This window comes from Desmodus rotundus, chromosome 4 (genome assembly GCF_022682495.2).
Source record: "Desmodus rotundus isolate HL8 chromosome 4, HLdesRot8A.1, whole genome shotgun sequence".
In the NCBI taxonomy this organism is placed as follows: domain Eukaryota; kingdom Metazoa; phylum Chordata; class Mammalia; order Chiroptera; family Phyllostomidae; genus Desmodus; species Desmodus rotundus.
The window spans coordinates 83,615,276-83,854,885 of record NC_071390.1 but is presented as its reverse complement, the minus strand read 5'-3'; the positions used below and the strand labels follow the sequence as shown (position 1 = coordinate 83,854,885).

The following is a 239,610-nucleotide window of genomic DNA, read 5'->3' as shown; positions in this document are numbered from 1 at the left end:
TGTTAAGATGGGTTTTTGAAGACAGGAGTCCTCCCATCTTGTGCAGATGCTGTGTTGGGAACCGCCCTGCCTGGTTTCAGAGGCTGTAACCCCCCACGGTTAAGGCTGAGTCAGAGTTAGGACCATAAGCCACGGAAGGCAACAAAACTTATCTCCCCGGCAGGTGTGCCACCTCTCCCCACTTCACCCTGCTTGGCCCTGAGCTTGGCCAGTTAGCCGATGACAGGTAAGAATCCTCAAGGGAGGATCAACCTAAGACAGGCTCTGGTCCCCAGGAATAAGCTCGCAGGGAAGGACTTAGGGGGCTGCGGCAAAAGGGGGTGATGGACCCTTGCCCCTCGGCTTTAAAATAGCCTGAGTCCTCATTCTGTCTGCAAGAAGTCTCCTAATCTCTTGGCTGCTTTACTTCCCTTGCCTGACTTAAGCCTGAAGTGATAACAGAGGGCAGTACAGTCCTGTGCTGGGAGGGGCGGATTCCCTGGGGAATCAGGCCTAAGAAAAATATGTATATTCCTGTGAAACCTACTTAATTTGTACCCTCAGCTTAAAAGATAAGGGTCCAGACCTGAGATGAGTCTGGTGCCTAAAGTTTTATGGCCCTCTAACCAATTGGCTGTAACTCAGAATAAGCCCTCAAGGTTCTCTGTAAATCCTGTATTGTTTAACCCTTACTGGCTGACAATGATTGATGAGCTTTATCTGCATTCCTATGTGAATGAACCTAATAAAAGCCCATGGAGGGAAAGACTCTGGGCCCTTCTCCTTTGAGAGATCAGCCACCTCTCCTCCCCAAGCAGATCATTACTTGGTAGACTTATTCTTCATCCGTGGTGGATGGGGGGCTGCATTAAAGCCCCCCCCCCGCCCGACAATGCTGCACTGAAACAAACATTTTTTTTTTTTCTTGCCAGCACCTGTCTCAGGAGTTTGGTTTTCTTGGTGACAAGTCGCCAGACCTGGGTTTGGTTACATGAGGATTTTTAAATGGGAGCATCACTGGGTTCTCTACAAAGAGGTTCTTTTAACATTTAAATCAGCTACTTCCTCTGTAACTTGATTCCCTAACTCACACAGCCCAGCTGGTTCATTTCTACCACCTCTGTCACTTTCTGAATAAACTTTTCTTATGATTTGAAAAAAATAATAAAATAAAATATAAACGGGTTACTTCTCAAAACCCTCTGATAAATAAAAGCTCAAAATACCTATCAAGTGAAGGAAAGGAGCAGGTTGTGTGAGCAGTTAGGTAATAACAGTAGTTACCAAGGGGTAAGTGCACTTACCTAGGAAGCAGGACCACTGCCAAGAACTTTCATTTAATCCAAAAATAAATCAATAAAAAAAATAAAAGCTCAACATACCAGGGAGCCACTAAGCTCTATACTGTCTGGCTCCCTGCTGGCCCTCAGCCCATCCACTACATTCTCCCTCCCATTACCCCTCCTGCAGACACACTTACCTTGCTTTGCCTTGCAGATGCCAAGCACTTCCTGTCTCAGAGCCTTTGTGCCTACCACTCCTTCTATCTGCACCACCCCGGTCTCTGTACACTCATTAGGACTAAGCATAATTGAAGGACAGTGGCATTATAATGCATACATTTCTCTCTCATATTCAAGAAATCTAGGTAGGCATTCCAGAGACAGTGTAATGAGAACCCCCGTTCCAGGACCCACATTCCTTCTATCTTGGTGCTTTACCATACGAGGCTTCCACTCTCAAAGCCATCTCAGAGTCCACGGTAGCGATGGGAGCTCCAGTCACCACGTGTGGACTGTAGTCAGAGGAAAGAGGAAGAGGGGAAGAGCACTCCAGGTTTCTGTGCAATGCAGGGTAAAGGAGGAAATGGAGCACCTCATTTTTTAAAGAAGTTTTTGAAGTTAAATCTCTGCTGTTTAAATAAAATCCCATTTACCTTCATGGGAGCATTTGAGGTATTCTTTTAAACTGGACTTGTTTCTAATGATTCTTCTAGTAAAAATGTAGTTGAACTTGATGGTTTTGTACCATTTTTTGATGTAAGAATATTCAAAGCTGTAGAGAGTTTTTATGAGTTTATTTGAGCCAAAACTTGAAACAGTTGCCAGGAAGCAAGAGCTCAAATGCTCCAGAAAATGACAGCTTTGCAGTTTCTTGTATGTGTTCTACATTAAGGAGGAAATTTGTAAGAAAGATTACATGAAGGTGGGAGAAAGCAAGGCAGGATTGGATTAGAGGGTAGTTAACAAGATTATGTGCTGTCTTGAGGGGGTTACCCTTATTTCAAAGGTGTGTTAACCTCCACGACACACAGGAAAGAGTGGACAGGGCTTACTTAAAGCCAACACAGACCTTTTACTGAAGATGCTGTAGGCCTGCGCCAGCCGGTGTGGTTCAGTTGGTGGGAGCGTTGTCCTGTGTGCCAAAAGCTGGGAGTTCAGTGGCTTGTGGGGGCACACGCCTAGGTTGTGGGCTCAGTCTCTGGTTGGGGTGTGTGCAGGAGGCAACCGATTGATGCTTCTCTCTCGTATAGATGTTTCTCTCTCTCTCCCCTTTCCTATCTCTCTCTAAAAGCAATGAAAAAATGATCTTGGGTAAGGATTTAAAAAAAGAAGTTTTACGTCTAGGCAGTGACTACCCCCTATGACTAATTAGGAATTTATGATCAGATCACCCCATGTGGTCACTTTTCTGTAGAATCTCCCCCCCCCCATGTTCCTGTGGTCTAGGGGAGTTTAGATTTCTTTTGTTTTAGCAACAGAAACCTTTTTAAAAGTTAAAAATAAATGTGAAATTCTAATGCACAAGAATATGTTTATTATTTTATATGTTACAGCATTTACTTATTAGGATTTAGGCAATGAAAACAAACTTTTTTTACCTTCACTTTACTTTTATTGTATTTCTTCCATTACCATTTATCCCCCTTACACTCTCCCACCCCCACCCTGCACCACCACACTGTTTTCAACGAGCGCAAACATGTTGTGAAATGGGTTTTTGTAGTTGCAAAAGCCTCTGAAATAAATTTATTTCTGCATCTGTTTTCATTGTAGAGTATCAATAAGAATCTTATTCATAGACTAGTAGTCAAAAATAGTTTCAGGTTTTTGTATTGTTTTGTTCACGGGACAATTTTATGATTTTTCTCTAAGTAGAGATGACAAGAGATTTATCCTGAGATATGTATAAAATAGGACAAGTGAGCACTTAGACTTCCAATATGTTAAACTTTGGTAGACAGTACATGAAAGGACACAATATATTTTTGTAGTTTCTTAAATGTTTTAGATAAGTTAAGTATTTTCTGTATTTAGAATGAACATGTTGTTTATTGGCTTTTTAAAAAGATGCTTTATAGAAATTTATTTACCGTAAGTTTTAATTGCGCCATTCAAAGAATTTTGGTAAATTTAGAGTTGTGTAACCATTATTAATCCAGTTTCAGAACCTTTCTATCGCCCCGTAAGCTTCCCGCCAACCTGTGCTCACTGACCCGACTTGTGCCCCCTGAACCTCCTTTCCCTTGTTTCCCGGCTTCCCAGCTGAGAAGAGTAGGTGGTCTCCTGGAATCTGGTGTGTTAGTGTTTCTGTAAAATATCTCTGGTCTGTGTTCCTGTGAAAAGTGTCTGAATGTAGCTATAGAACTTAAAGCCTTGGTTCTGGGAATCCATACCTGTGGCAGAAACACAGGATTTTATTGGGCCAGCAAGGGGTGTTCTCTCAGGAAGGTGTTCTTAAGTGGTCGCCCAGAATGTGGTGAGAGGTTGTTCCTGCAGTTTGAGTACCACCAGTGTGAAGGGGAGTTCCTCCTTCTTCATCTGAGCCCTGTCTTTGCCTGGATACCCTGAATTTGAATTTGTCTGCATTTGGTGTTTCCTCTGAGATACTCGAGCTGATGGTGTCCCCTTGTGGTTATTCCCTATAATTACAGTCTGGGTTTCTTAGGTTGGACCAGCTGTATGGTCAGTTTTGTGTGTTAATTTTTCACTGAGAAGTTGAGAGACAATCTCTGCTCCTGTCCCTCTTTGGGCTGTTTCTAAGTGACTAGAAACCTTTGCTCAATTGTCTGGACTTATAGTCAGTGAAGAGCAGCCTGTCTCACAAGGATCCCAAAAGAAGAACATACCCCAGTTCGTGGGTCATAAAGCACGTGTCCGGCTAGTGGGGAAGGTGCCTGGAGGGACTTGGTCACCCCCGTGTCTAAATACCGCTGGGTACTCAGGTCGCTGTGAGGCCTGCAACAGACCAGTTATGGACCTGTTGGGGAGGGGCACTCAGGAAGCAGCACTCTGTAGAGAGACATGACGTCCTACCCTTGATTGGTTGAGAGAAATTTAAATTGTGGGAAATAAAAACTGTCATTTTCCCTGCCCCTCTCCGCAAAACACTAGCTTGTGCTGTGAATAAAAAATATGGGGCTGAATCCTACACATTTATGTCTAAATGGGTTAACACTGGTAAAGATGACATACTTCCGTGAATCAGGCACTTTTGATTTGGAAAAATTAGTTTTTTTATGATCAAAATTAGGAATTAGAATGGAAGTTTATTTTAATTGGTACTTTGAAACTAGCAGGATATTTCAGATCCTAAAATATCTTCCCTACAAGATTCTCATTCTAAAATGATGGAAACCGGGCCCTGACCCGTGTGGCTCAGTCGTTGGGCCTCATCCTGCAAAGCAAAACCTGGCTGGTTCCATTCCTGGTCAGGGCATGTGCTAGGATGTGGGCACTGTGGGAATGAGAGGCAGCCGATGGAGGTTTCTCTCTCAGATCGATGTTTCTCTCCTCTCTCTCTCCCTTCCCCCTCTCTCTAAAAATAAATAAAATCTTTTTAAAAAGAAGTGATTGAAACCTGTAATAAATTAAAATCAGAAAAGAAAGCTTTAACATGCCCGAAGTCTTTTCTTATGCCAGCCCCCTCCCCCCACCTTATACTTATTTATGCAACCTTCCGCCTTGCCCTAGAACACTTTTCTTCTCTTGACCCACTCCCTAATTCTCCACGGCCACATCCTGACTCACCTGAGCCCATATAAATGCATCTTTTAAAAATTAAAACACAAGCACCAGACTCAAGCTCCCAGAACCTCCACTTGTGGGTGAGAAGCTGCCCCTGAAGCTGGGACTGAAGTCTCTGAAGCCAGCACAGGCTGGCCCAGAGCACCCCGCACCCTCACCCCCACCACAAACTGGTTATGATTTATGCCCCTGATCCAAGGCAGAATGAAGACCTGTAACTAAGGGCTTCCCAGATCCACATCAACACCCCTGCCAATTTAAATGAGAGTTCAATGTCATCCTACAACCTTATAGCCCGGGATCCCTTGATTTACTACACCAGCCAGTTAACATGCTGGTGGGACCCAGGGTAGCACAACACAGGGTGCAGCTTGTGGACCAGCGAGAATCTGAAGCTTCTCTACAAGCCTTTGAAGAACCAATCACATTGCTGAATGGCTGCTGGACTCTATTCCTCAAGCCTTTCCAAAAACCACAGACTGGTTTAAAATTCAAGAGTGTAAAAAAGACTTAAAGGAGAATCCATTTATAACTATTCAACCAGTGCTCTCTTTCAGGAAAACCGTGGCTTACCTATTGATGCTGAAAGATCAAAAACTGCCTTAAATTCAGCTTTTCTTAATGGATTAGACAGAAAAGTGTCTTCTGTGACTAAAAGAACTAAAACAGACGGGGAAGTTCTTCCCACTGCCCGACATGCAGCCCATGCTGATCACCTAGCCCAAACTTTCAATGAAGCCAGAGAAAAGAAAGCAAATCGGATAATGAATCTACTGCTCCAACTGCTGTAGGCAAAGGCTGATTGCACATCTAAACACAAACCTGAAGGTGTTTGTCATCACTGTAAAAAACCTGGACATTGGCAAAGGGACTGCTCAGAATTCAAGAATGTACAAAGACAAACCACTCCCATTAGCTGTAAGCTCACTAAAGGGAGGAGAGGTGAGACAGAAGAAAAAGTCAAAGAGATCTGGGTCCTGAGAAGGACTTGACCCCCCATTGCTGGCTTTTGGGGTCAGGAGGGCAGGAGCCAGGGACCGTGGGCAGCTGACAATGTGAGAATCCTGGAAATGGATTCTCCCTCCAGAAAAAAGCCAAATGGAACCAATGCCTGACTTTGATCTAATGACAACCAGAGCAGAGAGACCGAACCCACCCACCTGGATTTCTGACCTATACAACTGTGAGATAATAAATTGGGGTTATTTTTTGAAATTTAAAAAATAAAACAAAATAAACTCACTAAAGGAAGAGGAGACAAAGAGGCAGCTTCCCCTCCTCCCCCGTATTATTTAGGAGAAATATCTATTCGGATTGGAAGTGACTTTCATCTTTCCTGATGGACACCAACCGATGCCACCGTTTGTGCCTTAAACCCTCTGTGGATCCAGCAACCTCAGAGCACTAAAAAAATTGAAGTCATAATGATTGAGAACTATCACAAACATTATTTCTTCCAAACTTGTTCTTTGGGACCATTAATGGATACTCACTGCTTTCTAATCAGTCCGTCTGTCCTCATAAACATATTAGGTTGAGACTTTCTATGCAAACATGAGGCCTCAAGAAGTTTTTCTCCTAAGGGGGATGTATCTTTGTAGGGAAAATGGAGTCAGTTGGGCTCCTGCACCCCGATGTCTGGCAACTATGACTTAGCAGTGTTCATATAACATTGAGTATGGGCCTGCATGTGCAGACTCGAGCTCTATTACACAATAGTTTGGCAACCTGTTGGCTTCATGTGCATTTAGTATATAAGGGATTCGGGACTTCCCACAGTGAGATGCTCAGCTTGTGATGAGCGTGGACCGCCCCACCCCGGAATAAAGGCATGTCAGACATCCCGACGGTTCTGTGTATATTCTTCTGTCTGCCCAAATGCCGTGTGAACCTGCCCGGCCTTGAATGGCTACAAGACAATCTTTAACATTGGATTATACTTCCTCAAATGGAGGCTCCTGCCCAAATGAAATGGATGGGGAACATGAAGGACACGGTGAAGAAAACAATACTTTCCTTTCTTCTTATTCTTGAGATTAAGCCAAAACAGCTAACTGGCAAGCCCTCTTACCCTGAGGTCAAAGATCATCCTGGAGCTTTATGGGCCTCTCCCAACACTGACCTGGGCAAACTTGCAGCAGGCCCCTGCAGCAGTCACCATGGACAAAGCCAACCCCACCGTGAGTTAACCAGTGTCCTCTAGGCACACTGACAATAGGAAGGATAAAGCCAGTAATTGAAGAATATAGAAAGAACGAACTAATTGTCCCCTGATTAATTACACAAGCTCAAGTAATGCCTCAATATTGCCTGTTAAGAAACCTCACAATAGGCCACCAGCCCCCGCAACAGGAAGAGACACCTTCAGCTGCTGGGGAGTCTTTGACAAATCTATCCCCCAAAACACAGAACCTCCCCACCTCCAGTCTCCATCCTAAACCTCCTGAAGAGAGGAGGGGCTTAAGGAGCCCTGCCTTGTCATGCACCATCAATAAAGTTCACTGTACCCCGCCCCCCCAAGAAACCCCACAACAGAAATTGGAAGTTTGTTCAGAACTTGTGAGTAATAAATCCCGAAGTAATTCCAAGACATCCTACTGTCCCAAATGCACACATTCCCCTCACCGATATTCCACCAGGAAGTAAGATTTTTCACTGTTGTTGGTTGATGCAGTGCTTTCTTTAACATTCCTGTGGATCCAGAAAGTCAATTCTAATCTGCCTTTACCTGAACAATCAGAAATTCACCTGGACTGCTAAGCCGTAGGGATTTGCTCAAAGTCCAATTTACTTTTCTCAAACTTTGAAGTGAGATTTAAATGACTACACATTGTCTGAGGGAACAGTTTTAGTACAGTATGTTGATGACTTACTATTCTGTGCTAATTCTTTCAAATCCTGCAAAAAAACACAGCTAAAAACTACCCCTGGCTCTGGCTGACAAAGGACATAAAGCATCTAGTAAGAAACTGCAGTGTGTTGGTGAGTCTGTCAAGTATCTGGGACTTGTTCTGTCTTCTGAAGGACTTAAGCTGGCAGGTAGCCAACCACTAAGAGACAATGAAAAGGTGTTCTGGGACTAACAGGGTACTCTTGCAGTTGGGTCGCCAATTTGTCTTTGCTTCCTGAGCCATTATCTGAAATGTTGCATACCTGCATACGAGAACCATTCATTTGCTCCTCAGTAGAACAACTACCGGCTTTTCAGACTTTAAAGGCACTTTGAGCAATCTACCATCTCTGGGTCATCCAATCTACAACTTGTTCTTAGGTGTCTATTTGTGAATGAAAGGGACGGCACACCCCAGTGAGTTAGCTATTACTAAGGTGAAGGATATTCTCAATTACAAGTGAAGATGCTGAGGGGAATCAGTTAGCTGATGCTGCTGCAAATCAGGCAGCCCAAAATAGAGGTACTATCGAAAATAAACTTCTTACTCCATCATTTCACACCCAAAAGCATCTAAGAACCAGCATCTATGATGAGAACTCACTAAATCTGTGTCTGTGGCTCAGTTCAGTGCCTCTAATTTAAAGAGACATCGTTCGCAAATTCAAGGAGATTTTTTAGATACCAAATAACACTTTTGGTATGGACCTAACAGACTCCATGTGCACCAGACTCTATGATGAGAAGGCTGTTCCAAACCGTACATGAGCTAACCCACTGGTCTACGAGGAAAATATTAGAGTTCGCTGGGCAATATTGGTGGGGCCAACGATTTTCTGCAGCTGCTGCTCTAACATACCACATGCCCTACTTGTCTGACATATAATCCAGGAAAACCTGCAGAGACTCCCACTTGGGAAATTTGAATTACCTGCAAATTCATTAGATGTATGGCAAATAGATTTTCTACAATTACCTCCTTGTACTGGCTACCGGTATGTGTTCACAATGGTTTGTATGTTTTCTCATTGGATCAAAGCTTCTACCACACCATTGCCACGTCTGTAGCTGAGATATTCCTAAGTTAGAGCAACCTGGGGAACCCCTTCTGCTCTGCACAGTGACAGAGAAACTCATTTTACTGGTCAAAGTATCCATCAGGTGTGTGCCACCTGGCTGATATTACATTTTCACTGTGCCTACTACCCTCAATCCTCTGGATTAGTGGTAAGAACAAAAGGACTTAAAAAAAAAAACGCAGTCAGATAAATATATGAATATCTTGAAAATCCCTTGGCCCAAAGCTTTACCTATAGTTCCCAAATCTGAAGTCCACAGCCTTTGGGAAACAAACTTTTCCCTTTTGAAATTTTAACAGGGAGACTTATGCATCTCTCCCCTGCAACACTAGGCTCTTTAATTCTATGGGGAGTTCTTACATATATTAAAGCCATTAATAAAAATCTTTAGTAAAACTATCTTTTTACAATGTCAGGGAGAGTGACCTCCTACATCATGAGATTCGGTATGGAGACTTTTTACACTGGGAAATACATTTCCGCAAGAATTCCTTACAGCCTCTCTGGAAAGGTCCTTCTCCTGAATCCCCTGCATTCAACGGTACTGAATCTAAGTACTTGGCGACTCACTGAGAACATGTTTCATACAATTCACATATTGCCAGAAACTCTTTCTGTGACTTAGCCTACCAGGCAGACCTGGCAGGCTGGCACAGATCTTGGGGTGCCTTGGGCCTTTTGCTGACATGCCCTGGCCTCAGTGCTCACTTTGGTATGCAGTTTGGCCCTTCCCACATGCACGCAAGCCCAGCAAAGGTAGATTGCTTCGAAGCTTGAATAGGTAACCCAGAGACCCTGTCAATACGTCACAGGCAGTGTTGACATGGACCTGAATTGGAGTCCTTCCCAAGAGACCCCAGAATCAACACAATGTGGTGGAGAGCTTCAGACCACATCAGAACATGACCCAAATAACTCCACACGTGGCACATCCAAAGGAAATATCGGGAGGCACCGTACCCCGCTGGAGTGAATTCAGTTTCATGGGACCATTACTTGCACAGCAGCTTGTACACTATGGTCAGGGTCGATTCTCATAGTCAGTCAGCCTGAGGGTCAGCTCCACTTATGGACAGGCCAAAGCAATCAAGACTCAACTACAACAGGAAGGCTCACATAACGTGCACAGGGGATATTTCTGGAGCACCTAGCTCAGGTAATTGGGGAGACTGGGCCTCACAGAATATCTACTTTTAGGAAGAATAGATTAACTCAGTGAGTACTTCAACAAAAATATAAATAGTAAGCATAAAAAAGGGCTTAGAAACCATAAAAAAGAACCAGTTAGAAATGAACAACACACTAGAAGAAATCAACAGCAGATTAGAGGAATAGGATCAAATTAACAATTTAGAAGACAAGGTGGCAGAAAACACCCAACAAGAACAGGCAGAAAAAAATTTTCTTTTAATAAATGAGGATAGTTCACGGACCTCTGAGACAACATTAAATGTAACAATATCTGTATTATAGGAAGAACAGGAGAAGAGAGAGCAAGGGATTGAGAACTTATTTGAATAAATAATGACTGAAAACTTCCCTAACCTGGTGAAGAAAAAAGACACAAGTTCAGAAAGTTCAGAGAGTCCCAAACAAGATAAACCCAGAGGCCTGCACCAAGACACATAATAATTAAAATGGCAAAGGATAAAGACAAAGAGAGAATTTTTTTTATTTTTATTGTTATTCAATTACAGTTGTCTGCCTTTTCTCCCCATCCCTCCACCCTACCCCATCCGAACCCACCTCCCTCCCCCACCTCCATGTGTCCTCCCTTGATTTTGTCCATGTGTCCTTTATAGTAGTTCCTGTAATCCCCTCTCCCCACTGTCCCCTCCCCACTCCCCTCTGGCTATTGTTACATTGTTCTTAACTTCAATGTCTCTGGTTATATTTTGTTTGCTTTTTTCTTCTGTTGATTATGTTCCAGTTAAAGGTGAGATCATAGAGAGAATCTTAAAAGCAAGAGTTAGTTACCAACAAGGAAGCTTCCATAAGACTGTCAGCTTATTTCTCTACAGAAACATTATAGACCAGAAGGGATTGATAGGAAATATTCAAAGTGATGAAAAGCAAGGACATACTATGAAGACTACTTTTCCCAGCAAGGCTAGCATTTAAAATTGAAGGATAAATAAAGGGCTTCCTGGAGAAGAAAAGGCTAAAGGAGTTCATTACTATCATACTGGTATAACAAGAAGTGTGAAAATGACTTCTTTAAGAAGAATCAGAGAAAAAGAGGAACAAATGTAAAGAATAAAATGGTAACAAATACATAACCTATCAATAATGACTTTAAATGTAAATGGATTAAATAACAAAATCAAAAGGTCTAGGATAGCTAAATGGATAAGAAAACCAGACTCAGATATACAGGATGGGGGAAAAGTAGGTTTACAGTTGTTTATATGGAAGATAATATAATAAGAAATCATAATACAAGAATAAATGTTGTTTCAGGTGCCCAGCACTGTAAATTTACTTCTGCCCCACTGTGCATGCTGTCTACAACTGAGCCACTGCAGATCACAGGGCACTCAGAGACTGAAAGTAAAAAGCTATAAAAAGATAGTTCATGCAAATAAGAAAAAGAAAGCTGGGGTAGCAATACTTGAAAACAAGGCCTGTAACAAGAGACAAAATAGGGCATTTCCTAATGAATAAGGGAATCAATTCAACAAGAGGACACAAGCCTTGTAAACATTTATGCCCCCAACATAGGAGCACTTACATATATAAAGTAAATATTGATGTCTATAAAGGGAGAGATTGATAGTAATACAGTCATGGGAGGGGACCTCAACACCCCATTGAGATCAATGGGTAGATCATCCAGACAGAAAATAAACAAGGAAAATGCAGATTTAAAGGATACAGTAGAATAGATGGGTCTACTTGATGTTTCCTCTCAAAGCAGCAAAATATACGTTCTTTTCCAGTGCACATGGAATGTTTTCCAGGCTAGACTACATTTTAAAGGCAAAACAAGTCTCAGTCAATTTAAGAAAAGTGATATTGTGTCAAACATCTTTGAACACAATTGTAAGAAACCAGAAATTACAAGAAAAAAACTGAAAAACACATGGAGGCTAAATATCATGTGACTAAACAATGAATGGGCTAATAATGAGATCAAGAAAGAAATCAAAAGATACCTTGAGACAAATGAAAATGAAAGCACAAGGACTCCAGGTCTACAGGACACAGAGAAATCAGTCCTAAGAGAGAAGTTCATAGAAATTCAGACCTACCTCAAGAAAAAAATTAACAAAGAATCTCAAATAAAATATCTAACTTTATACCTGAAAGCAGTAGACAAAAAACAAGATACAAAGTTCAAAGTGAGTACAAAAAAGGAAACAATAAAGATCAGACTGGAAATAACTGAAATAGTGTCTAAAAAAAACCACAATACAATGAAATCAAGAGCTGTTTCTTTGAGAATAGAAACAAGATCGATAAACCTCCACCCAGATTCATTAAGAAAAAAGAGAGGACCCAAATAAATAAAATCAGAATGAAAGAAAAGTAACGACTGACTCCACAGAAATACAAAGGATTATAAGAAAATATTATGAACAATTATATGCCAACAAATTGAACAACGTGGAAGACATGGATAAATCCCTAGAAACACACAAACTACCAAAACTAAATTAAGAAGAAACAGAAAATCTAAATGAAACAATTACAACCAACAAAATTGAATCAGTAATCAAAACCAACAAACAGAAGTCCTGGCCCAAATGGCTTCACAGGTGAATTTTACCAAATATTTAAAGAAGAACTAGCACTTACTTTTTTTGAACTATTTCAAAAAATTCAAGAGAAGGAAAAACTTCCAAGCTAATTTAACAAGGCCAACATTATTTTAATTTCAAAACCAGATAAAAAGGAGAACCAAGATGGCGGCGTAGGTAGACACACTGCGCCTCCTCGCACAACCAGAACTGACGGAAAATTGAACGGCAAGGAAGTCCGACACCAAGGAAATAAAAAATAAACATTCATCCAGACCGGTAGGAGGGGCAGAGACAGGCAGCCTGGGTGGAGAGGACTCGCGTTGCTGTGGTGGGACCGAGACTGGAGGAGTGTGGGACAAACTGGGCAGGCAGTCTGACCACTAGCAGACCTTGCGGTCCCACATTCGGGCACGCGTAGACGGAGAGGGCTGGACTTGGGGTGGCGGAGGGCAGGGCAAGCAGAGCAGCGGGTGGCGCTCCGCGGCCCCACATTTGCACGCAGATGGACCAGAGGGATGGCGGGAGTGAAGCCGAGCGCGCAACAGAGGCAAGCCTCTGATTGAAAACGCCCGTGGGGGTTGGGGCGGCAGCAGGAGGGACCCCCAGCCTCACGGGAGAGGTCGTTGGAGAGACCCACAGGGGCCTCGGGCGTGCATGGGCCCACCCGCTCGGGAGCCAGCACCAGAGGGGCCAGGTTTGATTGTGGGTAGTGGAGTGGAGGATTGGGGTCCGGTGGGGAGTGGGGTGGGCGCCATTGCTCCCTCTCGGCTCCTCCCCCACGTACAGCGTCACAGCCCAGCGACCAGCATTACCCCGCCCCAGTGAACACCTAAGGCTCCACCCCTTTAAATATCAGACGTGCCAAGACAAAAAAAAAAAAAAAAGGCCCAAATGACAGAACACTTCAAAGCTCCAGAAAAAATACAACTAAGCGAGGAAGAGATAGCCAACCTATCAGATGCACAGTTCAAAACACTGGTTATCAAGATGCTGACAGAATTGGTTGAATTTGTTTGAAAAGTAGATGAAAAAATGAAGCCTATGCTTAGAGAAACAAAGGAAAATGTACAGGGAACCAATAATGATGCGAAGGAAACTGGGACTCAAATCAACGGTGTGGACCAGAAGGAAGAAAGAAACATCCAACCAGAAAAGAATGAAGAAACAAGAATTTGGAAAAATGAGGAAAGGCTTAGGAACCTCCAGGACATCTTGAAACGTTCCAATATCCGAATTATAGGGGTGCCAGAAGGAGAAGAGGAAGAACAAAAAATTGAAAACTTATTTGAACAAATAATGAAGGAGAACTTCCCTAATATGGCAAAGGAAATAGACTTCCAGGAAGTCCAGGAAGCTCAGAGAGGCCCAAAGAAGCTGGACCCAAGGAGGAACACACCAAGGCACATCATCATTACATTAGCCAAGATTAAAGAGAAGGAGAGAATCTTAGAAGCAGCAAGAGAAAAGGAGACAGTTACCTACAAAGGAGTTCCCATAAGACTGTCAGCTGATTTCTCCAAAGAGACCTTACAGGCAAGAAGGGGCTGGCAAGAAGTATTCCAAGTCATGAAAGGCAAGGGCCTACATCCAAGATTACTCTGTCCAGCAAAGCTATCATTTAGAATGGAAGGGAAGATAAAGTGCTGCTCAGATAAGGTCAAGTTAAAGAAGTTCATCATCACCAAGCCCTTATTATATGAAATGTTAAAGGGAGTTACCTAAGAAAAAGAAGATAAAAAATATGAACAGTAAAAATGACAGCAAATTCACAGTTATTAACGACCACACCTAAAACAAAAACAAGAGCAAACTAGGCAAACAAGTAGAACAGGAACAGAACCATAGAGATGGAGATCACATGGAGGGTTGTCAATAGGGGAGTGGGAGGAGGAGGGGGGGGAAGGTACAGAGAATAAGTAGCATAGATGATAGGTGGAAAATAGACAGGGGGAGGGTAAGAATAGTGTAGGAAATGTAGAAGCCAAAGAACTTATAAGTATGACCCATGGACATGAATTATATGGGGGGAATGTGGGAGGGAGGGGGTGGGCAGGATGGAGTGGAGTGAGGGGGGGGAAATGGGACAACTGTAATAGCATACTCAATAAATATATTTTTTAAAAAACCAGATAAAAACACTACAGAGAAAGAAAATTATAGGCTGATATTCCTGATGAATATAGATGCAAAAATTCTCAACAAAATATTAGCAGATCGAATTCAGCCATATATTAAAAATATCATACACCATGATCAACTGGAATTTATTTCTGGGAAGCCAGGTTGGCACAATATATAAATCTGCAAATCAATTAATGTGATACACCACATAAACAAAATAAAGAATATTAATCATGTAATATATACAGAAAACACATTTGACAAAATCCAGCACCCATTTATGATAAAAACTCTCAGCAAAGTTGGAATAGAGGGAACATACCTCAGCATAATAAAGGCCATATCTAGCAAACTCACAGCTAACATCATAGTACCAGAAAACACTGAAAGCCTTTCCCTTAAGATCAGGAATAAGACAGGGATCACCACTGTCTTCTAAGCCTTTCACCACTCTTATTAAACATAGTACTGGACTTCCTATCCATAGCAATCATTCAAGAAAAATGTATAAAGGATATCCAAATGGGAAAAGAAGAAGAAAACTTCTTGTTGTTATTTGAAGTTGACAAGATACTATATATAGTGATGTGGACTCCGACAAGCGGTGTTACTTTAAAGATATGCAGTAAACATTTGCTGCTTCGATTCAGGGTGAGGAAGTTTTAGCAAAAGCAAGCCTCAAAGCAGCCTAGGTACAATGCAGGCCTGATTCCCCATGGGAAAGCCGACCTGTGGGCCTGGCTCCTGTGTGTTGCCTCATGCCTGTTGGTTTTCCAAACCAGGGCTGAGCTGCATTCGCCACTTCCACGCAGACCAGTTCCCTATAATTCCCCCCTTGTTTTTAGTTAGGACTGGTACAGTGATGGGACCCACAAAGCTTGCTACTACTTGTTGGTTTCTTATATGACCCTGGGAAAATGATTTGCAAATGCATCTAAGTACACAAAGATTTATTAGATTATTAGATTCAGTAAGCAACCGGCAGCTCCAAAGGCCCACACTCTCAGGTTAAGTCCATCAAACCAATTTTGGGGGGTTTAGCCAGCAGAGATTATCACAAAGGGTTTTAAAAACCTCTTGCTTAGTCAAGTGTTGAATGTCCTGTAACTGCTGATGTAATTCTAGCTGCAAATTATCAATTTGTCCCTTTAAATTTGTAGAAAAAGCCCCTCTTAGGCGATGTTGAATATTGCTCCAGGATTACTGGCTGGAATTCCACTTCAGGGGGGTGACACACAGCTTGGAGAAGTCTGGATCGGGAGCATCCAACGGGGTGGAGGTGTGTCGCCGCCAGGGAAGCCTTTTCTGTGATACGGCTTCACCCTCTTCGCGGGCAGCTCCAAAGGTCCTTCTGGTGAGAAAACACAATCATACCCTCTTCCCCAAGTTAATAGTTCAGCTAGGCCTTCCCATTTTCCTTCCCCTAACGGGTCTTTGTATAAGACCAAGGGGTATGGGTCTACAGGCCTGCTTTGCACAAAGTGCTTGTCTATGGGTGACTTCAGATTATCATCACAATTCAAAAAATTGTATGTATATTTTGCCAGCATGGTTAAATTCCTGGGGGAGGTTTCCTGACTCTCCCTTTTTTGTGTATTTAATAATGTTTTAAAGGTTTAGTGAGCTCTTTCAACAATTGCTTAACCTGTAGGATCATAGGGGATACCTGTTTTATGCCAAATTCCCAATTTTCTAAGAAAGCCTGAGTGGCTTGTGTAATATATACTGGGCTATTATCAGTCTTGATTTCTTGTGGACAGCCTAGGCGGCTGAAGGCCTCCAGCGCTCATTCTTTGCTGATTCCCCCGTGAGGGGCGGGGCCTGTGGAGCCCCTGAGTAAGTGTCTGCTTGGAAAGACAGGCCCCCTGCTGTTTCTGAAAGCTGCAATGAGTTGGAGCAGTGAGTTAATTACTCTACTGTTCTCAGGACCTGGTAGTTCCTAGGTCTAGGATTAACATCTGTTTGCCAAATCATTCCAGGTTGCGACCCTCTGGGGTTAACGCCAAGAGTAGGGTGATTTGCATTCCCCACTGAGTGAGGTGGTCCCTGCTCCAGATATTAAGTGGGGCGGGAAGGATGTAAGGCTGAATTCGTCCAACTTGCCCATTCAGACCAAAACACTTAAGAGACTACACACCTTTAGGGGTTGAGAAATGCCCCCTATTCCAGCTGTAGAAATATAAACAGAATAGAAATCCCTTTTTCAAAACTAAGCACGCTGGAAGCCCCTCAAAGCGCAGGGGTTGCAGTCCCTTACCTCATGGATGACCTGGCTGGAACTCCCCTTTATGACGTGCTGTCTGCGCCAGTTCTAAGTCTGCTGCTAGGTGCTACGTGGAACCATGACCCTGGGGGAGGACCTGGCAAGTCCGGACCAAGCCTGGTGCTAGGCACAGGGAAAGGTTGCTCCCTCGCACGTGGGGAGGGGGGGATGTGAGGGGGACTAACATCCCTCCCCGCACCTGCTCCCGCCGCTGACCATCCTTGGCAGAGAGACCTGGCCCCACCATGCTGCGAGCATGCATTTGCCGACACCCCAGCAGTGCTCACCAGGCTCAGCCGTGTTGCCTGTCACAGCTGAGGCAACCCACAGGAAGGGCCTGGCTGGCGCCCATTGATTCCTTCTCTTTTTGTCTAAGCTTTCCTGATTACAAGGGCTTCTCTGCCCTTCTTTTCCCGTATTTCAAATCTAAAGATCCCTTATCTGGGAGACATCCTTAAGCAGCCTTAAAAAGCTGCTGAATTAGGCTAAAACATTGCTCCTGTTCCTTAGAGAGCCTGTTCCCCATGGTTGAGGATTTGTAGAAACCTTTAAAGAAAATTTTTTGTCAGATAAAAAGAACCTTTCATGAAATTCCTCCTGCCGCAAGGGCGATTACGGAACCACTTTCAGTTTTGCTTTCACTCTGTCTGCACCTTAAATCCTACTTCTTGCTAGTGAGGAGAGTGTAGTGGGTCGAAATGTGCTGTTGGTGGAAGACAGTCAGGGAGGGCTGCCAGATATTCCGGGTACCCTATCCCTGCTTATGGGTCTCAGGTCATCCCCAAGCGTTTAGAACCGCGAGGGTGGGGCTTGAAGCGTTAGGTGACCAACCTTTATATCAGGCTTCCCCAGATGAGCCAAAAGTTAAATTAGGTGATGTTGGGGGTCCTATAAGGCCCCTGCACGTCTCAGGAATTGATCCCAAATACCCTCGCAAGGGTGGGAACACCTGATTCCTCCAGCCAAGGGGTGGAACTGCCTCTTGTCTTTGGAGCTTGGCAAATGCCAAACGCTCTCATACAAAACCTGTGACTTACACTAATTTCTTCTGGAAAGCAATCTTCGGAGTCTGGTCAAAGCTGAAACATTCATTTATTATCTGCTTTTCCTTATGCAGGTGGATGGAGGGAAAAGGCAAAATTGAAAGGAGAGCAAGAAGCGGCCTGAATGAAAGAATCTGCTGAGATGCTTGTAAATAACCCTGTAACTAGTTGCTGTTTTTAAAGCTGGTTAAAAGGAAAGTCTTTGCTCTTTCTCCCAAGCCTAAACCTAGTTGGAGGTTGTGCCTTGGAGATGGGCTTGTGAATGTTTTTACAGCGTGCCTCTCGTTGGGTGGATATTTGCTTGCTGCTGGTGGGAAACCTAGTGTTCTTCCCAGTCCTCATTTCAGCTTATGCTCTCATGGGTGTCTTCTCGCGGTGAGAGCCCTTGTGGCTTTTAATTACTCGACCCGTGCCCGCGAGATGTGGCAAAGGCTTGGGAGAGAGAGCAAGGCTCCTGCTTACTAAAGAGGGTGCAGATGCAAAATGGCCACAAGAGAGGGTGATCTTGGAAGAAATCCCTTTTTCTCTGAAATCCAACATACCCTATGACCTTCCCGAAAAGCACTCTGTCATCTGCCCTTATCTGAGCTGATGCGCACACTCCAACCAAGTTAGTGTGTTGTCCACAACTGCAGCTGGTAGCCCTGGGTCCCTGTTCCTGGCGCCAGATGATGCGACTCTGACCAGCGGGGTCCGTGTGTTGTGGATGCGATGAACAAATTCGCATGGACTGCAGAAGTCCTGTGGAGAAAAGGGATAGCATGGCCCCTCCCTGAGTGAGAGAGCACCCAGACCCTTACCTGGACAGGCTTTTATCGCTTTTCTGGGAGCATTACATCAAGGAAGGTCCCCATTCATTATGTCCAGGTTTGCTTTAGGTGATTACTTTTTACTGATAACAAAGAAAAGGATGTTGCAAGTGAAAGGGAAAAAAAGTGGTTGAACCGGTTACACTCCATTCTTGGGAGGATTAGCGCAGACTTTAGGAAGTTACTTTAAAGATACACAGTAAACATTTGGTGCTTCAATTCGGGGTGAGGAAGTTTTAGCAAAAGCAAGCCTCAAAGCAGCCTAGGTACAATGCAGTCCTGATTCTCCATGGGAAAGCCGATCTGTGGGCCTGGCTCCTGTGTGTCTGTCAGTTTTCCAAACCAGGGCTGAACTACATTCGCCACTGCCACGCGGACCTGTTCCCTATAATATAGAACTCTAAATATTCCACCTAAAACCTGCTAGAACTGATAAATTAATTCAGTAAAGTAGCAGTACACAAAATAAATATTCAAAACTGGTTGCATTTTATACACCAATAATAAACTATCAGAAAAGGAAACTAAGAAACAATCCCATTTATAACTGCATCAAAAATACCTAGGAATAAATTTAACCAAGGATGTAAAAGATCCAAACTTGGAGAATTATAAAGCACTGAAGAAAGAAATTGAAGAAGATACAAGTGTATAGAAGCATGTACCATGCTAATGTATAGGAAGAATGTACATCATTTAAATGTTCATACTACCAAAGCAATTTATAGATTCAATGCAATTCTTATCAAAATACCAATGACATTTTTTCACAGAACTAGAGCAAACATTCTAAAAATTAACATGGAACCACATGTGATCCCAAATAGCCACAACAATCTTGGGAAAGAAAAACAAAGTTGGAGATTTTATGCCACTTGATATCAAACTAATATATAAGGCTATAGTATCAAAAAAGTATGGTATTGGTATAAAAGCAGACATAATGGTAAATAGAACAGAGAACCCAGAAAAAAGCCCACATTTTTCTGGTCAATTAGTATTTCACAAAGGATGCAAGAACATACAGTGGGGGAAAGACAATCTCTTGAATAAATAGTGTTGGGGAAATTGGACAGTTACATGCAAAAAAATGAAACTAGACCACATTCTTAAATATATAAAAGAATGAATTCAAAATGTGTTAAAGCTTAAATGTAAACCTCAAAAACATAAAATTCTTAGAAGCAAGCCTAAGAAGTAAAATCTATAACATTTCTCATAGCAATATTTTTCTCTGATATATCTCCTTGGGCCAGGAAACATAAGAAAAAATAAACAAATGAGACCACCTCAAACTAAAAAGGTTTTGTACAGCAAAGGAAACCATTAACAAAGTGAAAACACAACCTACTGAATGGCAGAACGTATTCCCCAATGTTATATCCCACAATGCATCAATATCCAAAATTTATAAAGAACTCATAGAACCCAACACCAAAACCCCCAAACAACTCAATTTAAAAATGCGCAGAGGACCTACATATTCACTTTTGAAGAGCACGTACTGAGGGTTAATAGATAAATGAAAATATGCTCAATATCTCTAATCATCACAGAGATGCAAATTAAAAGCACAATGAGATGTCACCTCACACTTGTCAGAATGACCATCATCAGTAAGTCAACAAAAAAGTGTTGGTGAGGATGTGGAGAAATGGGAACCCCCATGCATAATTGGTTGGAATGCAGACTGATCAAGCAACTATGGAAAACAGTATGGATGTTCCTCAGAGAGGGGGGGGAGAGAGAGAGTGAGAGAGAGAGAGAGAGAGAGAAAGAAAGAAAGGAAAAAAGGAAAAGAACCCCAAAACACTACTTTGAAAGAATGCATGCACGCCTATGTTCATTCCAATGTAATGTACAATAGCTAAGATACGGAGAAAATCCCAAGTGCCCATCAATAGATGAGTAGATAAAAAAGTGGCGGCACATATGAGGGGGGCCCCCACAAAATGGAATTATCTTCTGATGGGCGGAACCCCTACAGGCTTCCCCCAGCTAGGTGAGTGTCCTAGGAACCCATCTGCATCAATATATCAGCTGGCGTTGTTGTGAGAGCTGCATTCAGCTTCAGTGAATATTTTTTGAAGACTCTTTCAACACATTTGCCAATTTCATGATGGGTGATTTAGGAGTGCACCTATCCACACTGCGCTGAGTGTTCAGCAGTTTTTGACCAAAAATGGCCTGACCCTGCATTTCCCACCTTCCCAGTCTCGTTCTGAGGAACTTTTTCTTCCCCCCAGATGAAAAATATTGTCAAAGGGAAACATTTTGCGGATGTGGAAGAGGTGAAACAAAAAATGGCAGAAACACTAAAAGGCATCAAAATCAACAAGTCCAAAACTGTTTTGAGCAGTGGAAAAAATGTCTCAGGAAGTATATTGCATCAAATGGAGAGTATGTTGAAGGTGACAAAAGTTTAAACATGTAAGAATAAATGTACAATTTTCTATGAATAAATTCTGGGTTTTTGAGGGTTCCCCCTTCAAGCACACAATGGAGTGTTACTTGACCATAGAAAAAGCATGAAGTCTATCATTTGTAACAGTATGAATGGACTTAGAGGATATTATGCTAGGTGAAATAAATCAGTCAGAAGAAAAATACCATGTGATTTCACTTATGTGTGGAATCTAAAGAACAATATAAAAGAACATACACATTTGAAACAGACTCCTGGACACAGGGAACAGACTGATGAGTACTACAGGGGAGGGGGGGGATGAGAAGTTTAGGCGGTCTCCCTTCTAGGAGGATGCACACACTGTTTGTCCCTCTGAGGCATAATCTCCTAAACTCTCAGGGTCCCCACGAGACTGTAACCAGGCGAGCAATGGGCGTGGCTGCTCAGGGCAGGCTAACCTGCTGTCTGTGTCTTCACGGCCCCCTTTTCAGTGACATTTCAGTGGGCCAGTATCAGCCCTGCCTGGGCTCACTTCTGTCACGGTGACTTTTACTTCTCAATTAGCCAAAGCAGCCACACCTACCCTCTCTCCTGTTGCTTCCTTATCCTAAGCACTTCTTTGTTTCACTGTCCCTAGCTTTAATAAACATACTCTCAAAAAAACAAGAAGTACACGTTGGTGGTTATAAAACAGTCATGGGGATATAAAGTACAGCATAGGGAATATGGTCAGTAATAATGTAGTAGCTATGTGTCGGGTGGGTACTGGTAACATCAGGGGAACACTTTATAAAGTATGTGATTGTCTAACCACTGTGATGTACACCTGAAACTTGAAACTAATACCAAATAACATATTGAATGTGAAGTATAATTGAAAAATAACATGTAAAACATTATGATGTGTCTTGGTATGGGCCTCTTTGATTCATCTTTTGGGACTTCTGCACTTCCTGAATTTATATCTGTATTTTCTTTGACAGGTTAGGAAAGTTATCAGTCATTATTTCCTTAATATTTGTCAATCCCTTGCTCTCTATCCTCTCCTATGGTACCTTTAGGTTTCGAATGTTGTTACTCTTGACTTTGTCCCAGAGGTCCCTTAAACTCTCCTCATTTTTGTAACTGTTCCTTTTGCGTTCCAATTGGGTGTTTTCCGCTACCTTGTCTTTCAAGTTGCTAATTTGATCATCTGCTACATCTAATCTACTTTTGATTCCATGTTACATATTTTGAATTTCAGTTATTGTAATCTTCATTTCTAACAGCTTCTTTTTTATGCTTTCTATGTCTTTGTGCAAATTTTTACTGGGTTCACATATTTTTTCCTGAAGTTCAGTGATAATTCTTATAACCAGTGTTTTGAATTCCACCTGGTAGGTTGTTGGGCTACAATATCGAATCAAAATCGTACATCAATTCAGGACTCTCCATTTCATAACTATGTATAAAATTTTCTTTCTCAACATTTCTCTGTATAAACTTCTATAACTTTCCTCAACCCATTAGAGTCTTTTTGTATTTGTTCAGAAATAACCAGTTTAGGGCAAATAACTTTCTTTTAATCCTCTCAAACTGTATCTCTATATGTTATACTTTCTATTATTAAAAACATATATTTTCTTTCCATCTTAATTAGAATTCTTAACTCTTAGAAACCTTAATTTCTAGTGTAACCAAAAAGTAAGCAATTAGTATTCTTTAAATTAACAAATACATTTTATAACCTTTAGAAACATAGGCTCTTAAATTGGCAAACATTCACAATTCTCTTTGGAAACATATTTTTTAATAAAGTACAAGGCATGTCCATTAACAGATCTAAGTTTATCTTTTAGATTCTCTGTAATAAAAAGCTGAAAGTAGGTAAACTTACTTTTGATATTTGATAATTTTAGTATTTAACTTAGTAAAACTCTAAAGTTTCAAGTTACCAAATGATTTTGAGAAACTGTGTTTAAATATATATATGTTTTATTTAAAACCTTTTATTTATATCTATTTAATTTATTAGCTCCTAATAACTCTATGAGATTTTAAAGTCAATTATTATCCAAGCTATTTTCTTGACAAATTTTGTTACAGATATAATATGAACTTATTTTTGTAAACCCAGATAGTACAAAACATATTATATTTAAAGTTAACTGCCTATTCAAACCAGACAAACTAGATTTAATATTAAATATTTTCCTAGGTCATGTGATCATGAAAATAAATGATTAGTTTTTCATGTATTTCTTCACTTATATAAACCAATTAAGTATTAAAATTAATAATATTAAAACCACTATACCACATATAAAATATAGAAACAAAAACAGGTCACAAAGAGATCAAAACATAAACACAATTACTAATAATTATAGGGAAGACACAAGATGCTTTATTTTCCCTTCATAATTTTTAAGGAGGCAGGGGAATGGCGGGGGTCAGGTATGGGAGACTTCAGCTGCTTGTGTTTCAAAAGTACGCCTTTCTCAATTGCTTTCCTTTGATTTTCCAGCCTCATGCAGTGTGGGCTGGGTTTGCATTTCTGGTTATTTTGAAGGAAGACCCGCTGAGACTTTCAAAATATTCATTCTTATTAGGCTTTGAAAAGTCAGCTTCCAATTTGGCCAGACTTCTGATCACTTATTAAAACCTTTAAATTCTGTTCAAGTAGCCCTGACCAGTGTGGCTCAGCTGGTTGGGCATTGTCCCACAAAGCAAAAGGCAGCCAGTTCAATTCCCAGTCAGGGTACATGCCTGGGTTGCGGATTCTGTCTGGGCGCATATGAGGGGCAACCCATATATCAATGTTTCTCTCCCTCTTTCTCCCTCCCTTCTCCTCTCTCTAAAAACAAAAATAATAATAATAAAACCTTTTTTTTAAAAAAAAAGGGAGGTACCTGGGTTAGAATCCCAGCCTGGTCCCTTATAAATTCTGTTCAAATATACCAATATTTATAATCTCATATCACAATGATCTTTAAAACATTTCCACCTTGTTGGGAAATCTCTGGGTTTTCCCTCCTGTCCCTTTTAATCTCTTGTTAATTAATTTAATGTTTGTGTTAGAATCTTTAAGTCCCAACTAGGAAGGATAGCAAATTAAAGTGACTTAAAATTTGTATTGTTAATGTCCAATTGTGGTTTTTTTTCCTTCTTCAGTGCTAGGAAATTGTACTTCGGATTTCCTCGGGTTTTTTTTTTTACAATATTTGCAAGTACCTGAAAGTAATTAAGAATGGGTCTGAATGAACTTTGATTTTTGTTCTCCTTTTGTCCTTTCATCTTTTTAAGGGAGTCTTAACTGCAGTCATTATGCCAATTTGAGAGTTCTCTGAAAAAAAATTCAATTTAGAAATTTTTCCAATTCAAAGGATCTATTGTCTGGGCATTGACGGTAGGATTGACAGCCACTCAAACCAATAACACTCTACTGTTTGACCAAGCAAGCGAAAGGCTTCCACAAAAGAGCAAACATGCAACTCTCAGCCCAAAGGTCACCCCCAAAGTCAGAGAAAGAACAGACAGTCAGAATGAGGTAGTGCATACAGTGTCTTGGGTTTTCCACCAACTGTGAGACGCTTCCAGTCGCAGACCCGCTAATTCTCGGCAGCTCAAACAGGCTGTCTACGCCTGTGTTCCATCCCTGTACTTCCTTCTTCTGACAAACAACACAGACATAGATGCAGAAAAAAATGGCCTCATCTGGGAAGAAAGATTCAACAAAGAAAACCCAAGAGTAGCTAGGCCCAACAAGCTAGCTTCACAAATATTTTCTCCTGACAATCTGAATTTAGAAGAGAGAAAATAATTCTCATTATTTCTAAGTTGTTATTTTTAGTAAGTTTGATCCATTTGGATTTTTAAAAAAATGCACAAATCGGCCCCACATTGTTCTCTTATAACAACTGGTATTTTGGGGGAGGAGCAGGGGAATTTTGGAGTTTGATTTTTCCCATAATTTAAACTGCTTTCAACCAATCAAGGCTGGGAAGTTTCCGGTCAGTAGAGTACTACTTCATGAGTTCCCGTTCCCAATGGGTCACTACTCTCTTAATCTTCAGAGTGGAAAGCCAACCCTCACATAACTTCCAAAACTAAGCTGGTAACATCAGTCTGCAGCAAAACCCCAAACTAACTACATGAAATGGCCACCAGAGGTCAACATGAGTTCAATTATCTCAGACAAATAAAAAAATATAGATACATTAAAATTGAGGGCATCCCCTCAAAAAATCACCAGTCAGACGAAGGACTAGTGATTCTCTTCTTCACATTTGCCATGCCAAAGTAGTCCCGATATGAGGGGATAATCCTTCACTGTCTTCTGAGCTGCTACCTACTCACTTTCCTGAAGGAATACTCTCAGGCACAATAAAACCCTGGGCTTCTACCACAAGGCAAGTGTTTCCAAGATCCAAGGCTTTGGAGGGGCTGAAAGGGAGTGCAATGAGCCTCAAAAAGATTATGTAGATGTCACACTTGGACCTGACAGAGCAGCATCCCTGTTTACTTCTCCAAAGTTTAGCCCTACAGTAGGCGTTGAATGTTAAGCACAAAGTTTCTATTTTTCACAAACAATTGGATATATGTATGAAATTTTTTTTAATGGGCATAACCTTTTTTTCTGAGCAATTCTTTTTCTGAATTTATCTGGGTGTGCACAATGTCATAGCTACAAGGATGTTTTGTGAATAATAGGAGGATTGGTTAAATTAAATGTGGTACATAAAAACAACTGAACACCATGCAGCCATGAAGTATAAAGTTGCAGCAAGATATTGAATGACAGGGAGCCATGTTTACAATAGAGCAGTTTACAAAATAGTAATAGCCATTTACTGAGTGCTAACCAGTAATAATGACTGTTCAGTGCTTTACACACCCATCATCTCATTCATCTCTGTAACTACCTTGAGAGATTGTTTCCTCTGATCACCAGTAACCACCTAAAGACTAAGTGACTAGTTCAAGTTCAAATCTCCAGGGTGTGGGAGAGCCAGGGTTCAGACATGGGCTATGCAACTCCAGAGATGATGCCCTTCATCCCTGATGCCCTTCATTTTTGTTTTTTAAGAAAATATGTATTCTTACAGGAAGACTAAAAACTGATGGTATGTAGCTGATGGTTACAGGTGGTTTTTTATCTTTTACTTGCTTAATATTAGAGAGAAAAAAAGCTTAGTTAAATGGAAAAGTAAAAAAAGTGGGAGTTTCAATACCAGGCTCAGTAAATACTGGGCAGTTACTCTTGTCAGTAAAATAACAGAGAGGTCATTAGGTGGAGTGGGGAGGGCCCTGGTTCGAGTAAATTGGTCACCCATTTATCCTCCTAACTTTTGACCTTGTGCATATTGGTTTCCTTTGGGTTGGGTGACTAATCTGTAAAATCAGGGAAGTTATGTTTAGGTTCTTCCCTTCCTAATATTCTGTGACTTAAATTGCCCAAACACTAAAAGATAAAACAGGGCATTTGAAATAATTAGCCCAAAGTAAAATGCTAACATATAAGTTAAAATGACTCATTGCTTTGCAATGCAATACATTTATAATATTCAGGCTTTAATTAAATTTGTCAAACAGAATTTGATGGTAATGATCAGCTTGAGAAAGTATTAGGGTGGGATTAGGGTCAATTATAACTTTAGCTAGCAAATAAACTAAAATATTTACATGAAAAAATTAACAAATTAAATATAAAATTAGACTCAGAACAAGACCAATAGTTTTTTGCTGTTTGTTTTCGTGATTTTAGCAGTATTTTGGATGAGACTATAAGTATTGTTAAATATCTTTATCTATACATTTTACTTACTAAAGACAAACATTGACACTTTATTAATTTATTCTACTTTTAAGCAAAATTCATTTTCCCATGATAAAAGTTGTACATCTGCATTATGTCATATAAAATTTAGAAAATTACACTAAACTAGAAGAAAAAGAATCATAATGTTCCCACCCGGACAACAAATATTTTCTTGTATTTCCAGCAATTTTCTTTGTAGAAGTTTTTTTAAAATTTTATATAATTATAGAGTGCTATAGTCAGCTTACAATTCTGTTTCTTTATGTGATTTAAAAAAATTAATTTCATGTGTGTTTTCTCCATTTTTATAAGTCGACTTTTGGAATCACCTTCAGAGTTTGCTGGAATTTTTTCATCTATACTAATATCAAAGTTTTATTCTTTAGAGGGTGTTTTTCAATTTTGCAAAGTTATTAAGAGCCAGCTCTGAACAATTTTTCCCAACCTTGGCTTAAAATGACGAACTTATGGGTTTTACGGTTCTTTAAACTGACTTAGAAATTTAATCCAAAAAACCAATTTCACCCAAGGGTTTGGGTACTTCATAGATACATACTTTTAAGTCTTTTTTTTAAAAAGTATACAGTATGGTATTTTTAATATTTGAAAAAAATTATGTGTGATCCATTTTCCTAAGTCTTCTGGCTAAAACTTTTTTGTATGAGGTGAAGAATTAACAGTAATTCATTCCTTGTGTTGCATTAAACAATTTAACTGATACAATTTTTATTTGTAAATGCAAACCTGAAACTATCTAGATGCAAGTGCTGATTTCTGAGAGTAGATGCAGCAGGTGAATTTTGGTATAGCCATACACACTCAAAAAGCCTGAAAACCAGCAGCTTCTCCTGAACTGGCACAATCCCTTTCCAACGTGGAAAGACGTGTTTATTACAGTAATGTGATGAATGCATTTGAAGTGTTCCTAGTGATATTTTCATTCAAAAAATTTTGTTTCCATTCCCCCTACCCCCGACTCCCCAAGATTTAGTTCCTGGTTTCCTTGGCCCTGGGCATCATGAACCTAATTTCTCAGAAGCTCATCAGTAGAGACTGGACGGGCAACGTGTAAAACTGAAAAAAGCCTAGGTGTCAGAGTCCTCTGGTGCTTAGGGTCACCAGCGGTGATCAAATCATCCAGGCCAGAGGAGGTATTGATCCTCTGGGTTGGCGTCCTGTGATTACCAGGGCTCATTGCCAACTGTCCATTTCTACATGCCCTAGACACAGAGTTTTCGGTTTGCCCCTGGAAGCTCTGGGACAGTCGTGTCCGTGATCCGGGCCCACGGAAAGGTGGCGGCGTGTCCAGTGAGGTACTCGGTGTCTGCACCACGCTGAGCGAGGGCTCCTCCCGGGTGCTTATCTCAGCCAGGCAGACCGCGCGCCGCCTTCCGCCCTCGGCGGACCCCAGACCTCCGGGCGAGGGGGAGGCGCCGCCGCCCCGCGCTGTCCCCGCCCGCGGCCGGGAGCGCGCAATAGGAAGCGGTGTCTGCGCCGCCTGTATTCGCTTCCCTGCAGCCCCAACTCGCTCGCCGCTGCCCATCGCTCTGGACTGTGACCGGGACTGCGACCTCAGGCCGGCGCCTTCCCAGGTGTTCTCCGGCCCGTGAGTGCTGGGCTCGCGGGGAGCGCGTGGCTACGGGTGGGTGGGCTGCGGGTGGGGCCGTAGACGTGGATTCGGGAAAGTTGCCTCCTGCCATGCTTTTTCGCGGGAGGGAATGTGTCTTAGGTCCGGGATTACAGACCGAGTCCAGGTCTCAGGAGGAAAGAGGGAGTCCGGAATACTCTGTTAGAGATTGGGGAGGCGCAGGAAGGAGGCAGCCTGGAAAGGAGCCACGGAGATTTTGGAAAAGGTTCTGGTTTGGAAAGCGCAGTACTGTCAACTAAGAGACATTCGAACATGTAGAGAATTTTTGGTGAGTTTATTTGAGCCAAACTGACGACAGTTGCTGGGAAGTAATATCTCAACAGATTGAGAAATGCTCCATAGAATGGCTGTTTAGCAACTTATTTTATACATTAGAGTCATAGGAGGAGCCATAAGTGGGGGTTACAAGAAGTCCATTGGTGATAGATTAGGGAGGTGGGAGAAAGCAAAGATGGAGGGACCGCTTAGACTGGATAAAAGGTAAAATGGTAGACACATATTTATTTTTCATAGGTGGGTAAAGGATAGTTAACAGTCAACAATTAACACGATAACAATAATAATGAGGGGATTTGTGGTCTTAGCTCTAATGCAGTGGTTGTGCCCAAGAGGTTTGGAAAAGGGGACATTACCTTGACATTCCAAAGGTATATTATCATAGCTGCAAAAAGACACCAGACAGGTTCAGTTAAGGTAAAGATTGACCTTCGTTAGGGAAAAATACAGTCCTAGGACATGACTACTCACCATGAACTGATTTTAGTTTAAGACCGTTTAATTTCAGACCATCCTTTGTGGTTACTTTGTGGTCTCTGAATTTGTTAGGTTGCCTCACTGGCTTCCCCTTAGCTTGTCAGGTTAATATGTGTCCTCTTTCCTCCCACACAGCCCCCTTTTGGTCATAACTCAACCCAAAGGATGGATGCATTGATTGATGACGAACGGTTTGGCTGGTCCCACAGTGCTAGGAAGGTTCATTCCTAGGAAGTCTTAAGAGTCAGAGTGTTTGTCTTGCTGAACAGGGTGGACTGCTGGGAATGGGGCAAGACCTTAACCTTAGATGACATTTAAGGTTGAACTGTTGTTATTCAAAAAAAAAAGTGGTTGAATGGGGGGCAGTCAGATCCTATATGTCCGTGTTAAAAATATTCTGGATCTTTTCTCATTTTTTTTTGAGCTACCATAATCTGAGTCTTTTTGCCATTTGCCTGAAGTTTTGTTTTTCTGCGTCTAGTATAACATGTACATATTAGGAACAGGAGTAACAGTATTAAACCAGTAACACTGATTAGGACCAGAAAATGTCAAATACCAGACAAGGAAGAGTCTGAAGGGAACAAGCATCCCAACCAAATAAAAAACTGTTTACATGTATCATCATAATTTTTTATTAAGCTAATAATATGTTTTCCTCCTTTATTCACTGTTATTTGTACCTATGATTCATTTGGCCAGATGAATCAAGACTTTCTACTATTTCATCTAGAAGCTCTAATTTTTCTTCTGGCCAGTTAGCTTTTGTAGAAATGACTTCATAGGGAGGATGAAGTTCAATTTTCCAATATATTGGATATCCAGTATTAATAGTATCACAGGTTTTATAGCCCCAGGCAAAGTTCTTTTGCCTGTAATTTCAGTATTGTACCATATTCCAGTGGCATTTAACATGAACTTGGTGTTATTACAATAAAAGTCACTGAGTATAACAGAAGAATTCTCTAACCCTTCCTAATAAAAGTGCCCCTTTGCCATATACTATATATTGCTATTTGTTGGGGTATATATGATAGGCCAGGATAGATTGGGTGCATAACCGTTCACCTTTTTGATTTTCACAATTAGTCAGATGGGTTCCCATCGTTTATTATTTTTAAATATGGTCCATCCACTTCCCATTGGAAGTAGTTTAGTGTTGTTGAGGATGGTCCCTATGCCAGCCAGTTGAACTACTAAGAATTTATGCTTAGGATATAACTGAGGCACCTGGGTTTTTAAGACACAATGTTGTAGATAGCATTTCCCATCCAAAATCTTTCAAAATCCAGGGGAACCATATGAATCTCACAAATGTGTGGCCTGGGCTTCTGCACCCATTATAGTTGGACACTGTTTCATAGCTACTTCGGATTCCATTTGCATTAACATAGACAATAGGCCCTGTTGGGTTAGGGTACAGGAACGTTCTTACTGTCGGGTTTGTGCGTGAGTTTTTATAGTCTATCGAGTCTGTTCTGTCCTTTGAGCTAAAGCCTTATTTTTTTTCCATGCTGCTTCCCACCCTTTTCCTTCCTCTTGAAACAGCATTTCCTCTACATGACCTATTTTAGATCAAGTCTTTTTCTAATGATGTTCTTCATTAACTTCAAGTTCAGCTTGTCTCAGAACACCAAGGCCAGCCCCAAGTCCTCCAAGTATCCTCCTTTTATTTCTTTTAGAGGACCAATATTGTTGGGTCCACCAGGAATGTTGTTGCCATTGGGTAGCTATGGCTAGATACTGCATGAACTCAAAATGTTGAGTTTCCTGTGCCATAGTTAAAGGGTAGAGGTAGCCCCCAAATTAGCTAAAGTTTGAGTATTCCATAGGGCTTCCCACAAATGTCCTGGATGCAAGGAGGGTGGGGCATTTATAGACGTATCTACCCACCAGGTAATCCCAATAATTTTTAAAATGGGGACCCATTGATTTTTTTTTTCCCCTTGTTTCATGGACAGCCAGTCACAAGAGCATTGCTGACGAGTCTGAGGACAAGATATACTGTGACAGATAGGGCAGGTCACTGCAAGCCCTTTCCCATCATATCCAGGTATGCTTCTTAGCACTTCATCATCCATTGCTATAGCTATACAATGCTCATCTCAGTCGGACCTACATATAATTCTACTAGGGGAATTATCAGGGAGGTGTTCTTGGAGGTATTTGCCCAAGGTGGGCTTTTTATAATAGATAGATCTAGAAAAAAAATGTACCAAAGCTTATATTGATAGGAGAAGACCATTGTGTGGCCAACAAAGCATTAACTTCATTTTTTTTTAACTTCATTAACATAACTAATAATTAGAATATCAGAGAATATACTAGACAGTAGATGGGAAAGATTAGCAGGTACCCAAGTTAAATTTTTTCATATCTAATAAGATAGGGATTTGGAGGAGATAGATATTATTTCCATTAGAAAGCCATAGGAGGATAATAACAATATAAAATCATTTTATATACATTCATTCAATAGCAGCATCAATTTGGGAACATACAGGCCCGTTGATATCTTGGGGTAGCTGTCTGCCTTTGTGGTTGGTGGCTTTTCATCCTTGAAAAGTCTTTCATGGAGGCCAGTATCAGGAACAGGGACAAATCATGTCCATTTGCATTTAGGCCCTTGATAAGGTCCTTTCCAACAATGTTGGAGAGTCTTTAATGTCTTTTCTAATGGACAAAAATCTCCTGGCTGTACATTGTGGTCTTTGAAGTCTTCAGCTCCCAGGTGCACACTGTGAAATGTTACTAATTTGTTAGTGCCTATAAGCTGGTCAGTGAGCCCGTAATAATAATGCAGACTGTCTCCTTTTAGTACAGTTGATTCATATGTCCCTTTATCTAGATTCATATGGTGGCTGATAACTATTTCATAAGGAGAAAGGCTATGTTTGCCATAGACTTCAGGCTGAGGAGTACTGTAAGGGAAGCTTTGTATCGGCCAAGGGAGATTAAAAGCTTCTGAAAATTTACCTAGTTGAGGTTTAATCGTATCATTTGTATGTTCTACCAATCCAGAGAACTAGGGGTGATGGGCACAATGAAAACACTGTAGAATAAGCCAAATATTACAAATGGATTGCATTGTTTGTCTAGTAAAGGAGTCTCTCCATCACCAACTCAGGGAATTCCCCAATTTGGGAATTAATTTTTTTATTAATTTACCTAAGGCTGTTGCTGTACTGCAAGGGAATGCAAAATCATAACTAATACTCTTTTTTTTTGTATTTCTGAGATGGTGGCATTTGGATAAAATCCAATGATCATATCTGGATCTAAAGGAAGTGGGAAATATCCTTAGGACCCATGGGATTATTTTCCTGGGCTCTATTTTGGACAGATAGAACATTTGCTGTATACTTTATGAGCTACAGTAGGAGAAGGTTTCCAGTATTATTGTTTACTCCATGAAATTATCTTTTAGGACTAATTTTAGCTCATGTACATGTTAAAGTACAGTATACAGTATAGGTAATTAAGCTCCTATAGGTAAGATTGCTTTCTGATGGGTCCAAACTATATCTTTTTGCCTGGGACAAAGTTTCCCCCATTTATTTGCGTATTCTCTTTCCTTTGCAGCTGTCCATTGGAACTGTGATAGAGTTTTTAGTGATTTAATGGGAACCAAGGAACATTCTCAGGTCTGGATAATTTGACTGTTCAATGCTGCCTGTCTAGCTACATTAAATTCCCTTTTGCTTCCATGGTGGCAGCTTTAGAAAGCCTTGGACTTTTAATAAATGCCAATTGTTTCAATTTTTGTATGACATCTAATAATTTTGCAGTCTACTTTCCATTCTTTATGGGCTGCCCTGAGAAAATTAAGAAGCCTCTCGGCTTCTACAACATTCCAAAGTGAGGAGCTACACCCCTGACATTGCATATTGACTGTCAGTGTAAATACTGACTACTTGATATTTGGCCAGTTGACAAGTCTGAGTTAAAAAAAATTCATTGGGCTTGTTGGGCAGGTCTTATACAGATAAATAAGAACTTTGTTATGTGCACATGGAATTTATTGCATATGCAGCTTGGTAACATCCCTGTTTATTTTTCGAAGATTCATCTGTAAACCAAGTTAGGTCAGCATTATCAAGGAGTTTCCTATAAACCATTTCTAGGAACAAGGAGTGGTCAGGTCAATTTGATTTTAACATTAGAGGCTGGGCCATTAATAAAAATTTGGAATCCAATTGTGACAATGTCCAGTCAAACCCAGGAATCCTCTAAGCTGCTTTTTTATTTTTGGAAGAGGAAAAACAGGATTCCTTTGAATGTTTCAGGGTTAATTAGTAGCCCATTCTCATATATCAGATAACCAAAGTATTTTACCTGGGGTAAACAGAATCAGAGCTTGTCCTTTGATATTCTATCGTGTTCTTTCGGGATTCTAGTAATTTCCTAGAATGTAAACTAAATTATTCATATATTGGATTAGAGTGGAATCTCTAGGAAATTTAACACCATCTAAATCAGCTTTTATTATCTAAGACAATAGGTGAGACTCTCCCGTATATACCTGGGGCATTATTGTCCAAGTAAACTTGTAATCTTCCCAGGTGAAAGCAAAGAGGTATACAAACAGAATATAGTTGTTCTTCTTCCTATTGTTATTTTGCTAAAGCTTCCCGTGTAACTTCAAACATCTCAAATAGGCCTAATTAGTTTAAAAAATCTTTTATAAAGAGAGAGAATAAATCCTGGAAATATTCCAGGGCCTGTTGGAACAATTCAAAGTCATTTCTCAGTTAAAAAGTCTCTTAAAATTTAAAGTTTGGGAAGGTTTGTAAAACAAAGTTAACCAAAAGCCCATAACATAAACCTTTTTTGTAAATCTGGATAAAATAAAACATCTTATGCTAATAACTTTAAGACATCAACCAATCTTAAACCACATTTAATATTAAATACTTTGTCCAGACTGCAGGATCCTGCTTAATTTATATAAGTATTTAATTTCTCTAGGCCAATAAATCATTACACCCTTGTAATGCTATCTGGAGGCAGGAAAAACAAAAACACAGTACACATAATATGCAGATGAACACATATTACATCAAAACCGTACACATCAAGACCATACGCATTGTCACTGTCAGAAACATTTGAACCTGTAGTGAATTTTGGGTGAGTTTATTTCAGCCGAACCTATGACAATTGATTGGAAGCTAAATCTCAGCAGATTGAGAAATAGTCCAGAGAATTAGCACCTTATTTTATACATTATAATCAAAAGGGTAGGCAGAAGGGGGTTACATGAAATCCTTTGGTGATAAATTAGGGAGTCAGGAGGAAGCAAAAGAGGGAAACCCCTCATTGGATAAAATGTCAAATGCTAGACATATACTTTTACACAGGCGAGTATGGCATAGTTAACAGCTAACAATTAATATATGACAATAATAATGAGGGGATTTGTGGGAAGGTCTGTCGGACTCCTCTCTGTGCGTGCGTAGATGATTATTAGAGCCCTGCTTCTGAGCACAGGGACCCTGAGATCAGAGCCCTTGTGCTGCTGAATGAGCGGTGACAGCCTTTGGGATGTCGGTGGCTTGAAAGAGCGGTGGGTGGTGGGAGTACATTTGGTAGGGAAAATAAACCCTGTTCAATAGCGATGACTAGGTTTTAATTTGTCCTGCCCAGTTTCATTTGCTAGGGAATATGAAATGCAAACTGAAAATTCTGACTGCTTTTTCAGAAAATGATGTGTCAGGGCAACCAATTGTGTCAGTCCCTAAATCTCTTGCCTTTCTCCAAATGTGTGTAAATAGACTTGATATTGGGTAGATAAAAATTTATTGAACATGAAAGTTACTACAAGGTGGGAGAAAAGTTTGTTAATATTGGTGCTTTAACAGAGATTAACAAAGATGTTCTTTTTTTTTTAATTTCCAGAATATAGTTTGTTCAGAACTTTGTATGATTTGCTAAAGAGTTATTGAGCTCCCTTGTATGATTTTTCTGTGGATAGTTTAATTATTAATTTCAAAGAGTTAAGCAGTTTATTACAGTATTGATGAAAACTGAAAAATTTGGAACTAAACAGAAAAATAGAAGACCAAACAAGTTAGGTTACAAATCTAGCAAACAGTTAAAATACACATAGTGTTGCCTAGGTTTATTTTTTTGGCCAATAGTGTTCATGTAAAACCTCATTTCACTTCAGACAATAAAGTAGATTCATAGTAAAAAATGTCTACTGGTCATCTTTGTTCTGTACCCTGGGCATTCAGCAAGAACTCCCTTAGGCAACACATTCTTTTGCAGCAAGATGGTATTACAATACACTTACATCCTAAATCTCTTTCTGCATTTCTTTTTAAAAAAATTATTTTATTGTTGTTCAATTACAGTTGTCTCCATTTCCCCCCATCAATCCCCCCCACCCAAGCCAAACCCACCTCCCTCTGGTGCTTCCACCCTCCCCCTTGGTTTTGTCCATGTGTCCTTTATACTAGTTCCTGAAAAACTTTTCCCCACTATCCCCTCCCACCTTCCCTCTGGTTACTGTCAGATTGTTCTTAATTTCAATGTCTCTGGTTATATTTTGCTTGCTTTCTTCTTTTGTTGATTAGGTTCCAGTTAAAGGTGAGATCATATGGTATTTGTCCCTCACCTCCTGGCTTATTTCACTTAGCATAATGCTCTCCAGTTCCATCCATACTGTCCCAAAGGGTATAAGCTCCTTCTTTCTCTCTGCTGTGTACTATTCCATTGTGTAAATGTACAATAGTTTTTGGATCCACTCATTTTCTGATGGGCACTTAGGTTGCTTCCAGTACTTGGCTACTGTAAATTGTGCTGCTGTGAACATTGGGGTGCATAGGTTCTTTCGGATTAGTGTTTCAGGGTTCTTAGGATATAATCCCAGCAGTGGAATTGCTGAGTCAAAAGGCAGTTCCATTTTTAGTTTTCTGAGGAAATTCCATACTGTTTTCCACAGTGGCTGCACCAGTCTGCCTTCCCATCAACAGTGCATTAGGGTTCCCTTTTCTCCACATCCTCTCGAACACTTGTTTGTTGATTTGGTTATGATGGCCAGTCTGACGGGTGTGAAGTGGTATCTCATTGTGGTTTTAATTTGCATCTCTCTGATGTGGCTCGTGATGCTGAGCATGTTTTCATATGTCTCTGGGCCCTCTGTATGTCCTCCTTGGTGAAGTGTCTGTTCAAGTCCTTTGCCCATTTTTTAATTGGGTTGTTTGTCTTCCTGGAGTGGAGTCATGTGAGTTCTTTATATATTTTGGAGATCAGGCCCTTGTCTGAGGTATCATTGGCAAATATGTTTTCCCATACTGTTGGTTCTCTTTGTAATTTGGTGCTGTTTTCTTTAGCCATGCAGAAGCTTTTTATTTTGATGAGGTCCCATTTGTTTATTCTTTCCTTTATGTCCCTTGCTTTAGGGGACATGTCTGTGAGGATGTTGCTGCATGGAATGTCTGAGATTTTCCTGCCAATGTTTTCCTCGAGGACTTTTATGGTGTTACGACTTATATTTACGTCTTTTATCCATCTTGAGTTTATCGTCGTGTATGGCGTAAGTTGGTGATCGAGTTTCATTTTTTTGCATGTAGCTGTCCAGATCTCCCAACACCATCTGTTGAAGAGGCTGTTTTTGCTCCATTTTATGCTCCTGCCACCTTTGTCAAATATTCATTAACCATAGATATTTGGGTTTATTTCTGGGCTCTCTGTTCTGTTCCATTGGTCTATGTGCCTGTTCTTATGCCAGTACCAGGCTGTTTTGATTACAGTGGCCTTGTATTATAGTTTGATATCGGGTATTGTGATCCCTTCTGCTTTGTTCTTCTTTCTCAAAATTGCTGCAGCTATTCAGGGTTGTTTATGATTCCATATACATTTCTGAAATGTTCTGTATCTGTGAGATATGTCATGGGTACTTTAATAGGGATTGCATTGAATCTATAAATTGCTTTGGGTAGTAAGGCCATTTTGATGATGTTAATTCTTCCAATCCATGAGCATGGTACATGCTTCCATTTGTTTGTGTCTTCCTTAATTTCTTTCTTCAGTGTTGTGTAGTTTTCTGAGTACAGGTCTTTTACCTCCTTGGTTAGGTTTATTCCTAGGTACTTTATTTTTCTTGTTGCTATATCAAATGGGATTTTTGTCCTCATTTCTGTTTCTGATATTTTACTGTTGGTGTACAAAAATGCCTTTGATTTCTGAGTATTGACTTTGTATCCAGCTGTTTTGCCAAATTCACTTATTAGGTCGAGTAATTTTTGGTGGAGTTGATAGGACTTCTACATACACTAATATGCCATCTGCAAGCAATGACAGTTTTTCTTCCTCCTTTCCAATTTGGATGCCTTTTATTGCTTTTTCTTGTCTGATTGTTGTGGCTAGGACTTCCAATACTGCGTTGAATAGAAGTGGTGAAAGTGGACATCTTTGTCTTGTTCCTGATCTTGGTGGGAAAGCTCTAAGTTTTTGCCCATTGAGTATGATGTTGGCTGTAGGTCTCTCATATATGGCCTTTATGATGTTGAGGAATGCTCCCTCTATTTCCACTTTGCTAAGTGTTTTTATCAGAAATGGGTACTGTACCTTATCAAATGCTTTTTCCACATCTATTCATGTGGTTATGTAAGTTTTGTTTTTTGTTTTGTTTATGTGATGTATTATGTTTATTGATTTGCAAATATTGTACCATCGTTGCATCCCTGGGATGAATCCCACTTGATTGTGGTGTATGATCTTTTTAATGTGTTGCTGAATGCAGTTTGCCAATATTTTGTTGAGAATTTTAGCATCTATGTTCATCAGCGATATTGGCCTGAAGTTTTCTTTATTTGTTATGTCTTTATCTGGTTTTGGGATTAGGATGATGCTGGCTTCATAAAAAGAGTTTGGGAGTCTTCCATCAGTTTGGATTTTTTTGAATAATCTGTGGAGGATGGGGGTTAGATCTCCCTTAAATGCTTGTAAAATTCTCCTGTGAATCTGCCTGGTCCAGGGCTTTTGTGTGTCAGAAGCTTTTTGATACTGTTTCAATTTCATCAGGCATTACTGGTCTGTTTAGGCTTTCTGCTTTTTCTTCATTCAGTCTTGGAAGACTATATTTTTCTAGAAATCTGTCCTAGGTTTTCACATTTCTTGGCATATAGTTCTTTGTAGTAATTTCTTACAATCCTTTGTATTTCTGCAGTATCAGTTGTAATCTCTCCTCTTTCATTTCTGATTGTGTTTATGTGGGTCCTCTCTCTTTTTTTCTTGATGAGCCTGCTTAAAGGCTTGTCGATTTTGTTACTCTTTTCAAAGAACCAGCTTCTGGATTTATTGATCCTTATAAGGAATTGTGCTTTTAGTCTCTATGTCATTTAACTCTGCTCTTATCTTGGTTATTTCCTCCTTCTACTTGCTCTGGGCTGTCTTTGTTGTTGTTCTTTGAGTTCTTGTAGGCGTAAGGTTAGGTTGTTTATTTGAAATGTTTCTACCTTTTTTAGGTAGGCCTGTATCACTATGAACTTCCCTCTCAGGATTGCCTTTGCTGTGTGCCATAGGTTTTGGATTGTTGTGAGTTCATTTTCGTTTGTTTCCATAAACTTTTTGATTTCTTCCTTGATCTCATTCTTGACCCACTCATTGTTTAATAGCATGCCATTCAATCTCCATGTTTTTGAGTGTTTTGGGTTTTTTTCCTTGAGGTTGGTTTCTAGTTTCTGTCCCTTGTGGTCAGAGAAAATGCTTGATATGATTTCAATTTTCTTGAATTTGTTGAGGCCTGTTTTGTTTCCTCTCATGTGGTCTATCTTTCAAAATGTTCCATGTGCATTTGAAAAGAATGTGTATTTTGCTTCTTTGGGATGAAAGGCTCTATATATATCAGTTAAGTCCATTTCATGTAGGGCCTTGTTCAATGCCACAATATCTTTGTTGATATTTTGTTTGGAAGATATGTCCATCTTTGACAGTGGGGTATTAAAATCCCCTACTATCATTGTGTTGCTGTCAATATCTTTCTTCTAGTCCTCCAAGATTTTCTCTATGTATTTGGGTGCTCCTATGTTGGGTGCATCTATATTTATAATGTTTATGTCTTCTTGGTGGATTCTTCCCTTGAATATTATGAAGTGACCTCCTGGGTCTCTTTTTATGGCTCTTTTTTTGAAGTCTATTTTTTCTAATATGGGTATTGCTACCCCGCTTTTTTTCCCTATCCATTTGCTTGGAATATTTGTTTCCAGCCCTTCACTTTCAGTCTGTGTAGGTCTTGTGTTCTGAGGTGGATTGCTTGGAGGCAGCATATGTGTGGGTCATGTTTTCTTATCCATTCAGCTATTGTATATCTTTTGATTGAGGCATTTAATCCATTTATGTTTAAGGTTATTATTGATAGGTACTTATTCATTGCCATTTTTTTGTACCTGTGTTCCTCTCTCTTTCACTGTTTTTCTTCCTGTTCTTAAATGACACCCTTTGGCATCTCTTGCAGAGCTGGTTTGGAGGAGGTATATTTTTTGAGACTTCTTATATCTGGGAAGCTACTTATTTCGCCTTCCATTTTAATTAAGAGCCGTGCTGGGTAAAGTAGTCTTGGTTGCAGGCCTTTGGTTTTCATTACTTGGAATATTTCTTGCCATTCCCCTCTGGCTTGGAGCATTTCCCTTGATAAGTCACCTGCTAGCCTTATCAGGGCTCCCTTGTATGTTACTTCCTGTTTCTCCCTTGCTGCCTTTAAGATTCTCTCTTCATCTTGAAATTTTGCCATTTTAATTATGATGTTTCTTGAAGTGGGCCTCTTTGGGTTCCTCTCAATTGGGACTCTCTGTGTTTCCTGGATTCGTGTGACTTTTTCTCTCATCAAATTAGGGAAGTTTTCCATCATTACTTTTTCAAACAGGTTTTCTATCCCGTGCTCTTCTTCCCTTCTGGTATCCCTATTGTATGGATATTATTACGTTTCATGTTGTCCTGAATGTTCCTTAACCCCTCTTCATTTTTTCTGGGCCTCTTTTCCTTTTCTTGCTCATTCTGGGTGTTTCTTTCTACCTTGTCATCCAGCTTGCTAATCCAATCCTCTGCTTCATCTAGCTTGCTTTTGATTCCTTCTACTGTGTTCTTCAGTTCAGAAATTGTATTCTTCATTTCCTCTTGGCCCTTGTTGATAGTTTCTATTTCCTTGTTCATTTGATGTAGTTTTCAGTGAGTTCATTGTAGTTTCCCTGTAGTTTTTGGTAATTCTCTGTGAGCTCATTGAGCTTCCTGATAACCATTGCTTTGAACTCAATATCTGATAATAATATTAAACAATATCTGACTTGCTTCTATTGCATTTAGTATTCTTTCTGAGACTTCCTCCTTTCCTTTCATTTGGGGATTGTTTCTTTGTCTTCCCATTGTTTGTGAGACTCTTCTTGTTAGCCTCTGCTTCTTAAATTGATCTGTTCTGACGCCCTGGGTTTATGGTGTGAACTTCTATGGTAGGAGACCTGTGAGATTCAGTGGTGCAGTCTGCTTGATCTCCTGAGCTCGCTGGTCTTGAGCTGTGGTTTATGTTGGCTCTCTGTATATCTTTGAGTTTTGATTGTTGTTGGGTCTTTCTTTGGTGGGTCCTTCCCTCCAGCTGGTATTTGAGGGTCACTCCGTCCACCACATCTTGTATTCTGTTGTGCAGATGTGGACAGTTTGTGTTGAAGCTGATTCTTCCGTGTGTACAAGGTTTTGAGGCTTCTCTCTCGCTCTTGTTCAGTTGTTTGTTCTGGGTAATTTCTCCACCATTTAGTTGTATTTCCAGATCGGTCCTGGGTTGAGGTTAGTGTGGCTTCCACTCCTTCCTTCACCTTCTTCTGTTGTTATCTGTTGGTGGTTCCTTTGTTGGTGGGTGTCCTCTTCCAGCAGGTATACTGGTGTTCACAGCTCCCACCTACTCTTTTTTTGTGATCAGTTGGAGGGGGAAGGCCAAATGGTGTAAGACAGCAGCAGTATATTCTATGATATTTAAAGTACGAACCTGTAGAGAAGAGATGGGAGATCCTTTGGATATGTATAGTGTCAACTGTGATATTTCACCCAGCTAGCCACTTTTTAGAAAGAGTGGAAAAAAGATAAGACTCTTGTTAGTGGGGGAAGAATTGTGAGTTGGATCTAGAAAGCAGTGAGTTTGTGGGAGGTCAGATTATGAAGTAAAGTGAGACCAAAGGATAGAAAATAGGTGTCGTGTGTGAGAGAATAGAGTTAACCACAACAGTAATAAAGTTCCAGAAACAGTGAAGTGAGCTAAGATCTGGGAGGGGTGCTATGTAGTATTTACAATTGTATGGAACATAAATTATTTACAATAGCAATGGAGCAACAATCATATGACAGAATCTATGTGATCTGGATAACAAGAATAGGAAGTACAGGACATATGGTAGTGTGCTATTGAAACACAAGTGAAGTAAAAGACAGAAAATTAGAAACACACTATGAAAGAGAGAACAAGGGAAACCAGTTGAACAATGCAATTTATCAAACCAAGTGAAGAAGACTAAACAGAAAGAAGAGAAATAAAAAATACTAATAAAATAAAAGATGTAAAAATAATGAGAAAATAATAATAATACAAATATACAATAACTTTCAAGTTCTCTGGAGTAGCAAAGTGAAATTTGTCTCACTGTCTCAGTTGTTGGGATGACCCCTCTTTGGGTCTAACTCTGGGTCTTTCACAGCTCCAGGTTTTATTGTCTCACTTGTGGGAATAAAAAAAATAAAATTAAAAAAAGGAAGGTAGAAAAATATAATCTTCCAAAACTGAATGAATAAGAAGCAGAAAACCTGAACAGACCAATAACAGCGGACAAAATTGAAGCACTCATCAAAAAACTCCCAACACACAAAAGCCCTGGACCAGATGGTTCCACAGGAGAATTCCACAAAGCCTTTAAGGAAGAGCTAACCCCTATCCTTCACAGACTATCCAAAAAAATCCAAACTGATGGAAGACTCCCAAACTCTTTTTATGAAGCCAGCATCATCCTAATCCCAAAACCAGATAAAGACACAACGAAGAAAGAAAACTTCAGGCCAATATCGCTGATGAACATAGACGCTAAAATTCTCAACAAAATATTGGCAAACCGCATCCAGCAATACATTAAAAAGATCATCCACCACAATCAAGTGGGATTCATCCCAGGGATGCAAGGATGGTACAATATTTGCAAATCAATAAACATAATACACCACATCAACAACAGCAAAGGCAAAAATCACATGATCATATCAATAGATGCAGAAAAAGCATTTGATAAGATACAGCACCCATTTCTGATAAAAACACTCAGCAAAGTGGGAATAAAGGGAGCATTCCTCAACATCATAAAGGCCATATATGAGAGACCTACAGCCAACATCATACTCAATGGGCAAAAACTTAGAGCTCTCCCACTAAGATCAGGAACAAGACAAGGATGCCCTCTCTCACCACTCCTATTCAACATAGTATTGGAAGTCTTAGCCACAGCAATCAGATGAGAAAAAGCAATAAAAGGCATCCAAATTGGAAAGGAGGAAGAAAAACTGTCATTGTTTGCAGATGACATGATAGTGTACATGGAAAATCCTATAGATTCCACCAAAAAACTACTCGACCTAATAAATGAATTTGGCAAAACAGCCGAATGGAAAGTCAATACTCAGAAATCAAAGGCATTTTTGTACACCAACAGTAAAATATCAGAAACAGAAATGAGGACAAAAATCCCATTTGATATAGCAACAAGAAAAATAAAGTACCTAGGAATAAACCTAACCAAGGAGGTAAAAGACCTGTACTCAGAAAACTACACAACACTGAAGAAAGAAATTAAGGAAGACACAAACAAATGGAAGCATGTACCATGCTCATGGATTGGAAGAATTAACATCATCAAAATGGCCTTACTACCCAAAGCAATTTATAGATTCAATGCAATCCCTATTAAAGTACCCATGACATATCTCACAGATACAGAACATTTCAGAAATGTATATGGAATCATAAACAACCCTGAATAGCTGCAGCAATTTTGAGAAAGAAGAACAAAGCAGAAGGGATCACAATACCCGATATCAAACTATAATACAAGGCCACTGTAATCAAAACAGCCTGGTACTGGCATAAGAACAGGCACATAGACCAATGGAACAGAACAGAGAGCCCAGAAATAAACCCAAATATCTATGGTTAATGAATATTTGACAAAGGTGGCAGGAGCATAAAATGGAGCAAAAACAGCCTCTTCAACAGATGGTGTTGGGAGATCTGGACAGCTACATGCAAAAAAATGAAACTCGATCACCAACTTACGCCATACACGACGATAAACTCAAGATGGATAAAAGATGTAAATATAAGTTGTAACACCATAAAAGTCCTCGAGGAAAACATTGGCAGGAAAATCTCAGACATTCCACGCAGCAACATCCTCACAGACATGTCCCCTAAAGCAAGGGACATAAAGGAAAGAATAAACAAATGGGACCTCATCAAAATAAAAAGCTTCTGCATGGCTAAAGAAAACAGCACCAAATTACAAAGAGAACCAACAGTATGGGAAAACATATTTGCTAACGATACCTCAGACAAGGGCCTGATCTCCAAAATATATAAAGAACTCACACGACTCCACTCCAGGAAGACAACCCAATTAAAAAATGGGCAAAGGACTTGAACAGATACTTCACCAAGGAGGACATACAGAGGGCCCAGAGACATATGAAAAGATGCTCAGCATCACTAGCCATCAGAGAGATGCAAATTAAAACCACAATGAGGTACCATCTCACACCAGTCAGAGTGGCCACATAAACAAATCCACAAACCAATGTTGGAGAGGATGTGGAGAAAAGGGAACCCTAATGCACTGTTAGTGGGAATGCAGACTGGTGAGGCCACTGTGGAAAACAGTATGGAATTTCCTCAGAAAACTAAAAATGGAACTGCCTTTTGACTCAGCAATTCCACTGCTGGGATTATACCCTAAGAACCCTGAAACACCAATCCAAAAGAATCTGTGCACCCCAATGTTCATAGCAGCACAATTTACAATAGCCAAGTACTGGAAGCAACCTAAGTGCCCATCAGAAAATGAGTGGATCCAAAAACGATGGTATATTTACACAATGGAGTTTTATGCAGCAAAGAGAAAGAAGGAGCTTATACCCTTTGGGACAGCATGGATGGAACTGGAGAGCATTATGTTAAGTGAAACAAGCCAGGAAGTGAGGGACAAATACCATATGATCTCACCTTTAACTGGAACATAATAAATAGAAGAAAAAAGGAAGCGAATTATAACCAGAGACATTGAAGTTAAGAACAATCTAACAATGGGCAGGGGGGAGTGGGGAGGGGACAGTGAGGAGAGGGGATTACAGGAACTACTATAAAGGACACATGGACAAAATCAAGGGGGAGGGTGGAGGTGGGGGAGGGAGGGGGGTTAGCCGGGGTGGGGTGAGGGATGGGGAGAAAGGGCACACAACTGTAATTGAATAACAATAAAAAATTAAAAGTAAAATAAAAAGGAAGGAAGGAAGCAGGAATAAAAAAAGAAAGAAAGGAAGAAGGAATTAAAAAAAGAAAGAAAGAAGGAATTACGAAAAAAGAAGCCTCATGCTGGCTTTACACCAGCCAAGCTAGTTCTGCTGGTCTTCCTGGCTGCATCAGGCTGAGGAGGGATTGGTTTGGATTTTCTCCCTTCCTGAGCTGCACTCTTTGCAGTAACCCAGCCTCCAGCCCAGTTTGTCAGTTCACTGCGTGGATGCCCTCAGTGCCCTTCTGTGCCCAGCCTACACCTTCAGTCCACCAGTTGCACTGTCCTTGAGGTGCACCAGTTAGGGGCAACTCACACACCACCTTCTTGCTCCTGCTGTCCTGGATGCTAGGGACTCTCAGAGTCTCTTCAGGGTAGTTCAGCATCCCCCGCCCCACCCCCACCACTGTGCTAAGTCTTTCTGGGGATTGCTGACTCCCTGATCCCTGCAGCTCTCTTCTGTGGGGGTGTCTCCACCTTCCTCTTAGAGAGCCAGTAGTTCCTGCAAGGCGGGGTGCCACTGTGGCTGTAGCTGCCGCCAGCGAATGTGGGCACGGTGCCTCCTCTGCTACTGCTCCCAGGGCAGTGGGGCTCTATGCTGGGTGCCTCTGGGCTGCAGGGTCAGGCGCGTTCTGTCCCTGGGCATGAGCGCTTGGCCTCCACTGTGCATTTCTTATTAAGCATCATTAGGCAGTTGAGGCAAGCGTAAGTGTAAAAACATATAAATACAACCAAGAGTTACTGTGGGGAGCACATTAGAAAGGACATGGACAGATGGAAGGACCATATGCAGATCAAGTTGCATCTTGGAGGCCATACCCAAGTACCCATCCTTCTCTAAGGATTGGGTACTTGGAACCATACCCAATCCTTAGAGAAGTGTTTCCTGGCACTTACTTCTGAGGGAATGTCTTGTGTCTCAGGAGGATGCAGTGGAGACTGACCACGGCAGTGGGAAAGCATCCTGCATGCCCATCTGGCAGTACACGTGGTAGTGCATTTTCTAGGACTGCTTATAGTTGTAGTTTTCCTCACTCTATGTGTTTTGAAAAACACTTGTTGGATGCTAAAACCCTGTGCTCACACATGCTGCTGTTTAATGGTTTGGGGCTTCTTTGGGGATAAATCTAGATTTTGTAGAGGGATATGTGGACCTTATGTGCTTCAAATTCTTATCAAGTGGGAAAGTTTATTCTGTGTTGCTCACTGGGGTTATGGGTTATATTTGAGAACTTTTACTAAAAATTAATGAACCTGAATGATGATATTTCATAGTATATAGGGTATATAGGTCTACAGGAAGCTAAAAGGTATCCCTTAAGAAATAAATTCCCAGTTTACTCCAGGATGGGATCCAGTAATTGATAAAGTGTCTAGATGACTTTGGCCTTGTAGGGGTTTTTTTTAAAAGATTTTATTTATTTATTTTGAGAGGGGAAAGTGAGGGAGAAATAGAGGGAGAGAAACGTTGATGCATCAGAGAATTATTGATCAGATCAGTTGCCTCTCTCATATGCCCACCGGCTCCAACTGGGCTTTGTAACCCAAGCATGTGCCTGACCCAGAACTGAACTGGCAACCTTTTGCCTCGTGGGATGATGCCTAATCAAATGAGCCACACTGGTCAGGGCTGCCTTATAGTTTTTTAACAACAGTTTTATGAGATATAATTCAGTAATGATATGAATCACCTATTTAAACTACAAAATTTGTGCAACCATCAAATTTTCATCATCTTCCCCTTTAAAAATCCATTAGCAGGCCCTGCTGGGTGGCTCAGTTGGTTGGAGCATTGTCCCCTACACCGAAAGGGTTGCAAGTTCCATCCCTGGTCAGGGCACATACCTAGGTTGTGGGTTGGATCCCTGGTAGGGGTACTTAGAAGAGGCCAGCAATTGTTGTTTTTCTCTCTTCCTTCCCCTCTCTCTAAAATCAATAAACATATCATCAAGTGAGGATTTTAAAATATAGTAAAGAAATAAAGAAATTAAAGAGAAGTAAATATTCATTAGCAGTAACTCCTCTTCCTCTTGATTGTTCCCTCCACCCCATCATGTCTTTTTTTCCCCCTAAATATTCACCTGAGAATATGTTTGTTTGTTTGTTTGTTTGTTTTTAGAGATGGGGAGAGAAAGGGAGAGAAACATTGATTGGTTGCCTCTCATATGCTCCCGAACAAGGAATCAAACCCACAACCTAGGTATGTGCCCTGACTGCAGATGGAACCCGTAACCTTTTGGTGTACTGGAGGATGCTCCAACTAACTGTGACACCTGGCTAAGGCCGCACTCCATTATTTTTTGAAGCAGGTATTCTGTTTCACTGGGATAATGTTAAAAAAGTGGCTATATAGCCCTGGCTGGTGTGGCTCAGTGGATTGAGTGCTAGCCTGTGAACCAAAAGGTCACTGGTTCGATTCCCAGTCAGGGCACATGACTGGGTTGCAGGCTAGGTCCCTGGTAGGGGGCGTGCAAGAGGCAGCCACCCACGGATTTTTCTCTCCCTCTCTTTCTCCCTCCCTTCCCCTCTCTCTAAAAATAAATAAATAAAATCTTAAAAAAAATGGATATCTAATTTTTGAGTCACATAGTTTATATACAGAGGTAAATAAATATTCAGAGAATTGTAGCACTGAAAGTTAGTAGTTTAAACCAGGGGTGGATAGGTGAATGTAAAGCAAAATTGCTGCTCCTGTGTTGATTTCAATAAAGAAGTTATGTTTTTGGTGAGAAGGTAGAATAAAATGTTAGCAAGGTAGAAACCTCTTTGAATGGAGTTTCTTGTACTTTTCTGATGTGTGTGAGGAAAAATCTTTACCCTCTAGATTCTTTCATTTGGTCTAATAATCAAATGGACATGAAACAGATTAGCAAGAGAAAATATCCAAATTTAATACATACATATTTACGGGAACCTCATATACAGAAGAGAGTCCGAGACAGAAAGTTAACATGGATATATAAGATAATATAAGACATTCTGAGCCCTGGCTGCTGTGGCTCATTGGATTGAGTGCCAGCATGCAATCAAAAAGGTCGCTGGTTCAATTCCTAGTCAGGGCTCATGTGTGGGTCCAGGGCCAGGTCCCCAGTAGGGGGCACGTGAAACAACCACTGATGTTTCTATGTTTTTCTCCCTCTCTTTCTCCTTCCCTTCCCTTCTCTCTAAAAATAAATAAATAAAATACTTTTTTAAAAAAGATTTTATTTATTTATTTTTAGACAGAGAGGAAGGGAAGGAGAAAGAAAAAGAGAGAAGCATCAATGTGTGGTTGCATCTTGAGCCCTTACTAGGGACCTGGCCCAGCAAACTAGGCATGTGCCCTGACTGGGAATCGAACCTGTGACCCTTTGGTTCACAGCCCATTGCTCAGTCCACTTTTTTAAAAAAACACATTCTGAGATAGATTCTAGAGGTAAGGGGCCTTGGGATCTTTAAACGGTCATTGCAGGAAGAGTGGATGTTTAGTAAATATGTTTGTCTTACCCTATAGACAGGTCAAAAGAGGTTACCTTTGATAATCTGTGGGCAAGGCCCCCAACTATTCAAATTCCTCTTTTAAAAAAATTTTTTAATTAAAAAAATGTGTTGTTGTTCTATTATAGTTGTCCCAATTTTCCCCCCTTTGCCCTCCCCTGCCTAGCCCACCCCTGGCTCCCACAGTCAATCCCCAGCTGTTGTCTATGTCCCAGGGTCATTCAAGTTCTTGTAGGTAGTTAATGAAGGGGCAGAACATTCTCTTCAGCCTAAGGTTAAAGTTGCTTTTAGATCAAAACAAACCACACAGAGGCACATCTTCATGTGACTTGTTGTAAACTTTTCTACTGATCATTAGCCCAATCCCTTTGGACTACTTCTTAGGCAGCACTAGGTATTTAAATCCTTTCACTGGCATTAAATCCTTTATTATCTGGAAGGGAAAAAATGAAAGTCTCTAAAAAGTAACAAGCCCTGTGATCTTCCTCTGAAGCCACTTGAGCCTGTTCGAGAAGCACCACACCAGCACATTTATTTTGACCCCGGGATCAGGGAGAAAAGGGTGTCAATGGAAGAAAGGGCCAAACTTGAGAATTTTTACAAGAGTTTATTTGAACTAAACAAAGGACATAGGCCCAGGAAGAAAATCTCAAATGCTCCAGAGAATAACAGTTTTGCAGCTTCTTTAATGCATTTGAAATCAGGAGAGGACATAAGTATAATTGGAGAAAGCAAAGTGAGGATTAGATGACAGTTACCAAGATTGTATGCTCCCTTGAGGGTTAATATCATTTTGGCAGGCATTACTTCGGGCATTTCAAAGATGTATTAACCTGTATGCACAATAACAATGGACAGGGCTGGCTTAAAAACTCACTAAAGTCATATGCCTGGGATGTGACTGCCCACCATGAACTGCCCCGTTAGGAATTTATGATCAGAACGTCCTATGAGGTTGCTTTTCATAGAACCTCCTTTTTCATCTTAAAGGGGTAAAAGTATAGGGATAACAGAATACTTAGGAAGAAGGGTAAAACATTCATTTTACCCCTTTTCCTTGACCATCCCATAATAGTGTGGAATGCCTTAAGACAGCAAGTTTTCAACCGGTGTGCCACAAGAATTTTTAAAACATGCAATACCTGACTATTTAGTCAGGGACACTGATCTCTCTTTCCTTAGATTGTCAAATAAAAAAATGACAGCAGTCAACAAAACAATAGCTCTTCAATGTGAATGAATAAAAATTATATCTATTTTTTGTCAGATTGGCAAAAAATGGATTTTTTTTTGCTGTCCTATAAAATTTGAGGAATTTTGGTTTATGTGTGCCATGAAATGAGAAAGGTTGAAAACCACTGCCTTAAGACAAGATCAGCATGTCCTCAGAATAATAAAAGAAAGTGGCCATTCAGAAGGGGGGTTGGGAGAGTGGGTTGAATGCTTTACTGCATGTACGTATTTATCACATTTGTTCTTACTTTATGCTCACACAACTACACATTCCAGGAATATTTTGTTTTGTTTACTTTATTTTTATTGTGTACACCATTACAGATGTCTCCATCTCTCCCCTCCCCCCCTCTGGCCATCAACACACTGTGTCTGTGTCTGTGGTTTATGCACAAGTGTTCTTTGGTTAATCCCTTTACCTTCTTTCACCCAGTCTCTCCTCCCCCCCCCCCCCCCCCGCCAGCTGTCAGTCTGTTCCATGTATCTGCACCTCTGTTTCTATTTTGTTTGCTAGTTTATTTTGTTCATTATATTCCACATATAAGTAAGATCATATGGTATTTTTCTTTCTCTGACTTGCTTATTTTACTGAGCATAATACTCTCCAGGTCCATCCATCCTGTCGCAAAAAGTAAGAGTTCCTTATTTTTTACAGCTGCTACTATTCCATTGTGTAAATGTGCTCCAGGGAGGTATTTTAGTCTTTTATTTAGAGAGGGGGCAGCTGAGAGTTCACAGGATTACTCAGAGCTGGGACAAAAAGACCATATTGCACTTTATTAAAGTTCACCATGCTTTTCTTTCTATCTTTCTTTCTTTTTTTTCTTTTTATCTAGCCTGGTAATTTGTTTCATACTTTTCCTATATGTTCACACAGCAGCACATTGTGAAGGCATGCAGGGAGAAGAAAAGAATGTATGAGTTGGTAGGGAGTAGGCAGGCCCAGACCTAACTTGGATCTAATAAACTGTCATTGGTTTGTTTTCTGCCTTTGATGAGTCCACTTCATCTCTGGATTGCAATTTCTTCATGAAACAAGTGAACATAAGTTTGGGTGGAAGGGATCTGTATTTTATTTAAGAATCTGCATTTTATTTAATTGAAAGTGCCAGAATAGTAGTACAGAGTGTTAAGTATGCTGAGAATACTTAGTATTCTTATCTGACCCATCACTGGGGATGTGAAAGGTATTCAGTTATTATCCTATTATTAATAAACAGTGTTCAACTGATATTATTATGTAAGTGTTCAATGAGTGGGGTCATTGCCCAGTGAAAGTCTAAAGACTTAGGATCTGGTCCTGAATCGTAAATACAAGCTGCTTTGTCAAAGCAGTGACTCAGCGTGAGTTGTGAGGATCAAAAGAGACCAAATAGTGTGGTATTGTTTGGAAACTATAAAACATTACCTATATTTATCTGTTCTATATAAATACTATATTAAGGATACTATCTCAATATACAATCAATACAGAATTATTCTTGAGATATTTTATCTTCTTTTATTCATATGAATTCTTCAAAATCTGGAGTATATCCTACATATACTGCACATCTCAATTAGGTCTGTCTGCGTCTCAATGCCCAACAGACTCGTGTGGCTGGTGGCCGCAGCATTGCGTAGCACAGGCCTGGGGGCGGTGATTGTGTGATAGAAGTTGGTTTGGATGACATCTTTTTTATCCTGAAGATAATGTATTTATACATGTGTCACATGCTCTTAATAACTTATAACTTGTTTCTAATTTCTAACTGTTCTTAATCAATGGAGAAGAAATAAAATTACAGGAAATGCAAGAATCTAGGAAATAATGTTTGTCCATTATTTTAGTGCATACCTACTGTGGACAAAGAAGTCTACAGAATTAAGTCTTGTTTCTGCACACCTGCCATCTGACTTGAATTTATGAACTTTCTGATTTATTTCTCCTGTTTTACAACATGGGGAGACTGTTATATGTCTTTCCAGCATACCTCATATGATAGTTACCTCAAAGAAAATGTGTACTTCAGAAACCATTAAGCAGTAGACTAATTTTACTTTAAAACCTAATGGTATTGATGAGATCCAAGATGATGGAGGAGTAAGTGGAAGCTACACTATCCTCCTCCCAGGACCAATTTGGAATTGTAACTCCCAATTTGGAATTACAACTAAATTGTAGGGAAATCATCTGGAATAACCAACTGAATACTAGCTGGAGAGAAGCCTTATAACCAAGGACAGGCAGAAGTAACCACCATGACAAGACTGGTAGGGAGTGTGGAGGAGGCACAAGAGGGCTGGCTGAACTCCCAAGGACAGAGCAGCTGAAGTTCTGGAGGGATATTTCAGTGGATGGGGGTTTCTCCTGAGAAGTGTGGGGTCTAATTCCCAAGCTAGCTCCCCATCCTACAGCACCAGAGCTAGAAAGGACGCCAGATAACAACCAGCTGTGAAAAGCAGCAGGGTACCTACCATTTATGCTTCTTATTCCCTGTACCTTTTCCCCCATTCTCCCCTGTCCCTCTCCCCACTGATAACCATCCATGTGATTTCCATTTCTGTGATTCTGTTCTGTTCTAGTTTGCTTTGTTTTTTTCTTTTTTGTTTTTGTTTTTGTTTAGGTTCAGTTGTTGATAGTTGTGAGTTTGTTGTCATTTTACTATTCATATTTTTGATCTTCTTCTTTTTCTTAGATAAGTCCCATTGACATTCATATAATAAGGTCTTGGTGATGATGAACTCCTTTAACTTGACCTTATCTTGGAAGCACTTTATCTTCCCTCCCATTCTAAATGATAGCTTTGCTGTTTAGAGTAATCTTGGATGTAGGTCCTTGCTTTCATGACTTTGAATACTTCTTTCCAGCTCTTCCTGCCTGTAAGGTTTCTTTTCAGAAATCAGCTGATAGTCTTATGGGAACTCCTTTGTAGGTAACTCCTTTTCTCTTGCTGCTTTTAAGATTCTCTCCTTATTGGTAGGTATAAAATAGACGGGGGCAGGGGGGCACTTAAGAATAGTATGGGAAATGGAGAATCCAAAGAACTTATATGTATGAACCTATGGACATGAACAAAGGTGGGGGAATGCAGGTGGGAGGGATGGTGCAGTGTGGAGGGGAATAAAGGGAAGAGAAAAATGGGACAACTGTAACAGTATAATCAATAAAATATATTTAAAAAAAAAGAAAAGGAGCAGGGTTTCTGTCTGCCAGGGAGAAACAGCTAGAGACACAGAGAGCCTCTTAGAAGGCCATTGTTCCAGCAGATGGAGGGCAGAGTGGACTAGAGACAGTTGAGGAAAGTCTGGAGTTGGTGGCTCTGGGGAGAGAACTGAAGGAACAGCAGCCAGGATCCCTGTGCTGAGTCATTCCCCATACTGCAAGAGCTGTCTTTCTCAGGCAGAGCACTCCTCTCCAAGTGGCATCAGCCTGAGGGGAAGCAATAGACCTGCCCACAGAAATTACCCTGCTCCACTCTGTGGAGCTTAAGCCAGGCTGCTGATTACAGCTTGCTTAGTTTAACAACTAAGGCTGAAAATACAAAGAAGCAGCCAAAATGGGAAGACAAAGAAACAGACAGCAAATAAAAGAACAAGGGAATACCCCAGAAGAACTGGATGAAACGAAGGCAAGCAATTTATCAAATAGAGAGTTTAGAGTAATGATAATAAGGATATTCGACAACACGAAAAAAGACATTGAAACCATAAAAAAGAACCAGTTAAAAATAAAGAATGGAATTTCTGAAACAAATAATACTCTGGAAAGGATAAATGGTAGGTTAAATGAAGCAGAGGGTTGAATCAGTGGTTTGGAAGACAAGGGAGAAAAAATATACCCAGGCAGAGTATCAAATAGAAAAAAAGAATTTAAAAAAATGGGGAGCTGAAGAAACATTTTGGACAACATGAAGCATAACAACATCCACATTTTGGAAATACTAAAAGGAGAAGAGAGCGAGCAAGGGATCGAGAACCTATTTGAAGAAATAATGATGAAAATTTCCCTAATCTGGTGAAGGAGAAAGGTGCAAGTCCAGGAACCTCAGAGAGTCCCAAACAAGTTTAACCCTCAGAGGCCTACAGTCTAACACATCATAATTAAAATGACAAGGCTAAAAGATAAGGAGAGAATCCTAAAAGCTGCAAGAGAAAAGCAGGTAGTTATGTACAAGGGAGCACCAATTAGACTGTCATCTGATTACTCATCAGAAGAAACATTTCAGGCCAGAAAGGAGTTATGTGCAATATTCAAGGTGATGACAAGTAAGGACCTACACCCAAGGCTAACTTACCCATCAGGACCATTACTTAAAATCGAAGGAGAAACAAGGAGCTACCCAGACAAGAAAAAGCTAAAAGAGTTTGTTAACACCAAACCAGTATTGCGACACACATTGAAGGGCTTGCTTTAAGAAGAAGAAGAAAAAGAGATAGAAAAAAAGAAAAAGGGAAAAACAGTCTAACAATAAAATGGCACTACACATGAGTCTATCAATAATCTCCTTAAATGTAAATGACTTAAATTCTCCAACCAAAAGACATAGGGTAGCTGAATGGATAAGTAAACAAGATCCATACATATGCTGTCTCCAAGAGACACATCTCAGATCGAAAGATACACACAGACACTAAAAGTGAAGGAGTGGAAAAAGGTATGTCATGCAAATGGAAAAGAAGGAAAAGTTGGAGTAGCAGTACTTATACCTGACAAAATAGACTTTAAAACCAAGGATATAGAATGAGACAAAGAAGGTCACTACATAATGATAAAGGGAACAGTCCAACAAGAGAATATAACTGGAGTAAACATTTACTCACCCAACATAGGAGCACCTAAATATGTAAAGCAAATCTTGATGAACAGAAAAGGAGAGATTGACAGAAACACAATCATACTCCAGGATTTTAACACCCAATGACTTCAATGGATAGATCTTCCAGGAAGAAAATCAACAATGAGACAGTGGCCTTAAGTGACACACTAGATCAAATGGATTTAATTAATATCTTCAGAGCATTTCACCCCAAAGCAGCAGAATATACATACTTTTCAATGTACGTACATGGAATGTTTTGTAGGATAGACTACATGCTAGGACATAAAACAAATCTCAATAAATTTAAGAAGATTGAAATCATATCAAGCATCTTCTTTGACCACAATGCTATGAACCTAGAAATCAGTCATAAGAAGAACATTGAAAGACGTACAAAGTCATGGAAGCTAAATAACATGTTATTAAACAGTGAATGGGTCAACAACAAGATCAAAGAAGAAAAGATAGCTTGATACAAATGAAAATGAGGACATAGAAATCCAAAATCTGTGGGACGCTGGGAAAGCAATCCTAGGAGGGAAGTTCATAGCCTTACAGGCCTATCTCAAAAAACAAGAAAAAGCTCAAATAAGCCATCTAACTTTACATTTAAAGGGACTTGAAAAAGAACAACAAACTCAAAGTGAGTATAAGGAGGGGAATAATAAAGATCAGGGAAAAATAAATGAAATAGAGTCAAATAAAAAAAAAACAATGCAAAAGATCAATGAACCCAAGAGCTGGTTATTTGAAAAGATAAACATGATTGACAAACCTTGAACCAGACTCATCAAGAAAAAAAAGAGAAAGGACCCAAATAAATAAAATCATAAATGAAAGAGGAGAAATAACAACTGACTCCAAAGAAATACAAAGGACTATAAGAAAATATTATGAACAACAATATGCCAACAAACTGGACAACCTGGATGAAATGGATAAATTCCTAGAAACATATCATCTTCCAAAACTAAAGCAGGAAGAATCAGAGAATCTGAATAGACAGATTACACCTAGTGAAAGTGAAGCAGTAATAAAAAAACTGCCAATAAATGAAAGCCCTGGACCAAATGACTCACACAATTAATTTTTATCAAACATTCCTCAAAGAACTAACACCTCTTCTTCTCAAAGTATTTCATAAAATTCAAGAGGAGGGAAGGATCCCAAACTCATTTTCCAAGGCCATCATTATCCTAGTGGCAAAACCAGATAAAGATACTACAACAAAATAAAATTATAGGCCAGTATCCCTGATCAACATGGATTCTTAAATCCTCAACAAAATATTAGCAAACCAAATACAGCAATACATCAAAATGATCATACACCATGATCAAGTGGGATTTATTGTGGGAACGCAAGTTGGTAAGCATTCCCAAATCAATAAATGTGACCCACCACATAAACAAAATGAAGGATAAAAACCACATGATCATATCAATACATGCAGAAAATTAATTTGATAAAATCCAGCACCTACTTATGATCAAAACTCTCAGCAAAGTGAGAATAGAGGGAACGTACCTAAAATAATAAAGGCCATATGTGATAAACCCACAGTCAGCATCATACTCAACAAGCAAAACTACAAGCATTTCCCTTAAGACTGGGAACAAGACAGGGATGTCCGCTTCCACCTCTCTTATTCAGCACAGTACTGGAAGTCCTAACCATAGCAATCAGACAAAAAGAAGAAATAAAAGGCATCCAAATTGGAAATGAAGTAGTAAAACATCTTTCTTTGCAGATGATATGATACTGTACATGGAGAACCACAATGATTCCATCAATAAACTACTAGAACTGATAAATGAATTCAGCAAAGTACTGGAATACTACATTAATACCCAGGAATCAGTTGCATATTTATATGTCAATAACGAACTAACAGAAAGGCAAATTAAGAAAACAATCCCATTCACAATTGCTTTAAAAAGAATAAAATACCAAGGAATAAACCTAACCAAGGGGGTAAAAGACCTGTACTTGGAAACTTGTAACACACTGAATAAAGAAATTAAAAAAGACACAAATTAGTGAAAGCACATACTGTGTTCATAGATAGGAAGATTTAAAATCATTAAAATGTGCATACTATCCAAAGCAATCTACAGATTCACTGCAATTCCTATCAAGTTTCCAATGATGTATTTCACAGAACTAGAACGAATATTTCAAAAAAAATTTAGGCGTGGAGAGAAGATGGTGGTGAGATAGGTGGGAGCAGAGTTAACTTCCCTCTGCACCTGGGTGAAACACCTACCCATTCTACTGAGGAACAAAGCGAACAGCCAAAAACAGCCCCGTGTTTATGAAGATAGGAAACCAAAAAGTACAGAGGACACTGAGAAAACAGAAGGTAAGGGGATTCTTCAGGACAAAAAGGTCCCTGGGACCAACACGGAGACCAGGGCAGCTGCAGGCCCAGGCCAGCCCTACTGGGCCTCCTGCAGGACTCCTGGGAGAGAGCCGGGTTAATGGCCCCCTCCCCTGCCAAACAAGGCCTGAGCAACACTGTGAGAGACCTGGTTGCTTGAAGTCGCAGGGAGGGAAATAAGGATGAAGTGGAAAACCCAGGGAGACTGCGGGAGCTGGCTGAGGAGAATTGAAAGTTGGGCCATGTGCAACCCTGACTCTGACAGTCCCTGGTCTAGCTGGAGAGGTGGGCTATGTGAGAGGACAGGCCCTTCCTTGTATGGAGGGAGCCTCAGGATTGAGCAGAAGGATTTTTCCCAAAAAGAAAAAGACCCTCCAGGGCACTTTGGGGAATTCCCCTGCAGTGACAGCTCCAGTCTCCTCTCCACCCCGCCACCCTTTGGGGGACTGTGCGCTCCTCATCTTGGAGGGAGCTGAGACTATAGGTACCACCTGGGGGGGTGGTGCCCAGCTACCGGGGAGTGTGCCCATCCACCGGGGAGTGTCTGCACCTCACTCGGAGGGAACTGAGACCACAGGCACCAGGGAGAGTGCGAATCAAGGAAGGCTATGCACGCACACCCATAGCCAGGAGGAGGCTTACCATAAAAAAAGAGTGGGTAGAAGCTGGGAACACCAGGATACCTGCTGGAAGAGGAAACCCACCAACAAAGGAAACATCAACAGATAAGAAGAGAAGAAGGTGAAGGAGGGAGGGAAAGCCACACTAAGTCAACCCAGGACCTATCTGAAAATACAAATAAATAGTGAAGAAATTACTAAGAACAAACAACTGAACAAGAGCAAGAGAAAAGCCTCAAAACCTTGTACACATGGAAGAACCAGCTCCAACACAACTTGCCCACACCTGCACAACAGAAGACAAGACGTGGGGACAGACTGACCCTCAGATAACCAGCTGGTGGGAAAGACCCACCAAAGAAAGACCCAACAAGAACCAAAAACCAAAGACATACACAGAGCCAACATAAACCACAGCCCAAGATCAGTAAGATCAGGAGATCAAGGAGACGGTAGCACTGAATCTCACAGGTATTCTATGACAGAAGTTTACACCAAAAAACCAGGGGGTCAGAACAGAGCAACTTAAGAAGAAGAGGCTAACAGGAAGAGTCTCACAAACAATGGCAAGACAAAGAAACAATCCCCAAATGAAAGGAAAGGGGGAAGTCTCAGAAACAATGCTAAATGAAAAAGAGGCAAGTCAACTATCAGATAATGAGTTCAAGGAATTGGTTAAAAAGAAGCATCATGAGCTCACAGAGAATTACCAAAAAACTACAGGGAAACTACAATGAACTCACTGCAAACTATATCAACATGAACAAGGAAATAGAAACTATCAACAAGGGCCAAGAGGAAATGAAGAATACAATATCTGAACTGAAGAACACAGTAGAAGGAATCAAAAGCAGGCTCTATGAAGCAGAGGATCGGATCAGCAAAATGGAGGACAAGGTAGAAAGAAACACCCAGAAGGAGCAAGAAAAGGAAAAGAGGCCCAGAAAGAATGAAGAGGGGTTAAGGGAAATGCAGGACAACATGAAATGCAATAATATTCGGATAATAGGGATATCAGAAGGAGAAGAACAGCAAGGGATAGAAAAACTGTTTGAAAAAGTAATGATGGAAAATTTCCCTAATCTGATGAGAGAAAAAGTCACACAAATCCAGGAATCACAGAGAGTCCCAATCAGGAGGAACCCAAAGAGGCCCACTGCAAGACACATCATAATTAAAATGGCAAAATTCCAAGACAAAGAAAGAATCTTAAAGGCAGCAAAGGAAAAAACAAAAGTAACATACAAGGGAGCCCCGATAAGTTTAGCAATTGACTTCTCAATAGAAACACTCCAAGCCAGAAGAGAATGGCAAAAAATATTCCAAGTAATGAGAACCAGAGGCCTGCAACCAAGACTACTTTACCCAGCAGGGCTCTCAATCAAGATAGAAGGCCAAATAAGGAGTTTCCCAGACAAAAGAAGTCTAAAAGAATATACCTCCACCAAACCAGCTCTGCAAGAGATGCTAAAATGGTTGCTGTAAGGAAAGGAAGGAAAAGAGAAAAAGAGAGAAGAACCCAGGTACAAAGAATAGGCAATGAATAAGTACCTATCAATAATAACCTTAAATGTAAATGGATTAAATGCTCCAATCAAAAGACATAGAATAGCTGAATGGATAAGAAAGCATGACACACATATATGCTGCCTACAAGAGACCCACCTCAGGACAGAAGACCTACACAGACTGAAAGTGAAGGGCTGGAAACAAATTTTCCAAGCAAATGGACAGGGAAAAAAAGCGGGGTAGCAATACTCATATCAGACAAAAGAGACTTGAAAAAAAGGGCCATAAAGAGACCCAGATGGTCACTTCATAATACTCAAAGGAAGAATCCACCAAGAAGACATAAACATTGTAAATATATATGCTTCCAACATAGGAGCACCCAAATACATAAAGAAAATCTTGGAGGACTAGAAGAAAGATATTGACAGCAACACAATTATAGTAGGGGATTTTAACACCCCACTGTCAAAGATGGAGAGATCTTCCAAACAAAATATCAACAAAGATATTGTGGCATTGAACAAGGCCCTACATGAAATGGACTTAACTGATATATATAGAGCCTTTCATCCCAAAGAAGCAAAATACACATTCCTTTCAAATGCACATGGAACATTTTCAAAGATAGACCACATGAGAGGAAACAAAGCAAGCCTCAACAAATTCAAGAAAATTGAAATCATATCAAGCATTTTCTCTGACCACAAGGGACTGAAACTAGAAACCAAACTCAAGGAAAAAAAAACCCAAACACTCAAAAACATGGGGATTGAATGGCATGCTATTAAACAATGAGTGGGTCAAGAATGAGATCAAGGAAGAAATCAAAAAGTTTATGGAAACAAACGAAAATGAACTCACAACAATCTAAAACCTATGGCACACAGCAAAGGCAATCCTGAGAGGGAAGTTCATAGTGATACAGGCCTACCTAAAAAAGATAGAAACATTTCAAATAAGCAACATAACCCTAGGCCTACAAGAACTCAAAGAACAACAACAAAGACATCACAGAGCAAGTAGAAGGAGGAAATAACCAAGATCAGAGCAGAATTAAATGACATAGAGACTAAAAGCTCAATTGTAATGATTAATGAATCCAGGAGCTGATTCTTAGAAAAGATAAACAAAATAGACAAGCTCTTAAGCAGGCTCATCAAGAAAAAGAGAGAGGATCCAAATAAACAGAATTAGAAATGAAAGAGGAGAGACTACAATGGATACCACTGAGATACAAAGAAATTACTACGAAGAACAGTATGCCCCAAAATTTGAAAACCTAGATGAAATGGACAAATTTCTAGAAAAATATCACCTTCCAAAACTCAGTGAAGAAGAAGCAGAAAGCCTGAACAGACCAATTACACCTGATGAAACTGAAACATTAATCAAAAAACTCCCAACACACAAAAGCCCTGGACCAGATGGCTTCACAGGAGAATTCTACAGAGCATTTAAGGGAGAGCTAACCCCCATGCTCCATAGATTATTTCAAAAAATTCAAGAAGATGGAAGACTTCCAAACTTGTATTATGAAGCCAACATCATCCTAATCCCAAAACCAGATAAAGACATAACAAAGAAAGAAAACTTCAGGCCAATATCGCTGATGAACATAGATGTTAAAATCCTCAACAAAATATTGGCAAACCGCATCCAGCAATACATTAAAAAGATCATACACCATGATCAAATGAGATTCATCCCAGGGATGCAAGGATGGTACAATATTTGCAAATCAATAAACATAATACACCACATAAACAAAAGCAAAGACAAAAACCACTTGATCATATCAATAGATGTGGAAAAAGCATTTGATAAGCACCCATTTATGATAAAAACCCTCAACAAAGTGGGAATAGAGGGAGCATTCTTCAACATAATAAGGGCCATATATGAGAGACCTACAGCCAACATCATACTCAATGGACAAAAACTTAGAGCTTTCCCACTAAGATCAGGAACAAGACAAGGATGCCCTCTCTCACCACTCCTATTCAACATAGTACTGGAAGTCCTAGCCACAGCAACTAGACAACAAAAAGCAATAAAAGGCATCCAAATTGGAAAGGAGGAAATGAAACTGTCACTGTTTGTAGACGACATGATAGTGTACATGGAAAATCCTATAGACTCCACCAAAAAACTACTTGACCTAATAAATGAATTTGGCAAAACAGCCGAATGGAAAGTCAATACTCAGAAATCAAAGGCAGTCCTGTATACCAACAATGAAACAGCAGAAACAGAAATCAGGAAAAAAAATCCCATTTGATATAGCAACAAGAAAAATAAAGTACCTAGGAATAAGCCTAGTCAAGCAGATAAAAGACCTGTACTCAGAAAACTACACAACACTGAAGAAAGAAATTAAGGAAGACACAAACAAATGGAAGCATGTACCATGCTCATGGATTGGAAGAATTAACATCATCAAAATGTCCATACTACCCAAAGCAATTTATAGATTCAATGCAATCCCTATTAAAGTACCCATGACATATATCACAGATATAGAACAAACATTTCAGAAATTCATATGGAACCATAAACAACCCTGAATAGCTGCAGCAATTTTGAGAAAGAAGAACAAAGCAGAAGGGATCACAATACCTGATATCAAACTGTATTACAAGGCCACTGTAATCAAAACAGCCTGGTACTGGCCTAAAAACAGGCACATAGACCAATGGAACAGAACAGAGAGCCCAGAAATAAACCCAAGTCTTTACAGTCAATTAATATTTGACAAAGGAGGTAGGAGCATAAAATGGAGTAAAAATAGCCTCTACAACAAATGGTGTTGGGAGATCTGGACAGCTACGTGCAAAAAAATGAAACTCGATCACCAACTTACGCCATACACAAAAATAAATTCAAGGTGGAAAAAAGACTTAAATTTAAGTCGTGACACCATAAAAGTCCTCGAGGAAAACATTGGCAGGAAGATCTCAGACATTCCTCGCAGCAACATCCTCACAGACATGTCCCCTAAAGCAAGGGACATAAAGGAAAGAATAAACAAATGGGACCTCTCAAAATAAAAAGCTTCTGCATGGCTAAAGAAAACAGCAGTAAAATACAAAGAGAACCAACAGTATGGGAAAACATATTTGCCAATGATACCTCAGACAAGGGCCTGATCTCCAAAATATATAAAGAACTCACACGACTCCACTCCAGGAAGACAAACAACCCAATTAAATAATGGACAAAGGACTTGAACAGACACTTCTCCAAGGAGGACATACAGAGGGTCCAGAGACATATGAAAAGATGCTCAGCAACACTAGTTATCAGAGAGATGCAAATTAAAACCACAATGAGGTACCATCTCACACCAGTCAGAGTGGCCAACATAAACAAATCTACAGAAAAATGTTGGAGATGATGCGGAGAAATGGGAACCCTAGTGCACTGTTGGTGGGAATGCAGACTGGTGAGGCCACTGTGGAAAACAGTATGAAATTTCCTTAGATAACTAAAAAATGGACCTGCCCTTTTACCCAGCAATTCTGCTGCTGGGATTGTACCCTAAGAACCCTGAAACAGCAATCCAAAAGAACCTATGCACCCCAATGTTCAAAGCAGCACAATTTACAATAGCCAAGTACTGGAAGCAACCTAAGTGCCCATCAGCAAATGAGTGGATCCAAAAACTATGGTACATTTACACAATGGAATTCTACACAGCACAGAGAAAGGAGCTTATACCCTTTGCAACAGCATGGATGGAACTGGAGAGCATTATGTTAAGTGAAATAAGCCAGGAGGTGAGGGACATGTACCATATGATCTCACCTTTAACTGGAACCTAATCAACAAAAGAAAAAAGCAAGCAAAATATAACCAGAGACAATGAAATTAAGAACAATGTAACAATAGCCAGAGGGGAGTGGGGAGGGGATAGTGGGGAGAGGGGTCTACAGGAGCTATTATAAAGGACATAAGGAGAAAATCAAGGGGGCTTGTAGAGGTGGGGGAGGGAGGTGGGATTGGCTGGGGTGGGGTGGAGTGATGGGGAGAAAATGCAGACAATTGTAACTGATTAAAAAAAATTTTTTTAACTTAAAAAAAGAAGAAATTAAATTTATTTCATTGATTTTGCTATTAGTTGCTCAAATTTCCTCTGCTTGTGCGCCTCTGTCCAGCACCCTCATTGCCTCCAGCAGTCCCCTCCCTTAGTTCAAAGAACTGATATGCACAACCCATGGACATAAACTAAGGCAGGGGGATTGCTGGATGGGAATAGGGGTACCAGGTAGTGGGGGGTAAGTGGGAAAAATGGGAATAAATGTAATAGCATAATCAATAAAATGTATTAAATAAAAGGCAGGTTGCAAAGATGTCAAAAAAGAGAAAAATATTGGCATTATTTTTTTACTTATTGAAATGTTTATTTTGATATTTTTAGACTTAGTGAAAACTTCCAAAAAAAATGGTACAGAGAGTTCCTGTAACCTTTGACAAAGTATAGTACAGTTGTTAAAACTAATAGATTAACATTAGTATAATGCTGTAATAATGTTAACTAAACTATAGTATTTTAGGATTGAACCTTTTTTTACTATCCTTTTTCTGTTCACAATATGGCCTAGGATGTCATGTTGCATTTGTTGTACATCCTTAGTTTCCTCCAATCTGTGACAATTCCTCAACTTTTTGTTGTTTTTGAAACCTTCCACTTGTGAAGAGTGCTGGCCACTTATTTTGTAGAATGTCCTTCTTGATATTTTTTCATGATTAGAATGAGGTTATAATGCATTTTAGGGAAAAAACACCAGAAGTGATTCAAGTGAATCGTACCCAGGGTACATGATGGTCATCACTGATGCTGACCTTGCCAGGTCCCCAGTGGAAAGTTATCAATTTTCCCTTTGTAAGTAGTATGTATCTAGAGAGAGAAACTTGGAATATGCAAATAGCCTGTTTCTACTCAAACTTAAACTTGGGTTGTGTTAATATCATGTTTCTCTTTAAATTTTTATTCACTAATTTTAGCCTCCATTGGTGAAACTGGATGTACATGTACTTTGTTCTTTTAGGGGGTTTAGAAATTCTTTTTCTCTTTCCTTCTATGTTAATTAGAATTCTATATGGAAGAGCTGTCCCTTCTCTCCCATTTATTTGTTTAACTATTGGTATCAGGACCTACTCATGATTATTTATTTTATTATTTTTTAAAATGTATTTATTGATTATGCTACTACAGTTGTCCCATTTCCCCCCCTTCACTCCACTCCATCCTGCCCACCTTCTCCCTCCCACATTCCCCGCCTATAGTTCATGTCCATGGGTCATACTTATAAGTTTTTTGGCTTCTACATTTCCTACACTATTCTTAACCTCCCCCTGTCTATTTTCTACCTACCATTTATGCTATTTATTCTCTGTACCTTTCCCCCCTCTCTCCCCATCCCACTCCCCTGTTGATAACCCTCCATGTGATCTCCATTTCTGTGGTTCTGTTCCTGTTCTAGTTGCTTGCTTAGTTTGCTTTTGTTTTTGTTTTAGGTTCAGTTGTTACTAACTGTGAGTTTGCTGTCATTTTTACTGTTCATATTTTTTATCTTCTTTTTCTTAGATAAGTCCCTTAAACATTTCATATAATAAGGGCTTGGTGATGATGAACTCCTTTAACTTGACCTTATCTGAGAAGCACTTTATCTGCCCTTCCATTCTAAATGATAGCTTTGCTGGATACAGTAATCTTGGATGTAGGTCCTTGCCTTTCATGCCTTGGAATACTTCTTGCCAGCCCCTTTTTGCCTGTAAGGTCTCTTTTGAGAAATCAGCTGACAGTCTTATGGGAACTCCTTTGTAGGTAACTGTCTCCTTTTCTCTTGCTGCTTCTAAGATTCTCTCCTTCTGTTTTATCTTGGCTAATGTAATGATGATGTGCCTTGGTGTGTTCCTCTTTGGGTTCAGCCTCTTTGGGACTCTCTGAGCTTCCTGGACTTCCTGGAAGTCTATTTCCTTTGCCATATTAGGGAAGTTCTCCTTCATTATTTGTTCAAATCAGTTTTCAATTTTTTGTTTTTCCTCTTCTCCTTCTGGCACCTCTATAATTTGGATGTTGGAATGTTTCAAGATGTCCTGGAGGTTCCTAAGCCTCTCCTCATTTTTCTGAATTCTTATTTCTTCATTCTTTTCTGGTTGGATGTTTCTTTCTTCCTTCTGGTCCACGCCATTGATGTGAGTCCCAGTTTCCTTCGCCTCACTATTGATTCCCTGTCCATTTTCCTTTGTCTCTCTTAGCATAGGCTTCATTTTTTCATCTAGTTTTCGACCAAATTCAACCAGTTCTGTGAGCTTATTGATTACCAGTGTTTTGAACTGTGCATCTGATAGGTTGGCTATTTGTTCGCTGCTTAGTGGAGTTATTTCTGGAGCTTTGAAGTGTTCTGTCATTTCAGCCTTTTATTTTTTTTGTCTTGGTGCTTCTGTTGCTTAAAGGGGCGGAGCTTTAGGTGTTCCCAGGGGCGGGGTAATGCTGGTCACTGTGCTGTGACGCTTGCTGTGCTGTGATGCTGTTTGTGGGGGAGGGGCCAAGAGTGAGCAATGGCGCCTGCCCCACTCTCCGCCGGATTTCGGTCACTCCCTCCGCTACCCACAATCAAATTGGGCCCCTCTGGTGCTGGTTCCCGAGTGGGTGGGCTTGTGCATGCCCTAGGCCCCTGTGGGTCTCTCCAACGACCTCTCCTGTGAGGCTGGGAGTCTCTCTTGCTGCCGCCCCAACCCCCACGGTTGTTTTTTAATCAGAGGTTTGAGGCTTTATTTCGTTGCGCTGGAGCCCTGGTTCCTGCCGTTTGTCCCGGTTTATCTATGGGTGAATGTGGGGCCGTGGGGTCTGCTACTCGCCACACTGCCTGCCCCGTTCCTCCCACACTCCGCCAGTCTTGGTCCCGCCACAGCAACGTGAGTCCTCTCTGCCCTGGCTGCCCGTCTCTGCCCCCGCTTCTGGTCTGGATGAATGTTTATTTTTTATCTACTTGGTGTCGGACTTCCTTGCGGTTTGATTTTCTGTCAGTTCTGGTCGTGGGAGGAGGCGCAGTGTGTCCACCTACGCCGCCATCTTGGTTCTCGGGTTCAGTTTCTTATGAACCCAAATGAATGGGAAAGAAATGAATTTGGCAGGGTTTAGTGTTTTTAAAAGTTTGCAATTTTTCTCAAATAATTGACCTACTAGTGCTTATAGAAAAAAACAGCATGAGCATACCAATTTTTATTTATTAGGCTCTTACGAGAAAGTAGCCTCTATCAGCTACTAACTTAATTAAACTGTATCCTGACTAATGTCTGGATACATGTGAAGGGGAGATATGCCTGGGTCCTATCTTTGAGATATGCTGTTAACCTAAAAATAAAAGGCAACAGACATTTATTTGAAATCCAAGGGAATAGGTATTGTGCAAGCACAGATTCAGGCAGAAACACAAATAATATTCTGCTTAGGAGGTGAAAGCAAGGGATTTTTATGAGAAAGGGAAGGGGAATAGTTACAAGAATAGAAGGAAGGAATTTCTATGGGTGTTAATAAGCTAAGGAATGAATTTGTGTAGGTGTGGATCAGCTAAAACGATGATACTGTTTCTAAAAACTTTCTTTAATTTTCAGTCCAGTAGTGAGTCATGTTGCCGTTTTCCTGTTGATTTTATAAAGTTGTATGGGATGCAGTACAGCTTTAGGTCCAGTCCAAAGGGTATTTTAACATACAAAGAGTCTAAGGAGTAAGAAGTGCAAGGCAGTTCCTCTGGGGTGGCAGTCGTGACTCCATTTTAAACTGGTTCTGTTTATATTATTTTTTACATTTTCTCCTTGTCATCGAGATCTTTCCTTGAAAGCATCATGATCAGTCCTCAGAAAGCAACCCTGATCGTTAATAAAAAGATTGTTCATCCTTCCTTACTGGGAAAGCTCATTCCCTGCACGTCATTTCCCCATAGGAAGGAACATGGTTTTCTTAGGAGCCTTAGGCCACATTTGAGCCACGTAGGGGCCAGAACACAGGAAGGCTTTATCATCACGGCCCTGTAAGGGCAAATACCTTCTGTCATTTCTTGAGGCTTCTCACATGAAGTCTCACAGGCCCTAGTGATCATCTCAAAATGCTGAGCAACCATTATCTAAAAGCTGCCTTTATAACATCGAGCTATGAAAAACAAAGTTTTATAACAGCAAAAATTTGTGAAATAACAATGTTAAGTCCAATTTGGAGAATAAATCTGAACCAGGAGGGCAGCCAACTGAAGAAATCAAAGCACAATGAGGTGTCAGTGGGCATTGCACTTGATATTTGGCTTGTGCCTAGATTTTATCATGTTTCATCTGTTTCATAAGAGGTGTTCTACCACATTGCAACAGGAAGTGTTAATAGTAGAGCAACCTCACCACGTTCAGCTAGGTACGTTCAAGAGGAATTCTTTTTCTAACACAACTTGTGCAAGGAAATGTAAAGATTTTTTCTGGTTGACTGTTGCTTTGGCAGTAGCTCCAGCAATTTCCACTAAGGTTTTTGATAAGTTTGTAATTTTGTATTTATTCATTTCTACAGTTGCCCAAGGGAAAAGTATTCTTCCAAGTCTGGCACTTATACTGCGGTGACGTCCCCAGGCATTGAACACCTTTGTGTGCTTAGCCAGTTGCGTGTTTTGACCTGTGAAATAGATGTAAACCTGATGTTCAATACTCACTTATCTTTTCAGGCAGAAATTAAGGAGGGATAGGAAATAATAACTATTATAGTGAGTGTTTGGCCTCCCATATTAATTGTGAGATAGGAAGGAATTAAGTAGGAAAAAAGGAAAAATGAAGGTGTAGATTATACCGGCCTGGTCCAGAATCTTGACTTCGCTGTTCATATCAGATGCTGCCTGCTTCCCTTCCTAGTACTTCTTAATATCAAATCCTCTGTTGCTGCACACACATTAGTTAAGAGTGCCTGATACAGTCCTTTTCATCTTGGTTGTAAAGAGCCCTTCTGAAAGCCTCTCTTCCAATATATGTACATAATCTCCTGGTTCTAAGTGTAGTGTTTAATTTCTTTGTCTTTTTAAATTCATTCAATATCAAAAGTGGAGAAAGCTAAATGCACAGGTTTACTTAGTAAGTCTTGGGGAACCCTGGGAGCCAGGTACCAGGCCAGTTTTCCCAAGGAGGCTTTCATAGATCCATTTTCATTTCTTAAAGCATATCTGGGACTGTGCATGTCTTTCTCAAATGTGATATTCCTATCAAAGCCTTGATAATACAACCAACATTTCCAACTGTGTCTTGTTAACAAGAAGAAGAGATTCTTATTGAACTTATGTAAGTGGTTACATGGCCATGAAAAAAGGAATATTCACTTACTAAGAGCTTCCCTATACTAGAGGGATCAGGTAGGTAGGAAAAGATAAATGTTTCAATTCTGCTTTCAAAGGTATAATTAACCAAATAGGTCTAAGTAATAGGTAGCTTAGGAGAAAAAAATTTCCTTATATCTGGAAAACCAAGATTAAGAAAACAGTAGTATTTCAAATAAAAAGTTATAAAGATTATAATCATTCTTATCAGTTCTTTCAGTCCCATGCTATTAATTCTTGCTGGTGTTGATTTTTACATTACCAGTTTTATGAACCCAGTTTTCCCTTAGAGTTCTGCAAATCCTCACCCAGTTTAATGGTATGATCTGAAAGTTTATCAGAAAACCTGTGTTTTGAATGTCAGTTCTCTCTTTGAATTTCTCTACAAAGTATCAGAGTGAACACTGACCCCGTAAATGACGGAGACTTATAATGACTTGGGTAAGGATCTCTTTACAATGGAGTTGACAAATTTGCTTTTCTCTGCAACACACATCTTCAGATAACAGCTAGACTTACAAATGAAAACACATCAGGACATAGCAGGTTAATAGAAATTTCATACAATTTTTGGAATACTTATGTTAATAATATTTACCTATATAGGATATCCCAGAAGTTTTTCATCACTTATATGACAGTGCTTCCCATGCAATTGAATACTGACTGAATAAGCCAAATTAGTTTAATATTTCTCTTTTATAAGAAGTAGAGACTCTTTGAAATGTTCCAAGGGCACTTTTTGGAAAATCTCCAAGTTATTTTCAGGTTAAGGAGAAGATTCTTTTTAAATTTTGAATATTTGGGAAGGTTGCCAATTATATCAAAAGTTTTAGACATTTGTCTAAAAAGATCAAAGATCATTATGAAATAATACTTAATTATCCATTTAATCATGATGACAAAGACTTTGCAGGCAGATACAGAATGTTTAGTAGTTATAAGCAAAAATTAGCTCTTTTAATATTAAGAAGACTTGATTTACCTAAGCGATCAAAGACCTGATGATAAAGAGTGCGGGAAATCACAAAATATTTGCTTTTCTTTTATAATCTCTTATAAGAGCATACTTATCACATAGGAAAACTTTGTAGCAGATGAAAGGACTTTAAGTTTTATTTTATACATGTACACTATTATAACAAATTAATCAATCTTGTCCAGCTTAACTGTACATGTAATTTCCTGTCTCAAGATTCCTTTTCACAAACCTTCTAAAACTTTCCCTGTTCCTTTTAGTTTGTCTCTTGTTAACTCATTGAGGAAAAACTAGCTTAGTTTAGGAGAGACCACTTTTTTTAATTCCCTCAAAAACGCATGTCCATACTTTATACTTTCTTTTACTGAAAATACATAGCATTTCCATGCATTCAGTGTTTCCCTTATTACTACTAATGGTTTTGATATAGTAAGCAGTTACACAGACACGAGCAGAGCAAGGATGATAGGCCAGTTACAGAAGGTCACCAGGGTGGGAAGCCCTGGATATCCAGCAATGGGCAAAATGGACCTCACACCCATGGTGACATTTCCTCTCCTAGCATATTGTTGCTAGGTCCCTTTACCTTTCCTATCTTGGTTCATGCTGGTTATGTGGTTCAGACCCTCCTTTGACCTTTCCTTTCCTGGCATGTTGATAGTCAGACCCTCTTAGAGGGGGAACAAGGGGTCGAGAGAAAAGCCTTATGCACCTCCCGTACAAGTGTTTGCATGACCACTCCCTTAAGCATTAAGCCCACAAAACAATGAGGTTCTGACTCATATCAAATAATCTAAGGAACAAAGTCTTGGGTCCATTGACAACAGAGAAGAATTTTGGTTAAATGAGATAACATTTAGGCCTTAGTTGTGTTTAAGCTCCAGGCCCAGAAAAACAGCAAGTCCAGTCAGGGTGACTCCACGGATGACATCAGGACCAGCTGCAATGACTAATGATCCCCAGACTTGGCACTGATCAATCAGTGAAGACTATGACCCTGAGAAGATACACCTGGAAAGCTGATGAATATTCTATTGAGAGCCTCCCCTGAGACTCCCAGATAAAAGCCCTCACAACAAAGGACTCAGGGCATTCTCAAGGGCCCTTTGCCCCTGCAACTTGTTTCCTGAACCCTCTCAGCCCAGCTGGCCCACATCTTCCACAGCTCACTTCTACCTTGTATTTGAGTCTTGGCTCTGAATTCTTTCTTAGCCAAACTTAAGGACCAGGGTCTAACATCTCCTGCCATTCACTGTTAGCAGTTTTAATTACATATATTACAATTTTTAACCCTGAAGAACCTCAATTGTTAATGAAAACTAAGTAATTGTGAATTGTTACATCAGTATTGTTGAAATTGGCAAATTTATGAACACATTTCATAATTTCAAGAAATGTGCCTTTTTAATCCTCACTCAATGATATATTTATTGATTTTTTTTTAAGAAAGAGAAAAAACATTGATATGAGAGAGAAACATTGGTTGCCTCTCATACAGGCCCAGATCAAGGATTGAACCCACAACCTAGGTATATGCCCTGACTGGGAATCAAACCTGCAACATTTGTGTATGGGATGATGTTCCAACCAACTGAGCCTCCCAACCAAGCTGAAACATGCCATTTTTCTAAACCATTTTTTATTGATTATGCTAGTGCAGTTGTCCCAATTTTTCCCCCTTTGCGTCATCCACCCAGCAACCCACAGGCCATCCCCACACCATTGTTCGTGTCCATGGGTCATGCATGTAAGTTCTTTGGCTACTCCATTTCCTATAATATTCTTTACATCCAAATCATATTCTGTAACTACCTATTTGTACTTCTTAATCCCCTCACCTCTTCACCCATTCCCTGATACCACCTCCCATCTGGCAAACATCAAAACACCCTCCATACCCATGATTCTGTCTCTGTTCTTGTTTGCTTAGTTTGTTTTTTTAAATTCAATTGTTCAATAGATATGTACTTATTGTCATTTTACTGTTCATAGTTTTGATCTTTTTTCTTTTTTATTTCTTTTTTATTTTTTTATTTTTAACTATATAATTTTTAATTTTTTTATTTAATCTTTTTTATTTGCTTTAGTGATATTTAGATAGACCATTACACCTCTTCCTTTATTTTTTTCTTTTTTTCCCCCACCCCTCCACCCCACCTCAGCAAAACCCACCTCCCTCCCCCACCTCCACCATCCCCCTTGGTTTTGTCCACGTGTCCTTTATAGTAGTTTTTGGAAACCCCTCTCCCCACTATCCCCTCCCCACTCCCCACTGGTTATTGTCAGATTGCTGTTAACTTCATTGTCTCTGGTCATATTTTGCTTGCTTTTTTCTTTTGCTGTTAGGTTCCAGTTAAAGGTGAGATCATATGGTATTTGTCCCTCACCACCTGGCTTATTTCACTTAGCATAATGCTCTCCAGTTCCATCCATGCTGTTGCAAAGGGTATAAGCTCCTTCTTTCTCTGTGCTGTGTAGTATTCCATTGTGTAAATGTACCATAGTTTTTGGATCCACTCATTTTCTGATGGGCACTTAGGTTGCTTCCAGTACTTGGCTATTGTAAATTGTACTGCTGTGAACATTGGGGTGCACAGGTTCTTTTGGATTGGTGTTTCAGGGTTCTTAGGGTATAATCCCAGCAGTGGAATTGCTGGGTCAAAGGGCAGTTCCATTTTTAGTTTTCTGAGGAAATTCCATACTGTTTTCCACAGTGGCCTCACCAGTCTGCATTCCCACCAACAATGTACTAGGGTTCCCTTTTCTCCACATCCTCTCCAACATTTGTTTGTGGATTTGTTTATGTTGGCCACTCTGACTGGTGTGAGATGGTACCTCATTGTGGTTTTAATTTGCATCTCTCTGATAGCTAGTGATGCTGAGCATCTTTTCATATGTGTCTGGGCCCTCTGTATGTCTTCCTTGGAGAAGTGTCTGTTCAAGTCCTTTGCCCATTTTTTAATTGGGTTGTTTGTCTTCCTGGAGTGGAGTCGTGTGAGTTCTTTATATATTTTGGAGATCAGGCCCTTGTCTGAGGTATCATTGGCAAATATGTTTTCCCATACTGTTGGTTCTCTTTGTATTTTACTGCTGTTTTCTTTAGCCATGCAGAAGCTTTTTATTTTGATGAGGTCCCATTTGTTTATTCTTTCCTTATGTCCCTTGCTTTAGGGGACATGTCTGTGAGGATGTTGCTGCGAGGAATGTCTGAGATTTTCCTGCCAATGTTTTCCTCAAGGACTTTTATGGTGTCACGACTTAAATTTAAGTCTTTTTTCCACCTTGAATTTATTTTTGTGTATGGTGTAAGTTGGTGATCGAGTTTCATTTTTTTTCACGTAGCTGTCCAGATCTCCCAACACCATTTGTTGAAGAGGCTATTTTTACTCCATTTTATGCTCCTACCTCCTTTGTCAAATACTAATTGACTGTAAAGACTTGGGTTTATTTCTGGGCTCTCTGTTCTGTTCCATTGGTCTATGTGCCTGTTTTTATGCCAGTACCAGGCTGTTTTGATTACAGTGGCCTTGTAATACAGTTTGATATCAGTTGTTGTGATCCCTCCTGCTTTGTTCTTCTTTCTCAAAATTGCTGCAGCTATTCAGGGTTGTTTATGGTTCCATATAAATTTCTGAAGTGTTTGTTCTATATCTGAAATATATCATGGCTACTTTAATAAGGATTGCATTGAATCTATAAATTGCTTTGGGTAATTTGGCCATTTTGATGATGTTAATTTTTCAACTCCATGAGCATGGCACATGCTTCCATTTGTTTGTGTCTTCCTTAATTTCTTTCTTCAGTGTTGTGTAGTTTTCTGATCTTTTTTTTCTAAATAAGTCCATTTAATATTTCATATAATAATGGTTTGGTGACGATGACCTCCTTTAGTTTTTTCTTGTCTGGGAAGCAATTTATCTGCCCCTCAATTCTAGATGATATCTTATCTGGGTAGAGCAATCTTGCCTGCAGGTCCCTACTTTTTATGACTTTGAATATTTATTGCCAATCCCTTCTAGCCTGCAAAGTTTCTTTTGAGAAATCAGATGAAGTCTTATGGGAACTCTACTGTAGGTAACTAACTGCTTTTGCTCCTGCTGCATCTAAGATTCTCTCTTATCTTTAACCTTTGTCAATTTTAAAAAAGATTTTGTTTTCAGAGGGAGGGGCAGGGAGGGAAAAAGAGAAGGAGAGAAACATTGATATCCAAGAGAAACATTGATCAGTTGCCTCTTACAAGTCCCCAACTGAGGACCTGGCTGCAACCCAGGCATGTGTCCTGACTGAGAATCAAACCAGTGACCTTTTGGTTTTCAGGTTGGTGCTCAATCCACTGAGCCACACCAGCCAGGGCAACCTTTGGGATTTTATTTATGATGTATCTTGGTGTGGTCCTCTCTGGGTCCATCTTATTTGGGACCCTCTGTGATTCCTGGACTTGCATGTCTATTTCCTTCACCCAATTAGGGAAGTTTTCTTTCATTATTTTTTCAAATAGATTTCCAATTTCTTGTTCTTTCTCTTCACCTTCTGGCACCCCTATGGTGTTAATGTTAGGATGCTTTTGAAGTTGTCCCACAGACTGCTTACACTATCCTCATTTTTTTGGATTCTTTTTTTCTTCTTGTTCTTCTCATTGGTTGTTTTTTGCTTCCTTATGTTCCAAATCATTGATTTGATTCTTGGCTTCATCCACTCTACTGCTGTTTCCCTGTAAATTGTTCATTATTTCAATTAGTGTATCCTTTGTTTCTGACTGGATCTTTTTATGTAGCAGAGGTCCTCACTAAGTTCCTTGAGCATCCTTATAACCAGTGTTTTGATCTCTGGATCTGATAGACTGCTTATCTCCATTTTGTTTAGTTCTTTTTCTGGAGTTTTGATCTGGTTTATCATTTGAGCCATGTTTCTTTGCTCATTTTGGCAGCCTCCCTGAGTGTGTTTCTATGTACTAGGTAGAGCTGCTATGACTCCCTCTCTTGGTAGCGTGGCCTAATATAGTAGGTGTCCTGTAAGGTCCAGTGGGATAGCCTCTCCTGTCCCCCAAGCTGGGTACTCGAGGTGCACCATCCTTGTGGGCTAAGTATACCCTCCTCTTGTAGTTGTGTTACAAAATAACAATTGGGATCCTGCTGCCTGCCGCCACTTCCTTAGCAAAATTCCAGAGGCAAAGGTTTGGTGATAGAGAAAGGAGTGTTTATTCAAAAGCAGTCACTTAAGCCTGTCATGTCACAGCTTTAAGCACTTCAGCCTATCAATCAAGGCTAAACTCTAATACCTGAGTTCTCCTATTCCCCCATTAGTTTTAATTATTTTATTTCTATAGGGTAAAGTAAAAGAACATAAGATACAAAAGCTACCCAATTTTGAAAGAATGGCAGACTTATGCTTCAGAGCTTGTCCCCTCTAGAACACCCCAAGAATAACCCTGCCATCCTCTGCCAGGCCAGCCAGATCCTAGGCTGTGCCTGGAGTTCCTTCCCATCCAAATACTGTCTATTGGGAAATGCAGGCAGCTGCAACACAGTCATCCAGGTATCCTCAAGGAGGAAGAAGAGCCCCAAAGCCAGAGAGTCCTTGAGCTAGAGAGACAGCTCTCTTTTTATTTCCATGTGCTCAGGAGGCATTCAGCTCTTTGCTAGTCCTGTTCTAGACTGCTTACCATTGCCTTGGCAAACTCCTCCTATGGCTCCTCCCTATTTCTTGCAGTGATCTGATCAGATTTCTCTGTATCAGTTGAGCCTTGACTGCTGTTGGAAGGTCAATGGGAGGGATTTACCCAGGCCAGTCAGCTGCAAGGACTGGTTGTGACCACTGACCATGAACTTCTGTCCTCCAGGGAGTATCAGCTGTGCAGGGACAGGGTGCTGGTGCTCTGACATAGTCTATAGCTGTCCACTGGGTGTGCAAGCTCTGGAGTTTCCCAGGTGGTGCAGGCTAAGGTCAGCCTCAGCCTGTGTTCTGCCTGGGGCCACCCTGTCTGAGCTGTAAAGCTGTCTGAGATGTCTGCTACTTGTGCTGGGCTTGGAGATTCCCGGGCAGAGCCAAACTGTGAATCTAGGCTGGTTGCTGCTAGTGCTGTGCCTGGGGCCACTTAGCGAGTGTAACGGGACTGAGGGCTTGCTAAGGCTGGCTGTTGCTTGTTTAATAGGATTTAGGAAGTTATGAAGCATGAGCCAAGATCAGCCATGCATATAGAAACGTCATGGTTAAGAGTTTGGATGGGCCCATAAGTTGGGTGGGACAGAGTCTCAGGGGATCTTCAGGTGGGGCAAACAGTGTTAGCCAGGTTGATGGAGTCTCAGATATGGTACCCACTTGCCAGCTCTGTGGTTCTGTGGGAGGAGAGCTCAGAAAGGGACAATGACCTCTGTCTGCCTTTCTGTCTAAGAGAAAACTGTCCCCCCAAGCTCTCATCTTGACGCCAGATATTTCTCCTCCTCTGTATATATCACTGGTGCCTTTCAAGCTGCTACCCCGGTGCTGGAGGACGGAGGAAGTGAGTCTGAGTCAGCCTGTGTGCGGGTTCTTCAAGGGGAACTGCTTGGGATTGCAGAAGTTTCTTCCATCAACTCAATCCCTGCTGGTTTTTGCAACCAGAAGTAATGGGGACTTATTTTCCTGGCAGTGGAACCCTGGGGCTGGGACTCTTTGCTTACAAGATATCCCTCCTGAATTTTTATCTACTGCATGTGGATGTGAGACCAACCTGTTCTGCATCTTCACCCCTTCCTTCTACCAGTCGGGATGGATGTGGTTTCCTTAAATCCATAGTTGTCAGACTTCCATTCAACTTGATTTCTCACAGTTCTGAATGATGGTTGTTCTATATTTTAGTAATTTTGATAGAAACATGCTAGTTTTAATAGTAGAGTTTTTAAACATGACACAAGCAATGATTACCAACAAATTCAAGTTTATGTTGTAGTTTTTCTGCAGTAAGAAGCCAAAATTATATAAACATAGACTTTTAATGTTCCTGTATTTTATCTTATTTGGAAATGATCTAAGTATTCAGTAAATTTCCATAATTTAACTTAGTTAGCAAAACTTTAAGTTTCTATTTACCAAAAGATTTTAGGAAACTTTTTTTTTTTTTTTTTTTTTTGAGAGGCAACAGCCTTTATTGAGATCAATAAGAACAGCTGTTTGGGAAGCAGTGAAGGGCTGAAGCCCACATAGTGTCCTGGTGAGGAGATAAAGGGATGGGTATTTATGAAAAAGGGAAGGGGGCAATGACATCCACAGCCTCATGGGAAGGCATTAATATGACATAGCAGGAAGCATTAATATGAGATAGTGACACTGATTGTAACCAATGTTTTTAATATTCAGTCCTGTAGTCGTCTATCCATTAGTCATTGTATCTGCTTTCTTTCCATTTTTGCAAACAGCTCTTTGTGACTCAAGGTTGCTGCAGGCCCAGTGCAAAGGTTATTTTGTCCTGTTTTACCATCCAAAGGTTTGAGGTGCAAGACGTTCCAGGCAGTTCCTCAGGGAGGAGAGCTCCTGCTCCATTTTGAAATGCTTCATTTATTTTATTGTTTATACTTCCTTCATGTTCATTTATTTTGCTTTTTAGATTCCTTCTTTCTCGTGGATGAATCATATTCCATTGCATACATAAATACAATGTATATAAATAACATCTTCTTTATTCATTCATCCATTGATGGACCCTTAGGTTGTTTCCGTGTCTTGGCCGTTGTAAATGATCCTGCAATGAACATGGGGTGCAGACATCTTTTTGAGATACTGTTTTCTTCCTTCGCATATGGAATAAATTCCCAGAGGTGGAATCACTGGGTCATAAGGCAGTTCCATTTTTAATTTTTTGAGGACAACCCATACTTTTTTCCAAAGTGGCTGTAGCAATCTTCATTCCTACCATCAGTGCCTGAGGGTTCCCTTTTCCTCACATCCTTGCCAACCCACGTTATGTGCTATGTTTCAGAAGGTAGCCATCCTGACCACATGATGTCATGTCCCACTGTGTTCTCTGTCCCAGTTGTAGGAGTAGAAAGGGCAATTTCCACAGCAGGGTTGCAGCCATAGCTTCCACAGGATGTGACTGAGGAAAAACTGTGGAGGCACAGGACTCAGGGTCTCCCTGTTCCTCTCCAACCCCCTTGCCTACCCAGGTGACAACAGTGTGGTACAGGGGCTGAGAGCTGGAAGACAGGGGCTGTGCCTCAGAAGGGTCCACTGAATGTGGGTCTGTAGCATTTTTTTAAAAACTGAAGAGCAACAGACCTTTGCATAATGAAGACCCCAAGAGGGTGGGGTGGTTTGTCATTCATGAGAGTCTTGTTTATGGTTCTCAGTTTTTAACGAGATATCCTTCCTTAGGATGTCTCAGATGTCTAAATCTTACCATGTTGGAGCTGAGCCCTGGAACCAGGTCTGGTTTTGTGTGTTTATCCTGCTTCGGTGGTCCTAGAACTTCTTCAGTCTTTGGCTTGATACCATTATCAGTTTTGAAAAATGGTTGGTGAGTTTCTTCAAATATTGATTCTGCTCTATTTCCCCCCCTCTTTTAGGTCTTCCATTACATCTATGCCAGACCTTTTCTATCATGTCCCATATGTTTCTTAGGCTTTCTAAATATAGTTTTCATCCTTTTCAGTCTGAAATGTTTTCTTTTTCATAGTAATAATTTTCATTTATGCTTCAACCTGGTTTTTTTTACGTACTAGTTTACCTACCACTGATTTTCTTTGCTCATCTTAATCTAACCTGCTGTTGAAGTCATTTTTGATTTAAAAAAAATAGTTCTTGTTCTTTGGTAATAGTCTGTCTTTTTATTTATTTACTTAAACATATTCATTACATTTTAAAAATGTCAATGCCTGAAGAGTTCAATCATTATTACCCGTGAGTCTATTATTTTTTCTTCTTGGAATATTAGATCCTGTTTTCTGGAATGACTCATAATTTAGATGGAAAATTTGGATGATTGTATTTTCTTTGAGTGAGGCTTTAACTTTCTTCTAGTAGACAAAGTATGAGCAGATCACTTTGATTGAGGAGGAGCTGTTCTTTTTCTCAGTTGCCCATATTACTGGGACATAGCCCTTCTGGGATCTCAAAAGCTGGGTTTCTAGGGCCCCTCCTCTCTGGTAGGCTTGCAACTCCAATTTTTGTTTGCCTAGTACTGAGAGACAGTTGAAATATTCACTTAGATTTGTAGCCTCTACCAGCTTCTTTCTACCTACTTTTTCAGAATTTTGCTGTGTGTGCAATTTACCTTGAGAGGAAAGGGCACAGAATGCTGGGATTCCCTTTGTGTAGTTAGCTGTCTCTAGGATTTTGGCTCCTCAAGTCCTGGATGCTTTGGTTGCTCTCATCAGAGAGAACTCTTCAGTTGCTTTTTACATTTTATCTACTTTTATAGTTGTCCTTACAAGGGTGACTTTTTAAAAATCCTCACCTAAGTCTATGTTTATTGATTTTAGAGGGAAAGGAAGGCAGGGGATGAGAGAAAGAGAGAGAAAAGAACATCAGTATGAGAGAGAAACATCAATTGGTTACTTCCTGTACTTGGTCCGATGGGGAATTGAACCCAAAACCTTGATATATGCCCTGACCAGGAATCAAACCTGCAGCCTCATGGTGCTTAGGATGACACTCTAACTGAGGAACTCAGCCAGGGCAGGATGATTGTTTTTGAACAGCAACTCTATTATAGCCCGAGAAAAAGATTTCACAGATTACTTTGATTTCTATAATCATTATTATTTACATTTTTAAAATTGAATTTATTGGGGTGATGTTAGGTAACAAGATTATATAGGTATCGAGTGTACATTTCTATGATTCATGATCTGTGTGTTGCATTCTGTGCCCACCCCCCAATGTCAAGTCATCTTCTATCACTGTATATTTGTCCCCCTTTACCTTTTACTGCCCCACACTTCCCCTTCTCTCTGGACCACCAACATACTATTGTCTGTGTTGAGTTTGTTTTATATTCCACATATGAGTGAAATCATATGGTTTTTAACTTTTTTTATCTGACTTTGCTTAGGATGATATCCTCAAGGTCCATCCACGTTGTCACAAGTGGCAGTATTTCATCTTTTGTTACGGTGGAGCAGTACTCCATTGTACCGCACATTCTTTATCCAATCTACTGAAGGACACTTCAGTTGTTTCCGTGTCTTGGCCACTGTAATAATGCTGCAGTCTACACAGGGGTGTATATATCTTTGCGAATAAATGTTTTCTTTTTCTTTTTGATATATTTATTGATTATGCTATTACAGTTGTCCCATTTCCCCCCCTTCACTCCACTCCATCCTGCCACCCTCTCCCTCCCACATTCCCCGCCTATAGTTCATGTCCATGGTTCATACTTATAAGTTCTTTGGCCTCTACATTTCCTATATTATTCCTAACCTCCCCCTGTCTATTTTCTATCTACCATTTATGCTACTTATTCTCTGTACCTTTCCCCCCTCTCTCCCCCTTCCACTCCCCTGTTGATAACCCTCCATGTGATCTCCATTTCTGTGGTTCTGTTTCTGTTCTAGTTGCTTGCTTAGTTTGCTTTTGTTTTTGTTTTAGATGTGGTTGTTAATAACTGTGAGTTTGCTGTCATTTTTACTGTTCCTATTTTTGATCTTCTTTTTCTTAGGTAACTCCCTTTAACATGTCATATAATAAGGGCTTGGTGATAATGAACTCCTTTAACTTGACCTTATCTGAGAAGCACTTTATCTTCCCTTCCATTCTAAATGATAGCTTCGCTGGATACAGTAATCTTGGATGTAGGTCCTTGCCTTTTATGACTTTGCATACCTCTTGCCAGCCCCTTCTTGCCTGTAAGGTCTCTTTTGAGAAATCAGGTGACAGTCTTATGGGAATTCCTTTGTAGGTAACTGTGTCCTTTTCTCTGCTGCTTCTAAGATTCTCCCCTTCTGTTTCATCTTGGGTAATGTAATTATGATGTGCCTTGATGTGTTCCTCCTTGGGTCCAACTTCTTTGGGACTCTCTGAGCTTCCTGGACTTCCTGGAAGTATATTTCCTTTGCCATATTAGGGAAGTTCTCCTTCATTATTTGTTCAAAGAAGTTTTCAATTTTTTGTTCTTCCTCTTCTCCTTCTGTGGTACCCTTATAATTCAGATGTTGGAACGTTTCAAGATGTCCTGAAGGTTCCTAAGCCTCTCCTCATTTTTCTGAATTCTTGTTGCTTCATTCTTTTCTGGTTGGATGTTTCTTTCTTCCTTCTGGTCCACACTGTTGATTTGAGTCCCAGTTTTCTTCCTATCACTATTGGTTCCCTGTCCATTTTCCTTTGTTTCTCTTAACATAGGCTTCATTTTTTCATCTAATTTGCAACCAAATTCAACCAATTCTGTGAGCTTCCTGATTACCAGTGTTTTGAACTGTGGATCTGATAGGTTGACTATCTCTTCGTTGCTTAGTTGTATTATTTCTGGAGCTTTGATCTGTTCTTTCACGTAGGCCATTTTTTTTTTTAATCTTGGCACACCTGTTACATAAATGGGTGGAGCCTTAGGTCTTCATGGGTGGGGGTGGGGTAACACTGGTTGCTGCACTGTGATGCTGCACTGTGACACTGTATGTGGGGGAGGGGCCGAGTGGAAGCAATGGCGCTTGCTCCACTCTCTGCCAGATTTCATCACTCCCTCTGCCACCCACAATCAAACTGGGCCCCTCTAGTGCTGATTCCCGAGTAGGCGGGTGGGCTTGTGCTCGCTCTAGGCCCCTGTGGGTCTCTTCAACGAACTCTCCTGTGAGGCTGTGAGTTTCTCCTACTGCCACCTCAACCCCCACAGGTATTTTCAATCAGAGGTTTGAGGCTTTATTTCCCCTCGCTGGAACCCTGGGTTATACAGTCTGTTTTGGTCCCCCCCGCTGTTCCTCCCTGTTTATCTGTGCACGAATATGGAGCCTTAGGGTTTGCTAGCGGTAGCACTGCCTGCCCCATTTGTCCCACAGTCCGCCACCTCTCTGGGTCTGGCCGAGTTGCCACAAGTCGTCTTTGCCCCGACTGCCCGTCTCCGCCCCTCCTACTGGTCTGGACGAATGTTTCTGCTTTATCTCCTTGGTTGTCAGACTTCTCTGCGGTTCAATTTTCTGTCAGTTCTGGTTGTTTTTTGTTTTTAAATTGTTGTTCTCCTTCTTTTGGTTGTGGGAGGAGGCGCAGTGTGTCTACCTACACCTCCATCTTGGCCGGAAGCCCCAAGATTACTCATTTAGAATGGATGGCAGATAAAGTGCTTCCCAGACAAAGTCAAGTTAAAGGAGTTCATCATCACCAAGCCCTTATCATATGAAATGTTAAAGGGACTTAACTAAGAAAAAGAAGATGATCAAAACTATGAACAGTAAAATGATAACAAACTCACATCTATCAGTAAATGATCCTAAAACAAAACCAAAAACAAACAAAGCAAATAACTAGAAGAGGAACAGAATCACAGAGATGGAGTTAACATGAGGGTTATTAGTGGGGAGGGGGTGGGAGAAGAATGGGGGAAAAGGTACAGGGAATAAGCATAATTGGTAGGTACAATATAGACGGGGAGATTAAGAATAGTATAGACAATGGAGAAGCTAAAGAACTTACATGTATGACCCATGGACATGAATTAAGGAGGGGGGATGCTGGTGGGAGGGGGAGGGTGAAGGACAATAAAGGGGAGAAAAGATATGGGACAACTATGATAGCATAACCAATAAAATATACTTAAAAATAAAACTATGTTTATTGAAGTTTTATATTTCAAACCTATTCAAAAGCTCTTAAGCTCACCTTAATTTTTTACCCTAATTAATCTTTTAAAGGGGCTTTTTTTGCCCCAGCTGGTATGTCTCAGTGGATTGAATGCTGGTCTGCGAATCAAAGGGTAGCTGGTTCGATTCCCAGTTGGGGCACATGCCTGGGTGTGGGCTATGTCCCCAGAAGGGGACACAAGAGAGGCAACCACATATTGATGTTTCTCTTTCTATCTCCCTTCCCTTCTCTCTAACAAACAAACAAACAAACAAATAAATAAAAGAAGGCCTTTTTGTAACCCCTTTAATGAAACATTTTAAAATTTACTCAGTTTTTGTTTTAAACACTTTAACTGTTTACTATTTGTTTCATTTGCTCAATTAGTTATTTTTACAACTAATTCTGCATCTTCCTGGAATTTAAATATTTTCACCTATTAAGGAAATTACTTTGTCATCCCAAACAGTTTGGAGTTTATCGTCTTAGCGGATTGAAGGAGCATAAGAACCAGCGACATAAAGCCTAGAGCTGTAAATTTGGGACATTTCTCTTGTCCTTGTCTGCCTGCAATAACTATGTTATGAACTCCAAAATTAAAAAAAAAAAAAACAAGAAAACGGGGTGAAGGTGATCACAAGTATGACCCTGATTTTGAGTCATCATGTCATGCTTTTCAAATAGACAAGTTTAACTCCTGCTACAAGAGTTTTGAGTAATTTTCACACTCCTCCTATTTACTTATTAGATATTTAATTGAATCTAACTGCAGCTTATGCATTCGTAGTTGTCTGCCTTCCTAAATGGGTTTTAAGATTGTTCTTATCACAATGATATAGGCTGTTCATTGGAAATTGATCTATTTATTGCAGTGCCGTTTAAAATGGGAATTTTTATGCTAATAATATATCTTATTGAACTCAATGCATTCAAAATAATTTTACTTAAATTTTACTTACTTGTTATCACTATAAAAATGAGTAATGAGGTATTTTGTATTCTGCATTAAAAATTTGGATCTCTATTTTTTGTGTTATTTTTAAATTGGGGCATGATTGTCATATAACAGCAGTTTCAGGTGTGCAATGTAATGAATCAATAATTGTATATATTGTGAAATGATCACCACAATAAGCCTAGTTAATATCCACCACCACACAGCTACAGGTTTTTCTTTTCTCATGCCAAGAACTTTAAAACATCTACTCTTAGGGACTTTAAAATATATGATACAGTATTGATAACTACAGTTACCATGCCGTACATTACATTCCCAGCACTTGCTTATTTTATGACTGGAGGTCTGTAACAAAACACTCTTGTTTTAAGTGTTCCTCTAGCTCGTGGGTACAGTCTCATTTTCTGGATGATCAACTTACTGTTGCTTTTCCCTCTGCAGAAGGGCAGGAGCTCTCCAGATGTCTTCCGGGAATGACCAAGTTTTTATCCCGATGTCACAAACAAACACCAGTGGCCTCCCCGGGACGACCCCCAATGACCTGAAGACGTTCCCTGAAGGGGCTGTGTTAAGTTTCCATAACATCTGCTATCGAGTAAAAGTGAAGAGTGGCTTTCTACTTCGAAGGAAAACAATTGAGAAAGAAATACTGACGAATGTCAAGTATGTGCATGAATTTTGTTTGAATAGCTTTAATGATATACCGTGAACTTAACAGGTTTGCCTATTTTACAAGTGAAGGTGCTGAGAACATTTGTGTACATGTCTGTACAGATACACAGACACATACTTGCATTTCTTTCGTCTCAGCTGGGAGTGAAATGATGGATCACATGTTAGGTATAAGCTTAATTTGTAAAAGAATGGCCAGACTGTTTTTAAAGTGGCTGTACCATTTGCATCACCTTTTGTTTGAGAATCCGAATAACTGATGCATCATTCAGCCTTTGCTGGGTGAGCCCTGTGGTTTAGTGGAAAGAGGCCTGAATGTGTGACTTACAGCTTCCTGATTGTGGGGATACAATTGTAACCTCTGAGCTTCAGTTCTGTGAAATAAAAGATCTGTCCTATGCGTTATGAGCCAGACACTTTAGGTACTTCTGCACTTTATGTTCTAGAAGCAGGAGTCAGGAGGTTGAAATGACAATATACTGTGAGAGTACTTTGGTTTTCAAATAGACTTGTTTCAAATGAATGGCCAGTTTATATAGTTGTTTACCATCTAGAACAATTCATCTAATGCTATCTAATGCTTTTCCCCCACATACAGGCAGATAGAAACTAATAAAGAAAACTTTAGCGTAAGCTTAAGTTTATGCACTGAAAATCCAACGTGATAGAATTTAGGGCCCAAATCAATGCAAAACTATGATTATCATTTTCTTCCTCGAGCAACAAATTCATCATGTGGTGGTGGAGTGGGCCATAGAGTGAGGAGGGAAATGAGAACAGAACCTACTTGGGAACCAGAGCTCTCTATTCTTTCACAGATGCTGGCCATTAGGGTTGTTTGTGTTTTCCTGATATCTAGAAAATTGAACCTGACTCTCCCTCACTGTGGAGGAGGGAGTGCATCTAGGTTTGCTCAGACACCATGGCCTATGTATTTCATTCAGTTAATTTGTTTATCTGATAGGAGGAATAATTGTTCTAGATAAAACAAGCACTTTTTCTAACTCTCTGAGCATGAAGGGATGGTTTTAAAAGCTTTCACCAGGTATTGCCTCTAACTTATATACAATCAGATATTTCTCATGTTTTCTTGGTACGTTCTGTGGGACTGTGGTCTTTTTGTTATGTTAGTAGCAGCCAACTGCTCCCAGAAGGCTAGGAAATGACAAATAGTGGAGAAAATTTTTGCATGTGGGTGGGGAAGAAAAAACGAGGCTGTGAGATTGTTTGAGTGGTGGTGAGGTCAGAGGCTGTGTAGAGTTAGGTAGAATTTGCTTTCTGTAGCAACAGCTCTTATCATACCTACTTCCGAATTCTTGCTCTCTTGTACTGGTTAAGATACCCCGACAGGGAAAACATGAGGAGACATGGTAGACACAAAGCTGTTACGTCTTGCTAAAAGCCTAGATAGAATTTATTGATGTTTTGGAAGCTGACAAGGTTTTTTGTGGCAAGTAATAGTCAGGAAACTGTTGTTTACATCAGATCTTGTGCTAAGTGGAAGGAATAAATGATTTGAATGTGGGCAGGTGAATAGATTTAAAATGCATAGTGGGCGAGTGTACATGTATTTTGCCTGCATTTTAAAGCTAGTGGATTAGTAACTCAGTACACTAAAATCGTCATGTGCTCAAGGCTTCATAATGTTTTTAGGGTTCAGTGGAATCCACTGTAGGAGTACATGAGTTATCTTTATGTGCATTCCTGCATCCATAAAAACTCAGTCACTGTATTTATATAATCTCGTTATTCTTTAATTACTGTTGCCATACAATATTCTGTTAGGTCCAGGTTTACAACATAGTAATTAGATGTTTATATACCTTTAGAAGGGATCGCCCTGGTAAGGTTCGGAGATCACCGGTGCTGTCTTATTTACTCCCATTCCTGGTTTAGGCATCTGTGACAAAGGTCGCCCATTTTATTCAATGTAGCATTTCTAATGTTTCTCCTATTTGCTGGCTTCAAGTAAACAGAGCTGCTGAGATGAGAGAGGGTTGTTCTCATTTGTCTTTGTTCTGACTGGCTTGTGGTAGTACTGCTCCCGTTCACAACAGGCACTGTATTCTAAGGAGGCAGATGAGCAGCTCGGTTTTGTTTTTCCTTTCGGCATTTTGTAATTTCACTTTTGTAACTAAGGAGCTAGGACCTGATGTGCTCTGTGGGGGAAGAAGATAAAATTTGACAATGCGAGTGGAAAAAGGTGAGATTATACTGTCTTATGAAAAATTATTCTGTTGTGCTTAGTGTGTGCCCACACCTAGCATATCAGTGTTTCCTCATTAACGCTACAGATTTATGGACAAAATGGTCCATTCCAGTAGGTGTGTATATCATATAGGCCTCAGGGAAATTCACTGTATTATTCGGAGATTTTTTAAATTAATAATTTATTTGAAATAATTTCAGGTTTACCCCTTGTGGGAACGTAGCCCTTTTACCCAGATTCCCCACCTGTTTACATTTCACGGTGTCTGCTAGTCATTTATCTCTTTAGAGAACCCATTATCACCGGTATTTTTCTGCACCATTTGGGAGTCAGCTATCCACATGGTCCTCGAACATTCCTAACTTTTCCAGCGTGTATTTTTCAGAAACAAGGACCCTCTCCCACGTAACCACTCGGTCCTTGTCTGGGAGCAGCCCAGGGGATGCAAAGCCTCATAACAGGTGAGGGTGGGTCGTAAGGGGCCGTTGGCCACCATGCGCTTCACGCAGTAGACTGACCATCACATCGTGTCTCCGTAGTCTCGTCCAACCAGGTACTTCCCTGTCTAGCCCTAGGTGATGTTCATCCTCGCTGCCCGGTCATGCTGGTGTCTGCCAGCCCTCACCACAATGTCGCCATTTCCCCCTTTGTAACTAATAAGTATTATTAGGGGAGTTACCCTGACATCATTCCAAAGCTTAGTCTTTATAAGACCCGAACCCACCTACTTCAGCCCCCATTGAGGTGTCCTGCCTGAATCAGGGATAAATATCACTGTGATTGTTACCAAAGTGTGATTTCTGTTTTCATTTCTTTTTCAAATGGACTGGTTTGCATTCTACTAAGAGGAAGAAGCTTCATTTGTCACTGTCATTCATTTCTTTATATCAGCATAGACTCATAATTCACATTTTATCCAGTAGCATTCAATACTAATGCATTATTACTGTTATTTATTTTGATACTCCTGTTGTTCCTGATTTGGTCACTGGGAGACCTTTCAAGGGAGGTTTGTTACTTTTCAAAAACTCATTCTTTCGTTTCTTGAGTATTTTGTTGGCGCAGCAGAGGTTCCAGACTCACTGACTCACTGTGCGCTCACCCCGCCTCAGACCAGGAATGAGCTGATGTTCCTTTTTGTGGGGTGTTGTATTTACAAAGCAAGATCTGGGTGTTTGGAATGTTCGTGGCTGTTGGGACGTCCCAGCTGCTAGGCCTTCTCAGCAGACAGACGCAGGGAACATATGTCCGTGTACACGTGCACACATCTAAACCTTTTTCTGTCTGGGTACATAGATTAAAACCCATGAGCTCCAATTTTGACCTAATACTCCAGGATTATTTCTACATTTCCATGTGTGTAAAACATCTCAAAAAATGAAAAACCTGGCTCTCATTCTTCTAACATTATTACTGATTTGCCCAATCAATTTTCTTATTGTTTAATATAAGCAACCTCCCCACCCTCCAGCTGTGTCCTCTCTTCCCCCACTTCCCTTGGCAACCTGTGACCTTGCGTCTGGCCATCGCTGCTCCTCCACCCAGCACGTCCACCACCTTCACACACAAAGGAAAGAAAGGAAAGTCTAACAGAAATGACCGATGTATTATCTGAACATGATTTATGTAGGAGTGTAACTAAATGTTCTTTCCGGTCAGGCTATGCCTATTTTCCATAAATTTTTTTGTGCTTCTTGATACTTGTTTTTATTGAAAACATTGGATTTTCCTATAAGTAGTTGTCATTTATTAAAGTACAGAGACTCATGTATTCACCAAATTTGAATGTCTACTAGGAGCCTGACTTTGTGCCCAGTTCTAGTGACAGAAGTATGCCCTCTGTTCTCAGCAATCTCCTAGTCCAATGGAGGATTCAGACAACTCGAGACTTCACTGTGTTGTTCTACTGTGACGGAGGGGCTGGAAGACATGGACGACCCTACCCCTAACCTGGAAGGCCAGGGGCAGGGAGGGGTAAAGTAGAGCCGGTGTGTGTGCTCAGACAGGGTGGGGAAAGACAGCTCTCCAGGCTGTGGGGACAACATTGCCTTCTCACTATTAAATGAGATTTATCATTATTGACGAAAATGTAATAGATGAGAGGAGAATCCTGTGGCTAGTTTTCATTTCATGTGTTTAGTGTTCCTTATAGAGCATGTGCTGTGTGTCCGGGCCTGGGGGATAAAGAACATGACATTGTTCTTGTTGGCAAGGTTTGGCGATAGAGTGAGGGAGACTTTCATGCATGTAAATGCTGTAAAGCAATAAATAGGGGTGGGGAATGTGTTTTGAGGGAGGGTGGGGTGGGGCAACAAGGGAATTGTCGACTTTGGGTTGTGACAGAGGTCAGCAAAGGCCCTGATAGTAAATATTTTCATCTGTGCAGTAACTATTCATCTCTCTCATTGTAGCGTGGAAGCACTTTGTTTTTGAAAACAGAAAACTTGACCACCTGTAGATTGCTTATCCCTGAACTTGAAACTTGAATGGAAAATCCATGAAGGCTACACTTTAATTCTCAGCTCTGAGCCATGTGCACACGTAGTAGACACCGAATAATTGTGTTGAGTGAATGGAGGGGTAATTAGCCGCGGCTCCACGCTGGAACTCTTGCGGTTAGGATTGTCCATTACTGTTTTCTGTGATGCTAGAGTGCAGCGCCAAAGGAAGCCCGGCTCGGTGACCTGTGAAGTTCTTTGTCTTAGAATTCTTTTCCTTACACCGGCTTTTCCCATTCACTTTTGGGTTAATCATTTAGGGATGGTGAGCCTTTTTCTGAGTAGGTATTTTAAAAACCTGGGAAGGTTTTCTGGCAATGAAGTCTCAGAGAAGCACAAGCTTATCTCTGGTTATTTTAGAAACACAGTGACTAGGTAGCTATTACTGCAGAAGGTACATTAAGAACTACAGATAAATGCACCTTGAAAGTTCACCCAACCATTAGCATGTCTTATTGCATCATGGGAAAAGGCCACTGAAAGAATATTTTTCTCTCTTATAGTTTGTGCCCGGTTCACATAACTCATTGTATTTGTCCAGTGTTTCAGCGAGAGGCGCCTCAGTTAGTGAGCAAAGTAGAAGTTGCCTTTCCCCATGGCCACTACTCGGCATTTTACCCTGTGCCAGCTCCAGCAGGATAGGCAGTAAATGCTGAGTCCTCCGGGATGGAAGCGCTGTGCACAGCTGCACTGTGAGGTTTATCACTCACAACTGTTGTGTATCATAGTATTTGTCTCTGAGAAAGTCATTATCTGGGAATGAAATAGCCTTCTGCTTTGCTCCTTCCACCGGAATAGACACTGTTCTCTGGGGAATAAATTGGATTTACCTACCAATTCCACAGTGAGTGGCTTAGACACCAGGGTCTCGAAAGGGCTTTGTGAGCCCTCCATTCCATCACCGAGCCTATGTAACTGCGGTGGACCTGACACTCGTTCTGCGTACTCCAGCGTGTTCTCCTTACTGTTCTACTGGTTGCCTTCACGGTAAAACTTGAACTGTGTTTTTTGTGTTCATCTTCAGTCTCAGCACAGTCAGCTCTGATTTATTTTTTTTAATACCCTCTTGCTCTGTGTCTGAATACTCTCTGCCCTCAAACATCCACGCAATTTCTTTGGCTCATGCAGTGTCTTCATCACATCTGTATGTCCTTAAATGTCTTCCCCAGTGGAACGTGGTGTCTCCACGTCTAAACCAACAATTTTCCAGTCTATTTGAACCTGTACAAGAAAGTGATGTATTTTAGGGCATGTGTTTTACTTTTACAGTTGGATTAAGAATTTTGTCAGGGTTTAAGAATTCGTGAGGTTTGTTTTTTTTTTTTTTTAGTATCTGAGGTGCTTTTTTCCAGCCACTAAATTTCACTTCAGATACATTGTTTCTTGGTCTGACTAGATTTGAGCAGTGAGAGCATTAATGCTGACGATTCGAGAACTCCTTTGACTCCTTAATTATGTAGAACCTGAGGAGGCAGCAAAGGAGCTGACTTGAAATAGTTACCAACAAGCACTACTCAAGACCTGTGGTGCCCTTGACATTGTGGAAGAAGAAATAAGTGTGACAGATGTTTTACCGGAATCTTTTACTTCCCAGAACCTTGAAAATTTGTGTGTCCTTTTGCAAAAAGTGTAGGTGGTTTAGAGAATAGCTGAAAGAATGTAGAGGGACCTGAGCCGTTTTCATATAGGGCTGAAGGGTGATGATGTCATTGGCACACTTGACATTCATTGATTGTCAAGTTGCTTTCTCTTTCCTTTAGAAGTTGGTTTGTGCTGGTTGTCTGTCTCATTTCATCAACTGTCACTGAGTGTCCTGAATGCAGACCCTACATTTTTAGAACCAGTTTTCAGCTGAACCAGTAAATTGGCTGTTTCTGTATTGACAGTGGGATCATGAGACCCGGCCTGAACGCCATCCTGGGACCCACAGGTGGAGGCAAATCTTCGTGAGTATAACAGGGACCATCAGGAAGCTTTCCCTTGCAGTTTTAATGTGCTTTCAAAGATCGCTTTTATGAGGGCAGGAGTTAGTTGAATGTTCGCTGCACGTCTAGTCTCGTTCTAGGTGTCATGGTCACATGCAGTTAGGCCAGCTGTGGTTCTGCCCTGAGGAGCAGGAAGTCTTATTAGGTCAGCTTTACTAATGGGACGTGATGGGTGATTGGCATACGCCTGTCAGCATTGATTTTTGCTAATGGTGGAAAAGGAAGGGGATGACGTTGTACATGGGGAGAAGGAGCCAAAGGATTAAGGGAAGGCTTGAGTGTCAGCTAAAGCAGCACATTACCTGTTGGGAGTCCAAAGTCCAGACAGCTTGGGGGGCTGGTTGGGAGGCCAGTGCTGGCTCTGCCGACAGTGCTTGGTTTGGGGGCTTTGTTATAGTGTAAAGTTAACAAAAGGAAGTTGAGTATTAAAATATGTCATCATAGTTGAAGCATGGAATTCTTGATCAGTTAAGTTTTTACTTGAGAAGAATTTGGATTCAGAGTAGCTTAAAAATATAGTCTCAGTTGGAGAAAACAACTCAACATATTTTTTTTTTTTTATATAGGTTGTTAGATATCTTAGCTGCAAGGAAAGATCCACAGGGATTATCTGGAGATGTTTTGATAAATGGAGCGCCTCAACCTGCCAACTTCAAGTGTATCTCAGGTTATGTGGTACAGGTAAGTGTTCCTGATTTCCCTTTTAGATCTTTCCTCTTTCTGTCTGGGAAAGTGCCTTGGCCAGGTCTCAAACCCTCCTGTTAGTGTGCTCTCCACTGATTACACAGTATGAGCTTTGAACCAACTTTATTTACCCTAGCTTTTTCTAATCTCCCATAAGATATAGAATAGTGTTACATGAAAAGGAAGGAAGATACTAGAATATTACCCTTGTAAGGACAGTAATATCAAATCTACTTATCATATTTCTGAAAGATACTTTGTTTTGTACCTTAACTCTTTCCTTCACTCAGCTTAACAAAGCATGGGGCAAATCTTTGTGTAGGTGAGTTTGGCAATGTCTGCTAATAGCAAGTATAATTATCAGTGTTTCATCAGGTATATAAATACGGAATGAGAATTCTTTTAACAGGCTTTGTAGCTATCCAAATTGGGGTTTTTTTGTATAATTTGTATAATTATACATCATTAGCCAGAATGTTCCCTTGGCTGTGTTATTTCTGTGGATTAAGTTATATATTCTGAAGAGTGATGTTACTAGAAAAGACCTCATATGTCTTGTTAAAATCCATTTGCCTTAAGGATGATGTTGTGATGGGAACTCTGACAGTGAGAGAAAATTTACAGTTCTCAGCAGCTCTTCGCCTTCCATCAACTATGACGAATCATGAAAAAAATGAACGGATAAATGTGGTCCTTCAAGAGTTAGGTCTGGCTAAAGTGGCGGATTCCAAGGTAATGTGGAAAGAACTGGTGGTACCCTCGCCAGCCAATAGGACCTCCCCTGTGAGGCCAGTGTTACTCTTATTCAGAAGTTTTCCATAATGTGGGTGGTCCAAAGTGGCTGCTTTGTGTAATGATAAAAACAGTGACTAGTTACATAATAGGAAGGTGAATGTTAACCAGGAAAAGAAAATCAAAAAACAATTGCATCCTGGAAATGAAGAATGACGGTGTGGGTCCCTTGTACATGTGTTCTCTGCAAAGGCCAGGTGTCCCTTCCGTGTGACTGCAGCTCCTGCTCCTCCCCCACACTAAGTGTCTCATTCAAATCTGTTCACTAACTTTCTTGCTTTCTGTTTTTCTTCTTTCCCTTTTAGCTTTTCTTCCTGTCTTTCCAGGAGACTTCATTCTGTTGCTTTGGAGGTATATTTCTGGAATTCATAAACAATGAAAATCCCAGGGCTTTTGCTCTGGTTGTTCATTTTGCTGTACTTCGGCTTCCAAAATTGTCCTCAGTGAAATCAGTGTTTATTGTTTAAATTTGTGTAGCCTCCCCGTTGCTTTCCTGTAGCCTTCCTTATGGCACTTTGTCTCCCATCCCTCCCTCCCTCTTCTGTTTCCTCCCTTCCTTCTGCCAGTGCTGCTTCCAGACTGGCTTCTGCCAGGCTCCCTTAGTTTGTATAGATAACAGCTGTGGGCAAGAGAGGCAAAGTAACGCACCAAGTGGGTGGTGCAGGATTAGGAAGAAGGAGTGAGATGAGTGAGTGAAGGGTTTGGAGTTGATGAACAGACCTGAAAGATTTGCTGGGAAGACATTGGAAGCTTTGGGTGAAGATGAGCTTTCCAGATTGTTGCGGCTCTAGTTTAACCGCCTGCAATGTCCCTGACTTAGTGGTAATGACGGTGGGGGGTTCTGCGGGCTGCCGCTTCGTGTGATGCTTTCTGATAGTCTCTTATGTAAAGTGTATTTTGCTGTATTTTATTTGGAAGAAGAAGTCTGAGCTGCTATCGTTTACCACTTATTTTTGGATGGGAGAACGTGGGCTTTCTTAGTTGCCAGGGCCCAGTTCTTGAGTTTACTTCAGGGCTTTTCTTGGTGGGAGAGGAAGACGAGGGTGTTGAAGGTGAACACATTCTAGATGCTTTCACCTATTCCTCTCCTGTCTTTATCTCCCTTTTTGGACTGTGATTTCAGAGCCATGTCTTTAACTTGTAACTTTTGACTTAAAACTTAAGTATTTGACCTGACAAGGAACATATAGAACTGTTTAAAGCATGGGTATCATATCAGGCTTGTCCACGTACCAGCTCTAAACTGAGCCTCAGTTTAATTTAAGAGAGACCCACCTCTTCTCCCAGATACTCACTTCTTTGTTGTTCAGAAAAAAATAGGACATGAGATGAAGTGCCTCTTACAGGGTTAGCACATGCCAGGAGCTCAACAAACAATAGTGCTATGTTTGTTATTGTTAATAACGAGACCACTTGTGTGTTAGGTTGGGACTCAGTTTACCCGTGGTGTGTCTGGAGGAGAAAGAAAAAGGACGAGTATTGGAATGGAGCTTATTACCGATCCTTCCATCTTGTTCCTGGATGAGCCCACAACTGGCTTAGACTCAAGCACGGCAAATGCTGTCCTTTCGCTCCTGAAGAGGTAAATGCTATGGGAACATTTTCCTTGCATTCATGCAATATCTGGTGGCCTGCTGTGTGCCAGGAATTAACCTTGGCTCAGCGCATTCAGCAATGAGCAGTACACACACACATTTCTTCGTTTTCATTTCGGAGGGGAACAATCGACAAGTATAAGTGTTTGAAGAAGAACGCAACAGGATAAGAGTATAGGGAAGACTGATATGGTGGGGTGGGGGAGTACCATATTGCATGGTAGGACGGTGAGGGAAGACCTCAGTGATGTGCCATTTGAGCTTTGAGTGGGACCTGGGTTCCTGGGGGAAGAGAGTTACTGTTGGAGGGAACAGCCAGTGGCCCTGAAGCTGACTGTGAGTAATGTGTTTGGAACTCAGGAGGCCAGGGGGGCTACAACCCAGTGACCTAAGGTGAGTGGCGAGTTGGCGAGGGAATTAGTTTGCTCTCGCTGCCATAACAGAGTCCCAGAAAGTGGGTGACTTAAACAATAGAAATTAGGTTTTTCACCATTTGGAAACCAGAAAGTCCAAGATCAAGGATTGTTTCTTCTAGGCCTTTCTCCTAGGCTTGTAGTTGTCATCTCCCTGTGTCTTCACTTCATATTCCCTTGGTATATGTGTCTTATTTACCTCTTCTTGTAAAAACACTAGTTATTATTGGACTAAGGCTTACCCATATGACCTCATATAGCCTTAATTACTTCTTTAAAAATTCTATCTACAAATTCATTCACATTCTGAGATAATGAGGCTTGGGAAGTCAACATATGAATTTTTTGGTGGGGGTTGGCACAATTCAGGTCTTAACGGTTGGAATAGGACGTGAGCCCTGACTGGAGTGGCTCATGGGTTAGGTGTTGTCCCACAAACTGAAAGCACAGCTTTCATTGAACCTGTGACCTTTGAAATTGAAAGGTCACAGGTTCAATTTCTGGTCAGGGTACATGCCTGGGTTGCCAGCCAGGTCTCCCTTTGGGGCTTTTGAGAGGCAGCCAATCAATGTTTCTCTCACACATCAATGTTTCTCTCCCTTTCTTCCTCCCTCTCTTCCCCTTTCTCTATAATAAATAAATAAAATCTTTAAGAATAAAGAATAGGACATGCAGTGGGATTGAGTGGGCAGCAGATTATATGGGCTTTTGTAGGCCCCTGTAAGAACTCTGGCTTTTACTGTCCTTAGGTGACATTGGAAGCTTTTAGAGAGTTTTAGAAGGGAGCTGTGGCAGCTGTGTGGAGAAAAGACTGTACATTGGGCAAGGGTGAGTGTAGAGAAACCAGTCAGGAGGCTGTACTAGCTCAGTTGAGATATTATTATGGCTTTGACTGGGATGGTAGGGGTTAGTGGTAAGAAGTGGGTGTATTCTCGATTTTTTTTGAACAGAGGACCAACAGGATGAGCTTATGAAGTGGACATAGGGTGTGATTATTGAGAATGGCTTCAAAGATTTAGGACCCCAACAATGGAAGAATGGAGTAAAAGGAACGGCATTTCCTTTTATGAAGAAAGAAGACTCTGGATCATGTTAATAGGAGAAATTTCCATATTTAAGCTGTTAACATTTTTTACATTAATTTTTTTTTTACATTTCCATCTTAGAAAAAAGGTACCAAAATTGTACAAAGAAATCTTATGTGTTCTTGCATAGATTCCCCAACTCTTAGCATTCAACTGCTTTTGCTCTCCCTCTGTACTTGTCCTCCTCCACACCTACATCTTTTTGTTTTACATCTTTCCTGTCACCCTTAAATACTCTGGAGTATACTCCAAAAAACAGGGACAGTCCTCTGTGACCACCTTGTACCCTTCTCAGCCAGGAAGTCATTGGTACCATTGCTGCCACTCAATCCGTAGACTACAACCAGACTTCAGCATCTGCCTGAGAAGTGTCTCATTTTCCTTTCTGTCTTCGATTCCTCTGCAGAAATCATCTTTTCAAAGCTTAATTGGTTTCTCATCCTTCCTTGTGTCTCATGTCCTCACCTGTCATCGAGAGTACATTTTATAGCACACAAGCAGCATTCTTCATGCTGGAAAGCTCTAACCCAATCTTTTTCATGCTCCACCGTGCACACTAATCACCCAAGGTCTTGTTGAAATGCAGATTCTTCTTCTGCAGCTCTGCGGTGGAGGCCAAGATTCTCCATTTCTGTGGGAGATACTGATGCTGATGCCATTGGTGCCCAGGCCAGGCTTAGAGCAGCACGACTCACAACAGTCCCCTTCCCTGCTCCCAGCCCTTCACTGGCTCCTATTGCCCACTGACTGAAGTTCCAGCTTCTCAATAAAGGGATTTATCATGGGCTTCTTCAAAGTTTTTTTCTGAGAGTACATTTATAAAAGCTGGACACAGCAAAAAAGCAAGGGCTTAAGATAAATGAAGCAAGAGGCCTAGGCAGGGCCCCCTTGGCTCTCTAGAAATGTTATAGGAAAGAAATGAGCCAAGGTGAGGCTGCTATTGGCTCACTGAAAAGTCAGAGAAAAAGGGCCTTGGAGACAGGTTCAGGGGTTTGGCTACCCTCTATTCCCCTGGTTGCATGTCCCATGGGGGCCCTCAGAGTTAAAAAAAAATTAATACCTGATGGAGAAAAGGAACAGGTGCACTCCAAGACAGGCACTCCCACAGTCTGATTTTTTGAGGCAGTCTCTTTTGTTAACTTCTTTTCACCCCCAAACCCAACTCTGCAATGACACGGAGCTACTTCAGTTTCCCGAACACATCTGGTCATTGCACACTTGGTTCTCCATGTTCCCTCACCCTGCCTACTCTTTCTCTTTCTTCATGGCTTATTCCTGTTAGCCCCCTTGCCACACTCTTCTCATGTCATCTTCAGACTGGGAGTATAGTCTCCCATTTTTGCTTACAAAGGATCCTCAGCTACTTCTATTCCATGTTGTGTTGAAATGATTGATTTACTGGCCTGGCTTGATCCTCTTTGAGGCAGAACAAACTTATACACACTTCTAGCAAATATTAAGTGCTTTAAAAAATGCTTTAATTGAAGTGATTATATAAATAAAGTAGTTTAAATTAAACAGTTTTTGAATAGTGCCTTTGGACTTTGTTTCTTTGACCAATAAGTAACAAATCCTGTGTAAATGCAGTTTAGAAATGTTTTGGCCATGGGCCCTGCTGTCCCAGCCCTGCCCCTTCTGTGACATCTTTGCCCAGCTGCTTACCCTTCTAAGCCTTTTCTTCAAAATGAAAGTGTAGTACTGTCGTTACTGTCAGTATTGCCCTGTGGTCCCATAACAATTGTGAAAACTCAGATGCAGTCTATAAAGTATTTAACAAAGTCGTGGTAAGTATTTAGTAATGTTAATTTTACCATAAGGACAGAAGAATGAACACCAATGTCTATAGAACCAGGAGACTTCAGTGATCAATGAGAGTGGGACATACAACCGTTGTTTTAATATTTAGTCCATAATAAGTTCTTGAGTGTACTTTCAAGTTACCTGAGTGCCTGTTAAAAATATGGATTCCCTAGCTCTGATTGGGTGGTGTAGTTGGAGTATCGTCCCATACTCCAAAAGGTTGAGGGTTTGATGCCAGGTCAGGGCACCTATGTACGTTGCGGGTTCGATTCCTGGTCAGGGCAGGTATGAGAGGCAACCAATTGATGATTCTCACATTGATGTTTCTCTCTCTTTCTCTCTCCCTCTCTGTCTTTCCCTGTCTCTCACTTCCTCTCTCTCTAAAAACAATAAACATATACTCAGGTGGGCACTACAAAATAAGATAGGAAACACATGGATTCCATAAACCCATCAGGTGTGAAAAGACTGTCCAAGGATCTGCAGTTTTTAATTAATGTTCTAGTGGGTTCAGGACCATTCATGGGACACATTTAAGAAGCTTTTGTCTGTTTCTGGGCAAGATGGAGGTGTAGGTAGATACGCTTTCCTTCCTCACACAACCAAAAGAAGGATAACAACCAATTTAAAAACAAGAAACAACCAGAACTGCCAGAAAATTGAACTGTGTGGAGGTCTTACAAACAAGGAGTTAAAGAAACATTCATCCAGACTGGTAGGAGGGGTGGAGATAGGAAGCGGGGTTGGCAAGGATGTGTGACAAGGTGGTGGCTGGTGGACTAGGGTGGGTGAGGAGGCAGCTGGTGGACCACGACTTCCCAAGTTTGCATGTGGATAAGCAAGAGGAACAACTGGGAGTGACACAGACCACAACCCAGGGTTCCAGCACGGGACACTAAAGCCTCAAATCTTCTGGCTGTAAAAACCTGTGGGGGTTGTAGTGGCAAGAGAAACTCCCAGTCTCGCAGGAGAGTTCACTGAACGGGCCCACAGGATCCTAGAATGTACACAAGCCCACTCACTCGGGAATCAGCACCTGAAAGGGCATAATCTGCTTGTGGGAAGCGAGGGAAGTTACTGAAAGTGGGGCTAGAGCTGAGCAAGGGGCATTGCTCCCTCTCTGACCCCTCCCCGACATACAGTGCCACAACTCAGCAAAGTTGAGCTGTGCCCAGCCCTCTCGAATACCTAAGGCTCTGCCCTTTACAAAATAACAGGTGCACTGAGACAATGAAATATGGCCCAAATGAAAGAACAGATCAAAACTGCAAAAAAAATTAAGCAACAAGCAGATAGCCAACCTATCAGATGCAGAGTTCAAAACACTGATAATCAGGATGCTCACAGAAATGACTGAGTAGAGATACAAAATAAAGGAAGAAGTGAAGGCTATGAAAAGTGAAATAAAGAAAAATATACAGGGCACCAAGAGTGAAGGGAAGGAAAGTAGACTCAATCAATCAACTTGGAACAGAAGGAAGAGATAAACATTCAATAGGAACAGAATGAAGAAACAAGAATTCAGAAAAATGAGGAGAGGCTTAGGAACCTCCAGGACATCTTTAAACATTCCAACATCCGAATTATAGGGGTGCCAGAAGGAGAAGAGGAAGAGCAAGAAATTGAAAACTTATTTGAAAACATAATGAAGGAGAACTTCCCTAATCTGGCAAAGGAAATAGACTTCCAGGAAGTCCAGGAAGCTCAGAGAGTCCCCAAGCAGTTGGACCCAAGGAGGAACACATCAAGGCACATCATAGTTACATTAGCCAAGATTAACGATAAGGAGAGAATCTTAAAAGCAGCAAGAGAAAAGGAGACAGTTACCTATGAAGGAGTTCCCATACAGCTATCAGCTGATTTCTCAAAAGAAATCTTGTAGGCAAGAAAGGGCTGGAAAGAAATATTCGAAGTCATGAAAAGCAAGGACCTACAACCTGGATTTTTCTACCAAGCAAAGCTATCATTTAGAATGGAAGGGCAGCTAAAGTGCTTCCCAGACAAGATCAAGTTAAAGGAGTTCATCATCACCAAGCCCTTATTATACTAAATGTCAAAGGGACTTATCTAAGAAAAAGAAGATCAAAACTATGAGCAGTAAAATGACAATAAACTCAGAACTATCAACACCGGAACCTAGAAGGAACAAAAACAAAAACAAACTAAGCAAACACTTAGAACAGGAGCAGAATCACAGAAGTGGAGATCACATGGAGCAATATCAGTGGGAAGGGGAAAGGGGGAGAATAGGAGGAAAGGTACTGGGAATAAGAAGCAAAATTGGCAGGCACAAAATAGACAGAGGGAGGTTAAGAATAGTATAGGAAATGGAGAAGCCAAAGAACTTATATGTATGACCCACGGACATGAACTAAGGGGGGCAGGTAATGCTGGAAGGAGGGGGGTGAAGGGGGAGAAAGGGGAGGAAAAAAGGGGACAACTGTAATAGCATAATCGGTAAAATATACTTAAAAAAAAGTAAATGGCCAAAATGCACTAACAAAACACAGATTTTAAAAGTAACAAATACATGGTGGCTTAACCTGAAAAAAAAACAACTTTTGTTTTTCATAACAACATGGAAAGACAATGCTTAACTATCAGAGTGATATGAGATACGATATTAGTAAGAGAAAATAAAATTGAACCATGAACAAAATGAGGTAAAGGCAGGAATATGTTTTTTTTTACTAAGAAGTGCAAGTATCAGATGTTTAACTACTTGTTACTTTCTCACCTTTACCTTAGGATGTCTAAAGGTGGACGAACCATCATCTTCTCCATTCATCAGCCTCGTTTTTCCATCTTCAAGTTGTTTGATAGTCTCACGTTGTTGGCCTCAGGAAGATTAATGTTCCATGGGCCTGCTCACAAGGCTTTGGAGTACTTTGCATCAGCTGGTGAGGCTGCCTTTTCGTGCATTCCTGCTTCATTAACAGTGTCCTGAAAGAGAGCAGAGGAGGATGGGAGTGCTGTTTGAGCTTTGTGTAGTCATGTTATGGGTTCCACCACTCCAGAGGACCCTTGGTCAGTTTGGTGCTAGAATTTGTCTTCATTTTGCACCCTGGCTGATTGTTTAGGACTCTTTCTTGTACTATTTCAGTATGCACACCTACTCTGTGTATGCATAGGACTATTTCTATTGGGCCCATATCTGTTCTGCTTCTCAATTCTGGTGTCTTTTTCCTAAGAGTTCAATAAATATATTGGCCTCAAAAGCAGTTATCTGTCAGTTGAACATTTTTGGAAAGGCCTCATACCATCCACGCCCCCCCCCACCCCGAATATTTGTCTTCTTGACCAAATAACCAATCAGGCAATATCATTTTTATCCCCTGCATGGAATGTCAGTCTGCCTTTGAAGGTTCGTGGAGATGCTGATCAGTGTTGTAGTAACATTAGATTGCAGATTTAGTTCTTGAGGGATATGAATGACTTACCAGGCAATAGAAAGGCTAATCCTGAGTCTCACTTTGGGGCACCAACATTTCTGACAGTTCTGGGCAACCTGGTTTATTTAAGGTGGAATGCTGTAATTTATTTTATGGTTCATGTAGTCTGCTTCATTTTAGAGATATTTGGATATTATTATAGATGATGCTCCATGACTCTAACTATAGTTTTAAGTATTCCTTAGCTATCTTTTAAAATTTGTTTTTGTATAATCTCTGCCACTTAAAAATAATCCAGGACACTTGGGTATGGGGAGCATAGGGGACAGGAATCTGAAAGTCAGACTACTGGCCACATTTAGTCCGGATAATCAGGCACAAGAAGTGAAGGTAAAGTGTTCAGGTGTGCCATGCAGACCACATCCTCTTGAGGATGCTGCTCTGGTGATTTGGTCTCTATTGGAATTATAGTAGCATGGCAGGTGATAATTTGGACCTGAATTTAGTAGGTGTAGAAGCAACCACTGCTAAAGTGGGTATCGGCATTGTGGCAGTTGCTGGTGGAACCCAGAGAACGGTACACACTCTGGGCTTCTCCCAAACACCATCTGTACCTTAGCTGCCTTTGGCATGATGCCTTGCTTTTAGGAGCATTAGTCCAAGTTGCAGCTTTTTTTTCTTTTTCAACATATATATTGTTTTTCTTATGTATCTGATTTGCCTTCTTTTGAAGGTCACCACTGTGAGCCCTATAATAACCCTGCAGACTTCTTCCTCGATGTCATTAATGGAGACTCCTCTGCTGTGCTGTTAAACAGAGAGGACGAAGATGGTGAAGGTATGTGCATCTGCTGAGAGTCACAGATTACTGCCTAATTGAATTGCCTGGAGTTGAGCAGTGTGGTAGCTCATGGAAATGTGGCTTTGGGAATTTATATTACTAATGGTGCTCTCTGATACCAGTTGTCTTAGGCCATTTGAGGTAACAAGAATACCACAGGCTAAGTGGCTTAAAGAAGTAGTCAGGACAATTAACTATATTTTTCTAATGTATAAAGCAATGACAAATCTAATAATTTTTATATTCAAGTTAGAATTAAGTGTTAGGGAAGAATTTAAGAAAGGGGTTCCAGGAAAATGGCTACATCAGTTATTTTATTAATATTTTCCTCTGTCCACTTTTATTCCAAAGCCAAGGAGACTGAAGAACCTTCTGAGAGAGATAAGCCACTCATAGAAAAATTAGCTGAGTTTTATGTCAACTCTGCCTTCTTCGGGGAAACGAAAGTTGAACTAGATCGACTCTCAGAGGTTCAGAAGAAGAAGAGGAGTGGGGCCATCAAGGAGATCACCTATGCAACCTCCTTCTGCCATCAACTCAGATGGATCTCCAAGCGTTCATTCAAAAACTTGCTGGGTAATCCCCAGGCCTCCATAGCTCAGGTAACCTGACAGATTCTTCTAATTGTGCTGTGAAAGTTCATGTGAGCATTAGATTCTGATATAATCTATTTTACGATTATGGTTATCTTCTACCCACCCTTCCATTTATTTATCCCTACTCTATTTGGAATATAGAAAGTCAATAGAACAAATAAAACACAGTTATTATATACAGGAAAAATTTTTGAGCATTTTTTGGACTACCTAATTAAAATTTTTTATTGCTTTCGACAAGCTGTAATAGATCACTTTTGTACAGAAATTTTTTAATTCAAAAATGGTGAAGTAAAGAATTCTTAAATCGCATTTGTGGTTTTCTGGTAGCTGCACATGTTCATTTCCTGACTTAGTCAACAAGTCCCCATTGAGCATGCACTGCATGGGGGAGCTTGTACGCAGCAGTGAACAAAATGAGTAAAAACAAAAATCCCTGCTCTTCTGGAACAAACTTTCTTATGAGGAGAGACAGTTGATAAATTCCTACAGAAATAAAATGTATAGTGTAGCAGAAGGAAAAATGGGCTTTGGGGAAACTTTCAGCAGGGAAGTGGAGAAAGGAAGAGAGAGAGAAAGAAGGAAATGAGAGGGGAAAGCAGGAGAGAGGGAAAGGGGTTGGTTTGCATTTTAAGTCAGGTGGTCAGGGAAGCCTTCACCTGGTCGTCAGTGAGTGCACCTGAGCGTGGGAGGGGCTGCTGCTGTCTGAGGGAAGAGCCTGTGTGCAAAGGCTATTCCTTATCTCTGACCTTCCGCATTTGGGGGTTCTGCTCTGAGAGACACCAGGCACCACAGTCAGTTTGCGAGGAACACAGAGGTGGTGAGCAAGCTTGACTTGTGCTCAGTGAGGCTGTTGCTCACTTTCAGATTAAATTTCTCCTCATTAAGATGAAATCATGTGCTTTTCCTGTTTGGGCTGGAGTTGTTGAGTTGTTGATTATTACTCCTTTATGGTTTTTTGTTTTTCTCAAGCTCCCTGTCATACAAAACCCTGGTATTTTCAGTGTGTTGGTCCATCATTTCTAAGAAAACACATTTAGACAGTTATTTTTGTTAATTTTATTACCAGTCATTGAATTTCTGTTGACTACTAAAAGATGACCCATAGTTGGCTCTGATGAACCATTACTGACATATTAACATGTGTAGCATAATTTTCATACTTCAGTAGTGTTGCCTTCTAAGTGTTAATACTGAGAGTCTAGATTCCTCTTTGAGATGCACTGCTAATTGCTCCAAATTTTGTTTGTACTTGTTATTTGGCATTTCTGTCATAGCATGAGTAGTTTTGTGTACCATCTATGTAAGGGTAAATTTTTAGAGTGGATTCTTTTAGAGTGGATTTGATGTCATTTGGAAACAAGTGTGGTGAATCAGGTCAACCTGGTTGCCCACTGGTCACCAGTGAGACAGTGTAATGGACTTCATTCTGTAGTGTGATTTATGCATCATGTTTTTGACTTGGAAAAGAACTCCAATTTCTCTTGCCTTTAAAAGTGGCTTATAAGTGTCATGTCCAAGTCACATATATTGTAGTTCTGGTCAAGGTACGATTAAAGTGTGAAACTCTTTCTAATACACCACAGTTCTGCACCTTTGGGTGCTAGGCTTCCTTCAGCTGCAAACCCCAGGCCTAGTACCTCCAGGTCACATGTTCAGCTGCTTGCCTCCTCAGTGAACTCAATTCCACTGAAGGAATTCCAGCAGTGTTCAGAGCCCTGGCAATCTCATAGAATACGGATAGAACCTCGCATCTCTGAGCATCTGAATGAGGGAGTGGTATGGATCTTGTTTAGACGCTTAAATACTGGGATATTAATTTGCAGCAGGAGTAGGCAGACCTTTTATATAAGGACCAAATAGTAAATGTTTTAGGCTTTGCGTGCTATGAGGTCTTTGTGTCAGGCTGTCAACTCTGCCACTTCAACGAGAAAGCAGCTATAATAACACAGAAATAAATGAGTATGGCTGCGCTCCAATGAAACTATTCATAGATGCTAAAATTTGAATTTTATAACTATTTCATGTGGCAAGAAATATTTCTCTTTTTTTTTCCAATGATTAAGAATTGCTAAAAACTGTTATCTCATGGACCGGACAGAAATCAGTGATGGACACTTTTTGAACTGCAAGTCGTAGCTCTCTGACCCCTGGTTTTAGGTTTTTAAACTGGCATGTATGTCATTTGCTTCTCTAAACATTTGCATGTTTAACTGTAAAAACATTTTATGGCTTCTTACTGATAAATCATGTACCTGTAGTCTTATAGCTGTACTTAAGTTTGAACTTGTCATATACACAACTCCCACTTTGCTTCTGATAATGCATGTAACCAGAGGTTGTATTGGGAAGATCTTGGATCAATTAGGTAGTCTATATAAGAAGATTTAATGTTCATTTAATGTGCCAAGGGTCTTCTGACCAAATCCATTTGGAAAAATTATCATATCTCTTGGAGATTCATCATTTCTATTAGCATATAGACATTTAAGTATGGATTAAATTTTGTAGTTTTGTCCATAAACATTCCTCAGAGCTCACCTTGAGAAATGTTGGTAAATACATTAGAACAAAGATAAAGTCACATATTTAGGGGATTTTTTTCTGTACAAAATGGAGGCCTGATACACAGACACACAGACAGGGTGTCTTTGTGGGCTTTGTTGTGCAGTATTTACTTTGTCTATTTTATTTTTACCACAGGAATGAATAACATAGATGCAGAAATATCTTGTAGAAGTATGACAGTATTGCTGGATCAGTCATTTTGTCAATGTATTTGAAAGCTGACTTTGAAAATACTTTTAGAGCTTTGAAACTTTTAGGCGACCTCCTAATGATAAACTAATAATCGGGTGGTCTAAAATACCAAGTTTGAATGCAAAAGAGACAGAGCATGGAGTGTCCAGTTTAAAAAGTTATGATATTCCTACAGTTATACTTTGTGAAATTATGGACTCGTGTACATGCTCATGCACACGTGTCGATGGAGTCATCGTCACTTGTTTTGGAAACTTGATCTGTTGACACAAGCTACAATGTTTTCTGAGGGTAATTAAAGTATATCAGGGTAAGAGGTTTTTTTTTAATTTCTTATGTCTTATTAACAATGGAATTTTTAAAGGCCATCTCTAATCATTTTTTTTTCCAGACCATGGTCCTCACAAACTAGCCTTCACAAATCATGGGTCTGTTTTTCAGTTTGGTTTGCTTCAAGTCTAAAGTGTGCTTGAAAAGTTACTTAATGTCTGGATACCATTGCACTGTTGGAATACCGAGATTTTTTTTTTTTAACTTTGAAGGTTCCAAGATACATAGTAGGATATATTCTTTTGATTACTCTTTCTTATATTTTACACTTAATACCATGTAAAAGTACAATAAATAGAATTTCCTTAAATTATATGATAATATAACTCAACCCTTTGTTTATGGAAATGTTCTTAAGAGACACTTTATCAATCTTCAGGACAAAAGTGATGTTTATTTAGTCTTCCTTGAACTCATCAAACAGACTAAATGAAGGCTGTAAGAGTGGGAAAGAATCGGCAGCTTATCTGATGTGGGCAGTAGGCCCTACAGGCTGAGGTTGCTGGAGAAGCAGTGATAGGAGAATGGGTAATGGAAGCACTTGGGTGCCCTCAGATAAAGCTGACTAAATGCTTTGGTGACAGTGACAATGCTCTTTTCCATGCAGGCATGGAGACTCCCCACACCCCCACCTCATAGATGGGCCCTGGTTACTGCTACTTCCTTATTGTGCAAAACTCCATTGTTGGAAATTTTGTTATGTGTGCTTTATAAATTGTATTCATTTTTGTGTGCTTTAAAAACTGTATTTGTTTTTAATGTTAAGAATATTTTTAATATTCTGTTGTTGCTTGAACCTCTTGAAATACTGTACAACTATGATGCTCACTAGTAGTCTACTTTGTTCTCCTTCAGCCTCCCCAGTGCACAGATAAATTAATTTTTATTTTAATTTAGAGGGCAGTCTAATAACATGCACTGTTTTATATTTTCCCACGGACTTTGGCCACGTCATTTAAAATATCTGTCTCATTGGAGTGATTTGCTTATGGTAACAATAAATGCTGTATAAAGTTTTTACCTTTAGTTGAAACTCCTTTATTTTTTTTCTATTTGAAAAGGTAATTGTAACAGTAATCCTGGGACTGGTTATTGGTGCCATTTTCTATGATCTGAAAAATGATCCTACAGGAATTCAGAATAGGTAAGTGCATTTGGATCTTGATTTTGAAAAAGAGCTGTATCTTTTTCTAAGATTTAAAAAATCCATTAAAAATTTCAATTTCAGAGAAGTACAGGATAGATTGAGGAATAGAATAAGTTAGTGAATTGAAAGATGTATGGAAGCGGTAATTTTCTTATATGAACAGAAAATGTCCAGCCATTGTTAATATAACAAAAACAGTTTGCACTACATTGATGTAACCTGGCAGCCAAGGAGAGTGGACTGGAATGAGCATGCATGAACAATGATGACTTCACTGTACTAGTCAGTGGGGGTGGTAGACACTGTTGAGTGAGCATGTGTACTGTGTAGCCATCACATTCAAAATGACTGAGCGAGTAGAGCGATGAATCTCCATAAAATTTTGCATTAAGCTTGAACATTTCTCCGTGGAAAATATTTGGATGATTCATAAGGCTTTCAGGGATGATGCAACTAGTGCAGCACAAATAAAAATGTGATGCAAACATTTCAAAGCTGGTTGAGAATCTGTTGAAAGTGCTCCATGTTCTGGAAAGCCTACAGCAAACAGAACACCTGGGAATGTTCAATGTGTACAGGCACAATCAACAAAGATCGGTGACTGACAGTGTGAGAACTAGAAGCTGATATGGGGATTCCAAAAACTACTGTCTGAGATTTTGATGCAGGATCTTGGCATGAAATGTGTTGTGACAAAATTTGTTCCGCAGCTTCTGCTATTAGAGCAGAAGGAACATTGTGCTGCAGTCGCTAATGACTTGATTCAAACTACAACCACTGAACCAGATTTCCTCAAGGTCATAACTGGAGACTAATTGTGGGCCTACAGCTCCCATCCAGAAACGAAGGTCCAGTCATCCCAATGGAAGTTGCCTGGTTTTCCATGCCTGAAGAAGGCACAACAAAGTCACAGCAAGATCAAGACCATGTTAATGTGTTTTTTGATTGGGAAGGTGTTGTTCATCACAAGTATAAGCTCTTCCAGGCCAAACAATTAATAAAAGAGTACCACCTCAATGTGCTTTCTCAGATCAGAAATGAAATACAATGAAAGTGGTCGCAGTTTTGGCAGCTTCATCACGACAATGCACCTGCTCATGCATCAGGTCTAGTGCAGAGTTTTTTGGTGAAACATCAAATCACCCAGGTGACCCAACCCCCCTACAGCCCAGATTTGGTGCCCTACAATGTCTGGCTTTTCCCAAAACTAAAATCACCTTTGAAAGGGAAGAGATTTCAGACCATCTGTGAGATTCAGGAATATATAGGTATGACGGGGCATCTGCTAGTGATTCCAATGAAGGATTTTGCAGTGTTTTGAACAGTGGAAGAGATGCTGGGAGAACTGTGTGAGGTCCCAAGGTGCCTACTTTAAAGGGGACTGAAGTGTCATTGTCCTATGCACAATGTTTCTTGTATCTTGTATTTCTTCAATAAATGTCTCTATTTTTCATAGTGCATGGCTGTATACTTTCTGGACAGGCCTCCTATAGTGGTAAAATATACAGAACATAAAGTTTACCCTTCGATCCAGTGGCAATTAGCTGGGCAATTCAGTGGCATTAATTACACTCACATTGTTTTGCAACTGAAGTAGGATAGTTAGAATCTAAGAAAATTCCTTAGCAAGTAGAATGGGGAACTGAGACAGCTGATGCATATTGGCCTCATCAAGCACCCTAAATCATCTGCTTCCTTCTTCCTTGAATGACCACTCCCTTAAACATTAAGCCCTCAGGACAGCAAGCTTCTGGTCAGCATCAAATAATCTTAGGAGAAAACCTCCAGTCTGTTGATCACAGAGACAGAGTTTTGGTCAAACTGCAGATAACATCTAGGCCTCAGCTGTGTTTCAGAGAGGCAGAAAAGTGAGATGAAGCGACACCATGGCTGGCATGAGGACCAGCTGCAGTGCTCAGTGACCCCTACTCTAGCACAGACCATGATCCTGACCCTATATGCTCATTTCGATGCATCAGCTTACTAAAAGACAGACCTGGAAAGCTGATGAGATTCTCCCCTGAGACATCCCTTAAAATTCCTGCTTTTAGAAAACCTATAAAAACCCTGATGACAAAGGATGCAGCAGGCACTCTCTCCCTAGAGCAAGCCCACAGCCTCTGTTTTCAGGTATGTAATTTTGTTTTCTTTCTCCTAAGCTCTGAAGGTCCCCACAAGACTTGAAACCAGAAGGGCAGTGGGCAAGGGCAGCTTGTCTCGGGCTAATAACCCCTTGAACCTGTTTTCAGGGCCCTTCTTTTGCTTCTGTAACTTGTTTCCTGAGTCCATGCAGTCCAGCTGGCTCACTTATACTCTGCCTATGTAACTTTATTTCTAAAAGGCTAAGGCAGTTCTCTGAGCAGCACACTGGGATCCTCTTTTTCAGTGTGCTTTTGCTTTGCATGCTAAATAAATTTCCTCTTACACAAGAGTCCTTGGCTCTGAATTCTTTTTTTTTTGCTCAAATCAAGAACCGAAGAGTCAGCATTGCTGCCTACACAACCATCACAACCATCCAACTCTAGAACAATTTTTCACATTTCCAAAGTGAATCTCCATACCCATTGAACACTAACTCCCCAGTCCCTCTTTCCCCAGCCCCTGGAAACACCATTATTCTTTCTGTCTCTGAATTTGACCACTGTAGGTACCTCGTATGAATGGAACCATACAGTATTTGTCCTGAGGTGACTGGCTTATTTATCTTAGCATAATATCTTCAAGACTAATCCATGTCATAGCATGTGTCATAATTTCTTCCTTTTAAAGGCTGAGTAACATTCCTTTGTAATATTTTGTCTATTTTATTCTCCACATTTTGTTCACTCATTTATCTGCCATGGAGACACGGATTGTTTCCCCCTTTGGCTGTTGTGAATAATGCTGCTGTGAACATGAGTGTACAAATGAATATGTGGTTGAGTCTCACTTTAAATTCTTTTGGATATATATCCAGATGTGGAGTTATTGGATCATTTGGCCTTTTTTTTTTTTTTTTTTTTTTTTAGGGAGTTCCATCCTGTTTTTGTACAGCAGTTGCATCATTCTGCATTTCTACCAGCAGGGCACAAGGGTTCAGTTTCTCCCCAGCCTGGGCAACACTTACTGCTTTTCTTTGTAACAGCCACCCTCATTGTGGCTTGATTTACATTTCCCTACTGATTAGTGGTGCTAAGCATCTTCTCATGTGGTCATTGGCCTTTCGTATATCTTCTTTGGAGAAATGTTTATTCAAGCCACTTGCTCCTTTTTCTTCAACTGGACATTTTTATTGTTGAACTATTAAAGTTCTTTATGTATTCTGGTTCCTAACCCCTTATTGTACATAAACTTGTGAATATATTCTGCTATTCTGTGGGTTGTCTTTTAGTCTGTTGATAGTGTCCTTTAATAAATAGAGTTTTAAATTTTGTCACAATCCAATTTGTCTAATTTGTTTTGTTGCCTATGAACTAATTTCCTTTCTGTTTTTTGATGTGTTTGATGTGGCGAGGTGAATGGCACTCAGTTTTTCCAAGCTGTGACATGGGGTATTACCAGAAAAGACTTAGAATGTATTAAATTATTTAACAAAAGGTATTTACTATAAAATAAATTTTTGTAATTGTGAACTAGGAAGCAATTATGATTTGTCTACACATTCAGTGGCAGAGCTAAACTAGACACTGAAGTAAAACTCAGTTGTCATTGGTGGCTGCAGTTCACTCTCAGAAACTAGGGTAGAACAGCGGGCTGGAAAATCTGCAGGTGGTTATTGCACATCTTAAAACAAGCGCCACTTTGCAAACCACTCCCGAGATGCTTTCCTCAAACAGGGGACAGGCTGGGTTCTAATCATGTGTAGAGTATGAGCCTCTTTCACCTAATGGTTACTGTACAGGGTTGTGGTCAGAGCTAAGCAAATAATGTGCATGAAGAGAAAAGGTCTTTAAAAAATGTATCGGGATCCTTAAGTTGATATTAATGACATGGGCGACCACCTTAAAAGGAATTACAATACATTAAATTCTTTAACAATAAAAGCTGTTTTTACCATAAAATAAATTATCCTATTATTTAGAAGGAATTTCCCTATCTACCAGCTCAGAATCGTTATGAACATTATTGTACTGTTAGAAGAAAGACTCAACAAACTGAGCTGAACGTTGCCATGTCCCCTCTTTCTGATACAGGCTATTCCTTTGATATTAGGCTTTTAAAAAAAATTATAAAAAGTTGCATAGCTGCTTCTGTACTGGGCCTGGCTATATTCCACTTATTCATTATTGTATAAACATCTACTTTTAAATCTTTATTATTACCACTATTATTGGTGGTAAAAAAATTATTAAGTATCTACGAACTCTCTGTTTTGGGGTTGTACGCTCAGATTTACATAAGGTGCCACTTACTCTCTTAGTTTCAATTTGCAACCTTAATGTCAATTAAATTGTGTGGTTGTGCAGGGAAGTGCACACTGTTTGGGGATGCTGGCATGCTTTCGTTAAATGGACAGTTCCATCAAAGTGCAAGTGAACTGACTACTTTCTTTTTAGACCTTATTTTACTGAGAGGGAAGCGTTAATAGTCTTCCTCTTAAGTATGCACAAGTTAATTTTCCTTTAGAAGCGTGATTTGCTTTCCTGTTGAGCGCACAGGAAGCCACGTTGGCAGCGGGTTGTCAAGGACAACACGAGGTTCTTCTCATGACTGTGAGATGAATGTGCATAATGAGGTGTCAGTGGCACTTTCCCTCCACTGTCTTTCACTTGGTCCCCTCCTGTCTTACTTCCTTCTTTACTCAACTGTGACAAACTGGCTAAGAGAGGTTTCTAACCTTTGCAGGTTTTGACTACTTCTCTGTTCATGCATTAGGATGATATTTGTGTTTTCTTTAGTTAAAATTAAAGGTGGTGGCATTTTTATGACCTTTGTAATCATCACTTTGGCTGCCATAACAACCGCAGACTGGATGGCTTAAACAATACATATCTATTTCTTACAATTCGGAAGAGGTGGGTGCCACCATGCTGGGTTCTGAAGTGGCCCTCTCGGGCTTTCTGCTCCCTGCTGAGACCTCACGTGGCACAGAGGGAGCACTGACATCTCTTCCTTGTCTTCAGACACTGATTCCATCATGAGGGCCCCACCCCCATGACCTCATCTAAACTTAACTTCCTTCCAAAGATGCTACCTGCAAATACCTTCACATTGAGTGGTAGGGTTTCAACATCCCTATGGGAGCAGTTCAATCCATGGCAACCCAGGACTGTGAATTTCACCTGTGCCATATGGAGTCCCAGGGTCCCCACTGGGGAGACACTGGGATGGGGAGAGACCCGAGGGGGCTTATACTTCCCTCCCCTCACTGTTTTAACCTGAACACTTGTTCAATGCCATAAGATATCACTTGAAAGAGTATTGCAGGTAGAAGATTGATCTAAGAATGTTTGATTGATTGCGGTGCTTTTGTTGTCTTCTCTCATTGCAGAGCTGGGGTGTTCTTCTTCCTGACAACCAACCAGTGTTTCAGTAGTATATCATCCGTGGAGCTCTTCGTGGTTGAGAAGAAGCTCTTTATGTAAGCGTGTCTCTGTTTCGGGAAGGGGGCTGTCCAGGGTCAGGGTTACTTGGTCAGACCAATGGGAGGGGAATCATGAGCATAAGGGGCCTGTGACCAAGGCAAAAGGAGTTTCAAGGTTAGGGCATAGCCTCAGATGCAAATGGTGCGGGGAATGCAAGCAATAGAGGCTGAAAAGGAGCTTTTGTTGTAGCAACTAAGACGTCATGATGAGCTTCACATAAAAAAGTTTTGAGGGCTTAGAGAGAAAAAGAACTAGGTTAAACCCTAAACTGAAAGTGAGGATGTAAAGTTGACAAAGAATATAGACCAAGCTTATCCCTCAATGGAAGGGAGAATGGAAAGAGCCAGAGGAAGCCTGAAATAAAGTGCGGGCTGGTTTGGTTTCATGTTTTCAAAGTTGGAGGAGATGTTCCCATGTGTACGTGCTTGAGGAAAGCAGTCGTTACAGAGGGAGAGGATGAAGACGCTGGTGGCAGAGTTGGGAGTCACAGGAGGAGGATGTCAGGAAGAGGAGGGATCTAGGTCCTCCCTGGGGAGAAGAGAGGATTTGATGGCTGACAGGGGTCTACAGTTGGGAGGCACGATTACTGAAGGCAGACGTGCCATGTTGTTTTTCCATCACGGGAACGGAAGAAGTGAAAAGGGCTTAGTGATCCTGGGCTGCACTGGGGGTGTCAGGAATAGCACCACCTTCATAATCAGAAGTGGGAGAAAGCAAAGCCCCTGTGACTTTGCTGAGATCAGCTGCGGAGGTGCTGCCTTTCAAGGAAATCCAGTGTTGGAGGGGAGGGAGGAGATTGAGAATGCGTTCACCTGGAGTGGAGGTTCCGAGGGCAAAGTGGGCAGCCTTAGGGGGGAATTCTACAGTGAGAAGAGGGGTCATTGCACAGAGCGGGGCGGGAGTGATGTGTCAGGGGAGGCGAGCCCCTGAGATGGTGCCTGCTGCTGACTGGGTGAGGGTGGTGGGTTAACCTGGGGGATGTGGAAGCTGCAGTTGACAGACCCCTGGTGGCAGCAGATCTCTGGAGCAAGTGGCTTAATCACCGGGTCTGTGCCTTCCTCAACTCATGTGGGCTGCGGGGTATGAATTTTTGTTTTTTAGGCATGAATATATCAGTGGATACTACAGAGTGTCATCTTATTTCTTTGGGAAACTGTTATCTGATTTACTACCCATGAGGATGTTACCAAGTATTATATTTACTTGTATAACCTACTTCTTGTTAGGTAAGCAATAAGACAAAAAGTACCTGTCTGTCGTGTTGGATGTGAGGGGAGGCTGATTTCTTTTTGCAAGAATGTTTTTGGTTCTCAAAGTTGTAAAACAAACCATGAGATAAGGAAGCCGCTGTCTGTTGTGTCCACTCCGAAATAACTGTTCTCCGAGCACATTTATGTCAAGACTTTCCCACGCCAATGTTTATACCTTTCATAAAATGATACGTTACTCAGTGATGGCTTGTGTCATATACAGACATGCAAAGAATTCATAAGTGATTAAGACTTTGATGGAGGGGCCGGAGCTGTGATATTTATTACCTATATATTTATGTTCTTATGTGTATATGTGTATGTGTGTGTATCTGTATACACACAGGTATACAAACTGAAAGATAGCAACTTTTGGCGTTTATTGTTTTAGTAAGAATACATTTTTAGTCCATGAAGACAGATTCATGTGTGCATTGTGTTAAGGATTCTCCCCAGGCTCACTGCCTCGGAATTTACATATATTTCACTGTACACACGGACACGGACACTAGTAATATATATAATTTTGGCAAAGCACCATAGGAGAAGACACACTGATTGAGTTTCAACTCCCATTTTACAAAGGAGGGATGTGTCTTAAAGAATTAGGCATACAGCCTGGATCCTCAGGCTCCTGACTAGTGTTCCTACGGCTGTCCCAAACTCTTCAGAGTGTGTGACGTGGAATAGTACGCCATTACAGTTTAGAAGGTGTTTCCTGAATCCCCAGCTTTATGGTACTCTGTCTAGGGACCTGCGTTCTGCAAACCCTCCCTCAGATAGTGAAAGTGCTGCGTCATCCTGATATCCCCAGTTTCCTCACTCCCCCAGTTAGAGCAAACAGTGAGTAATGCGAGGCTGCCTGGGTGAAAAGAATGTGCTCTTGACAAGTGTCCTTCTCAGGGAGAAGGCAGCAGAAGTCCAGGCAATGTGTAGTCTCCAGCCCTCATCCGAGGCCCCCAGCAACTGTTAATAATACACAACAAGGAGCACAGGTGTTACATGAAAAAGTGCTCATGCAGTAGTGTAAACCAGAAAACTGAATAACTCTATGCAGTCATGTGGGGCACAATGAAATTGGTGACTCAGGGTGGTTGGATAGAGGGTGAAGTTTTCATTCTGGTAATTGTTTCTTAAAATATTTGCACAATAAACCATGAATCCCAGACGCACAGTGACCTAGGTGGTTGGATTAATCTCCTCTTTTCTCCCTAAGGATTGAAGCCAGTGGTGGAGTCCTTCTTCATCATGATGTTCACCCTTATGATGGTGGCTTATTCGGCCAGTTCCATGGCCCTGGCCATAGCAGCAGGTCAGAGTGTGGTGTCCATAGCAACGCTGCTCATGACCATCTCCTTTGTGTTTATGATGGTGAGTGGGAACTGTGTTTCTCTGAGAAGTGGTTATTTCCCCTCTTTCATTCCGGCAAGTTCCCCTGTCAGGGGAAACCTGCTTTGAGGATCCTTTCAATGGGACTCTTAGCTTTAAGGAAGCCATCTGTTAAAAGATGGCTTATATGAGAGAGTGTACCAGCTTCTTCTCTACCTTCCCCAGCCTTTTTTGCTACTGTTCTGATGTGATTACTATCACTTTAGTTAACATGTTTTTACATGTGAGAATTTCAAAGATGCTTCTTGGTGGCCTACAGTGAAACCTTGGTGACTGGGAAGTTCAAAATCAGAAATATTTCAACTGAAAGACTGCCTTTAGAAATGACAGGTTGGTTGCCTGGCTTCCATGCTGGGGTTGGAGAACTGCTGGCTTATTTACTCAGCAGCTGAGATGGTTTGTTTGGATCAAATACTTTTCAAGGGAAAGGCTGAGCTCCATGGGAGACAGAACCGTATGTGGCATGGGGTCCTCCTTTATTATGAAATGGATTGTTTTAAAAATAGTGAAATATTCCAAAGTCCACACAGTACTAGGTCCCCTCCTTTCTGGGTTCTTGACATTTGCTTTTATCAATAAAATTTCAATTACTTTTTTTTTTTTAGTTACTTAGTGCTAATCTTACATGTCCCTAACTTTTGCACACACATAAATTAACAAGTAAAGGAAAGCAGTTAGCACTGTGGTTTTCAACTGGTGTGCCACAAGAAATTTTAAAGCATGTAGTACCTGACTATTTAGTCAAGGGACTGACCTCTTTTCCCTTAAATTGTCAAATAAGAAAATGACAACTGCCAATATAACAATTATTGTCTGTTGTGAATGTATCAAAATTATACCTATTTTTGTCAGACTGACAAAAGGCTGAAAGTCACCAAGTTAGCACATTTCCCATTCTACATCAAGTATACTAGAACTCTTACCCTATTTACTTAATATACATGTCATTTCCATAGATGTCTTAAAGGTTTTTAAGACATCTTTATTTTTTTTATTTTTATTTTTATTCTCAGTTTTATTTTTATTCTCTTTAAATTTATTGACTCTAGAGGGAGAGGAAGGAAGAGAGAGAAACATCGATTTGTTGCACTTGTTTATGTATTCCTTCGTTCCTTCTTGTATGTGTCCTGACCAGAGATCGAACTCTCAATCTTGGTGTATCAGGATGACATGCTAACCAACCGAGCTACCCAGCAGGGCTGTGAAGAGCATACTGTCACTATTGAAAACTAACAATCTGAACATTACTGAAACTGACAAACCTTGTGTGAATTTCATATAATGTCATCCTATAAATTAAATGTCCTTCAATATATAAAAATGTTTTGTTTGGTATTTTAGATGCACTGATTTGTTATTATTTGGTTTATCAGTAGAACTTTTAAAACCAGACATAAAACCATATTTTCCTGAAAGATGATATATGGTTAACACTTGGTCTGATCAAGTAACAAAATGTGTAATCACACCAGCATCATTGTCATTGCGTTGCCCACCCTAGCATCCTAAGGGCCAGTTAGGCGGCGTTCTGTAGGAACCTCCTCTTATGTAGCCACATCTTGCTGGAGCGGTCCTTCCTGGGCTCTCCATGGCAATACTGCCTTTGGTCGCTTTAAATGAAGGTATTGACCATATGTTATGCTGCCGTTTGCCACATTAGGTCCAGGCTTTGGGCCATATTAGGCATGCATTCTGAACCCCAAATTATTCCTAAACTCATGCAGAGACAGAATGCAAACGCTTGTCAATAACAGCACCTACCGTGTTATGGAAGTACGGAGGGGCGTGGGGTGTTCAGGATGCATCGTGTGTGTCTGTTGGTGGGAACAGGTAGTGGTTGCAGCATTAGAACAGTCAGGACTACGGACCTTCCACTGGGTGCCGTCACAGACGAAGTAAAAGCCTTGACAATTAAGGATCTCCTGATTAAATGAAATATAGGTATACTGTCATTCCTTTAAAACCACAAACAGCCTCAGCTGTAGAGAGGAATACACATGCAAAGAAGATGTGGTAAGTCTTTGGAGTAGTGGAAGGAGCTTCAAGAAAGAGTCGGCCTTAGCAGAAATGTTTATAAGGTTGTAGGGACTTAGAGAGGGTAACCTCCAGAATTCTTCATGGAATCACTCCACCAGTTCTGATGTTGCATTTGCTCTGTGTAGATTTTTTCAGGGCTGTTGGTCAATCTCCGGACCATTGCGCCTTGGCTCTCGTGGCTTCAGTACCTGAGCATTCCTCGATATGGCTATGTGGTAAGTTCTCCTCTTCTTTCCCTGTGACTAGCCTACTGTTCCCACGCTAGGAGCAACCAGGGTAGAGCCTGACTGTCTCATGTCCCCAGACATGAGCTGTGGAGGTCTCCCAGGACTGTCCTTTCAGGAGCAGTGAAGGACAGTTTCCTGTTAAGCCTTGGGTGAACTTGGCTTTCCCGTCACACTGTTGTGTGAGGGAGTTGGAGGGTGGGGTCATAACTCACAGTTAAGGAGGAAGATTGACCAACTGATGTAAAAAAAATATAGTTGGTTTCAGTTCAGTAAGGAAATACATGAGAAGATGGGTATCTAGATTACATATTTTTTTCTAGACTACTTATTTTATTGCAAGGGGAATTAGAAAAATCAAGATCACTTCATATTCACAGCTATTACTGGCTTTAGAATCCAGTCATCTCCAGTGAAAACTGTGTCTTCGTATAGCATAGGTGAGTTTCAACTCCCAAGAATTACAACTGGTTTTGATTAAAACAATGAAGAACAATACACAAGATGCTACCATAAATTAGCAATAGTCATTGATTGCCATTGTATCATTTTAATTGTAGTGTTTGGGGTTATAACATTGGGAAGAGAGGATGAAGGGGCTGTGGGGTAATGTAGCCAGAGGTTTTCCTCCTTGAGAAATACTTTATTTCCTGTGTATTAGAAGACAAAATTCCAACCAAAGGCCTCTTGAGATTGCCAGGAACAATCATTTTAGTTGCTCTGGTGTGACAAAGACTGTGAATGTGAAAATTGTGTTGTTTTCAGAAATAACAATAAAGATTAAACTATGAGAATTCAATTGTGATAATTCTTTGGAAACTTTTTGAAATTTAAACTATTTACCTTGCCTGTTCCCCCTTGTGTTACAGGCTTTGCAGTATAATGAGTTTTTGGGACAAAACTTCTGCCCGGGATTCAACACAACAGTAGACAATACCTGCAGCTTTGCAACGTAAGCTTGCTTTCAGTGTCAGTATGGATTTGCTGAATGTGTGGCAGGATGGAGAAAGGCCACTGGGCTTAGCTTATGAGTCCTTTCAGGGACACTGACTTCTCTGAGCCTAAAGGGTCTTATCTGTAAAGTGAGTTGTGCACTATGACATATGAAAGTACAACACCTACTCTACTATGGTCAAAATTGTATTTAAGTGAGAAAAATATTTCTTATGTGCTATTTGTTTGGGGACTTTTAAAAGATCTTTTTGCTGATTTGCTTGTGAGTATGAGATTTCATTTTCAGAACATTTGCTTTAGTAATTATTTGCCTTGATATTTTAGCAAGGCATCCAGTATCTGTACTGCTGGATTATGTGAAGTGTATGGGTCCATCAATTTATGGCTTCCTGTGAGCCCACCCCATGGTCAGGAGTAAGAGCTGGAGGGGCGGCAGAATTGGAAAGACAGTGAATATTTTCCTGCCACCATCATGGCACTTGTTTCTTGCTCCTGCACTTAAGAGACATCATGAACTCAAAGTACGCACAGGCCTCGGTTTTGTTTCTTAAACTGACTTGGACTACTGCCAATGGAAGTATCCTCCACAGAAATTAACACATGTTTTAGTAAGCTAAAAAGGAAAGCCCCTTTTTCACATTATGTCAATAAAACAGAAATGCAGATTTTAATAAAATTAGAGAACGTTTTTTAAAAATTGAATGACACTCTCCTTTTTTCCTTTTTTTAAAAAAATATATTTATTGATTATGCTATTACAGTTTTCCCATCTCCCCCCCTTCACTCCATCCTGTCCACCCCCTCCCTCCCACATTACCCCCCTATAGTTCATGTCCATGGGTCATACTTGTAAGTTCTTTGGCTTCTCCATTTCCTATACTATTCTTACCCTCTCCCTGTCTATTTTCTACCTACCATTTATGCTACTTATTCTCTGTACCTTTCCCCCTTCTCTCCCCCTCACACTCCCCTGTTGATAACCCTCCATGTGATCTCCATTTCTGTGGTTCTCTTCCTGTTTTAGTTATTTGCTTAGTTTGCTTTTGTTTTTGTTTTAGATGTGGTTGTTTTTTACTGTTCCTATTTTTTATCTTCTTTTTCTTAGATAAGTCCCTTTAACATTTCATATGATAAGGGCTTGGTGATGATGAACTCCTTTAACTTGACCTTATCTGAGAAGCACTTTATCTGCCCTTCCATTCTAAATGATAGCTTTGCTGGATAGAGCAATCTTGGATGTAGGTTCCTGCCTTTCATGACTTCAAATACTTCTTTCCAGCCCCTTCTTGCCTGTAAGGTCTCTTTTGAAAAATCAGCTGACAGTCTTATGGGAACTCCTTTGTAGGTAACTGTCCTTTTCTCTTGCTGCTTCTAAGATTCTCTCCTTCTGTTTCATCTTAGGTAATGTAATTATGATGTGCCTTGGTGTGTGCTTCATTGGGTCCAACTTCTTTGGGACTCTCTGAGCTTCCTGGACTTCCTGGAAGTCTATTTCCTTTGCCAGACTGGGGAAGTTCTCCTTCATTATTTGTTCAAATAAGTTTTCAATTTTTTGTTCTTCCTCTTCTCCTTCTGGCACCCCTATAATTGGGATGTTGGAACATTTCAAGATGTCCTGGAGGTTCCTAAGCCTCTCCTCATTTTTCTGAATTCTTGTTGCTTCATTCTTTTCTGGTTGGATGTTTCTTTCTTCCTTCTGGTCCACACTGTTGATTTGAGTCCCAGTTTCCTTGCCATCACTATTGGTTCCCTGTACATTTTCTTTTGTTTCTCTTAGCATAGCCTTCATTTTTTCATCTAATTTGTGACCAAATTCAACCAATTCTGTGAGCTTCCTGATTACCAGTGTTTTGAACTGTGGATCTGATAGGTTGACTATCTCTTCGTTGCTTAGTTGTATTATTTCTGGAGCTTTGATCTGTTCTTTCACTTAGGCCATTTTTTTTTGTCTTGGCGCACCTGTTACATAAAGGGGAGGAGCCTTAGGTGTTCATGGGGGCGGAGTAACGCTGGTCCCTGTGCTGTGATGCTGTATATGGGGGAGGGGCCGGAATGGAGCAATGGTGCTGGCTTCACTCTCTGCTGGATTTCAGTCACTCCTTCTGCTACCCACAATCAAACTGGGCCCCTCTGGTGCCGATTCCCGAGTGGGTGGGCTTGTGCATGCTCTAGGCCCCCATGAGTCTCTCCAATGACCTCTCCTGTGAGGCTGGGAGTTTCTCCCACTGCTGCCTCAACCCCCATGGGTGTTTTCAATCAGTGGTTTGAGGCTTTATTTCCCTGCACTGGAGACCTGGGTTGTATAGTCTGTTTCACTCCCCTGCTCTTCCTCCCATTTTATCTATGTGTGAATGTGGGGCCACGGGGTCTGCTAGCTGCAGCCTAGCCTGCCCCGTTCCACAATCCGCCACCTCGCTGGGTTGCCAGCTGCCGCCTTGCTGCGAGTCCTCTCCACCCCAGCTGCCTCTCTCCACCCTTCCTACTGGTCTGGATGAATGTTTCTTTATCTCCTTGGTGGTCAGACTTCCATACAGTTTGATTTTCTGTCAGTTCTGGTTGTTTTTTGTTTTTAAATTGTTGTTGTCCTTTTGGTTGTGCGAGGAGGCACAGTGTGTCTACCTACACCTCCATCTTGGCCGGAAGCCCTTTCTTTTTAATTGTTGTTAAATTATAGTGGTCCCAATATTTTCCCTGTTGGTCTCCCCTGCCCTGCCCACCCCTTCCGACTCCCACAGTCAATTTCCACCCTGTTGTCCATGTCCATGGGTCCTTTATACATGTTTCTTAACTTGCCCCTTCCCCTTCTTCCCCCGCTATGCCCCTGCCCCTCTGGTCACTGTCAGATTGTTCTTTATTTCCATGTCTCTAGTTCATTTTGCTCACTTGTTTGTTTTGTTCATTAAGTTCCACTTATAAGTGAGATCATATGGTGTTTATCTTTCACCTCCTGGCTTATTTCACTTAGCATAATACCATCAAGTTCTACCCATGCTGTCACGAAGGGTAGGAGTTCCTCCTTCTTTCTGTCTGCTGCACAGTATTCCATTGTGTAAATATACCACAGTTTTTTGATCCACTCAATTACTGATGGGCACTTAGGTTGTTTTGAGCACTTGGCTATTGTAAATAATGCTGCTATGAACACTCATGTACTTAGGCTCTTTTGAATTGATGTTTCAGGATTCTTAAGGTATAATCTCAGCTGTGGGATCACTGGATCAAAAGGCAGTTCCATCTTTAGTTTTTTGAGGAAATTTCATACTGATTTCCACGGTGGCTCACCAGTCTGCATTCTCACCAACAGTGCACTAGGGTTCCCTTTCTCCACATCCTTGCCAGCACCTGTTGTTTGTCAATTTGTTAGTGTTGGCCATTCTGACTGGTGTGAAGTGGTATCTCATTCTGGTTTCAATTTGCTTGTCTTTGATGGCTAATGATGCTGAGCATCCTTTTATATGTCTCTGGACTCTGTATGCCCTCCTTGGTGAGTGTCTGCTCAGGTCCTTTGCCCATTTTTAATTGGATTATTTGTCTTTCTGGTGTGGAGTCGTGTGAGTTCTTTATAGATTTTGGAGATCAAACCATTGTCCAAGGTATCATTGGCAAACATGTTTTCTCATATAGTTGGATCTCTGTTCATTTTAATGCTGTTTTCTTTAGCCATGCAGAAGCTTTTTATTTTGATGAGGTCCCATTTGTTTATTCTTTCCTTTATGTCCCTTGCTTTGGGGGACATATCAGTGAAGATGTTGCTGGGTGGAATGTCTGAGATTTTCCTGCTGATGTTTTCCTCTATGACTTTTATGGTGTCACGACTTATATTTAAGTCTTTTATCCACCTTGAATTTATTTTTATGTATGGTGTAAGTTGGTGATCAAATTTCATTTTTTTTTGTGCAGCTGTCTAGATCTCCCAACACCATTTGTTGAAGAGGCTATTTTTACTCTATTTTATGCTTCTCCCCGCTTTGTCAAATATTCATTGACCATAGAGATTTGGGTTTATTTCTGAGCTATCTGTTCTGTTCCATTGGTCTATATGTCTGTTCTTATGTCAGTACCAGGCTGTTTTGATTACGGTGGCCTTGTAATACAGTTTGATATCAGGTATTGTGATCCCTCCTGCTTTGTTCTTCTTTCTCAAAATTGCTGCAGCTTTGGGGTTATTTATGGTTCCATATAAATTACTGAAATGTTCTATATCTTTGAAATATGTCATTGGTACTTTAATAGGGATTGCATTGAATCTATAAATTGCTTTGGGTAGTATGGACATTTTGATGATGTTAATTCTTCCAATCCATGAGCATGGTACATGTTTCCATTTGTTTGTGTCTTCCTTAGTTTCTTTCTTCAGTGTTGTGTAGTTTTCTGAGTACAGGTCTTTTACATCCTTGGTTAGGTTTGTTCCTAGGTACTTTATTTTTCTTGTTCCTATATCAAATGGGATTTTTTTCCTGATTTCTGTTTCTGCTGTTTCATTGTTGGTATACAGGACTGCCTTTGATTTCTGAGTATTGACTTTCCATTCGGCTGTTTTGCCAAATTCATTTATTAGGTCAAGTAGTTTTTTGGTGGAGTCTATAGGATTTTCCATGTACACTATCATGTTATCTGCAAACAGTGACAGTTTCATTTCCTCCTTTCCAATTTGGATGCCTTTTATTGCTTTTTGTTGTCTAGTTGCTGTGGCTAGGACTTCCAATACTATGTTGAATAGGAATTGTGAAAGTGGACATCCTTGTCTTGTTCCTGATCTTGGTGGGAAAGCTCTAAGTTTTTGCCCATTGAGTATGATGTTGGCTGTAGGTGCCTCATATATGGCCTTTATTATGTTGAGGAATGCTCCCTCGATTTCCACTTTGTTGAGGGTTTTTATCATAAATGGGTGCTGTACCTTATCAAATGCTTTTTCCACATCTGTTGATATGATCATTTGATTTTTGGGGTTTTTTTTTTTGTTTATGTGATGTATTATGTTTATTGATTTGCAAATATTGTACCATCCTTGCATCCCTGGGATGAATCCCACTTGATCATGGTGTATGATTTTTTTAATGTATTGCTGGATGCGGTTTACCAATATTTTGTTGAGAATTTTAGCATCTATGTTCATCAGCGATATTGGCCTGAGGTTTTCTTTCTTTGTTATGTCTTTATCTGGTTTTGGGATTAGGATGATGCTGGCTTCATAAAAAGAGTTTGGGAGTCTTCCATCTTCTTGGATTTTTTGGAATAATCTGTGGAGGATGGGGGTTGGCTCTCCCTTAAATGCTCTGTAGAATTCTCCTGTGAAACTGGTCCAGGGCTTTTGTGTGTTGGGAGTTTTTTGATTACTGTTTCAATTTCATCATCTGTTATTGGTGTGTTCAGGCTTTCTGTTTCTTCTTCATTGAGTTTTGGAAGATTATAGTTTTCTAGAAATTTGTCCATTTCACCTAGGTTTTCACAATTCTTGGCATATAGTTCTTCGTAGTAATTTCTCACAATTCTTTGTATTTCTGTGGTATCAGTTATAATCTCTCCTCTTTCATTTCTGATTGTGTTTATTTGGGTCCTCTCTCTGTTTCTTGATGACTCTGCTTCAAGGCTTGTCTATTTTGTTTATCTTTTCTAAGAACCAGTTCCTGGATTTATTGATCCTTATAATTATGCTTTTAGTCTCTACGTCATTTAATTCTGCCCTGATCTTGGCTATATCCTTCCTTTTACTTGCTCTGGGCTGTCTTTGTTGTTGTTGCTTGAGTTCTTATAGGTGTAGGGTAGGTTGTTTATTTGAAATGTTTCTATCTTTTTAGGTAGGCCTGTATCACTATGAACTTCCCTCTCAGGACTGCCTTTATTGTGTCCCATAGGTTTTGGATTGTTGTGAGTTCACTTTCATTTGTTTCCAGAAACTTTTTGATTTCTTACCTAATCTCATTCTTCGCCCACTCTTTGTTTAATAGCATGCTATTAATCTTCATTAATTTGGGTGTTTTTGAGTTTTTTCCTTGAGGTTGGTTTCTAGTTTCAGTCCCTTGTGGTCAGAGAAAATGCTTGATATGATTTCAATTTTCTTGAATTTGTTGAGACCCTCTATGCTTCCTGAACTCGGCATTACTTTTCCCTTCACCAAGTTAGGGAAGTTTTTTGTCATTATTTTTTCAAACAGGTTTTCTATCCCTTGCTCCATTTCATCTCTTTCTGATATTTCTGATGCAAATGTCGTTACATTTCATGTTGCCCTGAAGTTCCCTTAAACTATCCTCATTCTTTTTAAATCTTTTTCAGTTTGTTGCCCTATGGGGGTATTTCTTTCTAACTTGTCTTCCAGCCTGCTGATTCAATACTCTGCTTCATACAGCCTTCTTTTAATTACTTTAGTGTACCTTTCATATCAGATATTGTATTCGTCATTTCTCCAGGTTGTTGTTCATAGTTTCTAATTTCTTTTTCAAGGTGTTGTAGTTTCCACTCAGTTCCTTGTAGTTGTTTCTGAGTTCCTTGAGCATCCTTATAACAATTTTTTTTTTAAATTCTAAGTCTGATAGATTGCTTGCCCCAATTTCATTGAGCTGTTTTCTTAGGGATTCTTCCATTCCTTTTGACTGGGGGTTCTTTCCCATTTTAGGTAACTCCTTTTGTTTGTTTCTGCATCTCAGGATGCTCTGCTTTACCTGCTTGTCTTCGTGGGTTGGGCTTCGTGGTAGGAGTCGTGTAGGACTCAGTGGTGTAGCCTCTTTGATCTCCTCAAGTGGATGCTCTAGCATTGCCCTTTATTCAGTTTGTGTGGCCCCTTCTGTTGTACTTGGGCTTCACTTGTTGGTGGCTCATTTGTTGGTGGGTTCTTCCCTCCAGCTGGCTGACTGGTAGTCACAACTCCTGCTGCATCTTGTATGCTGTTGTACAGGGGTTAGTTAAGAAAGCAATATTATCAGAAAACCAAACCCAGTCCAGCAAAAAAAAAAAAAAAATCCTACACATCAGCAATATCAACAACAATTGAGCAAAGATTAATAAAGTTGGAGAGAGATTAAGAATATTGTAGCATAGGAATAAGGGGATATGAGATCACAAAAGGAGGGAAAAATGATTTTGACTGTGAAGAGAGAGGAGAAATAATAAGAGTAGGTAATAGAAACCGGGCAAAAAAGGGAGAGAATAAAATTTTAAACATAAGTAAAACAGGGAAGGGCAATGGCAAAAATGGAGTAAAAAAAGGGAACAGTATACTATGAGGTTTGAAGTAAAATTAAAAAGGTACTGAAGCAATGGGGACAAAATTATAGAAAAACCACAGCAGGCTCAATGACAACAACAGCTGAACGAAGATTAATAAAGGTGGAAAGGCAATAAGAATATTACACAGAAGAGAACAGTTGAATATGGGATGTCTACAGTAAAGAAAAATGATTTTGAGAGGATAGGAGAGGAAAACTAATAAGAGTAAGGGATAGAGCCCAGGGGTCTAATATGGGGGGGGGAATAAAATAAAATTCCTAACTCATCTGATCAGGGACAGAGGGACAGTATCCTATGGGATCCAAAGTACAAACAGATAGTGAACAAATAGGAATACCATTGGAGAAGAACAGCAGTAACTGTGATATCCTCGCCCAACTAGCCACAATTTGTAAAGGTGGAAAGGAAATAAGACTATAAGGGTGGGGACAGGGGGTAGAATGTGAGCTGACTTAGGGAAGGAAGGATGCTTTTGTGAGGATAGGTGGAGGAGAAATAGTAAGAGTAAAGAATAAGGACATGGCATAGTGTGGGAGAAAATATAGTTTACAACAACAATAAGAAAGGTCAGGAGATGGCAAAATTGAATAAGACAAGGAAAGGGTGCTATGTGGGATTTGAAATAATAATATGAGAAAATATATAATCTGAATAAAAAAGAGACCAAGAGTAGTGAGTTAGTTGGAATACAATTGAAGCAAAAGAAGAAATATTAAAAGACTATGTGAAATTAAAAAAAAGAAGAAAAAACACGCAAGTTCTGAGGAAGAGTGAGGTGAAATTCATCTCAGCTGTTGGTGTTCACCCTCGGACTTCTTTCTGGATCCATCTCTGTTTTTTTATCAGCTCAGGGTCCCAGGATGGGTCGTCCCATTTCTGACAACATCGCCTGTATCTCCTCTACCTGTCCTTAGAGGGAGCTTCTGTTGTGATTGAGAGGGCGGGGCATCTGTGTCTCCCCTGAGAGGCACTGTTCATTCATCTGGGAATATTGTGGGTGCGTGCCCCATGCCCCTACACCTCCCAGTTTATTTCCAGTAATGTATAGTTTCTGATTAAATAGCTGTCCGTTTTGCCAGCAGTGGGTGGGGGGAACAATCTGTCTAAGAGTGTCAGCTCTCTCCTGCTTGGTGTAGACAGCAGCTCTGTGTGTGAGCCATGGCTGGGCGGATCCCTGCATCTCCCTTGCTGCACCACTTTCTGAACTTACTGAATTGTTGGCCTCAGTGAAATAGGGCCCTAGGACCCATTGCACTTTGTCTCCCTGGGAGGAGTTCAAAATGGGCCATTTTAGGCATTCATCTTGCTGTCTTTCCCTTGTAGAAATGCCCCCTGCAAGAGGTGGGGGCTGGGTGCAACCTTCCATTCCCAGAGGTTCTGCCAAGGAAGGGGCTCCAGTCTGGCCTCAAATAATCTCAGATGCAGTTCCCAGCCCAGTGCCTTCCCAGCGCACAAGGGCTCACACCCTCCACTCTGCACAGCTGTGCCACCAGGCTGGCGCTCAGAAACCATATTGCTTTGCACCCCTTTGATCAATCCACCCAGCTCTGTTGAGTGGGAGCAAACTGTGCACACAGTTTTCCCTCCTTGTTGGCAGGGCAGCTGCATGCATGGGGTCCCTGCCCAGCACACCTCAGCTCCCCTTTTAATAAAGTCTCTCTGTGTGCTCCCACTACTCCACCTCTCCAGAAAGTCAAGAGGCTATTGCAGTCACAGACAGCCGCGGCCCTCCTCCTCCACCAGACCCAGGTGCAGACAGTGTGTCTCACACTCGGGAACTCTCCTGGCTGTCGTCTGCACTGCAGCTATCCCTGTGCCTCTAGCTGTGTGTGTGCAGCACGGTTCTCCCTGATGGCTTTGAGTATCCAAGTAGCTCCTGGCCTGGGTCTGGGGATTCTCTGCCCTGGGAGGGGAGGGAGCTGCTAGGCTGCTATCTCTGGGCAGGCTCTCCACGGATGCTGGTGCCATGCCCAAGGACTTTCTCCGTCCACCTATAAAACCTCCTTGCCACCCATTTTGAAGCATCTTCTGTACTCTTCGGCTCCCAGACTTCATATTAGCTAAGGGTCCATTGACTGTCCACTTTATTTTTCGGAAGATCAGCTAAGTGTCCGAGTTGGGTGCGAGAGCAAGTGGACTCAGTTCCCACCTACTGGGCCGCCATCTTCAGGATCTAAATGACACTTTTCTTTCTGATGATTATTAATGGTTTGGTTTTGATACATTAATGAATGAGAGAAAAGAGGATGCTGGTATTTAAAATCTCATGACCATTCAAGTAGAACAGAAATAATTCTGAATAATGGCACCAATTGCTCTTTTGAAGTGCAGCTGGATTTGAACAACACAGTTTAGAACTGCATGGGTCCACTTATATAGGGATTTTTTTCAATAAATACTCTAAATCTATTGTATTTATAGTCTTCTTAACATTTTCTTTTTTAACTTACCTTATTGTGAGAATACAGTACATAGTACATGTAACGTATAAAATATGTGTTAATTGACTATGTTATTAGTAGGCTTCCATCAACAGTAGGCTATTGGTAATTAAACTTCAGGGGAGTCAAAAGTTACACATGGATTTTTGACTGTGCATGCAACTTAGCACCCCTAACCCCACATTTTTCAAGAGTCAGTTATATTGCCAGGAAACCTCTAGGTTAGGGAGAGAAGGTTTTTTAATCCTGCCCACTCCCTTTAATTTTGATTTGAGTATGACATTTTTATGGAGCTGCAATCCCATGGGTTGTACAAAAATGGTAGCAGATGATCCCTTTGGCTGTGCCAGGATTTTCAGTACCTGGTGCTGATCTAACCTGTGGCCGGTCCTCCACCTGCTCTACTCCAGCTTCCACTAAGGCCTCCACCTCACAAGGGGCCTGCACCTTCCAGTCTTGGCTCAAGAGCTGCCAGAGAGGAGCTGTCAGGAAGCCCTTCCTCACCGGTTTCCCTACTTTCAGAATTCTTACCCTGCATTTCTTTTGTATGGCTGATTCGTGGGTAACGAGTTCTGTAAGAGCTCTGATGGCATTGGTAAGGGCCTCAGATGTCATCTGTCAAAGCTGAGGTTTTCCCCTTTGGGAGGAAGTGGAAAATTACTGCTAACTGTCTCTGCCTTTTGAAGAGAGCAGCATCATAGATTTGTAAACCAATGAATCAGGAGAGGACAGCACCTTGGTTCATAGTGTGAGTCTGTGAACTTGGCCAAGTTCCTTAAACCTTAGTCTCTTTATCTCTTGAATGTGTATAATATCCACCCTCTTGAGTTGTGTTAAGGATTAACTAAACTGTTACAAGCAGGTTGCTTAGCACGGTATCTAGTTGAATTGTACACACTCTTTAACTGTTACCTATTATATATGAAGTGATAGTTATTTAAGACTTGGAACCTACTGGGTTCTTTAACTGAGGAACAGCAAAAACAATTGAGTAAAATTGGACACATGTGGAGAATGTGGTTATATTCTTTTTCTGTTTCATTTCAGATGTACTGGAGAAGAATTCTTGGTAAACCAGGGCATCGACCTCTCACCTTGGGGCCTGTGGCAGAATCATGTAGCCTTGGCATGTATGATTGTCATCTTCCTTACAATTGCTTACCTAAAGTTATTATTACTTAAAAAATGTACATAAATTTCTCTCCAATGTATGTGATTTATCTCCTCATTAAAAAGGAGCATCTTGATTTATGTATTCATGAAGTTTTTTTGTTGTCTTTTCATTTACCATCATATTATTGTTCAGCTAAAATTATTTCCAACAGAAACCATCATAGAAATCAAAAGGAATTGAATTATACATGAAAGAACCCAAATTGTTGTCTAGTGATATTGTGTAACACTTATTAGTTCAAGTAGTCAGAGAATAAGCATGGGGAAGAAATCTAGTTTAATTAATTGACCTAAAAAAATTGAATTCTAGAATCTCATGACAAGTCACTAATACCTGTTCGCAGTTTCCTCATCTGTAAACTGCATAGGTGTGCTACTTCCCTCCAGCTTCAATATGATACGAATTTATGATCTGGAATTGTTTAATACATAAGATAACAAATGTATTGATTCTATAGAAGTATGAAATCTAAACTATGTTGGAAAAATCCATTGTCATTTATAGGGTAAAAGAGCCATTATGACGGACAAAGCTCTGATAAGCCTTGTAGGGTCAGTAGAACCTACTGAGGTTTCTCTGTGGTGGAATCAATGTCTCAGGGGTCTTGGCTAGGCCTTTGGTCTGTAGCTGCAGGGAGCCAGGACCTGGTGACTGGCCCTTCCTGGGGTTGTTCAGTGTTTACGTGCATGAGATCACCTGGGACCTTTGCTCAAATACAGACGTCTGCGGGGGCCCTGATGCATCAGTATCTCCAGGGCTCCCCAGAAAGAATGGTCCATGCCAGGGTTTGGCAATTTCCAAGATCCTTCCCACTCTGAAAATTTTAGAATTGGGATGTAATAACTGTTAAAACTGATCCTATCCAGGTTTTCTTCTTCCCTCATACACATCTCATTTATTCACATATTTTCTGTTCATTCTAACATTTACCAGTAATAGGGAAGTGCTTTGTAACTTCTTTTTTATTGAAGGGCTATGTAGGGAAAAGTACAGTTCAGAGAGTTGTCATAAAAGCAACACCCCGTGCACCCACCAGTCCTGGTCACGGAGTAGGCATTACAGTGCAGGGAAGCCCCCTCGTGCCTCTCTCCCAGTCCCTGCTTCCCCACTTCTCTCTGGGATGTGGTATCTCAGATACTCCCCTCTGTCATTCCCGTCAGGCCATCACGGCCACTCTGTTGTGTGTCCTGTGTGCATAGGTATATCCCTAGTGAAGTCCCCCTCCTCTTTGTAATAAACTCTGATTTGGGAATATGTTCAGAGTTACAGAAAAGTTACACAGGCAGTGTGGGAAGTTCTCATACATGCTTCGCCAAGTTTCTCCTAATGTCAGCATTTCATGTACCACAGTACCTGTCAAAACTAAGAAGTTAACTGGTAATTGGTGCATTACTATTAATTAAATCATGGACTTTGCTCACATTTCACCACTTTTCTGCTAATACTCTTTTATTGTTCTAGGATCCAGCTCAGGAGATTACATTGTATTTAATCCCTGTTTTTAAAAGTAAATACTTTTAAGGATTATAGGGATTAAGTGAGCTGAGGTTCAGCAGAGTGAAGACATCAGAGTGAAGACCCCCGTGACTGGTCATTTTTGAGTATCATTTAGCAACAGCATGTGCTAGGTGATCCTCCATTTAGCATCAATTAAGTGTCACAGCAACATATATATTTTATGTATATGTATATTTATACATATATAAATACATATCTATTCCCTGCCCTTATATATATATAATTCCCCACACCTTTATATATATAGTAAAAAATTTTATTTATTGATTTGATGGAGGGGGAGATTGATTTGTCATTCCATTTATTTATTCATTCATTGGTTGCTTCTTGTATGTCCCCTACCAGAGATCAAACCTGCCAACCATGGCAAACTGGCACGATGCTCCAACCACCTGAGCAACACAGCCAGGGACATGGCACAATATTTTTATCTTTGGACTTTAAGGAGCATTTTTAAAATTTTTTATGACATTTAATTTATGCATCATGTTGTAACATTATCACACTCTCTTTTTACCTGATTGTCAACATCAGTGTTATAGGGAACCTATCCCTGTGGAATGGCAAATGTAGCCCAGCCCTACTGGAACACCCATAGGTGTGTGGCAGCACACAGGACGCCAAACCCACAGATCGGTTCTCCTGTGGGAGACCAGGCCTGCATTATACCTAGGCTGCTTTGAGACTTGCTCTTGCTAAAACTCCCTCACCCTGAGTTGAAGCAGCAAATGCTTACTGATTATCTTTAAAGTAATTTCCTGAAGTCTGTGCTAATTCTCCCAAGGACTGAAATGTAACCAGACTAATTACTCTCATCGGTCCCTTGAATTTGCAACATTTTTTCCTTGTTAATCTGTAGGAAGTAATCAGTAACATCCTTTCCTTTGCTATCTGTAAAAAGTAATTACCTAAAGCAAACCTGAGCATAATGAATGAGAACCTTTTTTGATGTATGCTGTTAGAAAGCCAAGAAAAGCCTGTCCAGGCAAGGGTCGATGCGCTCTCCCCTTGAGAGAGTGGCCGTGCCATCCCTTGTCCTCCACAAGACTTCGGTAGTCCATGTGATTTTGTCTCATCTCATCCATAACACCGCTGACACTGCTGGCTGGTGTCCACAACACAGGGTTAATCATTTTTTCAGTTCTTTGTAGTTCTTTCTTTTTACTTAATCCAGGTTTATCCATGGCTCTCTGTGTGCATTGTTCCTAACACAGGAAGAAATATATTACACAGAGAGAGAAAGAGAGAGAGAATATATATGTCTATACCTCATACACAAAATATACTTAAGAAACAAAACTGCCAAAAATATTAATACTGCCCTACTTTTAATGAGAACTTAACTATATCCTATTTATTCTTCCTTTGTATTGCAATTATCTTTTAATATAATTCTGCTTTTAATTATTATGTTAAGAAACATCTACACAAAATTTTCTATCTTAACCATTTTTACGTTAAGAAATATTTCAAAAAGTACAGGTATAAGTTCTACAATGTAGAAAGGAAAATATTACTTTATAGAAACTTACTTCATGATGTGTTTATTTTCTTTTGAATTTTGTTTCTCTTGGATGCCAGAACTAATCTCTCATGGAGAGGATAAATGAATTACTTTGGTTTATAAACAATAGCAAACACCTCAGGAATAAATGAATGTTTCCCGCTATTTGTAGTCCTTCTGCTGCTCTTGGGGGACTTTCGAAGAAGGGTGCAGGAAGTTGGGCCATTGAGGTTTATTGGAATGTTGAATAAGGCGGTAAGAAAGGGAAGGAAAACTCTGGAGGTTGAGAGTGAATGGATGTGCTCATCTGTTTTCCCATCTTTGAAGACATCCTTCATGGTCTTTAGATTTCAATTTAAACCCTCAATACCATCTACATATATTTGCAAAGTAGCAGTACTCCTGTAGAATCGTTCTTTCACCTGGCAACGCCACAGAACAGCATATCTGGTGCTCTAAAGCAGGTGGCAAAGCACTGCCAAACTGTACGTCTCCAAGTGAGGATGTGGCCTCTCAGTTTGGCCTCCTTTGTTTGCAAAGCAGCAAAACCTGAGGCCCCATCTCAATAATCAAGGGCTTGGGGGCTTCCAGTCAATATGGCCGCATAGGTAAATGCTGTACTCAGAACCTTCCACAACTACATCAAAATTACAGCTAAACTACAGAACAACTAATATTCAGAACCACCTTAAATCTAGCTGATCAGAAGTCCTACAACTAAGCATATAAAGAAGAAGCCACATGGAAACCGGTAGGAGGGTCAGAGACATGAAATGGGCTGGTGCCATCCACACATGTGGCAAATAAAAAATGGGAGGGATTTCTTGGCTGTGGTGTCCCCCTGGGGAACCAGGGTTCCCAGCCCCACACCAGACCCGCAGCCCAGGGTACCAGTGCTAAAAGGTGATGTTCACATAACTTCTAGGTGTAAAAATCAGTGGAGATTGTGGCTGAGTGAGACGAAGAGCTTTTGCAGTCCCAGGCCGTTTCTTTTAAAGGGCCTACACAGACTTGGCCTCACTGCCTCTGAGCTCCAGTGCTGGGGCAGCAGCTTAAAAAGGACCAGGGACACATGGGGAGGAACGGGATTGTCTGGCATCAGGAGGAGAGCTGGAGGGGTAGTTTTCTTCCACAAAGAAGTGCTGGCAGAATCTGTTCCTTTTCTGAGCCCTTCCTCCACAGAGTCAACAAGCAGGCACCATATCTGAGACTCCATTAACCTGGCTAACACTGTTTGCCCAGCCTTCATGATTCCCTGGGGCCATCCCACCCAATTTGTGGGGCACCCAAGCCCCTTCCAGTGACTTTTTCTTATTCCCAGCCTGTCTTGGCACACACTTCAAACTTTCCTAAAATCTTTCAAGCAAGCAGCATCTGGCCTCAGTGTGTCCCCTTCCACTTGCTAAGTGACCCCAACCTTGGTTTGCAGCTTTGTCTCTCCTGGCCACCTCCAAGCTTAGCACAAATAACAGCCATCTGAAAATTGATTTGTAGCTCATGCTGGGTGGTTGTAGGCAGGGTAGAGGTGATGATTGATCTTGGCCTACACTTCCCAGGAGGCCCCAAAGCCAGTACACCCAGAGGACAGCTTTAGAGCAGGCTGAAGTACCACTCAATCACCTACACAAGTAACATACTCAAGAGGTGGACTTGAGAAGTTCATGAACCCTGCATAAGTAAATTCCACTCTGTAGGGTGGGACCCTGCACAGCAGATTCTCCAGGGTGGCTGCAGCCAGTCCTTGAAGTTGATCAGCCCGGGGGTAAATTCCTCCCATTGATGTGACAATATCAATCAAGGCTTGAGTACAATAGGAAGGTGCACACAGCCCACATGGAGAGTTGCACCTGAAGTGCCCAGATCAGGTAATTTTGAAGGCTGTGCCACTGGACCTTACAGGACACCTACTATATAATCCTTCACTCTACCAATCCTGTGAGATATAATAGCTCTATCTAATACATGGAAGAAACAAACACAGAGAGGCAGCCAAAATGAAGAAACAAAGAAATATATCCTAAATGAAAGAACAGAACAAAACTCCAGAAAAATAACTAAACAAAATGGAGATAAGCAATCTACCAGATTTAGAGTTCAAAACACTGATTACACGGATACTCAATGAACTTAGGAGAAGTAGAGGGACTTAGTGAGAACTTCAACAAAGAGATGGGAAACAAAAATGAGGACAGAGAACACAAAAGAGGACCAGTCAGAGATGAAGAATACATGAACTGAAATGAAGAATACATTACAGGGAATCATTAGTAGAGTAGATGAAACAAAGGATCAAATAAGCAATATGTAAGATATTGAAGCAGAAAACACCCAATCAGAACAGCAAAAAGAAAAAAATAATCCAAATAATGAGCCTCTGGGACAGCTTTAAGTGTGCCAACATTTGCATCATGGGGGTACTAGATGGAGAAGAGAGAGAGCAAGAAGTTGAAAACCTACTTGAAAAAATGATGGAAAACTTCCTTAACATAGTGAAGGAAATAGACATACATGTCCAGGAAGCATAAAGAGTCTCAAACAAGATGAACACAAAGATACCCACACCAAGACACATTATGATTAAAAAGCAAAGGTTAAAGACAAAGATTTTTAAAGGCAGCAAGAGAAAAGCAGTTAGCTACCTATAAAGGAGTTCCCATAACACTGTCAGCTGATTTCTCAATGGAAACATTGCAGGCCAGAAAGATTGGCAAGAAATGCTTAGATTAATGAAAAGCGAGGACCTACAACCAAGATTACTCTACCCAGCTAAGCTATCATTTAGAATTGAAGGGCAGATAAAGAGCTTTCCAGACAAGAAAAAGCTAAAGGACCTCATCATCACCATACTAGTATTATTAAAAATGTTAAAAGGTCTTCTTAAAGAAGGAGAAGCAAAAAGATAAAATATGAATAATGAAAAGGCAACAAATACATATCTATCAACAGTTACTTTATTTTATAAAGATTTTATTTATTTATTTTTGGAGAGAGGAGAAGGGAAAGGAACATTGTGAGAGAGAAATATCACATGTGAGACAGAGGGGTCCAAACCTGCAACCCAAGCTTGTGCCCTGATGGGGAATCGAACTGGTGACATTTCACTTAGTGGAATGACACCCAACCAACTGAGCTACACCAGTAAGGGCTATCAACAATTGCTTTAAATGCAAATGGTTAAATACTCCAATCAAATGACATAATGGCGTCTGAATGGATAACAAAACAAGACTGAAGACGAGAGACTCTAGATAGAAAGACACACACAGACTGAAAGTAAAGGGATGGAAAAAGATATTTCAGGAAAATGGAAACAAGCAAATAGAAAGCTAAGGCAGTAATAATTACACCAGACAAAACAGATTTTAAAACAAAGGTTATGACAAAAGACAATGAAGGACCCACAGGTTACACTTCTGGGTATTTATCTGAAGAAACCCCAAACACTAAATGAAAAGACACAACCATACCTATGTTTATTGCAGCATTATTTACAAAAGCCAGATATGGGAGCCACCTGTGTCCACCAATAGATGAGTAGATAAGAAGTGCATATATGCAGTGGAATATGATTCAGCCATAAAAATGAATGAAATCTTGCCACCTACAACAACACGAGTGGATCTAAAGGGTCTTGTGCCAAATGAAATAAATCAGAGAAAGACAAATGCCAGATGAGTTCACTTATATGTGGAAACCTTAAAAACAAAATAAATGAACAAGCAGAACAGAAACAGACTTATATATACAGAGAATATTTTCATGGTTGCCAGATGGAATGGGGGTTGAGGGGATGGGTGAAAAAGGTGAAGAGATTTAGAAGTACAGATTAGTAGTTACAGAATAGTCACAGGGATGGAAAGTACACCATAGGGAATACAGTCAATAGTGTTGTAATAACTGTATACGGTGTCATATGGGTACTAGATTTATTGGTGTGTACACCTGAAACTAATGTAATATTGTCAACTGTAATTTAAAAATAAAAAATATAAAAATATAATCAACAGCTTGGCAGTATATTATTTGGAAATCCTGAAGCTGTTCCATCTTTTTTATTTTACAGATGAGGAAAGCTGAGTTTCAGAGACTGCGACCAGCCTGAGGTCACAGATTATTTTCTTGCTAAGATTTGGGATGTACTGCAGCATTACTAGGATAACTTGACAAATCACCTCTGGTGGGTCACGCTTGCAAACATACAGAGGCCAGGATGGGGACAGTGGGCTTCACTAGAAGTTACGGAGCTGACTTAAAAGAAGTGTTGAAGGAGCTGTTTATCTCTAGTCACTCAGGCATTTTCCTACTCCACCCGCTTCATCATCCCCCATTTACCAGGTCTGGGGACTTATTAACTTGCTTAGCTTACTCTGTATCTTTCTTATCCATAAAATAGGGATGCTAGTAGTCTCTTCCTCTGCGGAGTTCCAAAGATTAAATAAGGTAATGCATGTAAAGTGCCCAGACATACCTGACTCATAGGATGCACTCAGGACATCCCACTGGTTATTAGCATCATGCTAGCGTCAGTTCATGAATGACACACTCAGCAGAGACTAGAGCGCCATCTTCCAGGATGTCTTCTGTGCATTAAACCAAGAGTGGTAAACTATGGCCTGCAGACCAAATACAGGTCCACTGTCTATTTTTGTAAGTAAAACTTTATTGGAATATGGTCATACTCATTCATATTTGTATTGTCTATAGCTGCTTTTGCACTATGATGGTAAAGTAGTTGTGACAGAGATCATTACGGTTCATAAAGCCTAAAATATTTACTATCTGACCCTTATGGAAAGTTTGTAGACCCTTGCATTAAACCAAGAGTATTTGTTCCCAAAAGTTAGAATGCACAGGTTTATGTATCAAGTGATAGTGGCCCCTCTCAGAATTATTCCCACTAACCCATTTGTTGAATTTGTGCTTCCTGTCTCCGCAGCTTTAGGCTCTGCTGTGTTAGAGCTCCTGAATTCTCAAGAGTGGGGTGAGGGGGCACACTTTTACCTGGGAATACAAGAGTTCTACTAAAGTGAAACTCTGCCACTTAGTTACTTTGAGATTCTCACATTGGTGGAACAGCAGCCAAAGCAATCTGTTATCACATTGTCATTGCTGTTAGGAGAGGCTAGACTTCACTAGTATACAAGGGACAGAGAATTCACAGAGGTAACTTGGGGTTTCCATGTCCAGTGTTTACAGTAACCAGGAAGTCCAAACAACCACAGCCTGAAAAAGGACAAGGGACTTTGAACCCTCAGCAAAGAAGGTGTAGATTATTACACCAGGCGAGCCACTTAAGTACAGATGAAGTACTGGCCGACAGTGGGGGGACTCTAGGAAGGCTGGTGGAGGAGAGATGTGATATAATTATGGCCTTGTGATAAGCAGTGGCAATGAGACTATAGTTCCACTAACCTTCTTCTATTCTGTTCTTTAGTGATCATAGCTGGCTTCCCCCAAAAAGTCCAGAGCAGACTTAATGTGGAGTGAGTGGGTCTGAGTGGTGCAAGGGTGGATGGAGTAAATGCTTTTGGTGACCTGTGTCACATCTCCTCTGCACCTCTGGCTTCCATTGCAGCTGTGGTCAACACTTCCATGTGAGCTCAGATGATGTTGACAGCATCCACCTCTAGCAACAGAAATCCTTTCACTTTTCTGCTGAAGGAACCTGCTCAGCCTGAGGGCAAGCAAAGCCTGAAAGGGCAGGTGTTAACACCCCAGGGTCACCCCTCAACCACTAGGGATTGGGGCCAATGGACAAATGCCCCAGCCTTATGTTCTTCAGACAGGGGATTATGGCAGGCATTTCGCAGCATTGTCACAGATGGAGCTGAACTCTGGTTGCCTACAGGGGCACCTCCTAAGTAAATTACCTGAACTTGTCTTTTCTTTTAAAGGGACACAAAATAAAACGTATTCCCATTAAGACCAGAAACAAGACAAGTGTGTCTACTATCACTGCTACTCTCCAAAATGATAATGTCCTTATTTAAAAATGAGCTGCTCTTCTACATAGAAAACCCAAAGAATCAATACAGAATCTAGAGCTAGTAAAGGAGTTCAACAAGTGTGATATATAAAATTTATTTATAAAAATTAGTGCCCTGGTCAGTGTGGCTCAGCTGGTGGGAGCATCATTCCATATTCCAAAATGTTGCTGGTTCGATTCCTGGCCAGGGTACATAACTATGTTGTGGGTTCAGTCTCTGATCGGGGCTCATATGTGAGGCAACCAATCGATATTTTCCCTCTCACATCAATGTTTCTCTGTCTCTCTCTCCTTTCCTCTCTTTCTAAAAGTAATGAAAAAAAATGTCCTTAGGTGAGAATAAAAAAAATTAGTAATTTTTCTCTATATCAGCAAAAACCAACTAGAAAATAGAATGGAAGACAAGATTCTGTTCATAGTAGTAATAAAACCATATTAAAGAATATGTAAGATCTTTAAGAAATTTTAAGGAACATTTAAAAGACATGGAGGAAGTTCTGAATATTTTTTGATATTATAAAATGTCAGTTCTCCCCAAACTAATCAATAAGCTCAATGGAATGCCAATTAAATTTCAGTGGAACTTTTTTCTCTACCCCTCACCTGCAGGAACCCATCAAACTTACTCTAACACATTTATATGAAAAATTAAAGGTTCACAAAAATAGCTTAGTCAATTTTGCAAAAAAAAAAAAAAAAGGGGGGGGATGGCCAAGAGGAGAGCACATGAAAAACTTACCACATGCGAGGACATATAAAGTCATAATAATAAAAATTGTTATGCAGGAACACTCAGAAATCGGTATAACAACTAGTGTTTAAAAGACAAACACATACTGACTTCTGGCCAAGATGGAGGCATAGGTAGATATGCTTTTCTTCCTTACATAACCAAAAGAAGGACAACAACCAATTAAAAAAAAAAACAAACAAAAACAACCAGAACTTTCAGAAAATCAAACTGTAAGGAAGTCCAACAACCAAGGAGTTAAAGAAGAAACATCCATACAGACCAGTAGGAGGAGTGGGAGACAGGAAGCTGGAGTGGAGAGGATGTGCAGCAAGGTGGCAGCTGGCAGACCAGGTCGGTGGGGCAGTGTCTGGCAAACTGGGCGGTCCCACATTTGCATGTGGATAAACTAGGAGAAACAACTGCCTGCACAATCCAGAGTTCCAGCTCTGGGGAAATAAAGCCTCAAAACCTCTGGCTGTAAAAATCTGTGGGGGTTGCGGTGGCAGGAGAAACTGCCAGTCTCACAGAATTCTGTTTGAGGGGTCCACGGAGTCCTAGAACATATACAAGTCCACCCACCCGGGGATCAGCACCACGGCAGTAGGGTGCAATTCACTTGTGGGAAGTGGAGGAAGTGAGTGAAAGCAGGATGGGAGCTGAGCAAGTGGCACTGTTCCCTCTCTGACCCCTCCCCCACATACAGAGCCACAATGCAGCGGCATGGGTTGCTCTGCCCTGGTGAACACCTAAGGCTCCAGTCCATGCAACATAACAGGCATGCCAAGACAAAGGAATATGGCCCAAATGAAAGTACAGATCAAAACTCCAGAAAAAGGACTAAGCAACAAGGAGAGAGCCAACCTATCAGATGCAGAGTTCAAAACACTGGTAATCAAGATGCTCACAGAAATGATTGAGTACGGACACAAAATAAAGGAAGAAGTGAAAGCTATGCAAGGTGAAATAAAGAAAAATAGACAGGGAACCAGCAGTGAAAGGAAGGAAACCAGGACTCAAATCAACGATTTGGAACAAAAGGAAGAAATAAACATTCAGCTGGAACAGAATGAAGAAACAAGAATTAAAAGAAAATGAGGAGAAGCTTAGGAAACTCTGGGACTTTAAACTTTCCAATACCCGAATCATAGGGATGGCAGGAGAAGAGGAAGAGCAAGAAATTGAAAACTTACTTGAAAAAAATAATGAAAGAAAACTTCCTCAGCCTGGCAAAGGAAATACACATACAAGTCCAGGAAGCTCAGAGAGTCACAAAAAAATGGATCCAAAGAGGAACACTTTGAGACACCTCATAATTAAATCATCAAAGATTAAAGATAAGGAGAGAATTTTAAAAGCTGCAAGAGAAAAGGAGAGAGTTATCTGCAAAGGAGTTCCCATAAGACTATCAGCTGCTTTCTTAAAAGAAACCTTGCATGTAAGAATGAGCTGAAAAGAAGTATTCAAAGTCATGAAAGGCAAGGACTCACATCCAAGATTACTCTATCCAGAAAGCTATCATTTAGAATGGAAGGGCAGATAAAGTGCTTCCCAGATAAGGTCAAGTTAAAGGAGTTCATCATCACCAAGCCCCTTTAACATTAAAGTCCCTTTAATGTTATATGAAATGTTAAAGGGACTTATGTAAGAAAAAGAAGATCAAAAATATGAACAGTAAAATGGCAACAAACTCACAGCTATCAGCAACTGAACCTAACAAAACAAAAACAAAAGCAAACTAAGCAAACAACTAGAACAGGAATAGAATCACAGAAATGGAGATCACATGGAGGGTTATCAGCAGGGGAGTGGAAGTGGGAGAGAGGGCAAAAAGGCACAGGGAATAAGTAGCATAAATGGTAGGTAGAAAGTAGACAGGGGGGAGTTAAGAATAGTATAGGAAATGGAGAAGCCAAATAACTTATATGTATGACTCATGGACATGAACTAAGTGGGGAGAGAATGCTGGAGGGAATGGGGGTACTGGATGGAGGGAGATGAAGGAGAGAAAAAAATGCAACAGCTGTAATAGCATAATCAATAAGATATACTTTAAAAAAACAGACACATATTTACATGAACCTGAAATATATTAGTGACACCAGAAACTAGTAAGGAAAAACTTATTAGTGTTGATAAAACTGGTTCATTATATGGAGAAAAATACCAATGGACCTTTTGCAATGTTACTGCTAAGATGTATTAAATGTGAAAGTTAAGACCGAAAGTTTAATAAAAGTTTGTGATGATAAAAAGGTCTGTAGAACAGTCCAAAACACAGAAAAGCAAAATGAATAAACTGATTGATTTTACTGTATAAAAAAACTAAGAAACATTGACCAAGTGGGAAACATTGACCAAACATTATCAATGGGATGAGAGATTATCAATGGAGTCCACAACTGATACTTAACCCATAGGAGGAAATTTTGCAAATCAACAAAAATACCTTGACCCAGTGGAAAAGTAAGCAGTCAACAAAAACATACTTGTTTCCCATTAGATCAAAGTGTAAGGTTTTAAAGGGTTTAATAGAAAATGTACAAAAAGGGAGGCCCAAATAATGAATCTATGAGAGGATGTTTCAACTTATTAGGAATCAGATAAATGCAAAATAAAATGAAATCTCACTTCAAAAGCATTACATTCACAAAGATTAGGGAGCTGAATGGCACCCACACTGGTGAGGGAAGGGATAAAAGTGGTACAGTCACTCACGTAGCAGAATGGCAGAGCGGTGCCGCCATTCTGGAGGCACCCAGCCTGACAGTTCTGAGTAAAACGAAGTATTTGTATGCCTGGGACTCGGCTCTCGACTCCTGTTGATTTACCCACGGAGGAATCATGAAATGTCAACAAGGGAATTATGTACAAAGGCTCTGAAACAGAAATAGTCCAGCCGACAGCTAACTAAAACAATGTAAAAGTAAATTGTAGTGGCTGCACACTAGGATGTACTACTTACTACACAGCCATCAGAACAATTTACCAGAGATATATAGTGAAAAAGTAATACATCAGTCATGTTGTTTTGGGACACAAAAAGCGACTTTTTCAAAATCTAAGTCTTTACTACAGTATTAGCCTCATGATAGAAGGTACATTACCCAACTGTCTCTACTTTTAAACAGACAACTCTTAACAACTGTTTTTATACCAAGTTTTTATTAGGCAGTAAAGTGCTCAGTATTACACATTAATGAAATTCTCGATTGTTAAGAGAGACCTGCATATGTAACATCTTAATAATATTAACATGAGGGGGAAGATGATAGGGGAGGATGGAGGAGGGAATTCTCCATGACTAAAGAAGAAAAGAAAATGTAACTTATAATTTTACAGGTGAAATGAAAAACAGTATAACAGGAAGTATCATAAAAGATTTTCTAGTGACCATAATTGATATATGGCACATGGTCAATACACATGGATACCACATAATAGCTGCACTTCAAATTGAAGTTTGTTTACATGTAACAACATGGTACACATACATAAATATTCAATACATACACTCGCCATCCCTGGAATGCAAACTTTAGTACCTAGTAATAAAGTACATTGTGTAGCATATTGAAATAAAGATGGAGAGGAAGCCACGGGAAATAACTGTTAAAGAAAACCAATGTGTATCAGTTCTGAAGCAGCCAGCATAGAAAGGTTTGTTTGCTCATGTTTTCATTGAAGATTTGACTGACATATTCTACCAATTAAATGAACAACATGGGAATTAAAAAACAGGCCTCTCTCTTCTTGTTCTCCCAGTGAGCTCTCAGTGAGTTCCCCCAGTGTTCCCCAGCACTGCGCCTCTCCTTCTTGTCCCCTGAGCTCTCACTAGGTCATCTTACTCAACACTTTGAAAAGTAAGATTTTTATTTTTTATTGAGAAATCAATCTCTTCTCCATAAATTTGGTGAGATGCTCTCCTAATGTAAAAAACAAAAAAGCAAAATTGCTGCAAACTCAAATGCAGGCTGATACCGTCTGATAATGGGTGGACTGTCAATACCAAAACTCCTTTCCATAAAATTCGGCTCCATCTAGAGTAGAAATTCTAGGTCTGAGATGCGAGGTAAAGAGTATGAGTTCTGCATTTTTAAAACAGTATGAAAGTCAAACTTTGGTTTTATAATATTTTATATGAATTTCAAAACTGCCTTAAATTTTTGTTAAAAATGAACACATTTGCTAAAAATTTCAGTACATACTAAAAAATTTAGTAAATGGCTCTTCCTGGATTAGCTACAACACTATATTCAGTTGCAGATAGGTTGAGCCACATGGGAAAGAGAATACAGAGTAAATTTTTTTACTAAACTAATTATTAGAAACAGTCAAATTTAGTGATAAGGCTCATTCCAATTCTCCTGTGTTAAAGTTATTAGTGACATTTTAAATCATAACTGATCTTTGGTGGTTTAATGCCACTCATTTCAAATGAGAGAAAAATAGTGTAAAAATTAAGTAAAACAGTTATTCCCAGACACATTAAATATGATAAAATAACAACAAAAATACCCCCCACACAATTCAACATTTATCTTAACCATTCATACAAATCCTAGCATAATGACTACATACCCATTCTATGATTTGGAGTTCTTTTCCAGCTTGTCTTTCTGAAAAGTTTACCCCGGGAAGGTAGTTGAAATAATGGGCTCCTTTCTTCGACAACAACAACAGAACAGTCTGTATTATTAAGCCCATGAGCCAAGCCTGAGTGGGAAGGAGTGCCCCTACTGTCCCTTCACACACTGGGCTAAAATGACAATACTGATTTTGTGATTGAAAATAAAACTCAGATACTTTTAAACAGTTCTCTTCCAGCTCAAAAGGTGACTTCATTGTCCACTGAGACTCAGTCATGGTACCAAGTGAGCTCACCACTTCTTAGACTTTACAGAGATTTTTTTATGTACTCAATATTTACATCTAATTACTTATATGAGTAAAAAAAAATTGTCTTTAAGCCATGGGAAAAGTTCATCTAAAATAAATTAAAGTGCAGAAGAATTAATGATTGGTCCAAAGACCAACATTATATGGTGGTCAGGGCATGTCTCGTAAATACAACAGATCCTGGAAAAATGTCATTTTATTATTAATATTAATGCTTTAGGAACATAACTCTTGCTTATGTCAATTAGCCCATGGTAAAACTGGCCTCATTAAACTTCATTTTGGCAGAGTCCCAAGAACCTATCGATGACGATCAATGAGAACTAACTATAGTATCCTTGCAATGGCAATTCAGGACAGCCGCCTTCTCACCTATTAGAACACATTTCCCAACACATCCTACCCGTGCATACCGGCACTCCCGTTTCCACCTGTGCCTGCCACTCCTTCCGTAGACTGAGAGGAAGAAGGGCGGGAGCTCCTGGGGCGAGGCTGACCATTTAGTCCCACAGGGGTGCCTAAACCATGACTTATTTGGGAAGCTGCATCGTCGGATTCCCAGCGTTCCAACTCTTCACGCACTAGCCGTTCCATCTGTTCCCTGTGGATTTCACTGTCACGACCCAGTCTTTCATCCTAACAAAGGAAAAAGACACCAGGCAGTTAAGAGGTTGATGCGTATTCTTGTAGTTAGAAACTGCCTTAGGAAATTTGGTGGTCAAATAATCTGTTTATAACTAGGTAAGTCTGGAGAATTAAAACATAATAACAATTCTCAGTTACTACAGTAATTTCTTTGCTTAATTTTAAGTGAAGGCAGGGTCATCAGTGTGTGGGGTATTAAGAAAGTAACACCTCTAGATTATCATTTGATATTCACCGATCTGCAGTTATGGAGACAGAGAAACCTCCGTGATTAAAGGGGCTACAAATCATACTAATGTTTTACACATCAGAGTGTTTCTGTGGCAGATGACCACTTACCTCGGCCACTCCATCCAGCAGTCTGCCGAGCACTTCCCTTCTCTTCAGTTTGGCCCGCTCCATGATCTCCAGCTTCACTATCACAGCGTCGATCTTGGACACAATGCTGCCAATGGAGTGCTCCATTCGGTCCACTCGTCTCACTAGGCTGCAGAAAACCACAGTTGGGAAGGACAAAGTCACCTTGTGTTGGTGACTTTTCCGCCCAGTTGGCTTTTCAAATGGAAGCGCTAAGGTTTGTTTCTTAAGCAACGTGATCATCTGAAACGTTAAGCAAGTAGCTGCGAACTTCAGAGAGAGACTGTCACACGTGGCTGCTGGCGGCGCTCACTGGCACACATTGTCTGCAAGTCCACATTGCGTCAGAAGTCTCAAAACTGTGCTCCTACCTTTTATTCAGATACTCCTTTTTTGAAAGATTTCTAAAGAAAATAATTAACCATATGTGTGATTTTTGGCTTATTAATAGTGGGTCATCAAAATGATTACATTAAATAATAGATTATTTAAATACAGTATGTAAGGAGACATCAGAAATTGTATTGTGAATATTTAATGAAATAGAGTGAAGTTCACAATATATTAACTAAGTAAAGGAGACAGAAAACAGTATATTCACTTATGATCCATTTTGAATAAATAAAAAATATAAATATATAAATTGTTAAAAAATAAGTAGGAGGCAACTTCTGAAACGGTGGCATGAGGGCTCTGCAGGCCCTCTCCCTAGTGAAATAACTTTAACTTGAGTATTATTAATTTTTTTTTTAATTTATGAAAATTTTCTTATGGGCCTAGAGCAAATAAAGAAGCATCTATTTATGACAATCCACTAAAGTTTGGTGAGAAGAGTGAGAGTCTGTGACACCTGAGGTGTCTCTGCTGCATCTCACCCCCCACCCCCGGCTCGTGCGACAGAAGCAGCACTCTGGGTGGGCAGCTGAAAGGACGCCAGGCTCTCCCTCCCCTGACATCCCAGTGGAGAGCTACAGTAGCTCCCAGGGAGGAGGCGGGCTGCCAGCGTTTCTCATCCCATTGCTTCCATCCCAAATCCATACTTCAGAGGCTCTAATTCAGGCAAGAGTGGCTAAGTATGAGGCTCTTTTCCTTCATTCAACTTCCAGTCACAGGATGGAGTTTCCATGCCAGAAGAGGTAAGCTGAGAACACTAAAGGCTGCCATCCAGCCCATCACCTTATTCAGTAAGCAGGGTGTCACTTTGAGAGGATGGGCCACTGTCCCTGGCCCTCACCTGGAGCAGCGGCACAGAGGTTTGCCCAGGGTCAGATCATAACACGGAGAGCTCCAAAGCTTTCCCCAAATGAATTGGGTTTATTTGGAAGAAAGTACGGGAAAATTCAAGCCCAAGAGTGCTCTTAAAAACAGTACAGATGGTGGTGATAAGCAGTCAAGGAGAGGCTGGTTTCTTCACGAGATCAACAAGTTAAACTATTTACCAGCTAGTTTCCCAGGGAGAACCAGAGAAGGAGATAGCAGCTAAGAAGACAGCTAAAGACTGGCCTCAAAAACTACCCCACAGTGGGGCTGGAGGCTTCCCAATGTAGAGGAAATGGACTTCACTAAAAGACAAACATGTAAACAACAGCAAAGGCACATCCTGGGGAAAGAGAAATTAGTATCTAGAATTGCTGTAATGTTATTTAATATATTTAGTTTAAAAAAAATTATGAGGCAGAAAGAAACATGAAACTGTGACCATACACAGGGGGAAAAAAGCAGTCAACAGAAACTGTCTTTGTGAGGGCCCAGATAGTTTCAGTAGACAGAGTTCACAGTAGCTATTATAAACATATTCAAAAAGTTAAGAAAATCATTCTCAAAGAGATAAAGAGCAGTACAATGTCATTGTCTTATCAAATAGAGAATATCAATAAAGAGATGAAGATTATTAAAAAGAACCAACAGAAATTCTGGTGTTGAAAAGTACAACCCATGAAATGAAAAAAATTCACTAGAGGGTCTCAATAGTAGATCTGAGCTGGCAGAAGAAAGAATCTGTGAACTTGAAGATAGATCAATACAAACTCTGCAATCTGAAGAACAGTGAGAAAAAATAATGAAGAAAAATAAACAGAGCCTAAGAGAAATGTGGGATAGCATTAAGCACCCCAAGATACACATAATTGGAGTCCCACAAGGAAAGGAGAGCAAGAAAGGGGCAGTGAAATATCTGAAGACATAATGGTTGAAAACTTACTAAATTTGATGAAAATATTACACATCCAAGAAGCTTAACACATATCAGGTAGGATAGTTGCAAAGGGATCCACACTCAGACATATTGCAGTAAAAATACTGAAAGATAAAGACAAAAGACAAAATCTTGAAAGCAACAAGAGAAAAATGATTTGTCCTAGACAAATGAACCTGAGTAAGATTAACAGCTGTCTTATCTGAAATAATAGAGACCAGAAAGAAATAAAGGTAAAATAAAAGTATTCTGAGATCAAAGAAAACTGAAAGAATCCATGCTTTAGAAGTGATACTAAAGGAAGTTCTGCAAGCTGAAAGCAAGTGATCCCAGAGTGCCGCAATGAAAATTCACAAGGGTGGGGGGGAAGCACTGGTGAAGGTAATTATGTAACTACAGAAGACACTATTAATACTATTTCTCCTTTTTTCTTTTAACTGATTTAAAAAGCAGCAGTATAAGACAAATACTATATGATCTCACCTGTAAGTGGAACCTGATGTACAAAACAAACAAGCAAGCAAAATATAACCAGAGACATTGAAATTAGGAACAATCTGATAGTAACCAGAGGGGAGGTTGGAGGGGATATTGGGGGGTCGAGGGGGAAGGGTTGTCAAGGAACATGTACGTAGGACACGTGGACAAAGGGGGGCAGGATCAAGGGTGGGAGGTGGGAATGGCTGGTGGGGGGGAGTGGTGGGAGGTAAATGGAGACAACTGTACTTGAACAATAAAAAAATAGAAATAAAAATTTATATACAAAAAATAATACAATAACTAATAAATAATTAAGAATAAATTCTATTTCATGTATTCACAACTTATAGACCTAAAAAAAGACAATATGTACATAATTGTATTGATGGACCTATTATATACAGAAGTTTCAAAAAGCAATGATAACAGGACAAAGGAGATAGGTACGAGCTAAGTTGTATAGTGATTCCTTTATACTTACACCTGAAACTCTTCATAAGACACCCCACTGGAGATGCTTCCTCTCCTTCTGGAGCTATGACCACTGTCTTCATCATCCTCCTCCTCAGAGTCATCCAGGCTTCGTGGGAAACTTCGGCTGCTCATGGGACGTGGCAAAGAGCTGTGGTCCAAGTCCAGGTCCTCCTGGAGAAAACGGGGTCATTGAGCAGGAACACCCAGGCCCCACAGAAGCTCCACTGAGGACTTGGGCCAATGAGAAGTGGGTGTGTGCCATTTACCTTAGGTTTCTTGTGGTTAGCCCCAGACTGTGATCCCCACACTTTTTAATTTCATGGATTGGAAAATTTTAAAACCAGTTTTTAATTAGCAGCAATAAGTTACTAATGTATTGTTTGGACAAGAAAGAACATTAAAAACCCAAGGCAAAGAAAAAGTAAATGAAGAACTGTACACCTTTTCATACAAGACAACATACTTAATAGCTACAAAGAAGGAAGGATATAATCTCGGGATAAGAATTTTGACTAAATACAGCCTTGTGCAAGTCTTACTGTCTTCTTGTTCACATTTCACTACGAATGGTGAAGCTTTTCACCTAATGGTACTGTTCTGTGGAGCAGCAGTTAGAAACCACTCTTCTAGACTATCTCCTCACAGGAAAATGACTTTTCTATACAACATGCATCTTTACTCACTGTACCATGTAATTTTTATTTGTTTAACCATTTATTTTTAAAATTAGTATTAAAGTTCTTACCTATTATTTTCTGATTATAAAAGCCCATGTAAGTTTAATAGTTTAATAAATATTCAAATGGAAGGTAGCTATTTTAGGTTAAATGTTAATTTCAAGAGTAACTAATTTTATATCTCCTAAGAAATCTTTTTTTCCTCCACTCTCAAAAACATTATAAAATATGTAACTATTCAGGTTTCTCTTTTCAAGTTCATTACTAGAAAGCTTAGGGCCAAATTTGTATGTAGTCCAATCCTAATAGGCATACGTGCGTTTATGGAATGCATTTTTAGCTTCATTCATAGTCTAGTTTTATATTTTACTTCTGTTTTGTTTTGCTTCATTCTTCATTTTGATTTATGCTAACTTACTGCAATTTTATATACCATTGTGATATATATCCTTGTTGGAATAAGCAGGGTACTCATACATACATTGATGAGAGAGAGCAAGAGTGAGAAAGGAGGGAGGGAGGGAGAGACAGAGAGGGTGAGAATGAGGATGAGTGACTCTCAACAACCCACTATTTAGTATGGTGTCTGCAACATCGTGGGTGCCGAACTAAACCCACCCTCTCTTTTTCCAAGTCATCTCTCATCTGCTGATGTTCATGTTCAGTCAGTTCTTGGTCTCCATCTCGGTCATATTTTGTGAATATTGCCTCGATCTCTGCATCAGTATGGCCCTTCCTGAAATTACGGAGAGGTTACAGATGAGCTTGTTCAGTAACATGGTCCAACCCAAACACAGAGACATCAAAACGCAGAAGGAAAGGAGAAACTGCTGAGTCAGGGACAGTCCTCCTCTTACAGTATCGTTTCAGAAAGAATTCCGCCGCTGAGAAAAGGGGTTTCTGTGCGTACTTGCACCAGAAGTACCCATGTCACCAAGAATTTATCTGTACAAAAGGAATTTTGTATGGCCTCAGAAGTGTGATTCTCACCCTTTGAGATCTTGTCGAAGTTCATCGAAGTTTAACTTGCCTCCGCATTGTCGCAGACTCTCTGAAATGTCATCCACGGTATTTTTTTTTAGTTTTAGTTTGACCAAGGCTTTATGGTAGCCCTGTTGAAAAGAAAGGACGTGGTTTAGTGATTTTTCCTTTTGTGTTTGCTTTGCCTTCAATTTACAGTAGCAACTACTATAAACCCAGAACAGTACCACTCAAGAAGTATGTGTTCAAAAAATGAATAATGGATGTATCTTCCACAAGAGTTGCATGCAAAGAGTCAGGGTCTTTCAGTAAATCAAGGAAAACTAAGAGCCTTTTGCTCATATGCGAATGCAACTTTAGGTTATAGAAACGAAAATCACTACACGTTTCACAGATGTCTGCCTCAGGATATGCAGCAATGTGCAAGAGCTCTTAAAAATGCTGAGAAACCTGAGTCATAAATTGCTTATTTTCTACATTATCTCATAGTAATCTCCTTGTACATGTTAATATATATTTCAGTACAATGTGGATGTGGATTTTTCATTAATGAACTACAGGCAGCTCTTGGTCTGCACTGCAGTGCAGGACTGTAAAAATGGCCACGCGAGCTCAAACTGTACAAGGTGATACTAATTATCAACAGGGAAAATCAACGGCTCCATGACCTTTCAAACTTTTTATTAAACATTAAGAGCTCCCTTAGCATTGGTTATGAAGTCATAGGGAAATAAAAAAAATAGTAAAATGAATGTCTTGTTTACTATAAATTTAAAAAATTATTGTAGAAACATTGAAAATTAAAGTGTTTTATTGCTTTGTAAAAAACTTATCCTTGCCCTGGCTGGGTATCTCATTTGGTTAGGGTATCATCCCAATACACCAAGGTTGCAGGTTTGATTCCCAGTCAGGGCACATACAAGAAGCAATCAATAAATGCAGAAATTAGTGGGAAAACAAAGCATTGTTTTCTTTTTTTCTCTCTCTCTGAATCACTCTTCCTCTCTCACTCTCTCTAAAATAAATAACCTTACAAGGTAGGCATTAAAAAAAACCTTATCCTAAGACCTTCTAAATTACATCATGCAACCCCCTCCATCCAGTGGACCCAAAAGTTGAGATTTCAATGACCCCTCCCAAAGGGGACACCCTTTCTGACTGAAAGATTTTTTATGAGATTTTGGGGGGGTGTGGCAGCTCCATAAATTATGATGGTGAATATTCCCCCAAATCAAATATGGTAAGTGGGTACTCCCCCAAATTGTTTTTACTACATATATGGCCAGTGGGGACCAAGATAAAGGTTGATCATTTCAAAGTCAGAGATGCTGTGAATAAAACTAAAATTTTACTCTTTCAAAAGGACAAAGAAAGAAGTGAACCACCCTGAACATCTCAGAACTGAAAATCTTGCATTGCATGTATTAGAAGAGAAGTATGATTTACACTGCAGCTTATTTCCGTAACAGGACTCTGGCATCCAAAAGAATTCAGTCAAAGAAGCTTAGAAGCATCTCAGCTGCTCACTTTGAACAGTTCATATTGCTGAGAGGAGAATGCACCAGAATTGCCTCTTCCTGTCCAAATAAAACAAGTTCCTTTTGTCATATGTAAAGTCTTTTGATTAGGTTAAGGGCATGTGTTATGGCTTGGCCCAACTGCTATGTGACCTTGAACATGCTTACCTTCTCCATGCCTCAGTTATTACACCATCCCTAGAATGTGTACAACAGCAATCAATTCACATAGCTGTCATCAGAAATAAATGACATAATACATATGTATTTAGCATTGTATTGTGGGGGTTTGGAACAAGGCACCCCAAGATGTGCTTCTGTGGTATGTGGATTGTTTTGAGCTAAAGGCAACTGTAGCTACAGATGGAGGAGAAACCTCTGCCCCTCCCTTAAATACCTAGAACAACTTGAATTAGGGGCCTTGTCCATAATAAGCAATTATCAGAAATAATAGCTTTTGACCTGTCTGTAAGGCAAGACAAACTTATCTGTTCTTATCACTCTGCAATGACCCTTTGAAGCCCCCAAGGCACCTTATCTCATCTGTAGCTCAGAAATGTTTTATATATCCATGTTGCCTTTCTCTCTCTATACCTCTTACCCATGTGGGGTCTCTGACTCTCTCATGGATGTGGGGTTCCCATATATATGTATGAATTAAATTTGGTTATTTTCTCTTGCTAATCTATCTCATGTGTATTTAGTAAGCCAGCTGGAAGAACTGAGGGTAGAGGAAAGTGTATTCCTCCCGACAGTTGGTGCTGTGAGCAGGATAAACTCACTGGCTGGAACCCTACACCTCCCCACAAGGCTGCTGCAGATGAGGAGATCCTGGGGGGTGTCTGACACAGCCCAGCAGAAAGTAAGGGTTCTTATCATGTCAGCACACTCCCTGATCTCCTTCTATAGGGCCTGGTGGAAGCAAAAGTAGTGAGAAACTCTTTCTCTCTTCTTAATTTAGACTGGCAGAAGAGAACATTTGTGAAACTAGTTTCTTGGAGAAGCACCTCTTGGTTACTTGGTGACTGTTCATGGTTTTGCTTTTCTCTGTCTGGTTTCTCTCATTTTGTTTTGTTATTTGTCCTGAGAACTTGGCCTTATGACCAGTGAGGGTATTTTCTCTCTGGCTCCTAACATCCAGGGGTTCACTTGCCAAAGGGCACCTTGTTCTCTGTTTGGCCAACACAAGCTCCCAAGAGTTTTCTGTGCCTGTCCTGTTCCTTGCAGACATGGTCTGCTCTATCTGCCAGATGAATGATGCACATGCATCTGGTGAGCAGCCAGAGAGCCTGTGGATACAAGCTTAGGGGATTCTAACACCTTCCTCTATTCAAAGGAGGAAGGCACGTGATACCCTGTGTTTTGGAACAGGTGTTTAAAGACAGTGCCTCTACCCATCCCCAACACCCTTCATATTTCTTCGGCTAACTTTGGGAATAAATTCTCTTGTGAGAGTTGCATCTTTTCCCACTGTCCTTTGGAAAAGCCTTTTACGTTCATAGTATCGGTTTGAGTCGCTATAGATCCCATTGTCAAGGACAGACGATAGATCCTTTTAATTGGAAAAATTTCTAAATTGAAAAGAAATAAAAAATTACCTTACAGAGCTCTCATATTGCTATAGCTAACCATATGATTCCCTTAATAAAATGGAATTCTATTATATAAAAAATTAGAACAAACATTTAAGTCAGTTCAGACCCCTTTGCATCAGCCTTCGGATATTTGCAGATAGTGTTTTAAAAAAATCAGGACATTGGAAATACAATTGTCCTGCATTTAAAAAGAAAAATGAAAGAAAAAACGGTGAAATTTTACTTAAAGAAAACCAAAACTTTATGTCCTAAGAGTTAGCCTTGGTAACTGGTTAAGGTTGGAAGCTCCAAAATATGGCCACAAAGAAATGTGGGCTAAACTACAGCGAGGGGCCTAGTAAAGTGCTGCCAGCCCTCAAGGATGTTATAATCTCAACTTACAATGGCTGTTATGAAGGATGTACCAGTTGGAAGGAAAAGAAATTGGAATAAATAAAACTGATATCGCTGAAGTTAAAACAAATGTTTTAGTACAGCACTACCAGAGGATGAATGGACCAGAATGACCCCCTGTTGGTCCCCCAAATAAAGGACCCCAAACAAGACTACTCTATTTACCTGGTGTAGAGAAATCTAAAAGACTGTAAGGAAATGATTACAATGAGAAATCTGACCTGCAATCCCCTGGGGCGACAGTGAGGCTGGTCAAATTGAGTTAAAGACTGATAACAGGGCTAGTGTCCAGTCCCTTGGCTTGACCCCTTGCTGGGACCCAAAGCCTTTTTACTCAAGAGTGGTCAGGAGATAGAAAAGAGACTCCTTTTCTCTGTATTTCCAAGACTCCTAAATATAGGAATTCATGAACTGTGGCACCAAAACTCATTGGTGAAGCCTTGACTTGGGCTACATTTACATTAAAAGAATATGAAAATGTAAGAATTGATGAGATTATTAAAACTGGAATTTACAACAGCCTTTATGTTAAAAAAGTTTTACCAGCTTTCACTGATTGCGCCTCTTTTATCTGACTGCCTAACAGAAGCAGACGCTGTGCCTCCCTGGGGAGCGGGGCACGAAGGCTGCCAGGTCTTCTGAAGCTCTTGGCTGCCAGGGGCAGAGACTCTAGAGGGCAGTAGCCTCTCTGCCCTCCCGTGTCCACGGGACTGTCTAACACTGCCAGATATACTTACTGTTTGTCCCAGCCCAAATCAGCTAAGATATTTGAAAGGATTTAGTAACTTATTCATCAGTAATTTTGTCAAATTGGGAACTAATGTAAGAACCTGATAATTTAAAAAAACATTTTTTGAGCCCTTTCCCTAAGGTAAAATAAAACTATATACCCAGAGGGAAAGAATTAAGGATTATGTAACTAGGTAGGTCAATTTTTGATGTCACTTAAGTTATAGCCCAAATTTTGAGAGCAATTGTTCTTATCTTCCAAATGTTTGTGAAAGCAGAAATTCAGCTTTAGAAGGAGTTCAAAGCCCAGCTATCTTCATCAGCCACAATTTCTAAGACTGAAGAAAGAAAAAGGGAGACTAGGGTGTTTTCAAAAGCACAAACTGCTTCTATGGCTCCAAGACTCCCTTGTGAAAAACAAACACGAAACTTAAGGACTCGCTCCACAAATATTAGCAAGAACAAGCTTTGACCACCTACACGGTCACATCCACTTATTCCACCGGAAACAGAGTTTGAACCCAGTTGTTCTTCTACGTTATCTTAGGTGTCCCATGGCAGTAATTTTTAAATGAAGACTAGGGGATTACTGCTCTTGCTTGTCTGTACGTCCATGTGTGTTGAGTGGCATTTTCTACTTCTGGATGTAATGTTAACTTATAACAAAGCACTTTTAAACGGGCTTAAACAAACAACAGCTTATATGAGAATTCTCAAAAAATATAACAGAAACTAACCCAAAACTTTTTTGAATCATGTGATCTGGGAAAATATTTGATGTTAAAACTGGTTTGAGTTTGGTTTGGTTAAATAGGCGTATCTTTAGAATAATCAGCATTAAATAATACTTTTATTCTATCTGGGTTTATTAGTCAAATAAGTTCATGTTATTCTGTTGTCAGCAAGAAAAGTAACTTGGTATAACAACATTTTCAAAAGTAATCTAAACTTAACTGCTAGGAATAAACAAATAAATAAATTTAAGTAAGATAAAAGTTTTCCTTTTAGGTGAACTATTTAGCAATAATGATATTGTTAAAAGTGGTTTCCTAAATCTTGGTAACTTGAAACTCTAAAGTTTTGCTAGTTAAATTAAATGATGAATATTCATGGAATGTCTAGGCGTTTTCCAAATAAAGTAAAATAAAGAAGTCCATTCTGTTTATGCAAAAATGACCCCTCATTGCCAGACCTTTGCTGTCCTGATCCTTACATGGCAATAGTCTCCTGAGTCAGAGAAATTAAGGTGGGTAAACAATGGCTGTGAACTTCTTGAAATTACCATTGACCCTGTCCCCCTTGACTATCAGTCAAGGTCAGAGAATTAATGGGAAATTTGGTGTCAAGCAGAACAAGTTTAATTACACAGGGCTGAGTGAATTGATGAAAATGGTTACAATTTTTATGACATTTTTTTGTTTGAAATTACTAATATATTTTGATCTTTTGTTTTCCAGATAAAAGGAAACTTGTTTCTCTTAAACTACCTATGGCATAGCAATTTGGTAAATTGTACCTTGTAAGCAGTATTGAAACACTTATCCTTTCCTTTCTACCTGATCCCTCCAGAATTTAGAAAGTCTTAAGTATTTTTATTTCCATGAAAATCTGGTTATTTCAATAAGTTCAATAAAAATATCTTCTCCTTATAACAGAATGCAACTGGAAACTGGCTTTATTAACAAGTCTTTGACTGGAATGTCATATTTGAGACACAAATATGACAAGATAGCTTTAAAGAATTAAGATTGACTTATGGAAGCCAATAAAAGTGCTTGGAAATATTGGCCTGGTGGCTTGCTTAACTGGTTCCCAGCAGCCCTGCCATATGAATAAAGAATGTCACTTCTCAGCAGGTGCAGAAATCTCAGGATACTCTGGAGACCGTGAGAAGAGGAACTCACCCAAACCTATAGGTATTACCGGCGATGTTTGATGGCGAGTCCTCGCCTTGGCCTTCTGCCTTTGAGAGGCCTTTTTAAGATAAATCTGAAGATTCCTCATGAAAAAATGCAGCAAAGCAGTTTTAAGAGTGTATGTGTGTAATTTCTATCCCCTCCTTTTTGTTTAAAGATTTTATTTATTTTTAGAGAGAGGGGAAGAGAGAGAGAACGAGAGGGAGAGAAACATCGATCAGTTGCTTTTCATATGTGCCTTCCCTGAGGACGGAGCCTGAAACCCAAGCATGTGCCCTGACTGAAGACAGAACCTATGACCTTTTGCTCTGCAGGATGATGACCAACCAACTAAGCCACACTGGTCAGGGCTAGCAATCAGGCCAAGTTTATTGGAACTAGACTAATTTTGCAAATAAATTAGTTTTAATTTGGGTTATTTTTAGCAAAAATGGGGATAATTTTAGAGAGAAAAAATTACACTGCAGTAGAAACTATAATATTCCTGTGTGGATATTAGCTTCCAGTGCTGTTCACTGACTTTTAAGTTTTAAAATTTTTCTACATCTAAACTGGACTGGATCCTGAATTTTTCTAGTTTTCTTTTTTGGCTGAGTGGCTACAAAGACTTTATTGGTGTTCTCAAATATTCGGCTGCAATCCTCTGAACTGACATCATTTTCCCACCCTCTGACTTGGAATTATTAAGAACTGAAACTGCCCTTTTCCACCCTGGCCAGGAGCTTAGTTGGTTGGAGCACTGTCCCATACACTAAAAGGTCTGCAGGTTCAATCACTGCTTAGGGCACATACCTAGGGTTTGGGTTCAATCCTTAGCGGGGGTACATATGAGAGGCAACCAACTGATGTTTCTCTCCCACATCAATATCTCCCCACTCTTCTCTCTCTAAAAGCAAGAAAAGCATATCCTCGGGTGAGGATTAAAAAACCCTGCCCTTTTCCAAGGCCATGCAAGCTAAAGTGGGACTGACAACTTCATGTGGACTTCAGAGAAATCACCACGACAGCTCATCTACAGACAATCTCTGTGCCTGTTGCAGAAAGACCACCAGAGACATTCACACTGCAGACCTGGAGAATCTAGGATATGGTCCCTGCCTGCCTTTACTCCGTCTGAAGATGACTGGGGACAGACATCTAGAAATCTTCTTGACTGCCTACCTTCAGAGCTCAGAAACTGGGATTACAGTCTTCTCCAATCATTAACCTTTGTTTTGTTTGTATGTTTGTTTGTTTCCATAGAGATAGATGCCTCTTATTAAATACCTGGTTGCTTGTACCATGGACTTAACTTTGGGAATCCACCTGCATCACTGCCTCCTGAAATGAGACACGATTACTTAACTGAATTGAACTTTTCTTAAAACTCAAGACAGTTTTAATGAGATCTAGAACAATCTATTTGCCCAACTTCTGGCATGCGAACCTTCCAGGGAAATTACAGAGCAGGGAATTGTGGGGCTTCAGAATGAGTCACTCCAGGATGTGCCTCTGTGGTATGCAGATTGTTCCGAGCAAAGGAAACTTTAACTCCAGGCACAAGAGAAATCTCTGCCCCTCCCTTAACTACCTAGAAGAACTTAAATTAGGGGCCATGGCCGTAATAAGCAATTATCAGTGATAATTGTTTTTGACCAACCTATAGGGCAAAGCAAACTTGTATTTACTAAGCATCTGTTCTTATCACTCTGCAGTGATCCTTTGAAGTCTCCGAGGCACCTTACCTCAGTCACAGCTAAGGATGTCTTGTATACCCATGTTCCCTTCCCATCTCTACACCTCTTGTGCATGTGTGGTCTCTGACTCTCGTGTATGTGGGGTTCCTATACACATGTGTGTATTAAATTTGGTTATTTTCTCTTGCTAATCTGTCTAATGTCTATTTGATTATTAGATCAGCCAGAAGAACCTTGAGGGTAGAGGAAATTCAATTCCTCCCCCTTAGTGTTTATTATAAAAATACAAAAGTATTAGCTATTATTATTATTATTGCTGGTTTTAGTACACATTATTAATTTTCAATAGTGAAAGGATCCCAGTTTGTCTAATGATATGTGAGCCTTGAGGCTAAGACAGTAACATATGATGCGGTCCCAACACAGTCCCTGCTTAAATTTGCACTGGGACCAAGCCCATGATTCAGTGTAAAACCTGAAATGTGTGATCCTCTGTTCTGAACTCAAGAATGTGGTTAATGAGGCAAATTCGGAAATTACTGGATCCATTATTTACTGGGAGAATAAGTAGTGCAATTCTTTTTCCTTAGGGGGGGTAAACTAGAGTATTTTGAACATTCTTTGCCTCCTTCTTGTAAAACTTACAACATAGAGTGAGCATCTGAGCATCTTTTCTAATCTTGGTGAGTTATCATAATCCTTTCTCAATATGGGTCAATTCCCAACATTTTATCCTTTGCACTTTTCATGTTGCAAAATATTGCCAAGAGTTCCTTTAGTGTGGAGTGTTTTTTTGTTAATGTCGCTTCCTCTGAAGCATCTTCATCCTTTCAGTCACAATCACTTGCCTCATTTATGTTGACAAATTTCCTATCGCTAAGTTCTTTTGGCTGCCCAATGGTAGCAGTGATATTCCCATGAACAGCTACTTATTCTTTCTATAAATCCAATATATTTATTTTGATTTTCACATATCGTAGTCTCATTTTTCATTTCTCTGCTATACTTTCATCTTTGCTGGCCCATTCTCTCTTCCAGTAATTATTCTTTTCTTTTTTTTCTGTAAAATGTCACATGATTTATCACTGGGAGATAAGGAAACAACACTACATGCTTCATGTATGAAGTGAATAGCGGACCCTAAGTAACCAAGCTGAGACTTTGCAAGAAGTGACATTATTGGTCACTGACGCACATCCATAATTTATGTATTGATTTGTAGTGAGGTTTGCACTTTATGCTGTTACTCACAGTTAATATACTGTGATAACTGAAAATGATGAGGGACTCAAGAGTTGAAAAATTTTAGTTTCAGGTAATAGCTAATAGGCATAGTAAAAAGCCATTGATTTGGAAACTGAAGGTGTGACCCACCCTGACTCCGGGACACCACAAGCAGTTCCACCTTTGTGCCCCAGGAGCACTGTGAGCAATCAAGATGGTATATGAGCCCTTGTGTTCCGGGACAGAGAAAGAATTACAGATGAAAGAATGCTGCGGCCTTTTATCTGATTAAATTTTTCCCTGAATTCCCAACCTCTTGCCTACACTTTTCTTCTCCTTATAAAAAGGGTCAGTTTAAAATGGAATGTAAGACTGTCTCTTAAGGTACATAACCCGCTGTCTTCTCAGATCGCTGGCCATCTGAACACAGTGCCCATAGGTATTCAATCCCTGTCTCTGCTCATTGGTTCTGGTAGTGACAGGGAGCACCAGTGCCGGCTTTTCCGGTTTCAAAAGTGAGGTTTGTACTTTATGCTATTACTCAGTCAATACACTGTGATAACTGAAATTTGAACTGTGTTGAGAAGCTGGTGTTATTTAACTGAAATAATGGATATTTATGCATATAAAAACCAAAATGCAAAGTACGGACTGCTTGTATACACCCTGGAGATTTGCTAAAATACAATAAACTGTTATGCAAATTTTAGGATAATGCAAATTAGGTCCCATTCAATAGACTCTGTTTTAAGAGGGAAAAGTTCTCTGTTACAACATGATTCACAGACAACATGGTCCTACCCTTGAATCAACAGAAAAGGAGCCACTGTATCTTAGAAATCAGTGAGGTTGGGTAACAAGCTATAAACTGTAGCTGTAGCTGTCTGTTGTTGCTTTAAATCAAACAAAGTCGTATTGAGAAGAACAAAGCTGCCCAACTTTCCGGTCCTGCTCTTCTATCTAACAAGTAAGCGCTTCCTGAGAAGGTGGGGAGTGGAAGTTCTCACGCCCATTGGCTGTGGCCTTTCTCCCAAGACCTTTTCCTTTGACTATGTTATAGCTTCCCTGGAAGGTCAAGGAGAAAGGGTGAACTGCAAAGTATTTTATTCTGAAAGTTTTTTTTAAAAAACTATAACTGAGATAGAAAAAGTGGAAATGTCTTTATAATCTTTCAGTTTATTCTAAACTCTGAGTCTGCAAGTGAGAGCCAACTAGAGGAGGTATCAAAACAAAGGGCATGGAACCAGCAGTTCAGCTCTTCTAAGAGTCTCAAGAGTTCATTGAGAATTTAATTCCAGGGTGTTATTAAAGGGTTCCCAGAATTTAAATCCAACCTAGCAATGGATCCACCTCTAGCTCCAAGAACACTTAAATTATTCCTATAATACAGCAATCTACCATTTATTTTAAACAATGACAACCGATTAATGTTCATTTGGAAATCTGACTGAAACATGCTTATTCTATGTAGAAAGGAAAACAATTCTGAGAATTAGAGCTCGTCATACCTTTCTGATAAGATCTGAGAGTTCCATTTCAGTTTTCTGCTGAGCCAAATCAGATTTAACTTCAGAGTAAGTATCATTGATGATGGCCAAAAACATATTCTGTTTGTAAATCGAAGGAAAGTCGAGGTTAAAGTAGCAACCTAAATACATTTGCAAGCATCAATCTAACCTTTGACACATGCCTTTTTGTTTGCCATTTTTAAAAAACAATTTGATATCTTAAAAAATCATGAATTAAGTTTGCTACCATATGGTTTGGGAAAATTATTTTTTCTATTAAGTCCTGCCAAAGGAAAATGTGAGATATTTTCTTATTTACAAAACCATATATTGATATATTTTACAAAAAGAAGCAAGAATATAATATATAATGTTAATGTATTTAACTATGGATGGAGGGATTATTTTTGCTTATATATATTCTCTACATTTTTTATTTGACATAAATTATTTGGAATGAACTCTAACTAGCTTTTCAAATTTCAAGTCAACACAGACAAATGAAATTCTATGTTTATTCCAAATATTGTTCTATAATATTATTTGAGATTTATAGAAGAATGAATAAGGCCTCTGCAAATAGGAATGTGGTGGACACAGTAAAAGGGTAGTCCAGAAAAGCTTCGTGGAAAAGACACAGACCGTGGAGTCAAGCAGAGTTGGGTTTCGGTCTACTGCCAAGACTGTATTGTTTAAATTTTCTAATCTTCATTTACAAATATATTTATTTGTCTTTGTATTTATAATATGGGAGAAATAACAGTACCTTCTTTACATATTTGTGGTAAGAATTGGTGAGATAATCTATGAAAAGTGCTTAAAGACAGGGCCTAAGGTATGGTGCTACATAATTTATCCTTATTATTCAGTAACGGTTAGTCCATTTTCCTGAATTTTCCCTTCCCTAGTATAATGGTTTATATTTTCAACACTTGTTTCTAACACATTTTCTGGAAGCACTGTACCCAACTGATTAGGTCCTTCTTTAACATGCTCTTCCTTTGTTTTTCCTTTTTAGCACTTAACTACGATTTGTAACTATAGAGTTGTGCATCCGATTATGTCTATTTCCCCTACAAGTTTATGGGAACTTCATGAGGGCGGGGTGGGGCTCTATCTTCCTTACCCCTGCATCGCCAGTGTCCAGCACATGGACTGCGATACAGTGGCTCAGTAAATATTTATCGAATGACTGATGAATTAACAAATGAGAGCTATATTATCCTAATGAATTTTAATGGGCTACCAAATTGCCATGAACTAAGCAGGAATACTCTTTAAGATTCTGCAGCAGGAATGAGAATAGAATATACAATACACATAAGTTTCTGGCTTAATGCTCAATTCCAAGGGCAGGCAGTTGTAGTCGGAGTAACATCTCCCACCTCTCCTTTACAATCCAGGCATCTAATGTTTTATTTTTGTTTCCAAATGGCTGGTACCTAATGCCTGCAAATGTATTAGTTGAAATGGATGTCGGTGTGTGTCCCCTGAACAGATTTCAAAAACTGGAAAGTGGCTGAGGAAGGCCCTTGAAGGTGAAGGGAGAGGAAGTTCACCCTCCTTCTTTCTATCCTGGCCCACAAGGTTCACTCAATTGTCACATGGACCTTTGCAATCAGAGGTCTTTCCCCACTGACAATGGGCTTTTGCTTCCTGCCTCAGCTGGGCCACCTCACACCAATGTGGCTTCTCTTAAGTAGGGGCAATAAATTAACACGTGGCAGTCACCTCAGAAAGACGGCCAACACTGTACTTGGCTAGTCATTTCCGTAAAAAAGTTTGTATTGATAGTAGCCTCCCTTCTCTCTCTGAGGGCTGCAGGGAGAGCAATTCCTTCTTGTGCAGTAACACAAAAAATTATTTTGGTATAAAGACAAAAACTAAGAGCTTCTTTTCATGTCCGAGTGACTGATCTGACACAATGACTGAATAATTTAGAAGGTGCTACATACTGGAGGATAGCACTCAACGGGTCCACCACCAGCATTGCCAATGGCCAGTTATGTCCCTTTCCTGGCTGACTGATACACAGAGAAAACTACGGTGGCCTCAAGTCAACTCTGGGTCACTGCAGAACTCTTGATTCCTGGTTTTTGCTTTCTTAGTAGAGGCTGAGGGATTCACATGCTCCAGACTTCAAAGTACTACCAATGTTAGAGAGTAACGAAGGCTTACTTTTCCTCTATTTTCTTCTCTAATATATACTATGAGAAGAAGAAACTTAGGAGGCTCCAGTTCAAAAGTAATCATGGTGCATGTGTACAGCAAGATACAAATGAACCAGCATGCCACTCCTGACTCTTCAGTTGTATCCAAATACATTTAATTCTCTCGCGGTGAACGCCACATACTCAACCACTAAATACCCGGACCGGCTCTGGAGATACTACACTGAAACACTGAATCTTATACAAGAATCTTTACGAATCTATTAAAAAGGGAGCTTTGTTTTTTTCTTAAGGTTATGCTTGATTTGGGAATTCTTAAGTGTCTGTGTTTAAATGAAAAAATAACCACTGCCTAGGTTAAACTAACTTAATTTAATACTTTCTTAGTGGACAAAGAAAGATGACTGTGTATACAAAGCATGTGAGTATGCTCTACTTTTTAGGCAAAGCACTGTTTTAGGTAACTTCATAAATCTGCACGTGATCTGTTTTTTTGTACCGAATAGACATTATCTATGTATCTACCATCTTTATATCTATCTATCAATGGATATTGAAAGATGAAGACTTAAAACTAAATCAAAGAGAAGTAAAATAAAATGATTTCTAATATCAACATTTTTCTATTTCCTAGATCTTTTAAAAAAATGGTCCAGAATAGAGTATAAAGAAAATAAAAGCCGGTGATTTACGAAATGTAAATCACCTCACTCTAAATAAAAGTGTACATACCAAAAGAATGAAGAACATAAAGAACACAAATGTAGTGAAATAAATTGGTCCCAAAACTCGATTAGCTTCCTCAATCTCTGCGAAGTTGATATCACCCAAAATGATACGGAATTGAGTGAAGCTATAAAAACAAAACAAAACAAAACACAGCACCACACACAGAAACAGAGAATATCCGGCACAGATGCAAGGCTGCTGAAAAATGAGTTCCCACGGTCAGACATTGTTTTCAGGGTCGAGAGCTGGGAAATAATAGAGAATTTCAATCCTCGGGAAAACTCTTGCTATTTATGTGAGTACTCAGGCCTTCTGGAATAAAAACAATATTCTTTCATGCTAACTATATTATTTCCACTTGGCTAAAAAGTAATACAGTAATTATTATCACTGGAAAACTTATAAAGCAATAAGCTATAATCTAGGTCAAACATAGTAGCACTAAACCTTCACAACGGTGACCCTGGGTCTGAATTTAAAATCTCTTTTAAAAAAAGATTAAAAAAATAAAAATAAAAAGTTTTTGAAGGAGAGCCAGAATGGTAGGTCTCAAAGCTCCAGAATTCTGACCTGCACTCAAAGTGGGGTCTAGAGCTGCCGGGGGTTACCAATGCTGGGTCTTAATTAGAAAAATCATTTTTGTTTCTGACTTCTATCAAACAGCAATATGAATTAGGGATCCCCATGTACAAAGCCCTATTAACCTTCATTATACTGATCATCTCCTTTCCTAACTAACTCCTTTCTAAATGGAATGGAAATCTGATACTGGTTACTTTTCCATTTTTTATTACATATGAGAGCTTTGGAGAGAATGAAAATTCCTGTACTGGTTTGAGTTTCTCTTAGAATATTAAAAGTACTATTTTTTTCTTACAAAATAACTTGAAGTTTAAAACATATGGCAACAATATTGAAGAGGAATAAAAATATAGGCAATGGGTCTCTAAAAACCTACCATTTGCCTTTGGTGCTAAGAAGACCTTGATCTTTGGAACAGTGTGGTTTACTACAGCTGATCTTCTATGCCTGATTGCTTTATGACTGTTATTTTAAGCATCAGCATTTTAGAGTGTATGGTCATCTATGCATTGGTGGCTCAATGCTTCTGGGAAAAAGAGTTAACTCTCATTTTAAGAACTACTTTTAGGGTACATGGAGAATAAATGGTGATGGAAGGAGATTTGACTCGGGGTGGTGAACACACAATATATAGATGATGTATTACAGAATTGTACACCTGAAACCTATATAATTTTATTAGCAATGTCACCCCAATAAATGCAATAAAAATATAAAATAAAAATAAATAGAAATAAATGTAGGATTTTGCTTGGTTATTTTTGAGATCAATGCTTTGATAACATGCATCATTCAATTTTACTTTTTATAATGTAATGTTAAAATAAAAATATGAAGCAAAAATAAATAAACAACTACTTTTAAACACGTGGTGGCCAAATAGCAACTGTGAAGATTTATCCTTTATCCTTGAGAAGGCAGTGATATCTCTGATTAAATTTTTCTTCTTAATTTTATATATATACTTACATGCACTCTTGGAAAGTACTGAAGTCATCAACCTGTGTGCCAAAGACAAGGTATGCCAACTGAGCGTATGCTAAGAAAATAATGAAAAACATAATTGCGAAGCCAAAGAGGTCTTTGGCACACCGAGACATGGTTGTGGAGAGCTGACTCATGGTCCTGTTGAAGCTAATGAATTTGAAGAGCTGTAAAGAGAGGGAAGATATCAACAGATGAATGCGTAAACAAAATGTGGTATATGCAAACAGTGGAACATTACTCAGCCTTGCAAAGGGATGAAATTTTGCAACATGGATAAACCCTGCAAATATTATGCTCAGTAAAAGAAAAATGACTTGCTTTTTTTCAAATCTAGCAATTTCTACTTTCTTATTCTAAAAGTATTTATTGAGTGCCTACCATGCTCCAGGCACGATTCTTGGAGCTGGGGTACAGCTGTGAACTGAACAAAGCTCCTGCCCGCGTGATTTTCACATTTACACGATGATTAAAATACAGTAAATACAGGTTTAATTATAATTAAAATGACTGTTGATATCTTTCCCTTAAGAAAGATTAAAATAAAAAAGAGAAAAATCTCCACAAATGAAACCTAGTAAAAGAAAAAAACCTCTAGGAAACACTGCAATTATTAACTATCATTTATTATGCATCAACTGTGTACCAGCTACAGAGGGGGAGGGCTTAAGTAGACTGCCTCAAATCTTAACAGTGACCAAAACACTGGTATTCTCTTACAGGAGTCATCTGGGGCTTGGAGTCAGGGTTTGAGCCCAGCTCTGTCTGACTGCAAAGCCACACTGAGCATTTCTGTAAGCCAGGCCCTGAGGACGGCTGCCGAGGATGAGCGGCTCACAGCCCGGAGGGCATGACAACTGGCACACAGCTGTAGCCGGCACACAGCTGTAGCGGGAAGCCTTGATAGAAGGACACTGGGGAGATACCAAGAAGGCGAGTCACCACCCAGCCTTCAAGAATGTAATGGTTCTTCAAGTTTGGGGGCCAAGATATTTACACATAAAGTTCCTAATAAACCATCCAGCTTGGGGTGCACATTGAAAGGAGACCTGTAGAATTCTACTTAAAGATCTCTCATAAACTGTTTCTGGCCACACCAAAATATTTTTCAGGGTGTTGTAATCACATTATTTAATATGATCCCTCCTAGTATTTCTATGAGATACCAATTATTGTTACTATCTTACGATAAAGGTGTGGTACATTAGTGATGTTTTCTCCTGAACAAGCTCGTGACTGAACACACAGCATGAGAGACCCAGGATGAGGTCATGCGCTGAGAAATCTCAGGCATTCTGGGTATGAATTCCAATTCAGTAAAATGAGTAACTGCTGCTAAGTGCCTTTTAAAACAGTGCTGCTCAACAGAACTTTCTGTGATGATGGAAATGTTCTCTGTTTCCACTAATACAAAACTACTAGCCACACACAGACGCTGTGCACTTAAAATGCGGCTAGAGTGACTGAGAACTGACTGTGTAACTGTATGGAACGTTAATTAACTTGAATTTAAATTCAGATAGACACTTGTGGCCAGTGGCTACTGCCTGGGTGGCACGGTCATAGAGCCTGACTGGTGACAGGCTGGCAGCACCCTCAGAATTATTGAAATTTCCTGCACCTCCAGAATTAAGGCTTATTGTATAAAATGAAATGCCCAAACCTTTCACATACATGGAAATGTGCACTGTATCTTGAGAAAAGAAGGAAAGGAATGATTAAGGAACTACCTGGAAGAGGTGCCTGTCCCAACCTCAATTCTAGGTAAAACTTCCCCCTGGCCTCTACCTGGGGAAGAGGCAATCTCTTCGGAGAGCATTTTTGATCAGTTTCCACTCTGCCCCCATTTCTCTTAGTTCCTTTTACTTCACCTGGTCACCCCATTTCTGGGTGACCTGTCCCTGCAAGTGGCCTGGGACCCTGAGTCCAGCTGACATACTGAACAGGCCTCTTATTGCATCTGTTAAATAAAACCTATAGGGACAGGCCTCACAAAAGTGCAGGTAGCAGGGAGCATCGTTCACAGTGAGATGAATGATCCAATGAGTCCCACTAGTTTAACTTTACTTTAAAATATGCAGCAGCTTTTCACTGGCTACTTGAACTTGGGCACAATACTAAATTTCTCCAACATTTTGCATGATTCATGTTAATAAAAAGAAGGTAAAATGTTGTGGAAAGTCCAGAACATGAAATTCATTAATTACCTTAATCCAGACAAAAAACACTATGACAGCAGCTATATTGTTAAACTGTATTTGCCAGTATGCCAGATGCTCAAAGTTGGGGAAAGTATTTTGATCTTCCAGAAACTGTAATAGCACCTCCACGTTCGATGTTCTGTGTATGTTAATTCCTATAGCTACCACTGATAGCTGGAAAACAAAAGATTAATGTATTATGACAGTGCTTTAGAAATATATAACTTACCCTAAAATGAGTAGTCTATTTTTCTTCACCATTATATTAATTCTAGGGCCCAAAGTTCTGCTCACCCAATGGCATCCTAGAAGTCACTTACACAAATGGAAGTGTTGATCACGGCCATAAGACAAGTAAAACAATATACTGCTTGCACTTCCTCAGTTAGGAATAGAAACCCAATGAGTGTATGTACATACACACGAGAGAGAGAGAGAGAGAGAGAGAGAGACAGAGACAGAGAGACAGAGACAGAGAGACAGAGACAGAGAGAGACAGAGAGAGAGACAGAGAGAGAGAGAGAGACAGAGAGGGAGACAGAGAGACAGAGAGAGAGAGGTCACTGTGCCCCAAACTCAAACTCAAACATGACTAACTTCCGTTTTTTCTGCTACCCTCATTTAAATCACTTTCCACCCTTCTGCTTTCTCTGCCTCATAGTGCTTTCTGATTTTATGTTCTTTTTTTCACCTTCCAGCCATCCAGTCTTTCCTCTACTGAACAAATACATAGGGGATGTATTTGTGTACACAGCACTGTGCTAGGGGCCAAGAGGAACAAACCGAAGTAAAATGCACAAACTGTGTCCTCAAGAAACATATACTCTGGTTCAAGACCAAATAAACACACAATTTTAAATAATACAAAAACCTACTTAGGAACCAGCATCACACAAGATGAAGGGTGCAACAAGACACAGGAAAAAGAGTGTTCAGACGAGGAAAGAATGAGCTTGGTCCTAGAGGATGGAGGGAATGATGGACAGAGAGGGCTCGTGAGCTTGCAGTGGGAACACATGGGTCAAGGGTTTTCCTCGTGCTTGTTTCTGTCCCTTAATTCATGACCAGACAACTTTTCAGATCTGGGCTACAAAGCCATATCTGAGGGACACTGGGCCCTGTACTTGCATCTGTCACCAGTGGATTAACATGTAGAGGTGGAAAGTGGTAGGGGAACCACAACCACCTTGCCCTCTCATGGGGTCTAAGTCCATGGCAGGTGGGCTGTGACAGGTGCTGTAACCTCCGCTGCCCATTCTCCCTCTCTTCTCATGGATGATGGTCAAAGCCACTTCACTGGCCCTTCTTGAGAGGCCATTTGATCAAGGTCCCAGGGGACTATCATATAAAGATCTCACTGGCTGCCAAGAACAGCTGGAAAAGGCAACCTCACCACCTTCTTCTTCTTCTCTAAGGATTTCCAGAGCCAATCTTGTGTTTCTGTGTTGCACGAATATATTCTTTGAGCTCTCTGGAATACACTAAAAATGTTTTCTCCATAGACTTAGCTAAGAAGGCTGAAGAAGAAGCTGAGGAGAAGTACTGACTCACTGAATCCAACAATAACCCTGTACCCAGCACTCACTAAGTACACTGTATTCCATTCCAGTTGTTTTCACTCTGCACAGGAAAATACTTACAAAAATATGGAATATACAGTCATTTATACAAAACTGGTATCATATCAATACAGTAAGTTTCCTTGAGACTTTTCTTTCAAAACAGGGAGTGAGAGAAAACAGATTTTGTGAACATTTGGGTTGGTATGTCTCTCCAGAGTTTTTTGGGGATTCTCATCCTTTATAAAATATAAGTGACATCCTTGTTTACCTGGTTTTGTTCACTCCTATATTCCCAATGCCTAGAACAGTGCCAGGTGTACAGTAAGTGATCAGAAAATATCCGGCGAATAAATCATTTTCACCACATGAAACCTACCACTCAACAAAATTATTTGCATTTAGACTTCTTAATAGTCTTCCTTTTCTTTTCAGTAATTCTGCTAGTTTAGACATTGCTTAGGACAAATGATTAATTGAAGTAAGCCTGTGGACCTCAGAGTGTTAGAGAAAAAACAAAACTAGAGGAAATAATTTCAAAGTGATCTAAGATATTACATTTATATTTAGGATATAATTTCAAGTTTCGGCTGGGCTATTTGCAGAAAATTTTAAAGCACTGGGAGGTTTTCTCTGTCACCTAAAATATTTCAGGATGTTTCTTCTTGCCATAACTTTACACATGTGCAGAAAAATATATGTTAATTTTTACTAGCAGTTGAAGAAAAATACCATTAGCAAAAAACAGAATCAACAAGACAAAACATTGTTCTCTCCCCCACATCTCATATGGCATGGCACAGGCAAATATGAATTACTTATTGTTGCTATTAGTGTGCCTGAGAGTTTACTGCAAATAATCTCTTTACTTCCATATTCAGAAGGGTTACTCATGAAAAATGAGGAAATAAGTAGTAATATTGGAGTTGATATAACAGAGGAGAAGTTCGAGAATCTCCTTCTGGAATATCACAGTTCTCAATGCTGCGGGGACTAAGACTCTAATTAACATGTTTTTATAACAGAGTAGGAAATTGGGTGTTGTTCTCGAACCTACCACAACGATCACAACATCCAGACAATTCCAGAAACTCCTGAAATAGTGTAGCTTGTGAATGCGAATTTCCAATATCTCTTCCACCACATAGTAAAGGATAAAGAAACAAAAGATAATCTCACAGGCTGCCAGGAAGAAATCAAAAGTTGTGACATATCGGATCAGCTTTACAGGCTGAAATTGCCAAGATGGAACCACACCGCCTGTTGCTGGGAATTCAACCAATAACCTGCATTGTAACAAGAACAATTAAAACAGTAACAATAACAACAACATATGGATGCATCCGGGACAGGATGTCCATCTATTCTGTCCTGCACTGTAGAATAATAAAACTGTAATCATGTGTCACCCACGACTAGTGGCAAAACATTTTTTTGTCAAAGCCAGTGACTCCATGCTTGTAGAATTTTATAACAAAAAGTACAGCATTTACCAAGACCTCTCAGACCTAAGAGATTATTCCTTCTCAGTCTCCCCTTCACTTCTCTGGCACTTATAATTTGAAAATGCTGTATACATTCTTTTTGTAATGTAGAGGTAATCAACAAACAAGCCTTTCTAGGCCTTTTATTAAATGCAAGTCATTCTACTAGACAATGAAGAACAGGAATGTATGTTAGGCACTCAAAATACATATGATCTGTTGAAAATTGTATGTTTTTCACATATATAAAGATAGGGACTGAGTTTCTCATTCATTCATTGGTAACACTAGCATTGAATAATTCACCCTGGGGGGTACTTTTTGCTACCCAGAGCCTTACAGTTAATAGGTGCTCAGTAAAAGTCTGTCAGAAAGAGTAACATACTTTTTTCTATTTCTACTGATGGCATTGATCTTTAGTGGTAATATAAACTGAGGACATTTCTTGCCAAACTGCCATGTTGTAGGTGTCACACTGAGAAAGTTAAGTGATTCACTTAATGGTATCATCTCTCTATCGAACTAGAAATAGAATCTCTACCTTTTTAACTGTAAGGCTTTTGAAAGCCCTCTGGTCTGCTATTAGGCATAACCATTTTTTCCATTACAGGATGCGTAGCCCCATCTAGAACCTGAGTAACTAGGGCTTGTGCCCTGAGTACAGGCAGGGACTAGGCAAGTTAGAAACTGGTCACCGAAGTGTGAAATTTTTCCCCTCCTCTTTACTGTCAGCCCCCGTTTTTTCTTGACTCTCTGTAGCTCAGGGGAGCCACACTGAAACACAGTCTCGTGGCAGCCTCAGCGCAGACTCGTGAGGGAGGAAGTAGCCTCTTTGCCAAGTCATCTCTCTCTGGCTTATCTCACTCTGCATCTGTCAGCTCCTTTCAGAAATTTAGACAACCGTGCAGAGAAATGAAGTAATTGCCTTGACAATAGTCACTCTTAAAGTATGGGGAGGAAGTAAAAGGCATTCAAGACCGTTCATAGATATTTCCTTAAAAGTCAATCAGAATTGCCTTTTTCTATCCTCTTCCTATCCTTGCTGGAATCATTAAAACGTTCAATAATACTTGCAATAAGCTTTTCAATCATTTCTAGTAATAACTTTTACTTGTTTTAATGTGATATTACTTTCTGCAAAAGTTGTTAAATGCAAAGACTGGGAAAATCCAACTGGCCATGGTAAGCAGAGTTGAATTTAGCCTCAAAAAAGATCACAAACTAAGGACACTGTGAGAATTCATCCTTCTCATTGGTGGGTAAATGTATGTACAAGTTATTCATGTTGGTGATTGGATGTTGGCAACACGTTCCCCAGGATGATTAATGTGGGTAAACTTCGCATTCCCTTGCCTGTTCTTTTTTTTGTTGTTGTTATAGCGTGTTACCTTCTAATGTATGATTTAATTTGTTTCTTTTGTTTATTGTTAATTGTCTATTACCTACCTTCTCCCAGTTGAATGCAAGCTCGGCAAGGGCAGGGATCTTTACCTTGTTCCCTGATGTGTCCCAAGAGCCTAGAACAGTGCCTGGCACCATATTAGATGTCAAATAAATGTTTGCCGAATGAATGAACGAACAAGGGGCTCCAGACAAGCTAGTGGGATCTCTGTCACTTTCCCGTCACCTAAGTGGTTATGACAGCGATGTCACAGGACCTGCAGAAGGAACTTTATGTGCCTTTGGTGAATCTTGAGCATGAGCAGGTCCCTGGTATCCCACCTACCCCAGAGATAGCCCCCGACTCCTGTGCTCAAGTTCTGCCAGCAGGGGCGTCATCTGAGAGTGGGGAACTCAGGGCAATGAGTCAAGATTTGCTGGTTGGAGCCCTGGTCATGAGGCATGTGGCACTGGTCAGCCTCATGAGGGGTAAAACCAGGTGTTAGCAAACCAGTGCTCTGGGGATGAACATGGGCCAGACTTAAGGTTCTTCCCCACATATTATAGTCCAGGATCTTAACTCCCTTCCCCCATATCCTTACCCCAATAGCCTGCAGCCTTCACCCCTCCCTTGCTGTCATCTCTGATACTTGACACTCTCGTTCGGCCAACTGCAGGCAACAGTTCTCTGGCCTGTCTCCTGATTAGGACGTACATACAAATGCATGGAAATGGGAGGGCTGAGTGCCCTCGTACACACCTGATCACACAGAACAGGTTAGTGTTGGCATTGTACACTGAAAAGTCGATGAACGTTGCCCTGGTTCCTCGGTCCAGCCAGACGTTTTTCTTGAGGCCAGCAATCTGAGCTGCGGTTTCCTCTCTTGTTCTTGACAAATCCAGGTAGTAGCCAGCTCCACTATAGGTTGCAATCACTCCCCAGTGGCTACTCCCATTCAAGTCTTTTTCGCTCGTGTAGACCCAACTAATTAAAAAATAAAATGAGAACAAAACAAAACAAACAGGTAAAATCAGTGGAAGACTTGTGGCAATGACAAATTTAGTTGGTTCTTGGTAAGAAAGAGTATGTAATAAAAAATATAAGTCTTATCAAGCTGGGTAATGTGCTTGACATGGAGCTTCACAAATGTTGTCTTCTTTTTTATTTATTTATTTTTATTTATTTTCTTTTTTGTGTTTCTTTCACAATTTTTCTTTTTTTAATTGTTATTCAAGTACAGTTGTCTCCATTTCCCCCCCCCCCCATTTCTCCCACCCTAGACCTCCCCCCTTCCCACCCTTGGTCCTACCCCCCTTTGGTTTTGTTTAAGTGTTGTCTTCTTTAATTCTCATAGATTTTTATTCCCATTTTAGAGATGAGGGCCCTGAGACTTAGTGAGGTCAAGTTAGTCTCAGAGCTTTCGAGGGCAGAGCCAGGAACCTGGACCAGGACGGTCTGTCTGCAGACCCTGTGCAATCAGCCCTTAGTTCACGTGGCTGCCTTCCCGGGGTAACTGTGTTCTGCGACTAGATGACCCTGGGCTGCCAAAGAAAACTTCAGCCAAAAGAGGGATGGGTTCACCAAATGCCACTCTTGGCAACTGAACTAAGACAGACTTCACACAGCATTTGGGAATTTAACCCACAGATATGGACAGAGGCTCACTTAAGAACCACATGTTTCTTTGGCATTTATGGAGATATAAAGATGAATCAGGATCTTTTCCCTCCCAAAGTTGTAATTAAACAATTAAAATAAAAGGCAGATGACAACAAGAGAAGTACAGAGAAATTGCTTGGGCAGATCAGAAGAAAGCTATCCTTGCTTGGAAGTCCAGCAATGGCATAGGTGGACCACAGGAGGCTTTGGGAAGAAGCCGTATTGGAACGGGGCTGTGAGAGGTAAGTAGGGTTTGGACTTGCACAGGTGGGTGGTAAAGGCATCTTCAAGCTGGAGCCAGGCCCGGCCAGGGAAGTACAAGGTGCTCAGCTAATAGTGCTGTGTGGCTCCCATAGGATGAAGAAAAGAAGGTCGAAAGTATGCTGTGGTCAGATTGTGAAGGACAAACATGCAGTCCCCGAAGGGAAGCTTTCCGAGAGGCACAGAACAGGGTTACTCCGGTGGCAACAGGGAAGCCTGGAGTGGTGAGCAACAGAGGGCTCATGTGCAGAAAAGAGTTAACATAGCGTGTCCGAGATGGCCTTTCTTCAGGAAGGCCTGCCTGCAAGGTTGGACCTTGGCTGGCATCTGGAACGTGACTGATAAACAGATCCCTACGCTGATAGGAAACTTTCCTGGCTGGCAAGAGTGGCTCACTGTACCTAAGCTTTCTGTGAAGATAAAGTGGCTTAGGCTTTCCTTCTGGGAGTCTGGGATTTTGGTACGTGGCAGGCAGAGGGTGCCTAGCTGAGCAGCACCCTGTAAACATCCTGGGCGCTAGAAATCTAATGAACTTCTCCGGCAGATAAGATTTCACAGACGTTGTTACGAATGGTCACTGGAGTATTGAGCCCATCCCATGTGAAGCTACTGGGATATGACTTTTGCAAGCTTGCCCTTTGTAGCTTCTGGACTTTGCCCCATGTGCCTCCACGTTTTGCTGCCTTTGCGTTATAATCTCACTGCAGTGAACCTTAGTCACGAGTATGACTGCATGCCGAGTGCTCTGAGTCCTGGGGCTGGGGCCCCTGTCACAGCAGTCAGCAGTCCCTGCAATGACCAAGAGGTGACAAGGCCTGAACTAAAGCAGTGACTCGGGGGGAGGAGAAGGAAGGACAGAGAGTGCCTCCACGGCAGGGAGTGTAGACAGAACTTGGCAACTGCTTTGGAAACTGGGCCAGGGGAAAAGGGGTATCTCAAGGATGCCTCTGCACTGTCGTTGGGGGCGATGCAAAGGTGGTGGTGCCATCAGCAGGAGGACAGCAAATCCAATAAGAAAGCGATGAGTTCAGTTTGGGGTATACTGAATTCTAGGAGCTGGTGGGACACGCAGGCAGAGTATATTTGTCTTCTATCACCAGAGTGTCAGGTCTGCGAAGACAGGACATTTGCTGCTGCTTTGCTCACTGCTGCCCCCAGGGCAGTGCTGGGGAACAAGGACCTCCCCTGGAACGTGTTGGGCACTTGCTGACACTCAGTATATTTGCTGAAGGGATGATGAATATCAAATAGAGACGAGACTGGGAACTATCTAAGTTTCAAAGGACAGAGTATAAGGAAAGAAAAGGAAGACATTTGAATATAGAACCTGGGAGTAAGACAGGGGAGGGGAGAAAAGAAGGGGTTACAGAATTAAGACAACCTAAGTTCAGCGTCACTCACAGGAGTCAAAAGAATGAGCTACCGACACTGGCACACTCTGCAGAGAGGCTGATTAGGAGGAAGACTGAGAATCGCTCAGTGCATTTGTTAGCTACAGGGAGCTTCCAAGAGAGATCTGAAGCAAGGGTTTTAAGCCTTAAGGAGTGAATCAAACGGTAAGGAAGTGGAAGGGGCAAGTGAAGACTGTTCTTTCAAGAAGTCTAGAGTTGAAAGGAAGGAGAAATGAGAGTAACCTGAGAATCTAGCAGGATCAAGGGGTAGCTTAGGTACACACAAGAAAGATCCCCTTCAGTAGCCCACCCTGCAGTGGAAGTCACTTATTCACCCATGCATCCAACAGGCATTTCTTGAGCATCTTTGCAGAGCAGGCACTGTTCAAGGCTTGAGAATACAGCAGGGAACAAAACAGAGCCCCTGCCCTCAAGAAGCTTGAAGACTGACGGGAGCTGAGGGCAGCAGGAAGCCGCCTTAACAACATAACTGATATGATAGAAGAAAATACAGGTTTTGGAGTCAGGCTGGCTAAATCCCAGCTTGGTTCCACTTACTAGCTGTGGCACTTCGGGTAAGTGAGCCTCGGTGTTTTTTCATCTATAAAATGGAGACGATACCTATTTCAGAGTTGTTTGTGAAGAGTAGAGATAATGGATAAAATCATTTCTTAAAAAGCATGTGGCATGGAGTAATAGCTATATTCATTTCTCTTATTTACGCTGTGAGATGAAATAAAATATGGGACAAGGTACCACAGTTTAACGACAGCTTATGCTTTGCATGAACTAATAAACAGGAGCACTGGAAAGGAAAGTCACTATCACAACCTGGGAAAAAGTCTGTGAGTTTGGTCCCTTTACTCTGAATCTTCAGATTTTTACAAAATTTCTTAGGGACCCTGGCATTAAATAGGGTGTACACTAGATCACAGACAAAGAATCTGATCATGGAGAGGATGTTCTCCCCCACTGTGTATGAACCAATCTGGACTCAGGGAGCCTCAGTTTCCGGAAAAGAGACCTAGGTGAACTGCCCGAATTAGCTCAGTGAAGCTTAGATGGCAGCCCTCACCACCGTAATTCGCCCAGGGCAGGGACCCCCACGAGGCCCACCTTGGGAAAGCCCGGGAGTTCTCATTTCTTTATGGCTATAGTAATTCTAAAAATAAAGACTGCCCTCCCTTAACACACAAGATGTTTTAAGAGGTATGTTTGCCAAAGAGCACAAGAAAATCCCTGTAAACATCCACATGACGAATACATACTCAAAATCATAAACACACATTTGAGAAGGATGGGCTTTAAACCAGACGGAAAAATTGCTTCACAGGCGTATTATCCATTTTAAGTACTTGCACTCTAAACAGAAATTTATTGATAAAAGCTCATAAAAAATTTCTGTACCAGAAAATTCCCTAGTAATAACCTAGTGAATGAAATTACTGGAGCTACAAAAACAGAATCCAGGCATCTCAAAAGAAACCTCTAAAAGCCAGTAGCTTCTTTCTTGTGGACCATATAGTCAATGATTTAGCCTTATGAAAAATATGTATGTAAAAGGTGAAAGGGAATAAAAAACAGAGAAAGCTTGAGAAACCAAAGGTCAATTTGACCGTGGCCTTAAGTATAAGAATTGAAGACTCACTTAAGGCATCTACTCCTTAGGTGACGAGTCAGAGAATAAAGGAAGGAAGGAAGGAAGGAGGGAAGGAAGGAAGGGAGGAAGGAGGAGAGGAAGGAGGAAAGGAAGGGAGGGAGGAAGGGAGGGAGGGAGGAGGGAGGGAGGAAGGAAGGAAGAAAGGAAGGGAGGGAGAGAGGGAGGAAGGGATGGAGGAAGGAAGGAGGGAAGGAAGGGAGGGAGGGAGGGAGGGAGGAAAAAGAATATAAATGAATGTCAGTGAGAGGCCAGGGCTCGTGGCCACGGGAGCCACAGACACTTACGCGGTTCCATTTCTCGGACCGAATGGAGCCCTGTCTTCACTACTGACAGAGTAGACGTCATAGCACTCTTTAATCTCCTCTCTCAAGTCCTGGGGGATAGAACAGGATCCATTTCTGACTTTGAGTTGCCGTATCCGTGGTACCCCTAACAGGAGGTTCTCATAGTAGATGAAGCTTCGGTTGTCAGCTTCATTTCTGTTGCTGGGCTGTGTCTTCCAGTACAGCCCATCCAGTAAGGCACCTTCTGTGAACTGAAAGCACAGGAAACATTTTTGAAAAGCTCCAAGCCCAGCGGCTGCCTTGCTCCTTCCTGGAATGTTTGCATGACCAACAGCGTAGCACTCTGTGAACACAGTAGAGTGACAAGGGTAGGTTTTGCTGTCAGAGACTGAAGCTGGATCTTATACCGTCATTTGCTGGTTGTGAGGCCTGGAGCAGGATCCTCCACTGAGCCTGGGTTCCCACACCCGTAATGTCTGTCTTTCGCATGGTCACTACAGACGATTTCAAAGGGGATGATCTGGGTCTAAACAAATACGTAAATAGAGTTTTCAGGTCTCAATGAGGCTCAACCCTTTGGGATGAGCCTGCAGTTCTCACTTCACAGGATGAAGAGAAACCAAGAAATCCAATCTTTTGATATTTTCAGGTTTTGTTTCCAGTTTTGCTGAAAAGAAAACACTAATGTGCTCTGAATCCTTTCGGGGCCATGTTTTTATTCCACTGATGGTTAACAAGGGAGATTGTCCAGTGAGGCAAATTCCTGAAACGGGTACATTATGATTAGGGTCTGCTGTACGGCAGCACTGTTTACTGGCTTGCGCTGGGATTTGCCTTCCATTACTACTGCTGGCCCTTCTCACAAGATTCCTGTGAGGCTCATTTTGGTTCTAGTTAATATTTAATATTTAGACTATTTTACTGAGCAGACTTTATAAATGAGATATCTGCAAAGCATTAAGTGTTATAGATGTTTTCACTTAAAAATAATTTAAATTTTATTGGGTTAAGACCTTTTTTTGTGTAAATGCTGTATTTTCAGAAAAAGATAAAACAATAGTGCTGACTGGTTTTCTGAAATTTTATGTATATTGCACAAAAGTCCTTAAGTATACAAAAAATACATAAAGTAGCATTTTTAAAAAGATTTTATATATTTACTTTTTAGAGAGAGGGGAAGGAGGGAGAAAGGTGGGGAGAGAAACATCAATGTGTGGTTTCCTCTCCCACACCCTGTACTGGGGACCTGACCCGCAACCCAGGCATGTGCCCTGACTGGGAATTGAACCGGCAACCCTTTGGTTCACAGGCTGGCACTCAGTCCACTGAGGCACATCAGCCAGGACTAGAATAGCATTGTTTTCAATCTTGTTACGATTGGAAATAATACCTTTGCACATAAAAAGGATAAAGTGTTTACAGATGTTTCATAATTATAGAATAAATAAACAAAGCAAAAGTTCCTATGTATAACTATATTTGGGAGTTGTGGTAGAAATATTGTAAATATTAATTTATTTTTTAAAATTCTAGATAGGACTTTGTGCAATGTTATTTCTGTAAATGCTTCAAAATATTTGTCTTTGGCAGTGTTTTGTTTGCTGCCACCAAGTTGATAGGATACTATTATTTAAAGAATTTTAATTTTTTTTTTGCCCTGGCTTGTGTGTCTCAGTGGATTGAGTGCCAGACTGCGAACGAAAGGGTCACTGGTTCGATTCCCAGTCAGGGCACATGCCTGGGTTGCAGACCAGGTCCCCTGTAAGGGACGTGCGAGAGGCAACCATACATTGATGTTTCTCTCCCTCTCTTTCTCCCTCCCTTCCCCTCTCTCAAAAAATAAATAAAATCTTTAAAAAAAAGAGACTTTTAATTTTTTAAAGTGCATGTAGTATTTCAAATGAGTAACATACAGGGAATTTCTTTCTTAAAAATATAGAACCCTCTAAAATGTGCGTGTCATCCCTGTGTTGGGATCGTGATAATTTTCTCTGAATCATCTTACAGAGCAATAGGCACGCAGAGGGAGCTTAATAAATGGAAACTCTGATTTTTGCTTTAGGACTGACGGTGGGGGTGGAGCAGACTGTTTACATAAACCCACAGCCATTATCAACTTCATTATCCCTTATTAAAATATTTAATACTGAATACTATGGTTCTAAACTTGTTTAGAAAGGAAAAGGCTATAGGTTTTGATTAGTCTGCCACCTGGTGGATCTTTTAATTGTTTGGGCAATTTTCTATATGGTGAACTCTCTAATGCCGCCCAACTGCCTTTAGAGCTTGGCATTTATTATCATGGAATTGTGTGTATATGAGAAGTTTCTTGTTAGTCTGCCTATTGGAAAGAAATCTAGCCTTTCTCAATGTCTTATCAGATGATCAGTAGAGATGAACTGATTTGCACTGTTGAAGTAGGAACATACTCATGTTATGTAAGTGTAGTTTTGGATGCCAAGTATTTTTAGGCTTTAGAATGAACAGCTTCCTGTGATCCACTTCCCTTTTTCTTTAAAATAAACAGCTCTGACACCAGGGTCTTACAAAAATTTTAGAAAATACCTCCTCAGGAAGAAACAATCATTTCCTTTCCAATGTCCCGTTCCCCAATTTTTGTAGATTCTGAGCCCCATTTGTCCAGATTACTTTAATGTTTTTCCTGTGGTATCACTCATTACTTATCCTCTGCTACTATGCTGGAGTTTCTGGCAATTTGGGAAGGGGCTGGGTTGAATTTCACTTTAGAGATCTTTGAAAGAATGTGCCTGCCTTGTATTAAGCGCAATCGTAGGATATCTGCCATCATCAACAAAGACACAAAAAAGGGGGAAAAGGAAGACAAAACAGCTACATTTTGCAGTGTGGGCCTTACATCCTAAGAGATACTCAACAGATATCTACTGAATCATCAATGACTGCATGAATTAGAAACCAGGCGAGGAAGTGTCTGTCAGACTAGAATAAAGTCCATTTTTCTTATGCCCTGGCCATGTGGAATCACTGAATCAAACTCAGATTCATTTACAACATCGGGAATATCAGGACTTACCTGGTATGGTTACTATAGGGATTAAACAAGTTAAGTATGAAACATTCAACATGGGGCAAGGCTACAGACTTGTAACAACTCACGTTAACTTTGGTATCTTCCACAGCAGGCCCTGCGGAGACTGCCCAACTGAACTTATGAAGCTACGTGGACAATTTTCAGTGATAACAAGGTACTTTCAAAGTCATTTGCAAATACCTTCCAGAAGTCTTCCACTGAAGAAAGAGTTTTAAAGTTAGTTTTCTCCGTTTTGGACACTGGGGTGTCCAGGAAGAGTTGTGACAGGATGCGAGTGTAGTAGTACACACCGGAGCTCATCATCCCGTAGGTCACTGGAACAGAGAGAGCCAGATGAAGTCGGAGGGAACCCGCCCTCACTCCCACGTGCCCAGTGGATGGCAGCTAGCCACCTCCGGGGTCTCTCACCCTCGCCGCCCTCCCTCTGTCATTCTTCTAGGCTATCTCCCTGCTCTCTGGTCTATCAAAGAAAGAAGTTAACATTGACATATGTGAACAAAATTGGCCTACTGCTGACTATTGACTTAAGATCAGGTGCCTTTACTTGACGTTTGGGAATTCCACCAGGCCTCTGTGCCTGCACTTCCCAGCGCCTCCAGATCAGACCCTCTGACGGCACCATGCCGTACAGGCCCCAGCAGAGGCCACCGGAGCCCCTTGGCCTACAGCTGTGTACACGCTGCTTCCTTCCCTACAACACGCAGGCCATTCCCTGTCCGGCCCCAGATCAGCTCTCCAGTCTTCCTGCCCTGCTCGGTGCCATATCTGGAGGTTGATCTCTACAGACCACACCACACTGGGTCCCCCATCAGCGGGGGACTGAACAGGGGATGTGGGGGCATGAGGAGAGGGAGGCTGGGTTTGTTCCCTCCACCTCTACTCCCCATTCCCTCACCACCTGGGTGAAGTTTGGCAGGGGACTCTGCAATCCTGGCCACAGCTCTATAAACTTTATTTTCTTATATTTTCAATTGTGGTTTTGCCTTTGAAATTCTCAACTGTATGGAATTTAATGACTTCAATGAAAAGGCAGGTGAACCCACAACGAGACTGGTACAGAGTATGGTGGAGGCGCAAGGGAAACCTGTTTGCTCATAGCCACACTGGGTTCGTGCCATGCCATTCTCTCCCCTTTCCTCAAGCCTGGAGGTGGGAACCTTTCCTGAGGGCCTCACTTCCCCTTGTTGGTCTCCATAACCCTGCACACCTTAGTAAACAGTCTCTTCATTCAGCTTTCTTTAATGACCACTTCAAGTTTCCCATCCCTTTCCCTTCAGGATGCTGACAGATACAGACACATCTACTTCCCATCTATCAAATTTTGTACGAAACCCTCTAAACTCAAGTTCCATCCCTGCCATGAAGACTTGCTGATTATACCAGCCCATTCTGAATAGTCCTGGAGGGAGGTGGGAAGATAATTTACAGGCTTAATAAGTCACAGATCAGAGTCTGAATCTTGGCCATGCCTGTTACTTGCTATATGACCTGTACATGTTACTGAAACTTTCTGAGCATAAGTTTGCTCTTCTGTAAGTTAAGGATAATTAGCTGTTCTATAGGATCTTTCTTTGGTGCTAAAAATAAAATTAGTAACTAAAAATTACCCAATATAGAGGCATGCACTTAGGTGCCCAACAATGGTGGTTCATCCTCCTCAGTCAGATTGCTCGCACAGAGCTATTAAGAACGTCAGCACTTCGATGCGCACTATCCTATGCTGGGCTCTGATAGGCTACAGGTGTGATATGCTACAATTCTAAACCGACAAAAAGCTTCCAGAGGAAACATTTCATACTTCTTTTTGACCACAGTTCTGAACTCCCAGCAGGTAATTAATGCTTAGCTGATTCTATAATTATCTCAGGATCTGAGATAAAATGCATTTTAAAACCTTGTTCTAAATGGTTTGGGATTAAATGCTATTTAGTAAAATCTCTCTCTCATATAATCCCATTTTCCACCTGAGCATCAGAGAAAATTAAGATTAAGAGAGAGGAGTAGAAAACAGTGAACCAAACAAAAGTGTGTCTGAGAGTCCATCTTGAGCAGCCAACGGGGCTAAGCGCACACATGCCACGCGGCACGTGCTGTGTCAGAGCGGAGGGACGCTTCCAGTTTCCTTGTTCCACACCTGTCATCCTATGAGCCACTAACTGGGACAAGAACACCCTCTTTAAGTGGTATATGACCTGCCACCTTTCAAAAACTGTACGGGAGCAGAATGAAGGGTTTAGGCCTTTACTCTATTCACATTTATGGAACAAGATGTTGGACAAGAGAGATGAGTAGGATATGATTTCTGCTCTCGAGAAGAAGAGCTCGTGGAGTCCTGGACAGAGCACGCCTACCCTGCCCCACACAGGGGTGGATGAGGTACCATGTAGTCTACAGAGGCCTCCTGTGGGCCAGACCTAGTCAGGAGAACAAAGCTGACATGATGTTAAACAGTAGTAGTGAAGCCTCCCCATGGCCAACTAAATAAATGAGTTTAAGAATTTTGACAAATTATTTAAATTTTTGATTTATAAATATGGTATAGTTACATATGTAAGTAAATTTTAGCCAATGTTTAAAAAATGTATCTCCTTTATTTTCTTATATTTTCAATTGTGGTTTTGCCTTTGAAATTCTCAACTGTATGGAATTTAACGGCTTCACTGAAAAGGCAGGTGAACCCACAACGAGACTGGGACAGAGTGCACTGGAGGCACAAGGTGCTGGCTGGGCTCCCATGGGTGGCAGCTGAAGTTCTGGAGGGATATTTCAGTGGCCAGTTGGTTGCCCCTAAGAAAAGTGGGATCTAAACCCAAAGATGGGCTCCCCAGAATAGGCACCAGAGCCAGAAAGGAGTCTAGATAGTATCTAGCGGTGGAAGGCAGCAGGGTTTCTATCCGTCAGGGAGAGATAATTGGAAACTCAGAGAGCCTCTTAAAGGGACAATGCACAAAATTTCATTTGTAGCAACTTACCTGGGGCTCTGGCAGAGGGAGGGCAGAGTAGACTAGAGACGCTTGAGGAGACTCTGGGGTTGGTGGCTCTGGGGAGATAACTGAAGGAACAGCCACCAGGATCCCTGTGCTGAGTCATTCCCCACACTGCAGAAGCCACCTTTCTCAGGCAGATCACTCCTTTTCAAGAGGCATCAGCCTGAGGAGAAGCAGTAGGCCCACTGGCAGGAATTACTCTGCCCCACCCGGTGGAGCCTAAGCTGGGCTGCTGATTACAGCTTGAAGCTATATCATTGATTAGTTTAACAACTAAGGTGGATTTCATGCAGCTCTGTAAGACTTCAGCTGACCCTTCCCAGGGCCCCGTGCTAATAACAGCAGGTCTTGGTGCGCAGTCTGGTTCTTTCTGCACACAAACAAGCCCAGGAGAGGGAGCCACACTGTGGATCACTGATTGCTCCAAGCAAATTGATCAAGACCAGTCACAAGCAGTGTCTGACAAAGGCCTACACCAGAATCTTTGCAGATCTACCTAATACAAAGAGACACATACAAATACACAGCCAAAATGGGAAGACAAAGAAACAGGTCCCAAAATGAAAGAACAAAGTCATTCTCCACAAGAAGAGCTGGATAAAATGGAGGCAAGAAATTTATCAGAGAGTTTAGAGCAATGATTGCAAGGATACTCAACAGCATGAAAAAAGACATAGAAACCACAAAAAAGGACCAGTCAGAAATAAAGAATGCAATATCTGAAATAAATATCACCCTAGAAGGAATAAACAGTAGGTTAGATGAAGCACGGGATCAAGTCAATGATTTGATTTGGAAAACAAGGTAGAAAAAACATCCAGGCAGAGCAGCAAAAAGAATTTTTAAAAAATGAGGAGAGCTTAAGAACAGTTTTTTTCAGAATTTCACATGGTTTTAGTACAAAAGCAGCACAAAACAGTTTTAGAAAATTATTTTTTTGCTATATACCGATTCAGAAATCACATAATGTGAGAAGCATAACAGTTTCCATGCACTCAGCTCAGTGCTCACAGCACGGGCACATTTCACAGCTGAAACATACAGGTTCGAAACACAGAATCGTGCCACACCTTCCTAAGCAGTAGGGAAAGGAATCAAACAGGTCAAAGGGAATAAGGGGGAAAAGTGACCTTGATAACAAGATTTGATAAACCTGTCCATTTCTGACATGTTCAAAGTTTATAAATAAAGCTGATTTGGGAAACTCCATTTCCAAAATATTTTTACCTACATATGCCTGTTTTATCTGGTTCACAGTGAAAACAAACATCAAATCCCACTGTTCAAATACTGAACCTGATTTTTATTTATTGGGTCCTTTTAGCTTATGTCAGAGCAGTTATGCTCAGGAAGAGGAAAAAACCTTTTGCTTCAGGTGGACTACAAAGCTGGACCTTCAATTGACTTTCTGTCATGGGAATCTTTTAGCATTCTGCCCACAAACCGATGTGTAATTTCAACATTTTGACCTGAGGTCGCTGTATTCAATGTATGTTCATGATGTCTCACAGTATGCAAAGGGCCCACTTATGTTTACCAACCATTAACTGACTTGAGAGAGCAAATCCTTAAGCTTTCCATAACAGTGGATGGTAAATAGTTCAAGCTTAAGAAACATTTTGGACAAAATGAAGCATAACAGCGTCTGCATCATGGGAATACCAGAAGGAAAAGAGAGCAAGCAAAGGATTAAGAATCTATTTGAAGAAATAATGACTGAAAACTTCCCTACTCTAATGAAGGAAAAAGACACACAAGTTTAGGACGCTCAGAGAGCCCTAAACAACATGGACACAAAGAGGCCTACAACGAGACGCATCATAACTAAAATGATGAGGAAAGAATCCTAAAAGCCACAAGAGAAAAGCAGGAAGTTACACACAAGGGAGCACCAAATAGAGTGTCAACTGATTTCTCAACAAAACCTTTCAGGCCAGAAGGGAGCGGTGTGAAATATTCAAGGTGATGAAAAGCAAGGACCTACAACCAAGGCTACTTTATTAACAAGGTTATCATTTAAGATCAAGGGAGAAATAAGGAGCTACCCAGAAAAAGCTAAAGGAGTTTGTTAACATCAAACCAGTACAGCAACAAGGCGTAATGTAATGTAATGTAATGTAATGTAATGCAAAGGGCTTACATTAAGAAGAAGAAAAAGAGAAAGAAAAAAACAGAGAAAAACAGTCTAACAATAAAGTGGCACTACATGCACATCTATCAATAATCACCTTAAATGCAGTGACCTAAATGCTCCAACCAAAATATATGGGGTACCTGAATGGATAAGAAAATAAGACCCACATACATGCTGCCTCCAAGATACTCACCTCAGATTGAAAGATACACACAGACTAAAAATAAAAGAATGGATAAAGATATTTCATGCAAATGGAAAGGAAAAAAAGCTAGGGTAGCAGTACTTATATTTAACAAAATAGATATTAAAACCAAGGATACAGAATGAAACAAAAAAGGTCACTACATAATGATAAAGGGAACAACCCAATAAGAGGATATAACCTAGTAAACATTATGCACCCAACATAGAAGCACCAAAACATGTGAAGCAAATCTCGATGGACATAAAGGGGGAGATCAACAGAAATACAGTCATAGTCAGGGATTTTCACACCCCATTGACTTCAATGGATAGGTCTTCCAGACAAAATCAACAAGGAGATAGCAGCCTTAAACAACTCACTAGATCAAATGGATTTAATTGATATCTTTAGAACATTTCATCCCAAAGCAGCAGAATATACGTACTTTTCAAGTGCACATGGAATGTTTTGTAGAATAGACTACATGCCAGGACATAAAACAAGTCTCAATAAATTTAAGAAGACTGAAATCATATCAAGCATCTTCTTTGACCACAATGCTATGAACCTAGAAATCAATCATAAGAACACTGAAAAATACGCAAAGACATGGAAGCTAAACAACATGTTATTAAAGAATGAATGGGTCACAATGAGATCAAGGAAGAAATCAAAACAGACTTTGAAACAAAAGAAAATGGGGACACAACAATCCCAAATCTGTGGGACACTCGGAAAGCAGTCCTAAGAGGGAAATTCTTAGTATTACAGGCCTATCTCAAAAAAAACAAGAAAAAGCTCAAAAAAAAAAAAAAAGAAGAAAGCTTATAATTAAAGGAACTTGAAGAGGAACAACAATCAAAGCCAAAGTAGGTAGAAGTAATAATATCTGGAACAGAAAGAAACAAAATAGTCTAAAAAAAAACCAATATAAAAGATCAATGTAAATAAGAGCTGGTTCTTTGAAAAGATAAACAAGATTGGCAAGCCTTTAACCAAACTCATCAGGAAAAAGAGAGAGAGGAACCAAATAAACAAAACCAGAAAAGAAAGAGGAGAAATAACAACTGATACCAAAGAAAGACAAAGGATAGTTAAGAAAATACTATGAACAACGATATGCCAACAAAGTGGACAACCTGGATGAAATGGATAAATTCCTAGAAACATACAATCTTCTAAAAGTAATTCAGGAAGAATCATGGATTCTTAATAGACAGATTACACCTACTGAAATTGAAGCAGTAATCAAAAAACTACTAACAAACAAAAGCTTTGGAGTGGATGGCTTTACATTTGAATTTTACCAAATATTCCAAGAAGAACTAACACCTCTCCTTCTTGACTATTTCATAATTCAAGGGGAGGAAAGGTTCCCAAACTAATTTTACAAGGCCATTATTATCCAATTCCAAAACCAGATAAAGACACTACAAAAAAAGAAAATTATAAGCCAATAGCTCTGATGAACATAGATGCTAAAATCCTCAACCAAATGTTAGCAGACCAAATACAGCAATGCATGAAAAAGATCACACACCAACATCAAGTGGGATTTATTGTGGGAATGCAAGGTTGGTACAGCATTCACAAATCAGTAAGTGTGATTCATCACATAAACAAAATGAAGGATAAAAACCACATGATCATATCAATAGATGCAGAAAAAGCATTTGATAAAATCCAGCACCTATTTATGATAAAAACTCTCAGCAAAGTGGGAATAGAGGAAACACACCAAAACAGTAAAGGCTATCTATGACAAACCTACTTCCACCATCATACTCAATGGGCAAAAACTACAAATGATCCCCTTAAGATCTGGAACAAGACAAGGATGTCCACTTTCACCTCTCTTACTCAACATAGTACTGGAAATCCTAGCCACAGGATTAGATAAGAAGAAAAAATAAATGGCATCCAAACTGAAGAAGAAGTAAAACTCATTATTTGAAGATGGCATGATACTGTTCATAGAGAACCCCAAACATTCTGCCAAGAAACTAGATGGCATGATACTGTACATAGAGAACCCCAAACATTCTGCCAAGAAACTAGTTACTAGAATAACAAATTCAGCCAAGTAGTAGAATACAAAATTAATATCCAGAGATCAGCTGCATTTTTATATGCCAATAACGAACTAACAAAAAGGCCAATTAAGAAAACAATCCTATTCACAATTGCTACAAAAATAATAAAGTACCTAGGAATAGACCTAACAAGGATGTAAAATACCTGTACTCAGAAAATTGTAAGACTGAAGAAAGAAAGTGAAGGAGATACAAATAAGTGGAAGCATAAACTGTGTTCATAGATAGGAAGAATTAACATCATTAAAATGTCCATACTACCCAAAGCAATCTATAGATTGAATGCAATTCCTATCAAGATTCCAATGACATATTTCACAGAACTACAACAAGTATTTCAAAAATTTATATGGAACCACAAAAGGCCCTCAAATAGCAACAGTGATCTTGAAAAAGAACAAAGTTGAAGGAATCAAGCTACCTGATATCAAACTATACTACAAGGTCATAGTAATCAAAACAGCATTGTACTGGCATAAAAACAGACACATAGATCAATGAAACAGAATAGAAAGCCCAGAAATAAAGTCCCACCTTTATAGTCAATATTTGACAGAAGAAGCAAGCAAATACAACGGGCTAAAGATAGTTTATTCAATAACTGGTGCTGGGAATGTTGGACAGATATATGCAGAAAAATGAAACTAAACCACCTTCTTACATTACACAGAAGAATCAATTAAAAATGGATTAAAGACTTAAATATTAGAAGTGAAGCCATAAAAATCCTACAGGAAAACATAGGTAGCAAAATTCTGGACATTGTTCATAGCAATTTTTTATTGAATATATCTCCCCAGGCAAGAGAAACAAAAGAATAAACAAAAGGGACTACATCAAACTAAAAAGTTTTTGCACAACAGAGGAACTCATCAACAAAATAAAAAGACAACCCACAAAATGGTAGAACATATTTGCCAATATATCTGATAAGGGGTTAATGTCTAAAATTTATAAAGAATTTACAAAACTCAACACCAAAGAAAAATAAACAACCCATTTAAAAAATGGGCAAAGCATCTGAATAGACACTTCTCCAAAGACAACATAAAGATGGCCAATAGACATATGAAAAGATACTCAACCTCACTAATCATCAGAGAAATGCAAATTAAAACCACAATAAGATACCATCTCACACCTGTCAGAATGGCTATCATCAATAAATCAACAAACATCAAGTGCTGGTGAGGATGTGGAGAAAGGGGAACCCCTTTGCATTATTGGTGTGAATGCAACTGGTGCAGCCACTGTGGAAAGTAGTATGGAGATACCTCAAAAAATTAAAAATGAATCTGCCTCTCGACGCAGTTATCCCACTTCTGTGATCCCAAAACACTAATTCGAAGGAACATAAGCACCCCGGGTTCATTGTAGTATTATTTACAATTGCCAAGATATGGAAGCAGCCCAAGTGTCCATCAACAGATGAATGGATAAAACAACTATGGGACATTTATGCAATGGAGTACTACTCAGCCATAAAAAAAAAAGAAAAATTTACCCTTTTTAACAGTATGGTTGGACCTGGAGAACATGATGCTAAGTGAAATCAGTCAGTCAGTAAAAGACAAATACCACTGATTTCACTCATATGTGGAATCTAATGAGCATACTGAACTAACAAAGAAAATGGGGACAGACGCATAGACGGAGAGCAGGACGACAGTGGGGTGGGGGATACTAGGGAGAGGAGGGTTTGAACAAAAAAAGACAAAGGACTCATGGGCATGGACATGGACAACAATATGGTGATTGCTGGGGTGTGGGGGGTATAAAGTGACTAGATGGTAATGGAAAAAATACAATAAAAATTAAATGAAAACACAGGCACAAAGGGAAGTGACCAAGCTGCTTGGCTATATGGTGCCACCTGCTGGACATTCAGAAAAACAATGATATGTAGCTTTGAAGGGATCATTATTCAAGCTTCAATCAGAAAACAGTAATTCAGTTCCTTCCTTGTGCCAGGCCCTAGACTGGTCTGTGGGATATCTTTGAGTGACATTTCCGTACACTCCAGGAGTCAGCTGCATCATGAGTCCATCTAGGTTGTACCGAAAGGACCCTGTATTTGGAGTCAGAATGATTTTGATTTGAGTTTCCACTTTGCTTCATCTTGAATGTCTGCTTCTATGTTGTGGGCCTTGGTGTCTTGGGATCTTGGACAACTACTTAATTTTCTAGACTTAAGTTTCATTATCTAGAAAATGGGAATAATAACATCTAGGGCTTTTGTGTACTTCAACTGGAGAAATGTATATAAAGACATTTTGCATATTGTTAAATGTAATAGAAATATGACTGTTATATCATTTCTCCTTTCAGTCCCTTGAAGAAAGCCCACTTGGAAGGTAGCACCCACTCTTTAAATAAATCAAATTGTGAAGGAAAAAACTGTAGCATAAAATAGATAAACTTAAATGAGGACTAGAAAGGAGAAGAGAATATTTTAAAACATAACATAAAGGACACATATAAGTGTATATCTTATGTGCATATATTTCTTCTGTTATTTAGTCCTTAGTTCCCAAGTTCCATTTTCCATAAAACGAGCAAGGATAAAAAAACATCATCACAGCACCACCAACTAATCAGCATATAAATTAACCAAAGTCATCTTAAAAACATGCTCTCATTTCAAAATAGCCAGTAGATACATTATTCTCAATATTGCAAAAAAATATAAGCTCCAATAGTAAAAACAAATAAAGGGAATTGTACTGAATGAACTCCAAATTGTTAAAATAAAAAACAAGGAAAAATTTTCCATGTAACAAAAGCAAAAAAAGAACAGGAAAGCATAAAAAGAGGGAAAGAGATGACAGAATCTGACAATGCATGAAATGTGAAGAGGTTAAACTTACTACATGACAAAGTCTTATTAAATATGGGTTAAAATAATAAAAATGCATCTCTAGAATTTTTATGAGACACTCAAAATGAATTAAAAAATAAAGGGATGAGAAAATTTTTATTAGTCATATATTAGGAATAAAACACTTTTCAAATTTGTCAAGAGGTATAGTCATCTGACAAAGATTATAAAGTGAGTATTGAATTAAATAGAGTATTTTATATTGATATGTTATACCATATACAATGATTTAACTATAATAAACTTATGTATTGAATAACAACATCTAGATATATAAAGCAATACTTTCTAATAACATAAGGAGAATTACCAAAACCACAACTGCAGCTGGAAACTTAAATTTATATTCTATCAATATTAGAGAAAGTAGACAAAAATTATCCAGGGATATTAGGGATTTTAATGGAAAATGTGATTTAATGTATATACATCAAAATGATATACTGTATCAAAAGGGATCATACATTCTTTTCACAAATATCCATGGAACATTTACAAAAATTAGTAATATGCTAGGCTACCAAAGGGAACAGCAGTAAATCTCTAAAATTAAGATTCAACCAGGCAGGTATCCTTAAAGGAGGCAGCCATGTAAAGAAACAGAAACACAGGGAGAGCGCCCTCTGAAGACAGAACCGGAGTGATGCAGCCACAGGCCAAGGACGCGAGGAGTGCAGGCACGCGCCCCCAAGCTACAGAGAGACCAGGGAGCATTCCCCTACAGGCCTCAGAGGGCGTATGGCCCTGCAGGCACTTTGATTGTGGCCCTCTAGCCTCCAGCACTGTGAAAAAATACATTTCTGAGTTTTTTTAAAGGTTTTTAAATTTATTTTTAGAGAGAGAGGAAGGGAGGGAGAAAGGGAAACATCGGTGTGAGACAGTAACATCGATGGGTTGCCTCCCGTATGCACCGAACTGGGGACCACATCCGCGATCCTGGTAGGTGCCCTGACTGGGGATTGAACCAGTGACTTTTACTCTGTGGGATGATGGCCAACCAACTGAGCTATGCAGGTCAGGGCCATTTCTGCTGTTTTAAGCCACAAAATTCAACAAACAAAACCCCCCAAACCAAACCAAAAAGTTCTCAGAAAAACCAAAAAACCAACCAGCCAACATTTTTAAAACCACAAATGCAGAATATTAACATAAAAAGAATAAACAAACATAAAAGATAAAACCAAGCCATACGGAAATTTAAAAGTATCTTCTCTTAGTAACTCTTGGGCCAAAGATGAAATAGCGACTGTCAAACAGGTATACATACACCAGCTATAAAGACAGATCACGGTGTCTCAATCCCAGTATTCCAGATTCCAGGCCGTCTACCGGAAAGTGACACCGTCATCCTGAGCAGGAAACCAAACTTCTTCCCTAGCTCTGTGTTGTACTGCACCACAAGCTCACAGGAACACCATGGAGACGAAGTTAGAACAGACGTTGGAAGGGACTCTACCAATTAAAAACGCTATATATAAATGCAGAATACTATATAAAAATCAAAGAAGGATTAGGCCTGAACTGTCTTAGTGGTCGTATAAAGAAAAGTTCTGTTAGTGAATGGGAAGTACTATGAGTAAGAGAATGAAAATGGGAGAAGTTGCCCACACTTGGTGAGCACCTCCATGTGCCCTATCTGAGATGTACATTTGTAAAGTCATTTTGCTGAAAATAATTCTTATGTAGACTTTACATTAATTGATGTAATAGTGATACCGTAATTATTGTTAAGAAATCAAATGCAAAAATCCTTTTACTTAGTTTCTTGGTGTATGGCAGGTTGCCACATGCATCTCGGAGTGAGAATGGTCACAACTGACAATGAACTGGCCAATCCAATAATGCTGAATTTTAATTAACATTTACCAGAGAAGAGAGCTTTACCAAATTCTAAACTGGAATTGAAAGCAGACAACTTCTAAATTAACCCTTGTGGTACACATATAATTCCTTTTCATGATGATTTTGACAGGTCAAATATTTGAAAAAAGTTTTCAAAACTTTTTTTAGTGGAAGGAAATGCTCTACTTACAGATGCACAAGACTATGAGAAAAAGGAGGTATGTGGCCAGTTCCCGTAAAACGCTTTTCAGATACTTCTCTCGGTTAGTGTTGCTTTCCTCCATGAGTCTTGTTCCCCAGAGACCTTTAAAATAATAATAAAAGAAAACTTTATGAATGGCAAAGGAAAACACATAAAATAGTATAACGTATAAGGGAGATTCTCGTTTGTTGTTATTATTATTATTTTAGCATGCTCTGAGTGTAACGTGGAAATTGTTTTAGAAGGAGTCTTTAGTAAAAATTAGAAAGGTAACAGGAAATGAGGGTAGTCTAGAAGAGAGATTAAGTAATTGTGCAGACACACGAGCTCCTTCTATATGAGGGAGGACACAGCCTGGTGTGTATCCTGTTACTAAAGGTAGTACATGATGAAACTACATTGCAAATGGTATCTTTTAGGTCACCCCTGAGAAAAAGAAGTCCTGGTTGGAGCATCATTTCCCTATGGAAACATCTATCAAGTTTCTAACACACTGGCTGAAAATCTCTGCATCCATGTCTGGTCTTTAAGAAACTGTAGCAAATGACTACACTAAACATGCTTAGCTTAACAGGTTTCTAAAGTGCTGATTAACATACAATCTTTAAATTAAACGTAATAACTTTGGCGACTTTTGTCTTTGGAGAGAGTCAAGTCAGCAACCATGTTCTATATTTTCACAGATGGAAAAGTGTTGGACTGGCTGAGCAGAGATGACATAACCCTCCTTGAGCTGCTGGACAGCGTTACCGCAGTTCTGGACTGGCAGACAGACGTGGTGGCTGTCCAAACCCCCACTAATGAACAGTGTGGTAAAGTCACATTGCTGGTTACTTGGAAGAGACTTAATGTTTCTGAAAAAAGACAAACTTCTCCATCTTTTCAGTTAGATTAGGTTGCCTGTTAATGAAAGCCAACCTGCTCCCTGGTTACCTCATGCTTTTATTCCACAGACATTAACCCCTTCGATCACTGAAATTCAGAGCGACTAAAGCCACAGTCGCGCCACACAGAGAACCAGGGAAAAGCGGTGCATGGTCTTTCACTTCATGGAAATGCCTTCGTCACTAGTGTTCATGTATTTTTAAGGCTTATAATAATAAATTAGTTCTAGTCCTAAATTTGAGTCTTTCATTTCCTTTTGTTTTTTCTTCCAAATTTCCTTTAGGAAAATCAGCATCTGGATTCAAAGACACCGTGTTACACATCGTAGGTTTCACCACACTGAACGTGGAGCATAACTTATGACTAGGTCTGCTTCTGCCAAGATCTGGTAGTTGTCAAGGAATTACTCACTCAGAAGAAATGCAGCAAGCAGAATGTTTGTTCGCTGAAACTATCATATTAAAGAATTATTACAAATTTATATGACATGGAAAATTACAACTCAGAATAACAGAGAGGCAGCCAAATGTTAGGCTCAGTAGCCCTGGACACAACCACACCATTTCTTTGGGTACATTTCTATCGGAGGCCAGGCCTAAGCTATGCACGTTAAGAAATTGTTAGTCTCTTTTCCATCAGGACAGATTGTTGCCTTGCCTCACTGGGTCAGTGATTTCACTCTTTCCTGTGGTTTATAAACAATACAAACTAAGTCATAGTTCCTAATATTTATAAGTGGTACTGCTTGACCTATAAATAGAAAAAACAAACTCAAATTTTATTCAAGCTTAACTGACAACGGTCTATGGCAATTAAATTCTAGCCCTTCAATGAAACATTTCAAATGAAAAGAAACAAGTCCCTTTATTTACACTTTTATTTTACTTTTTAAAATATGTTTGAATTTTAGAAATAGAGGAAGGGAAAGAGAGAAAAAGATAAACATTAATGCGAGAAACATTGACTGGTTGCCTCCCATTCACTCCCTGACTGGGGATTGAACCCACAACCTCGGTACATGCCCTGACCAGAAATTGAACTCAGAGCCTTTTGGTACACAGGATGAAGCTCCAACCAATTGAGCCACACTGGCCAGGGCTATTTATACTTTCACATAATACACTTTCATGCATTTACTTTTCTAAATTACTCTATTTACCTCCTCAAATACTTACTACTTTAAAAGTTTTATCTAATTTCCTTACTGGGTGTGTAGGTTGAGTCTGGGTACAGGGACCTCTTTACATTTTGACAGATGAGAAAGGGCTATATCAGCAAGTAGAAAAACTGGTTGTCCTGTTGCTATGTACTTCCCATGTTTACAGAGCTAATAAAATAAGAATGGTTAAGGATAGAGTTCCAAAATGGCACCATTCTTCAAAACCAACTGTTGCCTTTACCCACAATTGTCCCAGTTGTGGAGGAAGTGCCTTCTGGGCATTCCACGTACTCGTGTTCAGTACCTAAGGCGTCTTCAGCTGTTACAGAGAATGTGCTATGCGGGGGACACTGGGCAATACCCCGCTCCCTTCCTCTTTACCAGGGTGCTTGGTTATTGCCAGAGCCCAAAGTCGGGCCATGTCATCAAGGGTGCACAGTCCCTTGTGCAGTGTTACTTGTTAATATCAACACAGAAGAACTCAGAGATGGATAATACAAAACACAAAAGACGTCCCAAATAAATAACTGACTTCGAAAAAAATGCTGCCATCTTTGCAACTATTTTATCCAAATGCTTCCAAAATCTTTTTACTTTGTAATACATAAAAAATATCAGAGAGAATGATACAGTGAAGTCCTATGTGTCTCTCACCAGCTTCAACAATTGTCAACTCAATATCAACCTCCATTCACCCCTTCCTCCCTCCCCACTATTTTGGAACTAACTGCAGCCACCGTATCATTTCATCTGTAAATATCTCAGTTCCCTGGTAAAAAATATTTGGTGTGGATCTTCTGCCTCAGATTAACCCTATCCCATGTAAAATACACTAAACCCTTATGTCTTTATTGATCAGGACAAAGGATAATGTAGGGACACGGAGTCAGAGCTGAGTTCAAATGAGGGCTCAGCCACATATCGGCTAAGACCTTCCCTAATGCCGTGAACCTCCAACTCCTCGTCTGAAAATGGGAGAGGGGTGCCTCTTTGTGGGTTGCTCTGGGAATGAGAATTATGTGTAAAGCCTGGAGAGGGGCTGGAAGAGGCCTGTCTATGCTTCAGAAGTAGGTCTATCTATAAGATGTCCCACTTCTGATGCCTTAGATGTCAGAATAGTGTAAAGACCCAAATTTGTATGCACTTTGAGTTCATTCTGAATAGCCTGACTAAACGCTCACTGCGTCTGTATCATAGGAGAACCCTGTTTCTGTGCTCAAACACATGTGGGCCTTGTTTAGACAAATGCAATCCTCCTTAACATTCATTTGAACTGCAGGGACACCTTCAGAAAGAGCTGTGACTTTTTTATAACTATGGGTCCATTTCCTAAAGAATAGTCATGACATGCCATTGGCTCCTGAATCTCGAATTCTACTCAGCCCTTTCCCGAGGTGCAGACAAACATATGTATGCCTGTTACCCACCAGTTCCGACCTGCCCATCGCACAAACTCACACTCATGTATCCCTACCTGAGATTTTCCTTTTTCTAGAAACCTATTTTCCCTGTTTGGGTTAATGGTACCAAGCCAGATACATGGGTTTCATCCTAGAACAGGATCTTAACCCTCACAGGGAGCTGGACCATAATTGTGGTGGTTCCTCTCTCTGTTTAATTTAACATCCTTCCATCCCAGCTCACATGGCCTTGTTGCACCCTTTGTCACCTCTCTCCATCCAACCTCTCCTCACCTATTTTTCCAGCAACCAGCGCCATACACCTTACCCCATTCTCTGCATTCTTGCTGGAATCATCTTCAGGTTGACATGCAATCATATCAGCCCCCTGTTTGAAGCCCCCACTGGCTTTAACTGTCTACAAGAAAAAGTATCAGAGAGCTATAGGCTTGCTTGGTCTTACTTCTGCTATTTTTCCCCTCATCCATACCCCTCTACACCTCCATCCTTCAAAACATAAATCAAGTTTAACCTCCTCTGGCCTTGCTTCTTTGAGTCCCTCCCATACATGAGGATCTGGCATTGTAATTATTTAAATATATCTCTGTTTTCTCTACTAAACTCAAAGCTCCTTGGGAGCTGGGATATTGTATGATTCATCTCTATGTCCTTAGTACTAAGCACAAAAGAGACTCTCCATAAATGTTTGTTGACTGAACAAATTTTGTTACTAGCATAACCTTATCACAGAGTACCAACCCTCCCTCAAAAAAAATCCCCACGGCAATAAAAATACATCTCATTGTTCAAAATTTGTGCAAATAAAAAGGGAAAAGGAAGAAGTGATGAAATGAGGTATGGATTAAGATGAAGGAAAGTCACAATAGCCAAAAGGTGAAAACAGCTGAAGTGTTCATCAACTGACGAACGGATAAACAGAATGTGGTACATACAATGGAATATTACTCAGCCACCAAAAGGAATGAAGTTCGGATACATGCTACAACATGGAAAAACTGGCAACACACGAACTAAGCCAGACACAAAAGGACAAATACTGTATGATACCAATAATACCTGAGATGCCTGGAATAGGGAAATCCATAGAGACAGAAAGTAGAGATTAGCAGGGGCAGGGAGGAGGGGGATGGGGAGCTGGGGCTTAATGGATAGAGTTTCTGTTTGGGATGCTGAAAAAGTTCTAGAAATGGACAGTGATGAGACAACAGAGTGAATGGAAAAGAGGTTTCTGTTTGTTTTAACAGCTTAGCCTACCCTGCCTAATACAGCTAGTACTTTATGATTTCTCCGGAAAACAAAACAAAAGCACATATGTCTAAAATAATAAACAGAAAATGACTTTACCAAGTTAGTACACAAATTCATATACAAAACATATTTGACTTTGGAAATTCAGAAAATATTGATAACTCATATAGAGTGTCAAATTGTATCTTTGAACTAAAAAGAGTTTGCTAAGACAAAAGTAAATTTTTGTTTACTTTTTTTAAAGGCACGCTGGGGGTACCTTTAAGTTTGGGGCAGTCTTTAAATTTTTCAGCCATCCTTCATTTGTTTTGGTCTGGGCCTTCAGCACCTCCTCCCTGGCTGCCTCGCACCTGGTCCTCCTGCCCCTCTCTGTAAGCGCTCCAACACAGCCTTGACTCGCATTCCCTTTCAGCAAGTTCTGCTCTGCTGAAAAACTTTCAACCACTCTGGGATACTAAGAGATACATTCTTAACCCCTTGGTTAGACACAATGCTTTCCAGAGCCAGGCCTCAAACATGTCTTCTTTACTCTCTTACTTCGGTTAAGGAGATAGATCTAGCCACACTTCAAGGAGCGAAAAGGACTACTTGGTGTCTTTCTTGGGTTCCTGTCATTATACAACACAAGAGTCTGTTGAAGCTGAAAGGGACCTGGGAGGTTCCTCTCTCATTTTATAAATGAGCACCTGAGGCCCAGGAAGTTTGAGCGTGTTGTATAAAGCCACAAAGGCAGGAGACCTCCAGGGAAGTCCCTGAGCAGCCAATCTGGAGTAATCTCTCCTACCTCTGGAAACTGAAAGTGACTTTCTGTTCTTACCCTAGAGCTCTACTTACAAAACGCTTGTGAGATTTCTGTCATTGGTATCCCACCAGGGGAAAAAAATCACAACTCACTCACAGTTATTTATTTTACTTTTCTGTGTTTGTCTAGTTAAAAGGCTCATGATTTACTATTACATATTAACTTATATGAAACCTCTCTCTCACTTCAAGGAATATTTTTAAAAGCACATTTAAAACAATGCAAAATAATACACTTGACCCTTGAACAACATAAATTTGAACGGAGCAGGTTCACTTATACCAGGATATTTTTCAGTTGACCCATCTAATTCAAAGCCCAGTTGTTCAACCGGCCGCTCTGCAGCTGGGCACCGGCACACGAGGAGGGCTGACTGTAGCCGTAACTGGAAGGGCAGTGCCCCCCACCTCCTGGTTGTCCAAGGGTCAAATGTGTATAATTTGGGGTTTGAACCTTCAAAAGTAAGTCTTTTGGTAATCTACTCACCCAGGTTATTCAAAAGGGATCTTTTGTTCCCCATCATGTTCTGAATCAAATTAACTAGCATAAGCACTAATGTAAAACAAGTAGCAAAATGTACACTTTTTAGAATTTATGATTTAATATGTAAAGTACAACATGGGAGAGACTTGTTATACATTTTACATGCCTCGGCTCATTTAATTCTTCAAAGTCAAGAACTAAATATTATGAATTAAAAATGCAAAAATTGGGGATCAAAGAGGTTAAGTAACTTGCTCAAGGTCACACAGCCAATGTGTGGTAGGACTGGGGTCTACATGCAGGCCTGACTTGGCCTTAAATCACACTGCTGTAAAAACACCTGGGTGTTTTGTGTGTGTGCTAAATTTTCAAAACTGACAGAAAGATTAGAGAAGAGAAGGGAAATTTTCACAAGAATTGAGAATGGAAACTCTTAAAAGTGGAGATTAAAATAATTCGGGTGGTAAAAGTAAATGCAACTCTTTCCCAAGGATGTCTCTGACAAAACTTTGCAAAAATAGGATTCCCATCTGCTCTTGGAAAATCTGTGTCCTCTTAACAGACACTGGCAAGTTTGAAAAACCCTTCCCTGCCGTTTGGAGAGCTGGGTGCACTGAACTAACACATTTACACACAGCTGGTATCTGGTGACTTCAATGCTTTGTTGAAATTTCAAAGAACATTAATTTAGTTGTTTAAAAACATACTTCTAAATTTAAAAAAACAATGTAACTTTTTCTGCAACTGCTTTAGAAAAATGCCTAGAATTAGAAACGGCCAAATAATAACTGTTTTCAAAGATACAATTTTATTCTATTCGCGGTGTTCTCAACAGCACCCTCTCCCAGGAACCACCACGCACATCAAAACATCAATGACAACCCAACGGCACTCCTCCCACAATTTGGGTAACACCCTGCTGTTGTTACTCTCGAGAACGGGATGAGGGGCAATGAGAGATCAAGACCCGCTGAAGACCATGGGTGCTAATATAGAATTTTCGTTTTAACTTAGTGAAATTAGCAAGTATCCAGTGTAACCACCATTAGTTGTACTATTCATTTTCCCCTACTATTAAAAAAAAAAAATCCCCAGATGTAGCCTTTCACCCTAATACGACCTTCACTAATTTCCAGAAGTAAAAAATATGCTAGCCTGACTTCTTCTAGAGAAGGACGTATCCAATAAATTTGCACCGACAATGGCGCAGCGGAATTCGGCTCTGGGTACCGGAAATAGGGCAGAATTAGCAGAGGTGGGGAATGCGCTTCCAAGGCAGGCGGCGACGCCAGGGGGATGCGAGGTGGGTCCCCGAAAAGCAAACCGCAGCGGGCGACGGCTCGGCGGGCGTCCGCGGTTCAGGTTTGAGCATCAGCCGCTGCGGATCGCGCTCTTACCTCGCAGCCCGCGAACCAGCCTCTCAGCCCAGGCCACTCGCGGCGGCTGGCCGTCCAGGGGGAGGTGGCGATGCAGCGGGTCCCCACCACCGGCCGCGCTGGGGCTCGGCGGGCTCTGGTCCTCTCGCCGGCGTCGCCTCCCGCTCGGGTGGCCGGCGCCGTGGTAGCCCCCCAAGCCCCGGCCCCGGGCGCCCGCGGAGCTCACGGCCGAGGAGGCGGCCGACCTCCGGCTGCCCGGGCGCCACTCCACGTCCATCTCCACCACCATTCCCCCTTCTTCCCCTTCCACCTCCTCCTCCTCCTCCTCCTCCTCGGCCTCGAAGCCTGGGTTGTCACGGCTCCACGCCTGCCGCGAGCACGACGAGAGAGGAGGAGACGGGGAAGCGGAGGCTCCGGCCGGGGGGTCCCGCGCGGCCGCCTGCCGGATGCGCTCCATCTCGATCTCCAGGCCCCTCTGCTCGCGGAGGCCACCCGGGGCCGCGCCGCCCGCCATCAGCCGGCCTGGGCCGGCCGCTCCGGGCGCGGGCGGCTGCTTCGCGTCCCCGGGCAGCTGCGGCTGCACGCGGCTCGAGTTCACCATCGCAGTCACTGGCGCCCCGCGCGCCCTGGCCCCGAACAGCGCTCGGCGCTGCCCGCCGCAGGAGCCATGTTCTTTTCTTCCCGGGGCCCGCCGCCCGCTGCTCCCCGCCCCCGACCTCCCCGCCGGCCCGCGTCCCCCGCCGGCCCCCTCCGCCCGCCTCCCCCTCGCCAGGCCCAGCCGCCCCGGCGCGCTCCGGCGGGAGGCGCGAGGGAGCCGCCCCCGCGGCAGGCGCGTCGGGCCAGCGGCGCCCGGGCCGGCGTTCCGACGGGAGCCGGAGTTCGCGCGCGCCCACATTCCATTCGGGTGAAAGGGTTCGGGCGGGGACGGAGTCGCTGACCCGTCCACTCTCCCGCCAGCCCGCTTTTGGGAAAAGGGCACTTGGCGCAGTCCCAGACTGCGCGCCCCCGAGATCAAGTTTGGGTCCCCGTTAACTGCCTGTCACTTCTGCCTTGATTTACCAAAGTGGAGAGTAGGGGAGAGAGAGACTTTTGCGAGGTGGTGTGAACTAGTGAAATTCACCCTCAGCTGGGGTACGAAAGCTTTTCTTCCTTTGAAAACTACCAACTACTAACGTTAACTTCCTCGGATTTTGACCCTCCTCTCCCGTCTTCTGTTGCATTTCGGATTGTTTCTTCAGTCTTTGGTTAACTCCTCTCCCCACGCTTGTGGGACCCCGTGGATTCCGCCGTGGGACTCTGAGATCGCCGGCGTTCCCAGAGTGAGCGCGTCCCCGCCCTCTCCCCGACACCCCTGCAGGGGCCTGCGCTGGCGCCTGAGTAACAGAATCTCACTTCAGGCCCCAGGTCCAGAACTTTATTACCACTCCACTGAGCACATCCACCTCTATGCTCTGCAATTGTCTGAAACTTAACTTGCCCCAAGCTAGTTATGTTTTCCCCTGCCCTGTTAAGCCTGCTTCACTTCCTTGAATCCCCAGCTGAGATTTGAGGCATTGTTGTCCTCCTCACTTTCCAAGTTACACTTCATGATAATCTCATCCCTTCTCATCCTACACCTCCTCTTCCCCAAATCTTATTACTTATGCCCCACAAATGTCTCTATGGTAGGACCTCTAGTTTCTCGTTCTCCTTGTTACTGGTTTAGTCCAAGGCCCTTATCTCATGTCTTGTTCTGTTCCACATTGAAACAACATGTGTATCCATCCCACCTCCATTCTCCACGTCCTGGGCTCCATTGTTTCCAAATTATATTCCAGAACCAAAGCTGCTCATGGCACATTGACGCTTAGACTCCTCTGGGGGCTTCTGAGAGCTTAAAAGATAAAATTTAACTTCCATAGTTTGGCTTCGTAAATTTTCGTAATCTGCTCCTGCACTCGTTTGCTAGTACTGCGGTAACAAAGGCACAGACTGGTGGCTTAAACAGCAGAAACTAATTTCCTCAGGCTGGAAGCTTGAGATCAAGGCGTTGGCAGAGTTGGTTTCTTCTGAAGCCTCTTTCCTTGGCTTGCAGATGGCAGTTCTCTTCTGCTGTCCACACACAGTCTTTTCTCTGTGTCAATGGCTTAGTCTTCTCTTCGTACAAAGACCCCAGTCATATGGGATTAGGACCTATCCTAATAGGTTCATTTTAAGCTTTTATTTATTTTATTTTATTTATTCATTTTTAGCGAGAGGGGAATAAAGAGAGGGAGAGAAACATCGATGTGAGAAAGAAACATTGATTGGTTGCCTTCTGTAAGCACTCAGAACTGGCAGCTCAGGCATGTGCCCAGAACTGGAATCAAACCAGCCATCTTTCAGATTTCGGGATGACACCCGACCAACTGAGCCACACTGGCCAGGGCCTAACTTAAATGCCTTTGAAAAACCCCGTTTCCAAATGCAGTCCCATTCTGAGGGACTGGGGGTTAGGACTTCAATATACAAACTCTTGATGGGGATACAATTCAGCCCATGACAACTTCCCATCTACTTTTCTAGCATAGTTTCCCATCCTATACATCCACTTGCAACATGTTTTTTTGCTTCCCTATGTGCTTATAATATGCTGCTTGTATTTAGGTAATCATGGCTACCTATCACCTGATCCTGCAGTTTACCTGTTCAGGTACCCATCTTCTGCTTAAGGCAGTGCTGGTGGGTTTGGAGCTCAGGCATGACTCATGCTATCCATCAATTCATCCTGAAGACCTTTCCTAGGCGTACAGAGCAGGATATGAAGCAGCTCCTGCCATCAAAAGGAGACCGACAAATAAACCACGAATAACTGTCCTGGGTCAGGGTTATGATGCCTGCAATCCAGAGATTTGCCAAGGTTGCTGAGGCCCTGCAAAGCACCCCCAGACCGCATAGTCAGTGGACTCGGAACAGACACGTGGCCGGAGGAGTGCCAGGTCTGAAATGAGAGCACAGAATCTGAGCCAAAATACTGCACTAGAGCTGGAGAATAGCTCTGGTGCAGTGTTTTAAAAACTATCAAAAGATTATCAGCATCACTTGTGGCACTTGTTGAAAATTCAGATTCTGGGTCCCCACTCCAAATTATTGATTCTGAATCTCCAGGATTTCAGGTTGAATCTTCTCTTTGGGTTCTGAGGCACCCTAAGTTTGAGAAGCACCAATATGTCCCAAATGGATGGGCTTTCATGAAACATTTACCCGGTATTCCTAGTGCTTATCACCAGTGATGCCATTACCTGGGTAGATAGAAGAAACTTCAGTGGCCCTCGAGTCAGACTTACCCTTTGGCTTGTGCCTACACTGTGCTAATCTGGAACCCTGGGTTCAGATCCTGCTCTACCATGTCCTAGCTGTGTGACCTTGGGAAAATCATTTTTCTTCCTGTGCCTATAAAAATGGAAATAGTGTTCAGGTCACAGGATTGTTGTGAGGATTAAGTGAATTAGTGCAGGCAAGACATGCAGAATTCTGTCTGGGACACAGTAAATGCTCAAGTGTTAGCTATTATTTGCTCTTAGATCTTAGTTATGATAAAAATTTTCATCTGTTTTAAATTGCGCATTTGGGAGTCTTTGTCCCAGCCAGACTATGATCTTTTTGAGGACAGAGGCTCCATGCCCACCACAGAGCGTTCTATAACACACACTTCTTGGGCAACTACCATACTCCAGGCACAACATTTGGAGAGAATGCACAATGAAACAGGTGAAGAGCCAGCCCTTCAGGAGCTTGCATTCCCCGAGTATTTGTTGAGGGAATGAATGAATCTAGTGAGGTGCCATGATTTTCAGTTACACAACTAAAACTTTGACAGAGCTTGGGGTTTCCTAATTCTTCATGTAGCGCTCATTTAACTCCCAGGTGCCAGCACTGCTTCTCTGGGCTCCAGCAGCCCTGGAAAGAATTTAAGCCCCCATGAAGCCATGACGGAGTCACAGCTCAAAGTGCTATTTTCAGATTTGTGATATTTGTTCCCAAATTTTTTTTGATTTTCCATAGTTCAAGGTTTAGAAGACAGCAGATTACTGCTTAGTGTGTCGATTTCTTGTTTGTTCTTACTATTTTTTTTAGTAGGTCTATAGTCCAGAGACCTATGGAAGAGAATCCTGAATGGGAAAACAACAATGTCAAGGAATAACAGAAAACAGAAATTAATTTAATTACTATCTATCCATTGGGTTCAAATGCTGCACTTTTACTGTGCATAGTAAATGACATTATTATTTTAGTTAGAATATGCTAAACAGAACAAAATACTATGTGGACAGATCCTTTGAGGAGTCATAATCTCATTGGAGAGATACACACACTTAGTCTAAATAACAATAGATAGCAGAATATAATTTAGTATCAAGTCACTAATGAAGGTTTTCAACTCTAAAGGGGGTTGAGAAGACAGCCTGCTGGCGTGGGTTCTATTTGACTTCATTTCATCTATGTGGTAGGTACTTCTGGGGACATGAATACAAAGTCCACCTCTTAGCCTCAGTACTACTGTGAACACTCAGAAAGGCTATTTTAAAAGGAAACTTTAAAACAGTCCAGTCTGATTTAATACTTAGTTTTTTTCATACGGCTGAGTTCTGTATTATTAGAATTGCCTGTTTGTTTCCTGTTTTGCTTTTCTTTCCAGTGTAAACCAATGAAGTAGACACAAGCTGAAGAACAATTTGGTCCGGCAGATTCCACCTTCACAAGGAGTCTTTGGCATGTGTGATGTTGCCTAGCAACCCACACAAACAAACATGTTTCTTCCTCAATTATTTTCCCAGTCCTTATTTATTCAACGAGATTGTAAAATAAATTTTTACCACTTGACATCTGAAATTATTAGAAGAAAATTTACTGTTTGGGGGCTTTATAAGAACTGCTATTCATACCAAAACTTTTACTTTATTTCTCTACTGTTGTAATAACACGAGGCTAAGATTTGTGCTTTTCTTCATGTCTGGAGTTTGGTTCGGGTGTATCCCTGCCTCTGAGAGGGTTACCGTGGCACCACTGTTGGCTGACACTGTGGTTCTGATGACCTAACCTCTCTATCTCATTTTCCTTCTTTGAATAATGAGGTTAAATATTGACCTTACTAATTCCAACATAATTTTTGTTGGAGAGGTATTGAAGGGATATTAATAAATTCATCAAGCAATTATAGAGTCTCCAATAGATGCCAAGGATCATGTTAGATTCCTAACTTCAAGGGAATCAGGGCTTAAAAGTCCAGGATGCCTGGGAACATCCTTCTTTTTAAAAAATTATATTTTATTGCTTATGCTATTACAGTTGTCCCAATTTTTCCCCCATTGCCCCCCTCCACCTGGCATGCCCCACTCCCTCAGTCAACCACCACACCATGAACAATGGTTCATGTCCATGGGTCATGCGTGTAAGTTCTTTGGCTACTCCATTTCCTATACTGTACTTTACATCCCCATGGCTATTCTGTAACTACCTATTTGTACTTCTTAATCCCCTCACCTCTTCACCCATTCCTTTACACCCCATCTGGCAACCATCCAAACATTCTCTGTTCCATGATTCTGTCTCTGTTCTTCTTATTTGCTTAGTTTCTTTTTTAGATACAATTGTTGATATATATTTATTCCATTTTATTGTTCATAGATTTAATCTTTTTCATTTTTTTTAAATAAGTCCCTTTAACATTTCATATAAAAATGGTTTCATGACAATGAATTTCTTTATTTTATTTTTCTTATCTGGGAAGTTCTTTATTAGCCCTTCAATTCTAAATGATAGCTTTGCTGGGTAGAGCAATCTTGGCTGTTGGTCCCCGCTTTTCATGGCTTTGAACATTTCTTGCCAGTCATTTCTAGCCTGCAAAGTTTCTTTTGAGAAGTCAGTTGACAGTCTTGGGGGAATTCCCCTGTAGGTAACTAACTGGTTTTCTCTTGCTGATTAAGATTCTCTCTTTATCTTTAACCTTTAGCATTCTAATTGTGATGTGTCTTGGAGGGGGCCTCTTTGCATCCATCTTGTTTGAGACTCTCTGTGCTTCCTGGATTTGCATGTCTATTTCCTTCTTCAAATCAGGGAAGTTTTCTTTCATTATTTTTAAAATAGATTTCCAATTTCTTGCTCTTTCTCTTCTCCTTCTGGCACCCACATGATGTGAATGTTGAATCACTTCAAGTTGTCCCAGAGGCTGCTCATACTATCCTCATTCCTTTTTTGGATTCTTTTTTCTTCTTCCTGTGCTGATTTGTTGTTTTTTGCTTCCTTATGTTCCTAATCATTGATTTGACTCTCAGCTTCATCCATTCTACTGTTGTTTCCCTGTAAATTGTTCTTTATTTCAATTAGTGTATCCTTCATTTCTGACTGTATCTTTTTTATGCTTTTAAGGTCCTCACTAACTAAGTTCCTTGAACATTTTTATAGCTAGTGTTTTGAACTCTGCATCTGATAGATTGCTTATCTCCATTTCATTTAGTTTGTTTTTCCTAGAGTGTGGATTTGTTTTTTCATTTGGGTCATGTTTCTTTGTATCCTCATTTTGGCAGCCTCCCTGTGTTTGTTTCTATGTATTAGGCAGAGCTGCTATGACTGCCTGTCTTGGTAGTGTGGCCTAATGTAGTTGGTGTCCTGTAGAGTCCAGCAGCACAGACACCCCCTATCATCACTCAACCCAAGCTGGGTACTTGAGGTGTGCCCTCCGTATTGGCTGAGTACATCCTCCTCTTGTAGTTGAGCCTTGATTGCTTTTGGCAGGTCAAGGGGAGGGATTTACCCAAGCCAGTCAGCTGCAAGGATTCTCTGTGACCACTGAACACCAGCCTCTACTTTCCATGGAGGACCAGCTTTGCAGGGGAAGGGTGGTGGTGCTCTGACATGGTCTGCAGCTGTGCACTGGGTACATAGGCTGTATAGTATCCCAGGATGTACAGGCTAAGGTCAGGCCCCACCTGTGTTCTGCCCGGGACCACTCTGCATGAACTATAAAGCAATATGAGATGGCTGCTACTTGTGCTGGGCTTGGAGGTTCCCAGGCTAAGCCAAGCTGTGAATCTAGGCTGGCTGTTGCTAGTGCCAGGACCAGGGCCACTTAGCAAGAGGTATGTGGTCTGAGGCTCATTGAGGCTGGTTGTTGCTTGTTTGATAGGGTTTACAAAGTTGTGAAACATGAACCAAGACTAGTCATTCATATGGGAAAGCAACTTGGGTTGGTCTACAATTAGAGTGCGATGGTATTTCTGGGTTTCTCTAGGGTGGGAAAAACAGTGTTAGCCAGGTTGATGGAGTCTGAGGTATGGCACGAGCCTGCTGGCTCTGTGGCTCTGTAAGAGGAGTGTTCAGAAAAGGGACAATGGCCTCTGCTCACCTTGATCACAGACACTTCAGTGTCTCCCAGAATGCTACTGGTGCCTTTTGAGTTGCTATCCTGGTGCTGGAGCTTATAGGGAGTGAGTCTGTATTAAGTCTGTATGTGGGTTCTTTGAGACGATTCATTTGGACTCCAGAAGTTTCTTCCACTGACTCAATCCCTGCTGGATTTTGCAGCCAGAAGTTGTGAGGACTTATCTTCTTAGCTCTGGAAACCTTGGCTGAGGGAGCTGGTGTGGGGCTGGGACTCTTCGATCCTGAGGTATCCCTCCCAAATTTTTATCTGCCACACGTGGATGTGGAACCAGCCTGTTCCACATCTCCACCCCTCCTACCAGTCTGGATGGATGTGGTTTCTTTAATTCTATTGTTGTTGTTCTACTTCTATTTAAGGATTTCTGACTGTTCTGAGTGATGGCTGTTCTAAATTTTAGTTGTAATTTTGATGTGGTTGTGTGAGGAGATGAGCCATGTCTGCCTACGCTGCCATTTTGAATGGAAGTTAGGAACATTCTTATATCACTCCAAAGCCCTTTTCTATACCTCATAAAGACTTATGAATCTTTTTAAACTTAGGCATCATCTTCTGTGAACTACCTTAGCTGTGATCCTGACCCCCAGATTGAATTTACTTGCCCCTGTACCCTGTAAACCAGGGGTGTCAAAATTATTTTCACCAGGGGCCACATCAGCCCCTCAGTTGTCTTCAAGGAGCAGAATGTAATTTTAGGACTTTATAAATGTAACTACTCCTTAACAGTTGAGTGAGAACTTGGCACTGCTGCCAGGTAGAAACAAGGTGCCAGGCCTTGTGTTTAAACAAGGATAAAACAAGGTGGAGGGCCTTGTGTTTGCCGCCTGTGCTGTAAACCTTGATCACAACATTTACCTCATCATGTTGAAAATATCTGTTAACATTGTTGTTTTATTGAATAGAAGTTAAGATCCTAGAGAGCACAGAGCTTGGCTTATTTGATTTGTAGTTTAGCAGCTCATCAACAATATTTTCTTGGGGAACAACTCTCTCCCATTCTGAATCCATTCTGGTATGCCTCGGATGTGGCCGATACCACCCCTAGCTTCCAAGTGGTGAGCATGGAACTCAGGGTTGGCCAACTGGAGCATCATGTTAAGTTGGCCTCTGTGAGTGGTGGTTAAGAACAGGCGTGAATCTGGTTTTGTTCAATGGAAATCAGGACAGTACTTTTTTTTCTGAATAATTGGAAAAGGAGAGCTTCCTTACCCACTAGATCCGGAGTTGTAAGGATGTAGGTCTAGACAAGCTGGCAGCCAAAACCTGATGCTCAGGGGAAAAGTGGAGCCAATAATATATATACAAAAAAGTAGGGATGACGTGAAACTAGAAGTACAGCCACTAGAAGTGTACTAGGTTCAGTACTAGAAGTATTGAACCAGTGGTAATGTTCGGGTGGCCAAGCTATTTAAGAACACTGTGAAATTCATTTTTATTATTTGTTATATCCTCGTTTTGTTAGCTGCAGGTATGATATTTATCATTTACATTTTTATTCAAATTCAAAAAAATGTTGAATAATATAGGGCCAAGAACAGAGCTTTTTGGAATACTGTGTGAAGCTTTTTCTCTTTACCAACTCAAATTTATTCACTAATATTATTTTAGTATAGTTTCTCAAAAACTTTGAATACAAAATACAACTGTACTTTCATTAGCCCAGATTTTCCAAAGTGATATCAAAAAAATTTTTAAATGCCCTTTGATGCCAACGTAAATGAGACTTACAGCATCCTCAGATCCACAAAACTTTACACAATACCTGTTTAATGTCCATTAGCCAATTTTAGATATGATAAAGATGCAAAAGAAATTGCCCATGGCTGTAAGAAGCTTGTAATTAGCTTGCAAAGATAAGCTATACACAGATAAAGCAATTGCCCAATAAGCTCTGTATGGCATCTGGGAAGGTTTTGCTGTTCTTTTTTAAGTACCGGTCTACAGTCGAACTCCTAGGGACTCTGACTCATTGTGTCTTATGTGGGTACTAGGAGGTGGAGAAAGAGCAAGTTCTGATGACATCACTAAATGAAGTTAGAGCTAATCCCTGGACTTCACTGGCCAAAAAATTTCCTTTTTAATTAATTTATTTTAGGTTAGATTTTCCATGCCTTGCAATTGAAATAGATTTGAGTAGATGTGGGTCATATAGACTTTAAGAGTTGTGTTAGCAATATGCAGTAGGTGGTATATGAACACATAATTGGGCCACCTGGTGTGAGCTAAGTGTGCTAAATAAAACATATAGGTTGTCTATCTTAGCCTCCTTGTCCGAAAGCGTTAGGAGATTAGAGATTTTGTGGTATATTAAACCCTACCTTTCCCTTTTAATATTATTAAATTACAACTTTGAAACCTTGATGCAAATAATATTCCAAGGGACCCTTTAAAAATGTCTTTTTAGGTGGAGAGATTGAGAAGTACAGATTTATAGTTACAAAATAATCATGTAAAGTACAGGGTAGGAAATGTAATGAATAATACCATAATAAATATGTATGGTGCCAGGTAGATACTAGAAATATCAAGATGAACACTTAGTAGTGCATATGATTGTCTACCATTATGCTGTACACCTGAAGCTAATGCAAAATATTGAACGTAAACTGTAATTTAAAATTTTTTAATTTTTTTATTCTCAAGTATTTTTTAATAAAAGAAGTTTATCATTTTGATACAGTTCAATTTATGAATTTTTTCTATGTGGATTGTGCTTTTGATATCATATTTTACAATAGAAATCTTTGCTTCACCTAATGCTGTGAAAATTTTCTCCATGTATTTTCTTCTAGAAGTTTTTATAATTTCAGGTTTTACATTTGGGCATATAATCCATTTTTAGATAGGTTTGTATTTTGTGTGAGATATGGATTGAGGTTTTATCTTTCATTCTTTGTATTTTCTTTCTTTTGTTTTCTTTTCTTTCCTTTTCTTTCCTTTTCTTTTGGGTATGGATATCCAATTGTTCCAGCACCTTTAGGTGAAAAGACTATCCTTCCTCTAATAAATCATTTTTGCACCATTGTTGAAACTCAATTGAACTTCTGGTCAAGATGGAGGCATAGGTAAACATGGCTCATCTCCTTGCACAACCACATCAAAATTACAACTAAAATATAGAACAACCAGCACTCAGAACCATCAGAAATTGAGTGGATTGGAAGTCCAGCAACTATGGAATTAAAGAACCACATCCATCCAGACTGGTATGAGGGGTGGAGATGCAGAATGGGCTGGTCCCACATTAATGTGCGGTGGGATGTAACTGTCCACTGGGTGCACAGGCTCTGGGGCTTCCTGGGCGGTGCAGGCCAAAGTGAGCCCCCACTTGTGTTCTGTCTGGAACCACCCTGCATGATCTATAAAGCAGTCATCAGATGGCTGCTAATTGTGCTGGGCTTGGAGGTTCCTAGGTGAAGCCAAGCTGTGAATCTAGGCTGGCTGCCGCTAGTGCTAGCCACTTAGCAAGAAGTATGGGGGTTTGGGGCTTACTGAGGCCAGTTGTTGCTTGTTTGATAGGATTTATGAAGTTGTGAAGCTTGAACCAAGACCAGCCATTCATGTGGAAAGTTACTGTTAACAGCTGTTAATTGGGTGGGACAGAGTCTCAAGGGATCTGATCTGATCTCTAGGGTGGGGCAAACAGTGTTAGCCAGGTTGACAGAGTCTCAGATAAGGCACCTGCTTGTGGGTTCCGTGGCTCAGTGGGGGAAGGGCTCAGAAAAGTGATAAGAGCCTTTGCCAGCCTTTCTCTCAGGGAGAAAGCTGCCCCCGCCTCTCCCTCCCACGGCCCTGCCTTGATGCCAGATACTTCAGTTGCTCCCTGTATGCCATTGGTGTCTTTCAGGCTGCTACCCCAGTACTGGAGCTCAAAAGGAGTGAATCTGAGTAAATCTGTGTGTGGGTTCTTTAAGGGGAACTGCTTGGGACTCCAGAAGTTTCTTCCATTGACTCAATCCCTGCTGGATTTTGCAGCCAGAAGATATGACTTATCTTCCTAGCTCTGGAACCCTTGGCTGAGGGAGATGGTGTGGGGCTGGGACTCTTCGATCCTGAGGTATCCCTCCCAAATTTTTATCCAACACATGTTAATATGCGACCAGCCTGTCCCATATCACCCCTCCTACCATTCTGGATGGATGTGGTTTCTCTAATTCTGTAGTTGTTGGACTTCCAATCAACTCAAATTCTGACAATTCTGAGTGCTGGTTGTTCTATATTTGAGTTGTAGTTTTGATGTGGTTGTGCAAGCAGGCGAGTGTTTACCTTTGCCACCATCTTTACCAGAAGTTCCATCGTTTGTCCTGTTGGTTTTTAAAATAAAGTAAGCATTACATTCGATTCATCCATTTTTTCAGCAGCCTATAGATTTTCTTCTTAAAGGTAAGGATATTAGCAAATGTATACTCTCTACTAACAAACACTTTTTAAAATTAATAATAACGTTTACATTGTTAAAGTCTATAAACTCATTTTTCTTAATACGTATAATATTTTGTTATATATTTAAATATATTCAAAAGTCATTATCAGTATATTTAAAACACATATTCACTTCCTTTGAATTCTTTCTTTTAATGTAATCTTTTTGGAGTAGATTTTTTTATTAAACATTTTTTTAAAGAAATCCTCAGTAATACCTAATGATTCCCAGAATATGAACAAAATTGAGAATGCCTTATTTTGCCATAAACATAAAATAAATGGGCGGGGCATTTGGCTTATATTTTTTCTTGTTTTCGGGATTCTGGAAAAATTCCTCCACCTTCCTCTGTCATCAAATGTTTCTATGGAGAAATAGAAGGTCAGAATAAACCCACCCTTTTTCTTCCAGCCTTAGCAGATGACTTGATTTTTTTTGCTCCTTGATTTAAATTACCTGCTCAGCGAGGTATTTTATTGATTTGTTTATTTATTTATTTATTTATTTATTATTATTATCCTCCTCCTCCTCTAAGAAACAACTTTGTGTTACCCATGCTGAATAATTATTTTTTTCTGGGAAATATTGTACAGGTTTAATCAGCAAATTCAATTTTTCATTTATTTTAGGAAAGTTTTTAAACAAATTATTTTGAAACACTGTTTTATTTGTTTTGTCTTCTTAATTTAGTAATACCTATTATGAATAAGCTGGAAATAATGTTTGAGTTCTGTATTTTCTCCTTTCTAATGATTTTTCTTTTTGCCATTTTCTATTTTTGTTTTTAATAAGACCTCTATAAATCTTGCCCTCCATGTTACTGTATATTTTGTGTTTTTATAGCCTCGAATATGGCTTTTTATTTCTCTAATTATGTATTTTAAATCCTCAATTTCTCCTGTGAATTCTGCTAACTCCCTTATCATTTCTTTTACTATGATATGCCCTATGCTTATCCTAAAAGATGATTTGTTGTTCATCTAAAATTCAAATTTAACTGGGTGTCCTGTATTTTATCTGGCAACCCTGCTTTTTGGAAAGTTTGGACTAGTGTTATAGTAGAGTAGATCAAATTCTAGATTTGTTTGTTTTACTACAATTTGATTCTGTTAAAAATTTTATTTCACAAAAAGATTTCATAGGTGAGTTGCATCACATTAGGAGGCACATATCTAGCAGTCTTATTAGTGAAGCCAAGTTTCCTTGTTGGATGGAGATGGTGACCACCAATCTCTCTAGTTTAAAGCATATTTTTCCTTCGGAATTGGTAATATGCGGGGTAGCATTCTGAGACCAGATAAGCAGCCCATTTCCTGGTAACCTTTTGTGCAATGATTTTAACATTCGTTAATGATCAGTCATTTCCTGAATCGATATTGCATTGTGGGTTGTAAAATGGTTTTATAACTTTATTATTTCTTCTACATTTATTATTAGCGGCATTCATCTGTAAAGAGGATCTTTCTTTTATGCTCTCTCTTCTCTTACAGTATAACTAAATAAACACTCATGAAATTTAAAAAATTCAGTTTGTTACCATCCATTACTGCCATTATTCTTTTTATTCTCTAATTATTCCAGTTTTAGCTAATGGAAGTCCCCTTCGAGTCTGCTCTTTGCTCCCTTGGTTATGACCCAGTTTTGTGTTTGAGTGCTTCCTTGCATTCTATCATTAAAGAGATTTCCCAGGCTCATTTTTTTTTTCTCATTTTGTTCAAGAACAGGAATCAGCCTTTTTCCCCAGAGACTTGGCAGCCATCAGTTTACTGCTGTCCTGCTCAGAATCCACTGTGTCTGCCCTGCTTTGTGATGTACTGGATGGAGGTGGATGCTGAAAACATGCTTGCTTTGCCAGGTGGCACCAACAAGTTTTGACAGTAGAGGGCACTAGAGAAACACTGCAGGAAACAGGCTTCTGGTGATGGCCTGTGTCCTCTCCTCTTGCTCCTCCTATGGGGCAGCTGCCCCTGATGAGCGTGCAGAACACTCTGGTGCTCGCTCACTCTCCAGCTACTTTTGCTGGCACCCTAGCAGGTAGTTTCCTGCTCAACAGTCATAGCTGACAGTTTCCTGCCTGCCGGCCCCTGTCTTCTGGTACTCCTGTGGGAAGTTTCCTGTTTTGCCAACTTCAACCCCCCAGCTATGGACCAGCTCCCACTCAGGATAACAGAACAATCTTCTCTGCCATCCTCTGTCCTGCACCTACTCCCTCCCTCATGTGGTTTGAGTCTTAGCTTTGGAGAGAGGGCTCTTCTTTCCAAATTGTTTCTTATTTGGGTACTATCAGTCCAACAATATTTTTAAGATTTCATCTTATCTCTTCTGGTTAACTCCCTGTTTGTCAATAATTCTTCATGTTAAATTTTCCCTATTCAGATTACTGATGTGTGTCCCTTCTTTTAACTGAAGCCTGATGAGAAAGTACAGGGAGAGGTCTGGATTATCTTGGTCATGCCTTTGGATTTGAGTGCTGTGCTGAGCCACTTGACCATGGGAAATGGGATGCTTGTCTTCTTTGTCATGCAGGGACAGCACAATTAATGAACCTGTTACCTGCGGTTGGTTGTGACGAGGTGCCAATTGAGGCAAATACATGGGAAACCCAAGAGGCTGCTGCTGCTCTTGACTAATGATGACTACAAGGATGATGGTGTCTTAGTCTGTTCGGGCTACTATAACATAATTACCAAAACACTGGGTGCCTTATAAATAAGAAACATTTACATCTCATGGTCCTGGAGGCTGGGAAGTCCAGGATCAAGACTTCAGTAGAGTAGGTGTCTGGTGAGGGCTTGCTCTTTGGGTCATAGGTGGCCATCTTCTTATCGTGTGCTCCCATGGTGGAAGGGGCTAGGAAGTTCTAGGGGCTCTTTTATAAGACACTAAACTAATCCTATTTATGAGGACTCCACCCTCCTGACCTAAGCACTTCCTAAAGGTCCTACCTCCAAATACCCTGACACTGGGAATTAGGTTTTAACATATAAATTTTAGTCTAAAGCGGGTGATGTGGGGTTGAGTCTCCTCATAGAAAGCTTCCTCATACCTATATTAACTCCTTCATGTATTTATTTAATATTTTTATAATATTTTTTAAATTTACGTTTCTGGTTTATTTGTAGATTACTTTGATGTATGGTGTGGTCTCTGAATCCAATTTTGTCTTTTCCTGAATATATCCAATCACTCGACATCACTGATTTAAAAGTTCATCTTCTCCCAGGTGATGTTAGGTGCCATATGACAATTCCCATATGTACTTGGGTTTATTTCTGGACCTATATTCTCTTCCACTTTCTCTGTTCATTTGCCAGTGCCACAGTATATATTTTTTATAGTCTGATTTAATATTTGTTAGGGCTAGTCCTCCCTTATTGCTTGTATTTTTCAAGATTTTCCTACATATTATTGTATGTTTATATTTCCATATGAACTAGAGCATAGCTCTAGGTAAAATTTTTATTTTAATTGGAATCATATTACATTTATATGCTACTTGGGGAGAATTGCCATCTATATGGTGTTAAATTATCCTATATGAGAAAAGCACAGGCGTGTTTTAAAGATTTTCTGATATCGTTTTGGCACATTTTCTATTACATATTTTATCTTTTAAATGACATTATAGCCTTTAAATGGTTGCTGTTTGTATTTTTTGTAGATATGTCTTTAAGTTACTTTTATATCCTGCTACCCTATATAACCTGTTAGTTGTTATTTTTAGCACTAATTCTGTTTTCCTGGTGTAGTATTATATAATCTACCTAAAGATATAATTGAATTCTTTCTCAATTCTTATACATCTAAATGGTCACGATTCTTAGCTTATATCTCCACTACTATGCTACCTGGTAGTGGACATAGAGGACATACTTGCTTTGTCCTTGAGTTTAATGGGAGTTCCTTTAAGTTTCTCCATTAAGTATGATGCTGGTTTTTGAGCTGAGATATAAAATACATCATCATGTTAAGGAAGCATCCCTTAATTTTTATGTCATTTTTATGAACTTAAGAAAGATTGTTGACATTTTTCCAAGGCTGTGTTATGTTTTATTACTTGCTCACAGTTTTTCTTCTCCTTCCTCTATCATGATTCCTGGGGGTGGGGGTGGGGGTGGAGTATACTTTGCCGGCACATTGATATTGGACTTGACCATATGACTTGTTTTGAACAATGGAAATTGATCAGAAGTGGCAGTGTGTCAGTTCTTAGCCCCAAGCATTACATTTCTGCTCATCCATCTTGTGTATCTGCGTCTACCACAAGGAAGACGTGCCCTGGGTAGTTGCTGGTTCCAGACAGAGAGACATATGGAGCAGACCTGAACTCATCCTGCAGCCTGAAGCACAACCTCCCCTGCTCATCCACAGACTGGTGAGTGAGAAAAAGAAAAATATTTAATGTCATAATCCACTGAGATATAAGGAGGTTTTGTTACTCATTATTTTCACAGCGATAACTGACTAATACAAAGTCCTTTTTAATCATCTATAGCTCTAATGACAGGACATCTTTCTCCTTAATCTAACTTGATGGTGAATTTACCAATATTAAAGTACCATTGTCCAAGAATACCCCTACCCTCTTGATTGTTATGCATTCTTTAAACTTGATTTTAGATTCTGTTTGCTGGCATTTTACTCAGGATTTTAAAATTTATTATTATTTTTTATTGTTGTTCTGTTACAGTTGTCCGGCCTTTTTCACCATTTCTCTACCCTACCCTGCCCCCCAACAGTCAATCCCTCCCTCCCATTGTCCATGTCCATGGATCCTCTATTCATGTTCCTTTCCTTTCCCCTTGCCCTTCTTCCCCCCATACCCCCTTGTCTGCTCCCCTTCAGTCACTGTCAGTTTGTTCTTTGTTTCCATGTCTCTGGTTCTATTTTGCTAATTTGTTGGTTTTGTTGGTTCTGCCACCCACTTATAGGTGAGATCATCTGGCATTTGTCTTTCACCATCTGGCTTATATCACTTAGCATAATGCTGTCCAGTTCCATCCATGCTGTTGTGAAGGGTAGGAGTTCCTTCTTCTTTCTGCTGTGTAGTATTCCATTGTGTAAATGTACCACAGTTTTTTGATCCACTCATTCACTTATGGGCCCTTAGGTTGTTCCCAGAACTTGGCTATTGTAAATAATGCTGCTATGAACATTGGAGTAGATAGGTTCTTTTGAATTGGTGATTCAGAGTTCTTAGGATATAATTCCAGCAGTGGAATTGCTGGGTCAAAAAGCAGTCTCATCTTTAGTTTTTTAAGGAAATTCCATACTGTTTTCCACAATGGCTGCACCAGTCTGCATTCCCACCAACAGTGCACTAGGGTTCCCTTCTCTCCACAACCTCACCAGCACTTGTTTGTTGATTTGTTAATGATGGCCATTCTGACCAGTGTGAATTGGTATCTCACTGTGGTTTTAATTTTCATCTCTCTGATGGCTAATGATGTTGAGCATTTTTCCATGTGTCTATGGCCCTCTGTACATCTTCCTTGGAGAAGTATCTGTTCAGGTCCTTTGCCCATTTTTAAATTGGATTGTTTGTCTTCCTGGTGTGGAGTCATTGTGAGTTCTTTGTATATTTTGGAGATCAAACCCTTGTCCAAGGTATAATTGGCAAATATGTTTTCCCATACTGTTGGTTCTCTTTCCATTATGTTGATGTTTTCTTTAGCCATGCAGAAGATTTTACTTTGATGAGATCCCATTTGTTTATTCTTTCCTTTATATCCCTTGCTCTAGGGGACATATCAGTGAAAATATTGCTGTGTGAGATATCTGAAATTCTCCTGCTGTTTTCCTCTACCTTTATGGTGTCACAACTTATACTGAAGTCTTTTATACATCTTGAGTTTATTTTGGTGTATGGTGCAATTTGATGGTGTAGTTTTCTTTCCTTCTTTCTCTCTCTCTTTCTTTCTTTCTTTCTTTCTTTCTTTCTTTCTTTCTTTCTTTCTTTCTTTCTTTCTTTCTTTCTTTCCTTCCTTCCTTCCTTCCTTCCTTCCTTCCTTCCTTCCTTCCTTCCTTCCTTCCTTCCTTCCTTCCTTCTTTCTTTCTTTTTTTTTTTTTTTTTTGCATATATTTGTCCAGATCTCCCAACACCATTTATTGAAGAGGCTATTTTTATTCCATTTTATGTTCCTGCCCCCTTTGCCAAATATATTAACTGACTATATTGAGCTGGGTTTATCTCTGGGCTCTCTGTTCTGTTCCATTGATCAGGGTGCCTGTTCTTATGCCAGTACCAGACACTTGATTACAGTGGCCTTATAATACAGTTTGATACCAATTATTGTGATCACTCCTACTTTGTTCTTTTTCCTCAAAATTGCTGCAGCTATTCGGGTCATTTATGGTTCCATATAAATTGTTGAAATATTTGTTCTATATCTCTGAAGTATGTCATTGGTATTTTAATACAGATTGCATTGAATCTGTAGGTTGCTTTGGGTAGTATGGACATATTAATGATGTTAATTTTTCCAGTCCATGACCACAGTATATGCTTCCATTTATTTGTGTCTTCCTTAATTTCTTTTTTCAGTGTTTTGTAGTTTTCTGAGTACAAGTCTTTTACCTTCTTGATTAAGTTTATCCTTAAGCATTTCATTGTTCTTGCTGCTATAGTAAATGGAATTTCCCCCTAACTTATGTTTCTGATATTTCATTGTTGGTGTACAAAAATACCTTCAATTTCTGAATGTTGACTTTTTATCCTACTATTTTGCCAAAATCAATGATTAGGTTGAGTAGTTTTTTGGTGGAGTCTATAGGTTTTTCTATGTATACTATCATGTCATCTGAAAAGTGACAGCTTTACTTTCTCCTTTCCAATTTGAATACCTTTTATTTCATTTTCTTGTCTGATCACTGGCTAGAACTTCCAATACTGTGTTGAATGGAAGTGGTGGAAGTGGATAGCCTTGTCTTGTGCCTGATCTTAGGGGGAAAGCTTTTAGGTTTTGCCTGTTGAGTATGATGTTGGCTGCAGGTTTCTCTTATGTGGCCTTTATTATGTTGAGGTGTGCTCCCTCTATTCCCATTTTGCTGAGTGGTTTTTTTTTTAGTCATAAATGGGTGCTGTACTTTATCAAATGCTTTTTCAACATCTATTGATATGATCATGTGGTTTTTGTCTTTCATCTTGTTTACATGATGTATTACATTTATTGATTTGCATGTATTATACCATCCTTGCATCTCTGGGATGAATCCCTCTTGATTGTGGTATATGATCTTTTTAATGTATTGCTGGCTCTGGTTTGCCAATGTTTTGTTGAGGATTTTAGCATATGTCCATCAGTGATATTGGCCTGAAGTTTTCTTTCTTTGTTGTGTCTCCATCTGGTTTTGGAATTAGGATAATATTGACCTCCTAAAAAGAGTTTTGGAGTCTTCCCTCTTCTTAGATTTTTTTTTTGTATAGTTTGAGGAGAATTGGAGTAAGTTCTTGTAAACTGTTTTACAACTTTATAACTTTCTTTTTTACAACTTTTAAGACTTTTTAAAATCTTTTCTTAAACTTTTCAACTGTTTTGTAAAATTCTCCTCTGAATCCATCCAGCCCAGGGCTTTTGTGTGCTGGGAGTTTGTTGATTACTGACTCAATTTCACTAGCTGATATTAGTTTATTCAGGCTCTCTGCTTCTTCTATGCAGGGTTTTTTTTTTTATTGGTAGTTATGAGTGAGCATTCTTGATAGTTTTTGGTCTGTGTTTGCAATATTACTACATTTGAATGTCAAAGTTATACTTGTTTCATGAAGATCATTTGACAGTTTTCCTTCTGTGCTACAATTTCAATGGTATTAGAATTATCTGGTCTTTGGAAATTTGATAGAATTCCCCTATAAAATCATTTGGTTCTAGTTTTTATAGTTAGTTCTTTGATCATATTTTTATTTTTCATGTAGCAAGGTCAATTTTGGTAAATTGCACTTTCCTAGAAAATAGTCCAATTACTTTGGTTTAGTTTTGTATTGTGTTGTGCAAAGTAGTCTCTTTCAATTTTAAAATTTCTTCTGTTTAATTGGTTATCTCCTTGCTTTTATTTCTTATTTGACTTTTCTTCCTCTTTCCCTTTATTGAGTTAACTAGTGGCTTATTTATTTTGTTGATTTTTCTTTTTTACAAAAAAAGCAGCTCTTTTATTTATCAGTTTCTACTATTTTTTTCTATTCTCTACCTCATTCTTTTTGCTTTCAACATTAAATTTCCTTCCTTATACTTTTGTTTTACTTTGTTGGCATTTTCTAAATTTTAAGATGGTAGGTTAATTTATTGGTTTTCACTCTTTTATTTGTTTTATTGCTGCAAGAATTAAGGCTATGGATTTTCTGTGATCACTGTATTAATTTTATGTTTTCATTATGATTCTTTTTTTTTAATTACACAGTTAAAAATTTCCCCTTTTGTCCTGAGTTGTTTAATAGAAAAATTTAGAATTTCCAAATGGAATTTCTAGTTTTAGAAAGAGTAAAGGGACAAGACAAGGAAATAAAGATGCCTGTTCCATTTCAGGTTTCCAAAATTTTTCATTTTAAATATCATTTGAAAATTTGATTATTAACTGGAACTGCATTACATTTTTTCCAACAGAAGGGACTATTTATTTTCTACAAGTTATCAGAATAGCTATTGAACCTACGCAAGTTTTTAATCAAGGACACAAAAGTAAAAATTAATTTTCTGAGCAAATTAATGGAAAGTGATGAGAAACAATAAAATTCATTTGTGACTGCATCTAAGCTTTCATTAGTGTTTTTAAATTTTATTTAAAAAATCTTTTTATTTATTACTGATTTGAGAGGGGGGAAGAGATTGAGAAACATTGATTTGTTGTTCCACTTATTTATGCTTTTATTTGTTGATTCTTATATGTGCCCTGATTGGAAATCGAACTACATCCTTGGCATGTATTGGGAGGATGCTCTAACCATCTGAGAAACCTGGCTAGGGCAGCTTTTGCTTCTTATATACCAACTTTGTAAAAATTACATAAAGGTGCTCTCATTGGATGGAGGCAGCGTGCAGAGCCCTGCATGGTTGGAGGATTTATGGCTGAATATTCACTCCCACCCGACTCCTGTTTCCTTGGCTAGGAACGTAGCCCCGCCAGAACCTGTACAGCTGATGCAGCAGTTCCTAGATTGCTCTCCACTAAGTCCAGCACATTCATTAAAATGGTTATATCTGTTAATTGTTGGGCAACTGTGGGAAACCAAATATGAAAAACAATTCACACCACCAAACTCTCATTACATATAAGATAGAAGATTTATTCACACAAACAAAAATAATCACAACAAAATGTACACTAACTTGAAAAACAAAAGATTATAGTGACAAAATTTTATATTCTCTTATAATTGTGTAAAAGTATTTTGTTTGCTTCTACATAGGTTTTTATTCATCAAAGAATAGCAAACATTAAAATACAGTGTTAGTTTGCATTTCTTATGTGGAAACAACATAGATTAAACCCTTAAGCTTTTAGTTTACAAAGTTATTGTGAAGCCACACATTAACTATTGATCAAAAACATTATCTATTTTCAGATCCACATACATATACATTCACCAACTAAGCTGAGAAATAAGCATTTCATATTCTTTCCCACCCTGCAATAACGTATTTTTTTCCTTTTTAACTAAAAGCAAGAAATTGTATTTTTTTAATTGACCTCAGATGATGCACTTTCTATTTCATGAGAAATGCGAAATTTCAGGTGTTTATCTTGCTCCTCACTCTTAGGGTCTAAGGCTAGCTTGTCTTCATGGCTCTGAAGTTCTTGGCTGTGAAATTCATGGCTGGCGTTGGAGTTTTCCTGACTGTCTCTCACATTAGAATGCTCATTGCTGCCAGCAATTGCCGTCAGCTTATATTCTTTGGAATACTTGCGGCTATCGGCTTCCACACTGTGGTCACCCAGCAGGCTTGATTCCTGGCTGTCCTTCCCATGGCTGTCCCAATCAGAAGCCACCTGCAGGCCCTGGGCAACAAGGATGGCTTTGTGTGCATCATCCATGTCATCACTTTCCATATGTGAGGTAAGGTCCTCCTCTGTGGCATCAGGATACTGAATCACAGCACAAATGGAAGAATAATTAAGTGACAGTCAGAAATAGGAACATCATAATTCTTTTTTGTTCTGGAACTTTTAGTCCAATTTGTACTGAAAACTGTCTAAATTTGGCTAAAGTAAAAAATAATACTAGCATGTTACTTTGTATTTTATCGAGCCCTTCCATAAGTCATTTCCTTTAGTGTAATAGTACATCAATTATATATGTGCTGAAACCTATGAAGAAGGTCTCATTATCTCTGTTTTACATAAAAGAAAAGTGAATTGAAGGTTAAAAATTAAGTGAATGGTAAATGGCCAGGCTATGTATCAAATCCAGATCCTTTGATTATAAAGTCAATGTAATTTGTAACTCTACCATTCCTAGTAGGTATTTAACTTCAAAATATGACCATTGTATTGTGAAAATAATTGCTGTTTTCCAAAATCTCCTTTTAATAAAAAAAGTGAATAGAATAAATGCTTAATAACCAGGATTTGGGAAAAAACAGCATTGTAATTGAGATATAAAATTAGAGAGAAATTATGTGGTATTAAAAAAAAAACACCAAGAGAAAAACGTTTTGAATTCAATGGTTATAAAGTAATATCAATAGTTGTTGAATGAATGAATGAATGAATGAATGAATAAGTGAACATGTAGACTCTGGTTCCTAGAATTGGGCTCTAATCGTAACCATCTGATGTATCTGTTAAAGCATTTACCTGGGCTAAAGATCTTTGGAACTTAGATTTTGACCTCAGTCCATAAGCCACACTATCACCGCGTCCATCATATGTATCTCTCGTGGGCATAGCTGGAGTGACAATGGGGGTTCCGGGAAAGTCAGTGGGAAAGTCAGTGATCAGTTCATCAGATTCATCAGAGTGGTGAGACTCATCAGAATTGTCAGAGTCATCAGCATGATCAGCATCTTCTGAGTCATCTGAGTCCATGGAGTCCTGGCTGTCCACATGGTCGTCATCATCATCATCCACATCATCTGTGTCGTCATGGCTTTCAGTGGACTTGCTTGGGAGGGTCTGAAAATCAAGACGGCCAGACAAGTTAGTGTAAGTGGTTTTATATTCCCTTAGTCTTCACAGTTCCTTAGTCTTTTACTATCTTTCTTTTATTTAGTTTTAGGATCTTTGCACCCACAACAATGCACTCAATGGCTTTTAAGAGCTAAAGTGAGCATCTTCCAATTTCTCTTTTAACACAAGGATAAATGGAATCATAATTGAAGTATTTTTCTTGCTTTCCCATAAAAAGTTGTCTTTCTAGAAAATTTTAAGTCAAATATGTAAGTATAATATTTATATTGATAACACTGTTTTTTCTTATTCACATTAGGCATTATTTAATATGCCAAATTCAATAATGCAATAAATACAGATACAAAATTGTAAGATTACTTTTTGTATTAGAAATGAGAATTCACAGGAGCTCAGAGCACCCAAATAATAACACATACACCAAAACCTAAAACCACCTCCTTGTTAGCATGGATAATCAAAAGGTGACTCTGGCCCTGGTTGCTGTGGCTCAGTGGATTGAGTGCCAGCCTACAGATCAAAGGGTCGCTGGTTCGATTCCCAGTCGGGGCACATGCCTGGGTTGCGAGCCAGGTCCCCAGTAAGGGGTGAGCAAGAGGCAACCACACATTGATGCTTCTCTCTTTTTCCTTCCCTTCCCCTTTCTCTAAAAATAAATAAATAAAATCTTTAAAAAGTAACTCTGTTATGCATGTATATAAAGTGCAGTTCAGATCTATCAATTGAATTCACCAGCTAATGTCTATTAAACTTCCAATTAGCAAATATACTGGTTCACTTATCTAACTTTTCTTGTGAGAGATTTTAGCATAGTCAAACAGAATTTCAAGGAAAACAAATTTAACTTATTTCTTTGCTTAGCAAATATATTAATAGTCCTAACAAAATGTCCTAATTAACAGCCTTAGTAATAGTTATGAAATAAACCATTACATTAGGAACAGAAGTGTTCCTAGAGGCAAAATCTTGGGTTTGATAAGTGTTAATCAGATATTTCTCAGACATTAGATAAGACATCTATAAAATACCTTAAATCAGTTGTTAAGAGGCTTAGTAATTCAAATAACACACATTAGTAAACATTTCCTGTCACACCAAACTTATCTGAAGAAATCTGGTATTTCTGGCATTTAATTAATACATGATGTTTGTTTTCTGAACAAATTTTAGATTGGCAATTTACTGGAAAATTGTCAATGGAATTTTATCAGAATTGAGCCCAAGTAATGTCATTAGGAGAAAGAGTAGCTTCTTAGTCTCTCCAAGGCATGGGGGCCTCTGACCCAAAGTGAGAACTCACCTCTTGTTTGAAGTCATTAGTTTCTTCGGAGGAGACAGTATTCTGAAGAAGGAAAGGCACATATCAATGTATATCATGCATGCTTCACCTTTCTATTCAAAAGTTAGCCTTTTCCATTCAAAGCAGGTCTTATTTTTCAGCCTTGTTGGTGAATGACTTTTGAAGGAGAGAAAGTCAACATGGCAGATCAATTGGTGTCCGAAGCTGCCATTTACCAACAGGCGTGAAGGATTTACTTAACCAGCGCAAACGGCCTGGTTGGTGTGTATTTTTTTTGTTTGTTTCATTGTTGTTGTTCTTTAATTGCAAGAAATATAATTTTTAAAATTAAAATAAAATATACCTGTGGTGCTAGGAGATTCTGCTTCTGAGATGGGTCAGGCTTTAGCCATGTGGCTATAGCATCTGGATATTTGTAAAGCTACAAAAAAGTTGCATATTTGTCATTATTTTTAAGAAGAAACACAGGGATCTCTAACTGATAAGCTGGAAAAAAAAACTATACTTCACCGATACTGATGGATAAGCACAGTATGCATGTATATTATTAAACCAGAGCCTTAGATACACACCTTCTAACTTGTTTTTTTCTTGAAGATTCATTTAATAAGCTCTTACATAGCACTTACTGTGAGCCAGCACTCTTATAAGTGATTTAAATGCACCCATTCATTTAATCCTTCCAGCCCCAGATGAGATAGATGTCATTATTGTTTCCAATTTTGTAGATCAGGAGAAAGTAAGGCACAGTGATATTAAGAGCCAGGGTTCAAATGCAGACAAACTGGCTCTTCCTACTGATTTGAACACCATGCTTTCCTGTTCCAGTGGGAATTTCCTCGCAGATAAATCACAACTGAAGCAGAGGTGCCCTTCATTAGCTTTGATCTTCATGGTTCCCTCTCCTATGTGGCTACTTAAATTTAATTAAAATAAAATAAAATAAAAAATTTAGTTTCTCAGTTGCACTAGCTACATTTTGAATGTTTAATAGCCTCATGAGTCTAGAGGCTATCTTAGTGGATGGCGCAGAAATAAAATATTAACATCATCTCACCAAAGTTCTATTGCTCTGTGACCAAAGACATGAATGCAATGTCCTTTCCTTTAGCCAAGTTATTTATTTAGTCAGTGATTATAATAATGCTAGTACAGAGGAGTGGAAATTGCTCTGAGTGCACGTCATCTGAGGGGCTGTATCACCTGTGGCCAATCACTTCACATCCCTGTCGCTGAGAACGGGAACCCTGAAGGTTCCATAGAATTCCCTCCGCAACCACCTCAGTCACACCGTACGTTTCCCCATGGATGGCTATAACCAGAGTGGCTTCAGATTGGGCTTCTTTGAAAGTTTTTGCTGAAAGAAGGGGTTCCTTGCCTTAGAAAAGTACAAAAAAACTACTGACCTAGATGAGTTCAAAGTTTCCCTCTTTTTTTCTTTAAATATGTATAAATATTGAATAGAAATATGTTACAATTTATATTTTATATAGATATCCATTTCCTATATACATGTAATACAAGTTTAGGGAGAATGCATTTATAGATTAAATTTATAATTTAAAAAAATAATATGAAGAAAATAAACAAAATAAACAGACTCACAGATAACCAGTGCTCACCTTTAGAGGTGTCTTCTTATTTATAACCTTCCCGTGCCTCTTATTAGCTCTAAATATCTAGGGTTCTTCAATTATCTCCTAAATATCATTTAATAACTTATACTGCCATGGCTCATGTGTCATACTTTTTTAATTAAAAAGACATTAATTCTTGCTTCAAATAGTGTGACCTCTATCTTCTCTGAAAATTTTAATTTTTCTGACTAATTGCTGTAATTCAATACTTAGGTTATTAAATCAATTGTAAAACAGACACACCTGCACATACCTACTTGCACACCTAACCACATGCAACAATACTTCTCTTAGAGTTTTCATTAAGCAATCTAATTACAGTGACTCCAGGCAACTTTATATTGGCCTTTATTCTGTTTGTCTGAATTGACCTCTGTGTCATTTTTTTGTCCAGGCTCCTCGGGACAATGCCCATTTGTTGTTTGGTGGGCACAGTTCCACCTATTGTGGAGGGGCAGAGCCATCTATGGTGCCAGTCAAATAATTAAAAGAGTTTCATTTGGTCTTATTTTTGGTTAGAGTAATGTGATCTAAAGTTAGCTGATGAGCACAATAGATACAAACAGCATAAATAGACTATCTTTTTAATAATGGGCTTCTTAGAAAATATCTTAGGAGATATTGTGAACATTGCAGTCTTATAAATTTGTCCAATGTGTGAGGCTCATTTTAAACTTAGCCTTCCACTAGGGAAAGCAAGGGACGGAATTTTCTACTTTCTAGAACAGTATGTTGACTCATGGAAAGAAAAAGTCACAAAACTTCATAGAACTCATTTTACATAAATGGTAATGGCATAGAACATTATTTTAGTATATAAAATATCTAGTTTGGTGGTTGGGGCATATATTATTAAAAATTATACTGTGCTTGGTCCTGGCCTAGATTGAAAGCAGGCTGTCCATAATTACTCATAAATTAACAAGCTTGACTATGAAAATAAGTAAAATTGCAACAGATACATTTGTACTGCTTCATGAATCAGTTGCATAAATAATTTAACTATATGATAAACATAAAAAATGCTTACCTGCTTTTCCTCAGAGCTGCCAGAATCAGCATGTTTAACCTTTGAAACAGAAAAGATGAAGAAAGATTACGATGTGAATGTGTTCCCAGCACAAGGGAGCACACGACTCACTGATTTCGAGGAGCTGTCTGTAAGATTCAGCTGTACTCACTGGAAGGGCGTAGGCAATGCCTAAGAGGCAGAAGCAAATCAGTGCAATCCTCATGGTAGAGATTTTTCCTGCAAAATATTTTGTAATGAATATTCGATCTCTTCACAGACTAAAACAGTGATACCTCATTATGCTATCGCATTACACAATAATCACAAATAAAATTTACTTTCTGTAGAATATTTTCTACTTCCTAGAGAAATTTTTCTTTTTAACATTATTCTCCATCTTTCACTATTAGGCAAGGGAGAGAGGAATTTCACAAGTCTATATTTATTCAACTTTTAAATTTAGAGATCCAGAGATTGCCCTCTTATTACCAGCCATCTAAACCTAGACACAGACCAACGCTAATTTAATTAAAATAATAACATAGTTTGGGAATATTTACTTTTCAGAGAAGAAAACCACAAGAGAAAATAAAACTATGAAAGAAATTTGCTTTCTCCATATTTTCAGCATGTATTTCAAATATGATTTTTAACTTAAATTATTAAAAAGGTGCCACATAGGTGATGTGAAGGTACTTCTAAAATAAGTTATTCTAGAAATTTGAAACAAAAAAGGAAACATTGAAAATAGTCAACAGCTTTTTTTATTTTCAATAATAAGTCTACACAGTGTCATACAGTTTTTTGGTGAAAACTCTAACAGCTAAATACAGAAATAAAAATATATTTCAGAAAAAAGTTTTGTCCTTGAAAATGGTATAAGTCAAATAATTAAAAATAGCATTATCATTAGCCTACATTAGCACTGAAGGTCCTTTTCCTTCTAAATGCCTCCACAGTCATAATGATATGGGTAAAATCACCTCAAAAGGTCATAGAATTTTACCTTTTTTTCCAATTGGGAGAAGTAGTTTCATTCCTTTTGAGGACTGAGTGGAAAGATTTTTAGGTTTTATATTGACTGGCTTTCAAAACAGCTGGTCACCTTTCCTACAGGACATCAGCAATGTATCTGGCATGATTATTCAAAAGACTAGAACAATTTAAATCTGGTTACCAGCATTACAGTTAAACTCTTCCTTACAGCTTGCCCTTCCCCATGAACTGACACTGAATGCCCAGGACAGCTGCAGGACAGCGAACTGCAGGCTTACCTGGGTCTGCGGTTGGTTGAGAAAGCTGCCACTGGCCTGAGAAGAGTCCAGTCCCAGACGGTGCTGCAGTCCTGTCTCCTCTTCTTGCTGCTGACAGCTAGACCTCCCAGAATTTAAATGCTGCTGCAGACACCCCCACCCCCAACACAGGGAGGCGGAGAGATTGTGTCATGAGGTTTTTTTGCCACTGTCCAACCCACTTGCTCCCACATTTCCCTCTCTGGTTTTGTGGTTAACACACACACACACACACTGGAGTTAAAACATTACTTATCTACAATATCATTAACTGGCATTTCACTTATGGGAATGGCATTCAGCATTATTAAAGGGCACCTTGGAGTCCCATTAAGAAAAGGGAGGAAATGACTAGTTCTTACAACGACTTTATAACTTCTGAATTAGAAGAAAATATATGAAAATAAATCAGTCCTAAATAAAATTAAATAGAATGGGTTTTTGTTTCTTTCAGTTTAAAAATGGATTAAGGTAATATATGCAATTAAATTTGCCTTGCAATTATACTTGTTTAAGAGCTACAAGGTTATTACTGTTCAGGAGTATGAAGAGCTCAGACACCCTGCCTCCATCCTTTACTACCGAAGCCTGGTTTTGTGATTTCAGGTGTGCAGCAGCTTGTCACTTAGACAAATGGCATTAACAACATTAAAATCCATGTTCATGCCCATTAAGTTGGAATTATGATGACCTTTCAAGGACATGGGTTTTTGTCGCACTGTTTGAATTGTTTGGAGGTGATTCATCTGATAACTTGCTATATAAAATAGAAGAATGGCAATTGACTTCAGATGCTACAGAAGTCAGGTGGTTCCTAACTGAGAGCAGTGTGACTTCTTGAGAGTGCTGCTTTGGGAGCCAGAGAGTGCCTTTGAGTCCCACTTTGCCACTAAATAGCTGTGTGACCTTAGTCGACCTACACTGTTTCCTCATCTGTCACATGCATATACTGTTACCTAGCTCATGGGGCTTTTGAGAGGCTAAAATAAATTAGTATGTAGAAAACAAAAGTGCTTGGCTTATATTATGTGCATATTTTAAGCACTGTGTTAACTATCACTGAAATTTAGGAGGAGCAAGTCCTCGTGATTTGCAGCGTCTTTAGATGAAATGGGTTATTGGAATGAGACTAGAAGTAGGGCCTTTCTGTTGTGTACAGCAGTAGTACACTTTGCACACCTCTACAGAGAAGGGTGAGGTTTCTCAATGATCTTTTTCTAGTTTTTCCCTCAGAATATATAAAGTCAATGACTTAATAAGAAAATGTAAAATACACATTTGAAGTTTTTTGTGAGTATTTAAAAGGTGTTTGAAAGAAAATCACAGATGAAGTTTTAATATTGGAACAGAAATTAGGGCCAGCACAGCTCTCAGTCCATTTAAAGTATTTATATTGTCTTGAGATTTTGTACCTAATCTCTTTATTTAGGCTTCTCAGTTGTGAAATGGAGATAGCACTGTTTATTTACCTCATATTACCATTTTAAGATTCGTATGTGAAGTGAGATTAAAGATAAATGGACCCATTTATTATTAGTTCTATTTAAGGTGTCAGCTTCTGTCTACCAAACATTTCTTTTAATATAAATATGCATTAAACAATTTATCACAGTGATAGTAGTACAACTAGTCTGTAGGCTGTATGGACATTTAGTGTGTGTGTGCATGGGGGGGTATGGCTCTTAATTTGGATACATTCCAAATGAATGGATATTTTTGATTTGGGGGTTCTAAGCACACATTTTAATAATTCAGATGGTAGTTATCTCTATAAAATATGACATACAGTTTATAAAGTTGCAAAACAGACTTTTTGTTTCTGCTTTTAAAAACTGTTTTTCCCCCTCCTCTTTAAACACATTACCCACATAAGTTTGTCACCCTGCTGGTTTAGTATGGGGAAGTTCACAAACTCTAAAAACAACAAGATTTCCACAGTATTCACAATGGTTTACTCTGTGCCCACGGAAATGATTTAATATGAACGTTGAGAGTTATAGGAATAGATTTCACTGGAGCCCAGCCATCCTAAGATGAACCATATGATTCACCCCAGGACTCTTCCGGTCGTTTCTCCAAAGTGCCACATGGTGGCAGCGTTTCTGAAAAGGGTTTCAGACCACCATCTGGTTCCGTCAGTTTCTTATACTGGCAGGATAGAACATTCAGGTGCTTAATGACAGAACTCTAAAACAGTTGAGGGACCTTCCATTTCTTGGAATGCCATGTGAGCAAATATGTCCCAACAATGACCCACTACGCAGTAAGAGGGAACACAGAGGCCAAGAGAACCAAAGCATTCTTGTTCTGCTCTGCGGTTGTTGTTATTGAGCCATCCCAGGTGGACACTTTGTCTCCTTCCCCACTTCCCACACTCACTCAAAAGGTTTCAGATCCCGAGGTCTCAGTAAAGAACTGTGAATTCATGGTTAAAGAATGCGGCTGGGATGCTTCTGAGATGAGAAGATGAAGTGATTTATAATGGAGGCAGTTCTGTAAAGTAGGAAATGGAGAGTGTCATTCTGACCTTGAAGAGGCTCCTGCTTCTTTTTTTAAATAAAACATGCTGCTGACACATTTTTTTTTTCCTGAGGAAGATTTGCCAACTGTCGGAATTAACATTTTAAATTACTTAAACCAGGGAAGCTTAATCTGTAACATTTCCACACTATTTCCATTCTTGATCAGGCTAACGCTTGATTGTTAGAATTAAAAGGTCAAAGTGACCAAATCCCCTGTAAAGCTTGTATGTGGAAAGGGAAAAGCTTAGTTGTTAAATTGGAATAAAGAATGGCTTGTGATAATAAAATATAGACACTAGAAGTGGACTTATGGAAACATTTAAGAACATTATGGTTTTTTTCAAGAATTACATGAAAATTCCAATATAATCGAAAAATTTAAGTGTCCAGATGTCAGTGTTTTGGTGGACTTTATTACCAACTTCTAGTTTACTTAGATATTTATATTTATATTGTACTTAGAAAAGTATAATCGACTGTATCAACTCCTTTGGCACATGTCTTCAGTTTAGCTCCAATGAACACATATTTTGTAGCCACACTTGGCTAAGGATTATTGTTTTTGCCAATTTCAGTTAAGGAATACCTCATGTTAATGCCCCTATTCTGTGGTAAAACATTTATGTTTTTAAAAAATATTAAAGTAATTAGTAATTCAAGTTTGAGTTCTTTAATATTTGAATTCCTTAATAGAGTGCAAGTTCTAATATATGCTTACCCCTTAGCAGTTCACGTGCCAGCAAACGTGTGTATATAAATATGCAGTAATACAAAATATTTTGCATACATATGTATGTGCAGTAAAGAAAAAATAATTTTATAATGTATAAAATTATATAAAAATGTATATTTTTATTAAGTTAAGTCATTCCTGATGATTCTTTTCTTTTGCTTTCATTAAGCCCCAAATTGAACTTCTCTTCTAGGCCCTATTAGAAGTTTCTATCAGGCAGAATGGATTACATCTGAGAACTTGAGGCAATATTCCTATGTGCCAAGGTGAAAGCTAGTTTTTACAGAACACGAGGACCTCTGAGACCTGGCTTCTTCCTCTCTCCAGCCTTATCTTTCACCAACTCCCCTCCTGCATGTACTCTATGAAACAAGTACACAGCCGCTGGGGACTCCCCGGTGTGCCAGGCAATTTCCTGTCTCCAAGCCTTTGCTCCCGTTCCATGTATACAATATCCATCCAGCCCCAACCACACCTGCCTGTGAAATATTTTTACATCTTTCCAGACATCACATCAAGCATCAAGACATCCCCGATGAAGCCTTTAAAAAAAAAAAAAAACCTAAATAGAAATAGCCACTGCCACTTTTGTTCCCCGTAAGGTACCCTGCCCACGATCTAGCACAGCACCTCTGATACTTTATTGCCCTTACATGTTTGCCTCCTAACACTGACGAGTAAACTCCCAGCAGGCGGGCACTATGAATTACACATGTTTTCATCCACAGTTTCCTACTGGGCGCTCAGTACAGGTTTAGGAACAAGTAAGTGGAGGAGCACTACTTTAATATGCTTAATCCTATGGCGCTGCGTGTGATGCCCGCATTTACAGTAGTCCCCCTTATCTGCCGTTGCACTTACCTGCGGCCAACCATGGTCCAAAAATGGTAAATAGAAATTCCAAAAATAAATAATTTGTTAGTTTCAAAATGTGCACCATTCTGAGTAGTCTGATGGAATCCTGCAAGTCCCACACCATCCCACCCAGGACGTGACTCATCCCTTTGTCCAATGTTTCAATGAACGTCTCTCCGCTCTGCATGCTCCTGGCTGTAAGTCGTTAGCAGCCCTTGGGTTATCGGATCCACTGCTGAAGTATTGGAGTGCTTGTGTTCACATACTCTTGTTTGACTCAATAGTGACCCAACAGCCAAGAGTAATGATACCGGCAATTTGGATGTGCCGAAGAGAAGCCGTAAAGTGCTTCTTTTACATGACAAGGTGAGTACAGTACAATGAAATATTTTGAGAGAGAGAAACCACATTTACATACTTTTATTACAATACATTGTTATAATTGTTCTATTTCATTATTAGATACTGTTGTTCATCTCTTACTGCACATAATTTGTAAATTAAATTTATACTTTATCATAAGTATGTATGTATGGGAAAGTAGTATATGTAGGGTTCAGTACTATCTGTGGTTTCAGGAATGCACTGGGGGGGTCTTGGGTGTGTCTTGGGTGGAGAAAGGGGGACTACTGAGCTATCAGCTCAGGGAGCTGGAGCGGTTGCTGGATTCTGAGAACAATTTACATACTCATGTTTAAAATGCCGTTGCAGAATCTGAAGAGCCAGGATCTCTTCCTCTTACCCACGGGGTTCTGGCAAGCCCTTGTACTTGTCTGGTATCTCGATACAGTTAATCTGGGTTATTTTTGACATCAGTTTCAACTCTAAAATTCTCTGACTTTTTAAAAATCCACGAGGAATAAAATGTTGATATTACAACAGGAAGAGCAAGTAGGTTGTAGGAATAGAGCTGGCATTGAGAAACTCAGACTAAAAACCAGAAATAGATTTTGACACAGAATCTGCACTAAATAGTCAAGTCAAGCGAAAGTTGTCTTTAAGATGTTTTTAAGTAAACTTTCATGTGTTTTTGATGTATTTAAGTCAGATAAAATTATGAAGGTTATTATAATAGTACTAGTAAAAATAAAAACCTTTTCTTAAAAGAGGGAAATCCCTCCCAACTTATGATTATAACAAGTCAAACCATGATGCCCTGAGAACTTTTTTTATGTACCTCCCCAAACATGGGTTTTCTAGAGGTGTTTTCTCAGTATGGGTCACATGAATTTCTTTCAGATTCTGTTACACCAAGAGTGGGAGATTGAGGAGAAAGTGACTGAAGAGGTTGTCTTGTTTCTTTCCTGGAAAATGTCTCCTGTGGTTTTAGGAGACAATTTCATTGCCAAACAGATCAGAAATATCAGCCTTCTTCATAATCTGGAGATGTTTTTAGGTTTTTCATTCTTTTTCTCACATCCTCTTTATTTCTGAGCACCTATAAATATGACTGGTATAGACAACCCATTAATTTCACTTTATGTGTGATGAAGTTGTTCAGGAGTTATTTAGAATCAAAGTTTATGACTAAATTCTGTCTTCTTTTTACCCATTTTATGCTTAACAAATTTCTGCTGCATGTTTTTCCTAAGGAATACTTTCTTGTAATTACTATACCTTCAGCATATACCTTTTCATGGCAGAAAAGAGAAAGCCCAGAACTTCTGCTTTTGCTTGTTAAAGGGAGAGATATTAAAAATAATAATAGCAATAAAAATGGTAATTATATGTTTTCATGGAACACCTACTAGATTTAAATATGCATTATGCCTACTATTCCTAACAACTTCATGAATTCAGTATTATCATCTCAATTTTTCAGATGATTATAATAGAAGCTGTTTACTGTGCAGTCACTTCTATACATATAATCGAATTCACTCCTTGCAAAAATCTTCAAGCATATATTTATAGGGGCAGTTGAGGCCCAAGAGAGGGAGTGGCTTGTTCTTCCCATATGGGTAGGAAAAGCTTCCAAGAGCATGCTGCAGTGCTTACGGAAGAGGACCTGATATTAGAGACTAACTGCCATGGTGTGAATTAAGATTATAAACATCCAAATTTGACCAAATTTAGTGAAAAAAAAATCAAGTAAGTATACAACAAAAGTAATCAGTTACAATAATATTGGTAGGAAATCATGTAAAAAGAGTGAATAATTTTGTTTTTAAGAGGTTCAAATCTAATCAAAATGTAAACTTCTATTTTTCCACATATTCCATCCCGCTAATGTTATGCTATGGCTATTAGCTGTACAGTGTCAGAAAATTAGCAGAAAACATTTCTGCTAATCTCACACTGCTATGAATCACCAATTCAAAAGGCATGATTATGAATTGTGGGTTAATATCATTAGCATCATATTTTTATATACCTAAAATATTCATTGTCTTAATTAGCTAAACTTCAAATGAACTGCTTATCATATTTTAATAGGTATGGCATAGCTAGACAAAGGCATATCTCCTAGTTAGCCTTATGTCTTACTACATTTGAATTTCTTATGGCATCAACTGTAACAATTGTGGCAGATGTTGCAGGCTGTACACCAAAGATTCATCTTCAGAGTAATTTCTGGGAAGCAGCTGCCCAGCTAAAACTACAATTCCTTGGCTTCCCTTGCACCTGGGTATGATGTGAGACTAGTTCTTGCAACTAGAATGTGAACTAAAAGTGAAGTGTTTCATTTTCAGGCTGAAGCGCCTAAAACCTAAGTGCACCACCTCTATGTTCTTTTCCCTTACACATTGGCTAAATGGAGAGGACTGGGACACATTTTTCTAGAGCAGATACCCAATGAGGAGAGAGTTTGGGGTGTCTGCTGACAAGGAATCCTGGTATTGGATATTATATGAACCAAAAATTGCTCTATTGCCTGAAGTCCCTGATAACTGTGTTACCTTAATGCAACTCCTTACACACAGTAATGCTCATCCCACAGTTTCTGGACGTTGGCATCTATGTTCCAGATCACTAGACGCATGAGACTGAATGTACATTATGGTCTCATAAGTTTATATATACAATTTTTATCTATATAGAGAGTTTTCTGTTCATTTTTGCTTTCTTATTCCTAAAACCCTAAACTAGTCCCTGTGAAATAACTATTATGTTAAAATTAAAGTTGATTATTTTACACAATAAGTATGGGACTTATTTAACCCAAAAGAAGGTGGTGTATCATCTCATTTTATTCCAAAAGGAGCATTAGTAGATATTTTAAGTGATTAGGGTAGCAGATTTCTCTTGGTCCTCTAATTTTTGTTTTTTACCACTTTTACCAGAAAAGAATTGGCTTTGGTACAAGTTTTAGTGGATAGTTAGTGTCCAATGTAGGAAACCAGGGAACCTGACTTTATCTTGACTATACCACACACTCTATTCAATCTTGTTGAGTTAGTTTGCCTCTGAGAAGAGAGAGGCTATAGCTATCTCCCAATAGATAATAAACCCATCTCGAAACCTCTGATTATTCACACAGTCTCCTCTACTTTTTCTGTTTAAGTAGGTCACTGGTCTTTTAGGGCACCTTTTGCTTTTTGCCCTGTTCACCAGGGACCAGGTAGAGATGAAGTTAGAATCAACACATCTAGTTATACTGGGGTGGGCAAAAGTAGGTTTACAATTATTAGTATGCAAAACACAGCGTTTATTCTTATATTATTAATTATTAACTATTGTATTATTTTCCATACAAACAACTGTAAACCTAGTTCAGCCCAACCCTACATTCTTTGAAGGTTTTGGATGACTTCTGTTTCCTTGTAGGAATGTGTTTATAGATTAATTATAGTCTTAGTTGTCTTTTACCAGATCAAATATTGTGTGGGTGGTATATTCTAGGAAATCTTGAAGAATTTTAAAATAGTCCACCATGGTTCCTAATATGGAGATGACCATAATTAGAGGAAGCAGTTGGTTAGGTCAGAAACTGTTTATGGTTGGGAGCTGGTGTTTTGACCCTTTCCTGTATATTTCATTGATATTCCCCAGCCTGTGGTGGTCTTTGGTCTGTGGGTCATGGCTTGGCCAGGGGCTAGCCAGAGTTCTCAGTGAAAGCAGTAAAAGAGGTCATGTGTGGCATATCAGCAGAGCTGGTACACCCACTTGTCTGGGTTGGGGCGGAAGTGGAGGCCAGGTCAGGAAAGCGGTCTTTTCCTGCTTTTAGACAGTGCCAAAGCATTGCAGACAGGGGTTCACTTTATTTTTGTTTATGTGGGGTTGGTTCAGACACAAGTAAACTTGTGGTGTCTTAACCTCTAGTAAGATCTCAAACATACATCTGGCTTCATCTAGCTTGATGTCTTAGGAATCCAGTTTGTGTCTTAGAAATGATGTTATTTTGAATTTAGAAGGATAAAGGTGATACACTTTCAGTTAAATCTCATGATTTTTGACTGGTGATTAATGAAAAACTTTATTTTTCCTTATTAAGAAGAAGAATAAGAATTCTACACACAGGAAGTTTATTTTCCACAAAGTTGTTTACTTTCATAATATTTTTGTAAAATTGGGCAACTGATTTACCTCTTGTGGTCTTATCTTCTACCCTGGGTTTCAACCAATTGGGTAGGAGAAGAAGGACCAGGAAATAAAATCCATTAAACTTTTATTCAACTGTGCCAGGTATGTGTGAACACATGAGTATCTAAGCGTAGATCTTCTCACACAAAGGATTTGAGATTTTTTCTTTAATTACAGAACATAAAAGTATAAAATCAATATTGAGATATTTGGGGAAAGAACACTAATAAATCAATATAATTTATGCGTGAGTTAAGTTTACCACAAAAATATAAAATGTCTAGTTCTAAACATTGGCTTATAAATATTCATTTAATTGCTTTGAAATAACAATTAGTATCAAGTGCTTAAGACACTGATTTCAGTCAATAGAATTAAAAAGTATGAATTGTATGTATCTGTTTGGCTATTACAGATAATATTTCCCAATCTAGTACTGTTCCTTTAGTCCTAGAATCTCCCAAGAAACTGGAAGATGGATGGTAAGAATGCAGGGCATTGAGAAAGTAGGGATAATTCTTGACTTGTGGCTCCCTTTTCGGGTTAAGACAACTCAGGGCAGAAAACCACAAGAATTGAGATCAGAGAAGAGGTCTGGGTTCATTTCTAGCTACATTAAGTCAGTTCTGAGATGTGACAAACTGTCCATGCGTGTTGTCAGGTGCATGGACCTGGCTTTGAGCCATGTAGTAAATTTTCTGTTTTGTTTTCACTCAACCTCATAATGCCCTCTTTACAGTCAGCATAGGGCACTGTAAGGAGGGCACTTTAGAATCAATGATATTGAGGATAAATGTCTAATGATTCTCAGAGCTCTTTCTGGTCATATGCAATAGCTCATTAAATACAACCTTGTAAATGTAGTTGGAATTTCTGCCATGTGTTCATCTGACACTTATTTGTCACGTTTTCTGCCTTTTCCATATAGTTTCTTATGAGATAATTCTGTAACTACCCTTATTATTTCACCTTCCACTAACCCAAAGATCTTAGTATCATTTGTAAATTTTAGAATTTTAGTATGGATAATGATATGAATACATTTAATTTATTTATTGTCTGTTAAATATTTAAAATGCTTTCAGAATTGTGATCTAATTTGGTGTTTGTAACAGTGTTTGCCTCTGGGAAAGGGGTCTGATTAACTAGAAGCAAGAATGGAAAGGAGACTTAAGTTTTCATGTAAATAAACTTTATAGCTTTTAAATTTTGTACCATGCCGTGGCTGGCATGGTTCAGTGGATTGAATGTGGGCTGGGAACTAAAGGGTCGAAGGTTCGATTCCCAGTCAGGGCACATGCCTGGGTTGCGGGCCAGGTCCTTGGTGGGGGCCACGTGAGAGGCAACCACACATTGATGTTTTTCTCTCTCTCTTTCTCCTTCTCTTCCCCTCTCTAGAAATAAATAAATAAAATCTTAAAAAAAAAGAACTTAGTTTAAAAAATTTTTTTTGTATCATGAGTGCATTAATTATTTATTACTGAGTAGCAAATTACCACAAATGTAGCAACTAAAAACAACACATATTTATTCCCTTAGAGTGTCTGTGGGTCTGGAATCCAGGCATGGCTTAGCTGGGTCCTTTGCACCAGGGTCTTTGCAAAGCTGTGAGATGTTGGTCAAGGCTGAAGTCTTACTTGAAGGTTCAATTGTGGGAGCATCTGCTTCCGAGCTTGTATGGTTATTGGCAGGATTCGGTTCCTTGAGGACTGTTGGACTTAGAGCTTTAGTTCCTAGTTGTTTTCTGGCTGGAGACCTCCCTACTTTGTCTCCAATGCGACAGTTTGCTTCATCCAAGCACAAAAACTGAGAGGGCTGTTGAAGGGGTGTGCTAAGAAAATTGAAGTAAACTATTTCTGTAACCTGATCATGGAAGAGATATCCCATCACTTTTGCCCTATTCTGATTTTTAGAACAAGCCGTTTGGCCATCCCACACCAAGGGAAGGGATTACACAGGGACATGAATACCAGTAGCTGGAGATCGTAGGAGGGACATTTTGGAGTTTGCCTGCACAATGTGTGTATATTATCCATTTAGAAATAAAGGTGTTTTTAGACATCTAAAATTTTAAATGAAAATAAAAGTTCAGTGTAATTGTGAAATATGATACCATTTTTGTAAATGAAAAATAACATGTATATGCTCATATGTACATATATGATATAAATGCACACAAAACGACAGGAATGGGACAAACAAAACGGTTAATGTCTTCATCAGGCTGTCATAACAATACCATAGACTGGATGTTTTATGAATAATTTATTTCTCATAGTTCTGGAGGCTGGGAAGTCCAAGATCACAGCACTGGCAGATTTGATGTCTGGTGAGGTCCTTGTTCCTTGTTCCTAGATGGTCATCTTACTGTTTTATCACATGACAAAGTGATGAGGGGGCTCTCTGGGGTTTCTTCTGTAAAGGCACTAATCCCATTCATGAGGCTTCCACCTTATGACCTAACACCTTCCAAAGGCCTCACCTCTTAATACCATCACATCGGGGATTAGGTTTTAACACATTAATTTTGAGGGGACACAAACATTCAGACTAGAGCAGTTAGCAATAAAGAAACTGGAATTATTTTATAAAGTTGTAGAGGACAAGTGGCTTTTTAATGGCATTTGGTCACTTAATTGGAAGATCAGGACTCAAAACACAGTTCTGAACATCAAAGATTATTTTCCTGTTTACTTTATTGGATTCTTTATTTCTAAACTAAAATTCAAAAGAACTATTCATAAAAATGATAGATATTAGTTACTCTGCTGATGCCTGGCTTACTTCACTGTTTGGCCATCTCTACCCAACATGTCTGGTAATTAAGTCATTTTTAAAACCATGATAAAATAGAAATTTGTATTGGGTAGCAAATAATTTAGCAAATAAAAATATAAGATGCCCAGTTAAATCTGAATTTCAGACACATAATAATGTTTTAGTATAAATATGTCTCATATGCATAATATACTTATACATGCAATATTTGGGACATCCTTATATGACAAAATTGTTCATTGTTTGTCTGACACTCACATTTAACCACATGTTCTGTATTCTCTCTGGAATGCCATCCTATGGGAAAATTTTAAAAACAGCAGCATAGGTTTGTGAGCAGAAGGACTGCATAGTAAAATGGAATTTTAAAGTCCTTCATTTGCATCTACAATACCTCAAGATCCTCATTCTTCTTATTCAATGAATACTGATGAATGCCTGTGAGGTGTGAGGCACCTCACCAACTGCTGCAGATACAAAATCAAATAAGCTTCCACCTTCACCCTCAAAAGCTGAAAGCCTTTTTTGCTGGTACTTGTTATGGGATTTTTTGGGCAGTGACTATAGGTAAGATGTATAAAATCTGGTAAAAACAGATCAAATTGTTGTGAACACCTCTTAGGTCTCAAACTTTAGTGTTTTTATTTATTGGCATGGTTTAAAAATTATAATCTATAATAGATGCTTAAAACAAGAATATTGTTGAAAATCGAGAAATTAAAGAAAATAGTTTTCAAAGAGTTTGAGTATGGCATTATTTTATGAGTTCTCATTACCTTTTCTATTCTTCTAAAATAGTCACTGAAATATTTCTGTAGAAGTATAAAGATGTAATCTAATTTTGCAGAATGTGATTAACCAGTATAAGTTTGTCAAATTTGACTTTATGTCTATTTTCCAGGAAAATAGAAAAGCAAAACTCAATAAGGAAATAGTATAGAACTGAATTTCAATAAATGTCCCAGAGATGAAGCTTTGTGTCAAGGTCCTTTGTATATAGATTTAGGAGATTAGCTTTTTGCAGTTTTAAACACATTTTTCTTTGAAGCTTATCCTGATGATGTAACATAATTGGATGACTGACCTGTTAATGCATGAGTTTTTTAAAAATATTGTATGTCAATGATATCTAATTTAAAAACATTTTATTGTTCAATTACAGTTGTCCCAATTTCCCCTCCAATACCCTCCCCCACCCTACCCACCTCCACCTCCCACATTCAATCCTCCCCACCCCAGTTGTCTTTGTCCATGGGTCCTTTATACATGTTCCTTGAATTGACTCTTCCCCTTCTTTCCTCCCCTTTCCCCTCTGGTCACTGTCAGTTTGTTCTTTATTTCCATGTCTCTGGTTCTGTTTAGCTTGCTTGTTTGTTTTGTTGATTAGGTTCCACTTATAGGTGAGATGATATGGTATTTGTCTTTCACTGCCTGGCTTATTTCACTTAGCATAATGCCCTCTAGTTCCATCTATGCTGCCATGAGGGGTAGGAGCTCTTTGTTCCTTTCTGCTACATAGAATTCCATTGTGTAAATGTACCACAGTTTTTTGATCCACTCATTTACTGATGGGCACTTAGGTTGCTTCCAACACTTGATTAATGTAAATTGTGCTGCTATGAACATTGGGGTGTTTCAGGATTGGTGTTTCAGGGTTCTTAGGGTATAATCCCAGCAGTGGAATTACCAGATCAAACA

At 40.0% G+C, this 239,610-nt stretch overlaps 3 protein-coding genes across 7 annotated transcripts; 1 reads left to right on the top strand and 2 right to left on the bottom strand.

The window, feature by feature from the left end:
• Positions 1-28,383: 28,383 nt before the first annotated feature.
• On the top strand, positions 28,384-137,835 carry LOC112317713 (broad substrate specificity ATP-binding cassette transporter ABCG2). 5 transcript variants are annotated; one of them, XM_071221255.1, is made up of 17 exons: positions 28,627-28,763; positions 83,586-83,807; positions 90,410-90,469; positions 91,075-91,189; positions 91,772-91,924; positions 93,409-93,566; positions 99,626-99,777; positions 101,003-101,107; positions 101,462-101,712; positions 105,858-105,940; positions 111,414-111,503; positions 112,609-112,733; positions 113,974-114,128; positions 116,309-116,398; positions 117,277-117,359; positions 128,074-128,156; positions 135,286-137,835. In XM_071221255.1, the coding sequence occupies exons 2-17, from the start codon at positions 83,605-83,607 to the stop codon at positions 135,297-135,299; spliced, it is 1,920 nt and encodes a 639-aa protein (XP_071077356.1). In that variant the 5' UTR covers positions 28,627-28,763; positions 83,586-83,604; the 3' UTR covers positions 135,300-137,835. The 5 variants fall into 5 exon arrangements, with proteins under 5 accessions (XP_053778304.1, XP_071077356.1, XP_053778301.1 ...); XM_053922325.2 differs by lacking the exon at positions 135,286-137,835 and adding an exon at positions 31,524-31,615 and having other exon boundaries at positions 28,674-28,767; positions 128,074-128,281; XM_053922329.2 differs by lacking the exon at positions 135,286-137,835 and having other exon boundaries at positions 28,384-28,767; positions 128,074-128,281.
• Positions 137,836-141,086: 3,251 nt separating this feature from the next.
• On the bottom strand, positions 141,087-199,033 carry PKD2 (polycystin 2, transient receptor potential cation channel). The gene is made up of 15 exons (XM_053922324.2): positions 198,338-199,033; positions 190,931-191,044; positions 178,800-178,933; positions 175,550-175,800; positions 171,054-171,278; positions 168,487-168,715; positions 165,877-166,044; positions 163,655-163,836; positions 162,107-162,227; positions 159,204-159,302; positions 148,655-148,776; positions 148,283-148,400; positions 146,995-147,158; positions 143,822-143,969; positions 141,087-143,473 (listed from the first exon to the last, which is right to left on the bottom strand). Exons 1-15 carry the CDS (start codon positions 198,915-198,917, stop codon positions 143,237-143,239), a joined length of 2,892 nt encoding a protein of 963 aa, XP_053778299.1. The 5' UTR covers positions 198,918-199,033; the 3' UTR covers positions 141,087-143,236.
• A 20,361-nt stretch (positions 199,034-219,394) lies between these two features.
• Positions 219,395-226,638, bottom strand: SPP1 (secreted phosphoprotein 1). Its single transcript, XM_024574907.3, has 7 exons — positions 226,483-226,638; positions 225,378-225,445; positions 225,227-225,265; positions 222,903-222,980; positions 222,560-222,601; positions 220,927-221,244; positions 219,395-220,215 (listed from the first exon to the last, which is right to left on the bottom strand). The coding sequence occupies exons 2-7, from the start codon at positions 225,429-225,431 to the stop codon at positions 219,811-219,813; spliced, it is 936 nt and encodes a 311-aa protein (XP_024430675.1). The 5' UTR covers positions 225,432-225,445; positions 226,483-226,638; the 3' UTR covers positions 219,395-219,810.
• Positions 226,639-239,610: the final 12,972 nt, after the last annotated feature.

What these genes read in the sequence shown, in the direction of transcription:
- LOC112317713 (XM_053922329.2), top strand. Translation starts at nt 83,605, where the DNA reads ATGTCTTCCGGGAATGACCAAGTTTTTATCCCGATGTCACAAACAAAC. An exon ending in GGAGTACTTTGCATCAGCTG is followed by an intron (nt 99,778 to 101,002) that starts GTGAGGCTGCCT and finishes CTTCTTTTGAAG; the next exon opens with GTCACCACTGTGAGCCCTAT. An exon ending in TTCCTCGATATGGCTATGTG is followed by an intron (nt 116,399 to 117,276) that starts GTAAGTTCTCCT and finishes CTTGTGTTACAG; the next exon opens with GCTTTGCAGTATAATGAGTT.
- SPP1 (XM_024574907.3), bottom strand. Translation starts at nt 225,431, where the DNA reads ATGAGGATTGCACTGATTTGCTTCTGCCTCTTAGGCATTGCCTACGCC. An exon ending in GCAGCTCTGAGGAAAAGCAG is followed by an intron (nt 222,981 to 225,226) that starts GTAAGCATTTTT and finishes ACTTTTTTGTAG; the next exon opens with CTTTACAAATATCCAGATGC. An exon ending in TCCAAAGATCTTTAGCCCAG is followed by an intron (nt 220,216 to 220,926) that starts GTAAATGCTTTA and finishes GCTGTGATTCAG; the next exon opens with TATCCTGATGCCACAGAGGA.
- PKD2 (XM_053922324.2), bottom strand. Translation starts at nt 198,917, where the DNA reads ATGGTGAACTCGAGCCGCGTGCAGCCGCAGCTGCCCGGGGACGCGAAG. An exon ending in TGGATGTTGTGATCGTTGTG is followed by an intron (nt 166,045 to 168,486) that starts GTAGGTTCGAGA and finishes TTTGTTTTCCAG; the next exon opens with CTATCAGTGGTAGCTATAGG. An exon ending in TGCTGGATGGAGTGGCCGAG is followed by an intron (nt 143,474 to 143,821) that starts GTAAGTGGTCAT and finishes TTCCTTTGTTAG; the next exon opens with GATGAAAGACTGGGTCGTGA.